The sequence below is a fragment of the Puntigrus tetrazona genome, chromosome 2, assembly GCF_018831695.1.
Source record: "Puntigrus tetrazona isolate hp1 chromosome 2, ASM1883169v1, whole genome shotgun sequence".
NCBI lineage: Eukaryota > Metazoa > Chordata > Actinopteri > Cypriniformes > Cyprinidae > Puntigrus > Puntigrus tetrazona.
Genome location: NC_056700.1, coordinates 559,986 through 848,343, shown reverse-complemented (window position 1 = coordinate 848,343; position 288,358 = coordinate 559,986). Strand labels below are relative to the sequence as shown.

The 288,358-nt window shown below is 37.7% G+C and overlaps 16 protein-coding genes and 2 long non-coding RNA genes across 22 annotated transcripts in view; 7 read left to right on the top strand and 11 right to left on the bottom strand.

The window, feature by feature from the left end:
• Positions 1-5,129, top strand: part of pigk (phosphatidylinositol glycan anchor biosynthesis, class K) — a 32,013-nt gene extending 26,884 nt beyond the window's left edge. Inside the window, 1 exon segment of the mRNA XM_043261618.1 lies at positions 4,964-5,129. Within this exon segment, the coding sequence (XP_043117553.1) occupies positions 4,964-5,129 (166 nt within the window).
• A 14,809-nt stretch (positions 5,130-19,938) lies between these two features.
• Positions 19,939-48,381, bottom strand: st6galnac5a (ST6 (alpha-N-acetyl-neuraminyl-2,3-beta-galactosyl-1,3)-N-acetylgalactosaminide alpha-2,6-sialyltransferase 5a). Its single transcript, XM_043256339.1, is given in 6 exon segments — positions 19,939-20,170; positions 20,172-20,214; positions 21,861-21,968; positions 27,980-28,392; positions 47,400-47,588; positions 48,209-48,381. Coding segments are annotated over 6 exon segments (972 nt in total). The 5' UTR covers positions 48,224-48,381; the 3' UTR covers positions 19,939-19,966.
• Positions 48,382-71,543: 23,162 nt separating this feature from the next.
• Positions 71,544-141,793, bottom strand: st6galnac3 (ST6 (alpha-N-acetyl-neuraminyl-2,3-beta-galactosyl-1,3)-N-acetylgalactosaminide alpha-2,6-sialyltransferase 3). 2 transcript variants are annotated; one of them, XM_043224288.1, is made up of 5 exons: positions 141,599-141,793; positions 117,251-117,445; positions 101,068-101,477; positions 75,886-75,993; positions 71,544-74,102 (listed from the first exon to the last, which is right to left on the bottom strand). In XM_043224288.1, exons 1-5 carry the CDS (start codon positions 141,614-141,616, stop codon positions 73,913-73,915), a joined length of 921 nt encoding a protein of 306 aa, XP_043080223.1. In that variant the 5' UTR covers positions 141,617-141,793; the 3' UTR covers positions 71,544-73,912. The 2 variants fall into 2 exon arrangements, with proteins under 2 accessions (XP_043080223.1, XP_043080231.1); XM_043224296.1 differs by having other exon boundaries at positions 117,251-117,442.
• Positions 141,794-151,679: 9,886 nt separating this feature from the next.
• On the bottom strand, positions 151,680-155,127 carry cope (COPI coat complex subunit epsilon). 2 transcript variants are annotated; one of them, XM_043224778.1, is made up of 10 exons: positions 154,968-155,127; positions 154,715-154,777; positions 154,338-154,438; positions 154,021-154,173; positions 153,861-153,914; positions 153,579-153,660; positions 152,640-152,795; positions 152,236-152,304; positions 151,998-152,072; positions 151,680-151,908 (listed from the first exon to the last, which is right to left on the bottom strand). In XM_043224778.1, exons 1-10 carry the CDS (start codon positions 155,067-155,069, stop codon positions 151,861-151,863), a joined length of 903 nt encoding a protein of 300 aa, XP_043080713.1. In that variant the 5' UTR covers positions 155,070-155,127; the 3' UTR covers positions 151,680-151,860. The 2 variants fall into 2 exon arrangements, with proteins under 2 accessions (XP_043080713.1, XP_043080719.1); XM_043224784.1 differs by lacking the exon at positions 154,715-154,777 and having other exon boundaries at positions 154,968-155,109.
• A 378-nt stretch (positions 155,128-155,505) lies between these two features.
• On the bottom strand, positions 155,506-163,121 carry slc25a24l (solute carrier family 25 member 24, like). The gene is made up of 10 exons (XM_043254347.1): positions 162,042-163,121; positions 161,808-161,934; positions 161,605-161,692; positions 161,244-161,355; positions 160,760-160,918; positions 159,392-159,529; positions 159,203-159,310; positions 158,078-158,245; positions 157,169-157,307; positions 155,506-156,818 (listed from the first exon to the last, which is right to left on the bottom strand). Exons 1-10 carry the CDS (start codon positions 162,162-162,164, stop codon positions 156,634-156,636), a joined length of 1,347 nt encoding a protein of 448 aa, XP_043110282.1. The 5' UTR covers positions 162,165-163,121; the 3' UTR covers positions 155,506-156,633.
• A 209-nt stretch (positions 163,122-163,330) lies between these two features.
• Positions 163,331-167,669, top strand: dnajb4 (DnaJ heat shock protein family (Hsp40) member B4). Its single transcript, XM_043254355.1, has 3 exons — positions 163,331-163,742; positions 164,147-164,724; positions 166,692-167,669. The coding sequence occupies exons 1-3, from the start codon at positions 163,532-163,534 to the stop codon at positions 166,923-166,925; spliced, it is 1,023 nt and encodes a 340-aa protein (XP_043110290.1). The 5' UTR covers positions 163,331-163,531; the 3' UTR covers positions 166,926-167,669.
• Positions 167,670-167,960: 291 nt separating this feature from the next.
• Positions 167,961-180,044, top strand: gipc2 (GIPC PDZ domain containing family, member 2). The gene is made up of 6 exons (XM_043254365.1): positions 167,961-168,675; positions 176,782-176,967; positions 177,471-177,651; positions 178,287-178,411; positions 178,618-178,699; positions 179,108-180,044. Exons 1-6 carry the CDS (start codon positions 168,409-168,411, stop codon positions 179,257-179,259), a joined length of 993 nt encoding a protein of 330 aa, XP_043110300.1. The 5' UTR covers positions 167,961-168,408; the 3' UTR covers positions 179,260-180,044.
• Positions 180,045-180,992: 948 nt separating this feature from the next.
• Positions 180,993-184,553, bottom strand: txndc12 (thioredoxin domain containing 12 (endoplasmic reticulum)). Its single transcript, XM_043254375.1, has 7 exons — positions 184,393-184,553; positions 183,822-183,882; positions 183,475-183,527; positions 183,161-183,234; positions 182,863-182,932; positions 182,469-182,552; positions 180,993-181,821 (listed from the first exon to the last, which is right to left on the bottom strand). Exons 1-7 carry the CDS (start codon positions 184,493-184,495, stop codon positions 181,742-181,744), a joined length of 525 nt encoding a protein of 174 aa, XP_043110310.1. The 5' UTR covers positions 184,496-184,553; the 3' UTR covers positions 180,993-181,741.
• Positions 184,554-186,343: 1,790 nt separating this feature from the next.
• On the bottom strand, positions 186,344-189,587 carry zmp:0000001127. 2 transcript variants are annotated; one of them, XM_043222082.1, is made up of 7 exons: positions 189,458-189,587; positions 189,181-189,332; positions 187,864-187,950; positions 187,172-187,216; positions 186,970-187,086; positions 186,830-186,871; positions 186,344-186,606 (listed from the first exon to the last, which is right to left on the bottom strand). In XM_043222082.1, the coding sequence occupies exons 1-7, from the start codon at positions 189,498-189,500 to the stop codon at positions 186,487-186,489; spliced, it is 606 nt and encodes a 201-aa protein (XP_043078017.1). In that variant the 5' UTR covers positions 189,501-189,587; the 3' UTR covers positions 186,344-186,486. The 2 variants fall into 2 exon arrangements, with proteins under 2 accessions (XP_043078017.1, XP_043078024.1); XM_043222089.1 differs by having other exon boundaries at positions 187,172-187,213.
• A 3,975-nt stretch (positions 189,588-193,562) lies between these two features.
• zgc:153615 (uncharacterized protein LOC777747 homolog) lies at positions 193,563-199,360 on the bottom strand. Its single transcript, XM_043254654.1, has 7 exons — positions 199,208-199,360; positions 197,692-197,810; positions 196,010-196,127; positions 195,714-195,914; positions 195,459-195,582; positions 194,666-194,759; positions 193,563-194,576 (listed from the first exon to the last, which is right to left on the bottom strand). The coding sequence occupies exons 1-7, from the start codon at positions 199,235-199,237 to the stop codon at positions 194,486-194,488; spliced, it is 777 nt and encodes a 258-aa protein (XP_043110589.1). The 5' UTR covers positions 199,238-199,360; the 3' UTR covers positions 193,563-194,485.
• A 4,057-nt stretch (positions 199,361-203,417) lies between these two features.
• Positions 203,418-205,310, bottom strand: LOC122328698. The gene is made up of 3 exons (XR_006247819.1): positions 205,253-205,310; positions 203,933-204,082; positions 203,418-203,534 (listed from the first exon to the last, which is right to left on the bottom strand). It is a non-coding gene; the product is annotated as an uncharacterized LOC122328698 (long non-coding RNA).
• Positions 205,311-213,577: 8,267 nt separating this feature from the next.
• Positions 213,578-214,193, bottom strand: LOC122325219. The gene is made up of 3 exons (XR_006247267.1): positions 214,087-214,193; positions 213,821-213,970; positions 213,578-213,691 (listed from the first exon to the last, which is right to left on the bottom strand). It is a non-coding gene; the product is annotated as an uncharacterized LOC122325219 (long non-coding RNA).
• Positions 214,194-239,176: 24,983 nt separating this feature from the next.
• Positions 239,177-243,258, bottom strand: LOC122325155 (thioredoxin reductase-like selenoprotein T1a). The gene is made up of 6 exons (XM_043220072.1): positions 243,095-243,258; positions 242,477-242,587; positions 241,794-241,920; positions 241,351-241,438; positions 240,717-240,883; positions 239,177-239,665 (listed from the first exon to the last, which is right to left on the bottom strand). The coding sequence occupies exons 1-5, from the start codon at positions 243,223-243,225 to the stop codon at positions 240,759-240,761; spliced, it is 582 nt and encodes a 193-aa protein (XP_043076007.1). The 5' UTR covers positions 243,226-243,258; the 3' UTR covers positions 239,177-239,665; positions 240,717-240,758.
• A 1,141-nt stretch (positions 243,259-244,399) lies between these two features.
• On the top strand, positions 244,400-246,430 carry LOC122325167 (stress-associated endoplasmic reticulum protein 1-like). The gene is made up of 3 exons (XM_043220108.1): positions 244,400-244,607; positions 244,825-244,900; positions 245,704-246,430. Exons 1-3 carry the CDS (start codon positions 244,527-244,529, stop codon positions 245,742-245,744), a joined length of 198 nt encoding a protein of 65 aa, XP_043076043.1. The 5' UTR covers positions 244,400-244,526; the 3' UTR covers positions 245,745-246,430.
• Positions 246,431-247,109: 679 nt separating this feature from the next.
• LOC122325090 (protein fuzzy homolog) lies at positions 247,110-251,132 on the top strand. Its single transcript, XM_043219978.1, is given in 3 exon segments — positions 247,110-247,266; positions 248,606-249,541; positions 249,544-251,132. Coding segments are annotated over 2 exon segments (1,275 nt in total). The 5' UTR covers positions 247,110-247,266; positions 248,606-248,656; the 3' UTR covers positions 249,934-251,132.
• A 2,990-nt stretch (positions 251,133-254,122) lies between these two features.
• LOC122325065 (alanine aminotransferase 2-like) lies at positions 254,123-268,571 on the top strand. Its single transcript, XM_043219924.1, is given in 13 exon segments — positions 254,123-254,293; positions 254,295-254,311; positions 254,778-254,967; positions 262,547-262,636; positions 262,843-262,951; positions 263,995-264,128; positions 264,740-264,983; positions 265,704-265,783; positions 265,952-266,088; positions 266,285-266,459; positions 267,615-267,770; positions 267,854-267,966; positions 268,436-268,571. Coding segments are annotated over 13 exon segments (1,692 nt in total). The 5' UTR covers positions 254,123-254,137; the 3' UTR covers positions 268,527-268,571.
• A 12,972-nt stretch (positions 268,572-281,543) lies between these two features.
• LOC122325126 (complement C1q-like protein 3) lies at positions 281,544-283,681 on the top strand. The gene is made up of 2 exons (XM_043220030.1): positions 281,544-282,448; positions 282,927-283,681. The coding sequence occupies exons 1-2, from the start codon at positions 281,882-281,884 to the stop codon at positions 283,104-283,106; spliced, it is 747 nt and encodes a 248-aa protein (XP_043075965.1). The 5' UTR covers positions 281,544-281,881; the 3' UTR covers positions 283,107-283,681.
• The window catches only part of LOC122325106 (phosphotriesterase-related protein), a 5,012-nt gene continuing 7 nt past the window's right edge, over positions 283,354-288,358 (bottom strand). Inside the window, exons 1-5 of one of the 2 annotated variants that reach the window (XM_043220006.1) lie at positions 288,259-288,358; positions 287,006-287,449; positions 285,534-285,799; positions 285,187-285,327; positions 283,354-284,978 (exon numbers count right to left, since the gene is read on the bottom strand). The exon at positions 288,259-288,358 is cut by the window's right edge and continues 7 nt beyond it. In XM_043220006.1, the coding sequence (XP_043075941.1) occupies positions 284,768-284,978; positions 285,187-285,327; positions 285,534-285,799; positions 287,006-287,437 (1,050 nt within the window). In that variant the 5' untranslated portion in view covers positions 287,438-287,449; positions 288,259-288,358 and the 3' untranslated portion in view covers positions 283,354-284,767. Of the gene's footprint in view, positions 284,979-285,186; positions 285,328-285,533; positions 285,800-287,005; positions 287,450-288,067; positions 288,125-288,258 lie in introns of those variants that run through there. The other variant, XM_043219998.1, reaches the window with a different exon arrangement.

The following is a 288,358-nucleotide window of genomic DNA, read 5'->3' as shown; positions in this document are numbered from 1 at the left end:
AGATATACGAATATTCCCGGGCCAAACACGGAGTGTATTCGGTCAATCGCAACACATTGGATAGCTGGCCAATCAGAGCACAGCTTGCTTTAGAACAATGTATTTTATGTCAAATTGACCTGTTTCAGAAGGCAGGGGCTTGAAGAGAAAAATAATCTGTAATATAGAAAAATAATTTTTAAACATAAACACATTGCATTACACCAAATACATAATATAACATTTCTTAGCAGATCAACAAAAATCTGGGACATATTTTAGCATTGCTTTTTATTTGATACTTCTGAATATTTTTTCAAAATATGATACAGGGACTGTCATATTCAATTGTGACCGAAGGAACAACTGTCAATTTGATACAGTGGTTTTGTCGCCAAACCCCAGCGTGTTTTAGGAAATCATCTGGAAGGTTATGATTGCTGCCAAAAGGATTCAGGGCTGTCGCGATTGATGATATCTAACTGTCATAACGGAGCTTTTGCAGATGACATTCATAAATGCGTGAATGCTCTATCCAGTGGGGTAATGCAGGCGATATATAGCGGGATGAGTCGTCCTCTTAGCATTCGCTCAGTCTGGAATCTGATGATTGACGCTTCTCCCACCTGGCGCGCTGGACTCCTATTACCGGCCCCATGCAGGCTACATCAGAACCTTGATCTCTCTATATCCATCTCTTTCTTTCCTTTCACACTTTATTAGTGCGAGAATGTTGAGTTGAGATTCTCTTTACTGATTCCTTTATTAAAATATTACTTCTGGACAAATGTCCAAGCATTTGAAAATCTACTTTCGCTTGAAGACCAAACGCTGTGATCTCGCATGAACTTGCTGCCGCAATATTTCTAAATCGATCTTTATTTGCCATTTTCTGTATGTCCAAAATTCCTCTCCCATTTCATCTTACTTTGCAATCTAAATCCACAGTCTTCTTATCATGCGAACAAAAGCTGTTCAGTTAGGATTTTTGGCCCATTCTTCCTAAGTAGATTTGCTTCAGGTGGATGTTGATTGTGTGCCGCAGTTTTCTCAAAGAAGCAACAGATTCTGATTGAGGAAGAAGATGAGAGTGTTTTGTAGGGTGCAGCGAGGAATGAATTGGCATAGATGTGTTAAATACAAATCAGTCTGGGCCATTTCGTTATTAGTGATATGAGGAAGGTAAACCTCACTTTGTACTCCAACACAGTGTCCTAGCAAGGATGATGAAATATAAGCTACTCTTTGTCCTATATCCAGCTGCAACTATGAGAAAGAAACAGCAACAAATATTTGTTACTTAAGCTTACAGTAGTTTCTGTGGCGTTGCTTATGGATTTTTTATAGCAAAATACACATTTTTGAATCATGTGACAATTGAATGTTAAATCACATGTGAACTACGTGGAAAACATGGAAAAGTAATATTGTTTTTCTATGACCTAAGCCGCTGACAGTAAAATCTTATGGGTCAAAATCCTAGGACATGATGCAAGCCTAATCTGTGGTGTAACTTTTGCACTTTTTCTGAGCTTTTTTTATTAAGACTCGTAATAATGAGCAAAGGGGGCAAAAGAAAAATCCCGAGCCATTAAAAGGGATCATCAGGAATGTCATAAGATCTATAATAGCGAATTTAATGCAATGTGCATCATTGTGATGCAGAAAATGTTTGTGAAAAACTGAATAAATGTAATGCTCAAAAATAAGCGTGGTTTTCAGGTCAGATTCTCCTGTGGCCACTGCCTCAGATAATGAAGGTGTTTTGCCTGTTTCAAAGAGAAAGTGTTTAGTGTTACAAGAGTGTTGAATGGACATCTTTTTTGTCAAACCAAAGACTCAATGTTTTGTGGCTATGTGTTGTAAAGAATTTCAAGAACCCATGCACTGGTTAGTTACATTTAAACATGATTGTTTTGTATTCTTAAACAGCAATTTAAATCATTCTAAACGTAAAGAGCACAATACTTATATATAACTATATTAAAAATATTATAATAAAAATTATATTGGTTATTATAATGTAAATGTATTTAATTACTGTGCATATTACATAATGTAAAGTATTTTATTTTCTAATCATGCCTCTTCTGCCTCTATGCTCATGTATTTCCCCTGATCAAGATATTCTTAAACTTGTGTAGACATAAAAGTAGAACTGTTTTTTCCAGTTTCCTGTTCAGAATTGTTTCATTTGCATAGCCTGTAAAAATTTGACTGGTACTTAAGGTAATTCTCTGCAAGCCAACATCAGTTTAAAGTTTTCAGATTATTTTAAGATGTTTCTTCTTAGATTAAAAGTTTAATGATCAGATCAGTTAAATAACTCTTATGATGATCACATTAAAAGAGCATTCGAGAAGAGCGAGAATTATTTAAGATAGCCCAAGCAATATGCACCAAGGATGAATAATTATGGTTTCCAGTTTTTGAGACTTTTGGGCCGAATTCACTGAATAGTTGCATCACCTTTGCATACAGTAACATCTGCAGATATTAACTAATCACCACATCCAGTTTAATCAAGCACTACTTGTGCACCATACATAGTTCGATTCATTTTCATAGTTTTTTATCAGAATATCCCATCTTTCTAAATGCATTTTCTTTACTGTGAGCAGGTGGTAATCAGGAAATACTAAAAACTGATAAATTAGTAATAAATGAAGTAATTCATCAAATGATTTATTGATTTACGTGAAAAGTAATATTGTAGCATTCAAGACTTTACAATCACTTTTGGATCAATTTATTATCCTTTGTTGAATATACATTTTGGTTTTTTCTCTCTTTTTCACCAAACTTTTGAATCGTAGTATTATGATTTTCCACAAATATTAAGCAGCCAGGTTGTTTTTGGCATTGATATGAGAAATGTTTATTGTTGCCACAAATCACATATTAGTAATTTCTAAAGAATCATACTAAAATTCATAATTCAGAATAAATGCCATTTTAATATCTACTAAAATCAGTTGTCTAGATGTACCGGGAAAAAATGTTTCATTCAAACAATTAAAACATTTAGGTAATGATAATTTTTTTAAGTTGAGTCATAAAACAATATTTTCTACGCCAATGAAAACTATTTTTTAAACTTGGCACAAGGTAATTTTTTATTGTTGGTAACTATTTAACATTTTATTTTAATCTAAACAAAAATGTAATTATTGTAACATTCGACCAGTACCGTACACAATTTTAATGAATTGACTAAAACAGTGTAGACTGGGAATGCAATTTCAAATGCAATTCTGTCTGCAGCCACAATTCATCATAGTGAAATTCCACAGTAAATTTATTCACCAAAACCGTGTATGAGGTCATAGCAGTGAAAACACTGACTGTAACTCGTTTTCTACCAAGAGCACTTGTTAGTCGTACGTCTCTGCGCCAACCCCGTCATCTCTGGCTGAGGATGAGGTTGATCCTCTGCAGCGACGTCTCGGCCTAAACGTGGCTTTAAATCAGGGGAGACTAATCACAGTGTACTCCAGCTGAAGGTGCTCCAAACCCAATTACTCTGCTTGTTGTGATGATTTTAGTTCTGAGAATGCTTGTCTTCAGCTTTGAATAGTTATTTGTTGGTTTGATAGCTTGATGCTTCAGCTATGGCTTTAGGGAATCAAGCCGGAGGAGGAGGATGCATGGCTGTACTCTCTTTGTCCTTTTTATTGCTAGAACCAGCTAAACCGAAAATAATTTCTTCACTGAATAGCATGAGGTTTGATGGCAGAGTTTCATTCCAGCAGAATGCAGTACAATTTCATTGCAATAAAAGTATGATTTATCAAAGAACTTAAAGGGACAGATACTTTACTCAAAATGGAATTTAATACGCAAGCCCACCCTCATGTCATTCTAACTTCTAGATGTTATTTTCTTATGGCATGTGTTCTACCAAAGTCGCTTTAGGAATGGCCATACTTCAGTGCCTAGGCAGCTATCTTGGCCATCAAGTCCTATTTAAATGGGAAATCCTGAAAACTCAAAAACCGTTGCTGAACACATAAATTAAACATTTCCAAATCACCAATTTTGTTCTATTTAACTAAGTGCATGGTCTGAAGCACACGTGCAGGTGCATTTAAGTTGTGATTGAATCCACTTTTGCCAATTTACTATGTAAAAAAATGCTGGCACACCAGGCACATGGTCCAAAAATGTTCAAACAAAAACGCCCATAGGCGTAACAGATGGGTGCAGGAGATTTGCCATTTAAAAAATGTGCACAGGACGTGAAATGATAATTGGCGCGACTGAAACTATCAAAACACTTATGTTGGAACCAGTCTTTTGCATTGGGCGCTTGCGCATGATATAGGGCTCAGAAATTATGTATTTGTGGATGGCTTGTGCTAACATTGTATATTATGTCCATGCCTTGCTAAGGTCACTGCTCTATTTATTAAGACTGACTTCGCTGTCACCTCCGCCCAGTTTACCTGGATCGTGAAGAATCCACAGCTCCACTGGCTAGTGCGCGGAGACCTCAGGATCATGGCCAGAAAATGTTCCGCCGGCCAATGCGCCCTGACTCGGACTTCCTCCCAGCGCTGCACCATAAACTCCTAAGATCTGATGCCGGGTCCCAACAGACCCAGTGTCTTTAGGGATCCAGAAGAAGATAAGATGTCTATCGTTGCATCAGGAGAAAGGGCTATTGTCGCCTTCGGCTGACAAAATGCGAAATCGTCCCAATCTTGCCTAAGCTTAGTCGGTGTCAGAGGCCGAGTTGACGGTCAGCACCTTTGGGCCACCAACATCTGGGTTGGAGGTGAATTCTCCACCATCTCTGAGCTTCAAGACTGGATGAGATAGGTCTGGGCTCTTGTCATTACTTCTCAGCCATGGTCCATCCTAGTGCATTTCTTCCCAGAGGTGCATGGATCTGTGCGGTTTCTTCAGTTTTTCCTTCTTAGAGTCCTTGGTTGTTGCTCACGTTTAAACTCTTCACTCCTTACTTCTCATGTTGATTTCTCAGGTGGGAGCATGCAATTGCAGTGCATCTATCCCTGCAAAAACTGGCCAAGCCACCAGAGGAATTGTCCGCCGCCATCAAATCCTGTAAGCGTTGTCGCTTTTGCCAAGTTACAGTGCTGCAGTCCATGCCGCCCTGCCGCATGAGGCCGCATACATGGTGGTTCTGAGCTGAGGTTGATGGTGAACCGAGCATGGCAACTGGACTTTCTCTTAAGCCTGGCACCCAGGGTGTTGGCCGGTTACGATGTTCATTTTGATCTGACACAATATTAGAAAGCAAGTGTCCCAACTAAGCAAGATAGAGGTATGGTATAGTAGGAACAAAACTCATCCAAGCAGCAATAGAATGGAGAAAAACTGCCTCAGTCTGGCCGATGACCAGTTATATACTCCTCAAGTTCAATTTTAAACGCGAAAATGTCAGATTGTGGCCCTAGTACTGAGCCTGAGGTACTCCATATTTCATTGTGATTGATATGACACTCTCATTTACTGCTATTAACTGATGGTAATCATATACCATGCTAAGACACTTCCACTCAATGCTAACATAGTTTTCTAGTCTATTTAAGAAAATGTTGTGGTCAACAGTGTCGAACGTGATAACTTCGCTCCAATGGCACTAATAAAGAGAGATCCAGCCATGATCAAATGTGATAGAAGTAGGTCATTTAATCGCCTAATGAGAGTAGTCTCAGCACTATGGTATTGTCTAAATCCGACTGGAAGTCCTCACAGATGTTCATTTTTCTCTAAGAAGGAATATAGTTATGAGGTTGCATACGTTTTCTAGTATCTTGACAGAAAAGGGAGACGAGATCGTATGAATTCAATAATAATAGCCAAGAGAGATCTATGACTTCTGGAAGCAGCTCTTTTTAATAGAAGTTAAGATGAATAGGTCTAACATACATGTTATGTTGGTTTATATGATTTAAGTTGTACAATTCTTCCTTCTATAATAGAGAACAATATTCATGTGATACTGCAGCTGATGGCTGCATGGCTACACAGATCTCTAATAGTATCGACATCTTGGAAGTAAAATAGTTCATAAAGTCAATACTGCTATGATCTTAAGGAATTTCAGCACTTGTTGATGCTTCATTTTTTGTTTATTTAGACACTTCCAGGATTTTTGCTTTGTTTTCTAAAAGAGATAAAAATCAGATCTAGCAGTTTTAATGCTTTTCTGTACACAGAGTACTTCCTCAATAGGATATACAAAATATCTAATTTTCTGGTCTGCTCTCTTGTTAAAAGTAGTGTACCATTATATCACAGAGCCAGATTGTTTTATTTATCTTTCTACATAAAGGAGCAAATGCATCTAAAGTGCTAGAAATGAGAGAGTACATAGCTTCTGTTACATCAATGTTTTTCAATTATTGGATACAAGTATGGAATTGAGAGATAAATCAGGAAAATTACTCATAGTTACAGTCTTTTGTAATGGAAGTGATGGTACTTGTAAAAGTTTACGGATTTAGGCTATATGAAGCCTCTAAGAATGCTGGATCCTAAGCATCTTTTCATTACTAACATGAATAGTTAAAAGCACCAACAATTAATTACTTCAGAAGTTTTCAGATAATGTTATATGCAGCACCATAACTTCAAAAGTAAAAGTACTTTAAAGCCTGCCTCTGGAGAAGTATTTTCGAAAATATTACATAAATTATAGCAACACCCTCCCCTTACCATTTGGGCATGGCTCATTTTATAGCAGTAGTCTTGGGGGATAGACTTCATTTAAAGTAATGTATTTGTCTGGTTTAGACAGTGTCTATCAAACAAAGCAAATCTAGGTTATTATCATGACCAAAAACATTTATAAAAATACAATTTGCTTCTTGTATTATAAACAGTTTATTTGTTGAACATCAATTAAATGGTTGCTCTTAATTTGCTTGATTTTCATATTTTCAGTCTCTTTAGGGTGATATCTAGGTAAAATAGCCTTTATGTGCTGAGAATCAACCACCTTTCTGGGATGATGCACAACAGACAGTCTATTTAAATAGTTTGTTCAAGCTCCCTGGCTCACCCCAGTAAATCAGCACGTAACTCTAAGACTATTTGTCGGATTTATGAGAGAAGAGCCAGACTGACCCAGGAGGGATGAAGACCCTGTGCACTCATCCAATTGTCTATGAAACCTATGTTATTATGCAGGTACCACCTAGACATCCAGCCATTGAGACAACAGTCTGCTGTGTATCTCACACCCTGGTAAGCAGGAGGGACCAGATTACAACAGCACATATTACAGACCCGAATTATGAGTTCACACACTTCAATGTTATTTTAGTGATCTACGATTGGCTAAGTTGAAAGTCACGCCAACGCGGAATAACAACCTTAATAATATGCTAGCATTAGCCAGCACTCTTTAAATTTGCCAAGATGTCAGGAAAAGCCTGGGCTCCCAGTAAACATTGGACGATGGTGGCTGGTGCTTCTATTTCCACGCCCACACAATAGAATCGCCAATTACTAGAGCATCATCAGGTTTCTCAGTGGGTGTGTCACTGATCTGAATGGAAGAGCATTATTGATGATTTACTACCACTGCTGTTTGATGAACCTGTGAAAACTAGCAAGAGCTAATGATAAACGGAATGGAGCAGAAAAAGCAAAACAATAAGCACTAAACAGAAACACCAGTGATGAGCTGACCGCTCACACACATTGCACAGTTTTTTGATTAAAGGTGAAAGATCAATATAATAAATTAGCTTCATTGTTTGATAGATAATATCAGAAATATGGAGGGGAATTAAGTGAGATTTCATTACTATAACTAGAAAAGCCGGCCACACAGAGCTACAAACCCAAACCTCTCAGCAGAACAGCAGACAGGAGCAATCACCCAGAATTCATTGCTTAGGTCTCTAATTCTAAATTTAAGTTTTCTAGTTGGTCAACCACTGTACTGTGTTATTCAATTCATATGCACAACAATATGCGATTAAGTGCCAAAGGTTATATACTTACAAGAGGATTCTCTACTGTGAGTTTGTTCTGGCACTATATTATTGTTTTTTCTTGCATCTTTTCTGTAATAGAGAGCTCTTTGAAATAACAGATATTATTTGGCAAAGTGAAATGTAACTGCAATAAAGTGCTCAGATCTGAAGTACTTTCAGAGCCATGCAGTTATCAAAACCTCTGTCAAAGAATCAGAATCAAAGTGCTCTGTTATTATTTTGTACATCTCCCACATTCATAGCACTCCCACATTGTTCTCACATAATCAAATAAGTAAACATGGACATGAAATATTGATTTGAGTAAAATTATTTATTTATATGGTGAAATAGTATGTAATGTTAAGGGATCATAATAAATCAGGGCTTTCAAACAGGGGTTGTAAGACAACTGCAGGGGGTTTATGAGTTGTTTAAACACAATTAATTATATCCAATGTAAATTCAAATAAATGGACAATAACAATTACTATATAGCTTAGTACAATTATCGAATCAGTATCAGATTAAATTAAACAGCCAGATCTGGTGTCTTCAGCTTCTCAGTTCACAGTAAATGAAGCAAACTTATCACTGATCAAAGGTGAAGTTTCATGTGTATTTTTGAAACATAATGTATGCTGGTTTCACTTATTAATATTTAATATATAATAATAAGAGTTATAGAAACAAATGACATTGCCACCCAATATTGTCCTAAGTTACGACTACTGCCACAGGGTATACAACACTGTACAATACACTCAAATATCTGCTAAATATACTGCAGTTTTTATTACAGTTTATTATATTGAGTTCAATTATAGTTATTACAGTATGATGTGGGCATTCATTAACAAAATTGTATACTATAATACAAATGCTTTGGAACAACAAGCTTTGCTATGGTTCACTGACTGGTTTGGAAGCCCCTTACATAGAGTCAGCTGGTGCTTGTCAAATAAAAGCCTCAAGATGATGAAAGACCTGTCCTGATCATGGCTTTCCGGGTTTATTTTGCACAATTACTAGCCCATCTGGCCGATGCTATGCAGTTCAGAGATTTTTAGCATGTTGTTATGAGGTGACTGGAGTGTTCTGGTTTCGGTGGTCTTTCTGGTACAAATCAAAAGAGTCCATCCTCAAAACTTGATATTCTGGTCCGCGTTTCTTCCTGCAGTGTCTGAAATTTTTTCACCCATTTCACGCCCGCCAGGTGAATATGTTCGATCCTATAACTGACTATCAAAGGAATGTGTCCCTTTATTTAGAATGCTGAAATTCCCAAATATCATGATCTAAATAATGCTTAACCGCACTCATCAAGTGGTAATAATCTCTGAGTAATCTCTACCCATCCTCCTTCTTCATTAGCGTGGTTCCAGTTAACTCCAGCCTGTTCCTTCAGCAGCCGGAGGTGGACTGAGCAGTCTATCAGAGTCAATCCATCAGTCTGGTGTTCAGCCATGAGAAGCCCTTATGTAGATTCTCCTTTCACCCTCTCATGCCCCTCTAGCTGTGGAGGTTAACTACCAGCACTCAAGACGTTTTCCACTGTCCTCCACCTCAAATGTGCAAATGTATTATGCAAATGACTGTCTGGTCAAGCAAGTAATGTGAGTGTGTGTTGTGTGTATATATGTGTATATATATATATATATATATATATATATATATATATATATATATATATATATATATATATATATATATATACATACATACACACATAATACATATACATACATATACATACATATAAACTAATTTTTTTGCATTTTGTATTAATATATTTATTAACAGACAGTACACACATGTAGTATGTCTACCTATCTTGTCATTGATGCATAAACTACCCATTTACAGTGATGTGACACTTATCCCACAAACACACAAGACACTGGTTTCTCACAAGAACAAAACAAAATGAGATTTTTACTTTCATTTAAAGCTCAAAATTTATAGGAAAACCAGTATTTTATTCAACAAAAACATTTACAAATATAGCTACATTTTGTAATCAGCGCTAGATTAGATTATGTGATCTTAGCCGAGTTTCATTACAGGCGCCTAATATACTTTCACACTGGATGATTGGCCATTTTGTTTTGCTACATTACATAACAACATGGTATACACAAATGATCTGTAAGACTTATCACAATTAACGTTAAGTTTGAACAAAAATAATACCTATCAAAATATTCTATAATATTTACATCTATTTAGCAATTACACTGTGTACTCCTCAAGCAAAACTAACTCTCCTGGGCTTTTCTGCAACCATGATGTCCGTGGAATACAAATGTATAATTGGTCTATATCGCCGTCCACAAGTATATAGTTCTGGCCATCAGGATTTGTATATTTACATATAGCATTTACCATTTATACATGTTAAAAATTATATGACTATAAATATACACGTAAATATTTTGTAAATATATGCTGTATGTATGAGTATATATAAATATACACAATACACACATATATAGTGTAAACTAACATTTATTTGGATGCAATTAACACAATTAATTTTTAGACAGCACTAATATAAATATAAATATCTGAATATTTAAATACATAATACAAGAATATATTTTATCTCTGAATGTTTGAGGTGCATAAGGGGTGAATAATGTATGGGAAGCTTGCATAGTTTGAAAGGTACTAATGCACGCTGAAAGGTATATAACAGTTTTAAAGCAACATATGCTCCCTCCAGATGATCTGTCTTCAGGAAGGCTTGTGTATTTCAACAGAACAATGTACTGCAGCTATTGGCAAAAGTATGGCTCTGTAGTAGAAGAGTCCTGTGTTGAACAATTGACCTGATCTTTTCCCCAATAGAGATAATTAATTTGGTGCATCATTAAATGAAAATACTTCAAAGATGACCACAAACTCATCAGCAGCTATAGAAAACCTTTCGTATCAGGCAAGAATAGGACCACATTTAAACACCAAAACTCATAACCTCAGTGCCCAGACGTGCCTTTCAAACTGTTTTGAAAAGATGAGAGATACAGTACACCAAGGTGGGCCATGTTCCCATCCCAACTAGTTTGGCACCTGTATCAGGCATCAAATTTGAAATGAGCTCATTGTGTATATAAATCGCACACCCTTAGTTTTTTCAAAATAAAACAACATTTCCAGAATTGGTCATATTTTTCAGTAATATCTCCAGCTTGTTGATCACACAAAGTCATTGTATTACTTGAACAGCTTCATTCGCTTATTGTATGAAAATTAGTGCTGGGCACATTCTTTAAAATATTTTCTATTTCAATAAAAACACTTCTTTTTATTTTATTACTACATGAGGGTGATAAAATGTGACAGAATTTTCCATTTAGGCTGTATTGTTTTCTTAAACGCATATGTGATATGTTCATCAAAAGGAAGGATGGGAAGGGTCTGAAGATCACTCAAAGGCATAAACAACATGCACTAATGTTTTGTAGAATCTTTTCCCAAAGCAAGATTTGTCAGATAAAGTCGTGGGTGTTCAAAAGTCGTCTGTGAGTCAGGTTATGTGCACTCTGGTGGTCACTGTACAACGCACATGCCCTGGTTTCTAGGTCAGCTGTGAGAGTCAGTCCCCAGCTGTAGCTGGGTATTTAGGTTGATAATGAAGGGCTGCATAAACACGCCATGTTCACTTCACGGGTGCAGCAAAGGTCTCACAAGCCCTCTATTAGAATTAGAAAAGTTATGAGCACTTCTCTTTCAGAGGTTAAATCTTTCTTCTCCTGAAATATCTGAGTCAGCATTAGCATACAAATTAATGCCTGGTGATGCATGTTTAATAGCGGGTGATTTAAATGTATAATATCCATACAAAGGATGATGTAGCTATAAATGTGCAAACACTGAGTGAGGCTATGTGGATGAGTCTTGATGTTAGTGCATGTTTGCATAATGCTTAAAGTCTGCATATTATCTTTGTTTTTTTATTTCTTTTGTTTCTTACATTTTTCCATTCAATAATATAAAAAATTATATGTGCTTAACATTCTTTCCTGTCTTTTCTATTTCTTTCTTTTGTTCTTTAATTTTAATTTTTTTTTATTTGTTCATTTTTCCATTCACTTACAGTGCCTCCACTATTGGCAATCTCTGATAAATATGTGCAAACCGTTTGTGCAAATCAATCTGCATAATTTTATCCTTTGATCTTGGAATTTCAACCTACACTCAAGTAAAACACCAAAGTGGGGAAAATCTCATTGTGCAATAAATGCTTTATGTAGTTCATATTGTCACAATTATTGCCACCCAAATATTGTAACATCCATTGTATGATCAGTCTCTAGTTTTTCCTTAATGCTTGAAGGTTTGGAGAATACTCTGATAAGAGATCCATGACCATTCTTCAAAACAGAATCTCCAAATCTCAGATTTACAGCTCCATGTTGAAAGCTTTCTCCTCTTTAGTTCACCTCACTGCTTTTCTACAAGGTTCAGTTCAGAGAACTGGGACGGCCATGGCAGAAGTTTATTTATGCTCACTTTCTGTCTTCATTTCTGTTAATTTTACTGTTTTGGATTATTGTCCTACTGAAGATCCAAACCATGGTCCATTGAAAGTAAGATTTCTAATGCACGCGATAAGATTTTCACGACGCATGTGAGTGAGGTGTCCAAGACCTCTTGGAGAAAAATGACTAATGATGTTAAAGATCCAGGAATATATTTAACCAGGCATGAGCTACTTTTTATCTCTGTTTAAACAAAAAGCAATTTTTTTGTCATTTGGAAGTTCTAGTCATGTCTGATAACTGAATTTACTGGATTTTGTTTTTGGATGAACATAAAATTTAATTGAAACTCTCTCAGTTGTTCGCATTCAGCTGGAAATACATCCACAGTAAACACTGGATGTGAAGTGTGGTTTAAGTAGAATTTAAAATCACTGCACATCTCAGCATATTAAAGTTATCTGGAGATTAAATCTGCGCTTAGTCAGAGGGAGGTGAAGTAGGTGTCATGATTTTCTAGCACATGAGCCTAAGTAGGGGATTCATTTCTGTTAGTTTGTTATTACTGTACACATTGTGGCCTTTTCAGTAGGATAGTTTATATTAATTCATGTAAGTCTGCCATGACTATAACACTCTGCCTAAACTAATAAAAAATATCTATGCACTGCTTGTACTCATTTTCTCAGAAAAGACATATATTGTACATAAAACTGATAATAATATTAAAATAAAAGAATAACTAGAGTTATCCATTGTGTTTTACTTCACCTGCAGCCTTCATTTTTAATATATTTGTTTGAGGAAAATCTGTCAGCGGGAACGCAGGGAGAGACTTGTTAGAAGATGTTCACTCAATAAAATCATGGCATGGTGGCTCGTCAGTTTCAGCTTTATATCTATAAATGTGTCCTCGTGGGAAGCTCACTGTCACAGCCGATGAGTTTTAGTTGGTGCAACAGGTGTAGATATATATCGAAAACTGACGCTTTCAAAGCCCGGCACAGGATTTCACCCAGCTTTTTTACAACCGCCCCTGTGATGATATAGGGTTGTTAGAATTTTTATGCTTTTACTTTTGGGCTATTGTTAAGGGAATTAGCCTTTGTGGAACAGGAAGTCATGGTCGCCATTAATTTTATGCTCCTAATCACCTGGTGTGCTAAAAATATGAAAGGATGAGAAAGGATACCTAAGAGTATTAACTCCAGGGGCACCAATACTTTTGTACAATATGCATTGGAGAAATGTATTTCACAATGGATTTCCCCACTTTCAACAGGGTTTTACTACAATGAACGTTAAGGAATTTAGGAATTTTGAAATGAGATCAAAAGGATAAACAAAGAGATTTATTTTTCACAGCTGCCTTTGCTCATATTTACTAAGGGTGCCAATATTAGTGGAGTGCAGTGTATTTTTTATAGTTATATTCTTATGTTAATCATTATTTTCTTTCTTTGTCCTCTAATTATTGTAATTGTATGTTGCTATTTTATCGTTTTCGTAGTACTCCTTTTGTTCATACTTCCATTTTTCACACAAGAATGTTTTTTTCATTATTTCATTTCAATCATTAATTTGTCAGCGCTTGATCTTTCTTTATAATCTCTTCTAAATTCTTTGTTTTGATTCACTCTTTCAACGTGTTCCTTTCTGTCTTCTTTTGCTTTTTCTTTGCCTCTCATTTTCATTTCTGTGTTGCTTTTTTGATTTGTTTTTTGGGGTGAACAACGCTTTCCTGTTAGTGCTTCTGGGGCGTTGAAAAGGCTCATGGATGATGATAACATTTGGTAGTTTGTGATTTCTGTCCTCAACAGCTCGACCGAAGACGACATTGTTTGACGATACCGTACATCAAGAGCAATGAAATTCATTCCTTCGTGGATAATCTAAAAACAGACTTCCATGTGAGTTGTCGCTGCCTTTGTCTTCACAGAAACCCAAAAGCAGAAAGACTGCACCTCCTGATGGCTTCATTCTGGGGCTCTGACTTCTGGATCTTGCTGGTGTTCTTCAAGACCTATGGCATCAAACATCTCAAACACATCTTCTGATTCATCCTCCCAGCGCCTTAGAGGTCAAAGAACCCACCGCTTTCATAAAAGAGCCCCACCCCTAACTTTGTTCACGATCACTTTGGTCAGGAATCATTTTTTATTTATTATTTGATGTGTTATTTTTTCTTGGCTCAGTGTCATTTGAAAGTGACATGCACTGACTTCTGTGCTCAAACATCTTTGTTGTTTGGAGCTCAGTAACTCATCGGACTTCACAGTCTTTCTTTGAACTTAATACACACAGACAGCTTGTGCTGTGCCGCATTTCTAGTCTATGGTTTGTTTGTTCTTCAATTTCAGCTGTAGTCTCCATCTCTTCGGTATATTTTCTAACATTTATAATGGCACGGTGGAATTATAAAATTTGGTAATGAGGCAGTGTACTCAGATTTCTCCATTTGTCTTCTTAGGTGCGACGCCATGGGTTTGTTTTTATATATAATCTAAATCTGTAAATGATCTGTTGTTTCAATTGTAATTTCTATAATTTGCATTTGTTGTTTTGTAATGCACGGGTCATATTTGACTACGAATTGAGAAAATAAAGCTTTAGTTTATAAATAAAGCTTTTATCATAATTTCACTGTATTACAGTGATGCATTAATACATTAATAACATGATGTGTAATCTGTTTTTAATTTAAATAATACAACATTTATTCACTCAGTTAGCAACATGAGAATGAAATAGTTTTTCCACGTGTCATTAAGGGTTGATTCACTTTAAATGAATGTTTTGTCATTAATCACTACCCCCATGTCGTTCCAAACTCAAAAAAGCTCTGTTCACTGGAAAAACAATCAAACATTTTGATGAAACCAGAGGCTTGTGACTGTCCCCATTGCCCGCCAAACAATTTACGAATTCCTGCGTAAGTGAAAGTATGAAAGACGCCGCCTGAGTGCCCGCCTCCGCCGCTATGGTTCATCCGTATTATGAAGCTGGGCTTATAATAGTCGTGAATTGTTTGGTAGTCATCAGATATTCAAGCCTCCTGCTTTGATCAAAAGATTAACAAAGGCTGAACGCCAGTGTGAGTAATGCGACATGACAAAACGCCATTTTGGGGTGTGTGGAGTAATCTTTGGGTTGCTTACACTGACTACCAAGAAACTGAATGAATACAAAGATTTAATTTGTCCCAAATAGTTTGAGTTTTTAAAGCAAAAACACATCATTTATTTGTTTTCTTAGATTTAGACATTTTCATGAGATCATCCAGCTTATAAATACAAGGAATTAATGGACAGCAAACCACGCTTTCCAAGGATACAGCAAAACGCTCCATTTGCCTGTGGCAGTGTCCTGCATCTGTCCACAGCATCTCCGCGTAATTTGAACTGTTACGAATGTGCCTCTAGTGTGAAGGTTGGACCGACCACCCTCAGCTACACAGCAAGTGGGAATGAGAGACTAGCAAATCTGACTGCCTAATCCAGTTTTTTTATTTTTTGTGTTTTCTGCCTAATGCATCAAATCCACACACTGTGATTTTGTTTAGCAGAGTGCAGAGTCACGTTAAAATATTCAGCACCCACGTTATGTGAGGAGATGCACATGAGATATTTTTTTATGTAATGCCATTTTCTTTTTCCCCGCTTAATGCTTCTCTTCTAGTTGCTTGCTATATGTTTTTTTATTATTGTTATAAATCATTAAAGGGTGATGTTTGAATAAAGTCTCAGAGCGAAAGCTTTTCATGTTGCTGCTCTTTAAACTGGAGAGGCACACAAAGCAGAAAAAGCGGTGAAAATTGTATAGCAGGAACGGGAGCTTTTTTTCATGTGAAATGAAAGAGAACAAAGAACCGCCATTTTACAATGGAGAAGCATTACAATGAATTTTAGTTACATAACGTTAAACGATAAGAGAGCTTGTGAATGGATAAACACCTGCTGCAATTGTTGGTTGTGTTGTATATAAATACTCTACCCATTACATATATTAAGACATATTTATTAGCTCCCCGAAATACTACAAATGCCTTGTTAAACAAATTTATAGGACACGCCAGATCTCCTCGTAGTTTAGCCATGCCAATTTCAATCATGCACCAGTTGAATTCATCAGTACCTATTTAAAAGCACATATTAATTTATTTAGCTCTAAATGAATAGAAATATTGGTTTCGCAAGTAACAAGACCTTTGGCTTTTAGCAATAAGCTGGAGTTCTTTTTGATCGTGGCAGTGGCCTTTAACATTTCGTGACGCGAAATCATGTAGCACAAAATTCCAGGGTTGCTTGAACTGGGCTCATATATTTATGTTTAATTATATCTGCACCCTGTGATTTACCCTGTTTTCTCAGAGCCAGAGATGTTTGTTCTTCAGTCAATAATGCTATTGTTTGGAAATAGCTAACAAGTGGATCAATACACCACCAAGAGAAAGACCTTAGTGTAGTAATCTGGGTCTAGTTTTGCAGCGCCCATATTGCTTCGCTTTCACCAATTCTCTCTTTCGATATCATACCACTGTACTGCGCCAGGAGCTTCCTGCTCACAGCTTTCTCTCGCCAAAGGCTGCCTGCAGTGCTGGGTACAAACCGAGATGAGAAAGGGTTACACCAACAAGAACGCATACGACGGGTACCAGTGTTGTGGATTTAATATAAATTAAGCTTATAATGCAGAAAAAAAATAGTGCAAATGCCATAAGGCCTTTCACAAAATGGTTCTAAAAGAACTTTAAACATCTTAGCTTCACAAAAAGTTTCTTTTGGTGAAAAAGGAAAGGAAGAGAGTGGTCTTAAAAACCTTTGATTGATGGTCTTCTTTGTGGAACTAAAAATAGCCTCTTGTGAAAACGCTGAAAGAACCTTAAACGCCTTTTGTTTTTTGGATAAGGCTATTATAACTATGTAGGATGGTTATATCCAAATGTGCAACATCGTTATTTTAGTACAGTTGAATTAATTTATACCTATATTTTATGTTTTGATTGAAAAGAAGCACTATGCAATTTTTCTCAGTTCTAATTTCTGAAGTGTATATAAATGACAGAGTACATTATGACCCATCTTCCCAAACGGACTTTTTTCTTATCCCGAATCACTACGGTACACGTATAATAAAACGCTTATTTGAAACTACGTGTGTGTGTGTGTGTGTGTGTGTGTGTGTGTGTGTGTGTGTGTGTGTGCAATATTTATTTCCAGAACACTGTTAACCTAAAGAAACTGAAACAAATAAAAAAATTATAAAAATTATAAAAATATTTGTATAATACTTTTATTTTATTTATATTTCATTAAATTTCAGTTAATATTTTGTTTATTTTATTCTAAATTATGAAATGAGGCACATAAGAAAAAATTATAAAGCTTTCATGATTTTAAATCCTTTTTAAAAGTACGAGCTAGCGATTCTGCATTGTAATCAACATACATCTGTCTAACTTTTTCAACCTGAATATTCTTTTAATTAACTCTTGCCATTATACTAATGTAATTTAGAAGTATTATTTTATATATTTTTATATATAATGTGTATATATAGTATATATATATATATATATATATATATATATATATATATATATATACTGTATATATATATATATATATATATATATACATATATATATATATATATATATATATAAATTAAACTCAATTATTGTGGCCAGATCAATGGGTATAAAGTAACCCTATGAATGACATTATCTGAAACATTTTCTCCTTGCTATTTTTCAAAGTGACGCACGCTTTCTCCGCGACCCGAAAGCAAACAGAAACAACAGCCGCTGAATTCTTTGCGCTTCAAGACAGACAGGCATCTGAACATTTACACAACCAACGGAAGCTTTTGGCAATAATCTGCCACACAGGCCGACTCATCACTCACAGCCGCCATGCGGGCGTATCTGCAAACATTTGTGCATTCAACAACGATGCCAACTTGCCGTCATCTGGGGCGCATTAACGCGATGGCCGCTTTAACAGTCCCGACGCAGGTGTACATTTCCAGATGACTGACAGGTGCAGCGCGGTCACGGTTATCCATGCGTGGCTCTGCTGACGGCCGTGGATTAACACCTTGTAAAATGCCCCGCATACCTCTGGACACTATCCTTTCTCCAGACTCACCAATAGAAATAATGGATCTCATATCATACCCTCTTTACACCGCTGCACTCCCGCGATCCTCTTGGCTGGATTCATCTCGAGGCGTATTCGCTTTAATAAACGCGAAAGAAGCTCGACCGAAATGTTAGGATCACACTGCATCGCTAATATCGTTATTATTTTTATTTATTTTAAACAAAAGAGCTGTTCGTTGTTCAAGTTAAAACATTTAAAATCAGTCCTACAATCACGCACACATCGTTTTGCGCTTTCACTTTTCAGCAGTTATTACATCTTGAGAAAATAAGAAACGTGAGTGCAAAGTGCGTAATAAATAAATAAATAAATAAGCCAGTTGGGGTGCTGAAAAATAACTTAAAAGGATTAAATTGGTACTTGCGATTCTCCTGTTATGCGCATTTCAGTATAATATTTTTCAAATTTTGTATAGTTATACACTCCAGCAATGCCATAGAAGAACCATTTTGGTTCCAAAACAACATTAGAAATTGCCATCCGCCTTTAATCAAAGTTCATGCATGTCTTTAAATTATTTTTCTTTCTTTTTTCTTAAGTGCCTTAGCTCAACTTGGCGAATTCGTTCACATTGAACTGTTGAATTTCATGTTCAACTTAATGTAAAAACATAAAGTTGCCATGGCTTACTATCAACCTTTCTACTGGTCAGAACGCTCTTAAAGAACCATTATTTCTTTCTTCTATTTTAATAATCGGTTACAGCGTTCCATGAATATTGTCCTTTTTCATATAGAACCATCAATATCAATAAAGAAACCTCTAGTGTAAAGGTCATTAATATACTGGACATTGTTAGTTCATTATTTAAATCCACACTGAATCCAAAATTGCCATTGTTTTTCCTTTTCTTACTATGTGATTTCAAGCCTCGCTGCGTAAAAGCAGACCCCGTATGTTATTTCTTCAAAACAATCTTCATAATCTTCCGCAAAAATGAATTCAAAAGACATTTCCTGTTCTGCCGCATGCTCTAAAACCACTGTCTTCCATCTACCTGACGCATAAGTAAATAGAGGTCGCTTTTTCACAATCACAATCAAGTCGCCCTGTTCCTCTCATAGACTATCCTGTTTCATCTTATATTACAAAAGTCAAATTTGTCTTCAGATACTCCAGAGCTCTTTGATTCACCATCCTTTCTAATTTTTTCATAAAACTAAGAACTCCGGTGATACCTCCAAAGAGCTGTTGAAATATGGATGCGCATAGACTACCGGGAAGGCCTTTTGTACCTAAAGAAACAATGAATGTGCAAAAGAAAAGGTTTAAGCGCCAGAGTCTCTCTCAGTCCGTCCAAGGCGCTGAGCTCCATCCACACGGCATCAGTGAATTAGCCAGTGATCCGCCTGAGGCAGTTGGAGATCTTTGAAGGCTCTGGCGAGAGTCACGTCTTCTGAGATCGGGGAGAGGCTGCGGTTGCCGTGCTATTTCTCGGTAACGGCGGCGGACTCCAGTCCGGCTGGTAGAAATGGATGTTGAGCGTCCGAGCCCAGCTGGCAAAGACCCGCTTCTCTGTGATGAAGCGATGGTGGCTGCCTCTGGCCGCTTCGCCGTGGGAGATGTACATGGCACATTCGTCCGGACTCGTCCGGTTCGTAGTAGTGATATGGGACGGAGGGGTGCTGAGACTCCCTGTACACAACGGGAGCAGAGATTAAAATGGGGACCGTGTTAAGGTACTGTTACATTCCCCGATTCCCAAATTAATCCCTGCGCTTAGATATTCATTTTCGAGGCAATTAACCTGATTTGGTTGAGAGAATAACTGGCTTTAAGGAATAAATTGATTTTATGTAATACATTATGGTTGCAAAACGGCTGGGAGAGGTCATGCCTCAGCGGGGAATCACAATTAATCATTTTAATTTCCACCTCTCAAGTTATTTTTCTCGTGGCGCTGGAGCTCAGCAGGGGCTGTCGTGGCAGTGTAACCTCTGTGCAGGGAGAAAACCCCGAACAAACAAAACTTTGACCACACTGCAAATATGTGAATAACAATATCATTTTAACAAGGAAACAAACGGAAAGGTTTAGGATTTTGAGACATCCTGAACAACATCCCTTCTCATAGGCATACTGAATTACACTTACATTGTATTTATATAATTTATATTATTTAGAAATCTATTTTATATAGTAATATAACATATAACTATATATATATATATATATACACACACACATTATTAAATAAACAAAACCTTTTATTTATGTAATTAATCACAATCATTTGACAGCACACATCTATCTATCTATCTATCTATCTATCTATCTATCTATATGGGTTTGTGTGTATGTATGTATTACTCTAAACAATATTTTTTTTAAATCTTTTACATGTATTTAACTGGACAATACATATTGATGCATTCTGTGAAAAATAAGTGATTGCAGAATAGTTGATTTTAATCCTTTCCAGAACCCTCCCAATTAAATAAACATAAATGTAATATAAAATCTAATGCTTAGTTACAGTTAATCTTTAACTAAAAATATTAATAATTTATCAACACTGTTAAATGTAATTTTTACAAATCTTTATATATATATATATATATCAATTTTATATACTTTTAATTATGTTGATGTCTCAATTCACTTGTAGAATTTAAATGATTTAGCTTTTAAGAGGTTTATTTTGTATATAATTTTGTATATTATTTTGTATATATATATATATATATATATATATATATATATATATATATATATATATATAGGGCTATAACATTATTGGACAGCAGTTTAATATCAGTGCATAATTATTTAATTATTTTTAGGACACTATCAAATGCATTAAAACATCAAAAGTTCTTTCTATCTACACCACTGATCAAAAGTTTGGGATAGGCTTTTCATTTCATTTTTGGAAAGAAATTTGTACTTTTATTCAGCAAATCAAAAGATTAATTGTTATTGTTGTTACCTTCTATTCATCAAAGAATTCAGAAAAAAAGTATTACAGTTTCCACAAAAACAGCAAGCAGCAGAACCATTTCAGCGGTCATAATAGGGAACGTTTCCTGAGCGCCATTTTAAATTCATATTTTAAAAATACATTCAAAGAAAAAAAAAATACATTCAATTTAAATTACACTAACATTCCACAGTATTACATTGTGTTCTATTTTTGAATAAATGCAACATAAAAGACTTTTTGAGAAAAAACATCTTATCGTTTCAATAGCGTATATAAAAATCATTTTTACTAGCGCCTCCTGTTTGGATCTCGCCGTATGCTGAAAACCCACAAAGCAAAGCAGTGAAATCTGGCTTACCTACAGAAATCCGGAGGCACCATGCCGTATACATTGATTCTGTCACAGAGCTCTAAGGCAATCGTCATTGTGAACCAGCCTGTGCTTAACCACGAGTTAGAGATTCTCCTGAAAGAGAAACGAGAGAGAAAGTATGACTGTCTGCTGAAAACAATACAATGAATACCAAACTGCGAGGCGTGCCGTAGTTAACATTCCAGAAGATATTTTTCCGTTAAAAATTCCGCACACGCAAGCCCAAGATTCTGTTGCGTTTAGAGTGCTGTCCAGCTGTCAGGATCATTTCTACAACCCAACGTTATCATCAACTGCTCATCAGTTCTGCCAACCTGCCGTCTGACACGAAAGCCCTGCTGAATCTTTGACAAATAACACATTAATAAAGGAAAACAAACAGCATTAGTGAACAGCAACCAGGACGTGATTGATTAGAAGCCTCTGATTATGGTTAAATTACCTCTCAGACAACAGAGCTTCCACTGTCTGCTGCAGATGCAACGTAAATAATCTCTCTTGCATGCGCTAGAATATCCAGTGGAATCAATCAACATCTAAACTATAACCTCTGCACAGTTACGTGTTTTTGCATACCACTGCACTGCTTTTCCATTGTTTTTTATTATATTTTTCAAAAGCAGTATTGCAGCATGACGTGCATCTAAAAAAATGCGGTGCATGAGCTAAACAAGTTTCAATATTTACCTTGAGTTTATGAACTCAAATGTCCCCTTTTGATTGGTTCGCTGATTGTTTTCTGTGTGTGAGTTCTATCACACTTCCTATTAATTGTTTTTCTATGCAGTAAACGGATGTCTTTCACAGTTGTGCTGTGCAGGGTTACTTTAGTCTCAACTATCATAGTGTTTATCAATATTTTTTAGATTTTCGTTTGAATTTTAGGTAGAAGGTAAAAAAAATGCTTGTTGTGTCTTTGTCACATAGGAAATCAGTGGTTAAGTTGTATTTACGACACTGTTCTAGAACAGTTCAACCCAAGTATTAGTGTGTTCAGGGCATTTAAGGAGGACTGATTTCTGAACCTGCAGAATAGCCTATGGTAGACAATCAAGTGAGGCAATTCCAACTTTGCAAGGGCAGTCTGGCTTCTGACTGCTCTAAGTACCTATGTTTTCATATTTAAAGGAGTTTTGAACAGTGTAGACAGTTGTTTATCGTTTCACGAAGTGCCATGCACAAAAGGACAGTATAAGTCAGTAATTACGTCCTCACTGGGACACGGCATCTGGGGGTGTAATATTTCGGTCACACATTGTGACATTCGCCCAGTCACAACACACTGGATAGCTGTGCAGCCGACGAGTCGAAGGTCCGACACGGAGGCTGTATGCAGAGTCGAGGGATCCTCCAGCCACGACATCGATGGAGACGGACAGACATTTCTCACCAGTGTTCACCCTACGGAGGCGGCAAATTCCGCCCGAGGACCATCTTCGGACGACAGAGCTCTGCGTGCAGTGTTCAGGCTTGTGTTATAGAAGGAGCAGAGCGCAGATAGCTGGTGGCATTGGCTACGAGCAGGAACAATCTTGTACGGTCCTCAAGCGATCTCTCCCCCTGCTCCAGCAGGAGGAAGAGGAAGTCCAGAAAAAAAAGAATCAATAAAAACTGACAAAAAACCAAAAACATGGCGGTACAAGCCACTTACTTTTTCTTTACGTTACGGTCATCGGTAACGGTGTGATGTAAGAAGGAGCGCAAGCGGTCTTTTAAAAATTCCCAATAAGGTCAATTCCACAATGAAGGGTAACTAACACACACAAACACACTTACTAAAAAACTAAAAGGTAGTATAAACGAGACTGGACAACCTGACACTGAAAGGAAACAAACTTATTAAGGGAAGGTAACGAGGATAATTGACGACACACACCTGAACATAACAACATGATAAACAGAACACAAACTGGGTAACAAAGAGCACACTGGCATGAAGTCCAGCACAGAAACAGTCCAGAGGTGTGACAGTGTGTATGTAGTATATGTTCATAGTGTTGTCTTAATCAGTCAAATCGTTTCACTGTTAATCGCAAATACTCTACCGTGTCTCATGGACAGTGTAGTGTCTACTAAATGAACAATTCAGACACCTGCAGAAAGTAGCAGCTCACCCTTTTGCTTTATGTATGCTGTTTTTCACAAGCTCGTTTAGCCTAATACATACAGTACTCTGCATATTCGGATGCAGCCAAGCACTAATTAGTTCCTGAATCAATCAGCGTTTTTAAACTAATTGATTCAATGACTAATTCATTCTAATAATTAATGGACTAATAATTAATCCAAAGGAAAACAGGCACTAATCGCCACCTGTTGGTGACAACACGAATGTTATTCTCAGTTAATGGCCAGTTACGTAAGCGCTTTCAGGACACCACTCAGCCAATAAAATTTCAAAGACCAGAACAGACTAGGCCATAATTCATATCAGTAAGACTTTTACGTGACGTTTTCTATAATTCATTTTACAGATAATCATAATGTTTGTTGTAATGCATTATATCTTTTCATAAATAATTCTAACCAAAGTTAAAATGCATCATGCTTTAATTCATTTTAATTTCTAAGGGTGTAACAATGAATGGATAAGTAAGGTATATAATTTGGTAATTTCCATAATGACCAGCACAATCTACCAAGATTACCCAATCACCACATGCATAAGACATGCTTTTTTGGACGTTAAATAATGCAGCAAAACCTGAAAATTGGCAAGCACAAATTTTAATAATTTCCATTGCCTGGTTCATTTAAAAACTCTCCTCCCACAACTTCACTCTCACTACTTTTTGCGTTTAATAGTTTTGTTATATGTTTTAATTTCTCAGCATACTGCCTATTTTACTAGAGGACATATCAAATGAAAAGATGGTGTTTAATAAGTTCAAAAGGAAAAATATACGAGGCTTACTCATGTATTATCGAAGTGGAAGAACTAATATGATTTTCTTAAGTTTTAGCTGTATTTGAAGTGCAAATACAGGATGTTTGACTCAATATAAAACTATGTATGACTGCCAGATGAAGGACGGTTCATTTAGCTTATAGAAACCATTCAAGGATAAAGAAGGCCTGAAGACATAAACTTGCTGTGTCATTTGAGGGTTAAATAAAATCATAAATCCAACATTTTTATGCTAGTATCTTCAGAAGAAATAAACAATTTCTGTAATGGACATGGCAAAACGCAGTCTTTTATTGGTCAATGATGTTAAATGCATGAAGAGTTCTTATAGAAGTATGTGTGTTACAGTATAACATAAGACTGCTCATAAAGGCAAAATGTTCTGAAAACTATCCAAAGAATTCAAGTCTGTGGTTCTATTTTAGCCCTAAACGTCACAATTTTGAACATATGTGCTTGACCAAACATAAAATTTAATGTTCAACATCAAGCAAATACTGCTTGGATATATGCGTGGAAAATATTGCTTAGATCAATGCTCGGAATCCCTACGAGCACATTCTGACAGACCGTATTCTCCAAAGCAGGATTGTTTGTGACCAGATGCAGGAGAAACCAACAGAGGAGGAAAAAACTGAACTGCTAAGTCGTGGAAAAACAAAATGCCAGAGCATTGGGCTGTGTTTGTGCCGCAGGGCTGTCTGTCACCGCCAGGCCGGAGAGCAAAGACATGGTGTCCTCATTGCCAAGCCCTCCTGTATGACTATTTACATGACCTATAATGCACAAATTATAGCACCATCAGCCTGAATTACTTTAGAAGTAGTCAGGGTTTAACTGTAAGTACAGTTTCAGAAGGTCATTGAGGTTTTCATAGCTCTATAATGCTTTAAGAAAGCAATAAGCCATGAGACACCATGCACATTACGGTGATTTTACCACAGGTAATGGGTGTCCAGTGTTATTATTGTTTGTTTAATACAGTATTTGGATTGGGCCAGTTATAGGACTGCATTTTTGATTCTTTTGTCTTTGTAAACACATGTTGCAAGAACTTTAAATGTACTATCAAAATGATTATCTACAGAAAATCCAACCAGGTCTCAAAAAAAGAATGTGCCTCTGTGCGCTTTTTGTGCAACATAATTTTTACGTGCCTTAATACATGTTTTATCACAGTTTCAAAAAGAAATGTTCACTGAATAGCGCTAAAAAACAAGTTCATTGCGTGAACCCTGGCACCTTTTTATTACGCTGATATAGGTATTTATTGCGGCTGTTCATAATTAAAATATCCATGGACTATTCGGTGCTAAAAGCTAGTGCTGGAAATATGATTCCAGTACAGAACCTATAGGATATTGCCTATGCGTGAGTGAAAAGAATCACTCCCCGAGATCACTCGTTCTTCCTGAGCCACATTAAAGATTTATTCAAAATGAGCAAATTGTTCAAGAACGAACCATCACTAATCTCTGTACCAAATCTACTGTCTGTGAAAATCCACAGGCATGAAGCTGGATATGTGTAACGTTCAAAAGCATCGGTTTTCAAATATTCCAGCATATCAATATTGTTTTGAAGTCATAACATGATGTTGGTCAAGGTTATACTTTGCAAGTAAGACCTGAGAAACGCTGTTACAGTACATGATGTCACTGCGGTTATGCTAAATTGTCTTCCACAAAATGTTAAAGTAAACTATTCTATTTAATAAGCACACTAAGTTTTGCTTGACCTAAATTATACTGAGCTCAGCCTCAGCCATAGTACGATTTGGTAATGTGCAACCTACATTTTCAAACCAAAATCTAATTAAAGTAGCAATTATTGGTATATGATTGTTTGTGACGAATGCATTTATAGGCGGTAGCGTTTTCAATTTCTGTAGCTTCTAAGACCAGTTCTTTGAAATTCTGCATGTATGCAAACAAACATGGGAAAACGCTGATCAAACCAATAAAGCAAAGGCAGCCATCCTTCTCCAGTCCAATTCTGACATCTAACAGAGATAGATTTTTGTTGTGCATGGTTGGTATGATTCTCACAGCAATCTTTTGTCTTCTCTGCTTTTTCATTTGCCACTTTTGGGAATACCACCAACGAAAATGATACAAGATGAAAGAAAGACACACTTTGACGGCTGCAATAAGACTGCTGTGGTAATAAGGGACAGCAGCTACAAAACACTCATGTATCATTCTAAGCCAGTTCATCAGTGGTAATATTTGCATTTCTTACTAATGAGCCTCCAAAGAGTTTTAAGGAGCACTCTGTAAAAATAGTGTTTTTGCGATAAAACCCACATGAAAAGACATTCACTAATGAGATCTTCAGGATGACACATCACCATAACTAGATTAGTGTTCGTTTGAACTATCAGAATATAACCAGGACCCGTAAATTTACAGCATTCGCTTTGAAAAATAAAGGGGTTTCACAGCCATAGAAAAAACATTTTTGGTTCCCCGAAGAACCTTTCAGCAACCAGTTTTTTTTCTTTGTGTGAAGAACATTAAATAAAATTTTGTGCAATGGAATGGTTCCATGTACGTTAAAGATTCTTCATGGAACCATCCATGTCCATAAAGAAGCATTATTTTTTAAAACTGAATGATAAATTCATGTTCCGTGGACGAAAATGAATATATTAAACCCCCCATTTGCTGCAAACACACTACGCTGTGCACACACGCTTGCTTTGATTAAGTGGAGATCTTGGCTTAATGTTCAAATCTAGAATCCCACACAAACTGATTTCCCATGTGATCCCAAAGTTGAAAGGGAAAAAGAGGCTGGTCTTCTCAGAGAGCAGTAAATGTGGAATAAGAATGGCCTCTGCAGACTCTATTCTAGGACACGCATCATCTTTCCTTTATAACACCTTTTTAGAATAAAAATAGGTCACGAAAAATTAGGCCATGTCACATGGATAATATTGGCACTCTGACGAAAACGTCTGCTATCTCAATCATGTAAATGCACGCCTTCGATTAATCAAGTTTTGCAGACCCATTTTAGTTCCGAAATGGGTTTGAAAATATTGTGCCTTTGTACAATAAAACATCAAAGTAGTGTATCATCACATATTTAAGCTTATTTCCTGAACCGTATCATTACAGATACCAAAATTGGCCTCTTATCAAATAATGCAATTTTAAATTGGCTCTGTAAAACATAAAAAAGGGCCCGTTACCTGTCTTTGCCGGTCTCTCTCTTGAATAGGTCATCAAACTGGAGCATTTTCTGCCAGGAGATGATATAGACCTTGAGTTTAGGCAGCACTTGGTTCATAAGCCGCAGGTTGTTATAAACCAGGCCTTTCCCATCCCTTCTCATATAACTGCTGGGTCCCCAGAAGATGAAGACCGTGTCCTGACTGGAGTTGAGGAGTTCGTGGCGGCTGCGCAGAACTCTCTGCATGCTGGAATGAGCGATGACCCTCAGGCTCGTGCGGTGACCCACGTCCACCCCGTAGCCACGGGCCGTGGGCGCGTCATTCATTCGAATGACGCACTCCGCCTGATCGATCTCTTTTCCGCGACCCCCACCGGTTAGATGACCCGAGCTGGTGACCAGCGCGCAGCTCCCGCAGTGCATCTTTAGAGGCTGTGGGGAAGAGAGCAGGCAGATTAGCTCTATGCGAGCATAAAACCATAGTCAATATTTCATAGAGAGTCTAGATTAGATGCAGCGGTCATTTAAATAATGTATACGTGGCTAAGCAAATGTAAACACTGGAGTACCAGTTCAAGGCAAGCATATAAATCTTAATGCCTTGTTAGTATTTCTTTAACTTCACTTTTATGGCCCTGGGGGTGAAGATTTCAAATCCTTTGTTATATAAAGTTTAAATTAAAATTACATCCGGCCATCACTGATTATGTTTTTTAAATGCCTTTATACACTGACGTTTTATTTAGGCCTTTAATTTTTATTTATAAAAACCAGTCATATAAAATTTAACATATTCAACCTAATGTTAATATAAAGTTTTGTTATTTTTTTCACAGAATATTTAACTTCAGTTTTATTGTTGCTTTGTAACATTTACTGAAAACCATCACTTTTCAGTAGTGCACATTGGCATAACTAACATGTTCTCCCAAAAGTGAAAGTCAGGTTTGGAACAACATGAGGATAAGTATGATGATGACATTGCTTTTTGAGCTATCCATTTAATATACAACACATTTATATAAAAAAAAGAATTCTTTGGGCATTCCAGGCAACCCTCCAGTTTTTCCCGGGATTCTTTATCAATATTTTCTATCACACTATTTTTGACTATTTTCCCAAATGTTTGTTAATTATGCTATAAAAAAAATCCCGCTGTGCGTATTTTATGTTTGCTACATTCATGGGGGTTATATCAGCATGCGCTCTGGATAATCCGCAGGCCGGGTGATAAAAAAACGCATTCTGATTATTTGCAGATGGAGAAGATAAACCATTAATGATGTGTGTGTGTATTTGCCTGTTTGGGAAGTTGCATTGACAGAAGACGACTCCTGTAACGTCTTAGCCAAAGGTTGAGAGGTATGTCTTTAATCAAAGAAGACTAAACAACTGTATAATTTTTTGTCTTCAGATCCTCTTTTGGTACTCTAGGTTATAGATCTGGCAGAATGCACCTGAGAATCAATGGAGGCTCTTTACATCTTAAAAAATCTATTGAGAGGAAAATGTCCTAGTTTCAAAGATACTGTTGACATATGCACTTTAATTTTGCCTGAGGTTTTTTTGATCCACAACATCTTGTTGGTCAGACATAATTGAAGCGGTTAGTAATTCAGGCCTGTTAACCTTGAATAGTTTTAAAATCTGTCCAGCTTCTCCTACATCTCCACATTCAAACCGCATACTATTCCACTGCGTGGCTTTCCATTCTCTACAGCTTTCCATGAATTATTCCAAGCCGACATAAAAGCACCATTGGTATTCTTACAGTGATAAGGGCACAGTCCCTTCAGCCCCATCCTCGGGGGATAAAGTGTTTCAGGAATAAAGGCCCATCTTCACTTCTCAAGGAAGTGTTGCATTTACGGTGAAATTTCTCTTCCCCATCCTCTGTCACGCTCTTTAAATCAATAATATGCAAAGAGTGCTGCCAGCGTTGCGTAATTTGTCCTGGATGAAGGCATCTGCTGTGAGGGAAATAATAATAACAAATGGCGCCATGTATTCTGCAGGCAGTGCTGTGGCATTTGCATGCGTCTCCTCTTGGCGTCCAATGCTCTCTAGGTAATGAAACTCAGCCGCAGGTCAAAGAAGACACAGGTGCTGCTCCACTGACATAATGTTTAATGAGGCCGGGAGCAGCTGAAATCCTTGTGGGCAACATGAGCTTCCTGTGTCGCCCCAAAATCCTTTGTTTAACTGCTGATAAACGTCCCGATATAGTCGATAGCTGCACGGGAGACCCTTGAGATCTCTTATATCCAGATGTTGCATTAGTGAGGGTTAAATGAACACAATAGCAATTCCTTAGAGTCATTGTCCAACAACTCTTAACATGTGGGCATTTAAATCTGCCATGGGACAGTTAATGATATTTTGGGGCATTTTCAACTAAAATTTAAAGGTTGGGATAAACTTTATCGGAACCACAACAGTATACATGGTCCACTAACAAGCAGATCTCCAGAGTCTTCTGTTTTTGGCCATTCTGCAACTGGTTCCAGGTGTAACCCATCTTTAGCCTCAAGATCATGTTTCCAGGTGTTTATTGGGTGACCACTTCAATGCCTGCCCCCTTATGTTGGTTGGCAGTTTAAAAGGGAGCCCGTCCTGTCTTCTCATGCCAATTTCTTACCTTTTCTTGGGAAAGGACGCATTTCTCTCGATAATGTGTCCTTTCTCAAGGTTCTTAGGAAGTGGCAGGAATCTGGAGAAACTTTCTATGACAGCTATTGATGAAGGTTCCCGATGGTCATCTTGGTTGTCCTTCAGGTTTCAGCTCCATACAGCAACAATGACTTGACGTTAGTCACCGATGCTGGCCAGATGAAGGCCTGGACTACTTCCAGGTGACTTCTATTTAGTATGGTCCTTGTTTGTGGTGTAGCACAGCAAATGCTTACAGATACTGATTTATTGCTAAAAAAATTCTCAAAAAATCTTTATTTTGCATAACTTTAGCGCATAAACTTCTACGATGAACCTCTATGACTAGCTTGGAAACAACTGGATGAAAACAGGCTAGAGGCTTTTTTTGCCGTTTTTACTTTGTCAATAACAGAGCGATGCAAAAGTGGACGTAGGCTTGTGTCACAATTACTATGTAGTACACAGTAAACAAATGAACGAGTCAGCAGTTTTGGACAGAGCATGCACATAAATGCAGGATACATCTCTGTCATCCATTGTCTCATGCGGCTCATGATTTTCCATCCTCTCTTTCCACAATGACAGCTACTCAGATTTTTATGAGAAAGGCTCTTGGCATGGTGCTGCCGCTTTTATCATTACTGAAGTAACCATTGTAAATACGCCGGATATTGATTACAATGACTGAACAAACAGATCAGTTTTCATCACTCGCAAAATGACAAAGTGCAGACAGTCAATCCTAAAGATTGATTTGAAAACTAAATCAGATTTGTGTACTGTGTGAACAAAACGCCTCAGCGTCCTGAGTGTTTTCTACAGTGCTTGAGCTTTTACTTCACACTGTGAATTACATATTGCAGAGAGAGCCAGACTCTGTCCATCAAGCTTGAGGAAATGTCACTGGGAAACGGCACAATCAGATTGACGGCCTTCTGAGAAGCAGATGACAAGAGTAATCTTACAAAATGACACATGAACGCTACCCTGGCACGATGACTTGAGAATTGAAGCATTTTGTGTAATTCTATAAAAAGGTCAGCTAAGATGAATTTACTGAGTGCTATACTCAAAGGTTCGAAACAACATATTAAATGAACTGAAAATGATACCAAATTTAGCATTATTATTGTGTTGACAACATTAATGCACCTTGAAGTGTCAAAAACAGCTACAAGGTTTTTTTTTTTCTTTTCCTTTTTTCAGTGCCACTGCATCTCTAGAAGCGCTGGGGGCAAATTATGCTTTGACAAAAACATTCATTGCTGTCTGGTATCGTGAGAGAAATGTTTATTATACATTTCGCCATTATTAGAGCATTTTTACAGGACAGTCAGTCATGTGTTTAGTGAAGGATGAATTATGTAATAATTAAATTATGCAAGAGTTCTGCACATGGGGTCTGATGGAGTACTCTTCAAAAAAACATATGGTTTGTGATACTGAATGTCCATGTTCAAACAGTGTGAAGCAGAAGGCAGAATGAATTCAATTTGACTAATTCAATATGAAAAGTCTAGCAAGTTAGGGTTTTTTATTTCATGGCCAATAATCAATAAATTACAGATATTATTAATTATTAAAAAATAATAATTGAAAACAAAGTATCAGTAAAATATAGAATCGAATAGAATTTTTAAGATTTACTAAAGGTTTTAAAAGATTTTATTGGAAAAACATTCCTGTGGTGTGAGTGAGTGGTGCTGAAAGCATTTTCGTTTTTCTCCAAAACAAATGAAAGTGAATCTCTCAACGTCTCTCAACGTGTTATGTTGTACATATTGTGGCAGTTCAGAAATGAAATGTCTTGAGAGTGATTAAAAGATTAAGTGTTAATAAACAGTTAACTAAAGCTCACATGAGCTAAAAAAACAACGACATTGCCATTTTAGCTTGATTACACAAACACTTGATCTTTTTTAATCATGGTTCATGTTTTAGACTTTGTAGTGCAAACTGTATTAGGTGAGCTACAGAGCAAGTTTGCAACAACAGAAAAGCCACATGGAGCTGATTATTTGATGTAAATGTCAAAATGTGTTACTTTACAAAGTACTATGTTAAAAGTGTTTTAAGGTTATAATATAATATTGTGCAAGAAACTGCACAAAAATAAGTATTTATGTATCGGTTGTGTGAAACTGAATAAAAGTTGGTCTTTCGCTCTTACTAGTGTTTATTTTAGCTGTAAACTAAAGTGCACTGTGTAGAAGACAGAGGCGCATTTCTCCAGAGAGCCCGTGTTGAATTTATTTGCACTTTTAAAGATTAACTGTAAATGAGTTCAGTGACCGCAAAAGTAAGCCAGCCGATATGGAATTGAAATTAAATGTATTCGCTTCACAATTCAGTTTCATTACTTTTTGGCTTTACTTGATAGGACAGTGCACTGGTAGGCACAAAAGACACAGAAAGTGGAACAGGGTCAGGAAAGGACCTGGAGTCAGAACTCAAACTCGGGTCGCCTGAAGCACAGCTGCACCATATGTCAGTGCACTGCCTGCAAGACAACAATGGAGGCCTGATTATCCATCGGGAATGGATGTACCAGAACGTGATCGAGTTTGATGAATTGTGCATCGTTAAACCAGAAAAATACTGATTAAGTACGTAGGGTAAATTTTAATTTCATGTTTATTTTAACACCCCAACAATAGAAGATCTAATACGGTCTGCCCCAGGCTTTTTTTTTTTTTTTTTTTTTTTCTCGGCGAGCTTCCTTTGTTTAGATGCCGTTCTGAATTGAGAATCCGTGATGCTTAGTCTTCCCTCCAAGGAACTCGCGGAACAGAATTAAGAATGAAGGCAAAAAGACACAGCGAGGGAGGGAGTAATTAGTCTCAGTGTACATGCTGCAGGCAAATCTCGAATTGAAAAAAACTAGATATCTCTTTCAAATCAGTGAAGAGAGAGGAAATAAAAGTGCATTTGCATTGTGGGAGGAAGTAGCTCTGGGGCATCGTCGATTAAAGGCCCTGCCGAGATCGCTGACTCTCTGTAAATCGCTCTGCTGACCTGAACGGCCTGCGGTGCGCATGATATACGAAGCTAACAAAGGAGACGCGATGGGGCGCACCAGCCATAACGAAGCAGGCGGCAATTAGCCAAATCCCATCGGCGTCCCATCATCACCCTGCTGATGGTCCAAGCTACATGTTCCTGCATGCTCTTAATTAGACAAAAGCATTAGTTTTTTGCCGCATAATCTACTAAAAAAAGAAGTTTATCCCAGTTATTAGGAGCTTCCAACAAAGAGGCCAAATAAAAAGGTTTTATTATGTTTCAAAACGAACAGCTGTAGGTGAAGGAACACATCTCTCTCCTGAAAATGAAATGTACAGAAGCAGCTAGTGATGTTCTTGTCTGTGATGTTTCGAAGGAAGTTCGAAGGAAACAAATCAAGTCATCATCGCACAGAATCATAATGGAACAGCACAGAACATTAATCTCTAAATGACGGTTCTGGCTGTGAGACTTTCTGATAAAGTTGTTTTTGTTTTTGAAGAACTGGATATTATTATTGTCTACTGAATGCTGCTATTGTCAGAGGGCATTATGCCTCAATCTGCACTGTGTTTTTGCCAACCCAGGCTCACTGGAAAAACATGCCTGTGGCGACATTTCTGCAAAATGTTAATACATTGCTTGTTGTAAGTTTTGTGACACTTCCGAAGTGAAATGTCCAGAGATTGATGCTAAAAGCTTGTTTTATCTTAAATAGATGAGAGTTGATCTATCAACGTTTTATTAGGTTATGTATTGATTGTGGCAAATTTGAAATGAAATGTCTGGTGGGGCGAAGCTCTATTGCATTTAGCGCCTGCACTAAACTAAATTTGTTAAAAGCAAATGTATGATTAAAGCACTTTTATCATGATTCATATTCTACAGCATCTGTACCTGAGCCCTTTATATTGCAAGAGCAATGCCATACCGGATGGGCTATCAAGCAATTTAAAAGTATTTTCAGTATTTTTCAGTATCAGAAAATCAGTACATATGGAGATGATGATACATATATGAAAATGTATTAGTTTGCAGTGTCATGCAGTATGGTAAATGTGTCCTTAATATCGATAACAATAATTAATAACATGCCCTGGTAATTATTTTAAATTTATTTTTTTTTATGTTTTACAGTTGGTCAGGAATGTAGACAGATGTATGTAAGTCTTGAGGGTTATGAGAAAACCCATACGGTACCTGCACCCAGGCACAATATTGTGCAGATATTGCAGAACTGGAAAATGGAGAACCTCTGTCTGAACTTCATAAAATATTATCCTCTACTCCTGACATTTAATTTATTAAATATTTAGGCTAATATTATTGACAGTATGAGACTGTACTCTCAGCTCTGTTCAAGACGTTTTTTCAACCACATTTAAATTTTTCCCAAAACGCAGCATCTCTCACAGCTTATAAATTATTAATAGACTGGTATAACAATGATTAAATGATTAAAAATTTACCACTGTGTCAATGAATCAAGTACATTTTTAGCAATAATGTATATATTTACACTCACCGACCACTTTATTAGGTGCACCTTACTAGTACCGGGTTGGATCCCCTTTTGCCTTCAGAAGTGCCTTAATCATTCGTCGCATAGATTCAACAAGGTACTGGAAACATTCCTCAGAGATTGTGGTCCATATCAACATGATAGCATCACGCAGTTGCTGCAAATTTCTCGGCTGCACATCCATGATGAGAATCTCCCGTTCCACCACATTCCAAAGGTGCTCTATTGGATTGAGATCTGGTGACTGTAGAGACCATCTGAGTACAGTGAACTCACTGTCATGTTCAAGAAACCAGTCTAAGATGATTTGTGCTTTATGACATGGCGCTTGAAGTAGCCATCAAAAGATGGGCACACTGTGGTCAAAAAGGGATGGACGTGGTCAGCAACAATACTGAGGTAGGCTGTGGCATTGACACGATGCTCAATTGGTCCTATTGGGGCCAAAGTGTGCCAAGAAAATATCCCCCACAGCATTACACCACCAGCTTGAACCGTTGATACAAGGCAGGATGGATCCATGCTTTCATGTTGTTGACACCAAATTCTGACCCTACCATCCGAATGTCGCAGCAGAAATCGAGACTCATCAGACCAGGCAACGTTATTCCAATCTTCTATTGTCCAATTTTGGTGAGCCTGTGCAAATTGTGCCTAAGTTTCCTGTTCTTAGCTGACAGGAGTGGCAGCTGGTGTGGTCTTCTGCTGCTGAAGCCCATCCGCCTCAAGGTTCGACTTGTTCAGAGATGCTCTTCTGCATACCCTGGTTGTAACGAGTGGTTATTTGAGTTACTGCTGCCTTTCTATCAGCTCAAATCAGTCTGGCCATTCTCCTCTGACCTCTGGCATCAACAAGGCATTTGCATCCCACAGAACTGCCACTCACAGGGTATTTTCTCTTTGCTGCCATTTGAGTGATTAGAAATTTGCGTTAACAAGCAGCTGGACAGGTGTACCTAATAAAGTGTTAGGTGAGTATATATATATATATATATATATTTGTATTCCTTTTGCATGCTTCTCATTTACTAGCATTTTTTATATTTATTTTACAGTGCTTCAGCAAAAAAAGTGGAAATTAAGCTTAAAGTCTGTACTGCAAAATAGTAGAAAAGAACACATCTTTCAGTTGGTTTCTTCATACAGTTTGCCTGAACAAATGGACAAAAGTGTATGTGTAAAACGTGTACATATATAAATAAAAAACTCATGAAATCATTTGTTGGTTCAAATTAGTCTAAATTAGCTGTTCATCTACTTCAGTGTTTCAATCATGTCTGTCTGTATTTAGAAGTACACAAAAGCATTGCAAGAGAAACAGGTTTGGTAGGGCTGTTTCCATCCCGTCTCATCTGCGTGTTTGTGAAGGGTAAAGCCTACAGATACATCTTCATCCTCCAACTCCAACATTCTGTGAGCTGCAGAGGCTACTCTGACTTCATACTGAGGACTCATCGCCTCCTCAGCGGGAGAAAGACACTCAGAGAATGTGTCTCTAATATGTCTGTTCATCTTAGGTGAAATGACTGAATAAAAAAAGGAAAGAAAGAGGTTGCAAGAGAGAGAGAAAGAGCAGTAAAACGACTTAAAAAAAGAACCAGGAGACACTGTCAGAATTGAGATGAGATGAAGACGCTCCCTGTTGGGATGATTGCTTTGCCCTGAATACAAAAGGTGCTTCACTGCAAACATTTCGTGTTGTTTGCAAGCACAGATTAGGTCCGGCCGCAGACATCCACGATTCTTTAAAACAAGCCCCCAGGGAGGAATTAGCATCCATCCCCTGGCTTATAAACCAGAGATGGGCCGCAATGATAAAAAGCTCCTCTCAAGGAGAGCGATGGAGGGGGTATAGAGAGGGGAGACGTACTCTAGAAGGGGCAATCATAGTAAAAGTGTGAGGAGGGGTTAGGATTGCAAAAACAAGTGCTCTGAAGGGGGCTGTTCTGGAGGGGAAAAAAGGAAAAGATTCAAGCATCAGTTATGGGACTGCTTGAAAGAGCATTTTCTGAGGTAGATGATGACATTTTAATATAACATAATATTTAAAGTCTGATTGACCCAGAATAGTAATGTCAAAAACAAGTAAATAATAATATAAAGTAGAATACAATACTAAATTGCACATATTTTGAAATGTTAAAATTGTGTTTAAAAAGGATGGCATATTTTTGAAGGCTAAAACATGAAATAAATGAGTTAATGCTTCTAATTCTATCTTCCCAAAGACGTGCAGTAACTAAAATTAGCATTGAAAAGGTGTAGATAGAGTTATTTTTGAGCCCGACCTTATTGAATATGCAGTTGTAGGAGTTTCCCTTCAGATGCTAAATTTATGGGAGAGTATTCAAATGAATCCCGCGATGAACTTCACTAACGCTTGACAAATTAATGGTAGTTGCGGCCATTATTTAACAACCCCCAAAAAAGCATGTCGTAATTATTTCGCAGCAGAGAGCGTGTGATTTTTTCCACACATATCAATATAGGAATAGTTCATCCAAAAATGAAAATTACCCCATATTTTACTCACCCCGAAGCCATCCGAGGTGTATATGACTTTCTTTTTATAGATGAACACAGTGTGAGTTTTTAAAAAATTTACCCTGGCTCTTCCAAGCTAGGTAATGCTGTTAGAGAGTGGCCATTATTTTGAAGCTCCGTATATCAGATATATCCAAGTAATAGAAAAATTCTTAAAAATGTCATGTGTTCTGCAGAATAAAACCGGCACATACTGTATACTCAACGGAAAAACACCACAAATAGTTTACTTCTGCTGAACATCGCTTCTCTCTTTTAAAATGGGTTTTTTCAATAATTTGCTGATGAACAAGAGTCTGGCTTTGTGGGATGGCAGGTATTGTACAACATAGAAAAGAATGTATCTTCTAATGTAGGTCAATGCATTTACTGTATTACAAAATCCCGAACAGCATTAAAGCCTATTTAGACGGGACTTATTTTCCTTGAGGAGGTCGGGTAAATTTGTGTTTTTAATGCATTTTTTTCTCCCTCGCACAAACTACCCATCTAGCTTCAGGGTCCTCTGAGAAATCTATTTTAAATGCTTCTCTGTATGTATTTTGACCTTAATAACTAAGGCTAAAATGATCACTCTGCTGCATGATGCACCTTCATTACGCAATTACGTTTCTGCCAACTTTCTACGTAAAACAACAGTTGGTCCTGCTTCTGCTGGCATCCCATCTAATGTAAAAAGGGATTTAAATCAATAAAGAGCGTTAGACCATGTACTGCACAGAACGACGAGCGTCAGGTTTAATATTCTTCTTAATTAATTACGTTGCTAAATATAGTTTTTACACATACACAGTGCAAGTCTGGTGTCTTTCGGTAGCTTCAATACATGAAATCATGAGCATTTATATGTTCATGTTAATAATTCAGGGTGTTTGGAAAATTAATCATGTTGAAAAAAAGGTATATTTGCTTAATCGTATATATTGGAACTTTAACGTTATTTTTAGAGTTGTTGTTTAAAATCTTGCCGGTCAAGTCGATCAGAAACTTGAAAGAAAGATTGGAAAAGTTCACCAACATAAAGCAAGTAAACAACTCCAGATGAAATGCTTCACAGGATGAGAACCCAAATGCTGCCGTGTTTGTTTGTCATTCCATATACATGCTGTGTGTGTTTGTGTTTTTCGGACGAAATCAGTAAAACTGTGCGCAAGAATAACACACTCAGCTCTGAGGGCTCATGGCGATACTCATAATGACAGACAGTATTCATTAGAGATATCCTATCATCACCGTATAAAACACACGAATACACACACGCTCTGACAGTCATTAACTTCACTGCTCTTTATCAGATAATGATAATGATCCTGGGCTTCTGCTGAGCTACTAAGACTCTAACCTTGTGTTGATAATGCCCTGATTCATGCCTCATTTCTCCATGGGCTGTTGAGCGGATAGCATTTGTTTCACCGGTTTGCACACTCGTGTCGCACAAGTCGAACCCAATATGCTTTTATCACACTCTGCATGCAAACATAACCACAGACAATACAGCTGTTTATCGATGATCACGACTTACGCGTATCTCTGCCATCACAAGACACCATTACAGGAGTATAATAAATTATGCTTTGTAAAATATCTATTTATAAATAATTTTACATTTTTTGTTTTTTAAAACGTGTTGCACGTAGTGTCCTGTCAAATTGTTATATATCATAAATTATACCGGTGCATAATGAATTATTTTCACTTAATTATCATTTTTTAGAATTCTGGAGAAAATGTTTACCAAGACAACACATACTAACTAAAATTATCCACAGGTTTTTTTGTATAAATAAAGTCATTTTAAATACCGTTTACATCCCTATTATTGCATGTGTATGAATAATACAATCCATGATTATTAAAAATAATCAAATCCATAAATATGTGAACATTTATTTACTTTGAAATAAGTGTTAACTGAAATAAAATAAAATATGAACCTTAATGAATTTAAATAACTAGAACTAAAAAAAATAAAAATAAATAAATATATAATATATAAAAATATTAATAAAATATTAACAAATACTATAACTGTATATCAGTGATACTAAAATGACATATATTTTAATTATTAAATTTTTATTAGCAGTTATGCGCATTATGGTCTTTTGTTACATTTTATGTTTCTAATAGTTATTTCCTTGTATTTTTAATGTTTATTCATTATGCATTCTTTATAACAGGCCAGTTTTAAAGAACTTTAATATGTTCTGTAATAATTCCACCTGTATTAATTGTTATCAATGTTGTCAGCCACAGCTGGCAGTTTTAAGTTCACCAGGAGAATAAAGCACATTTAACGCAATTAACCCTGAAGACTCTGTTCAATTTAAAAGTGATTAATGCAATATGATTAGACTTGGTAGCAAAGCCCATTGTCCCTTTATAGGGTTCATTATTGTATGCAATTCACCACTTAGACCTCTCTTTTAACCCCTGACCTCCATAAAAGCTCTAAAGAAAGTGCATTTATATCTATAATAGCTGGCAGATATCAGAGGAAGTCATTAAAGCGCCCAGATCAAGGAGATGCTGTCACAAACGTTCTCCATTCATCTCCCACATTCTTGCTTATCCCTCAGCAACAAGGCTGATCCTGAATTACTATGGACTCCCATCGGGGATCTGCATATGCATAAAAATGAATGATAATACTCTATCTGTACTATAGAGCTTAGGAAGTCTCACACAATGGGCTGTCAAGTGTGTTTGGGACTAAACTATTGTGCAATATTTCAATCTGTCATGTCAGGAGCTGATGAAAGCTGTCAACCGCATCCATCATACTCGTGAAGCCGTGCCATTAGTCAGTGTTGAAATGTGGGTAAAACGGACGAATTCTTCTGGGATACCACTTTAGTATAAGTTGGCGGAGAGTGTCGGCTGTGAACCGGTGGGGAAATATATAGGATATAAAGGATATATTGATGATTTGATTAAACCTACACTGCTTTGAGTTCTCAGGAATATATTAATATTACAGGTTTAGATCTTAAACTCTTCAAAAAAGGCTCCACATTGGCATTTGTTAGCTTCATTAACATACACTTTTAATTACACAAAGGGTTCTTTATAATGGAAAACTGTTCTATAGATCATTAAAATGTTATTTGCACTTGTTTTAGAACTATTTACTAAAGTGTTCTTTGGGGTTCTTTTATGGCATCACTGCAAAACAACATTTTTTAAAGCTTCATTTTTGAGAGTTAGAATCATATATTTGTAAAGACAAATGTGGGTGTTTTAAAACTATGTTTTTTTTTTTTACTAAGAAAAGCTCATTTGGAGCGACTTCATAGGAATGATTTGACTTGGTGAAGCAATAATAAATTGCTCCATGTGGTTCACGCAATATGTTGCGACTCTCCCGGGAAATGTTATCGGCATACAAACTTATCAAAGCCAGATTACATCGAAAACACAAATAACAGCTTGATCGCTCTTTTCTGAGGCTGAACGACAAAGTCATCAATCACCGCTAAATAGCTGCATAATGCCCTGGGCTTCGAGAGCACTATGGGGCAAAAAAATCATTAATATCCAATTCATCTGCTGCTTTCCCTTCTACATTTCTCACCAGGAGAATAGCCAGAGGAAGATCAATCCATCTGTTATGTATGTACACCTTAGCGCATAGAGTAGCCGTTTATGGTTTGCAAAATGCCTTTTGAGACTAAACCGGCAAACATCATCCCCTCGAGCTGACGGATCAGAGAAAATAAGAGGTTAAACATGAAAACCATAAAATTATCATTCTGTACAGACAAGTGCTTCCAACATCCCCCTGTTTCCCGTTTTGTACTGAAACATCCAGAAGCAGTATCCTGACCTAGAATACCCAAATGGCCCATCCATGATATTACTTTCATGAAGAAATTCTAGTCTAAACATGCACTGTTTGTAGTGCTTCCCACCAGGTGTTACCAAGAGCGCTTACGTTCGACATAAAAGAACCTGTGGCGTCTCTATGGTGGAGATGAGCGTTCAGCGGAGACCAATCCAGCATAATCATGAAGGACTACTTGGTATGGCCTCAGCTGAAATGATTAAATAATTCAGAAGATACTCTCAGGAAAACCTGAGTGGTGCTTGCCCATCCAAAACTCGGAATATCCCAAAAATAGTTTGGTTTAATCCCGTGCGTCCAATAGAACAAAATCAAAGTAACATCGGTCCACAATGAACGTGGTTTAGGATGCACAGACAAAACAATCCGACAAACGTGGAAGATGCTATTTTTTTTAGAAGAGACGGTTTGTCTGGAAGTAGTTCTCACTTGTTAAAGCGAATCCACAGGAGCTTTGAGTATTTTTCTGCTGTTTTTTATGAAAGTTTTCTTGTCTGAAAATAAAAATAGTTCAAATATTAAATATAAAGAATTCTAGCCGATGCTGCCGATAATTAATATCATGTTATGGATGATATAATTTAAATGGGTGGTATTAAAATAAAAAAAATAAATGAGTGATATATGACTCATGTAACAAAATGCAAAAATACTGGCAATATCATCCAACAGTAAACAGTACTTTAAAAATAAACCGATACTGATTAAAAAAGAAACGCTTTATTACATAATAAATTTAAAATAAGTTCAAGTTAAAATAATGTTAAGTAATATTGAAACAGAAAGAATTGAAAATATCAGCCACTGTCTGATATATATGAAAATAAAAAAAAATATAGAAAACCCAAAAAGTCCAGAAAAACAGATAGATATGGTACCTAGAAATTGTGTATCCCTAAAATGTATCCTTTTCAAAGAGAATGCATTTACCATTTTTATGAGCTATCCGAAGGTTCTCTTGAAAATATGTTCTCATCTCAGCTTTCTTTCATTTTAAAGGGGTGTTTCTTTAAGACACAGACGCACACACAAAAGCCACTTGTTTAATTGTTCAGGTCAGAGGGAGGGTCGACACTTTACAAACATTATACGTATAGCTCCGGGAGAAGTAAAAAAATGAAAAATGAATGTAACCCATTTAACTCTTAGAGTTAGCGGGTCATCCATATCCATATGTAATAGCAAGAAGCACTAAAAAAGTGTTGATATGCAAATACTTCTAACATTAATTCGTGTACTAAGCAGACACCAGGGCATAATAAAAAGTCAAATCTGCTCTGAAAAACAAGCTGAAAAACTGAATTTTAGCACCTAATGGAAATGAAGTATGAGGCGTATAGCAACATCTGAACAGGCGGATAGTGACTGTAGGGGAATGACTTTCATAACCCTGCCTTCTCAATACCCTCTAAAATTGTGTTCCTGAGGTGTATCAGTGAGCATTCAAAGCTCCCCTACTGGTTATGTCCACAGGTTGTGTGTTTTCAGAGCGAGCGGAGAGGATGTTTTCAGCCCAGAGCTGAGAGCGTGCAAATCCGCCATCACTGGAGACATCAGCCCGGCTTGCTGAGCTGAGGGAAGACCACTGGGATCTCTCAGTCTCTCTCTCTCTCTCTCTCGCTCAGCTTCTCTTCCCTCTCCACAGTCGAGAGAAGAACTGACACTCATCTCGTCCCACACTGGGAGGATTCAAAGGAGCAGTCATCCAGCAAATGAAATGCGGAGAGCTCAGCGGAGAGCAGGGGGACCAATCCTATCACCATCCACCTTTCGGAAACTGTTAATTGTAGAGGCAGGGATAAAAACCTATTCAAACTGTGACCGACAAAATTAAATGATCCTTGGACATCTAATATTTGACTGTACGGTGTCAACACAACTTGACTACAGCTAGAAAAAAACACTTGCGTTGAGAATTACAATAGTGACCGTTAGAGTTGTCGCCTGTCGCAATATAAGGTTTTCACAACACAATTATTGCGACTGAAACAATATTAATCGCGATAATTGTGCTAGAAGTCAGATTTCTTCACGACCAACCTGTACGTATTTTACAAGGTGGCTGATTGTTATGAATGGTATCATACTAATTGGCAATTCGTAAAATACGTTAAAAAAAATTGCATGAATTTGTAGCCACCTCGTCAAATATGCATGAATTGCAGTGAGATTGGTCTGGACTGTCATAAAAAGCAGCCTACTGCTGGGACTTTTGTTGGGGCTGCAAAAGTAGTGCAAGTGAATAGAAGCTTTTCCTCATATGCATCGCATACACAGTCACACACAATCGCATACTAAAGATAAAAAGAAATCCTGTGATGTCCACATGAATGCTACAGTACTGATATATCTCTGCGTCGCCTGTCTCAGATCATAAGATCTAGTCAGTTGTCTCAATTACCCAATCCTCAAAGTGCATATGGATCCAAACCTGTGTGCAACTAATGTGCTGTGTAATGAGAAATTGTAAGAGCTATGGACTATAAAATCGTTTTCTTACATTCTTAAAGGAATAGTTCACAGAAAAATTCTGTCATTATTAACTCACCCTCCTGTCATTCCAAACCCTTTTTTTCTGTAGAGTACAAAATGAAATCTTTTTCACTGTATGACGGTTCTTGTTAACCAAGGGCTGTCGAGCTTCAAAATGACAAAAAGTCATATATTTAGTTCAATTTGTACATTATATTTGATGAATGCGGCAAAGATAAGATAGTGTGAAAGATTGTATTCTTCTTCTTATTTTTATTTATGACTTCAAATACAGTGCACTGCTTAACTAGATAACTTTTTTGCCCTTTTTTTACAGTCGCGGTCATCGTTTACTTTCATTGTATGTAACAGAGCAGCGTGAACATCTCCTTTGGTGTTCCACTGAAGAAAAACATGGGAGGCTGAAGGAAATGAAATGAAGGTGAGAAGATGACAGCAGAGTTCTTATCTCTTTAAGTTCCGTGAAAAACAGTAGTATGCGCTAGCCCACATCTCTTAGCATTTCAAAGAATCCTGCTGGGTTTAAAAGCATTTTAAATAGCATTTCATAATTCTATTTGCGTTCGTGTGCGGTTCTTCCGAACTGAGCCCTTCCAGTATCTTCAAACCACATTAGCAAGCTGTACGTTCTCTAACATGCTCTTGAGAATTGTTTCCTTTGAACTGGCAAGTCTGAATTTGGGGCAGTATAATACGCATTCTTTCTATACTGTCAGCCAGACATCATGGATGTAATGATGGACTTTTTAATCCACCCACATAATCCGATGGCAAACAAAACAATAAGCAGCACTTGGCATCTACTTTAAAGATTAAACCCCTGCCCATTTAAAGACTTAAAGCAGCAAAAATTCATGTGTACTCTGCCGTCAGTTATACCACCGACTGTTTTTGAGCAATTCATATGCCTTACTGTCATCTTTGACCTTACTGCTCTGTAAAAAAAAAATTCAAACATTGCTTTCACACCGCCATCCAATGATCTGATGCAGAAACCCAAATTCAGAGCTCAGAGAAACAGACCTCCCAGACATCTATCGAGGCTCAGACACTTAAATAGTACTTGAAAAGACATGCACTGAATTGTGATCCTCTTCGCTTGAGTCATACAGTCAGAAACAAAAGCTGCAACGACATTCATCCAAACCACGGTGTGTGATATTAGAATGTTAGTCGATTAATTGTGATTAATAGCAATAATACAAACACATGCATGTATATATTTGTATTTAACCTAAAATATAAGAATATAAGTGTATATGCATGTACTGTATGTGTCTGATTATGAGTATTTATATACATAAATATAGAAATATACACAGTACTCATACATATATTATGTAAACTAAATCTTTGGATGCGAGTCATTGCGTTTAATACATTTTTGACAGCCCTAATATATATATATATATATATATATATATATATATATATATATGTGTGTGTGTGTGTGTGTGTGAGGAACAGATTTTTCATTAAAAATGATCAAACACCTGATGTCTGCATTGGGTTTTTTTTTTTATTGAGAATCAGTTCATAAAGGCAGCAACAATTCTCTTTCCAACAGCCCAAAATAGCAACATGCTTAATGTATTATCAAGGTCAAAGTTTAGTGGGTTTGCCGGTGATTAGATAAAATATAACAATGCGGAAATTCACAGCCCATTAGGTTCTTGCCTACTTTGTTTACATGTCAGTTAAAACAAACGAGTTTTAATCAACACATTAAGACGACTGCATTACGAAATGAAATAACTCAAGAAATGTCAATTCCAGCCATCAAAAAACCCCCTGAGCACCCGAAGACCAACCCACAGAGAGCCATCAAAGCAACTCACCTATCGATCACAGAGTCGTTTGGCTTTGTCAACAGCTCTTCCGTGACTTAAAGTGCACGGCGCCTACCATAACAGTACATTTTCTATCAGCCCTCGTGTGAACGACAATGGCAGTCACCAGCGTCGGCATCAAGAGAAGTGGTGTCAAATCTCATTGCAGAAAAATTGCTTTGGGTTTATCAATAACAGATAGAAGAGGGCAGTGAGGGATTTCGCTCCAGTTGAAGCTGATATTGCTAAAGGCAGGTGAGTATCGAACGGTCCGTCTGCCTGAGCCAGGGGTAAATAGTGATTAATGGGCAACGGAGAAAGGTTTCGCAAGGAACTGTGTGAGTGCCTGCAATCTGACTCTTCTCTTCAACCCTGCTCGGGCTCAAGCTCATGCAACTCCCTCGATTACAACGAGTGAAGCGAATTTTCTCGACTAGAACCGCTCCGGCTAACCAAAAGACGAGATTAAAAAAACCCCCAGCAACGATTTTATCATTTTCCAAACTAATCTGGATTATTGATTAGCCGTGTCAGCAACTGAATAAGCTTTAATTCTGTCAGAACGGCTCGGGCGGCATTGACTGAACTGGATCCAAGTTTGAAAATCGGCTAGGAGAAACGCGTCCGCCTGTAGTCAGTGGTTACACATTTTAAATGCCACGGTTCAATTTTTCAACACAAGACCTCCATTGTTCAAAAATACATTGAAGTGCTTTCTATTGCGCTTTTTGGCCTAGACAACGAAACTAGTTTCCACGAAAACTAATACGAGCCTGAAAAGAGCGTTGCTGTAGAACTCAAGCTTAAATAATTATTGAATAAAAATAAAAATAAATTAGACGGTGGTGCAGAGGTGAAGGATTTCTCTAAAATCTATTCAGCGTTTTAAAGCTGATAGAAACATTCTGTCCAACGTCTAAATATTTAAAGCATTTTCTCATTACTGCCGACATTTTACAATTTAGTTGTAGCTGTGAACAAGATCAGGAGACGACTGCGACGTGGCGAAGTGATTAGCTGTGTCTTCTGCTCTGTAATCTCCTGAACATAAACAGATTAATATTATGTCATTTTTAAAATCTGAAATTATGTCACCATTCGTGGCTTTTGTATGCTGAGTGTTAATATCTGTTCAACCCATTTCCCTTGTTATATTAGGACTGTTAGGCACAAAATTGCAACAGTACATAAAGTGCAGATTGCAAGTTATGATCAAGTTTAAGGGTCAATCATAATCACTCTTTCTCCATGTAATAATGGAACCAATTGTAAAAATATGTGCAAAATGCCCTATATCCCGCGCTAATTTCACAGTAAAATTGAGAATATATTACTGTAATTGCAGCTGTTTTGTTTTGCTGTTGTTTCTGTTTTTTAAATAAGTTTTAGCTCATGCAGCTTAAACCATTTAACAAGCACCTTGGGGTAGTGAGAAACTTGCTATTTTCTTTCAATACGCAGCCGGATTTTCCAGGAGGACAGAGAAACGTGCATCACTCCATTGGTTACGGACAATTAACTTCACTTGAATACATGAAGTGGGCGCGTTTACCTTGTGCTCAATGATGCTGCTGTATCCCTGCAGTGCTGGAAGCGCGCGGGGCGCACTGGTGGGCTCCACTTTTTCACCTGACGCGCCCTTAGACGAGCCGGACGCTGTAGTATTATTGTAGCCGACGCTGTACACGAACAACAGACTGGTGCACATGGTGATCGCGAGAAACACGGCTACTCCATGGCGCTGGAAAACAAGAGGGCAAAAGTTCAAACCCACACGGAGCGCAAGGTCATAAATCATCACCAACCCATGCCCTCGGCGCAGTCAATTACAGGATACAAATCACATTTCCGTGCTCAAATATTAATTAGTTCAGGACTGGGATGATAAGAACTTGCGGGTCATTAAATCGCGACGGCTAAAACTAATGCATCAGATCGGTTTAGCATCGTGAAACTAAGTACGATAATTAAGCTGCACGGCGGTTATTAGAACAAAAATAAAAAAAAGGCGCAACAAAGTGACGTTCCGTTTTATAGCGACGTTCCAAAACAAGAAAATCGCATTTTTTTTTAAATGACACAATATTCGCATTAAATGTTTAAAAAACACGTTTTTAAAAGAAATTCGCAAAGCCACGTTTTTTTTCTCTCTCAAAGCAAAAATTCCCCGCGCGCACACACACACACAAAAAAATTAAAAATCCGACAAGTCATTATTCAGGAAAAGGGGATTAGTTTTTTTTTTATTGTCTTTAATCTTCTTTCATTCAGCATGTGAAAGCAACAGAGAGCCGCAGTACTTCAACAACAATGCTGCACAGGAGAGATGCGAGACATTCAAACAGTTTCCACTGCTATTACCATCGGTGTCTTCATCCTGAAGCCAGCTGGAATATTCCCGGGGATGTGCGCATGAAGATCCACTTTTTTCCCCGATTGCTGCTACTTCATCAGATTATGTCGTCATTAAATTGCCGCGCTCCGCTCGCGCTGAGAGATGGCAGTGTGTGTGCCGTGCGCGCGGACTGAACCCATTCTTGAGAGCGGCGAGCGGAGGGAGAACGTGACAGCGCGTGGTCCTAAAGAGCACTGGCTTTGAGCGTGAACTCTAATTCGGCGTTCAGGACAAATTGCACACTTACAGTCGTTGCGGGGACGTGGAAATACAATAAACATCTGTTTTAAGATGTTCGTGCAGTAATATGCGCGCGCGCGCACACAATGGCAAGAGCCGAAACGGTACAATCTCCAATACTATATTTATGGTGTTTTCTTGCTTGCTAAACGACTTTACATGCATACATAATTTTTATATACCTTACAGTTAAATACTTGTAATTTACCTGGCAAGTTATTTAGATTTATTCAGAGTCAAAGCAACACTTAATGTGTCCTTCTGTACTTACAAAATGTCCAAAGGTGCACTGTATTATTATGGTATTATAACTTCTTCAGTAAATATTGCTTTACAATGATTGTTCTCTCCAACAGGCAGTCATAGTGTAATAGCGATACAGATCATGATAATAAATGTTGCGCTGCATGAAATGTATGCACTAACAAAACAAGTTAAATATGTTTTAAATAATAGAAATATGTAATAATTAAGTGGGAAGGGGATGGTTGTAATGCTATTAGCAGAATGGTTTTTGTGAACATTTTTATATCAGCCACACACTTAAAAAGTAAAACAATAAAAATTATATTTTTATATTTGTGTATAATAATTGTATTATTGTTGTATTTAGCTTTTATAGATCTTAATGAAATATTATATACATTTGATATTAATAGCATTTTCTATTTTGTTGTTGTGTCTGATAAGATATTATTTATTACACACGTTTATACAATTATAGTTGATTTGTTTCTATATGATAATAAATTCTATTATGTTTTAAATTATTTTAGCTATTCTATATTCTATTATTATTAATAACAATAAATATGTTATTATTGAATTAAACTAATATTATTTAATATTATGAATCTAATTCATTAAGAATGTATAGTATTTTATATTTCAGTACATATTATTGTATCCTAATAAATTACTATTCCTTATACTTTTAGTAGGCTTTTATTTTCATTTGCATGCTTTATTACATTTCTATTATTATATTATATTATATTATATTAGTTTGGTTTATATGACTTTTTCCCCTAAAGCAAAGGACGGTAGTCAACCTATTTCCAGCTCCAACAAATCACCTGGGAAGCCCCTAAAGCTTACCCTCTATGAGGCTGACCCCCAAGAGGGCCAGCACCAGACACTACCCAGACTAACCAGTTTTCACTGACTACCTACTAAAACAGAGTCAGCAGTCCCGGCCACGAGAAGTCGAAGTGAATCCCATCTTTCACCCGCTGAGCGAAACCCTCACTATTGATCTTCCCTGTGAGCGAGAGAAATAAAGCTGCGTCTCGCTATGGTAAAAGTGTTTCAAGTGGTGCGAAGAGTGAGTGAGAGTGTCATACCGCCTGACACTTTGGGTCATTCCCATATAGTATACGATATAGAGGAACACCACCCAACAACACGCTAGACAGCGATCCCATAAGGAGCTGAACAGCGATACCCATCCATCACCCGCTGAAGTGCTTCATCGAGCTCTATGATGAGCCAAGCTGCGCCGACATGATTAAACCTTCGGAAACCCCTGCATCTCTGTTGTTGGTGCCCATCCTGGTTCCCGGTCTGCCCGGAGTATCCTGAAATACCAGTTTGCATCACCAAGCAGCATAACAAGCTGTTTTCAGATAAAAATAACTGGAAGCGGATGAAACTGGAAGCCTCAGACATTAACCGCACTTACAAATGGCCTCGGCTGTTAAAGGTTCACCCGAAAATGAAAAACTCACCCTCTTGTGTGCTGTTGTTGTTTCCCGTTTTCCACTCACCACACCACGGGAGGAAGTGGCCTCCTTTTAAAAATCCCGGGGGAAGCTGAATACAGAGACCCATCGATCATAACTACAGCTGACAGCAATTAAATCGCCGAAGACGTTCGAATCTCGGAGTTGATATTGGTTTCCAGTGGTCTGGAAACCAACTGCATGAGTCAAGGAGGTCTTTTTTCTGAATAACTGCCGTGGATTAAAGGAGACACACAATAAAGGAGCGCACAAATTATGTTGAAGTTTTGTATGCGAAGTCATTGCACAAAGGACTTTAATATGCTTCCTGGCCGTGTTGATTGGTTGATTAGAGTCGCCTCTTTTAAAGCAGCAGAGAGGCATCTGGGCTACTTGCTGAAGGTCGAGTGAAGGACACTATAAACCCGATTCGCTGTGTTCATCTCGCGAGCAATTTAAAAAGTTGAACGTGATACTGTTGTCTTAGTTGATGCAATTTTTTTTTTTATGTTGAGGCTGTTGTCTGATTTTCAGTACAAAAAAAGATATTTTTCAACAAAGGTCTTCTTCACAAAAAACAGAACTTGCATCAGCACGGAGTAAAGTTGGTTCCGTTACAGATCTGTGCCTGTTATATAATAGTATGCCCTTTTCTCAAATAATGCATTGGATAGCTTTTGTTCTTCATCTCTTACATTTGAGAGAGTATCTCATTTTACTCATTTCCTCCGAAGCACCACTTGGTGATAAATTACTTAAAAATGACACCATTTATATACAAATAACCCGTTCCTCTTCACTAGCACAAAATAAACATGAGAACTGCAGTAAGACGTCAATGCGCAACATTTCTCAAGTTCGAGCCCGTCTACCTAAAACTAACTTTCCTGTCTGGTTTGTTTCAGCTGACAAAATGGTTCAGCATTACGATTGGTCGATCAAACTTCTAGCGAAGGGTCAGTTGTGAAAAACACATATACTGTATCTACTTTAAACATCTATACTTATAGCTTTTATTATATATGTAGTGACTTTGACTCTAATAAATAATAATTTACATTTATCCGTACCATCAGTTTTGCTTGTATTAAACTAGTATGAAAACAAAGAAAGAAAGAAATTATACATTTTAGGTCTTATTATTTCTGATGAGTTCAACGCAAAGTTTCTTGACAGTCAGTAACTGTTGGTGAAAACTATAGACATGAGTGGGTAGGTCTATAAATAAGTCCTATCACACAACTCCCATCATGATTTTTTCTAGCACACTCCAGATAAAGCTCTTTACAGAATTGAATATGTCAGTGTAGACAGGTTAAAGTTTAGCATCCTCCTATCCAAATTGTTGTATAATGAACTGCTGCTACAAAAAACACACATTTGACATTAACTTCCCAGACTGAGCTCCCCTGTGCCCTCACTTTTTCTGCCTCCGTCTTTTTGAACAGTTCTTAACCATAAATTGCAAACAATTAAATAGTTACATTAAATCTAAATTGCATAATCATGTTCCAAAAATTAAGTACTTGTAATTAAATTGAATTGCATTTATAAATACTTGTACACAGACTACAGTTATTCTTTTATTGATTACATGATATAATATTTTACCTCTTTCATCTTTTAAATGTCCCTTTATACAATAAACTACCACTACATTATTAATATATATTCAGAAAGCCTTCCTGTTTAACATCGCATTAACTACTGATGAACACATCAATTTTATTTGAGTTATGACTCCGTAGTTTATTTGACCAGTTATTACTAAATCTTTGGAAGGTTATTGTCTTCTTCTTCTGATTTATGCGTAATGCAGGCAGGCAGGCATAACTTTTTTGACATCTGAACCTCTTTCACGTAATACAATTACTGAAGTTCCCCAGACATTTTAAAATAAATATATTAATAATTATCACGTTTACACGTTCACAGTTCTGTGGCATCGGTTAATGGTCACGTGCCATGAAGGTAAACAATCATTCATCTGGATTGATATATTAATGTTATTTTAAAATGATTTATTTTACATTTTTATAATATTGAATAAATTATATATATATATATATATATATATATATATATATATATATATATAATTTTTTTTTAGTAACTCACGAACCTCAGTTTGGGAAACCTAGCTGATGTAATAACGTTTAAAGCACTTCATGTTGTTAAATACAACAAACATTATATATTTAACGTTATAAACATTTTTATATAAATATGATTATCAAAATTATCCTATTTAACGTGATAAACAAGTGAAGTCAAAATTTTCAATAAAGGTAATCTGATTATCTAAATATATATATATGTAATGGATTTTATTATAACTACAATATTTCAATATAGGCTATACTATAATATATATATATATATATATATGTGATGTGAAATATATGAATTTCTGCAAAACTGAAAAAAGCTCACCTATATGAATACAAACCACTGCAGTTTCCTTTTATCAGAGTATGATTAACAGGTACAGAGTTTTGATTTCTAAAGGCAAATTTTCGCACAATTGCTTGCAGAATATTACGTTACGATTTCAAAACAATTTTACCCCTCCTGCACTTCATGAGTTTTCTAATTCAGTAGGTTTGCACTTTATAGATGAAGAGCTGCGTCACAATACGTGCCACAGTCAGGTATCGAACCTGTTTTAGAGCCATGCGTTTCCAAGGAGCCCGGGTTGACAATTTTTGTTGTGTAATTTGGAATCAGTAATGGATTACAAATTGTAAGCAATCTACCCAGCTCTGGTTGCAAAGTGGATCAGACTTTATACCGCTAGCCAAATGTCTGGCTCTGAGAGACTACCTATAATCCCCTGCCTCACTGATATAACGCCATTTTCCCTTAAGCAGTTACTGTAACTGCTCTAGCTGAACTGCAACCTCAATCAATGTCCTGTACTAATTTAGATGAAAATCCTGAAGTACCCATGAAAAGTACTTTGTTTTCAAAGCTTATTTAATGAAAGGTCAGATGGTCGTTCGACGCCGTCTTATGCCAGAATGAAGAGGTGTGCGGAAGACAGTTCGTTTTAGATCCTCGCTGATATTAATTTCTGTGAGAACCACTATGCCGAATGAGTTTGCCAAAGCACACCATGTACACAGTGTGTGTGCTCACCTCATTACATTTGCTGCCAAAAGGCACATGTGTGGATGTTGCTATGACAGCCACATTAGGAGAGAGTGAGAGAGAGCGTGAGGAAGAGGCGCAGCAACTGATTTGCTATATGTCGTCAACTGCATAAGATCATGCATATTTCATAATTCTTTCATATTTCAAGTCCCTTTGAGAACACGTAAAACACAGCGAGGCTTAGAGACACATATGCAGCGCTGTCCAGAAGAAGTAAACGGCAGACGCCATAAACTAATATATGCCGTGTATGAATTTTATGCTAAACCTGCTTATTTCAGCTATTGTGATTTTTAGCCGAAAGTCTCACAGTCACGGTTCATCTAAAAGCTAAAATTGAAAAGCAGCATTTCTCGCCTCCAGTAAACGGAACAACAGTAATATTGCCTTAATGCGAATTCAGTAAAAAGGAAGTTTTGAAAGACATTTTAGAAACCATTTTGGCAGTTAAGACTGGAATATACAACGCCTCCTTTAAAAAACTGATTTTGAAAACCGACTTTGTAAATGGTTACAGAGAAAAACTGGGCATCGTAAACCAAATGAATGAGGACCACACACTAACAGAGTGTCATGCTGTTCTGAACACTACAAACTCAGGAACATGAATGCAGAAACATTCACCTCAGTGACAGGAGATGCAAAACTAATAAAAACAATATTTCTTCTAAAATCAGTTCAAATCATCAAACAGCTTTCATATCCTCCTACTAGATGGAATCATCTGAGTCTGTGTCTATCATGCATCATGTGGTATTCTCATAATTGTCAACCTTCAGCAACTAGTGTTGACTTGTCAGTTTATTCCAGCCTTTACTTTGTCAATTTATGCCGGCAACAAAAATAGTTCCAAATGAAGTTGAAAAATAAAAAATTTGTGTCTCCAGGCGACAAGGTGGCTTTGTTTGTTCTTAAATGAATCAGTGTTTTTCAACAGATTTTTTGCGAATCAGACAATTTAAGATTTTATCAGAACATCGTTGAAACACGACCCCATTCCTAAAGACCCATTTCTTTGTTCTCTCCACTTTAGCTGTAATGCCTTTGACTCTTTTAGTAGACCACAGCTACTGAAAGAGCTTAAAAACCTCTAAAAATCAACTTAGTTTAGACTTCTTGTGGGGAAAAATTTATGGTACAGCATTCGGTTTGAGCAAATGCTTATATTCATCACCACCTGTAAGCCATTTCAGTAGTTGTGGTCGTCATAATAGTATTTTATTTTCTGAGTTGTGTATTCTGAGTTAAAAGGTATAGTACCAGTAGCTCACCAAGCGCAACCATTTTACTAGTGGCACCCCCGTAGTCCAAAAATATATATAAAACAATGTGAATTTTTAAAATAACATACCATTTGTGGGTTTTCTACTGCATGTTTTAGTAAGAGACATCATTTATATTGTATTAAGCTATACAAGTCGTAATACCCAGGGATCCCTTTAATGGCTTGCTGCATTAAAACTTACTGATAACGTAAATTCAGGAAGGAGATTGTTAATTTTGGGGCAAGTAACCAAGATTGATGGTCAAAGAGATGCACAGCATGACAATCACACGTAAATCCAAGATAGAAATCATGATTGACTTACCCCCGCCTAGCAGACAAGAACCAGACTGAGATTTCTTCTAGACCCCCCTTTGATCTTTGATACCCACAGAACACCTTCTCACTTTCACAGAACAGTACAGAGACTGCCTTTACATGTATATATGCACCAAAGTTATGCTAAATGAGCTTATGAGCAACCATCATTTTTATAGTCCATATATATATGTAAGCCAGACATTTGACTATCATGTTCTAATCACTCATTGTGTATGTCATTTTGAATAACTATTGAATAGTTAAGGTGTATAGTTGTGTTTGGTATCTTTTCTTAAATCTTTTTCTATCAATCAGTTCTGCACCCAGAGCTAGAGACAATGTCTAATTTGTCTAAACACCATTTGGCATGTGTCCAAAAATCGAGTTTTAAAAGTCAGGACAATAACAAATTCTTCTTTTTTTTTTTTGCTATGGCATTTTGTCATTGCTTTTTAGCACTCTTTGAGAATGCTCTGGCTAGCATGTCAGCTGTTCCTTTGTTCCACGAGGAGAAAAACCATCTAGTCTTGTCACACTATTATTCTCTTTTTTTTACTAGTTTCCCTGACTCTGAATACGACTGCGCCCTCCTCAAAACTTCATCCAGCCCGCTGGCTTCGCACCAATCGCCCAAGAAGCCGCTTGGAAGGACTACTGAACTTCCAGCCGATCAATATTTAGAAAACTGGTAACACTTTACAATAAGGTGTCATTTGTTAACATTATTTAATGCGTTAACTAACACGAACAAACAATGAAGACACATTTGTTACAGTATTTATTCATCTTTGTTAACATTAGTTAAAAATACAGTTGTTCATTGTTAGTTAATAGGGCATTCACCAATGTTAATAAAACACAACTTGTGATTTTAATAATGCATTAGCAAATTCTGAAAGTAAAATGCGGTAGAAGTATTGTTCATTCGTGGTTCATGTTAACTAATGTTAGCTAATGAACCTTACTGTAAAGTGTTACCAGAAAACCCTTTCTGCCGAGAATGACGACAATAAAAGTACCTTGTTTCTGAGTTGAACTGGTGCATTAAATATAATTTTTATCCACATTGTGGAACTCAGTGCAAGGGCTAATTAAATGATTGATGGTTGCTCGGGTCTAAGCAGTTGCATGTATTGCTAAAATGTCACATTTTCACTCTTTTAAACTCATTCTTTTCTTGCTTTCTCTCTTTCTGCAACCTGTGTGAATGTGTGAGTGTGTGCGTGTGTTTGTATGTAAAACATACAAACTAATCTAATAAAGTCTTATTTATATAAAAAAGTGAAGCGTCTTGTGTTTTGTGCTCACAAGAATTAAACTCCCAATCTTACTGCCATCCTTATAAATTGGGGTTTGACTATCTTTTGTATATTAATATCCATTGCAGACTTACAGCTTGTTCAATTGCTGGCTGACTCAGCGATCAGCCATAAAACAGTTGATTCTGTTTAAATTCCTTGTAAAACATAAATACTTCCCTTTGAGCTAAATTGACCTGTTACTCTTACAGATTGGTTGAGTGAGCAATTCAATGACTAACTTGCTTATTAACCCATAAAGTGAGTCATAATTAAATGCATGTCAGGGCAGACTAATAGTTTGTCTGGAACACACAGGCAAAGGTTTACTGATATAAACCATTTTTGATGATCTGATGATATCAAAATTACCAACTGTGACACACCGTGTGTCAGTGTGAAACACGGTAACAGACAAGTCTGTTGTGAATGGTAACAAATGTTGTTTTAATTTTTTTTCGTAGTGTATTTCAACAGTAATAGTAATTCCAATGATAAATTATATAAATAATGCAATCAAATTTCCCATAATATTATTTTTTTCAGACCTGTCCAACAAAGTAGGAACTTTCCAGATGAGCTTTAACTAATTGGTTATTTTATTCTTTGTGTTTATTAGTAACAAATGATGAGTACACTAATATGTAACACATTTAACAACCGACAATAATGAAAGGGGTAGACAAGATTTAAACACACAAGCTGATGGGTTTACAGGTGGAATCGATAAACTAATAATGACATAACAAGGTCAGGAACAGGAAGGACCTAATAAGGGCAAACAGGAAAAAAACAGGAAACAAGGAGGCGTAACCAAAAACAAACTTAATACACTTTTACACTATAGGGGAACAGTAAAATGAAAGACAGACAGACTTGTTACAGCATCATGTGTGGATATTTGAAGCTTATACATTAAATTAAGACAAATATTTGGCATTGTTACATGCTTATCACACCTGGCCAAATATTTCAGTATAAAACAATTATGACTAACAGACTTCTCCCAATAAAGTTAGTTTTGTGCCTCACACATATGTAGCATTTTTACAAGTACTCAGGCAATAGACAGGTGTTTGAGACAGCAACGTAGATTTTTGACAAGTCATCAAGAGACAGATGGTTTGAGCCAGCACATATCAGTGAAATATTAAATAGAATCAAATTAAAGATCAAGAAGAACATAAAACAGGAAAGTAATAAATTGCACCTGGGTCGGAGCTGGAGGAGGGTTAGGAGGGCACCAAGGCAATAAAATCTAAATGGAAAGCGTGAGGCACGGGCTATTATTTATGTTTCATAGAATCTTTTCATTAAAGGAATGGTCAGCGTAAAGAAGCTTTCCTGGAAAAGGCAATCAGGAAATATGTTACCAAAAAACTGTGGGACTGAGCTTTGTACAACCCAGCGTGTGCTCAGATCCCTTGAAGGTGCATAGAGAATCAAATGCGACAACAAGCATATCGACATCCATCTGTGAGAGACACGTTAAAAGCTTCAACCTTTTCGTGGTATTATAGCTAGTATTACAGATAATAAGCCCCAATTATGTCAAATAATCATTGATGGGCCTTTTTATGGCCCATTAAAGGAGAGGGTTCAAAATGCCAGAAAAGAGCTAGCTTGCAAAATCACACAAAGAAATCTGTCCATATCTTCTCGTAGGTACCACGAGCCATGTGAAATAATAATGTGAAACTGCCAGTGATTTTGTCTTTGTGTGTTCTCACCTGGACTTAAAATTGCTGCTGAACTTCAGCATGCTGAATAGAGCTAATTGGGATCCTCGTGAAACTTGATGATATTCACAGAAATGCAAATGATCCTTTACCTATTTCAGAGCTAAAATTGCTCACGCTCCTGTAATGGGTCTTACATCATGATTCAAAATGAACTTTTTCAGAATATTTCTTTTTAAATGGCACAAACTGAGAAACTGGAGTTTAGAAGCCGAAACTTAAGGGGAATGATGAAGAGAGCTCTGTTTTAATGATCTAAAGGTGAAGTCTAAAGCGTGCGGCGCAGGTGCACTCAGAGCGTGTCCAAATCCACTTTTGCTATTTTAACAACAGGAAAACAGTCTGGTCGCATAGTTGAAATGGGCTGTCCCTATTCTCTTAATAAGTAATAGGTGTTTTTTGGTCAAAACGTGCAATAAACCAGTCTCATTTTCCATTCCCTTTAAAATGAGTTGTGCTCGTGCCATGGCGGATCGCTATTTACATGGCAGAATTTGTTGACGAAAAAGCTGAACACTTCTAAAGTGAAGAAACGAATCATCAGAAGCAGATCATCTATGGGACATGCAGGAATCCACCAAAGCGTCCCTAGGTGCATTGGATGCAAGCTTTCAAATAACCAAATGAGTCAGTATTATGTATATAATTTCCTCAAAATAGCAACATGCCACCAATGTGCCTGAACACACCTCTTTTTTAGACCAGCACAACCCTGGGCGCACAAATGGGCGCAAATGCATTTGCTAGTTAAACCACGTGGCGCTGGATGGGAAAATGAGAACGGCATCTGACTAAAACTCAATAAATCATCAACAAAATGTAAAGACTATTTAAAGATGCTTTATGTACTTTATCGCAGATACTAAAGCAATCACCTGTCTTTTGATGGATTTGATTGACAGGTGATCTGACCAATCATAATGGCCATTTCCTCTGACAAATAACACAGAAGAGGTTCACATTAATTGACCTGAAGTAAAAAATTTATTGCATTAAAGTGTATTAACGTGTCTTTCCTTGATTTTTGAAATCATATGGACTATGGAAAAGAAATTGGAGCTCTTAAGCCGGAACCTAAAAGGAATGATAAAGACAATCTAAAACGGAGTCAGAATAATATGTTTCTAAAAATTTGAAGGCTATTTCATGTAAAAGTATATAAAAATATCTGTAATGGAAGCTCTTTTGCGTTCTCTAATGTATGACACAGTATAGTCCATCACCTCAAAGCGTTCTCCTCAGCTGTGCCATATTTCTGCAGGGAACAGATACCGGAGTGAAAATAGGCCTCCCTCCCATTTGTCACCAGCGTTTGGGTAATGAACGAGGTGGATTGGACGTACTTGCTAATTATATATAGGACAAAGAGCCAGCCAAAGCCTCGAGTCAAGGTCTCAGTGCTACTGCGGCAAGAGCTGTGGCTGATGAAGAAAATGCACTCAAGTCTTAAATTTGTCGTGGCATAAAAAAGAAATACATGAAGATGCTCATTATCATCAGGGATGCAATCATCTAGTGGAGAGTCAAGCTGAAATGACATGTGTAGCCATTCTTTAGCTGCTGTAATGAGCTCATTTGGCAAGTCACTGCTGTATTCCTGCAGATTTCTATGTGGCATACAAAATGTACTCTTTTATTGGTAATATTTGCTCCTGTACTGTATTTTCAGTTCGTATTGTTTTAATGAAGGTTTACTATAAAAATGTACACATGAGCAGAAATAGAAGTTTACTGTATGTTGAGGTCATTTCTGTTGGTGAAGGATGCTTGTTTTGTGTGCGTGTGTTGGATGCTGTCTGTTTTGCACTCTTGACGTTTAAGTGTTTAACCCCTTCAGTGCCATCAGCTTTTTCCTGTATTGTGCCTGCGTAATTTTAATTCATACATTTGCAGACATTTCACGTTATATATTTTCACTCCGTCACTGTTGTCCCCCATAAAATCTTTTTTTTTTTTTTTAGTATTTCCAATTAATTTCATATCGTTACAAAGTGTGCAAGTGTGATTATTTTTTTGTCTTTTCCAGCCATGTTAGTTTTTGTGTTCACAAAGCCGGTGCCGAAATGCTGCAGCGCACTATTCTTTTTCTTTTTTTTTAACGTCACATTTTCTATATAAAAAGTGACCAAAGAGTACCAGATGCTCAATAAGATTAATACGTTTTTAATTAAATTAATGAAGGAATGAGCGAATGAATGAATCCCTTTTTATTAAGTTAGTTAAGTTGTAAAATGTCTGTCCAAAATTAAGTTTGAATTCAATTAAATTAAATTTATAAGAATGTGCTGCAGCATGTTGGAGCACTGCCCATTTGTATTTAAAAAAAATAAATAAATAATGATTAAGATCTTATGCTCATTTATACTGTGAGAACATTTGTAATGGCTTTTTACCGATAGTTGCACCATTTGTCGAGTCTCTCAATTTTACCATTGTCTCATGAGCCAAAAACTCCATCAGACATATTTCCATCAGATGTTTACCCTTGTTATCAAGAAGAAGAGCAAAGTTCAGAAAGATATTCTAGTTTTCTACATTTGTTCCTCTCTGAGTTTGGTTAGAGCTGATGATTGTCCTACACTCAGAGCAGAGCTTTAATTAAATTGCTCCCTGAGGCATGATGGAGCTGGAATCTAGTTTCAGGGGTGACTACGCTACAGGAGCTCTGAGACTCCCGGCTCTTATGCCTGGCTGACTTATACACACCAGCCCTTGTAGACATTTTGCCCTAATCCACATGACACAAAAAGAAAAAAGCAACTACACCTTGTTTCCCTTACTATTTTTTTCCTTAATAATTAGTCTTGATGACAATCCCTGTTAGGGAATTACTGTCAGGCTTATAGGCTGAAGATCTGATCTAGTGGTAAATATAAGGCATCTGTTTTAATGGTCCCTCAATGCAATTCTTTATTACTGGAACTTGCTAACGTGGTTCTTGCTACAGTAGGCTACATCTTTAGCCGTAGTTGTTAGAGTGGTATCAAATGTCCTCTATTCCTCTCAGCTTAAGAATCTGAATAAAACATGACAACATTTTCAGTGAGGGAATGTAGTAAGCAGCTGATAGTCACTGGGCTTTATGGTGGATTTCGGGAATTTTTAGGGAGCCAGTGACAATAAGAAATAGAAATAGACTAATCCGTGTGTGGTGCGTTTATGCATTTAATTGGTTCCGAAGGCTTTTAGCATGATGCTAATGCTATGCAGTTTTTAAGGTGCTGTAGACAGTTGTTTATTTCAAGACTCAGTCTTGAAAAAGTCATTACATAAAAAAAAAATGACCATAAAAGTAGACCACTAGACTCTTTCAAGTTCGACAGCTTTGTGTGAGGAAGGGACTGAAATAAAAAATCTGAGATCTGGCACAGTAATGATACACATGGGGATTATTCCTCTGTACTTTGTAAACTTCTTTTAAACAAAAAATATGAGAGAATATCTTCTTTACTTTTTATTTACTTAGAGTTATACTTACTGCAACTAAATTATACTTAATAAACTTCACAAGTATACAAAAAGGTCAAAGTATACTACTATGTATCTGGGTGACACTTTATTTTACGGTTACACCTAGATGCTTATTACCATGCATATTAGAATATTAGCTATTTATTAGCACATTTTAATTCTAAATGACCATACATCCCTAACCCTACCCAATACCTAAATTTAACAACTACCTAACTATTAATAAGCAGCAAATGTATTTATTGATAGTAAAGTCATAGTTAATAGTAAACAAGTGTTACCTGTATTTGTTTATTGATGTTCGGTCTTTAATCTTTTTTTATCAAGATCTATTTAAGAAAATGTCATCTTGTCTACAATTGAGTTTAACATACTACACAAGTAAGGAAAAAACGTTTACTTTACATTTTTAAATCTTTGGACCCACTTTATTAAGTGACATTAACAACTATGTGCTTAGATTTAAACAAATAATTTTGTACAACGCACTTATTGTGTACTCATTTTTACATTCTTCTTGCATAAGAACAAGTACAGAAAAGTGTAAGTATATTTTGCTGTATACTTGTACTTACAACTCGAATACTGGAAATGTTTGGCCTTTTTAAAAAAACAATTGAATAAAATAAAAAATCACATGAGCCAATATTTGATTCACAGTAGAACATAGATAACATAACAAATGTTTAAAGTTAGAAAATGGAAAAAATTTTACGCACGAAATTAGCTAATTTCAAATTTTATGTCTGCTACAGGTCTCAATGTACCATGGTGTTGTTTGAAGACATCTGGGCATCAAGGTAATGAGTTTCTGGAGTTCTGGTGTTGGAATTTGTCCCATTCTGGCTTGAAACAGGTTTCCATCTGCTCAATATGTGAATGATCTGGACTGCAGGCAGATCATCTCAGCACTGGACTCTTCTACTTCAGGCCTTCCCTGAAATAGATGTCATCTGGAGGGGAGCATATGTCGCTCTAAAACCTTCACGGTACCTTCCAAATCATACAAGATACCCATACCGTGTGCACTTACGCACCACCATACCATCAGAAATGCTAGCTTTTGAACAACATGCAGGACACGGCGTCAGTGATTTCCAATAAGAATATCAAATTTGAACTTGTCTGACCCTAGAACACTTTTCCAATTTGAAACATTTTAAAAGAGCCTTGGCCCACAGGAAATGATGGGGCTTCGAATCATGTTCATACAGGGCATCCTATTTTCTTAAGAAGCAGTATAATTAAGATAAAATTATTAATTAAGTATTAGAAGCATAGTAGAGGTGTAGTTGCAATACAGCAATAACGCATAAACCAGTTTTTGGCATTTAGTGAGAGAATTTACTAAAGACTTAGTTATTTTAGCATCTGATTTTTGTTTCCATTTTAGATGCAAGGTCAATTTACTGGCATCTGTTATTTGCCACCCAAGAAAGCTCTGCTTATTTAACAGTCAAAGAACAGCGCTGCTGGTTTGCGACCCTATGCTAATTTGGCTGTTTAGTGAATCTTACCCCTCTGGCACACATCTTCTAGTACACAGATGTTACTCTATAACGAATATCTGGAAATAAGTTTACAATAAATTTAACTTGACTTCTTTTTAGTAATGTCTAGCACCATCACAGACACGCTCATTCTAATTAACTTGACAGCTGACATTTTTCCGGTGTTGTCAACTGATCCCGCTGTCTTATTTTGCTCATCAGCTGCAAAACAAACTTTATCGGTCTATGACTCCAGGAAAAAGTGACACATTTCAGAAAGCTTGTAGCTTGAAATGTCCCCATGACGAAATATGATGTTATCTGAGTGTTTCTTTGAACTGTTGCCCATTCTCCAGCAAGTCTCAGTCTGCCAGCGTGTTCCTCATTAAAATTTGATTGGAGGCGCTTTGGTCTTTGACTTCAGAGAGAGCTGAGCTGATTGATATTGTGGAAAGGAGGTATTAGTGTGATTAGAACTCCACCACTTAATAGCCTCCATCATTTAAATTGGCACTCATGCAGAAATATGCTTAACTTCTGTCACACTGAGGTTAATGACAATTCATTTAAGCTAAGAAATCTGATTAAAATATCAATTATCAATTACATCATAAAAATGCCATGTCATTATTTTTTAAGCATGCGAAATCTAGTTGTTTACACTACCAACCATTACCAATCAAACATACGTCTATCATTCTCAACATTAAACGGAATAGTTCACCCAAAAATAAAAAGTTCGGTCATCATTTACTCACCTCAGGTAATTTGAAAGCTGTATGCGTTTCTTTGCTCTGCCGGACACAAAGAAAGATATTTCGGAAAAAAAGTCACCATTGAATACTATGGGAGTCAACGGTGATCCAAAACAACCTGGTTACAAGCTTTCTTCAAAATACCCTCCTTTGTGTTTGACATAGCTTGGTGAGTAAATGATTTCATTTTTAGGCGTAATACAGTCCTCCATTTCTATGGAGGGTCAAATGCATCTTAATTTGTGTTCCAAAGATGAACAAGGTTTTACGAGGTTTTATTTTTGGGCGAGCTGTGTTTCATAAGACAAAGAGACAAACTCCATTAAGCGTTCCTGAGCTATGAAAGAGTGACCTCAGAGCAAAGGCATTTTTCTCTGGAAAGACTCTCTCTAACAGCATATTTACAATACACATTTTCTCATAAACCCATGTGGTCATCATTGCCAGCAGCCGTACGGACTCTCTATCCCACCTGCAGGTAAAAATCAGGCCGTTTATCAACTTCGAACAGACCACCACAGCAGCACTGAACCCGGAGGCTTTGGCTCTGGGAGTCTATATTTCAGCCCGCTTATCGTTTATCCATTTGGCTCATGTGGCTCTATCTTTAAATGGGAAAACAAAAATGCTTTTTATCTGGGGCTGGAGTCAATGAAAAGATATAACAACTTTAATGGGGAGGAGCTCATTTATTGTAAACATTGTGAGGGAGAACGCGATTGTACAGCTTCTGCTTCAGAATATCTTTGAAGCAATCTGTTGCAGCAGGCAGGGAGCAGCAGTTAATTGGGTTGTGGCAGGAAAAAAGACAGCTGATTCGATTCAAGTCCCCTGTCAGGGAAACCTTGAATCACAGCATTATTTTTTAGAAAGTCACCAGCTAAAAGCTGTCAGAATGTGACCTAGCAACGGTCCTCAGATATGCCCCATTTTACTGCTTCCTTGGTCTGCTCAACACTACCGATATCGCTCCAAGCGTTTCTAGTATAATTATGCATATTACGGTCATTACAAATAAGCGTCCTCAATAAAGACCGGGGGGGAAAAAGACATTCGTTAAAAAAAAGTCACATTCTAGAAATGCGCTCTTTGTATTTGTTGTATACAAGCGTACGTCATGGCTGAGAAACATTTCAATTCAATTATTCAAAAAATCTCAGCCGTGTGGTATGCTCATCAGATAAATTGTACAAATAGCATATTTTCCTTACATCTTAGTCGTTATTTTCGAAAAGGTTTTTAAAATATATTTTCCAAGGTAAAAACGATGTCACCTGCAGACACTTGCACGATCGCATTCTCCTGCAGAATATCATAAATTATTCATAAATATCATTTTTGTGGAGTTGCATTACAATGACATTTAACAACCTAAACTAACCTTGCCTTGTCACAAAAAGGTCGAACAGTCTTTTTTTTTTTCTGCAGTACGAACTACAGCGAAACCCAGCAGCTTTATTCTTATAATATATAGCACATATAAAGAAATATGAAATACCAGCTGCGTGATTTTTTTGATTTTTAAAAATGTATTATATACTAGCGTAACTGCTTGATTGCTTCTACAGTTGCAAAAATGCATTACTACTGCCCAGCTCTTTTTCTGCTAAATGTGATTAGGAGATATAAGCACTGTGAAAAGGAATTTAATGCACTTTAATGTGGCAGGTGATTGTTTTTCAGATATTAATAAGCAGTGAAGAATTCTTTTAGGCTTTTATTTTTACTATGACAACAAGGCTGATGCATCACCCTGACATTTTGACTTTAGGCTCCCACAAACTATTAATTATAAGTATTTTCATTTAATTGTGTTTTTTATTATTTTTGAAATATGTTAATAGACCCAGATAAAAAAAAAAAGGTCATTGACTCATTATTTTAAGATTTTATGTTATGTGATTCATGCAACCACCACGCACAAAAAGTCACATATTAAATTTTGTCATTTATTACAAACAGCCAGACAGCAAGTACAAAAATGAGTGTGACACAATCACATTGCTTGAAAAGCGAACATTTTGTTAATGTATAACTTTTTTTTTCTCTTTAAAAAACCAAACACTGAGGAGAGGAAAGAAAAAAAGCAGCGTACACAGTTACAGACGTTAAAGACAATGTGATAATATTAAACAGCACAGGACAATCAGCTTCAACGACAGCAAAAATGTAAACTCCATAACAAGGGTGTGATGACCACAGAATTCCCCACTGTGATTGGTAGGCTGAAATAACATATCATATCCAATAATATAAATATATTATCATAATAATATATGCTGCTGAAAAAAGGGGAATCAAAGGAATAGTTGACCTTAAAATGAACATTTACTGAAAGGCGATGCAAAATGTTGATGAAATTGATTCTTCATCGTAAACAAATTTGGAGACGTTTTGCATTACGTCACTTGCTCACGAATGGATCCTCTGCAGTGAATGGGTGCCGTCAGAATGAAAAAGTCCAAACATCTGATAAAAACATGATTCTAAACACGACTCCAGTCCGTCCATTTACACCGTCTCCCATTTTTGTATGAAACAAATCCCATCACTGAGGTGTTTAACCCTAAGCAGTCACTTCTGGCCAAAATACCGATTTTAATCCATCATAGTCCTAATGCTTCAATATAGCGAAAACGGTCATTTCCCGTTGTCCTTTAACATCAAAATCCCAACACATTTGGTTAGAACGGAGCTTGATCTGTGTATGTTTCACTCCTGATTCAGAGGAGACAATGTTTTCACCGAAAAAAGCAATGCAACAAATAAAGAACTTTTGAAAAATGTTAAAAATGTAAAAATTTATTACAAACACACAGGTTTTTGGGTGATTGAGACGGTTGGCTAATCTTAAAGCAAAGCAGACCAGCTTTTTTCTATCTTAGCAGGGTTATCAACAACATAATTTCAAAACTCACAAAATATTTTTTTTTCATAACGCAACAGAAGTGCTGATGTAGACACGTGCTCCATGGGTGCTTTCTCACATAGTTTTTCTTACAGCCATTGTAATTCCACAGAACAGCAGTGAAGTAGCGCTTGCGATGTGAGCAGAGGCTTAGGTGGGAGCGCAGTACATATGGCAGTGCCATCTGTTCAATGAAGGGCATCAGCATATTCTGAGAGAAATTATTTTTTGCGGGAAAATCTATGCATTTGATTAAAAAACTAAAGTGACGAGTTCTCTGAACTGCTTAAAATCCACTACAGAATGTCAAGTGAACATCCCTGACGTAGCGCTAGCCGCTGGCATTTAGCTTTAGGGGTCTTACAGGACTTTCAGAATTACAGAAGATAAGAAAATGGGAAAGAACAAAGATATGTTGAAATGAGGAGATATGTGCTGGGCTTGATGGGGTATTAAAGCTCATTTCCCCTCACTGGTCCCAAGGTTCATTTAGATTTTAATGAGGAATGTAACCATTGTTCATAATCACTTCCACTTTCAAACGTAACACACCTGGAAACAGCAGAGCAATGAACCGACCAATAAGACAAAGGCATCATTAACGCATGTCACGAATTATTAATCTGCATTGTTACGTCTGCATTTTTCCAGTCGTAATATTTACAGTTTGCTTTATAATAATAGCGCTATGACCATCAATCAAAATATATATTTTTTAGTTTGCATGCTCAACGAAGCTGCATTTGTTTAATTACAAACGCAGTGAAAGCATTCTTTTTGTGCGCTATTATTATTATTATTATTATTTTTTTACAATTTTCAAGCTGAGATTTAGCATCTATTAGTCGAGTCTTCAGTGCCACACTATCCTTTAGAAATCATTCTAATATGCTGATTTAATGTTTAAAATACCTTTATTCTTATTATCAGTTTTGGTCGCTTTAGTGTATGGTAGGCTGATACTCTACCCTACACTAATGCATGTTCTTTACCAAAGAAATTAATGCTTTTATTTAGCAAAAGACAGATACCAATTTATTTTCCAAATCAGCATATGCTATTCATTTGAATTTTCTATTCATCAAAGAAGAATGAATAATGGTTCCCAAAGTATAATAACTGGCAAAGGCTCTTCTAAACATATAATAATGTAACGAGAATCATCATTAATAACAGAGCACCAGTAACAATGACAATGATTGAGCACCAAATCGGCATATTAGAATAATTTCTGAAGGATCACGGAACACTGAAGACTGGGTTCTATTTTGAACAAATAAAATAATTGAATATATTACAATATTATTGCTTGGCTATTAAAAACAAATGGAGCCTTGGTGAGCATACAAATCTGAATTATTTCAAATGTTTGACCAATAGTGTCTATTGTACAACACAGAATTGTTTTTTTTAATGAACACTCATCCTAAAATTAGTAATTATTTAATTCCAAAACCCTTTGCTATTGTTTTCAGCGGAACACAAAAGGATACATTTTTAACATTCGTTAATATTTTTCATTCTTTTTACTCAAAAAATAAATAAATAAATGGAATGAATCCCAATCTGTAAACCTACTACATTCCTAGTTTTATCAATGAAAATGAATCAAAAAGTCCAACTACCCGCTCCCTTTTTGATTGTTACACATGAAAATACAACAGACTGACTTGCAAATAAACTAAATAAATATAATGCATAATTTATCATGTCAGAGGACTACGCCTAAACAGTTTGAATCCATCACTTTCGCAATGAAGAACAGACATATTTTGTACACACCGCAATTTCATGACGTAACAAGATTGATTTTTACAGATCAACAGTGCGAAATACTTTCAAGGCAAGTTCCATGACATGCTCAAACACAGGATAATACAGTGCTTTTCAAAGGTTTTCAGACCCTTAAATAGTTCTCGTGAAATTCTGATCTACAAATGCAACTTTAAGCAAAACGTGTTTCACATTTTTTTATAAAAAAGTGGTGTATTCAGCCTATACATTAGAGTAGATTGTAAAGCCAGCGCTGAAGCAATAACAGCTGCAAAGCTGGCTCTATAAACGTCTTTTGTGGTATGTACCGGCTTTTCACAGCTGTATTACGGTGTAATTTTGTCCCATTTTCCCCAGGCAGATTGATATTTCAGGTTAGTCGGTGACTCTTGCACACTGATGATTTCAAATTGCGCCAGAGATTCACAATTGGACTGAGATCACTGCTTTAAAGCTGCCATTGTAGGAAATTCACCTCTTAGGCCACTCCATTGTTAAACTGGCCTTGTGCGTGGGATCATTTTCAAGCCAAAAGATACGATCCATTCTTCCTTCTTTTTAACAAGATGCCAAGTCCTTGCTTTTGAAAAGCAGCCCCACAGCGGGATGCTATCATGACTTTACTGTAAGTGTGAGCGGGTTTATTTTGATAAGGCTGTTAGATTTGGTTTTAAATCGCCTAAAATCTTTTTCTATATTCCAGTTAGTTCACGGCTTTTAAACTCGATTTATTTCTTGCATGGATATATTTCTGTACTAACTCACCACGCATCTGTTTAAATTGTCACAATATTTAGTAACGTTGATTTAGATGCAATATTCCTTATCATTAATTCAATTAAAAGCGCGCTTTTCACTGCAGGTTCTAATTTTGGCACCACTCTGGTTTTACTTAAAAAAACCAATTACTTCAAAATTTTTTATTTTAACGAATTGAAGATTTTAAATAAAATTTAAGCAAGTATTAAGTAATCCTACGATTTTTCCAACCAGATCTTTACAAAGATTCAGGCGAAAAATTAAGCCTAATTTAATGGATATTTGGTTTAGAGACCTGTAGGTTGTTATGCTAAAAACCAAGTCAGTTTCGAAAGACATCATAGAGAGTTTACACCACTGACAAAAATCAAATGCTGAAAATGATGAAAGCTAACCTTCTCATCATCTATGCATTTGTTCTCGCTTAATTGTAATGCTTTACTGATTTTTTTTTTTTTCCTCTATTGTCTTTCGGAATAAATGATGTTTTTGATTTGAATCATGATGATCACTTCTTTTTTTTTTTCCCAGAAAATCTGGAAGTCATTTCAATGAGTCACAGTTAGAGGGCAATTGTAAGGCAATTGTGTCCTTGTTAGCGGGATTGTTACTTTTGGAAAGCACTGTACATTTGACTCTTAGTAGATTGCACTAACAATGGAGGGAAACACTCAGCAAATCATCACCTGGATAGAAAAAAAGAACCCATTTCTGATTGCAGTGAATGGCCGAAACCTTAATTGTGTGAGGACATATAAAAAAAGCAGCAAAAATACAATGACTAGAATGAAAGATAAAAGCAACTAAAAAAAGGACACTTCGCGCTGCAAAAGAAAAAAAAGTGATAAAGTGTACACCTCAAAGCTCGCACCCTTTAAAAAGGTTCAAGAAAAGCACTTACTGTACGGCAATTGATAAAGAAACAAACTAACAGGACAAGCTCGATGCAAATAAAAAAAAAAAAAGAAAGAAAAAAGCTAAATGTGCTGAATTTTGACTCAGTCGGGCATCTGGGTGACAAGTCAACATTCACATGCTCGTGCTGAAGAGCTAAAGCTGCTGCAGATCCGTGGAAAGGCATCGACTGCATCAAGCAGATCGTGAGAATTCTTCTTTCGTTGTTCTGATATACATAACACAACATGGCCATAAGCATGTGGACGCCCGCTTCCAGTTAGCAAGTGTTGCTATTTCAGCTGCACTCGTAACTATGAAGTTAAAGAAAACGCAAATGCAACGATGCAATCTCCTAAAACCATTTTTTTTTTAGAAGAATGGAGCCTTTTTCTGTTTTTGTGAGTGTGAATAAAGAAGGGATGATGGAAAAACTGGAGTGGCTTTTCGCGACAAATGCCACTGAACACCACTGGAATTAATTTGGAAGGCTGAGTGAGCCAGACCTCATCATCACCCAACATCAGCACCTGACCACACAGATGCTCCTTCATCTGAAGAGAAGTAAATCCCTGCATCTATATTCCAACATCTGCTGGAGAGCCTTCCTAGAAGGAAGCTGTTATAGCAGCAGAGGAAGAAGCACCTCCAGATTAATGAGATCGGCTTTAAAACAAGCTCATATGAGGGTGATGTTCCAGTGTACCGCAAGCTTTTCCCAATCAGTATTTTTGTCTTGTTTTCTATTAAAAACAGCTGTGCTATCTGTGCAAACATTTATTGCAAAGATGAATTTTCAGCATCATTAATCTGGCCTTTAGTGTCATATGATCCTTCAGAAATCGTTTTAATATACTGATATGCTGCTTAATAAACATGTCCTATTATCAATGTTGAAAAAGGTTGTGCTGCTTTATGTGAAAAACCATGATTTTTTTTCTTTGCTGAATAGAATGTTAAAAAGTAAAAATGTTGTTTATTTGAAATATGGTTAACACTGGTTAAAACTTGTTAACTATTAATAAAAACTTTCCCCTTAATAAATTCTTAATTTCCTGCTTATTAATAGTTAGTAAGGTAGTTGTTAAGTTTTGGTATTGGGAGGATTGAGGATGTGACTAATGGAACTAATTTAAGGACTGGGTGTTATAAGCACTTACACTGTCTGTTTGTCTCTCTAAAAAAATGAATCGCTGTTGTACTCTCAATTGCAAGTCGCTTTGGATATAAACCATAAAATGACTAAAATAATATGTGGAATAAGGTCATGTATATGTATTGTAAATAATTTATAATATGTAATATATGATTTTACTATGATTTTCACATTTGATAAATTCTATAAATCCTAGTTAAATAAATGCATCAATTTCTAATATATATATATATATATATATATATATATATATATATATATATATATATATATATATATATATATATGAATGTTTGGGAGTCTATATATATATATATATATATATATATATATATATATATATATATATATATATATATATATATAGTATAGTATATAGTATATATACAGTAGTGTAAACTTTTATTATTGTTAATGTTGTTAAAAAAAATCTCATACCTTTAGCAACATTTTTGGCGCTGCTTCATGTATAAATATATGGGCTAAGAAACATACGAAAGTAATTAAATTTTTAAGAAAAACCAAGACAAAAATACTGCAAAAAACCCTGTATTGTCCACATACTTTTGGTCATGAAGTGTATATCCTAACAGTATCAAGTATGACTGAGGCATGAACAACACAAGCTAAAGTCAAAAATACATGAAAATGTGAAAGTGCCATTTCTTGAACAGCTCTGGTTTATGTCACACGGTGAACAAAATCAATACAGAGGCCAGGAAATGACGATCCTGGGTCAGCACTCTGAGAAATTGAGCTGACATCAATTGTTTTAATGAACAGGTTGGCCAGAGGCGTGAGCAGTATCTCATCAAAGTGCTCCATAACTGGCGCCTGCCTCCCGTTCAGTGTATCAGTCTCATATTCTCATGCCATATATAATTCTCCCTTCACGCAGCCAGTGCATCCATCTTCTTCTCCTGGGGAAAAAAAGCTGTGACGGTGCTCACACGATGTCGCAGTGCTAGTCAAACATGCACAGAGTGGTGCATTAGAAGAGAAAGGCTGTCCGGGCTGAGCTGCCAGATGATGTCAGAATCACAAACTGATGTGAAAACTTGTTACGTACTGTTTCGGCGATGATAAATGTTCTTGATATACATGCAAAAAGAGTGCATGCTTAGTTTGATGGGGGGGAAAAAAACAAGGTGAAGCACAACGGATGACTCGAAGCGGTAGGGGAGCCCCAAGAGCGCTGCATTGTCTGCTGGTTTATATGATGCTACGACACTTAGCTACAGCAGCTGATCAAATTAACCTGCTGATCTGACAACAGAGGCGGTGTAGCTTCATCTCACGGGAATTCAGGATGCTGACGGGTGGTGGACAGGAGTGTCATTTTTAAATAAGCAAATAAGGCATAAAAAATGAAGGATTGGTTACTTTGCACAGTCAACATACGCTACACTTCATACAGGCACGTTCTTGACATCTGAATTGAGTCATTCTGAATCGTTCTTCAAGTCTTTTGTCGACAGCAGACCTAGATATCGTAAGCAATGCTGCGTTCTTGTCATGGCACGTACAACAGAATATCGCTTTGTATTCTACAGTCTCAGATGAACAAATGCATATGTGTTCTTTTGTTCAGGGAATAAATAAAAAACCGGAGTAATACGTTCCTGAATGACCTATTAAGCTGCTCAAAGGATGCTTTCAATGTTACGCTTCCAAAGGGATGTCAGAGGTGTAGCGAAAATTGTTTACGATTTTTGTGTTTTTTTTTATTTAAGTAAAATGTTTGACTGTGACTGTTTTCCTAAGATCTGTTTCAGTCCAATGCTCACCTATGAGACAAGAATAACAATAATAATATTATAATAAAAATAACCGCCAAATAATAATACATGAAACTAGGGCTGGAAGATATATCAAATTATCACGATTATTATGCTGCAGGAATTAAAAAAATAACTTAATATAGCTATTAAGTTTTCTAAAGTCTGTGAAATCTGATTTAGCAGCATTACTAAAATCTAAACTGTATTAGAGTTTATTAACGTTTTGACTTTTCGTTTACATGAAAACTGTGTTTTGGGGACTGAAAACACGTATTTTTTAAAAAAATGTTAGAAAGTGTGTATTTTTGAAAATGCCACCGTTATCGTTTCCGGTGATGTCCTGTGTGTGCTTAGTAAGTGTCTAGGCGAGCGCAAACAAACATACGCCACAATGGAGTATGTGGTACTGTTGTTGCTGCTAATGTTTCTTTAGCAAGTTGTATGAATTTACTTCACCGATAATATAACCAACAGTGGGGAAAAATCATATACATCATATATTCAAAAATATATATATATAAACGAAAATATATTCAAATATAATCAAAAAGCTGAAGGGTATTGAAATATAACTTGAAAAATAATTTGTTATATCTGCCAGCCCTAAAGTGAGCCCACTTAAGGTAATGAAAGCTAAAGCAAGGATGTGACGTTCTTTGTAGATCTCTTCTGCAATACGTGTGCCTCGACATACACTACTTGATTGTCCAGATGAGAATAAAATGACAACATGCAAAATCCACTATTTGATCACACCAGGATCAACACGAGGTTCATTAACAACTCTCCTCGCGGTCACAATGGGCTACTTACTTCACTCAAACAACTGCCATTTGAAATCGCATTTGGAATGATTCGTTTAGCCAATACATTACTTTACGATGTAGGGGAAACGAGCCAACAGAGCTGTAGTATCAAGGGATATTCTGAACGAATGGGAGTCTTGGTCATGACAGCTGCCACTCCGGGCTGAAAAACTTGATGGGGTGCGACTTAGCCCATTTCGCGAAAACAGCCTTCTCTGTGATGAATCGGTGGCCGCCATAAGGGGCGCTCTCGTGCAAGAGGTATTCGGCACATTCGTCACGACTTCCTGCTTCATAGTAGTGGTACGGCACCTTCCTGTAGCCTTCTGATCTAAAAATGTTTGAATAAATAAATGTTACTTTGTTATTCCATCACAATAATTCATACTATAAAGTGACATTTTCAGTACATTTTAAAAGGCATTTGCAATTTCTATAATTTCTGCATCAGTGAAACTAAAAGAAAAAAAACACTGGAAAACAGAAAAACAAGGATGTTTTTTCCTCGGTAATGCACTGATGAATTGTGCACAATAAAGACCGGGAAGCCTGTAGCAGTTTTGATGTTGTTGGAGCTTTAACCCATTGCTACTTTTTATTCAAAGACTGAGTGCTCTGGGTCCATAAGGAGCGTTCCTGTAGAGAAATGGTAGCTCAGAAGGCATTTTTTCCCTTCACAAACAGATTCAGTTTTTTCTCTCCCAGTAGCACCTGTTGAATTTTAATTACAAGAGATCCAGCGAGGTCAATTGCAACAACAGCTCAGCACATTATGCTAAAATAGATACTTCCCAGCTGAACTGCCTTTCATCAAAACGACTTTGTTGTAGCCACTGTTTTCTCATTTGCCAGTCTTTACAGGTGACTGGGAGTTGCTGTGAAATGAAAATTGCTCATTGTTTTGAAAGAGAGAGCGGAATGAATAAATGGCTGGGAAAACAGATTATAATAGCTACTTTACAAACACGCTAATCACATCATTGCATGCAACGCTTATGTCTATCTGCAGCAGGGGGGGGTATGAGGTTGTTAAGGACACTATCATTAAAATGGAACCATAGTGTGAGAATCATGGTAAAGGGATTTATATGCTGCCAGTAAACTATTAAAACATAGTGTCAGGAGACATGCATAGAAAACCAGACAATAAACTGACTACTTTAGGATTTTGAAAATCTATGAAAACAATGAAATAATAATTCAAGGATTCAACAGCCCGAAAGTAAAAAAAAATTGTTAAATGCACAAATAGCTGTGGATTATGCCTTATATGGATAAAAAGTATTTTTTACAATTACAAAGTAATTGAAAATGGTTGGCTTTGTGTTTTTTTATGCTACATCCACACCACTAGGTGTCAGTATTAGTTATTACATATCGGTCAACAAACTGAGACTGCTTTCGAAGGCTCCTTCGCTCTGAGCATTTGCAATTACTTCGTTAAAGTGACTTCATTAATTAATGCGTGTTTACAAATTCTCCTGTGGTTGGTTTTTAGACCTCTAGAGCTTATTCATTTTGGCCTACTTTTTTTATTTAGTAGCCTGTGTCCTTTGAAGGTCACATTTGTTGGCTACATACTTCATCCAAGATGTGTCATTTCAGAAAAGTGTGATTCATCATGAGGCATACATTATTGTAATGTCTTCCTTACTTTGGAATGTAGTAACATTTCTAAAATGAGACAGCTTCAATGATGTGTGCGACAGACAAAACGCAACCTCCGGAGGACACAGCCTTCAAAATGAGAATGCACCTTCAAATTAATTGACCAAATATAAAAATATACCTGATCACTAAAGGAAACTGATTAAAGTGGTACTCCTATCATGCAGCAAATCATACCACTATTGTGTTCAGACAATTTTTTGATGTTCAGTGTATGCTAAACCATATTGCATCAATACATGGTCTAAAATGATAACTATTGAAGAATTTTCAAGACAAGTTATTTGTTTGTACATCTGTACTAGGGCAGGGTGAACATGTCCTACAGTGTTTAAAAGAAGATCACAGCTCTGCTTTTATATCAGTATCTGTCCTTTTTCACTCTGGAAACAGGTGAAGCTTCTTTAAAGCCCATTGTCAAGTGATAGATTGCATGTCAGTCTTACTTGCAGTACGTGTCATTGATCATGCCGTAGACTCGGATCTCCTTGCACATGTCCATGGCCAGAATGAGTGTGAACCAACCGGTGCTGAGATACGACCCCGACTGAATCCTGCCAACACAAAATCATCATGTCATTTCAACATGCATTTCAGTGACCTATATTCAAATAATCAACAATAAGCTCCCAAAATACTGTAATATCTTTTCCAAGGAAAAATAAAGCACCTGTGTGTAGAACATAAACCAAGTGAACCTTATAGTGAAGGTGACAGGGACTAACAACATAGAAGTTGCTGTATATAGAACAAAAGCATCTCTGTTAGGTAGGAAATAATTTGTTTGTGTGACATTCTTAAAATCAAAAATAAGCTGAATTACCACCACACTTTCAGTGCACATGTGATCCCTTTGACTTGTATAAAAGCACCTCTTCAGACTCAGTACCTCCATCACACAGTCTTGACGCTTATATTCCCCAAGAAACTCTCCCCCGCAGGGCTCAGGAAAATGGTCAATCATCAAGACATATTAGAGCACGTGGCCATTTAGAGAAGCTATTGGCACCTGTGGAAAAATCCATTTCCCAGGCGCTTTGTAAAGAACACAGATTTCATCAGAAAGAGCAGACTTGCTTTCAAAGTACAGGCATTAATTCCCAGCCATCAACCGTCCTCTGCTCTCTGCAGCTTTAAATTGCCATTCAAACACTTTCTGAGACAATGCTCAACTGAACACAACACCCCTTAATGACGGCTTCTCTGGTAGTTGGTGAAACCTAAAGGGATAGTTTAGACAAAAAAAAGAAAAAGAAAGAAAGAAAGAAAGAAAGAAAATTCAGTGATTATTTGCTTCAAACCCATACACTGTTATTGTGGTATTAAAGGAGACATTTGTAAGAATGTTTATGCATCTTTTGAAAACCTTAAGTAAATATTTTAAACTCTCTCTCTCTCTATCTCTATCTCTCTCTCAATATTGAGGATGCCGTCGAGGCTCACCTATGCTTGTCCCAAGGCTAGAAAACTGCCTCATTGCCTTCTAAGCCATGCCAAGCCAAAGCTCAGATCACTGAGAAGGCATATATTTCTGCAGGACACACAGCATCTGTCCTTCACATGATGGCAGACCTGCAAGTCTACCAGATGCATCTGCTAAGGTCCCTGGATGAAGACAGCCCGGACCCAGAATCACTCTGCAAATTGAGGACAGCAGTTGATCTGGCAATAACTCTAAGAAGGTCGGCCAGGGAATCGGCCACAATATGGGAAACATAGTCGCCCTCTGTGGATGATGCTTATGGAGATGTGAGATGCAGAGGAAAAACAGATCCTCGATGGCCCAGTGAGCCCGTAGGGTCTTTTTGGAGTTGCAGTGGAGGCTTTTTCTGAGGAGTATACTGAAGCAACGAAGAAGCAGTTGAAAATGCTTCCGCACTGCCAACGCTCCCTCCGGGGGAAGGTCCAGATCGTCTTTAGCTTAGCGATCGACTGGGTATGCTGGAAAAAATGCACTTGTGAAATTTGATTACTGTGAAACAGATCCTTGTGCATATTCAACCCAGGGACCATTTCATAGGGGTGGGTCTGAAAGATGCTTATTTTTGTCTGTGAACATGCACAAGAGCACGCTTCAGCCCTGTCAGTCAATTACTTTTCTGGGAATAGTTTTGGGCACTTATCAGAGCAGAGAATCCAGTCTATTCACAATACTCTGGCCTTGTTTGTGCAAGGCAAGGCAGTTCCTTTCAAAATTTTTCAGAAACTGCCTCCACCTACCAGCTGGGCTTGTTGCATATGGGACCATTGTAACTATGGTTATAGGACAGAGTCCCGCCACAGGTGTGGAGAGAGGGGAAGAAACATATTGTCATAACACATTCATGTCTCAAGGCTCTGACACTTCGGTTCAGCACAGCTATGTACTGCAATGGGCAGGGTGGTCAGACAGGTAGCGGTGACCACAGACGTGTTACTGTCAGGCTAGGGAGCCTTCTGCGATGGCAGACCAGTGTTCGGCATACGGATGAGAGACCAGTAGCGCTGGCATATAAATTGCTTGGAGATGGAGGCTGTTCATTTGGTACTGCAGGATTTTCTCCATTTGTGAAAGACCATCATGTTCTAATCCGAACAGACAACACAACGGCAGTGGTGTACATCAATCACTAGGGATGAATGGGCTTGTGTGCACTGCAGGTCAGATGACATACTTTTCTCGATTCGAGCAGTGCACGTACTGGGCAGTCTAAATTGCGGTGAGGACATGTTCTCCAGAGAGGACACTGTTCACAGGGATCGAAGATTACACCCCCCAAACAGTAAAGTTGATTTGGAGTCTCTTCGGTGAAGTAGAGATCAAGAGTTGCATCAGAAGAGAACACCCACTGTCTGTTATACTTCTCACTGACGACTTTTCCCTTGCGGAAATATGCATTGCCCCCAGTCAAGATAATGCCGTTAGTACTGATGCTGTGCATCAGTAAATATGGATGTATAATATCGATGACAAGTGAAATATGGAGTATCTCAAGGCTCAGTACTAGGGCCGTTACTTTCTACACTTTATATGTTACCTGATATTATCTGAGAAATAGCTTTCACTGCTGATGATTTCAATGCTGATGATAGTCGCTGTCGGCTGGAAACCTCCTACCTCCTTTTGTTCATTTCATAGTTTTTCACAAATTGATGCTATTGGTCAGTCCACATGCGGTCTGTTATTTTTACACATTTTTAACCAATCTAAAGTGTTGAAAACAGCAGATTAATTGCAGCTATTTTTTTTTTTACTATGTATTGAAAAATCAAAGAATTTTTGTTCTGCAAATGCAACCAAAATCATGTTTATCTGACATGTATTTTACAATAAAAGTATATGGGGTAAAACACTGGAATAACTTTCAAATAAACACTGGTTGCAATATATAGCCCTAAGCCAACATTATACAATGCCACTAGTGTGATAGAATTGCTTACCAACATTGCGGAAATAGAGAAGTGCTGCTATTCTTTACCTAATTGATTTATCTAAACAGCTCATTTTTAATGGTGCGGTTCTGTTGACTAATACAGCTGAACAGTGCTTCCCTAAGATGTTTAAAACTATTTCTTCCCTTGGGATGAGTTTTTCATTTAGCCAGAGGAGAATGGTAGAGTTGCCTAGCACTCTTTGGCTGCGCCAATTTATCTTTGTGAGGGAACTAAGTACGGCCATTATTACCTGACACATTAAAGAAGACAGACAGTTCCTCCAAGCTAAGGTTGTGTTTACTTTCATTTCAGCAAGATCTATTAATAACCCTGAGGCTGTCAGCAGGTTGCTAGTAAATGATAGGCCTTTAGTAAGTGCACCAGCTCCTGTTGTTAAGTGGTTTTACCTGGTCAGCACAACTTCAATTTATCCAGCAGCAACTAATGCTGCTGTACATGTTTTTAGTAGAGCTGTCAAGTGAATACAATTTTTAAAGCTAATGAATTACATGATGTACAGAATATTTAAATGATTAAAATGAATCACACATAAATTGAGGCTGAGAAATCCATGTAAAACTAAAACTGCCAGCAGGTGGGGAAAAGTAACAAGTTATTCAAGTCTTATTATTTAATCTAAATAGCTGATTTATTCAATGACTGTCTTTCTGAATGGGTCACTGAATTAAGTAATTTGTTAAAAACCACAGATTCATATTGATATCTCATGTGATAACGATAAACCATATCATATCTTACAAATTACATTCAAACTCATACAGTGACATTTTTGCCCATGTCTTGAATTTTAGAGGGGCGTAATAAAAGGTTTGTATTAAAATTTTGGGATGCTAAAATTGAAATATGCTGAAAAATGTTTTGACATTGTATGACTTTATAAAGCAGACAGTCCCCTAATTAAGTGGTTTACAGTAACAGTGTCAGAACAGGTTATGAGAAGCTGCATGAACATGTCTTTTTTCTAAGCAAAAACAATGTATATTTAGAAAAAATATACTGTATATATGTTGTATATATATATATATATATATATATATATATATATATATATATATATATATATATATATATATATATATATATATTGTCAGAACAGGTTACGAGGAGCTGCATGAACATGTCTTTTTCTAAGCAAAAACAATATATATTTAGAAAAATTTTTTCAAAAGAAAAACTGCCAGACAAAATACATTGGCATTAACAGACAAAAATACATGAAAAAACCCTTTGAAATACAAAAGAAAATATTTAGAAGAATGTTGTTTTGTCCATACAATGAAAGTCTGTGGGATCCAGTGTTCCTTATCGAAACTTTACTCGTACTGTGTCTGCGAAGACAGTATGGGAAAAAAATAATTGAAGCCTTATTTAATTTAACCATGCAGTGAAACTGTACGGCCATCAGTTTGTGCAGTAAACTAAATGTAACAATGGCTCGGCAGCGGTGCTGCATGAACCTATGGCTGCGAAGCTCGTCAAAGCCCACCAATGCAGGTGGAGCCACGGACTATATAAGCGGCCGTTTGCTGTAGGATTCAGATTTTTTCCTCTTTCGGCGGAGAATGACTCTTCAAGTCGAGCCTGCTCACCATTGAAACTCCCAGCAGCTGGAACGCATCCTGCCTTTACTGCAACACATTGCTTGCCCTGGAGTCATCCGGCGAAAAGAAAAGAAAGAGCAAATTTTAGGTGTTTCACATACATAGCCATCACTGCTCTGCATGCAGGGCTCCGTTGGACTTCTTGCCCGCACAGGACAACTTTCGTTTCAGACAGTGAATCTGCTCCTCGCACTCTCCTGCCTTCTTCTCCTTCTCCTGGTGCCCCAAGTCCCTTGTCAACGATCTACTCCATTCTTCAGGATGGGTCCAAGGCGAGCTGACTATGTTGTGGCAGCTGACTTTCAGCTTCATGTTGTGGCAGTCAGTGCACGCATCTCTGTCTCAATGCTTTCTAAAACCTTCATTTGCAAAGCCACATTGTCGTCGGGTTCTGGCTCACCAAGCAAAGATGGAAAAGAAAAAGGATGAAGTCAGTGGACTCTCACAGCATCTTCTGTCCACCTACTTGCCATGTCTCGCCACAAACCCTCGCTGGTTACTCAGCATGCCCCATAAAGCAAGCCACATGTTTATGCTGCTGTAAATAGGTTCTCAGGCTGTGAGAGCAAGCAAAGATAAAAAACAGCAGGAGATCAAGGAGATGAAGATCAAAGAGTGGCAGACGCTGGACTCTCATCCGCCAGCATCTTCCTGATCTTTGTGCCATAATGAGGGAGGGGCCATGTCTCGCCACAGTTGGACCGCCTCGCTGGTTATACTGTCTCACATTATGCCCCACATAAAGCAAGGCATGGCTATGTGCCCAAGGTCTTAAGGTGAAATGATTCTATAGCCCTTAACGTCCCAGCTTTTACATGCTTAGATCTTATGCTGCTGTAAATAGGTCCTCAGGCTGTCAGATAAGCGCACTGGAAGTTGTGTTTTCACCCATAATCTTAGCAGAAAAAGAGCAGTTTTTCCTTGTTATACTCAAATCAAGTACTGCAGAGCTCAGTAGCTGCACGACTCTTGTAACTTCAGTCAAAGTAACTTGAATTCTATAGCGAAGCTTGTACTTTTATACAGTGGCTACGAAAAGTATTCAGACCCCCCTTAAATTTTTCACTCTTTGTTATATTTGCTAAAATCATTAAGTTATTTTTTTTGCAGATTTATTAAAAAAGAAAAACTGAAATATCACATGGTCCTAAGTATTCAGACTCTTTGCTTTGAGACTCAGATTTCTTCTGATCATCCTTGAGATGGTTCTACACCTTCATTTGAGTCCAGCTGTGTTTGGTTATACTGACTGGACTTGATTAGGAAAGCCACACACTTGTCTATATAAGATGTTACAGCTAACAGTGCATGTCAAAGCAAAATAAAATCAAAGGTCAAAAGGAAGAAGGTCAAAGGAACTGACTGAAGAGCTGAGGTTAGGCACAGATCTGGCTGAGGTTACAAATTTTTTTTTGCTGCACTTAAAGTTCCTAAGAGCAAAGTGGCCTCCAAAATACTTAAATGGAAGACGTTTGGGATGACCAGAACCCTTCCTAGAGCTGGCCGTCCAGCCAAACTGAGCTATCAGGGGAGAAGAGCCTTGGTGAGAGAAGAAAGAAAAACCCAAATATCACTGTGGCTGAGATCCAGAGATGCAGTCGGGAGATGGGAGAGAGTTGTAGAAAGTCAACCATCACTGCAGCCCTCCACCAGTTGGACTTTATGGCAGAGTGCCCCGACGGAAGCCTCTCCTCAGTGCAAGACACATGAGAGCCCTCATGGAGTTTGCTAAAAAACACCTGAATGACTCCAAGATGGTGAGAAATAAGATTCACTGGTCTGATGAGACCAAGATAGAACTTTTAGCCTTAATTCAAAGCGGCATGTGTAGAGAAAACCAGGCACTGCTCATCACCTGTCCAATACAGTCCCATCAGTAAAGCATGGTGGTGGCAGCATCATGCTGTGGGGGTGTTTTTTAGCTGCATGGACTGATTGCAATCGAGGGAAAGATGAATGCGGCCAAGTACAGGGACGAAAATTTTCTCCAGAGTGCTCAGGACCTCAGACTGGGCCAGAGGTTCAACTTCTGACAAGACTATGACCCTAAGCACACAGCTAAAATAACAAAGGAGTGGCTTCACAACAACTCCGTGACTGTTCTTGAATGGCCCAGCCAAAGACCTGACTTAAACACAATTGAGCATCTCTGGACAGACCTGAAAATGGCTGTTCACCAGCGTTTACCATCCAACCTGACAGAACTGAAGAGGATCTGCAAGGAGGAATGGCAGAGGATCCCCAAATCCAGGTGTGAAAAACTTGTTGCATCTTTCCCAAAAAGACTCCCAAAATGGCTGTATTAGATCAAAAGAGTGCTTCTACTAAATACTGAGCAAAGGGTCTGAATACCATGTCATATCTCAGTTTTTTTTTCTGATCCATTGGTTCATTTACTTTACTGCACAAACTGATGGCCGTGCAGTTTCACTGCATGATTAAATCAAATAAGGCTTCAGTTAGGCGGGAAAATGAATTTTTCCCATAGCGTCTTAGCAGACACAGTACTCACAGTACGGTTACGAGAGTAACCTTGTATGTGTTTTCTCATCCCAAGCATTCTTAATAAAGGGCAGGGGGGTATATGAATATTTTTTCACTGAAGCAGCTTAACCTCGTGCCAATTCAATTAAAAAGATATACATATACGTCTCTGGGTTTTGTGAAACCATTAATAATTTCTCAAAGGTGATCTTGTGGACCACTAGTTCAGGTAATGTCTATGAAAATGTAAGGTATCCATTGCTTGTTGGATTCAGCAAAACACATGCTCAGATGCTTCCTGTAAGTTTTAATTGTTTTATTTAGGTGTGGATTATTTTCCACCTAAAGCTGTCTTCTCTTTTTGTCTATCTTCTGTGTGAAATATGCAGCCATTGTTACTCTTACTTTTTTAAATTAAGTAAGAGTAACAATTTAATTGTTTTAGTGTACATACATAACATAACACAACCAAAAAATACCCGAAGTTTTCATTTACAATCATGACAGGACAGACTTTTTGCCATAGCAGACTGAATTCATCATCAAAGGAAGCATCTCCAATTGCTTAGCAGGAGTTTCATTTTGTCAGTGTGTGTTTTGAAAAGCAATCTGGTGATGGAATTTGTAGAGTTTATATTTTGCTGAGTGGTCGTTGCGGTTGTCATCTGTGACGGAAAGCGGCAGTGTTCTCTGCCGTGTACAGCTCTCAGACATGCTCCCTGCTTCTCTATTGCTTGTTTGTGTGCTTTAAAGTGAAATCAAGAATACATGCTGTGATGTAGAGCTACAATTTTGATTTATTAAAACAAAATCTTATATCAGGGAAGGTTAAAACCCTGAACCTCATATACCAGGATGGTTGAGGGTTGTCATTATTGACTCACCCCCCAGTTGTTCCAAACCTGTATGAATTTATTTCTTCTGCTAAACACAAAAGTTGTTTTTGAATGTTGCTGTTAGCCATTGATTTCCATAGTTTTTTTGCTTCAATGGTCATGAACATTGTTCCGAATATCTTCTTTTGTGCTCAGCAGAAGAAAGAAAGTACAAGAACTATCCTTTTAATAATTGTAATAGTATTCATATACTATTTACATTGCAGCCCTGCTATATAAACAATCTAAATATTAAGATTAACTTAATTAATATTCATAGCTCAGGCCTTTGTCATTTTGAGGCAATGGCAAATATACATCTCCTTGAGTAAATCTTGATGGATGTCCTGGCCCACTTTGCAAAAACAGTTAGCCATAAGGGATGCTTTCATGCAAGAGATACATTCATCAAAACACCATGCTTCATGCAATGGTGTATTCCTAGATGTTTTGAACCCTCACCAAATTCTCAAAGGAAACCTAGGCAGACGTAAGTTTTGTTTGTGCTTTCTGTAAATAGTGCTCCATAAAGTTTCAGTAGCTAGAACTCTTTATGAGTCATAATAGCTCAGTCTCAGTAGAGAATGAACAGCCTCAAAAAAAAAAATACAAGCACGAATAAGGTGACCTCAAATATTAGTGCATTCATAGTGTTGACTGAGTTTCTATACAAGGAAAATTTCTAAATGTTTAATATGACCAGTCACGCTACTCACTCTTTCCACTTTGGACTGCTTACTGAACAGATTTCATCTGTGGAAATATTCATTAATCTATGACAAGCTAAAGCCTTATGCTCTGATCTCTATCAGCTCAGAGAAACAGCATTGCTCGATTTTACCATCTTTCATGGTTGGAAATAGATCTAATGTCTTTAATGTCAGTTTCAGCTCATCTGAGGATAGCTTGTGCATTCAAAGTAGGGAGAAATATTTCTGGATTTGATTTATTGCGAAGTTAAGCAGATTAATTATATTTATGTGCAGATTTTTGCATTAAGGCATGCTAAGATCAATACATGTCAAAGACCCTTCCTGAAATGGGCTCAAATAGTAATCCACTTATCTTAATTTACAGTTTAATATGGCAACAAGATTAAAAATTGAACGATTGGCATTATACATGATTATGTGTTTTTAGGAATTTATTGACTACCATGTGTATCTTAGGCTATGGGATGTATTGTTATTTAAGGCAACATCTGGTAAAAGACACATAATCGCATTCATAGCAATTTCATTCATGTGCACTTGAATAAACAACAAAAAATTAAGTTCAGTAATTTCGTGAGTAGCCGCCTAACAGCTAAAATTGCACGTGTTAAATTTGCTTACGTATTAATGAATGCATAATTCATGTCATATAAAAGGTCACCCTTTCTTTTAAGTTTTCCAAAGTTTACAAGAAAGTAAATTGCTGTTTAAAATCTGTCACAGTGCAGGCTTCTGTTCTGTATGTGTTCAACGTGAGCTAAATGTCTTCCTCCTATCATTTACACATCAAAACAGAAAAATAACTTTACGGAGACAGCCAGAATTGACGTTTTTAGATCTAAAATCAATCTTCAAGGGCTAAATTGACTTTGTTGAACTACAAATCTAATCTGGGCGTAGCTGCATTTGCTGCAGGGAGGAATATGAGTGAGCGAAATAATGAACAATTTCAATATTTGAATTCTGCTCACATCCCATCTGGGTAATGTCTCTTTCAAAGGCTCCAGGATCTGTGATAATAGGCGATGAATGATGAGGCCTTTTGCATGCATTAGGACTTTTATTCCCTCACCCTATTCATACAGTTTTCCGGCAGCGCTTGAATTCATGGACTATAAAGCCATCCATCCCGACACACGGTTGATTCAACAGAACTTTCCCAAGAATACACAAACGGCGGCGCCTCAGGAAGCACTCTCTGGATAATGGGAGGTCATTTTTGCTATTTTGCTGACATTTAGCCAAATTCTACAAAGAGCTGAAATTACAGTGGCTGCTAAAAAAAGAGGAAATGGATTTCCTAATACCATAAGCATGTGGTAATATGTCAGATAGGTGCTAGGAGAGTCAATACAGAATATATTTATTAAAATTATTCAGAGCGACTTTGTGCAGCCGAGCAAAATAACAAATAAATGAAAAGATAAGCACATTTCAGAAATCCTCAGTGAGCATTCAGAACGAAAACAGTAAACTCAAGAACTAATCAAAACGAATACCTTTGTGCCTCCAGTATGAAATAAGGTATTAGAGTTGAAATAGGGGTCAATGCTGTTGGCATGGCAGATTTCAGACTTTTGAAGGTATTTTTAAACCGAGGTGCAGTGCGGCACATTCACACAAAGCTTTTTCTATACATTTCAACATAGAAATAGATTACAGTAAATTAACTAGATACATATAACATCATGCTTCAGATGAGTCAAGATGTGTCAATTACTCTTTTTATTTCTCTTTTATAACCTTTTTTTTTTACACATCAGTGGATCAGTGGCAACTCTTTTAATATGGGCATATGAAACTAAATAAACTACCTGGTGAAGACTGCTCAAAATGTCAGTATTGAAGTAGGCCTGTATCAGCGTAGACAGGTTTTGGGTTTATCCAGAGTTCTATATTGGCGTTGACGGAAAATGACATCAACAAATATATTTTGCCACAATACACAGTTCTGAATGTATTGGTGCATGATAACAAGTGCACAGATGCTAGCACAGTGGAATGAATTGGAACTCAAGACACTTTAATAGAATTATTTTAGGCTTAACATTTACAAAATGCAATGCTCATGGCACAAGATGCTAAAAAAAGATTAAATATTGTTATTTAATATTTTTAATAACATAATATATTAACTTCAAATCAAATAAAAAATTGTTAGAACAGGTCTTTCGGTTCTGTACACGTGTACTGAACAAATCATACATTTTTTTCAGGAAATTCTGAAAATGTGTGCCGCTTTGGTGCACTACGATGTGGCATCAGAGTGTGATCGTACCATCGTTTTTACTACTATTTTTAACGTGAAATAAACCCCTAAATGTAAACATTCAATTAGTTTTTTAAAATATAATAAATGTCACATAGCATTTTATTTACCTCAGGGATATCATCAGTATCTCCAGCCTATCATTTGTTAAACAAAAGAAGTCTAGAGAGGAGCAATATTAGACTATATACTTCTTTATATTTTACTTCACCCATTAGTGATGGGGTTTTTTTATATAAAGGAAGATGGAGGAGGTATGCACATCCATAAAATATCTTGGGCAGACGCAAGATCAAAGAGTATCATTATAAAATAGAAAGACGATCTATTACTGTTAACCTCCCTTTATTCAAAAAAGTAGTTTCAGTCAAAGACCTTCGTCAGGCAAACACGTTTTTTTTTTATGAAAAATGTATGATAGCCAGTGTTTAAATGATTATATTTCAACAAAAAAAAGAAAGTTTATTTTTAAGTTTACATTTATAAACTGCTTTGTGTGCAATTTACATGTTTGCATACAAAATATTAATTTGAATGTTAAAATAGTTCAAAATAAATTTCTCTGTTGTTAACTCTAACCTTATAGTAATGTAAAAGGGCTTAGTGTAAGAAAATATTTATTGAAATAATTTTTTTATTTTTAATTTTATTTTTACAGTAAACCCATTTATCTTTTATTTAGAGTGATGGTATATGGCTTGTTACCTTAGATGAATTAAGTGACATACAAAAAATGAAGCCTGCAGCCCAATTCTGACTGCTACCAAGCCCAGCTGCATTTTATTCCCATCCTCCATAAGCAAATAAATCAAGCCAATCCTGCAAACATTTTGTTAAATTTCAATTTAAAGAGTCATAAGGAACTGAGACTAGGAGCGGAACAGACTTATGGCAACACGGTGTCTAGTGTTTCAGCTTTTTGGTTTTTTAGAGTTGCATCTTGGCACCTTTTTCACTGGGGCTACATTTAAAGTCCACTCAGTGTGTTTGAACACACTTTAGTCTGATTATTTCCAACCAAACAATCAGCAGATCTAATTATCTCTAATGACATTATACTGTCACATTAAACTGCATGATGTGCAGGTGCACTCATTAATATAGCGGGTGAAAGGGTCTGATTCAATTAGGCATTGAGAGGCCGCCGACCAATCCTTTCCCGAGGCAGAATTGTGACTACTTGACAACTGTTGATGAGAACCATAAGAGACTGTCAAGGCAATTAAATGCTACATTTAAACCCGCCTGTTAAATGATGCTTTAAAATGGACAGTTCTGACATTAACATTTAAAATAGGATGAGCCAAACATGAAGGCTTCTTTGACTGTAAATTAATTCTGTATTCATATGGCAAGTGTCTACATTGCTTTATGTTTAGCTACTGTTTGGACACTCTTTCTCACTGCTCTGCGCTTTGCTCTCTTGCTTTTCTATTTTATCTACTATACTTTCAGCTACAGAAAATCAAACAACAAATCTTGGCACCGACACTAACACTAGAAACTTTTGTGATTGAAAAAGGGATTTTTTTAACATGCTTTTTTTAACCTGCTTCCCACTGCCAGCAGCTCTCCTACACAAATATAATATATGTACATATATTAATTTCAATATATAAAATACATTGTCATATGAAACAAATACATATATGAAACATAGAGACTGGAACCATTTTATGTGTCTAGCCCATATAAATTTGTAATGTTTTTTAGTAAAACATTTTTGAGATATATACTTAGTCATGTAAAAGACTACTACAACCTGTTGATACATGTATATATATACAACAAACAAACCAGATAGGTGCAATGAATGTCCACTGAAGGACTAGAAGAACCCAAGAGCAGTTTATTATCAAAAGTGCAATCCAAAAATACAAACATATGACTGGACTATGGCTTCACTTGAACAAACTTGTTGACCAGAGAGAGACTTGACTTCATGAACAGACTACATTCACCGACAGCAGGTTAGAACATCAATATACAACCAAACAACAATGGAAAATGGAATGGAACTTATAACAAACACTGGGGATCACATGACAAAAATCAAGTAATAAGAACATGACACATTCTCCAGAAAACAAACACATGCAGCCTAGGGAACTATGAAGCAAACAAGAACTGTGAATATCCTAAAAAATAAAAGACATGAAAACATGAACAGGAAATAGACCCAAACAAAACCCAAACCACAAGTAACATTTCCCCTTCTAAGGATGGCTCCAGATGCCCAAACAAAACCCAACAACATCCAGGAGGGGGTGGAGCAGTGATGGTCCAGGGGGCAGGATGGGGGGCCAGGACCGTGCAGGGGAACAGGACATGAATCATGACGTGGACCGTGAGACAATGGCAAAGAGTGAAACACTGGAGGACATTTGGTTGTAAAGCTGTGGCAGACAGTAGACCCCTAGAGGACCTGGGTGGCACACAGTGGAGCAGTGGCAAACAGTGAAATGCTAGAGGATCTGGCCCATGGAACAATGTCAGACAGTGGAACAGTGGAGGTCCTGGTCATGGATCAGACCCTGAGGAGGATGAAACCATTGAGATGCAGATAGAGCAGGGAGCCACGACGATGCAGGCAGAGCACACAACAGGAGTTCACAAATGCTCTCTGTGAGTGTGACCGTACAGACAGGGACTTCATGAACGGCCTACAAGGCTGTGACAGACAGCGCTAAACAGAGTTCTGCAGAGTATGTTGCTACATCTGGAGGATTTACAGCAGAAGCTAACATCTCTATAGGTTCTGCAGCAGACACCCTCACCTCTGGAGGTTCTGCAAGAGGAGCCACCAACTCTGGAGCAGACTCGAAAGAAAAATACTCTGGAGTGCAGTGGCATGCCCGCCGTGCTTGGGTGTGTTGAGGCAGTTAGGCTTTAAAAGTTGAGACCACTGGGATGCCAGCCACATGCACTGACATCAGAGGTGGATCCTCCACACTGAGAGTTTTGCCAATCAGTCTAATACTCAACTACTTCGCATAGATCATGGAATCCAATTAAACCAGTAGCATTGTGTTCAAAAATGAGTTTCAATATTTTTCCTATTTAAGACTTGACTCTTTTGTAGTTATATTGTGTAATAAGACTGGCGGAAAATTAGAAGTTGCAATTTTATTTGCTAGGCTCTTATGACTAGGACCTATACTCTCATTCCGGCATAATAATCAAGGAAGTTTGCTACCATGGCCACTGCAGGCGCAGTGATATATGCCTGTGGAAAAAAGTCGCCAGCTTCCAAAAAACTCCCAGTGAAAGTAATATCACTGCGCTTGCTACAGCCATGGTAGCAATCTTCCTTGATTATTACTCCGAAATTTTTACTTTTGTCATTTTTAAACGTAAAGCTACTGGTCTAATTGGATTCAATGATTTATGCCAAGCTATGCTAAAAGTGTTATCACCAGATCCGAAGATTGGCTGAATAGATAAAAAAACTGTAAAACTCAACTCTAGGGAACTTGGCGAATGAGTCTATTTCCCCCAAAAATCCATATCATTAATGCTCAAATTTGTAAAAAATGCCTGACGTAGAAAAATGTTTAGCATCACGTAAGTGTCTGAGAAGACATACATACTTTTTCTTGTTGGAGTACTGCAGGTTTTTTTTAAAAAAAAGTAAGCAGTTCTTGCAGCTCGCTGTACTAAATTAAAGGATTTGGATGATGACTGGTGATATTTTATCTTAATGACATTAATCAGGAGTTGTTTACAAGGCAGAGAGCTGAAACCTTTCAGTTGCATGCCGGTTTAAGATAATTTGCAATTCATAGATTTCATTTCTGAAAGAGAGGTGTGTTTTCTGTGTTTATGAATAACACATAAGCATAATTGAGAGTTGATCAGAAGATCAAATTAAACAATTTCTGTGCAACACTTCATAAAATGAGGCCCAAGATACAGCAAAGTCTCTTTAAGGCAAGTCATGTCACTCGGTGGCCATCTATGAAACACCTCTCGGGCATGTAAGTGCCAGTGTTACAAAATGCAATAACACTGTGCACTATTTGGTTGTAAAAAAACATTCAATTAAACTCCTGAAGAAACTACATAACCTTTCACAGAAAAGAATATGTTGGTTTGTGTTTTTAATATTAATTTAACTCCATATTACAGGTTTTTAAAATAAAGTACCTTTCAAATGTCTTGTTAGCTAACAGCTTTGTCTTGCTGTATTGTGTAAGTTTAGGGCCTTTACCTATACATATCTATGTATGTATGTATGTTTGTAGAAACAGTAACTAAGAGGTGTCTTGGCGAGCGATTAATTATGAAATTAGATTAACTCATCTGTAAAGTAGCTCAGAACAGTGATGCCATTGTCCAGCTCCGAGCCGTAACCACCAATGAGGTCCCCGAGGTCCAAACATCTGTATTTTTCCAATAACGTAACATAATTACCTTATATCAATTCTGCTTTGGCGCTGCAAGGATAAAAAAAGAAAACGTAACAGATTGTCCCATTTGAGATGCCCCAGTGGAAGGGGTGTGCGATAAATAGTCTGTGATAATATGATCAAAGTATTTTGAAAAAAACATTCAAAACACCCCTACAGAGTACATGCATACATTACTTTAAGTCTAGTGCTTTCACATTTAGAGTGTGTTCTTTCACTGCATGATTCAGTCTATTAAATGCATTTAGAATGTATATTTATACATATATATATATATATATATATACACACAAAAATATGCACACATTCTAAAAACAGCCACAGCACGTTTTCGCGTGTCTGAGCAAAATGACAGTGTTTCGTTCTGGAATGAATCAACCATTTAAATGACTTGGTTCAATCGCAATGACTCATTAACAATGATTTGCTGCTACCTAACAGCATTTTTAATGTAAAATTTTGTTTAAAAAAAATTTATATATATATATATATATATATATATATATATATATATATATATATATATATATATATATATATATAATACAGGATATCTTAACTTTACTATATTAAAAAAACATAAGTGTACGGCTCTGATCTAGGTCACTTCAGTTCTCACCCAATAGTTTTGTTCAGTACTGCCACATATTAGGTACCCCCCAACTAAGCACGCCGAAAGTCAACAGTGGACACCTGACAGTAATTGAGAAAAAAACTTGAGAGAAACCAAGCTTAGTTGGGGTCTAGTTCTTCTCTGGTCAGGCGAACCAACATGATGTGATTTAATTCCATGAACAACTAGTCAGAGTTGTGGTCTGATATGTTTCTGAATATTTCATCCAGTTCCTTAAGTTTGAACAATAAATGTTACATATTACACTTTTCTATGGGCCTCATTCCTGATACAAGACAACATCTGGTTCCCGAAATTCCTTTTTTTCACAAACTGTCAAAGTCTTCTATAAAAGAGTGCAGTTCTTAAAACAAAAGTTACTAACAGTCCTGCCAGAACACACAGATAATTTCCATCACGGACCCCCTCAGCATACAGCTGGTAAGTCCTCTGAATGAGAAACAAAAAGTAACTGATGACAACATTATCTGATGGCACAAACAGGAAACCTAATTGTGCCCCACATACAGCTTTGACTCAACTTTCAAAGACAAGTATCCTAAGATTTGTAGCATTAATAAATGCGCATGAAGAACCCCCAAACATGTTCAGACAAAGACTGCCTCAATTGCAGCTAGCACGCCATACAGCTCAGAGCAATGCGAGTGACAGCTGCATGCCGCTTTCCTCAAGAAACCATTTCTGATGTAAATGGAACTTCAGAACATTCTGAAGAAGCACAAGACTGCAGGTTAATATTCATGTAGGGAAGAATGATATTCAGAAAGAGCTGTCAGAATTCTGAGAGATTACAATTAACTGGACCATTTAGAAAACTGGAAATTCGATTGTTTATCGGTGGACCACTCCCAACGAGTAAAATTTAGAAGAAGCTTTTTAAATCATATGCCTTGACCCAAACAAACTTAGTGCAAGAGTGCTAAAGGACAACATATCTACTTTTCATTCCATCATCCTTTAGCAGTATATCCACTGCACTCAACCAAAATGGCACAAATACAGCTGGTGAGTGTCAGAATGACCAAAGGACTTCACATCAACATCTGAATGGACATGTAATTGATATCTGCTACAAGAATGATGGTAACAGCAAGCAGCCGCAACAACCACGGACACAATCACAGCTGAGCCCTGCCCACAGAGAGACTATTACGAACTGCTCCAAGATTCTGCACCAAAGGACGATCTTCCTGCAAACTCTTCCACACTTTTGCCGCAAGCTCCCAGTTATGAAACTAAAAAGCGATGAACTCCGCAAACACCAAAGCCGAGTTTCGCTTACTGTACCCCTGTGAGATCTCTCTGGCCTCTAACACAACACTAGGCCCCACTTCATTCTCCATCCGTTGTAGGTGAACAACAAACAACTGATAACAGCTCTCAGTGATATGTGCGAGCTCCCCGCTATGATAACAGCAAGTTTCTCAAATGTTTACAGAACAAGTGGGAACCTAGTGTTCCTATTGCTTTCTCTATATCTGTTTGGTTAAGTGATAACATGTCTAAGGCAGGGATCTCCAACACACCTGTCTGTAATTTTCAAGTAACCCTGAACACTTTACTATGGTTCAGGTGCGTTTGATTGGAGTTTGAGCTGAAATGTGCAGTATGGTAGCTTTCCAGGAGCACTGTGGGAGAGTCCTGATCTATGGCTTTCTCAAATCTTATAGCAATTCCATCTAATCTAAAGTCTATTAAAAACAGATACTATTAGGTAAGAAGTTTTAAACATCCGACTCACTTGAAAATAAGTAACTTCTAGTCAACGGTGTCACCAACACAAACAACACAGATGTTATGTTTCTAAACTAAACTAAATTTGCTGCAATGCAAGAGTCTTCAATGAAACAGCCCCTCCTAACTTTGCTTTCACGAATGTCTGAGGAGCTATTTGAAGAGGTGGAGGCATAGATGCTCTATTTAAAAATGAATATCAATGCAACAAAGTGTCAGTTGTTGAATACATGTCTTTTGAGTATGTGAGTAGCATTAAATGGTGCTCTATGCATTATTTACGGGTTTCCAAAATATTTGTGAGCCTTCGTTGATGATTTCACAGAACTGTTATCGGCAGTGTCCTCAATTTTGCTAGTGTTGGTGATTTTAACATTCACATTTATAAGGCTGAATCTAATTCACGAAAAGAACTCTTCCACAATCATGGACAGGCTCTAAATACATTTATCATTAAGACTGTAAACATTTCATCCACTGTTATTCAGGATGTAGCACAATCTGATTATTTCTGTATTCAATCAAGTATATCTGCAGATGTTGTTGCTTTTCTTTTAGAAAAATGTTATTGATGTCATTGCTTTGGTGAAAGAACACAACAGCAGTCCTAAGAAAAGAAAATGCAGAAAAGCTGAACGCATGTGGTAAAAAAACAAAACTTGCAGGCCTACTCCATTAAATTCTATAAAGACAACCTTCAGCTTTTTAATGTAAAACTAGGCACTGCTAGACAGGCTTTTTTAAACATTATAAACGGCAATTTCAACAAGGTCTGCACTCTTTTTTGCTACTGTAGATAGACTAACAACTCTCCAAGTAACATTCACAGTGAACTGCTCTCTGAAAGTAAATGCAATGAGCTTGCTTCCTTTTTTCTAGGCAGATCAATAACACCTGAAAGGTGATCAGCACGTCCTTGCGTTGCGCTGATGTCAGACAGACCCAGCCACAAACACGTCAGAAAAGTCACTGTGTCTGATTTCAAGGCAAAAACCAACCTACTCTCTTGACACACTCCAAACATCTTTCTTCAAAATTGTGTTTAACAGTTTAAAAGAAAATGGCTCACTAACTACAGTATATATACACTAACTATTCTTGTTTAAAAAAAAGAGTTAAATCATTCTGACTAATGCTTCCAAAGATAGTGTTTAAGTGAAGGCTAAATTAAATGATTGGGTTGATGTGCGTGTTTACGTGTCACAAGCTTCGAATCAGATTTAATCTTATGGCAAGAGCACACTGCACTAACATACAGTTTCCCTGCTGTTTTCGCCAATTTGTTAAATCATTCTTTTCTTTGTTTTGAAAAGCATTCTTAATATTAACCTATTTTGGGTCCTACTAAGGAGATGACAAGCACATGTAGATTTGTACAGTGATGCTTATATTAATCAAGGATTTAAAACTTCAATTCCCTAACCTAAAACAAGACGTTTGCGAAGCAATTGTGGCACAACTTCATTCTGCACTTCAGACGGTGAGTGGAAAGAGAATTTTAGATTGTTAATTTAACATATTAAACAACAGCAACAACAACATTGGCTCGTTCCTTTCGTCATGCGCCATTACGCCATTTTAATCCGATAAAGGGTTTACATGTCGTATTGAACGGAGTAGAAAAGGTTTATTCCACCCCTTTTGGTTTGGGCATGTATTCTGATCGATGCATTTACTTTAAGCATTTTCATTTAGATTGGACTGTTAAACTGATTGTATTTGGAATACTCCATGCAGTCCACTTAAGCGATTATGCCACCTACAACTGGAACCAAATATATCAGCTAACATAACAAAGCTTTCTAAATACTGTAAAAATGTATAACGGACTGAAAGTGAAAGTACCCTTTTCATTTTTAGATAAATTTTTTACATTTTTGCCTTTATTTAAGCAATTATAGACAACAATTAAGACAACACCAAAAACTAAATATTACAGTGTAATAAATGTGTAATAAATCAATTATAAAGATTTAACAAGTAAAATAGTACAAAAGCAAAGTGAACAGAGTGAATGGAATATCGGTAATATCTACAGTGACTTAGCACCCTGTTTGTGTCAACACAGAGGTCAACAGGACTATCATGGCAACAAGGTAATGTGACATTGTGATTTAGGAGGGCTGTCAGCTGTTATCTGCACATAGTTTACCAGGCCACCCCCACACACAGCTTGACAGCAAACCGGTAAATGTGCGACATTTAAGATAAAAGAACTCAGTCTGGGAGATTCTGCCTGGCCCAGTGCACTGCAGGTGCTGCTCAAGTACAGAGATTGCACAAAAGTTAACACTCAGCCTGTGAGGGAGCACGGAAAGGTTGAGGAGGCAAAAAATGAGGGGAGAAATAAAGGATAATGAAAGCAGAGGAAGAAAGGTCAGAAGAGCATAAAAAGGATAAAGAAAAAAAAAAGCTAGGAGGTCTAATAAAAATTTTCTGTGCTGCAGAAAAGAGTTAACGCTGAAAATCTAAAATAAGGTTACATTTTTTCATATTAGTTAAACAACTTCATTTACATTAACTAACAATACTTAAGCCATAAGCCAAAATTCATATCTGTTAGTTAATTCACTGTAAAAAGATCAACATGCAATGAACAACAGTATTTTTATCTAACTAACATATACAAAGTTTAAAGCATTCATAAATGTTCATTAATGAGACCATAAAGTGCTATTTTTTGCATTTACAGATATGACAATGTGCAAAGCTATCGCTTTGAATATTACCTATGCTTGTTTGTATACAGTGAGTGAGCTGTGAGCTTAAATGAGTATATGAATGTTCATTATTGTACATTTATTAGTTTCAGCATCATTACATTAAGTTCTGCATTCAAAAAAACTTTAATTCTGTCATTAATTACTTACCCTCGTGCCGTTCCAAACCCGTGAGACCTTATTCATCTTCAGGCCCCAAATTAAGATATTTTCGATGGAACCTGAGAGAATCGGACAGCAAGGATACTACCATGATCAAAGCACAGAAACGTAGCATCTGTAAAATAGTCCACATGACATCAGTGGTTCAACCATAGTTTTAGGAAGCTACGAGAATCATTTTTGAGTGCAAAGAAAACAATACTAGCATAATTTATTCAGTAATTTATTCTTTTCTCCAAGTTACCGTCTTCCACAATTTTGGAGAGTACCCCAGAATGTATTAAATGTAATCAGCGCTGTTCACATTAAACCCACGTACATCCTCGCTACGTTTCTGTGTGTCGATTGTGGTAATATCCTTGCTGTCTACGAAGGGTCAGACTTCCATCGAAAATATCTTTACTTATGTTCCAAAGATTAATTTTGTTATAGATCTATTTATTCACTATTTAACCCACTAAAATGCACTCGAAAATACACATGTAAAACTAAATTAAATCTTGTTATATTTTTTAAGACGAAGAAAAACGAGCAGTTTCAACTCAAAGCTGATTAAGAATCTGAAAATCTTAATCAATCACACCATGACGGAAAAAAAAGAGAATATTTAATTGCTTGGATTAGTGAGTCAGAGGACCGCGTAGTTCCTGCGGTACAGATCTCATTCCACTCTGTGAATTGATGCTAATTAAACTCGTCTTGACATGCCCTGTGACAAAAAAAGAACAGTGTCCTGCTTACAGGGATACACCAAAACACATGCCTAGTATAATTATGTAGCTCTAACTCATAAATGCTCAATCTTTGTTTACCGCACAGCATTTCTTTTATACGGTAATTGTACTCCCTGACTCCCCGAAACCCTGACTTCAAAAGACATTTTAAACAAAGATAAATTTGCATTTCCCAAAGGAAATATCAGTTCTCACAAGGCTGCAAAAGCATAATGTTTTCACCTTAAAGTTTTGGTTCTATGCAAATGAAAAAGCATTAGAGTCACTTTGCTGTTGTCATGACACTCATCACCCGTCTGGTTTTCAGTCGAATCAACACAAGGATCACTGTGCGCACAATAATGATGATAAATAGCTAAATATACTGTGTGAAAGGAATATAAGACCAATGATAATTCAGTATGCCAATATTTGTAAGAAAGAAGATTAATCACGAGTGAATATGTAAATACTATGACAACATCGGCACTGACCGCCACGCTTTGAACATATAACTTCTATAAATATAATTTATAAAGACATTTTCAGTTACATTTTAATCAAAAAAATAAAATGATATACACATGTATGTATATAAAATTATACATTAAGTTAAGTGCTTTGGGCTAAATCTAGGTTTTAGGAGTTTAGATCCATATTGTTGGATACAGTAACAATTAGTGGTTGACTGTTTATGATTATGAAGCAAACGCTATAATAATTTTCCATAAACTACGTACTTTCTTTGTTTAACAGTTGCCCAATAATATGAGACAGAATATTAAACAGAGACTGTAAACTTATAGTACCAGCGTTCTCAGCACTGTCAAAATAAAAGTCACCCACTTCTGACACATTGACCAAACAGAAAAACGTATGGGACAATGTCATTATTTAAAACACTAAATAACATTCAATGTAAGGCACTGGCCATATCTCAGTCGACCGCGTTGAGATTTATTTACAACTAAATACAGAAAACAAAACAATTTAAAACAGGTGTTTCAATCCATTCCAATCCAATCCAATTTAACTTCCAACCTACACAGGCTTATTGGAAAGACATGTCTCTACATAAATTTTTTCACCTCCACATATAATTCACTGTATTTTCTAGCTAAAATGAACACTAGTGCCAGTAAATCCCCAACAATTTTATTCTGAGCAGTTGGATCCAAGTACTATAAAACATGATTTATGATAAAAAGTACTCACAGACTTTTAGAAGCAAGCAAAAAAAGACAGTTGCTTCAGTTAGTGCTTAATCTCATGCTTGCATTTGGTTAGGTTTAGGAGATGGTTTAGTGTAAGTGGTGTTATAGTTCCAAATGCGATATAGAGCTTGTTGTTTACTTCCTGTGTTAAGCCTGATCAAACAGGGATTTCTGTAATGTCTACTGTTAGCACTGAAAATCAGTCTCAGATTGCTTTCACTTAGACAGAACAGTACAGTACGAGAAGAGCACACAATTGCTCAAACTGAGCACAATCATTCTCCTGGACTCCTTAAGCTTTCATTCATCATGTGCTACATTAGAGCTGTCATCACACATATCTGAAATGTCATTGTTGCTCACAATCAGATGGGTGGATGTCTGACACTCAGAATAATGGAGTGTCTTTCATTCGCTTCCCCCGCTGGTTCACACCGTTGGCCTCTGATTGATGGATCACACTGGACTAATGAGACAGAAATGGATGTTCTGATGTACTCCTGGGATTTCGTTCAGTGTTTGACAGGTATTCAAAACTGCATTAAGGCAAGAACAATGTGAAAACTGAATCTCAAATGATACACAGAGATAAATAATACCGCGCACGTGCATTTGAATGTCTGAAACATATGCAAGAGAAAATCATCGCTGCTAGGTGTCACTTTTTAAATCTTTCAAAATAACTAGGGCTGTCAAATCACGATTAATCATATCAAATGTGTGTACTGTGTATTTTTATCATGTTTATATAAATGCAGAAACAAAAACATGGTATGTTTTATATATTAAACATATTTATATGTGATATCAATTATACGAATATAAATATATACATGTAAGTTCACTTAAATATTTTTAAATTATATGCTGTATGCGTGTGCATTTTTATAAACATAATAAATATACACAGTACTGAATAAACGTTTGTTGTGGATTTTAAATGCACTGATAATAAAAAAAATAATAATGGTAATAAAATAATAATTGAGCATGAAAAGTGAGGTTAGAGAGATGGGGTAAAAAAAGAAAGCTGTTTCTCACAAGAAGAAATTTTAAGACTTCATATTTTCTATGTATTATTTCTATTATAGCTGCATTCACTGACATTTAAGTTCTTTTGAATTCTGCCGTAGCTTTCTGTGATTTTAGGCTGTATTAGCGATAATTTGGTGCATTTCAAGCGCACGGTCCAATCGCAGGTGTTGTCTGTAAGTGAAGCTGCTTCGGAAATGTGATTCAAAACAAAGGCTTTGCTGCCAACTGTTTCCTGACATGCCGATCTGCTCTATTAAAGCTGATTTATTACTGACATTAGACACACATCTGCTCATGGCCACGCATTCACTCACGCTATAAGTATCTCTTCTCTATGCGGTAAATGGCCGCATCTCACCTACCGGATATACAAACTGCAGCACACTGTTAGAGACATCACTATCTGCTTGCTTTTCCTCTAAAGGAATTGATGTAGGATAAAGCATAATCCTCTCCAGGCCTCCTTAGGAATATCTCTTATCTGTGCTATAACACAACAGCATTAGGGCTATCATGTGGGGATTACTCTTGAAAGGCAGAACTATCGCAGCATTTCAGTCGGACTGATCAAATGTAATCTAAGCCTCTCCATGAAATAGAGATTTTTTGGAGACTTTTTAGAGAGTTACAGTGAACCTGCTGACTTTGTGAGCGCTCGACTTCAAATGAAACATTCATGAGGGTGTTATGTTATGGTCTGATGACTGTAATGAGTAATATCAACAGCTGATTAATTCCTGCACTATGAGCGCACAGTGTGCCAGACTCATTAGCACACAGCGAGTGCACTTCAGAACTCAAATAACCTTGAGAGTCCATTGATTTCTTCTGACGACATCTCACCTTTGGTACCGCTGGGATGTTGACAACAACGCGAGGAAGATATTACCTACTTTGCCTTCCTGGGAACATTAAGTTACTGAAGGACCATTTTACATAAGGTTACGGCTATTTGTATCACGCATCTAAAGAAGACAAAGAACACTGGCTTCGGATTGACATTCTAGGATTAATGCTGTTGCATAATACTTCTCAATCATCTTCTCATCCATGAATGCCAGGGACCTTTTTATTAATAAATATAATGAGCTCTGGACAGCATTAAAGGTTTTTAAAGTTTTTTCAGCATTAACCGCTGCAGCAATCACAGACTTATCTGTTGATTTCTTGAACCCAATGGCAAATCAGAAGTGTTTCACCTAACCTAACTCTAACTAAGCATCCTTCTAGAGCTGGTACTCAAGGCATCGTCCCTCATTAACATTTGTTATCCCAGCCATCAATTTGAAAAGAAAAGTATTGCCATCCACTGACTAATGTGTCACCCTGATATTTTTGACTCCCCCTATTAAATCTAAATTTAAAAATGAAAAACATGTTCATCACAGATGAGGTGTATTCAGAAATGAAGCTGCTTGAATTTTAATTCAGTTAAATTAAATTATACTTCCTTTAGTTATTAAGTGAAAATAACTTCTTAATTCAGTTCTGAATGACACACAACCCTAAAATACGATGCTTTACAGTTACAAGTATAAATGTAAAATTATTAGAATCCGGGTCAGATTTACTACTGTCTTCATACGCGCAGTGCATCATAAACAGGTAACGGTGGCTTCAGCACTCTCACCTGTCTTTGCCCGTTTCCTTCTTGAAAACAGTGTCGCAGTAATTCATGCGGTCCTCGGTGGTGACGTAGATGCGCGCGTGTGGGTAGTTTTCCACCGCTTGCCGCAGCATGTTATACACAATGCCCTTGCCATCCTGCCTCATGTTGCGCAAGGGTCCCCACACCACATAAACTGTCTCATTCCCCTGGCCAAAGAAGTGCTGGGGTTTTTGAATTAGCAGAGGAACACTGGTGTGAGACACCACTCTCAGGTCTGTCCTGCGGCCCACGTCCCTCTCAAAGCCACGGGTGGGTGCGTTGTTCATTCTCCAGATGCAGGAGGATTGGTCGATCTCTGCTCCCGCCTCACGCCCCAGCATCTGGCCAGAGCTGGACACTATACTGCAAACCTCGCAGTGCAGCTTCAACGGCTAAAAAAAGAGAAAAGGAAACTGGCATTTTAGCATCATGGGTTCATTTAAACCATGCACTGCAAGCTTTTCAAAATACATATTGTTTCACAAAACTCTACATATTACAAGAAATGTACAAATATGAATGTATATGTCATTAACTAAAAATATCACAAAGTTTATAGATTTTTTTATAGTTGTTTTGCTCACTAAGGCAATATTTATCAGGGAAAGGTAATTATTTCATTTAAAAAATATATATATATATATATATATATATATATATATATATATATATATATATATAGTAAAAACATGCAATATTATGTAATATGTATATATATTTATAATAATAATTGAAAATAATATGATTTACGGTGTAATGTATTTCAGTAATTAGTCAGTAATGAAGCCATTAGTCTTCAGTGACATTCCTTAAGAAATGTTTCTTGAAGACCAAATTTGCATGTCATAATTATTTGGATTATCAAATGTGAAAATAGTTGATGCTTTATATCTTGTCCAAAAAATATCAAAGAAAAATATTTTGTAATACTTAAAGTGACTTTACTGTAAGCTTTGAGGAACTGAATGCATACAGTACACAAGCAAACACACATCAAAATATCAAAACACACCTATATCACTAATGCTTAAAAACGGAAAATTCACTATTTGAGGATTTACTTCCTAATTACACATTTATGCTCCTGTTTCTGGACTAAACAACAATGAATCTTCTCAATGCACCATTCATCTAAAACTTACAAGTCTTACAACTAAATCCACTGAGTGACTTTGTGGATATGTGACATTGAGGAGATGTTCTGTGCTTTCAGGGGCAGCCAAATGTGGCGTTACTGTGAATGTTACTGCTATATTCAGTTCTTGTTAGAGTCACGCATCCCAACAGATGAGAATTCCACTTTTACAGTAGAAATAAATTTGAAGCTTTATCAGAAACTCCTATTATAGCACTTCTTAAACTCCATCTCAAATAGTCAGGTGGTCCTGTGTACACATCTGGATTTTGTGAACAAAACTCTTTCAGTTTGTGAAAGGCTGCTTTGACAGGGCCCTTAAATACTTGCCCCTTCTAGCCGGCAGTGTAATGACTAATCATCAACACCATGGCATTAAATCTATCACCCTGGTCTTTCTATTTATCTGCCTAGAATACCAAAGGGATTCTGAGTGCCATGAGTTTGGCCTAACAAATTAGAGCATGTTTGCCTTGCTTGGCTGATCTGCAAATCTGAGCACAAATTACTATTGCTCAAGACGGGATAATAGTGGCAGGGGCCGATCAATAGCTTATGACTGACCAGCAGATCAGTTACAATTAGGAAGTAATTTGAGTTCCGCCTCTTTAAATGTTACATTACTCACATTATTCTCTTGGGAACAAAAAACTGATAAGACAACCACTGAATCGCTGTGACTGTGACACGGTGAACAACAGCAGCAGTAAGCCTTCAGACATACTTAGTGCTTGGCATATGATAGATATTTGGCTTCCAAATGTGGAAATGAGATTATGTGTATCGGCAGATGAAAGAAATGTATGGAAATTAAAAAAAAAGGTACATAAGGTTTGAGAAGGCAGAAGATTATTTAAATCCATACTGTTCCGACTAATTGAATTTAAACAAATTAAAGTTAAATTAAGTATCTACTCTATATTTCATTTAATCAATTTAGCACTACATGTTCATTTCTCAAACTAAATCAGTTTTCTTGCATCACTATGAAAAACCATGACACCTTTTCAGAAAAGGCAGTCATGAGCAGAAATGCTGGTCAAGTTTAGATCTGTAGGGTAGGAGGAGGACTAGAGCTACCTTGAGTTTTGTCTCAAGAGTACAGTGTAAGGATTCTTGTAAGACTGTCTAAATCACATCAGCTAACCGCCGGGATGCCTCAGGGTTCAGTGCGTGGTCTGCTCCCCTTCTCGGTATACACACATATCTCACTATGACCAAAACAAATTTTCTCTTTCTGTTCTTTGTTTTGTTTCTCAACTCATACATCATTTTTTCTGCTGTTGGTCTTAATTTCTTACCATTCACAAAAAAAAAAAAATTTTATCACACATTGATAAAAAAGAATGCATGATACTAGAACATCAGCAGAGATTCTGTTTTACCTTTTGTAAATGATAAATATTCATATAAACACATTATTTTATGTAGTAAAAAAATGCTGGGGGTGACAGATAAAAAAGGTAAAAAAAAAGCTGCAATGGAAAGTTTTTAAACAGTGTAAATTAGAATTTTACATCCTGAAAAAAATAGTTAAAGAAAAATAAAATTCAAATGATGTCAAATCCTGGTTCACACATAAAGCCCCTTTTGATTTTACCTCTACTAGTTACCAGTAGCCACCTGCATCAAATTTAAGGCTTTGACGCTTTCATTCAGTGCCACATCTGGATCCAATCCCTTCTACCAGCATGAAATCATTTACAGAAACCTGAGAGACATTTCAGAGTAGTTGTAGAGTCTAGCTTGTCCGTCTATTAAGACCCAGTCTGTCTCAACTTGCTCTTGGACTCACAGCTTACACTGATCTACACATATCGATTGGTTGCTTGGACCAGGAACACACTGTCATTGAGTTGGTAGTCATTAAACCGTTGTGAAGCATCTGGGCTGTGCCTGGGTTTCATATGCCAATCTGGGCAGAGAAACAAAGGATATGTGCAGATGGAAGGACGCACAGGAGAAATTGTAAAAAAAAAGGGATTTTATGTATAACAGATGAATTTAAATGCACAGCTACAATATCATATATTTGCATTTACAATAAAGTAGTGCACAGTAGCACTAATATATTAAGCAATGGGTTATCATGTGAAATATGAGCTTATTATAGGTGCACCTAATAAAATATTATGCTAAAAACATCAACAGCGAAGCCTCACCTAAAAATGCAGAAGAAAGATTTGCCTGTTAGAGGAGCTTTTCTGACAGTTCCAATAAAACATGTTGATAAGTGAATACCAGAGGTTATGCATAATGTTTATGTTATCGTTCATAGGTCTGTTTTATGACTGGGTTTCATGCATTAACACTTTTGATCTAAAGCCCCATGCAGAGTTTAGCACCTCTAACAAGACCTAAAACAAGGTCATAAAGAGAGAGAGAGAGAGAAACATTGAATGCAAATAGCAATGACTAAGTAAGTGTGTTACAAAGCAGAACAGAGCTTTTATTATAAAAATAGTAAGACTGATTAAAGACACAAGAATGTTTGTCCTAGATTTTTCAGTTCTACTTTAGAGACACTGTTGAGTAGTAACAACTACATGTAATTTGCAGTTTATTTAACATGCAATGAGTGGTAATTAATGCACTTTCATCAAAATCAGTTTTGATGCTTTTTAAAGGAATAGGTTACCAAAAAACGTCTCGGTTACGTATGTAACCCTCATTACCTTTCAAGAGCTACTCTCAATGCTGCACTCAATAGTGCTAATGAGAACATCCTTTGTTCGACCCTTGTTCAGTTGTTGAAGCATGTGTGTCAAACACACCAAAGTTTGGCTCATATAACCTCAGTTAGGTGACGTCATTTCATTACGTGCACCTGGAGGTTATAAATAGGCCTGAAACAGAAACATCCTCAGGTCTTTTGTCTTCAAGGATCGCATTGTGTGTGTGCGTGTGTTTTAAAAAAGGAGAGAAAAGGAAGAAAGAAATTAAAAGAAAAATGAATAAAACAGAAAGCTAACATTCAACTCTGAAGATGATCTGCACTTTCTGCTTCGAGTGCTTAGGGGAAGAACACACTGTCCTCGGGTTCAAGGGAGAATGTGAGAACTGCAATATTTTCTCGATCAAAGTGCTTCGAAGGACAGCTCGCTTTCTTCTGAAAAGCAGCGCACCATCACAGCGCACCATCACTCACTCAACACATTCCTGGGAATCATGTGTCAATCTGGCCAAGGTGCGTGAGGCGGGTCCACTCTTGCGCTCTCGCCAGATCAGGAGGTTCTTTCGTATGCTTCTCAAAGATACCCCGGCACTTCTTCTGAACGGGCAGAAGATACTTCCTCTCTTGCTTCTGCTGAGATGGAGAGTGCCTCCTCAGAGCACTCGTCTCATGAAGAAGAGCGTATGAAGAGCTTTTCAATGTGGTTACTCGGGCAGTCCTACGTTTACATCTGGACTGGGCGCAGGAGCAAGAGACTCCCAAGAGCTCGAAGTTAGACGACGTTAGATATCTGTGGTGGCCGATTTATTCGACAATCGGGGCTACACGATGATGCTCCAGGTTGAAGAGATGCTCGCAGGCTATCTCTCTCCTGGGACTTCATCTTTCCCTGAAAAGGCCCAGTCTCTCCACCAAGCCATGCAGACTAACATATTCGCTGGTAGAGAAGTTTTCTCAGGCAGTGGGTCAGGCTGGTGCTGCCCTGCACACCATGGTAGTTCTGCAGGCATACCAGGCTGACCTGCTGAAAGACTTGAGCACTGGCGGGTCCATCGATGAAGAGGCGTTTTTAGAGCTACGCAGAGCCACAGATCTGTCTCTCCGTGCAACCAAGCAGATGGCCCATGCTATCAGCCGCTTGATAGCTGCTTTGGTTTCCACAGAGAGACATTTGTGGCTCAACCTCACGGGAATCAAGGACAAAGACCGCGCTTTCCTTCCTTCCGGCCTGTTTGGCAACATGGTCAATAGGTTTCAGAAGACGACTGCACGACAAGGAAGAGTTTGTAAGGTTTCTTCCCCACTGTGCTCAAGAGTCAAGACCGTTGGCCACCCAGTCCCGATCAGGTCCAGTCACTTGGAGGTGTGAAGCGCAGAAAGAGTCAAGCTCCCCCTCGTAGCGACTGGGGAATGGCTCTCCGCTCTACACAGTCCGCCTCAAAGACACTGGACCTGTGGACTATCTGCTGGAAAAGGGGCCATAGAACGTGTTCCCCTGCCAGACAGAGAGTCAGGCTATTACAGTCGATATTTCTTTGTTCCCAAGAAGGGCAGGGGTTGCGTCCAATTCTAGATCTTTGCAGGCTGAAAAGCCATCTCAGAACATATAAGATGTTGACAATCAAGATGATTGTTTCTCAAATCTAGCCCAAGGACTGGTTTGCAACATTTGATCTGAAGGACGCATATGTTCACATAGAAATATTGCCACAACACAGGAAGTTCCCGAGGTTCAAACCTAACCAGTATCGGGTTCTTCCATTCGCCCTAGCCTTTACGATCTGCATGGATGCAATTCTGGCTCCTCTACAACTCCAGGCCATCCGCATTCTGAATTACATAGATGGCTGGTCTCAAGTGCTAGCGCTTCAACTTCGGGACATATGTCATATGTCCTATGTCATCTCAAATCTCTGAAGCTGAGACTCAATGGCAAGAAAAGTGTTCTCACTCCAGCTCAGAGGACAACATTTTTAGGGGTTGTATGCCATTCAGTCACGATGCTGGCACAACTGTCTCCAGCACACGTCAAATCCATTCTAAATACACTAAAGGAAGTCAAGCTAGGCCAGAAAATGACTGTTCATTACTTTCATAGAGTTCTAGGTCTCATGGCAGCTGGATCCATGGTGATACTCTCAGGCCTTTTGCACATTAGACCATTCCAGTTGTGGCTCAGAGCCAGGAGTTTTCATCCAAGGGCCAATCCCCAAAGGCAAATAAGCGGTACAAGCCAGGGGCTGTGGTTCAGACCTCGGTTGACTTGGGATCCCACTCTAGGTCCATGTTATCGCCACAAGTCTACTGTATGGACATACTGGAGCAGTTAACAAGCTGACCCGAAACCGGTCCTCTCAGTGTCTCTACCCATTTGAGGTGAGAACACAGAAGGATACTGGTTCAACATGAAGGCTAGAGAATCTAGCGAACGTGTACCACGAGCCAAATCTCAAGACGATGCCACACTCCTTACTGAGCGGGCCCTTAACCTGAGGGGGCAAGGCACACCCTGTGCTTGGTCGGCCAAGGGTAATAGAGTCCACTATTCAGTGGGCCATCCTCTGCTTAGAGACGGCATTCCCCTTCTGCCGGCCTCCATGATAGACAACAAGCTGGTCTGAGATCCTGAAGCTTTGTGTCTGGTCAACATAGCATCTTTGTGCTCGGACGGGACAGAGCAAAGCTAGGGCTGGGTCTGCTTCCTCCAGGGGCACCTGATCTCTGAAGGGAGTGGTGGGAACCTTGGGGACGAGCTGAGCTCAGTTACCTGGGAATCTGCCAGCCTAAATTTTAGCCACGATTCGTCAACCAAAAATGCCTGCAGGTCCCCTACCTCTACCAATGAGAGCAGGAGCACAGTTTTCACTGATAGAAGCTTCAGCTTGACTGCTGGCAAAGGCTCAAATGGAGCCCAATGCAGCGCTCTCAGCACTACAGACACGTCCCAAGAGGGTTCGGTGGGGCGGTGCGGGGTTAAACCTCCTGGCCAGCCTCAGGAACCTGATGATTGGGTCATTCTAACCCACAGACCTTTGCAGCATGACTCTGATTGGGCAATCCTGGGGGTCTTCTAAGGGAGAAGAACACTACTCAATGAACAGGCTCCAATTCAAAGCATAGACACATTTCGTGAACGTCGCTATTGCTTCTGAAGTGATGGTGTCAACTACCCCTTTAGGTAGGTCACTTAGAGCCTCTGCGTCCCATCCAGAGACCAGACATTGAGTTTCCAGAGGTCTGGATACGGGTGCCAAGGGGAGTCCCATCTCTGAGTTAGAAGATCCTTCCTCAGAGGAATCGGCCAAGGAGGCACTGTCTTGTAGAGCGTGAGTTTTGGGAACCAGGTCCAGGTGGTGCCAGTAGGGCGCCACAAGCAGGACCTGCTCCTCATCTTCCCTGATCTTGCACAGTATCTGTGCGAGAAGGCTCACTGGGGGGGAACGCATACTTGCGTAGGCCTCGCAGCCAGCTGTGTACCAGTGCGTCCATGCCAAGTTCTCCCCCAAACTGACTAAGCACGTTCCATCGTGATGCGTGCTGTTTGTTCGACCAAATCCAGCTCCATACCAAGAAAAAAGATCCTCTGACAGAGTTTACTCTTCTCCCGGTTGACCAGAAGAGCAGTTCCATCCATCCCCGAGTCACCCATCTCAATGTCACTTGAATGTATGCTTGCCACCAGGTTTGGCAAAGGGGCCCGGATGGGTGGGACAGGAGGCTGCTGCATTGGACGGCGACCCTTGGCGACAAGTTGACTCAGGCGCTGCCATCGACGGCCGGGGGAAGGCAGCGGCTGCACGCTGAGGCAGTATGATTTGACTCTTTAGTCTGCTTCTGGGCAATGAAGAAGCGCTGGGCAAAGTTCTCCAGTGCATCGCCGAAGAGGCTGGTCTGGGATATGGGAGCATGCAAGAATTGTGTCTTGTCAGTCTCACACATGTCGAGACACAGCCAGAGATGGTGCTTCTGGACCACCTATGGTGGACATTGCAGGTCGCAGAGACCACGTCGTAATATGCGCTGCACCCACTTGTTCATTTATACTTGTGCTGTGATCAGCTGCAGCTGGATGCAATTAGCGCATGCCAATGTTCATTGGCTCGTTTTAATAGACCCAATTCATCGGTCATCCAACGTGACACGGAGTGACCAACTGAAAGGGAATGAAAGTTGCTGAAAATGTATGCACCCTCACGCCACCTAAGATGTAAATGAGTGCTATCAGAATGAGAGTCCATACAGCTGATATAAACATCACAATAAACCCCAGATAATCAAGTCTTCATCCGCTGATATTTTGTGAAGTGAAAAACTGCTTGTTTGTGATAAACAAATCCAACAAAAGAGGACCCATTGGTGAGCAAGTGACGTAATGCTAAATTTCTCAAAAGCTCTTTAGATAAACAAACAAACTCAATCTTGGATGGCTTGAAATCATTTTCAGCTAATTTTTATGTTTTGTGTAAACTTGCTTAAGGGATATCTCTTTCCATTTTTTTACAAATATTGCAGAAACCTTCTTGTGCATGACATCAAATAAATTATCAATTAGACACTAAAAATAATAATACTAAATCACCTAAAATGTATCTAAGAATTATATCGGTGTCATTTGAAATGAGTGACTCATTACCTTTCACAAGTAATCTACCCAGCACTACTGGAAGACATAAACAAATGGTTTGCATTGTAGGATCCTAATCAGTTAGGGATGGATACACAAACACATACACTTCACTAAGAGAAGAATAATGAGCTTTTAAAAATATGCACACATGTCTTGTGCAAGCCTGAACCCCTATTTCAGTCAAATTTATTCTCATTTAATTTTGTTATGAAAAAATGGCATTTGGTATTGTAATTACTGCACTATTTAATTCTCTCACAGAGCTTATACAATGATGATAAACAAAAGAAAAAGAGAGAGACAGAAAGAGAGAGAATTCATTTTTCATTTGGTATTCAAACCAGAGATGGAATACAATACAGACCACTGCAACCCTTGATAAATTGAACTCTTCAAGCATTTTAAAAAAATGTGCATAGTATTTTGAGAACAGAATTAATGTTCCTTGCCACACTCAGCAGCCTAACTCCAGTGAACATAATAAAACCAAAAACTAGTCCTGATTCACCTGCCAAAACAAACACATTCTCTGTGACATAATTCAGAAGGGAAGATGCATAAATTAAGACTGGCTTAAGGACTGCTGGATAAAAGTTTATTTACCATAAGCTCTATTTGCCAGGAATAAAGAGCATAAACAATACTTGCCAAAATTAAAAAACATAAATGAGTGAAAAGAAAGATAAACTATGATTAATGGGCCATTGCTAGCCAAGAATGTTACATTTGCAAATTTAGTTGTGGTTCAAATAGTGAAACATTAATTTTGTTTCCAGTGCTTGGAAAGACAAATTTAATTCCACTTTTGTGTTGTCTGCATGATAAAATTTAGAAAGCTTAATACATTATTATCCAGATTTAATTAGTAAATGTGCAGATAAAAAAAAAAAAAGGAGGAAACTCAAAAACAGGAGACAGTAGCTAATGTAAATCTGAGATCAAATTTCAGTTTCAGGTCACAAAAGCATGTTGATTGTAAGAATCTGAATCTGATTATTCATGTAATTTTTTTAAGACTGTTCTTAACATTTAATATTGCATAGAATAATAGAGCATTATAACAAAGTATCAATAAAAGGCTTTCCAAATCGGCATAAAAAACATCATAGTCATAGTATGCAATATCATTGTTGATAATCAATGGTAATATAGAATTTACCTAACTTAGAAATTCATTACAATGCTTAAGAACAATTCTATGAATTATTTATCAAGAAAACTACACATTTATTTGAGCACTTCATGCCAAACAGTGGGCCTCCACAGGAGTCTGTTCCACCATTTCATTTAAAGCCAAAAAAGTCATTTTAATATGCATGTGTGAAGGTAATATTATGCACCAAAGGTTGGATAAACGTCCTCTGTTGACAGAGCCTAGTTTTTAAGCATACAGCACTATGTCCTTGGCACGGCTATCAGCCTAAACATCGCTCATTGTTAAAGGGCAAGTCACATATTTCTGTCAAAATAAATGTCAGTGGAGGCACATTTATGGTCTCTGATAAGATTAAGTCATGTAGGAACATAATCCTGAGCTGATAATATACACTAATGACATACTCAATCAAATACCCCCGGGTTTACTGCAAACAAGGACAAAAATAGACTAGAAAGGGACAAAAAAAGAATATACACAGGTCAATTAAATCAAAAATAGCCACAACACAGATTGCTAATTTTAAATTTTAAATGGCATATACAATGCCTGCATGAACTGCAAAGGAAGAATTATCATGGCTGATCTGAGCTAAAAAAAATTAAAATAATAAAAACCTACTTCAAAGGGAACTTTGAAATGAAAGTTTTTGTAGGGTTCAAGTGAATGACACTGAGAGACGTTCTCTCCCTGGATCATTTCTTCACAAATCTGTAAATGGTTTGCCAGGAAAAATGTAAATCAAACCATCTGCACCTGGAATAAGCTTTGTTTGAGTATACAAAATGGTGTGAAAAAGAAAAATCTATTTCTGTACCTCAATTAAATAATAATAATCTTGCTTTTGCTTTCAGAAGAGATTATTGCTGTTGCTAACACGTTGTAAATTACTTTGCTATTTTAATATTGTTACACTTTATTTTAAGCTGTCTTTGTTATGTAATGTTCTGCAATTTAACAATTAAGCACTAATTAAGAAACATTAATTAGCATGCATATTTAGAATCAGTTATAATCAGTTTGGTTTATTTTTATTTGTGCATAATTTACTGTTCTTACTGTATTAGGTGCATGTAACATATAACAATGGCACTTGTTTAACAGTTTAAAAGCATTTTATTTTGGTTTGCATTCATCAAAATTATCTTATTCTATTAAATCATGTCCATTATGCTATAAATCAATCATTTTTATTTTAATTGCACAACATTTGCGTCACTTTGCGTGAAGATTTGGGTTGCATCGTGCAAATATTTCCACATTGTGATGTAGAAATGTGGGGGCATGTTTTCACGATCGGTCTACATCAGCCTTCTGTTTTAGATAGAATAAATCATTTTTTGGGAGACTTTTCACTCCGGTGATCTTACACATGCACAAACACCTACATATACCACACTAAAGAAAAGGAAAACAGGAAATCCCATCATATGACCCCTTTAAATTTTAGAAAGGATAATACTAAACATCTGTCCTTTGTTACAGTCACCCCGGGTTTTCTCTTAAACTCTATCATTCACATGGAAAGCACGCGAGAAAGTATAAGAATGATAATTTAGGAATTACTGACAGCTTACACAGCAACCTGTCTGAAAGCACACAACATGACATATCACCTGACAGACGGCCACAACCTTAACCTTTCCGACCTCATGGGACACCATGAATGATTCATGGGACACACAACACGAATTTCGCTGACACTTGGCCTTACGTTACCTGCAGGCAGGAATGAGACGTATTGATGTTGGACATTTTTCCAAGAGCTAAAAGCCTTCGCTCACTCCCTGCGGCTTTATGAGACAGATTGAGGAAAAAAAAAAAAAAAAAAACGCTCTGAAGTCTGGCTTGCTTTTAGAACACTGATTTTGTTGTTTGAATGGCTGACGGGCCATTGTGGACCGGGTCCCTGTTGAGCCAGATCAGTTACTTGTGATTCATGTGTTTCTAAGGGCTAGAAAAGCAAAGTTGCTTGAAATGCAAATTGATATGGTTGGGCTCTGGGCAGCTGCGTAGACGGTTCGGATGTTAGAATACCGTAATGTTCATTGCAGCTGCTATTGTGGAATGAAAGTAAGTGAATGATACACCGCATTAGTCCACAGCCCAGAGAAAATAAGACAGCATTTTTTCATTAAAGCTGAGATGAGAAAAAACAAGAAGAATGTGCTGCATCTGCGACTTCACTTTGTCAAGCTACAACAGCACGGCATAAGCATGCAAACAACGATATTTGGAAAAAAAAATATTTTTGCAGGTCTGAGCTTTATTTCTGTGGATGCAGTGGGATACCAAGAAAGTCTCAGGTGGCAAGGTGTATTTGCATATGACATACCGTGAACATTTTGCTCATATATTAATGTTAACATTTCAGCAACCCAACATATTTGGCTTTTCACATTCTGAGGGCAGAAATCATTGAAACTAAAATGTCTAGTTTAGCTAGTTTTGATTGTGTCAGTGCACTCGCAATGACTGCATTTGTATAAATACATTTTTAATGATAAGAGATCCTTCAACAATTAAATAGAGAAGGAAATAGAGATGATATAGTTTCTTTATGTTTATGGATTTAATAAACCACAGTTAGTTCACATTAATTTATACTGTCGTCAGTTCATCTTTTCCAATACGTTTAAACTGATTTTTACATTTTCTGGGCAATTTTTCCTTTATAAAGCCATTTTTATAAAAGTGTCCATTATCGTTTGAGTTGAACTCATCGGTAAAATAGAATAATGAGACATCTGGGCTGTTAACAAGCAGATGAAATCGACACAGACGATGCAATTGCAAATGCATAAATGCTGTTTTGATATATTTGACAAAACGTTAAATAGCCTATTTGAAATGAATCAAAACATGAAAAAGTTGGAAAGAATTCGAAACGTGAAATTAAAACCAACGGTTGATCCGTTCAGAAACTAAACACCATGGTGTTGCTCAGAGGCGCAAATCAGGGCTGGTTGGATTCATTTTTGTTAAAAGCAAAAGACCAAATATGGGCAATATGATATCTAAAACGTCTCTTAAATAACTTTTTGTTTATTGAGCTGCTGTAAAAAAAGCAACAACAAAAAAAAAAGAACACATTCTAAATACGCATACATATATACTTCATGTAATGCATGCCTGTGCTCTGTAGGGTGTTTTGAATGGTTTTTGCTAAATACACGATCGCAGACTATAAAGCGCATCCCTACCGCTGAGGCATCTCAGATGAGACGATCTGTTATCTTGGCTGTTTATCCTTGCAGCACTAAAGTAGAATTAATATAAGGTAATTGTTTCACAACTGTTAATTAGAAAAATATAGAGGTCCGGACCTCGGGGACCTCAATGGCCCATATGCATTAATACAGTAACAGCAACCCAGCGTTCTGTTCAGAATATTCAGCAAGCTTACTTAAATCAGAATTTAGTGCTGGGAACAATAACTTAAAAAACGCTTGGGTATGTAGGACTGCGGTGTGTGTGACTTGCTGTCGGAGAGAAGAGAGAGAAAGCGCAGCTGATCATTTTATCGATCCTGTGAAAACAGGCAATCGAACGTTTTTCAGCGTTTTTAATATTTCTGTATAATATGTGTTAAAAAAAACTATTTTTTGAGCTATAAGATTTGGAGCTTTTGAAAAAACATCCGGGGCTCCCTTTAAAAACGCTATTGTTATTATTCGCTAATTATGGTTAATTTTTACTTCCATTATTCACATACCCCACAGCACAGCACAATTCATGGTCTCATAAAGAGCAGGCATGGTCAGTGGCCACTGATTTAATTTCTTTACGTCTAATGCAAAACGCTTTTACGTGGTTGTATTCCGTGCTTCCATGCAATAGAAGCGTGATGGCGACTCGTTTAGTTATGCTGCAGTCGCATTTTACTCGCTGCTGCCATTATGAGCTCAATCGCATTATTTAAATCGAACCGTTGCATTTACATAAAGCAAGGTTTAACCGCAACATTGCCAAAATCTAATTACAATCGCATTAAGAGGGTGCATGTAAATGTGGATAAGCTACGGTGTCTACCCGACCTCCAATAATTGCGCTAAACTTTTTTTATGCTTTTTTATGAAAAGTTTTAGCTGGCAAATATAAATTCAAACAATGAATGACGTTTTGTTGTCTTTAACGTGGCATGATGGACCACTGTAGCATGTGAAACTTCTGACCCTCTTTTAGTCATCATTACCCCCCTCTCAGTTGGGTGCAGTATTATTTTGCTATATTTCCTTTAGTAGCTGATAACGTGTTCTATTACTGATTACATGTACGCATAAAATAACATAATTTGCAAATATTTAAGAAATATTTTAAGTTTACATATAAAATCTGTTTACATATACATTTAAGTTGCATACTAAAAACCTAATTATAGAACCTAGAACCATGTTTGGATAAATATAGTTTCCATGTACGAGGGTAGGTATAATTTAATTTCAGCCAAGAAGTGTTTCATAAGCCAAATGAAAAGGCAAACAGAGTATAAGCTTCATGCGGAAAATAATTAAAAAGAGACCTATAAAAAAAAAAAAACTAGTCGCACATTAAACACAGGTTAAAACTGAAATATCTCCTGCTGTTAAGTATGAAAATAGGAAAAGATTTGCACAATTTTAACATTTCACAGCCATTTTTGCTAATATTTTACCGCAGAAAGATTAAAAACGTAACATTAATTATGCAAGCGAAATTTAACTTAGGTTCATTAGCTATGAACTATTCTAACCTAGCAGGCCTACTAGACAAATACTACTGCAGATGTCTTGGTTTCATTGAATAATGTCAGAAGCAGTAAACAGACTTAGCCACCCAATCCATTTCAGTGTATGGCAGAAGTTCAGAGCAAAGTATTGACAAGAACATCAGGAGAAAGATGAGAGGCATTCATCTTGCTATGAGCTGACAGACACAGACACTGATCTGACAGGTAAGCCTGCTCCACTGTGAATGTGAGGCGCCCGACTACAACACCCACACTCCATCATTTCAAACCAGAACTCGCTTCTAAGTTCTATTTATGAGTATAAAACAATTCAAATACAAAAAAAAAAACATAAATACGAAAGTTATAACATATTAGCGAAAATGAATGCACCATATGTTTCTCTCATTTGTCCTTTGTAACTGAACAGTATAATTAGAAAAAAAAAAGTATTATGTATGTAAAACATATAATACCATTTTGGAAAGGTGATAGTTTTCAAGATTATTTCGATGTGGAGTTTAGTTTTATGTAGTTCTGTGAAAACATATTCTATAATAAAGCCCATTTCACTGAAATTTGATTTACTGAAGTGTTTCAAAATTGCCTTTTGGCAATCCGCAAAGGCAACGGCGTTTACTGTGGAATTACAGGGGTGTGGCTTTAGGTATTATCACTATTTTCATTTTGATTTTCTATGGTCCGTAACAAACTGTTTTGGGAGATGAGAGTTTGAAAGAGCTCAATTATTTGGGGGTTAGAGAGGCTGCCCAGCAACTTAAAGATGTGTTGTTCAGGCATGACTGTTGTAGCAAAAACCTTGACAAAGGTACTCAACATTTTAGCATTAGGACAATCCCTGCCCCTGCATACGTGCATAAAGCAGTATGAAAGCCGAAACAACCAAATGAACCTAACCCGCTTCACCAGTTTCAACCATACTGATCGCATTTAAAAAGCTGGATGCTTTTAAGAGACCAGATTGAAGCAATAAATCCAATTGCTTTTAATTTCTTTAGTCATTTTCTTTGTTCCACTGTTAGTAGGAGAACAAGCGAACCTCTCCGCACTAATTGTGGCCATAAATCACCTGAACAGTTGAATCTGCATGAACTTGGCAGTTATGAGTCAAAGCCTCATCTTGTGCGTAGGGAAAACTCTCCAATGACCTTGAATATAAAAGAAACGACTTGGCAAAACTTCACTTAAACATTTGGGCTGCGGATTCTTTCATCATCAACACTTCCTTGACAACATCTTGAGGCAAAATAGTCTACAACTATTGTTAACGTCCTCATAAATATTTATGCTTGTACAATTCAGCCTTAACAACAAACTCATTAGCACTCAGAAACAAAAACAAAACAATATATTTTGGAAACTATTTTTAAGTGGAAGATGGCTTTAAGACTGCTTTAACTGCTGCTGAGTGACTCCACAAGTTGCTAATAGTTTAAAAAGTATATTTAGAATGGCATAACTGACCATAAAAGAAATTCAACATTGGTACAAATAAATGATGTGGTGTACTACAATATAATACATTAAAAATGTGGTAGCAAGTTCTCCTTCCAACTTTTTAAAACAATGTGATTCACATCCCTTCACTTAGCAGTGTTTACAGCAATGGAAAACAATTGGGTTTTATAATACTGATATTGATATTGATATTGATGAAATACTGCAATATTTCTTACTAAGAAATAACTACACATCGACATTGATGGTCCAAGGCAACAGTTCAACTGGTCGGCAAACCGGCCTACATCTTTCTCATACTGTTTGTGACTTTTTAAATCTAATGCAGCTCAGAAGTGTTAAACTAGGTCAAGCCACTGAATGTTTTAAATGCATTTTAGTCTCACCTCCTGGTCGGGGACACCGAGGTAGCCGCGATGGGGTTTGAAGGCTTTGTGCGGCAGACGAGAGAACATCCAGTTTCTACTGAAGCTCTGGCCGAACACCGGCTGCAGCAGGAAGTAGGGTTTCTCTGAGTAATTAATCACCAACAAAAACAGAGACACCGCTACAATCAGACTGGTCACTATGATTGACTTCTTCTGTGAAGAAAGAAAGAAGAAGAGAAAACACGGCATCGTTTAGCTTTTCTGATTCATGGGTAAAATGTGGCAATGAAACAATCAGACAAAATAGCCATTGCCACAGTCAAAAAGTGCATGTTTTTCTTTTTGAACAAATGGTTAGTGACAAAAAGTACTGTAATCTTCAAAAACCCTCAGGTCAAACGAAATATTATATTAGCGGTGGGGTTTTTCTACCTGTTTTTTTAGAAGGTTTGTCATTTTTGCAAGGGCCAACCTGGTATGGTGCAACATTTTCCACACCAAATAATAAACAAATTCCAAAATTGTCCTTTTGATCGAACAAATCTCAGAGAAGGTTGTTTATCATCAGCTCTCCCCCTTTTTAAATGGAAATGGCATTTTTGATGAATTGCAATCTGGGTTTTGAGCGCATCTCAGCGCCGAGTCAGGCCTTCCTGGAGGGCCTAACAACCTGTTGCTGACTGATGATTCAGAAACTCTTGATCTTAGTGCTGCATTCAACGCTCTAGTTTGCGAAATTTTCCTGGCGCATTTAAGATTCAATGGACTATCGCTGAATGGTCTTCCTCCTCTCTTGAAGGGAGAACATTCTCTGCAGAATTAGGAAATATTTCCTATATTACTTGGAGACTTCCACAAGTCTACATATATATTTGGTTCCAATTTCATTTCAATTATATGTGCTACTATTGAATCAAATCTGTCGAAATCGCAATATGTCCTGCCATCTTTATGATAGGAACAGGAATACTCGATAGTTATTTTATGTTAGATGATACTTAATACAACCACAAGAAAATCATACTGAAATAACAATAAGAGTATGATTTGGGTACATGCCCTAATGGTCTAACAAGACCAAAAGGCCAAACCTTGGAAGCTGAAGTCAGAAAGACAGCAGAAGTCATTCCGTATTTTTTAAAGAGTATTGAACTTGACAGAAACTGAAGCTCATTTCTAGGTTTTGTACTTGACTGATCGCAAAGGACAATTCAAGCTGATAAATTGTTCATTTTTTCCCCATTAAAACTGAACCTTCTTCTTCACAGTTATCTGATATGACACATTTTCCACTGAGTATTCTAAAAAAAATTCAGAAAGCTCTTAAAATTTGACTGCTAACATTCTCTGTTCTCTTTACACAATGAAATACGGAGAAATGTCAAAGCTATCTCTGCGTAATGATGTGCCCACGGACATAATGCACACACAGTTGTGTCAGAAAATCAAAACTCTGAGAAAAATGACTTGAAATGTGACTGAATGCATAGACAAGGACTTAGAATATTGCACGCATTCTATATGAAACATTAAATATTATGTAATATAAACAAGAGCTGAGTCATTTCTCTTTTAAAATAACACAGTCTAAACAACTTATGAAATAAACAGTAAAGCAATTTAACTTTTAAAAACCCCATGAAATCAAAAAAAGTTTTGCACCGTTTAGTTTAGGGTTGTTTCATAAAACGAGTTTACCAAACAAGCTAAGCTTATTAAGTTAGCCTGACTTATTCTGAACCAAATCAATTGACAAGAAGTCAAACTAACTGAAATAAGTCTGGCTTATTTTTACGAAACAGGCCCCAGGTCAGTTATCTGACATCAGAGAATATGCAACCAATTAGCAATATGTTGTAGCAAATCGTGGTACTGTGTGTTGTGAATTAAAGGTTAGTTCAACCCAGAATGAAGATTCTGTCATCAATTACTCACCCTTGCATTGTTCCAAACCTGTAAGACCTTTGTTTATCCTCGGAACACAAACTGAGATATTTCTGATGAAATCTGAGATCACAACTGAAACCATCCCGGTCCATAAATGTAGTAAATAAATCAGTAAAACATCGGTTGCAAAAAATCAGTTGCTCAACTTTAGGTCTGTGATGCTACAAGAATACCTTTTTATCACAAAGAAAAAAAAATAATATGGCCTAATTTACTCAATCACTCTTTTCCCCTGAGTTACGTCTTCCACCATTTTGGAGAGTATCACAATGTATGCACACACTTTAACATATTTAATGTAATAAGCATACGCATGAACGTTATAATCGCTGTTTACTATTTAAAATGGTTAAGTAAATTATAGAATTTTCTCATGACGTCACAAAACTAAAGTTGCGCCAATTGATACAACATGGACTGTTTTACTGATATATTTACTATGTTTCTGGGGCTGGGATCATTTTAGCTATGTAGCTGTCTACAGAGGGTCAGATAGCTCTCTGATTTAATCAAATATGTCTTAATTTGTGTTCTGACGATGAACAAAAATTGCTTATATCAGCAACCGTGTGGACTGGCACCTAGTTCCAAACTTGCTCCAACACTTTTGCTCCAACATTCAACTATTAGGGTTGAATCTAAACTCTGCAGGTCTGTGGCACTCCTGGAACTCACTTTGAAACAGGTGACTTAAAAGATTCACCCCGAAATTTGAATTTCCTCACACTCAAGCCATCCAAGATGTAGACGGCTTGTTTCTTAACTGGAACAGAATTGGATAAAATCCATCACTAGCTATCACTAGCTCACAACTCTACCAGCGTCTTGATATGCGCATATTTCTCCCCTAAATCAGACCAGATGGCTTTTCCAATGGAGAATGCGATATTATGGATAGAGGACGTAGTTGGAACTAATGGTCTTTATGTATTTGTTTGTTACAAACATGCAGCTTCGCAAGACTTTAATTGATGGGGATATTTTTTTCAGCTGTTCAGACTCTGATGGCACTCGTTCACCGCATAGGACCCATAACCAGTGATATACTATACAGTAAAATGTCTTGCATTGCTCTTTTCACATTGGCAAAAGTTTGTAGGCAAAAAAGGTCAAATTGCCAATTATGTAACGATGTATTAACAGAAAACACAGAAGTGACTTTCAAACTACATAGCTGACTGCTGATTCCTATTGATACGACTTGGTTTCCCTCGCATTCATTCACTGCATCGTTAAATTGAATTACAATTATTTAAAGTTCAAGTGTTTTTCTTTGCCTCATGCCTCAAGCAACATCTGTGTACAGCAATGTAACACATCACGATGCTTCTTCACGCAAGAGAGACATATAAAGTGAAACCACCCGCTTTCACTGCTAAGGTGTGAATGTCTATGTCCTTTGATGTAGTTTGATGGCCCATAATTTGCCATCAAGAATGGGATTGTGTCTGGAATAATAGGGTGGCTGTCAGCAAATCTTTCTGAGCCAGTGGGGCTCAAATCTGGCACATCAAACATCTCATGCAGGGTGTTTGGGTTTGCACTTCACAGGAAGACATCAAACATGAAGAGTTGATTTACAAAAATGACCATTTAAAGCTCAGGCTAAAAGACTGCATTGCATAGATTACTGGAATGTTACATCATTATATTAGGAACGGTCTCACATTTATGTCGTGCCACTGAGATGAACAGTAAAGACTCAAAGGAAAGGAAGCATCTTGCACAGAATTTACATTGTTTGCACACATTTAGTACTATGTAATAACTAGATTATTAAGCCAAAAAACCTGAAATCGGATTAAATAACATTTTTAAATGCTCGTTAATCAGATCACATTTACTTTTTTTATCGAATACATGATTACAAATTGTTCCCAAAATGCCAGTTTTATTAAATTATTCATAATTCTTTTTATTCTCTTTCTAAAAAATTCTACTGTTTATACTGACTTTTTTTGCAATCCATGCATCTGAATTTGGGAACAAAAGCCTCCCTGTCAATAAAACTGAAAAAAACATTTAAAACATGGAAGACTTTCCCCATGTCATTGCTGTTTTCATGTCTATTGACGTTCGTTCGTTTTAATCACATTCACATGTTTTCTGTTGCTGGTTAATAGTCATAGGCTATAGATAAGTTCTCTTTGGGGTTTTTTGTTGTTCTTTTGTTTTGATTTTTACTAATAATCCCATTTAATCACAAAATAATCTATGTCAAAAGTAGAGCTGTCAAACAATTCATCACAATTAAGCACATGCAAAATAAACGTTTTTGTGTACTGTGTTGATTTATTATGCATATATAAATACACACACATTCAGTATATATTTTTGAAAGTATTTCGTTAGTATATAAATGTAAATATTTATATTAGTGCTGTCAACATTAAAGCGTTAATGCATGCGATTAATCAAAACATTTTAATGCGTTAATATTTTCGTAAAATAATCGTTTACTAAGGTTTGACCCCAACTTCTTTCCATCATCGCAGCGCAGATGGTTATCTGTGTGATAATGGTACAGTGAACCAGTGTTGCTAGGGTCATGGTTTTCCCACACAGTTTGGCTATTTTAAAAATGCAGTCGTTAGAAAAATTGCACAGGTTGAGTTTCCGGGGTTTCTTTTATAATGTACCGTAGCCGCCCAAAGTGTATACAGACAAATAAAAATGAAAATAGATCCTTTTACTAATGTGCATTATACTCAGAATGTATACCTAGCATGAATAAACATGAAAACTATAGATTTTAATGAACATGCAATTACGATTGCATATGGTCTGTATGTGATTTTCTTGAGATTTTGATATTTTCATAGTAAAGAATGTGTAATATCTGAAATGCTCATACAAAAGCGATATAAATAACATATTTTAACAACAGTGATCACAAAAGGAGCTTATTACAAATAGTTGGTTTAAAGTGAGTTTTTAGTAAAAGTGTACTATTAATCTCATAATTGTCTTATGTAACGTGATGCTAATAATTCAGCTGCAGAATGGCTGTAGTTCTTCTTCATAATTCGTTTTGTCATAATACTCCACGTAAGGTTGCAAGAAAATGTTTTGTTGTATTTATTTAGAAATACTTTTGATAATAGTTAGGTAATTGTTTTATTGACAGTATAAAGGCTGATAATTATGTAGCCTATATTTTTTTAGCATTATAGTTTAGTCAATATGCTTTAAATAGAGATCTAATAACCAAATGCTGTGCTTTCTCTTTCCGCTTGCTTTGTTTTGTCAAACACTGTACTTCAAACTCATTTGAGTTCAAATTACAGAAACGCACATATTTAATTGTTTGATCAAACGTATTGCTATGGACAGTTTGTTAGTCGCTGGATATATATATATATATATATATATATATATATATATATATATATATATATATATATATATATATATATATATATATATATGTGTGTGTGTGTCTGTGTGTGTGTGTCTCACAAAGTGATCTGAAATTAAATTAGGCAGAAAAGAGCCATTTTAAAACACGTTCTAATATCTCTGTTGTATCTTCCAACAGATTCTTTCTCGCTGCGGTTGTTAAAAGGCACTAATCAGATTCCAGACTAAAATGTGATTTGATTTTGACAATCATCCAAGCATCTAAGTCATAGAGTAAAACTGATTTAGCCCCTAAAGCACTTAAATACTCAGCCAACAGAGAGAGAAAAAGGAGGGGAAAAACATCTTGACCGTTCATCTCATCTGTCCTCACAGCAAGGGGGAATAAAAAGAAAATATCCCTCCACCTTGATTTCAATCTGCAGCCACAAATCTCGGCAAAGTGATGTGTCAGATTCAGAGGGTGAGGTAAAGGCTTAGGGGAGAGGGAAAATGTCGAAGAACTTCCATCAGCAACAGCATGTGACTCGTCTCATCGTTGTACTATCCATCAGGATAATCATTGCACAGGCCTTGTGTTCTGCACAATTTCACCCATTTCAATGGAGAGGAATTATTCAAAAGCAGGGACAAACAGAAATAGATGAAAGAGAGAGAGAGAAAGAGCATGAGAGAGAGGACAACAGCGCCATCATAGGACAACTGTGACACTCAGAATAATAAAGATCAATGTGATGCAATTAAGGACAACTAGCTGATCATTAATGGAACAAAAAAATCCTAAACACTAGCATTGTCTATTACAGAAATGTATACAAGAGGAGTTGAGTGAACTGGATAGGGTTTTTTTTTTATGTGAAAGCAATAAGGTTTACCATGTTTTTATTACAGTAAAAGTAAAAGTGTGGTATAGCAAACTAAATGTGTAGTAACAAAGGTTTTTAGCCACTATGTTTACCATTGCCCGTTTTGATTACTTATTATGCTGGGAAGGCTAAAACCAGCTACTTCCAGTTAAAACCAGCTAAGGGGATTGCTACACAGTTGTTAAAGTGTTCTGGATGAATGTTTTTAAAATTTCAGTACCAAATAGATACCTTTTGATCCCAACATTAAGAAAGATTAGCTTTATTTTTAATGTAGTTCCAGACCACAACAGTAAGAACCCTTTGATCACTTCATTTTACCACAAATTCATTTACAAACAAGACACAATTTAATGCAGGACCTTCTGAAAGATTGAACCTAAAAGATGATGTTCCACCAGCCAGTTATATTGGATCACTGCTTCGATACGAGGAGACTGATTAGACTGATTATCAATCTCACAGTCAGATCCAAAGAGGTGCTATCTGCCATTTTGGCTATATGGGGGTGTTCATTGTATGATTTTGCATAGAACTGCCATTTTTTTCCCCAATACATTAAAGTTGGTGTGAAATCAAAATCTATGTTTATTTTGTTAGCGCACATTGCTATTTTTGTGCACATTGCTATTCATTCGTCAAAAAAAAAGTTAGTCTTCATACTCTTTAATCCTAATCTAAAAATGGTTCTTTGAACACATCAATGAAACGCCTACTTTACTGCATCCAATCACTTCGCAGTAGAAAAAACAAGCCACGCCTTCTATTGTCATCATTCAATATTCGGCTTCTCTCGGAAATATGTCACAATGCGGATATAAAATCAGTTGCAAACTTCTGGATCACACAGACTCTTATATATACAGCTTATTACGGAATTACTATAAATAAGAATCTGAAAAGAAAGCTTTAAAATAAGCAAGGGATATATTACAATTAGAACATGTGTGTGCATGTGTATGTTAGAGAGAGTGAGTGAGAGAGCATGTGAATTACCTCCAGGTCTGTGCATCTCTCTTAAGTGTTAGGCTAAGGGCACTCCAGCCTGTAAAAAAGCAAAGTCTGTCCAGGGGCTGAATGTGCTTGATGGTCACATGGAATGTCTCAGGGCCCCATGTCTATCGCAGGACTCGGGAGTATAGTCAATGCTGGAGTGGTCTCATATGAAGCATTTAATCAGCTTCTGCAGCTATGGACACCATATGGCCCAAGAAGCTCCAAAAATGCACCACTGTTCTGCGCCTGAAGGAACTTAGGCAGTTCAGCACAGACTCGTCAGCATACTCACCGAGTCTAACTCCATACTGAGCAAAGAAATCCTCTGCACAAGGGAGAGCTTGCTCCTTCTTAGCTAACTTGAAGCCCCAACTGGCTGGGCCAAGCTCGAAATAGTTGAGGATCCTGATGCCCACTTCCTGTAACAGAGCAAGGGGTAACTCTGTAACCTTCGTGAAGGCACAGAGAAATTGTTTATTGCCATTGGCCGCCCCCTGAACGTAAACTGTAGAAATGGTCCTCGTCAAGCAATCGAAACATGAAAGTAAGCACCCCTTCAGGTCAGTCGCTGCAACACAATCCTGGGGCTGCAACCATCTGGTGATGCAGCTCTATGTCAACATCTTGAATGAAAGCTAAGCAGGGCGTAATTCTCAAAGAACCAGGATCGCAGAACCAGGATAGGCCAAAGATTGTTACCTTACTTAGTACAATGAAGTAGGGGCTGTAAGTCCTAGCCTAATCTCAGCTGGAGGCACAGGCCAGATTGTGTCCTTTGCCAGGAGGACAGAACTCTCCCCACGCAACACAGGCACGTCCCGAATTGCCACCGAAGTCACAAGTATCACGTTGAACTAGGAAGGGTGCTTGGTGATCTGGAGAGTCAAGTTGTGCAAATGAGCCAACAAGGCAAGCAACGACTGAGAGTGGTTTGAGATGTAAATACCACTTGCCAAATTTCACTAGTGTTTTCTCTTAATCAGAGCGAATCCGGGCTCCAAGCAAGACCCCAGTTTGCTGTCACAACATAACTCATAGTGATTGAGAAATAGGAAGCTGTTATGCTGTCAAAGAGCTGCCTGGAACTACGTTCGCGCACGGATCCTAAAAATAATTGCATACCTTAGAATGTTCGGCAGGCAAATCAGATTCACGCATTCAACGGTCCCGTAGTATAAATATTTTTTAAGTACATGAATAAGTCCAACCACCCCTATGACAGATTAAAGTTTCACTTTCAATGATCCGTGACCGACAGAAAAGCATCTTGGCAGTAGGGATTTAAAACTTTAACAAGTCTCAAACTGACACAGGCAGAGTGAGAGACTGTTTTTTTCGATTAGGTAGAGTACAAGTGATTTCGAAACATTTCAGCTGGTTCCAACTGGATTTTTGCATGCTGTGAACATATGGGAGCCGATCCCTTGGGTGCTCGGGAACGGCTGAGCACCCACTTAAAGAACTCGAGACATTATCTATTAACATTAAAAAACGATCTGGAAAACTATCCAGTGCATAATTGAGTCCACGAATCCTCTCATTCTAACGAAACGTAATGAGATGAAAATAAGGAACGGCTTTTAGCGATTATAAAGTCAGTGCTGTTTGTGTGCTTTCTGAGATTTAAAAACAATCTTTTTACCTCCAAGCGACAAACAAACAAAAATACTTCATTGCGAGTATATTGGGCGTATATTTTCTTCGCACATACTGGTTTCACTTCATTTGCACTTACAATTAAATTACTAAATTGAGCTACAGCGCCACACTGGACAAAAAGTGTTATTGCAGGCCCTTTATTAAGGTTGTACGTGATCTAAGGACTATTCGGAAACAAAAATATTTGTCAACAATCACTACAGCAACTGTATTATTCTGTGTGAATGCAAAAATGTGTTGTTGCCCTACAGAAGTATAAAATACAAACCGCAAGAAACAATTTACTCGCCCAAGTATGAAGAGACGCCATAAAATTCAAGGTTCCTCTCCAGGACTGGACACTCAGTTGGATATATTCTGTTTCTTTTTTTATGAAGCTTCTTTACGACCGCCTCTGACAGGGAGTTTTACAGTGCTGGAGATTGCAGCTGACACTGTGGCTAACAAAGCTTTCTCTGTGGAACATCTCTCTGCTGAAGGCTATTTCTAGAGCCACGACCAGACTCATTTCACCAAGTATTGATCTCCGTTCACAGACTGAGCACTAGGCGTCACAGCAATCCCATACACTGACTAGAATCATCCTGTCAGCCTGGTAAGTATGTGTGAGAAGAGTGAGCGAGAGATAGAGAGAGAGAGAGGGAGAGAGAGAGAGAAATTGGATTTCACCCAGATATAAGGTAGGAAATTAAACACATCTGGAGGAGCAAAAACATGGACGACATGCTGGGATGCATGCTAATATTGCATGAGAGGAATTCTGATGGGAGCATTTAGGTATCTTTTATCATGTATGTAAGAAATAGTAAAATATTTATGTACAAATATTGCCTATGGTGAACAACAAGCACTTAATGAAAATAACAGGTCAACTTCAAACACAACTGTTAGATGTGAGAGTAATGTAACAAAAGTTGAAAGGGCTTGTTAGATGCAGCAGTATTGTTATGATATTAATCAGCATAATACAACATGGCTTATTTAATTTAAAAATACAATAAAAACATAATATTGTGAAAAGCTACAATGTAAAATATTGCTTATTTTAATATATAAAATGTGATGCTTTTTTCCTTTGCCTCAATTTCTTCAGTATCAGAAATGATTTCAGTATGCTAATTTGGGGATCAGTTTAAAATCACTGAACACTTTTTTTGCAGAAAGTTCTACAAAGTTCTCTTTATTCTTTCAAATTCTCTGATGAACATGTTCTAGAAAATACTGTACAAGCAACGTCTTTGTACTTTAACTTTTTTCCCAATTTAATGAATCTTTTATAAATTATAAATTATAAAAGTATAAATTTCTTTAAAACAAAAGAAATAAAAAATCCATTAAACATTTATCCATTTAATATGCCATAGACAATAAATCAAATTTTTTTGTGAAGTAGCAGAAAGCAGAATTTTTAACTGTTAAAAGGATCATAGCAATCTTTTTTTTTTTTATTGCGACTGTTTTAGAATATATTTGTATTATACAGATAACGTTTGAATTAAATTATCTGCTCGACTAGGTTCACATTGTTACATGTGATTTCTAAAGCAAAGACAAAGAAAGCGCACGGGCTTTACACAGAATGTGTTTTCAGAACCCTTCACAGTAATAGCAAGAAATGCAATAGCAAGCATAGAAATTACATTAGCAATGCAAAGTTTTCCCCGGCAAACTGTTTCCGCACCCATGGCAGACTGAGCCATTAAAATCTAATTTCAATTAATAAGAGATTCTAGAAATATTTACTAAGTGTTTGTGCTCCATCCCCTCCTTCAGTTCCCAGCTAGTTCTCAAGAATCATTACTGGCCCTCAAAGGAAATGACAAACAAAATCTCATCTTCTGATGAAGTGGATTTAGTCACGCGATTGCAAGAGATCACTCGCCCTCGTGACATTACAAGATTTTCTTTTGTTCTGGACCACAGAACGAGAGGCAGGATCTCACGAAGTGCAAAAAGCAAAGGAAAAGAGCCATAGTTTCGTCCATGCAAACTGCTCACCGTGACAAGAGTTACAAAAAACTGTAATGCGTGCATTGAATTTTGTAGTGTTGCAATGACAGTCACCAGCAGAGGGAACTCTTCTCTGCTTGTAGGTCCTGCTTTGATTACCAAAGAACATGTGCAGTGTTCCTAATCTGACAAAAGAGGAGAATCTGGAAGCACAAAAGCCTATTTTTCTACACATCCTAAGTCTGTCATCAAAGTCTCATTTGGAGCTGAATAAAATAAAACATCAGAAATCGGTCCACGTGTGTAAAATAGCACTCACTTTTTTAACTGGAACACAATTAAACACTTTTCACACAGTTCCGTTGTTCTACCCCGCTTGCAGATTTGATGCAACGTCTTACGACATGCAACATGCTTTTTCTTTTCACGCTTTTCGCCTTTTTCCAGTTAATTGGGTCTCCAATGTCAGTAGCTGACGGTAGCTCCGTTTGCTTATTTTTACGCATAATTATTATGGGTCATTGCATACAAAAACAAGTTGGAAACACCACGACGTGAATTGCAAGTTCACAATAAACGTATGCGCTTGCTTGAGGTGGATATTTTTTGTTTTTGTTTAGTTTTTCTTCGCGATGGAAATGCATTTACTACATAAATTCCCAGATGTGCGTCAAAAAATTGCAAAAAATTTTTTTTGCATTGGACCATTATCGTCGCACAGCATCTCCGATCCTCCTCTGGTCCTTCAGAAATGCCAAAGCTTGTCTTCAAAATGACTGGCTACTATCACCTAGAACCGTCTGACGCCCGGACACCACAGACACAAGACATCTGCTGCAGATCGCTGCCGAGCGTGAGGTTTGTCAGACAGATCTGGTTTCTTTTTATAGAATGATAAGGAGTTATGCTGGCAAGAGACTGACAGCCTGAACTGCAGTGTTTTAGTATCAATGATTATACTATTATACTGCAGTTTTTAATTTTATATTTTTTGATTGATTTATTCGTTTTTATAGTTTGCACTGCAGTATGTAGTTTAGCCGGCGGTTTTAGTTACGGTTTATACCTCTAGTTTTGGTGCAGGTCTTGGTTGTCAATGCCAATTTGCAAATGTATACACACACACATTCATATGTAAATATTTGTCATGTTTTATGATATTTAATATTTGCTATTATCACAGCAGTGGTTCTCCACCGGGGTCCTCAAACTACTTCCCCCAGGGCTACAGGAGAACCTAAAAGTATTTCGCATTGTTATCATTAACATTTTGAAATTACTAAAAAGCACAAAAAAAAAATCAAGAATGAAAATTGCATGCTTTTTTTCCTCCTCAATGAGTGTTTCCTTAAATTTCTGCAATCACCAAATAATTATTAATTGATGTTATTTCATGTATAAATATAAGTTTGCAATGTTGCAATGAAAACAGGCAGATCTTGGCACAATTACAGAAAAAATACTGTAAATATCTTATTTCCAGTCTACAGTTCCAGCCTTGTGTCACGTTTCCGTGATTTCTCGGAAAGGACTCGGGACTCGAGATACAAAAAACTTAAACAGATTTAATTCTTTAACTCGTAAAATAAACATACAAAGGCAGGCTTCAAAACAAAAACCATTACATTTACAGACTACAAAGACTTTACGGACATCAGAGACTTCAAGGACATCAATGACTTTAACGATCGGACAACGTGAACTGAAAACACACAGGACTAAATACACGAGGAAACTAACTAAATTAACAAGACACGGCTGCAGACAATTAAACAACTAAACACGAAGGGAAGGCAGGGCACAGATAACACGTGGCACGAGACAAAACAACAACAAAAGTCCAGATATGTGACACCTTGATTTACATTTATATTTAATTACTACTCATCGTCTAGTTTTTTTATACTGACTGTGCATTCCATGAAGCTTTTCTAAATTTGTATGTTTTGTCAGGCCGCAAAGAAATATAAAGCTGAGCACTGTCAGTATAACAGTGACCTAACACCATGTTAATGATTTCTGCCAAGCATAGCACGCACAGAGCGAAAAGCAAAGGTCCTATTACTGAGCCTTGCGGTACCTCACACAGACATTGTGATTGATATAATACCTCTTCGTTTACTGCTACAAACAGAGTATTATTTGAACTATGCCAAAGCATTTACACTAATGCCATAATTTCCGAGTAGAAAGTTGGGATCTGAAAGAATGTTGTGATAGATTGTATCAGAAGCTTATCATCTCTTCAGAGATACTCTTTCGGCATATCAGCAAAGTCACTCGGTTTTTTATAGGCTGTAGATTTACAGCTATGTCGTACTCCTTTCACTTGTTAAATTGTTTAAATGTACTCCAAAGGGGTTTTTTTTCTATCCACGACCTTGATCTGCAAAGACATTCTTTAAGTGTTCTATTTTTTTAAACGGGGATGATTTAGCTGTATCGTAATAAAGGCTGCAAATATTATACTATTATATTAAATATGTATATTGTATAAACATATGGGACTTTATATTATTGTTTTAATCACTTTTATAGACCGCAAAAAGCCAAATGAAGTCCACTGTTATCTAGGGCTGTAAAACAACAGCAAAAAAATACATGTTTTTTTTCTTAGTAAAAACAGTGTCTTTAGTATTTGCATCAAACAGACGCAATAATTTATTTTAATTTATTTTATTTACACTCGGTGTGAGTACACTCATTTTTAGTTTGTTTTATTTATATATATATATATATATATATATATATATATATATATATATATATATATATATATATATATATATATATATATATATATCTTACTGTTTCTGCATAATTTAGAACAAGTTGTAACTGCATTTTTTGGTTCATTGGCACCAGTGCTGACCTATAAAAGCATAACAATAAAACTATAAGCAATAATAAATTATTGACTGAACTTTACCAAAGTAAGCTCTGTAAAAGCTGATGAATCCCTCAAGTAAAGATTCTGAAACTCTGTCCTACTGGTGGTCTTTCTTAATTACATTTTTCATATCAATTTGCACCATTTCTTTTCATAGAGATTGCCAATTACAGTTGAACGCTCACTGTCTGTCCCGTTTCTCTGACAACCCTGAACTGTTTAGCATTTAAAAGGCTTTCATAAAACCAGGTCAGTGAAGATGTAATCCTGGTGACATGACACATCACTAGAGAGCTCTCAGCCTGTTTGTCACAAATTCTCCACAGTGCATGAGCTCGTTCCTCCTCAACCACCCCAATTAAAACTTCATTAGGGGAAAATTGAGGAGAGCAAAATATGTGGCTTTAGGCGTTTGAAATATATAAACACTATTAACTAGCTCACAGGTTACAATTTCACACTCGTGGATCATAACAGTATTTGACGTCAAAGCATAATCTCTAAAATGGAGATGCCTAAAAATATATTTCAAATTCTGACTATATTGTGGCACAACTTTAATGTATTATCTTCTTAGGAGACCGAATGGTTTCTAACTTTCAGAAGCCCTGACCTAAGAGATACATATTACACAGTGGGCGTATTATATTTTCTATTGAGTATAGTATAGTTATTTTTAGACAGTGGGAATATTATATTACCATTGACTATAGTACAGTTATTTTAAGAAACGTAGTCCACTACAGCTTGCAAAAATAAGCATTTTGTTAGTAGGGCTGCAACTAACAATTATTCTGATAATCAATTAGTTTGGCCGATTATTTTTTCGATTAATCAGATAAAAAGCCCAGTTTTCTTTTTTTAATTGACAAAAAACTTATCCCGTGCAATGTTCTTCAAACAAACGTGTGCACTGTATGCTATGTAAATGGTACTGTTTATGCACTTTTGACTGTAAAGTGCTTGACTATTTTTTTTTTTGTAATTATATCACTAAAAATAGCCAGCTACTGTTACTAAAGAGCTTATTGGAGGACTAACCAATACAGAAAGCTAAAATATTATTTTGGTTATCACTAATACTGTTATTTCAGAGCAGCAGTGGCACAAAGCTTACATAACTTGTGGAAAACCTTACATGCATTTTTCGCTCAGCTTTTTGTATGTGGGCACAGGCAGAATATATATTATTTTTGGCATTCTATACAATGCGAAAGCCTACTACTGCATAGCATTTCTCATACAAACATCCTTTATTCTAGAAAAGATATAACGTACCTGAGAAGGCAAACATTGACTCATATGGAAATTGTGAATTTATTGGTGGTTATGTAAAAAAAAGGAAAAAATAATAATTAAAAAAATTAATCAGATAAATTCAATTAATGTTTTGTGCATTAAAAATTGTAAACACCCAGCACAGAATTTCTGAGGGGAAAAAATTATAGGGCTATTGTAAAAATAAATTAACCATGCTTTCGAATAAACAGAAATGCTAAAGCACAAAATTTTGGAACAATAAAACAAAAGGATGGAAAAAGATGAAATGGGCCCTAAATGAAATTGTGTCAAACTTTTAATAAACTGATATTAAATTAAGTTTCATTATTCTAATTAATAACTTTTTTCTTGGTTAATAAAAATGTATTTAACCATTAACCATTGTGGTTGCATGCATTAGTGACATTTTGCTGTTTTGTTTGGATTCAGGAAATTGAATAAAATGAATTATATTGCCTATCCTCTCGGGATATTTGGAATCATAGTCACAGGTACCCCAGACACATTATTTTTTTCTTTTTTGAAGCATAAACCCCATAAAAAAAACGAAGCAAGCTTCAGGTCTTCTAATGTTTCTCTAAGGCACTGATACTCGACTGCCATTGGTTCATCTGCGTTCGAGGGGAAGGGCTTACCGATAAGTCAATTCTGCTTGTTTTCAATATTGTTATATAAGAGGGAGTGTTAATACATTAAAATAATTAATCATAATTTAATTTTATATTTCCAGTTCTGATTCCTTACATTTAAAAAAAACAACAAAAAACAACAGACACTGAGGGGAAAAAAAGAAGAAGCCTGATTTCAGATTAAAGTTGTGCGTTTTCGTCGTCGCAGTACAGTAGAGAACATCCATTATGGCCAATTTTCATACAGTGCAATTTTCCGCCATAATGTTTCAGCTGCCAAAGCACCATTTTCATGTAAATATAATCTCCACTTCCTTTGAACTTCATTTATACAGTAGCCTGCAACATTCGTGCCAGCATTTTTTCTATCCACTTCACGGTTGTCCACACAAATCATTTAGCAGCAATTATTGTTCAATTTACTGGCTTCCGTATCTATTCGCTTATTTTACGCGTTTATTAAAATATTGCGGCTCAAACCCGCGTGCAGCCTAACGCGGTCAGGATGGTTTAGTCACTTAAAATAATATTTTACTAATATTTTAGATGTCACCACATGAAACAGTTTACAGAGGATACTTTCAGGGTTTGATGTTGAAAAAATGTGACAAAAAGCGAAATGTGTTTGCATCACAGCTTGCCGTTTCTTGTCCTACTGGATAAGAGTTTTTGTCAATCACCCGCGTACAACAATCTGGCCTTGTAACTTACATCTGACACACTGATTTCTGTGTTGTGCTCTCTAAGGCCAAGACAATGTCTGTCAGCTCTGTGGGTGATTAATGTGAACACTGAGCTGTTCGCCGACTTCCTGCACTTAAAACAATTGAGCGCCATTATTCCTGGCGAGGGTCACACAAAAAGGTTCTCGTTCGCTGATGTACTTTGGCTTTATATTTTGGAATGACCTGGAACTTTGCCCAGACACGTATATCAGCTCAGTTGCTGCCTTGTGAAATTATCGTGGCATTTTTAGATCTAGGACGCTGTGTACTCGAGGCAGGTCCCCGGCAATGGCCATCTGCTTCAGGAAATAGCTACACCGTCAGAGAAATACTAAGCCAGCACTGGGAATACTGTATGGTATCTGGCAAAGTGGCAGTACACTGGCTTTAGTGTATTGCTTTTCAGTGCAGCTTTTGACTTTCTCCATACAACAAGAGAGGAAGAAATAAAAGCCATGGAGTTATTTGAACTTCCATTGCATTTCTGTACCTCATACGCTCAAGATGCATATAAGATGAAATAAAACTGTAACAATTTAAGAGAAGACTTTGAATTAATCTTTTTTAGAGAAGCATAAAGTTCTTGCATTTATTGCAAGTATGGAAAGAATCATAATCAATTGTTTTCTCAGCAAACCTGACGGAGAGATTAACGCTTCTCTCAGTAACATCTGGATTTGCAATGGAAAACTCACATGGTGTCATTCCTAAAATAGACATTTTGAACAATTCCAAAAAAAATCACAGATCCACGTCACTTAAGACCTTGAACTAACACCTAGGTGTGTAATGATTCCTGCTGTACGCAAACACACGAACTCGCATCTGTCTTCGTCAAGGTCCGGCTATTAGATGTCAGTCTAGTCTATGACGATATCTAACCCTGAAAAAATAGAGTTGCACGTAGCTTTCCTCCAAAAAGTCTCAAGGACAGGTTCTATAGAAGACAAAGTATGGTACAGGAACTTATGAAGTGGAGAAGGAAATCTCAACTTACTCTTCAAACTTTTGATTTTGTAAGAAGAGATGAAAGGCACTGGTGGGACTGGACTGGAATGACAGATTAGCTGAACTTTCTCAATAACACAATGCACATGTAAGCCCGAGTGTCTTAAACTCAAAATTGTGCTCCCAGATTCTATGAAAAATGTTGTACCTGAAGTGATTTAAAGAAGTAAATAAATAATGGACAGTCCTCATGATCTTGGCTCACAAATTCCACCAAAGAAGCACCATAAAAGGGCCCTCTCTATTTGTCTTTGATGGACCTTCACCTGATCTCCTGAGAACATCGCTGTAACCCTGTTACACCAGAACCATAGACACGCCTCTTTATAGTTATATAAAAAATTATCCTGGCCCTCCAAACCTTTCCATGGCTATCTGTGTATACAGCTTGGAAGATGTTACATAAAGTTTGTGTATAAAACATCCCTCACATGGCTCCGGGGGGTAATTAAAGGCCTCCTGCAGCGAACCCATGCGTTTTTGAAAGATAAATATCCACATTTCAAACATAATAAACACTCATTTCCTCACTTTTGTTGGATTCGCTACATTAGGACTTTATTCAACCCTTGTAGCCATATGAGGGATGTTTTATGGATGTGTGCATTTTACTTAAAAGAACTCTCCGCTTTACCATTAAAAAAAAATTGGCTCAGAGCTAGGCAGCTTAGTTTGATCTTTCTCTATTCAGCCCGATCTCTGGTTCTGGCGGTAGCACTTTTAGCTTAGCTTAGCATAGATCACTGAATCTGATTAGACCATTAGCATCTCGCTCAAAAATGATGACCAAAGAGTTTCAATCACTTTCCTATTCATAGTTAGACTCTTCTGCAGTTACAGCACGTACTAAGGCCGACGGAAAATGAGAAGTTGCGATTTTCTAGGCCGATATGGCTTGGAACTATACTCTCATTCTGGTGTAATGATCAAGAAACTTTACACCATGGCTGCTGCAGGCAACAATGATATTACGCAGCGCCTGAAAAAGCTGGGGACTGATGGCATCCATGATTATTACGCTGGAATGAGAGTATAGTTTCTATCTATACTGGCCCAGAAAATCACAATTCTTTATTTTCCATCGGTCTTAGTACTTGATGTAACTACAAATGTCAAACTTTTGGCTGAATTGGCTGAATGGATTTAAAATGGTGGATAAAAAAAAAACTATTAGCCTATTTTGAAAAGTGTTAACATCTTCTGAACTGTATATAACAAGCACCTGTTTATACGGCTTGGAGGTGCCATTTTTTAATATAACTCTGATTAGATTCGACTGAAATCTGAATGATCTGAACCATTTAAGATACTAATAGTACTTTGAATGATTGTATCGAACTAGAAACTCATGCTTTCCGTTTCTTGCCTTATGCATCATAAAAAAATGATTTAATGTTTTGCATCCATTTGTAAATTATTGTACATTTTCATAGATATTTTTGAGGACCTAACCTCAACCCTGCCATAAACCTAACCATTACTTGACAATATAGAACATGTAAGAAGCAGGGAAAAAAATCACTGCAGTGCCTGCAAAAATGCACCAAAAAACATATTACAAACAATTTGTGTTGCATTCTATGTCTTGAAGTCTGAAGCATATATCTTTACAATATGATATCTTTATGTGAGGAACACATTTACTCTGAAATTAATCACTGGAAACAATTCCGCAGTTACATATCATCCAAATTATCCATGCCCTATGCTTTGATGCCAAAGAAGTCTCAGTGAGTCATCAAGCTTGTTAAAACAATAAAGCATAGGGGTACTTTCAACGTCATAACAGTGACACTAAAAGCACTTGACTATACTTTGCTTTTTGATGCCTTGCGTGTAAGAACGGGTTGTCTTTTCTGCATTTTATATCAGCTCTGTTTTTTTTGTATACCAATTTAGTTTACACTTTAATCTCGGCATTGTGTACTGCAAATAAGGTTGGCACTTATGGCAAATTGCTTGTGATATTCCTCACTGTAAGTTGCTTTGGATAAAAGCATTTGCTAATTAAATAACTATGCAAATTTGAAACATAAAGTAGTCCATATGACTCACTAATATCCCCGGTCTTCTAAAAGCATAAAGTAGTGAAGAGCAGACAGCAGCGTAAGTATCTTACATTTAATCTGAGAAAGCACTCAAACCTATTTGCATTTATAATAAAACAGTGCATTGTGAAGCTGAATAAGTAATGAGAGGTTTTTCATTTTAGGGTGGACTGTTTCTTTAACTATACATGCAAATGATCCGCAGCACTATAAATCATTTGTACTAAATTAAATGTTTAGTCTGAACAAAACGTGTTTTCACCACAAAATCTTTCAATGATTATGAGTCAAAAGACTTGATTACTGTAAACAACTTTATCAAAATACAGTCAGCTTTAAAAATGATCTGTAGATTATAAAATGACATTGATTTGGTATAAATGAATATTTTTGGTAACTAAAAAAAAGCCTCTCTTTTGTCTGAAAGACTACTTGGGATGTACGTAGGAATGCGGGGACATTGAGTAACACTGTTTGCAAATCATCTAAATCAAAAGTGACAACCGGGTTGATGGTCCGAGATGTCATCATAATTCATCACATACTGTTTATAACGAAGGGGGTGTAAACACAGACCTACAATAATAACAGCACTAATGATCTGCGTCATTCGTGGCGCTGCGTATTAGAGGGTAACTGTCGATTAATTCTGTGCTGATTAACTGAATCAAGCGACTGATGAGAAGAAATCTCCAAAAACCTTATAGTGTCATTTTTAGCCATTTGTGTTTAATAAGCATTTTATCAAACAACAGAAATGGCCTGCAATACACGTTTCTGCGTAACAAAATCTTTCATTTGAAATTCCACTTCGTTAAAGAAAGGCACGTTAAAATTCAGGCTGGATTCACATCTGTTGTGCGCAAATGGATCAGAAGTGTAAATCCTCCCAACAGCCACACAAGCAGATGCCTGCAATATCTCTCCCTGGCCTCCTCACATTCCTGCTAAGCTACTTACCCACATCAACACTGTTACCATTCCAAGCCAGATTACTAGTCAAACGAGATGTCGTTCACTTCCTGACCTAGCTGTCTTTCTCCGCCTCCCAAACGAGGCTGAGCTACAGCACCAAACTAAACATCGCACAATGAAACATCCAGACTACAGAGTCTCCTCGTAGGACATCGGAATGGAACAAGGACCAAATTGGATTTGAAAAAGGGGAAATCGTCTTGTGGGAAGGTTAATGTGTAAAGTGCCTGCTAATCCGTCTTACCTGCGACCTTTTAAGCTTGGCTTCGCTAAACAGCAAACCGTGCTTTGAGTTGCATGCGCCACATCTCTGAAACAAGGCTAGTGAAGGAAGGAGTTCAGCCAAATATCAAAACTGGGTCTCCGTTTACCCATCCCTTGTATTGTGAGGTCTGATAAACCATGGGTTAAAAATTAAAGAAATATTTATGTGCAAATTACAATTTTTCATGTATAACAACCTAAATTTGGGACAGGTTAAGCAGTATAATTATATAATCGGCAACAGTATAAATGCATATATATATATATATATATATATATATATATATATATATATATATATATATATATATATATATATATAAAAATGCAACTAAGAAATTGGTTAAATGCATGTATTTGACATTTAAGATAACACAGATATCATTAGTCAAAAGATAATAATAAAAACTGACATGACAAAGGTAAAAAAATACAATTTATGTGAAGACTTTTATAATGAAATAACAAATAACAAAAATTATATTTTTTATTCATTAAAGAATACAAAAATATATTTCTGTATTTTTCTATATTTTTAATATATTTTTTATTTTACTATATATTTTTCATTGAATGAATATAGACTTCATACGCATAAAATGTTTAAAAAAATAAATGTTAGCAACACCTATACAGAACTGACAAGCATAAAATACTTTTAAAAAATAAATATAAATTTAGCAACCCCTATACAGTGGCATTAAGATGCATGGTGCACCGAATGTAAAGCTATTGTGTGTGTGTGTGTGTGTGTGTGAGCAGTGCTGGATTAGTCTGAATACAATATGTGTAGGGAAAGCTCATTTAAATTGTCTAATAGGACTGATACCTTACAGGCATATGTTTAAAAATACATTAAAGTTTGCTATGCTGAATGACTCCCAATTGCTCTTCTCTATTATTGTCAACACAAATACGCAAAATGCTTTTTTTGGACTGTTGGACCACTCTGAAGTTAAACCTCTTAAAATTAGCCTAATAGAATTGTGTGTAATCCCATCCAAACTGTCTGTTTCTCATGATCTTACAGATAATCTCTGGATTTGGATTCTTTGGGTCTTTAATACTTTCTCAAATGTTTAACATATTTGCAGTTCCAACACCCAGATTGTCTTCATTTCAATCACAACTCTATCCATTTAAGACATTATTCCCATTTAAAACGCACGCGTTGCAATTTTTAATCTACATAAACTATTAGGTAATTAAAGGCAAATTCATCAGAATAAACACAGAAGTAAACTTTCAGAGAGTTTGATAATCTAATATATATATATATATTACACTATAAATATAAATACAATAATATAAAAAATACAAAATAATTATTGCTGTCAAAAGATTTTTGTTTACATAATATAGTGTATATAGTGTATTATATATATATATATATATATATATATATATATATATATATATATATATATATATATATATATATATATAAACAAGAAAATATCTATAGTTACTTTTTTCTACTTTTTTGCTTTAGATAAACTAACAATTGTGCTTCACTGTTCTTTTTTATTGGCTGAAGAGTATTGAACCATTTTCTCCTGTATTGTACTGTACAGTATATATGTGTGTGTGTGTGTGTGTGTGTGTGTGTGTGTGTATAGTTGAATCAACCTTAATACATTAAGTATTACAGCATTAAAACATTTCAAATGACCTGGTCTTGTAGAAAAAGCTCAAGGTAACAGCTGCAGGTTTTTTTTTTTTACAGTGAAGTATGCATGCAAAAGGCTGAGCGCAGGCCGAACTGACCACTGTGGCCCTGTGAAGTGGACAATGCTGGAACTAATTCTCAGCGATTACAAAGAGGCTCTCAGTGGCACACCGCACTCTGACCAGCTCTTGAAGATTACATTACCATCACAAAACCGTCCAAACTGTCCAGAAGAAAACAGAGGATTCAAGGAATTCCAACAGAAGCACGAGTCCACATAAAGCAGGAACATGTATTTTATATGAGCAGCTTTAAATAGTTAATCTGTCGCTGCTCTCTGTTTGCCGATTGCCATCTGATGCAGACGTATAGATTAAGGGTAATGATAAAGCACTGACAAAGGCACCTCTTTATCAGACAGTACAGCCGACTGAGGCTATTTACAGCCACACAGGAATCTCCTGATTATACGTCTTCAGTTTCAAAGAGCGGCATGCGGACATTGTAATTTAAATTAAAATTGTTACCCGTTAAACACAGTTGCTAAACAACCCTTTGCATCCCTTCCATACGGCTGCTTTTGTACGGCGGTTAAGTGCTGTTTATTTTAAACATCACTTGTTTGGATTCGATGTGAATATATACAAAATCAAAACATTTTAAACGATATAGAAGATGCATGCACGATTTCACACAGCCGGTTCCCTAAAACCGAAACGCAATCTCTTCGGCCCTAGCGTTACCAATCAAGCAATTATTGTTTTCGGACAGGTCTGGTCAGGTCTCCAATTGGTCATCGATAGTTCCACCCCCAAATCATGGATGTGCACAGAACGGCAAGAACAGTTTTGGCCCAAACATTAATTTTTTTTAGCCGTTTAGCCATACTAGCCCAGCTAGTATGGATATCCACTTTTAGATACACGGCAAGCCGAATCAAGCTTCAGTGGAAATAGTTTTGGCTCTATTAAACTTTTGGGTGAAGAACTAGGCCTATCCGCGTTTCTGACCAATTAGCGATGTAGGCAGTGTTCAGGAAACTTGCCTGAAAACAATAATTTTTTTGCAGTTTGTGCAAAAGCAACTTAAGCTGCTGTCAGGCTGGTTGGGATGCTCAAGCAAACAAGTTCTGATAGAACGAACCAAAACAATACACACTTCAGCTTTAATACACATTGGTGAACCACGAACTAGAGAAAGACATATCGAGTGTTTATTACAAGAACTAAGACGACACATAAAGGATATTAGAAGTGTAACAAATGTTGTAATACACTACACTATACATCTATTATTATAAGCATCAAAAGAAGCAGTAGCATGAGCCTTCTTGCCATGCAGTCAACATTATTTGTGTTTTAAAATCAGCTCAAAATATACAATTTGTATGGTTCAAACCGGATGAAGTCACAGAATCCTAATTTAAAATTGTACCTACCATAAACTACACAAGTTTCAGACTGCCTCTACTTTTGGCTTTGACACATCCAGACAATAAATCAGGCAAAAGTTGTGTATTCCAGCCATTTCTTATATTAATATTTTATACCCACATCTGAAACTTTGCAAAAAAAAAAACAATTTCAATAAAGATTTCTTAAAAGGTTTCTTTTTTTTTCAGCAGTAGCATCCTGATGCATGAAGGTCTTCATTTGTTTCTGAACAGAAGGTTGTGAAACCTCAGAGAGGATATGGAAACCGTAACTATACGTGTAATGAAGTGCATTGCATTAAAGCTAATAACTTTGTTGCATTGCCTCTTACAGCGAATGATCTTTGCGGACTCAGGCATCGCCTTAGACATCTCGGACGGTTCTTATCGTCGCATGAACTCGAATACGCTCATTCAATCTGGTTGTAAAGTGCAAGCAAACTGAGTGATCGCACGTGTCGCACTTGAACAATGTTACATGAAGCTTCTACAGCACTGTTACGTTCATTACAAAAGAACCCAGCTATGAGCGGAATCCTCCGTCTCTCGTTGCACGCCTCTGATCGTAAAACACCGACACTTGCTAATGCAATCTGAGCAGCGCGTTAATGCGCATCCATACATTTCTGGATATAAAGCGAGGCAAACACTCAGCTGCTCGACTTACCTTCCAGATCCAGGCCATCTTAAGACTGAATAATAGCTCGCAGTGCTGAAGTGTTCGTGCCTATCTATAGACGGAGAGGCCAGCGTTGGCTGCTTAATGGTTTATTTACATGCGCCATGGATGTCCGACGTTGGTGTGGCGATGAAACATTTCAGTAAATATTGTGGAGTACCGTTATTCATGCTCTATCCCTGATCTACAGAGCTCGGGTTGACGCGCGCTCCTATTGGCTCATAGCTACGAGAGCCCCGCCCCCCTCGTCACGTGACTGGCCGTTCATTCCTGCGCTGTAATGTAAAGGATGGTCCGTGTGGACGAACTTCACTATTGTTACGGAGAAAGTAGGCCTGCACACAAGCGGTAATAATGATTTATCGTTTTCCGTTTAGATTTGGTTTGATGTCGCAGCATTTGTGCACAGGGAGGTACATGAGCTCACCGTATAACGATTGCTGCTCACAAAAATAACAAATACACCGCTTTGTGAGGTATGATGTCAGTGTGCAAACGTAAAAACATTAACATGACTAAATAAATGCGATTACAAATAAAGCTTAGAAACTGAATTGGCTAAAAAAAAAAGATTAACGCAGGATACGATGCATTATAAAAAAATGTTTGCATCACGTATAAGATTAACAGTGTTGTTTTCTAACGTTCACAAGTAAATACTAACAAATGCTAAGTCTCGAGGGAACCGTTTGGGTAAATCTGACAAAGCTATTGTAAATGTAATGTAATACGAAGGTGCCATAAAAAATGAAAATAATGGTCAAAGTTTGAATGAAACGTGCAAATGTGTACTTAAGCTGAACTAGGTCACAGTAACATGAAACAGTGAGAATTGCGGTTGATTCTACATGATTACACTGCATTCAAGGTCATGAAGTGTGCAGCACAAAGCCACTCTGGCTCTGTGTTAATTCAGGCATTGTGAGGTTCTGTGAGATGGATTCTGAATGATGATCTCTCTTGGGCTCTGTAATTCTCTGCCTGCGCTGACAGACTCAACAATGCAGCCATGCCAGAGACGGTTCCCTCTTAAAGGGATAGTTCACCCAAAAATGTAAATTCTGTCATCGTTTACTCACCCTCGGCTTTTTCCTGAACTGTTTCTTTCTTGCGCTGCTCATAAAAGAAGATATTTTGGAGAATGATGGCAAGGTAGCCTTTGACTTCTATAGAAAAGCTGTTGTGCTTTAAATCTTCAAGGCTTTCATGATAATACGATGCTTGGCAATGCAAAACTTCTTAAATATTTTAGCGCAATAAGGCTGTGGACGTTTATTTATTTTTTGCTGTTGTTTGTTTGAAAGTCATTTCATAATGCTAGCTTTACTAGGGAGACAGAGGGATATATAAAGTTACTTTACTTTATTACTTTACTGTACATGTGATGCCATAAAACCCAGCTATGGCGTCTTTAAAGGTATATCACTGCACGGTCCTGTTCTCAACCAAAGGAATGGTTCTTTATAGGACATACAAGATGTAAATGGGTTTGTTCCTTCACCAGAACAGATTGGGAGAAACGTCACAGGACCTCTGCAGTTAAATAGCTGTCGACTTCCATTGTCTTCAACAGAAGAAAAAAACTCATACAGGTTTGCTGCGAAAAAAAAATTGTTTTCGGATGAAGAGGTAAAAATATATGTAGTTCAAAGGTTTTTTTAATTTTTGAAACTAGTCTCTCATGCTCACCATTACTGAATTTTTTTATTAAAAGGCAGTTAAAAATGTAATATTGTGGAACATTACTACAGTGTTTTTTTTTTTTAAAGTGTAAACAAAGGCAACCTGCAATCCCATAATGAACTCCAAATGACATAAGCATATTAAAAACAACAGTGTATGAATTTATTATCTCTCAAAAGAAAAAGTCAACTTCGAATCATTGAAATGAGTCGTTTTGAAAACGAATCCCAAGCTGCTTCGTGGCGACGTCAACATGAAACATTCGCATATTGCCCGCCGTTGGTCTGTATGAAAATGTAAATTCATTCTTTGCCACTAGGTGCTACTTTTGGAGAAGTAAAAAAAATAGTGGTTTCCTCGGTAACACTGTACACAAAGCAGCACTGCGCTCACAAACAATGCTTTATCAGGCATTACAGGCATAAAGAAATGAAAATTAGGCCAATCATAAAAATGAATCCTTGCGCTAAACGTTTGGGAGTCGTTGGGCAAGTAAAGAAAAAAATAATAAATGCATAAGACTTAATGTGTTTTTAATCTTGCATGCAACCTGTTTTTGGCGACTCCCAAAACCATAGGAACCTACCATTAGCCATAATAGGGGCACTTTAAAAGAATTTAACTTGAGTATGCAATTTAGGCTGCTTTATGCAACCTAGGGCATTCCCAAAAGCATACAAACAGTTTTGGGCAATGGGAGAAATTCTGTGTACAGAAACTTGACTTCACTCTGGTGATGTATACAGGATTTCTCCAGTCATTTAGTCTGTTACAATTTATTATTATTATTAATATTTTATTTCAGTTTAATCACAACTTTAATGCGCATGAGCAACCTCACGTTCGTTGCCTATTACATGTGGAAGCCATTCTATCCAGCCTTAGCATAGTTGCTAAAATGTTCAGCGCTCCCGTTCTTCAGAGGAATAAGGTTTATTAGCAACCAGCAGAGATTAACATAAAAAAATCAACAAATAAAAATAAACGCATAAAAATAGCAAGCTTTTCTTCACTTTGACTGGTTACGCTCGACCTTCTCTGTTAATAAGCATAAAAAAAAATCCCCATTGTTAGTCACTGCTAAAGCCTAGTCTACTAAATCATAAGACAGACTAGATTTAGCACACACTTGCTCCAGTTTATTCTTCGGCTGCACAATGCATTTCACAATTTCGAACTGCAACGGAAGCACATAACTTTTAAGAATATTAAAATAGCAGTTGATCAAACTAATGAGGCTACCCTTTGATAATTTTCACATTACATTGCAGCTCGTATAGCAAAGCATTTCATTCAACGTCAAACGTTGCCAGCACAAAATGAAACGTAAAGAATAAGCGGAAAGTAATATTATTTTAAGACCGAGCCTAGAGACCTAATGTTCAGTGGAAACAAACAACACCAAGAACTAACTTCAAGCTGACCTGCGTGGCTGTATGTGTGCTTTTCTCTTGTATAGAGAGTAAAGCTGTGTTAAACAGAATTGAGCCTCGGGCAAGCTTTAAGAAAAAAGCACTTAATAACTAGATGAGAAAAAGGCCAAGGGGAGGAAAAAAAAAAAAAGTTGTACACCACTTTGTGGCCTAATTTTAGATTTGATCATTGGATTTAGGATTTTTGTTTCCATAATATACTGTATGTGTGTGTTCTGTGTATATTTATTATGTATATATAAAAGCACAAACATATTTGCATGTATTTACATGTCTACATTTATGATATGATATGTATACCTTCCTATATATACCTTTCTACCTTATACTGTACAGTGCTTTGATGCAACCTGTGTTGTTAAAAGCGCTATATAAATAAAAATGATTGATTGATTGATTGATTGATATATACATATATAAACATAGCATTTTTCTTAAAATTATACATGCACGTACAACACAATAAATATACACATACATATATTATGTGCGCATGTATGTTTTAATGTGGGTTTGGATTCTTGGATGAAGAAACGTCCATTATGGAGCTACTGATCAAATTAAAATTGCATACTCGTCAGGATATTCAGAGTGAAGGCATAATCGAATTCTTTGTAGCCTGAAGTAGTTGTTTATTTGATGGCGGTAAACTGGATTATCCAATAAAGAGGGTAAATCTATCACTTTGAACTCTGCTTTGAAGTGCTTCATGCACTAATTAGGACCGTATCCCTAAATCCATGCACAACAATCCAAGGGTTATTCAACCCAAAATTAACATCCTCTCATCATCTCCCATAACCCTCGTGTTGTTCCAAACGCCTTTGTCTCCTGTGGAAGTTTCGAATAATGTGCTAGTAGCTCTTTTCCACGTAATTGCGTCGAATGGGAAAAGATGCGGTCTTTTTGCAATCAGTTCATGCGTCCAAGTTTTCTGAACTCGCTTAGGGAGAGACGTAGTGATTTCAGTGAACTTAATGCATAATGCAGTTGCTCCGATATTAGCGGGGCTGTGATGATTTATTTATTTAATCGTTCGTTCGTTCTCTGTTTTTGCTCCTCCAGTGAAAATAGTTCCAATTGCTGCCAAAGCAAAACGTGTCGCACCTCTGAGAAGCGCAGCTGTGTTATAAAGCCCTGAATAAATCTGTGTTTTAGGATGAATCGCACGAGTGAATTGCTTTTATTTGAGAATCAGTTTATAACCAATCAACATTATTCACTTACGCGTCCATCAAAATGCAGCGCATTAGTTAAACAGATCTGCAGAGATCATCATATAAATCGCTTAAATAATTCAAAAGCTTTTCATACCAAGTAGCGATTCAATGTTTCATTCAAATGTTAAATGTTAAGCGTGAATTGATCATTTGGTTGCCACATTTATCTATTAAAGCAAATGTGTGTCAATAAAAACATTTCAGTAGAGCTGTTTTCCCTATTTTTTTTTTACACAAAAATACCTTGTACAGAGCTAATTCATATTTGAGTAATATTTCAGGCTTACTTGATTATCCATTTATCATTTTTAGAAAAATCATGTATCATATAGGACACAATAGGTTGTCCATGTAAAAAAAATTTACTGGGATTGAATATAGAGTGAAGACGAATATAAAAGGATACAGTGTGCTTGGGCGGTACGTACATATTTTAGTAGTAATAATAATAATAATAGTAACCAATATACTTTTGGTTAATTAATTTCTAAAATTGCAGATAGTTGCAATGGGATGAAAGCAATAAATGCTGCCTCCATGTGGCAAAGAGAGGAAACACAACCACTGCCCTCAATAGAAAATAATCATCCAAATCAAAGACTAGTACACAAAGTTAAAATAGGGGGGGAAAAAGAGAGAGAGAATAAAGACTGGCATAATTTAAACCTGCAATATGATCGCAGTTTTTAAAGCTTGTTCAAAACGTTTTAACAGAACTGTTTTTAACAGTTTTAAAAGTAAAAAAAAAGTACACATTCATTTAAAATTGTATCAGAATCTACAGGGCATGTCACAATTTTATTGTATAATTACAGCCATGTAAAGACATCCCACTTTGGTGAATTTTTCTCTGAAGGGACCCATTACAAGCATGGCCTTCGGGCTGGCTCTGAAATTTACAGCAAAGACGGGAGAATGCAGTTCATCAGCCTGTGCAGTTTGTTACGGTTTTCAATTAATAGCATTTTAGATAAATGCTAATAATATTACAGATATCTGAACGGATAAACAGACTCGAACTGGTTAAATCGTTGTTTGAGAAAAACCACTTCCATGTAACCATCATGAAAACTTTAGTCTTTTATCTACCATTTCTACTAGAGGTGACCCTCACAGTAAAGACCCTCAAGCTGTCCTCACATCATTAAGCTGCTGGACTGACAGGACCGCCCCCCTCACTATTACATAACGGTCTTGGAGCAACCTATCGTCCTTCAAGGACATGCACGTTTTTTGGGAACTTCAAGAGAGGAGTTCACGAGGCGAACCGTCGAACGTCGCTGTCAGGTGGTGTTCCCAGGGGTCTTACATCAGGACATTAAGATGGAGAACCTCCTTGTCAACGAGACACTCTGCCTCCGGAGATCAAACTGACTGACTTTGGGTGAGAGGTCCTGGTAAAAAAAGATATGTTATAAGAACTGCTGTGTACTGTCCCTAAAAACTGTAGTTTGGACTTATGGATTGCTGCCATACCTAATCGTTTTAATCTCACGAGAAAGACGCTTTTTGACTGAGATGTTTTGATGTGAATTATATTTAATAACTTCAGTATGTCACTGAGTCCTGCGAAATCTATGTCCAGTCCTAATTAAAGACGCCTGAAGTAGTCAGGAATATTAGAAACAGGCAAGCGTGTCGGAATAAAACACAGCAAGACATTGGTCCTCCAGGAGCAGATTTAGACACCTTTGGTCTGTTGTGTAATGCCATGAGATTTCCAAATCAATATGAGTCTTACGAGAGAGTATCAGGTCCCACTTATATGGAGAATAGAGTCAATTTTGCATTCGAAAGGCCGAAATCAGTCATCTTTTTTCATCATTATAAATGCCGATTCCAAAAATAAATTGTTAAAACACGAGTGCAACTGGAAATACGTACTTCTACCTCTACTTACTCTAACTCAATAAAATCGTTACATTTTAAAATAATTTCTGTGCATCAAGTAATGCGACCAGATGGCATCCTACCACGATTCCTCAAAACCTGTCCAAAGCATCCGTACCCAGACATTTTCAGCTCTCTTACCCACCCCGAGCTCTCAGACTGTTTCGAACAGACTACTGTAACTACTGTCAAACTGCGGTCACTTCCGTCCTCTACTGACAACATCATTCACGAATCCTTGGACATCCTCTGCGGCTTTATACTGAGCGAACAAATCAATGACGCCACTTCTCCAACCTTGCAAACAGCCCTTGAGCCGTTCGCGCGTTTACTGGGATGTGTGTACTGATTTATTGTCCACAGCTCCACCTACAACACTATAAATATGTCAAAACTGGCCTTAAAACTTCTGGAGCTGAGTAAATCTGTCTGAAACTGGGCACTTGACTTTTTATCAGGCAGCCTCCAGGTGTTCAAGATGGTAAACACAACAGGAGCACTTAAAATGTGACCCCGATGCGGTCGTTTAGTCATCCTTGTCTTAAGATATACAGTATGTGTGCGTTTCTTAAGTTGAAGTGACAGCACTTGTGGCATAATTTCAGTTACAGTACAATTCATTAACATTAAATGACCGGTGTTTCAAAAGTATTACCATAAATTTATTCTAACTGGAAAATTTCCTTTTCGGTTACATCCTGGTTTACAGTTTTGTTTTCATGACAAGATAACCGCCAAAAACCTTAAAAAAAACCAGAAGAAATAATTATGGCAACACATTATTGTTGTTAAATCCTCTAAAATATTATATTCCCGTCCATTCTTAGTGCCCCAATAGCATGATCAGAGGCAAAAAAAAGGCAAAAACAATGGCAAAAATGTTTTTTTTTTTTTTTATGGCAAACATTATTTACGGCTGATTCTCAACTATGCTATAAAATCTATAAAAAATATTTCATATACAGTTTTGTTTTATGTGTGTAAAAAATTCCCATTATTTTATTTTCCCATTAATCACAGTGTATTTATATACTGTAACCAATTTACAATTTATGTTGCTGTTAGGACATGTTAAAAAAAAGATTAGTTAAACTGTAAGTAAAAATGTTCATAATAATATCTAATATTTCCACAAAAATATTAAAATAATTTATTTTCCTATTCATTTGTTATGTCTCCTAAACTGCACAATAAACATGCTTTTAGTCCTACAGTGGACATGTATGAAAGGATGTCCTGTTTCATAACAAGAAGTCATATTTGGATTGAAATCCATTTTCCTGAGATGTAAGGAAAAGGGTCTGGAGTGATTCCGGACGAAGAAAAGATCTCTGATCTCTTGTCAATTATTATTGCCCTTAAAGGTTCGATTTTTGTGATTTTGTAAAATAAAAGATCAAAAGGATTAACCACGCAGATTAATTTTCACACATTTTGTTGGTTTGTTTTTGTGGTAGCATTATGCCACAAACTTATTATTATTCTATTTATTTAATTGATATATAGTATTCACTGTAACACTATAGTAGCCCAGAGACCACATGGGAGATCTTTTTATTTTATTATTAAGGGGAAAGATGAAATAATTAAATAAATAAAATAAGTCTGAAGGGAAAATATTTGCTTTTGTTCTTATTGGAGATCTGGAGGGAAAATGAAAAGTAATTAAAAACAATTTTTTTGAACTTATTGAACTTCATCTTTGATTTCAACCTGCAAACATCATCCTTAGCAAATCCTAAAAGTATATATTTTCCAGAGCACCTGTATTAAACAGCTGCTGTCTCAGCTCTATATAAGGCTACTCACTATTCACCTTTGAGTGCATTTCCATTTCAGCAACCGCATCATCACATTTACTGATGACACTGCCATTGTTTGTATTTTATCGGTGATGAATGAGGCATGCAAGACGTCTTAGACGTCAGCAAAACAATGGAAATTATTTTTGGGCAACTCGTACACTATTTCGGGACCGGATTTGACTTATCTGATATTTCTTCAGAAACTTTGATTAAATAAAAAAACGCTATTTCCTTTATTGGAACAAACTGAGTCAGCACTGTGCCCTCTCTTCTGCTCTTCCTGCAATTAATGCATTTTGTCATATTTTCATGAAAATGTTTTCAATTCAATGAACAACGAATTTAAATTCGGCAACCAGAACACAGACTGGAAGCAATACTTAACAAATTTTGGTTATAAAAAGAATGCTATACAAATGCTGTTCGAAAAAAATGTTTTGTAGTAATATTAGGAAAACTTTTTATATATTCTGTAAACATATTTATATAATGCTCCCTGTGATCAGTGCCAGGACGGTGATATATTACCTTCTGCATATGATGTTTTTGCAAAGCACAGCATTGCTACTTAAGCATGAAAAAGGGAAGGGTAGTGATATGTGTACCGTGAAAGGAGGGTCCTGGAAAACACTATAAATGGAAAACAGGAGCAGCCTGCAGTGCATCTTTAGGTCCGGGGTCAAACGAGTGTACAAAATGTTTCTTAATAAACTTTTTTAATACAATATTTTATGAGACCAAGAACAACATTCACTTGCCATCCTTGTTTGGTTGAACAATTCCATCTGGTTGCATTTGTTTATTTGAATAAAATGCAAATCTTAATTAGTTTTCCAAACCCGATTATCTTTCTTGGATATCTACAGGACACATGAGAGCAAGTGATGTGAAAATATAAACTACACTCTTTAAGAATTAGTTTTCTATATCGCTGAAACACTAAACCCCATTCTCTGAGCCAAATGCTCAAACCCAAAATCGAATATTATTTTGGCAAAACAATTTCGGTCCGTTACGCGCTTTGCACTTTGTTTTTGTAAAGCTCTAAACACGTTCTCCTTCATTAAAACGCGTAATGAGCTTTAACGGCTTTTCAAATGACGCGATCGAAAATAAATGATGATAACAGTGGATGAAAACGATGGATGCAAAATGAAGGACATTTTAGCAAAGGTGACAATATTTTTATTCATGGAATAACCGTACAACATTTTATCTATACACTGCAAAAAAAAAAAAAAAAAAAAGAATAAAAATGGTGAAAATGCCACAGTAAGAAATCTGTTAAATGGTTAACGGTAAATTCCTGTAAAATTTACAGGGAAAAAACGTCTGATGCTTCTTCTTAGCTTCAGTTATGTTTATCAGGGTTGTATTTTACATCTAATGTTGTTAAATGAATGTTTACTGCATATTTCAGTTTAATGAGTCTCACATTGAGGGTGTTTGGTGTTTGTGTGAATGACACTGTATACATGTTTCTATTTAAAAGCTGTTCGCGATGGGCTTCGGCTCATGTTACTCTCATCACCATCTGCATTTGGAGGTTATCGGTGTGTTTTAAAGGTACAAAACAGATTTCAGTACTTTAAAAGGTTGGTATATTAACGTTTTGAGAGTTAATGAAATTACGGCATTTAACTGTAAATGTAAAACCGCAGAAAAAAAACAAAACGTTGTTACTGTATTTTTTAATGGTAGAATTGGGGCAAACACAGCTGCCAGTTTTTCACTGTAAATTTTATTACTATTCTTATTGTATAAGTGCTCTCTTTCTTTTTGTAGATTTTCAAGACCAGTGGGAAGCCTTCTATGCTTTCCTAACAGCTATACACTCTGATTCTTATGTTCCTTCGATGCAGCTTGACTGTATACCAAATTTGAGAGAGAGAGAGAGAGAGAGAGAGAGAGAGAGAGAGAGAGAGAGAGAGAGAGAGAGAGAGAGAGAGAGAGAGAGAGAGAGAGAGAGAGAGAGAGGCTGTGATGTGGAGTCTGAGTTCTCTGGCTGATATGAATTTAATAACAACCACACACTATGTATGATAAACATGTTTATTTAACCATCAAACGGGAATGTTTGTAGAGCTGTTGGACTTCAAAAAGAAGCAAACAAAAATCTCAACCTGTTGAATATCACTTTGTTTAAAGGCATTAAAAAGGTGTATAGAGGAGAAATAATATTGCGGTGCGGAGACATAAATTAAAACTGCGTAGTTCTTTCAGGCGCTGGGGGCGTACTGCATGGCAAGCCTGTCAAATTCATTCTCCTGCAGAAACAAAATTGCCATGCCCTTATTAAACTTTTTTTCCACAGTTAGTCAAGTAATGAGTCCCGTATCACACTGAACAACCTTACCTTAGCGAGATATTCTTTAATAAACGGATGTGACTTATGTGCATCTTTCAGTTGAGACAAATATCGATTTGTCACCTGCAAAGAAACAAAGAAACTTTAACCATCTCTGCTCTTCTTTACTAATAATTCTTAAATAATGGGTATTAAAATGCTTTCGCGTACACTGAAGCGCGCAGATTATAGTTTATTCTTAACATCCCGCCGCTTCTGTAAGAACATTTATATTTATAAAGTTCACCTCAGGAGGTTTGCCCAAATGCTGTGTCAACACAATGAGGTTGATGAGTGTCTCCGGGTGGCTGCTGTCCTATAGAAGATAAAGGACAAATCATGACATTTCACCGCAGTTAAAAGTGGACCAAAGCCAGCTCATTGAATAATCAATATGCAGCACTTCTTAACGAGTTCTGCTTTCAATTTCAATAGAAAGTCTACAAAATGCTTGCTTTCCTTGAAAGGCAACCAATCTGCTGCCTTGTACAGGTCAACATAGGAGACTAGCAGAAATAATTAAGCCCTTATTAGATCGTGATTCATGACGGCCATTTCTAATACGGTCTGTTCGTTTAGATCGAAGGCCTTGGATTCAACCAAGAAGTCAAAACTACTTGACGTTTGCTGCGCCGAAATCCAGGCTCTTACTTTGTCCAGAGCATCCTGTAGTACCGACTCAGCCTCATCCCACTTATTCTGAGCCATGTGACTTGCAGCCTGACCGTTCAGGAGCAGCAGTGTGGGCGAGTACTTGTCTGACATTTCCTGGAAGATATAGAACGCATCCTGCAATTTCTCTCCCCCCTGTTGGTAAAGAAAGAACGACAAACACATTCCCAGTGTGTTTTTGTCTGTGTCTGTGTGTGTGTGTAACTGAACAAGTAGCCATATGCAGAGATTTACAGAACATCAAAGTCAATTGATGCACGTACGAGAAAAGAGAGTTTTTGCATTCTGATGAAAGCTTAAGACAACAATTATTCTTGACATGCAATAGTGAATCAGTCCCAGAAAAAGCCTGGGACGCATCAAGATAACATGAGATGGGGGTCAAAGCCAACTGTACTGGGCCAAAACGTACCAAACGCCACGGTCAACAGCCAACTAGCACTTAAGAGCCTACATAAAATATGTAATGCACAGAATGCGTAAATACGGTTCTATAAAAACGTACATTTTTAAAATGCCATGTTGTCAAAGGATGTATAAATGTCAATGCAGCATTTGCATACTATATTAAATATGAATCACATGGGTCTGTTGGACTTCGGTTGCTTACATCATTGATGGCTATGTAATAATAAAAAGATTTGCATAATGGAATGCTGATGTAAAATGAAAAGAGACTTGTCGTGTTTCTCTAATGCGCTGATTGGTTAACCTGAACAGCTAATAAGTCTCACAACCAAAGGCTAAAATATGCTCCGTTTACCCAAAAGCCACAGACGGCTGTGCAACTAGTGCAGACTAGTGCGAACAGCGCAGAACACTCCACAAAAACTGGACTGAGAGACGTTCAACGATTGCCAACTTGGCGTTTCATAGCGTTTAGACAACAGAAATGTTCATATTTACATCCACACTCACAATTGCAAGGTTGACCCAAGCAGTAGCAAGCTGGGTCAGAGTGGCATCTTCATCTTGGTCTTGCATCTTCTTTAATTCCTTTCTGTGGAAAAAATGAGCAATGCAACAGATCCACGACAATAATATAGTTAAAGCAGCTTTCATTTATATATCTGAAGCAAAAAAAAGCTTACATAGTTTGTAATCGAAATAAGTTTATTTAAAAATTTAACGATGCATACAAATAAAGCTAAATCGTAATCTAAAATGAATGGATTAATTGAAATTTTTTTTAATAATTACCTTGCCATATCAACTCGGTCCAGCTTTAGAAGTATCTGAACAGTCATGGCCATGCTAAAACAGAGAAAGAAAAAAAAACGGAGCAATTTTCGTATTTTGTAATCCATCTTGTGTTAGATTAGATACTTCTTGAAACTGCTAGAAAGTCCCTGAACCTCACCACTCCAGACTATCCCCCTGGTGCAAGGTGCGTAACGCAGCATCCGTGTTCATCTCGTGCAGGTAGATGGAAGCCGCCATCAGCAGAAAGGTGGTGTTGGAAACATCAACGCTCTTGGCCATCTTTTTGTCCAGTTCTGTCACTATTGTATCCCTAGATACAGTATCGGGCCAAAGAACACACAAATAAATCCATGCCTAATCCAATGCTTCTGCGGTCTTAAAATCACCGAAAATAGCTAAAATGTATGTTTATAGATTTTTAATTATATATGCATACGGTCTGCTTTAAAAAAAGGGTAAAAAGACTGTACAAACCTCTTGCCTTCATTGGACATGTACTCTGCAAACATCCTGACAGCCTGCAGTTCCTCGGAGGAGCTGGGCTTTATATCATCCAGTACCACACCATACTTCCTCTTAAAAAACAGAAATCATCACTGTTAAATGCCCAATGATTGATTAACTAATATCCAGCATTAATCAAACTCCTTTTTTATACAAGAAATCACATTTTTACTGTGTTTGTTCTAAGGGGGGTACGGCTGGTTATCTATACTGACAGGCAGGTAAAAGACATTGTAGCTTACAGTTACATAAAACTATAATAATTAAATAATAATAATCAATCTACATATGTACAAGTGTTTATTCATAAAAACAACAACAACGCAGCAGCATCACAACACACTTACCTGAGCGATATATGCTCTGTACAGAAAAATGTTCTTCTCAATATCCTTTTCTGGATTTGACGTCTAAAATAAATACGAAACAGTTACACATCGCACGTGTCCGCCCGGGACAAACTTTATCATCTTTAATCTCACGTATGAGACGTACAGAAGCTATAATGAATTAGCCGCTAGCTAACAGAGGCGCCCTAGAACCTAACACTCACGAGGAAACGTTTTCGCCTTACGAACTGCATTTTTGCAGGACACTCACCTTTACTTTTTGGGCTTCGTTAATGCAGTGTTGGTAGCTGCCGATATAAAACGCGTTTTTCACGTCGAACAGCTCGTCTACCTCGCTCTGCTGCGACGCCATGTTCGCGAAACGTCAACTTCGCCGACGTCACTTTGGCCACGTAAACCAGAACGGCTCGCTTCTACGAGTTCTATCCGGTTCGGGGAGGCTGTCCTCTTGCGGCGCAGCAAGGAATAAACCGAGCGCTGCTTTTTCACCAGAGAAACACGGTTTGGTAAGGGTCCGGTTTAAGAGGGTCCGGACAGCCTATTATGTAAAAGGTTGAATAATAAATGAGGTTTTAGTAGGCTGTTTGTCTAACAAACCGGCGACAGTGAAAACAGATGTTTATCTATTCTTGAGTATTTTGGGACCATTGATTATAAAAGGCCTCTCAAGAAAGAAAGAACCACAATAGAAAACCAAGACAGAATTAATGGTTTTAATTTTTAATGAATTTTTTTTATGGTTGGGGAATGGGAGGCTATATTAATGGAAATAATATATTAATGGAAATGAGAAAATGATTCCTATGGGTCTATGGTAAACTGTTGTTTTCTATTGGCGGTATGTTAAAATAACCTAAACCTAAGAGAATTTAGATCAAAAACGTAATACTGTAAATCATTTGATAATCAATTTAAGTGTTATTAGTTGAAGGATTGTCATTTTTGTATATGTGGAAACATTAGAACGCCTGTTATTATTATTATTATTATTATTATTATTATTATTATATGACCAGATATATAGAAACACATTAATAACACAGTTCAAGTGCTCTGTGTACATTTAATAATGAATAGGCTCACTTGTTTTTCCAACTGCAAAAAAATATGCTGATATGGATAAAGATTTACAGAAATAATCCTGTAAATTAAGACAGTTGTTGTGTTTGAAACCGACTAAGAACAAAATTATAAATTGACTTTTGTTTTAAAAACCTTATAAGACATATGACAGCTTCCTCATACTACAACTATAACACACTTCACCTATGTTTTTTTTCCCCTCTGGATCACTTGTGGATTATTTCATCAGCTGTTTTGACTCTCTTCTGATGGCACCCAGAGGATCTCATTAGCGAGTAAGTCATATAATGTTAAATTTGTGAAAATCTGTTCCAATAATGAATGCATTTTAATTACCATTCCTTTAATATTTACAAAAGGTTCAGAAGCGATCAATTTTGAAACTTTGCTCACTGCATCTCTCTACCCAAGTTACTTTTTAGTATACCTGTAGTTTAGTTATTTGTGAACCATCTGGAAAATGTACTGCCAGAAGTAGATTTTTTTTATCATTCGGTACAGATATTATGACACAAGCTTTATGCAGAATATAAATAATATTCACATTTTGAGGAAGGGTGTTTAGTAGCGTCTGGGGCTTAGCATAAAAAAATAAATAAATGAATAAAGCTAAATAAAAAATAAAAAAAGACAGTTTAAGTTGACCTTATAATTTTATTTAATTTAAGGATTTAAGGTACTTATTAAAAGGCTCGGATATCATATATGATGTGATACTGATACTATAGTTGTAAATTGTAACCATAACCCGACACTATATGCAATCTAACATAATTCAAAAACAATACACTTACACAAGGTTCATGACATCATTCCACAACCGTTATTTAACATTACAATATTGACGAAAACAATGTCTCAAATTTTGAGGTAAGGGTGTAATTCAGTAAGCAGCAAGGAACCGCTCTTAGAAAGCTAGCACCCATTCCGTTATAAAAACCTTTGACTCCGTATTTCTCATATATTCCAAAGAGTCCTTGAAGAGCGTCTGCAGGCTTCTGGGAGCTTGAACAGAAAGCTGAAATTACATGGAAAAAACACAACAGTGGTCAAATATTTTTGTAGTAAGTTCACAAGATAGAAGAAATTCACAAGACAAATGCTGTACAATATGTGTGCACAGTCTAAAACTGATCATTTGAATATGAACTGAAGGTCAAGCTTTTGTGCTTGAGTGACTAAAATGTATAAAAATAACACTAAATCGCTAACAGATGAACAGATTGTATGTGAAAAAGGCTGTATTTAGTGCTCTGAAACAAGAGTGACAGCCATACTGTAAGATGAGGGAGATACACGGAAGACATTTTTGCTGCTGAAAGTAAACATTTATTCAAGTAATTATCATCGGTTCAGGTTAACGTTTACCTTGAGCTTGCTGGTGTGTTCTGATGACAGCAAGGGGGTAACTGGTGGCCTGTCCTGATGCAAATGCTGCAAAACTGAAGAGGAAGAGCTTGGAGTCACCCAAGTGCTCGGGATCCTGTTTAGCCCAGCTCATGATTGACTGTCAGAGGAGAAAGGTTTCATGTTAATGACAGATTCATGCATGAAATATAATAAACTATTGATCATTACATTACTTACTGTAGTGGTGGCAATAACTGTTCACATTTAAAAATTTGTGTATACTGTGTATATATTATATATATATATATATATATATATATATATATATATATATATATATATATATATATATATATATATAAAAATATATATATAATATATAAATATATACATCATACATATATACATATAAATATATATTTTAACAACATAATAGACTATATACGTTTAGAATAATTTTGAAATAATTATCAAACATGTAAAGAACTGTTAAGTAGCTATTTCTGTTATCTAACGTTACATTTGGGTTTTATGGTAAAATATTTTCATTTTATAAAAATGATTTACTTGAATAAAATCTATTAATTGAGATGTTTTTTGAATGGACCACATTTTAGTCTAATATTTTTTCAGTAATATATATATATATATATATATATATATATATATATATATATATATATATATATATATATATATTAATAAAAAACTAAATATGAAATATTAAATTATTGGCAATTAATGGCACATAATGTGACATAATAAAACACACACTAAAAATTTTATGATCAAGTGATTAGATAAATATAAAAGTTATATATAAAAGCAATACTACCGGAAAGAAAAAGCGGTTTTGTAGTATTTGCAGTTTTGTCTCTTCTTGTTTAAATGCTCAGATACGGCACCTCCTCCAGTGCCCTGAATTACCTGATGCACTGCACATTCCACTCCAGCATAAGGTATCATGCAGAGTATGCTGGGTTTGAACCCTCTGTAGAAAGCTGACACAGATTCGTTCTGGTAAATCAGTCTAGCGCATCCCAAAACTCCATTGTAGGTACCAGCAGGCTGGAGATTGAGTCTAACTTTCAACACCTGCCATTAGAAGAATTACAAAACGAGTCAGCAAATTTGTGTTGATCTAATCAGTCGTAATTGTCAATGTTAACTACAACTCGGTTTGTATGCGTTCCTGTCCTGTTGATTAAAAATGATTAATATAAAACGTAACTGTATTGACAAAAGAGTTTGTTAACTAGCACTTTTCATCATTTTAATCACTTTATATCTCGCAAATGTTATTATTTCTTGCAACTTCAACTTTAATTCTTGCAATCGGGACATTTGTGACCACGAAACCAGCCTACAGTCACTTGAGTATATTTGTAGCAATAGCCAAAAATACGTTGCTTAGATTAAAATGATAGATTTTTATTTTATGCCAAAAATAATTAGGATATTAAGTAAAGACTGTGTCAAAAAACTGACACATGGTTTTGTGGTCCAGGGTCACATTTTAAATGTTTTTAGCAAGTTTGAGACACAATTAGAATAGTTTGAATAATATTTTGAATATTTTTTATGTTTATATTTTTATTTAAATTTCAGTCAAAGTTTTAGTTGTTTTAATGCAAGAATATAAAGTGTTTCATTTTTGGTCATTCAGTTTATTCTGCCATGCCAGGCAACAGCCATCATTAATAAAAACAAACGTGAAAATAATACAACACAAGCATAAAGAATCAGTTATACACCTAATTTGCATTTTTTGCTCTTTATGATTATGTATTCTGTCTTTGTTGTAAAGCAAACGATGATATGGATATTTCTCAACGTGTCGGTTGTGTTCCGGAAAAAAGAAATTAAATAAACTATGACTTTTCATGACTTGCAGGGTTGTTGACTGAGTGTTATGGTTACGGCATGAGAAATTTTTCACCTTCTACTTATAAATGATGACAGATGTGACAACTACACAATTTCTTTCACAAACATTTCACAAACAACACCTCTAACAGCAAGGAACTCCAACCTGTTTTGTCACTGTGATACCTCTAAGGGGTAGAACACAGCATGTGCCACGGCCCCTGACACACAGCCCAGTCCAAACCTTTGATGGACCGACAGACTTTCCCTCTCGCCAAGAGTGTACATCCTCATCTGTAAAGACAGTGAGATGGAGAATTAACGTTTGAACACTTGCGTTCAATCGAGTGAATGCGTATGCGTTTGTGAGCACACCTGGGCATAGATCAAGCACTGAAGCGTTGATTGCGGTGTCCCTTTAAGAACGTTTACAGCATTTCCTTGCCACAAGGATCTAAAACCTCCCGTCTGCAGCTCTCGGAATCCCAGAGACACAGCTTTGGATCCAAAGACCTGTCCGGCGTATTGTAGTGTTTAGGCTATTATTGTTAGATAATGTATAAATATTACTCGATGTAATAGAAATACAAATTCTTTCTAAACTTAAGAATTGCTCTGACTTTTCTTGAGTCATTTGATTTAAAAGATTTAACAAAATTAAAATGTTCTAATTTTTTAAGGCAATAATTGCAGGCAAAGCATTATTTTAGTGAACTGGACAATTTTTGATGCACTTTTAATTGTTATTCATCAGAAAATGTATATATATATATATATGTGTGTGTGTATATATATATATATATATATATATATATATATATATATATATATATATATATATATGTATATATATATATATATATATATATATATGTATATATATATATATATATATATATATATATATATATATATATATATGTATGTGTATATATACATATATACATATACAATATATTACAATGTAATCACTGTTCTGTTTATTAAAGACAAGTATATCAATATGTTTTTGAGCATTTTAAATTTATTCCAAAATAATTACTCAAGGAAGTAACAATTTAAACAATAAGTTCAGCTATTATTTTTGATATTTAACAATCAACTATTTTAGATTTTTTTTGGATACATATTGATCGCAAACTTAATGATTTATTTTACACTTCACCAAACTGATCACTAAAAATGTTTTATGTCATTTTAAGTCTTACTTTTTACGCTAAAGTGAGTTCATTAGGACAATGTTACATACATATACCTTTTTTCCTTTCATTAGGAAAATAATCAGAATGGCTTTTTCATTTGAAATATGCAACCCTGGGTAAACACTTGTATCATCTTTTACATATTCATATAATTTCACAGCTGACGTTTATTCCTACCCTATTAAATTCTTATTTGCATATGTGTCATGGATGAGACAAATAAAGCACTCGACCCGCTCACACGACAGCTCTTGCATGGCATATTTTCACATTACATATTGCCAACTGCTGTGCAGTTTTTTCCTGAGATATTTCCGGTTTTTCATATCTTTCCCTATAAACACTGAAATAACTCTTTATACAATGCATAGCCTAATTCCCGTTCCAGACCAGAATTTCATAACCCCAGGAATAACAAGTTCAAAATGTTCCACTACACAGGGTTAAAAGCAGGGGGTCAAGTTCAACGTGAGAAGCCTACAAGATATAAAGTGAATTCAATAAATGTAGTACTTTTTTTTGTTGTTGTTGTGATACCTACCTGGAGTCGTGTCTTTAACAGGTCTATTGGTGCTGTCACGGTTCTAGACACAGCATCTGCTAATCCTGCGGCCAGTATAAAGTTCCCCCAGATGGACAGGTCAGTCTCCCGCTGGGTTAATTCAACAGGCATAGAGCGACTCTCTCCTACATCAAACACCTAAAAAGACAACACACTCTTATATGATCTGATTGTGAACAGCAGATGTATACATGCAAAATAGTAACAGTTTAACTAAATTTCATAATTGACTCGCGTCACAATGATTTTAGATTGTAATCTCCACACAAAGCTTGTATGTATAAACATAATTCATATTGCTCCAGTGATTTAATCACACCTAAATGTGACTCCTGAAGCAGAAATATTTAATTTTGTTCTGCCAACGTTAGAGGTGGCACTGTGAGTGAGCAAATATTGAGAGAATTTTCCTTTTAGATGAAGTATGCATTAAATGTATTTAAAAGTGTTTTTTTTTTTTTACCAGGTTATGTTTCCAGGAAGATACCAACTCTCCGATGTTTTCTGCCGGGTTAATGATGACGTGCTGGAGGAATTCCTCCCAGTCTACCGTCATAGAGTTGTCTTCATCCATCCTGATGACAAATTAGAATTTAACATTGACGATCTAACTGATTAATAACGTAGATCTAATCAATACATGCACGTCATGCATTAAACTGTTTCGGATAACAATCCAAAGATTTTCATAAACCCCTATATATCAAAGTATCTGCCTCGTCTTGTGGAGATCTTGATCGCTGCGACAAAGCAAACAATCCTTTATAATAAGTATCAAGGATAAAATATTGCAAATGTAAATGCAACACCATTAGATTACTTACAATTGAATGATCCGCTTTGCGTTTGGCTTTGATATGACCAAACCTAATTCCTTAAACAGAGACATTATATCCTCCAGATCAATGGTACCTATATCAAAGGAAAGGAATTTTTGTTTTTTACACATTTTGCACTTATAAGACCAGTTATAATACATAAAGCTATTTCAAACGGAAAATACAGATATTTGTCACAGACAGCTTACCACATTTATTTCTGTCAAGGGCATGGAAGTCTATTTTCCATTTCTTCTCTTTGTCCATCATGTAAATAAGAAATTCCTGATAGCTCAGACGCCCATCCTTATTGTGATCATAACTGGACATGAGAGTCTAAACGAAAGAATTATATTTATAACGTAATCCAGGTACACAAATAATTTTGGCTACAGCTCTGCAAATGCATATCGGTAATGTAATTCCACACAAACAACTCTTACTTGAACCTTTTCGCAAACTGGTTCCACACCTATCCTTCGCATTTCACTCTGCAGCTCCTCTGTAGATATAAACCCGTCTTTATTCTTGTCGAGTTTATCAAACAGACAGCGGAAGTGATCCATGACGGTTATCGTTATCCAATGTAACAAAAAAATCGTATTTAAATGACAAGGGAAATTGTTTTAAGTCTGTTAATTTAATTTGTGGTGAACTGCTGTATTTTCACCATATTTAAGCTGAGTCACGTCTCTCGCCAGAGAACGGAGTGCAATGCGGCGGTCCAGGGAAAGTCGTATCGGTCATCTCTGAGGTAAAGTTCGTGCTATACCGATGCTAACCAGCAGGTGGCGCTGTGGCGTTGTTATACGGCTAAGCAGCGCGGATTATTATTATTAAAGTCAACGTTGTTTACAGGCCAAACGCGGTCATTTCTGGTTATTTCCTTTATGTTGTATTCCTATTAGACTCGTTATCTAATATGTTTTAAAAAGACTGCTTCACGTGTGCTAAGCAGGTCTGGAGGTCGGGATGGGGAGGAAACTGGATCTTTTTCTGGCATGCTGCCACCTGCCAGTGAAAGATTGAACTGCTATTCTTAGAGAGGTGCCTTTTATTATCTCATATTTTCCATCTATTTTCAGAAAATGACGTCCGATAGCCCGCATCCATAGTAACTTTGATAATCAGCTACAACACAAATGTAGCATTACCGTTTTAGAACATCTAAAGAATGCCTGTTTGACTTTTAGGCCTATCATTCAGTAGCCTAAGCTATATTTCATTGGTCATGTTTGTTGTTTGTTTGATGCTCTGTCTATTATTAGCCAGTGTTCATGGAAAGTTCAACTTTGATCAACCTCATCAAAAGATTAAGTCATCAGATATTCTTTTCCATTTTTCCAACTTGTATTTTTGCGATGTTGTGAATATACCGTATTTTAAACGAGGAACGAGAGATTAAGGCAATCACATTTTACATTGTATGAAGCAGGCTACTGAAATGAAGCCACTAAAATGCCATCCTATAATCCTGATAGATAGATAGATAGATAGATAGATAGATAGATAGATAGATAGATAGATAGATAGATAGATAGATAGATAGATAGATAGATAGTCTCCACAGCACTATATTTTAGGAGACACAGAATACACATCGTTACTCCTGCTCGAGATAATATTTAGGTTTATCTGAAATGGGAAATGACGTGCCTCGGTTATTACGTTCTAGAAGGCACAGTCTGATTCCAGAGCCGCGCTGGTACAGGGGAGGGAGCAATGGCTATTTAAAGAGGGTAAAATAACACAAGATCTTTAGTGCTGAGTAATCGCCTCCATACAGACACAACAGGATCAACCGATCTTCTGTATCACGGTTTAAAGAGGCAGGTTTTGACACCGCGGCCACGACGGTGCTTTTAATCACCGTCTTTTACAAGAGACCGACGAATTCTCGGGAAGCGTCGCCAACCGAGTCTACACAGCAGACATGGGCAAAGATTATTACAAAATATTGGGAATAGCAAAAGGAGCATCAGACGACGACATCAAAAAGGCGTACAGAAAGCAGGCTCTGAAATGGCATCCTGACAAAAACAAGACGGCCAATGCGGAGGAGAAATTCAAGGAGGTCGCGGAGGCTTACGAAGTTCTCAGCGATCCGAAGAAACGAGAAATATATGACCAGTACGGCGAAGAAGGTAGGCTTCTGTCATCTCTTTAAATCTCCGTAATGACAGCAAAAATATGAACGATAAATCCTTCTGCTAATCTCTTAAAACGCGTTCTCGGGGCATTTGCAGAACAGTGGGCTATACAAAGTTTACCACAAAGGAGTCGTGGTTTATTGTCCTTTTCGGTGCTCGAACAGCACGTTCTTTAAAGGCTCATTATATGTTCTCTAATTAGGCGTCGAAACTGAATGGCACCGCTGTTATAATTAGGCTCTAGCTTGACGTGCGCGCGATATATGTGTTTATTTATTAGGCATGCTGCAGCGAGATGAATAGTAACTCGGGCTTATAACATCACGAGGCCTGTTGCCCGTATTCTTAGTTTTTCTACCGATATAAAAAGCGCTTTCTGTAAAATCTGTGCATTTTAGGCCTTAAAGGAGGTGGAGGGGCGACCGACGGGCCAGGAGGCAACTTCACCTACACCTTCCACGGAGATCCTCACGCGACGTTCGCCACGTTTTTCGGGGGAGCCAATCCTTTCGAGATATTTTTTGGCAGGAAAGTCAATGGACGAGATGACGACGACATGGAGGTGGACGGAAATGACCCTTTTGGTTCTTTCACGAGTTTTAACATTAATGGATTTCCACGCGAGCGGCACGTCGGTCAGGGCGGCCCGCCGCGCAGGAAACAGGACCCCGCGATCCACCACGAGCTCCGGGTGTCTCTAGAGGAGGTCTTTCACGGATGCACCAAGCGCATGAAGATCTCACGCAAGCGCTTGAATCCAGACGGTCGGACTTTGAGAACCGAGGACAAAATCCTCACTATTGAGATCAAGCGTGGGTGGAAAGAAGGAACCAAAATTACCTTTCCGCGCGAGGGTGACGAATCGCCTAATACTATTCCTGCCGATATTGTGTTCGTCATTAAGGACAAGCCCCATGCCCACTTTCGCCGAGAGGGGTCTGATATCGTTTACCCGGTCCGGGTTAGTTTGCGCCAGGTGAGTGAAGCCACATCTATCTATCCATGATCCATCATCCATCCATCCATCCATCCATCTATCTATCTATCACGATCCATTCATCCACTTTCCCATCTATCTATCTATCTATCTATCTATCTATCTATCTATCTATCTATCTATCTATCTATCTATCTATCCATGATCCATTCATCCACTTTCCCATCTATCTATCTATCTATCTATCTATCTATCTATCTATCTATCTATCTATCTATCTATCTATCCATGATTTATCCAGTATCCATCCTTTATCCATCCACTTTCCCATCTATCTATCTATCTATCTATCTATCTATCTATCTATCTATCTATCTATCTATCTATCTATCTATCTATCTATCCATTTATCCATGATCCATTCATCCACTTTCCCATCTATCTATCTATCTATCTATCTATCTATCTATCTATCTATCTATCTATCTATCTATCTATTCATGATTTATCCAGTATCCATCCATTCATTCATCCACTTACCCATCTATCTATCTATCTATCTATCTATCTATCTATCTATCTATCTATCTATCTATCTATCTATCTATCTATCCATTTATCCATGATCCATTCATCCACTTTCCCATCTATCTTATCTATTCATGATTCTTCCAATATCCATCCATTCATCCATCCACTTACCCATTTGTCTGTCTATCTATCTATCTATCTATCTATCTATCTATCTATCTATCTATCTATCTATCTATCTATCTATCTATCTAACCATGATCCATCCATCCATCCATCTACTTATCCATCTATCCACCTATGTATCTGTGTATCTATCTATTTATTCATCCGTCTGTCTAATCATCTGACTGTAAATCTATTTTTACAGTATTTTATCGTAACAGCACATGCAATGTAATTTCAACAATATATTGTAAATTAAATTACAGCAGGGCTCTATATATCTATCTGTCTAACTTCAAAAATATTGTTTTGTTGAACATAATATAAGTTTCACCTTGTAAATGATATGGTAATTCATTATTTTTTAAACAGTATTTCAGTAAAATTAGGCCTGCATGTATTAAATGTATACCTGTTACCGATTCCATTAAATGCAAGCTAATTTTCCCCAATTTATGGCAGGTTAAATTACAGTAAGAAGTACAGTTTAAATTGCCAATTAACATGATTTTACTGCCATTAGCTGTACATTTTGTGTCAATTTACAAATATAAACACTTTTACTGTCTATAGATCTATCTGTCTGTGCAGGTTTGTATAAGGCAAGGTTTTTGTACATTTGCCTAGCTGCAAATGTCACATTCGTTGTGTGAAATCTCGTCTCTTACATAATGCAGTTTGGACAGGAAGGAAGATGAGCTCGATCAGCTGTTGTGAGATGCCAGAAAAGGAGCTCGCCCACTTAAACTGTTACAGGGCCATCGAGATGTACATATATGGCAGAATCATTGATAGACAGCGCTGTTTCTGTAAATGTCATGACACAGAGTGGCCGTCAAACCAAGTAAAATATGCTTTCAAGCTGTTGGATGGGATATAGATCACAAAAAAGGAAAAAGTTGCGTGTATTCTTGCACACAATATCTGCAGTATATAGCCTTATTGGAATTATAGTAGGTATTCGCCCAGGTTACAGTCGTAATTTAAAAGTTTAATTCTGTTCCCAGCTTCCTCTTCTGATGAGACAAAAAGTGTATAAATCATCAAGGTCAAAAATTAAATGCATATCTAAAAGCAGGTCCAGAGTTTAAAGCGTCTCACTCCAGGCATCCATTAGAACTTTATAAATGGATGGCTATGTAAAATGTAGACGTTTATATAATAGTTACGCAGTTATAAATAATAACAAGACTGCTTTTATTCGTTCTTTGTCTTATAGCACATTTAAAGAGAATATTATTTAGAATATTATTAAGTTTGACCAATGTTTCTTAACCAACTAACGATTGTTTTTTTTTCTTTGCTCATAGTCACTGTGTGGCTGCTCCGTTACCGTGTCAACGATAGATGGTAAAACGTGCAATATGAAGATAACTGATGTCATCAAACCTGGCATGAGGAAGGTCATTGCTGGACAAGGACTGCCTTTCCCAAAGAACCCAGAACAACGAGGGGACCTTATTGTGGAGTTTGATGTGAACTTTCCTGAAAGTCTGCCATCCAATGCCAAGGATGTCCTGAAACGACACTTACCAGTCTCATAAACTTAAGACTTTAGTGACATTTCTACATGAACAATTCGGTCCCCTTCGTAGGTGGACTAATATGACAAATCAGATTTTGAGAATGTGCAATTTCTATTTTTTATCTAAATGTTTGTTAAATATATGTATATGTTATATATCTAATACACATATATGAATCACGTTGCATGCTTGTGTATGTCAGTGACGGTGCCAACTGAAAGTGCAATCTATGAATATTTTTCGCTCTCGCAAAGCTAGTTATTTTTACGCATCTTTTGAACTGTGCAGTATTGAAACGCGTGTTTTGCAGACTAAACTGCACAGATCTATTTGTTCGCCTTTTACAAGTAGATCCCCTTTGTACCGACGAATCATGTACTGTTATTCCTTCTAAATGCACAGTATGCTATAATTTCAGTAAATGACGGCTTGGAGTGAACTGTGTGATGGTACCATGGATACTTGCCTTTGTTTGTGATTTAACAGATTCTACTAATGCCTTTTGAGATCTGATATGTCAGATCATTTTTAAACGTGAGCAACGGACTCACGTAACGTAACTGTCTTTGACAGAGACCAAACATTTGGTTACTTGTGCTGTGGGTTCACAGCATACCATGTTTATTCATGGAAAGCTAGGAGGGTGTTTGCATTATTGGCATTACTTTGGCACTGACTGCTCCTAGTGCGTTGTCTTGAAAGTTTATGGTTCGATCTTTATGATACAATTTAATAAAACTGTAGGAGGTACAGAATACTCAACTGCTGTACACGTGATTCATTGAAATATCCGCCAGAGGACGCCACGTGTTCAAAATCGGACTTCGTGAGGGAAAAAAGGTCCAAAAACATACGGCAACCTTTGCTATTCGGATTTAGTCATCATACCAGAATGGTGGATATGGTCGGAAAAATATCTGAAAACAACGAAAGCAAACAGGACTGTAGGCTACTGAATGATTAAAAGCGAATGGCACGAAGATGAAAAAAGTAATAGGCAAGTAGGCGAAAAGACTACTTTATATTCAAAATGAGTTTTATTGGTTATCTACAGTTTCTACGCTCGCGTAACTGTTACGTAATCTGACTTTTGAGATTAAAATGTACCTATTTATGGTACAATAATCATTATCGGTAGGCGTATGTACGTCTTCACCTGCTTTCACCGGTTGGAATAAAAAAAAATAAAAATATTAATTGACACCTGAGCCAGGTAAATGAGTTTCTGAATGACGTCACGGCGTCCTGTAGCGCGCGTGCGTTCGGCCACAGAGTTGTTCATTGTCCTGCGCCTCAACGCCAAGAGAGTTTACAGTAGACCCGCATGCCGTTTATCTAATCTATCATTCGTTGAACACCACCGTTTTTAACCCCCGGCTCGGTTTCGAAGAGTGGGAACAGAAAGGACGCATTCAACAGGTTGATTTCCGTCATTCGATGCTTTAGCCGTCCGGTTCCCGCGTACTTCATCCCCCCCTACGGATTTACAGGAGGAGCGAACATGCCTCTGGGACTCAGGAAAAAGAAAAACAAGTCGAAGGAAAGCTCGAACTTAGTGGAAAACGAGGAGGTCAGCGGACACGCAGGTGTCGGGAAGTCCGCGGTGAACGGCGGAGGACTGCCCGCTCCACCTGCCAGCATGAGACCGAAACTGGTGTTTCACACGCAGCTCGCGCACGGGAGTCCCACGGGCCGGATAGAGGGCTTCACGAACGTCAAGGAGCTGTACAGCAAAATAGCAGAAGCGTTTAATTTAAGCCCGGATGAGGTAAACGTCAACTCGTTAAATGTGTTTCAAAATCTCAGCTCGAGCTCGAGAGTGTACGGAGGCGGTGAGTCAGAAATGAATTACACAAACGAGGTTGCAAATCAAAAACCTCGTGAACTAGTGCCTGGTGGTGTTTGCATAAGGTGCGTCTTTCTGGGTACAGGGAACTGAAAGTCGTTTGTCTGATTATTACCAGCTTTGTTTTTTTTTGTTTTTTTTTGTTTAGAAATAAAATGTGGTTGTGTTCTGAAAGTGGAACTTTTTGTAAAATATTACGAACCGGTCATTGCGGTATTTGGTATTATTAAAAGTTAGGGAAATCTTTTAAAAATGTAGCACGTTTTCTATTTATTCATCCACTGGCTACAGTTTTTGGGAAAGTTGGTGGTAATCACAAAGTAGACCGTTTTTAAAATTGCTTGCTATAGCCCAAACACTTTTTTTAAAAAAAGAATCTAAATATTTTTGCAAACGCTGTGAATGCAACAGTCATAAATGTCAAGAAAATTGTTTATTCGTTAATCCATTTGACCTTAACAAAACCTTTTCATTAAATGACCTTGACAGTTATAATGTGTAAAGGGGTCATTTCTGTTTTATAATGATAGTTTCACGGTACGGTGGTTACACAATGATGCTTCTTTTTTTTAACCTTAGAATAAAATCAACAACGTGTTTTCTTTATTCAAGAATTAGCCTCCTAATATTTGTTATTTGCATAACTTCTTAATATGATTTTTTACAAGATTATACGAAAAACAAGCGGCTTATATATCGACACGCATACATGATTTTAAAAGCACCCCATTCGCTTTTAAACCTTTAATTTGAAATGCTAAAACTCTCATTGCAATTTATAAATGTTTTACATTTTAGTGAACTGGTGGCTAAGCTATGTCTTAAAAATTTCCATCTTATTTGTATGATTTTGTACGCATTTCCATCACCCCGTAAAATAGTTATGTTTTCTCAGGATTGTGATGTGTTTGGAAATTAGACAGACAAAATAGTTTGGTTATTTAAAAAGTTGTTATTAAAGTATTAAGCAGGTGTTAAAAATCCAAATTATTTGTAACTGAAACTTTTATTCTTCCCGGTGTCAGTGAACAGTGTTGTTGGGCCTCTCGTGTATCATTTGGACCTCATTTGAGAAAGTTTCCTAGAATAGTTGCTTTACTGAAAGCACTTAAGGGGGTTCATCAGACTAAAAACCAGTCTGACTAGTAACCGGACTGTTTGGACAGACCTATCGGGTGTGTTGTGTTTAAAGGTCAGCTAACAGATGGATTGGATACTAATCAGTGAATATAAATCGTTCAGTGGCCTTGTGAATTTTAGCCATTGCTGATACCTCGGTCCGGCACGTTTATTTGCATGTTGAAGTGGTGGGTTTATTGCAGGTCCTCAGAGGAAGTCCCCCGCATCCTGTTACAGTGGGCACAACCCTAGCACATGATGATAAATTGCTCCAGCCTCCCTGGGGATGGAGGGAGCGGAGTAGTGCGTACTGTGCGCCATTTCGTTACTCTGTTGCCTATTGATTCTTAGTGCTGTCTTTATCAGGATGTTTTTTTTTTTTAGCCAATAAGGTGGTTATGAATCGTTGGGTATACTTGAATTACTTTAAATAATACATCACCAAAGGCATTCGTACTTTCCCCTTGTCGGCTTCGTGAAAATAAGTAGACCTGGTTTAAAGGGCAGTGTCGATTAGGTTAGACCGCCCTCTGTTAGCATGTTAACGCGTGTACAACATTCATTACCTTCTCATGCAAAATTAATGTGACAAAGGGACTACTAATGTCAAGTGACTGGCAGACTGAAGACGGACTTCTCAGCCATGGCGGTTCAATATGAGTAAAAAGACATTCACTGGTCAAAGTCTGTTTATTACTATGACAGTTGAACTCCGTTGCACATGCTAGACTGCGTGACTATTCAAGTCTTCCTTCATAGAGCTAATACGCCATTTGTTTAGCATTTGCATGCAGGTGCTGCTGTCTGGACACTGGGTTGTCTGCTCAACAGTTGGTCATGCTTTCTATGTTTTGCTGGATCAGCCGACTAGGAGTATCGTCGCGTGTTGCGTTGTCTTTGAATTAGCAGGCTTCGCCAGAGTAGAATGAGCATTTGCTTTAGGCCTTCTAATTACTGCATGTTTCTGCTAATTCATTTTACTTATCTGGTCACCAGTGTATGTTCTGTGCATGTGTGATATGCAGTGATCTGCTCTTTGAAGTCCTTCTGAAGTCCTAGTTTTAGTTAAAGCTAAAAATGAACTGGAAACCTCCTATTTGAGACTAAGGTATGCAGCATCGCTAACGGTGTTATAATAGGTGACAGACAAGTTGCGATTTCAAATAAGAAAGAGTAGAAGAAAGCAGTGCTGTCATCACGGTTTTTGTAATATTCAAATGAGTTTTCAATAAGTACACCTGCGCTTTTGAAAAGCTGGACAGACAGCAGCAATGTTGATTAGCATCAGTGTTATCTGGCGTGGCAGGTATATACATTGTATCTCTGTGTGACATCAGCCTGCTTTTTCATGTAAACTGAGGCCTCCAGTGAGAGAATGTTCTTCTAGATTCCTGTAATGCTTTAGTAGACCGTATCATCAATTCGATTTGAGACCAGTTCTCTGTGATCATTTGAAAACCAGCTAAACACAGTTATGAGAGTACTGAATTATTCAGTGATATGGTAAGGTGAATTTTGTCAAGCCCAGCAGGAAAAAAGCAACCTATTTTAATGTATTTAATAGCCTTGTAACTGGAGTTTTGTGGCACTGAAAGTACCTAATATGGAAAATAGAAAATATAGTGTATTTATTCTGGGAAAATCACCAAAAATATTTCATGACTCATTTTGCACTACACAAATTTTGGTCTAGTCATATCTTAGTCATATCAATATCCCACCCACCAACACAAGCAGCTACTAGAGTTATGGTTCATGACCAAGACGTAATTAAAGCATATTGGCAAAAGATTTTAAAAAAATGCCTTACGTAAACTCTTTGGTGATACGTTGACTTATATTGGCTCTACAAAGCAGATTCATAAACCATTTAACATGGTCTTCCTTGTTCATGTTTTCTGCCATTTTCATCTCACTTTCATTTGAAAGTCATTTACCTGCTTGTTATGTTATGTTGAAATACTCGTCACTCTAAAAGAAGAGGCTGATCCCGCTCATTATGAGGAATATCATTTATCAGGGTTGTAACGTGTCCTTCAAGTATGTACTTGCTGTTGTCAGCTGAATGGAATGTATTTAAACACAACACAATTTCAGTACCGCCTCTATTGAAACCCGTTCAGATGGTTATGTCGTAACGTCAGACGTCAGTCTGTGTATTTTGAACAAACACGTTTTATCATATACAGGTGCATCTACAAAAAAAGTGTGTAATAAAATGAAAAAGTTCATTTTCTACCATAACTCGTTTCAAAAAGTGAAATTTTCAAATATTCTAGATTCATTACATGTAAAGTAAAACTTTAAAAAAATATATTTCTGATGATTACAGCTTACAGCTCAAAAAAAATCAAAAGTCCAGTATCTCAAATATTAGAATATTTACATTTGGGTTTTATTAAATTACCATCTCTACAAAAAATCTCTATAAATTCTGGGTCTTCAGCAATAAAGAGGGTCACAGAAGGTTGTTACTGAAATAGGTGCTGTTCACAGAGTGCTGTATCAAAGCATATTAAATGCAAAGTTGACTGAAAGGATGAAAATGGATGGGAAAAGGAGCACAAGCAACAGGGATGACTAAAAGCTTGAGAATATTATAAAGCAAATCTGATTCAAATACTTAGGAGAGCTTCACAAAGAGTAAACTGAAGCTGGAGTTAAGAGTCAAGAGTTTTCACGCCTAGACTTCTTCAGGAAAAAGGCTACCAAGCCACTTCTGAAACAATCAATGTCAGAAGCATCCAAACACTAAGGAGAAAAAGAACTGGACTGTTGCTCAGTGGTCCAAAGCCCCCTTTTCTGATTTAAGTAAATTGTGCATTTCATGTGGAAATCAAGGTCTGGAGGAAGACTGGAGTGGCACAGAATCCAAGCTGCTTGAAGTCCAGTGTGAAGTTTCTGAAGTCTGCTGGTGGTGGTCCAAAGTCAGTGCAGCTTCCATCTGCTCACAAGTTTTATGGAGACTTTACACCTGCCCACAGAGCCAAGACCACTTCCAAGTGCTTTGCTGACCATGATATTACCGTGATATCAATTGAGTGGTCAGCCGACATGCCTGACCTGAGGCCAACCTGGATCTATGGGTTTATTTTCAGGAGAAAGATGAGAAACAGTCGATCCGAACAGAGCAGATCCGAACTTCCATGCCACTCCTCACTGATGCTGGAGTTTGTGCTAATGGAGCCCCGACCAAGTATTGAGCTCAAATATTAAAGAACTAGAACAAAATCTAGAGCAAATCTTTTCTTTTTTGGATTGATCTTAGGAAACTCTAATATTTTGAGATACTAGACTGTGGACTTTCATGTGCTATAAGCTCCAATCATCAAAATAAAATTTTGTAAAAAAGGTTTACTTTAAATGCAGTGAATCTAGAATACATAAAAGTAGCTTTTTTCAATGAGTTGTGAAAGAAAACGAACTTTTTCACAATATTCAAATTTGTTGAGCTATTTTAAAAATTTGTTGTTAATGTCTTTCCAAATCTGTATGTCTGTTTTTTTGCATACAGTGCAAGTAAATGGGCCATCGTCTATACAAAAACATCTGAATTTTAGTCACACAGCTTGAAATGAGAGCGAGTAAATGATGTAATCTAATTATTAGCAAATGTACATCTGTAATGGGTGTTATGTATGTTAAAAACAAAGTTGACCCAATTAAGAATTCAATAGCTCGATCCACACTCTTCATTAAACAGTGAACTTTTGAAAGCTTCCTTTACTTCAGCAATGTTAATGGTTACCTATGGAAAAATGTTGATGAGTCTTATTTTGCTGTTGTGAATGGATTTATGCAGTAACCTTTAAGCTAGCTGGTTAGTGAGTCGTTGTAATGAATGATTTGAAGATTCTCATCACCTCATCAACAAACGTGTTCATGTGGTATTAAACCCGGCTGCTTCAGCATTTTGACCTGTTAAACTGTTAATCTTTCAAAGCCCCAATATGTATGCACCACGTTTGTTCTTTCCAAATCTTTTTTTAATGCCTGCTTAATCTTTAGGCACCTCTCCTTCATTTATTCATTCATTCATTCATTGTAATTAAAGTAGATTGCCCTGCCAAGACCCCAAAATAGCACCTGGTTGCCAAAGAAACAGGCCTCTTCATCTCTTTACCCAACCAAAAATGGAGATTTGTCCCACAATCCACTTTATTTCCTCAGAAGTATTGTAGTAGATTACTATAATCCTGTATATTGGCTGACGAGATTGTTTTGAACAGCTCAGTTGACTTCCTGCTTCTCCCAAGAATGCGTTTCTACGAAGGTCGGCCTGTCGCAATCTTGTCTGTGGGTGTGCCTCTTATCGAAGGTGAAACATTTGCCAGTTGAAGGTTTCTTTTTTTTCCCTCATTTGCTGTGGGCGGGTACGTCACAACGTAGCTGATGAGGACGTCCTGTGCCTCCTAAAAACGTGCGATGTGTAAGAGGAGGGATGATGTCAGTCGCAGCCTTGGTAACGCAGTGTAGGTGTCTGTGAATCCGCCCACAGATATGGCAAAGATCCTCCTCCAAAGCTGGCCATCTAGTAGCCAACAGCCCTTTCCCCCCCCCCCCCTCGTGTCCCTACGAAAGCTCCCTCTTAATCCCGGGCCTTTTGATAGGCTCCGGTAACCAGGGCAACAGTCTTGTATGCTTGTCAGCTGATGTGTGTCCAAAGTGCCTGCAGTGCACAAAAGGGGGAGAAAACAAGTCGTCTTTGTTGGAGTGGCTGCTCCACCAAAGGTCGTTATAAACAGCTGATATGGACTGATCTTTTCTCTTGCGTCTCTCACCAAATTGTGTCCAAAGGTTGTCCTTACCTTGAAAATATGTGTGTTTTGTACATGCAATCAAGTTATCATAAAAACAAATTGAATACTTTCTAGTCTTTCTCGACATGTTATTTAATACTGCTAGTTTTCACCAAGCGTTGACTGGCCCGACTTAAATCTGGCTTCTCAGGTTGCCAGGTCTCATGTTACCTTGTTGCTGCCAGGAAGTCTCACTGAGAGACATGATGCCAGATTTCTAGATGACTGACACCAGGGTGACTCCGTATGTCTGTGTGGATATCTGCATTTGGAGGACGACAAAAACTCTTATTGGATTGGCAGCATCATGGAAAGGCCTGGCTGGCAGAGCATAAAGCTTAACAATAGCCAAGTAGTTTTTGCATTTTTGAATTAGTATTAATGTGTAGATGTCAATTTAATTTAATTTATATATATATATATATATATATATATATAATATATATATATATATATATATATATATATAATGCACACATTTATTTTGGATGTGACTACTTGTAATTAATAAGCATTAAGATAAACTCTCATACCTAGTGAAACATATAGGAAGGTGTACAAGATTTCAATGTTATCATAATTTGAAAACTATCAAAAGCAGTCATTGCTGGATCATACTGGAATCAAATTAAAATAAAAAAGGATCCTACTGGATTAATTGAAATCCCTACAGGACATTATTATTATTGTTATTATTATTGAAATCCATGATTATTTCTTTGTGAACTTTATCTTTAAGATTTCTTGTGTTGTAGCTGAAGAAGTTCTGATTTTCTTTTCATTCATTTTATTTCAATACAGGGAAATTTTATTGCTAATCATATTTTTATTTTTGCACTCTGTGTTCTGAAAGGTAATATTTATGTTGGACACAGACGACATGGGGGGCATGAAAAAACAAAAAGAAATATGGGAGAACTTTGTATTTTTGTGAATGAATTTGAATACGTTCCCATGAGAAACATCGAGGGTGTTGTTAAATGCTTTTACAAGGTGTTTGTAATGCTGTTGTGAGTAAAAGAACAGTTTTAGAGGAATGTAACACTTTAGTGTAGTTGCAAATTTTGGTTTCACTTGATTTGAATAGTCTATTTTTATATTACTAAGTAAATATAAATAGCTTTGCAAGTACATGGCAAATAAAGCAGGTTATAATATAATAAGTTGTTGTATTTGCAAAGTTACTTATCAGTATAGTGTGTGTTGGCAGATATTAAGCAGACAGTACAGTAATACTAGTAGTACTAATAGTAATACTAATAGTGATAGTTGGCATGTAGTTGCCAAGTACCTTTTTGAGTAAAATGTCCAACAAAATAAATTGTTACCCAATTTTTTTTCTGGCAAATGCAAAATGCAACTGTGTAATATAACAAAATAATATAAAAAATAATATATCAATGCTGTCACATTCTCAAGCAAAATGTATTTTCTGAGCATTCTGTTCGCTCACAAAATACTTTTGATGACTTCCATCATAACATTTCTGAGGTAGGAGGAAGGAAAACTATATTTTAGTTCCTTTGCAAGTGAACAAAAAGCTGTAATACTTTAGTGCAGATATCCATTTCTGATTTGTCTTTTAAAAATGTTACAGTATATTCATAAGATGCATTTTTGAAATGATTTTGTAATGATGCGACGGTCGTGAAATTTGGTTTAAAATGTTTATTATATTTGAAACCAGAAAAGTCTTTCTTTACATAACCGCAGTTTTATTGTTGTGATTAATGGACAGATACGAGTTATTTAAAACACGCCTGTATGATTACATAAATCAATGACGCACATTAATGGGAATGTTTAGAAATATTGTTAGCAGTTTTTGAAAATATTGTCATCTGTACACAAAACCTTTCAAAAGACCTTTAACCTGCAGAGTTAGTTTCGAAACTTTCACTATGATTGTATTCTATCTAGAGTGAGAGTTTATGTAAATATCAGAGCCCTTTAAACAACAAATGAACATGCCATATTTCTGGCTGTGTGATCAGCTACTAAACTAAATTTAGCACATTTGCATAGATCCTAAATGTTCTCAATGTTCTCTGACTTTACAACTCAACCGTCTCGGTATAGCTGAAACTCTCCTCTCGATGTATTACAACAGATCCTATTCTGCACACTCAACACCCACAAAATTGATATGGACAAGCTGCTGGGAGGACAGATAGGACTGGAGGACTTCATCTTCGCTCACATAAAAGGGCTCAAAAAGGAGGTGGAGGTGTACAAAGCTGAGGAGGCACTCGGGCTCACCATCACAGACAATGGAGCTGGATACGCCTTCATAAAGGTAGACTCACAATGACGCTTTCGTTAGATCGGGGGTTATTTTGGGATGCGGCCCCTTTAGCGGTGCAATTAGTTTTCTAAGTGCAGTACTCATAGCTTGTAGTACTAGCACCGCCCATGTACAGACAATCATTTGCCTGTTTTTACAAGTAAATAGTTTGTTGCGAGTATGACTTTCTGTAAACCGTAAAATACCCCTAAAACGATATTGAATCTCTTGTCTGTATTCTGTTTAGCCAGGCTTTTATTGAGAGAAGTGAATCGTTTAATTTAGAAGAACGCCACCTTGTGTTTGTAAGATCACATGCTGTAGTTGTCTGAATGCTGAATTTGTATCTTCTATGCAAAGTGTTAGTTGCCTTTAGATCCGTAGTTGAATTCTTTTAAACGCATCGGTTTTGGTGATGGTTAAAATAAAAGCACTCATTTGTTCAGTCGCTACTTTAACACGTTAACATAAGTTATTGTTAGACATGAAGCGTGTCTGCTTTTTTCCATTGGCAGCGTATCAAAGAGGGCAGCGTGGTGGATGGGGTGAAGGTGATCTGTGTGGGAGATCATATCGAATGCATTAACGGAAAGAACATCGTTGGAATGCGGCATTATGAGGTGGCGCGAATGCTGAAGGAGCTGCCCAAGGATCAGTCCTTCACCATCAAACTCTTGGAGCCCATGAAAGCCTTCGGTTTGTCTTTCATTTTTGCTAGTGTTAATCTTGTATGTTGTATGGGACTGGTGTATGCAAAAAATAAATAAATAAAATCTAGCCAGTAATAGTAGTTTTTGAACTAAAAATCTCATCTAAATTCGCAATTAAATTAAAGTATACATCCTATATGACAGACTGTTTTCTTCTTCAGAAGCCAAAAGCCAATTATTTTAACTTAATTTTTAACTGAAATTTAAAATCATTTTCCCAATGAAGAACTACACTACCCATAATCCTCAAGAGAGATCTACCAATCACAGAAGTCATGTCAAAAAGCTTGGAAGAAAAACTTGCATAATCAAAGACTTTATAGTTTAAGTAAAGTCTTTTATGTATTTGACGTTTTATACTTAATTTCGTAAATATTAAACATTAAATGTAGATTTAATGTAAATATTAAATTTAAGTTTGTTACATTTTCTCTGCATAATTTGATGAATTTTGCCTCATCCAAGTTTTTAATGTTGTAATTGATATCCCAAAAAAATTATTATTACTAGAACTGTTATTGTTACTGTTATCCCTATTTTTATGCATTACGCAATCCATTAAATGTTGCTGTGTTGATAAATGTAGATTTAATGTATAAATAATGTTCTTTCACTTGGCAGAGATGCTTGAACCAAGGTCAAGAGGAGGCGGAGGCGGAGGCAAATCATCAGGAGATGGCAAGATAGGCACAGGCAGAGAAACCCTCAGATTGCGCTCCAAGGGTCCTGCAACAGTCGAGGAGATGGTAACAGCGTTTATATTTTACAGTTCTGTTTATATCTTGCAATTCTGACACATTCTTCGCAATTGTAATAAGGAAAGTTAAAAATTGCAAGATATAAACTTGTGAGATGGAAGAATTTTGAGCTAAAATCAGTGACAATAGCACAGTCACTGATAAGAATCATGAAGAATTTCAGTTGCATCTAAAGCTTTTCTCTTACTCCACAGCCCTCAGAGTTTGAAGAGAGGGCAGTGAAGAAAGTGGATGACCTTCTTGAGAGTTACATGGGCATTCGAGACACTGAATTAGGTGAGATTTCGCATCATGGAGTATAGCCTACGTCTCCCTTTTTTAATATCATCATAAAGTTGTTTTTAGTATTATTTCTATATATTATGTGAAATTGTCTTTATTATATGTCGTGAAGCACATATCCTGTATATCAGTGCTATTATATTACGTATATTAGTGCTAACAATACACCACCATTGAAAGATTTGTGGTCAGTAAGATTTTTTACATTTAAAAAAAAAAAAAAAAAAAAAAGTATTTTTTGTTCACAAAGGCTGCATTTTAATCATGATTATATTTTGGGCAAAATCTGGAGCTGAAGTGATTTTTGCAATGATTTGTTGCATTAACAAATATTACAAACACGTGTCAGGCTCTGAGTATATCAAAATGAGACGACTACATCCTCTTCTCACTTCTATACAGCCGCCACGATGGTCGAGGTGGGCAGAGATAAGAAGAACCCGGATGAGTTTGCCATGGCTCTAGACGAGGCTCTTGGTGACTTTGCTTTCCCAGATGAGTTTGTGTTTGACGTCTGGGGAGCCATCGGTGACGCAAAACAGGGACGCTTTTAAGCGCTGCTACACACACACACACACACATTAAAACAGAGCTGAAATCAAGAGCATCTCGTTCAGAGTCATGCAGTTTGGAGCTGGCATTCTGAACATTAGGATTTATGTTGATTTGACAAATATTTTTTACAAATAAATAGCATAAAAAAAATAACAGTAAATATCACCACTGTAGTTTTCTTCACATAATACATTCTCAAGCCTTTCAGAGAGCTTCAACAACAGTTAGGCACACAGATGATGATGATCATTTATTTCTGTGGTTTAGCATTTGTAGGTGACGCTGGGGGGTTATGATACTAAACAAAAGCCAAGGGAAAGGGTGATGCACTCGTTTGCATAGAGAGAATTTTGTATAGAGTTATGGATATACATCAATTGTCTTTTTAGATCTATTTTAGACTTTAATTTATTTAATAAAGTGATGAAACTTTTTAAGAAATCGCCGTTTTTGTAGCCGATTGTCATTTTAGTCAAGTCAGAATGTACACACAGAAAAACATGATCGGAAACTGTCATGTACCCTTAAAAAAACGTGCCAACATGTTAATTTAAAAAAAAAAATATCACATGAATTGGTCACATTGTTGATTTTATTATTAGTTTATTGTAAAATATAATCCATAAGGGATCACTTTGTATGATAGACGTATGTTTTTGTGTGCCTTCACTTTTGTGTTGTCAGTGTAATTTTGTATGAACAATTTCTATTGTGCTCAAATCACAGGTTTTGTCTTTGCCTGTTTTTTTTCACATTTATTAAAGGTGGAAAAGGATGCATTAAACAGCATTGTGAATTTTATCATTTTTTAGCTCATCGACGGCAGGTACGATTTCTGCTTATGATTCAAACAACAGCATGCAATTCAGTTCTTATTCACAGCACCGAATTATGTTTGTGTATTTGCTCTGGCGTTTGACTTACTGCAATCACCACCAACAGCGAAGTACTTTCCATTTACCGCTGCACAGTGGAACAGGACGACTATTTGGATAATGACTGCCCCCTGCTGTAGCACCAATCATGAGGTTGTGGTTGTGTGAACAAAACAGCTTCATAATGCGGAAATAGGATACGAGTATAGAAAAATATATAAGCTATCCTTTAATTCATACCAATTAAACAAAGATAGTTTTGAGATTGAGTTTTTTAAATCTCACCAAGGCTGCATGTACTAATAAATAGATTCAGATGAACGGCGTTTATTTTACCATCACTTTCGGTAAACTTGATACATCCTTGATGAATAAAAGCATTATTTAAAAAAAAAATTGAGCCAAGTCCTAAACAGTAGGTTTAGGGATCTTTTATATTTACAGATTACAGAATTTAATAAAATTCTATTGTGCTTAACAGATGCAGTTTTAACACCATGCATCAAATAATTTATTTGTTTTGCACTAATTAGACTAATTTTGGCAGTTCCATAAAGTACCTTTTGGAAAGGTAATACTAAAATGTAGATTTGAAAACGCCCTTTCATGCTGTGTGTGACAGCGCTAAGTGAATGAAAACATCCTGCATAGTTTTATATTTAAAAAGTTCACCGTGATGAATAGTTTGGGAGTTGAGCAAGTAAAGTAAAAATAAAAGCCTATAAAACTTTTTTTTTTTACCTTGTGTGTTTTTCGGGAACACCTGAAACCAAAATGTGAACTTTTCATTACACATAATGGAGGCGAGTATTAGTCACTCTACCCTGCGAGTTAACATTAAAACAGCTATATTCCAATATTTTATAATCAACTTTATTTGTAGCCTCATTTTACATATTGGTAAAAAATACAGTATGGCGAAGACGAACAATTTCCTTTCAATCCCAACAGAGAGAGAAAAAAAAAAAGTGTCCACATTACAGGCATTAATTCACAGGTATTGTCAACAGTAAAAATGAAAGGTAACTCCATATATCGAGAACTAAAACTTGGCAAGTTTAAGAGATACTGTCAACATTTCTAACTTTTAACATAAAACTGGTACAGTCATGAAAACATACGTAGTTTTTAGGTGGGAACGGTTTGGGGACTATAAAGCTCTTCATAAAAGCGACTGGGTAACTGGATCAGTTTTACCACAGCTTGTAAGATATGGCTTGGAAGCACATGAGAATTGCCTTACTGGCATGTTTCTTAAAAAAAAAAAACACGGAGTGCCTTAAGAATGCAGTCAAGATGGGCGATTGTTTTCAAAATTAAATGATCAATTAGTTTTGAATTTCTGAAATGTAAGACGGAAAAAAACCTTTTTAGCACCCTTTGTGTGACACGAACAGTAAGTATGCTTTGGTTCTCAAAGTAATAAGCCAATCTACCGCATGCTGCGATACTTTGAAATGTAAATTAAAAATGCATTAAAAATCCTTCATCTTTGAAGCTTGTCTTGTGCTATAGCAGATTAAATGAAATGACACTAGGAACTGAGGTTGGAGATGAATATATGGATGGATCTAATGTGACCAGCAAGGTGAAGCAGTGTTCTGGCTTAGAGTTCATCCCCGATGTGAGCCGTCCTGAAGGCATCTCCGGTCAGCTTGTCTTGAGCTTCCTTCATGCTGGTAACAACTGCACGCAAAAGACAAATGTGGTCGAGGAACATCTCGCTCGTTTTGTTCACGTCGCACCCAAAATCTCATTTGTTTTTCAAATTCATCTTTAATGGACTCCATTCGGTTTTGTTTTGCATTTGCACTGGAAAGTTTGCCATTTGAAGCAAGCAAGCAAAATCCATTCATTTCAGACACAGTTTGAATCAATTCATTAGTATTTATAACCATGTAAATAACGCACTATATCGTGCACGATGACTAAAATATTGGGCAAAATGTTAAATCGAGTCTCAAGTGGCTTTGGATAAAACCATTTGCTGAATCACTAAATGTAAACATGCATTTTGCAATAAACTATATTTTGTTTAAAATACATTGTATTGCTGTAGGTCAAGTTTAAAAGAATAGTTCTGTATTTCGCCCACATTTTGAACCTGATCATGTCATTAGCTTTTTTTTTTTCCTATCCAAAGATTTTGGATTCTACTCAATTGTGCGCAATAGTTTTTTTATGCACATTTTTACAATTTATGTGCATCTTGGCATGTTTAAATTTCCTATGGGAAAAATAAAGGGTAAAATATTTCCAAAAACAGTGCTGCTAAAATAAATGTAAGTGTAGGCGGGACTTTTTAAAGTTTATTTTTGGGGGGTGTTTCTTACCTTGATCTGCATTGCTGTAGAAGTACTTGTAGTTGGGGTTCCCATTCTTATTCGTGATCTCAGAGTGGACTTTACCAGTGGGATCTACCAAGGAAGAAAAAAATATTTTTCCATCAATGTCGATCTTGATCCTCTACTGACACCTTGAGGTGTGGATGTAGCAACTGACGGTGTTACAGTATTTAACCGTAATGCGTTTTTTGCTATTGTCCCGTAACAGGATGGTCACCTGGATAAAAGGAGTTATGTAGTAAAAACATTTTCACGCCCAAAATGTGACTCTTACCTCCAAAAAAAGGCCTTTTATTAGGCCACTAATATCTGAAGGTAGAGTGTACCTTTAAACAATCGTTGAAGTTCTAAATCAGTGCATTTGCTTATGTATACGACCTACCAAGGAAAAGTATTCTTGGAATGTAACCTCCATCTGGGCTGAAGGTCTCATCTTTTGGCTCCTCTTCATCCTGTAGCCACATGGGTAATGAGTGCGTGCAATATAATAACACACTTGCTTGACAATATGCGTATGTGGTTTCACCAAAAAAAATAGATAAAATATATACAAAAATATTACAAAGAAAAGGTATGCAACCATTGAACCATTGCACCATTGATCCCTCTCTGACAGAATTAAATAATCAATGCATTTTGTGAAAAGCATAAAGTAAATAATGAGAAGAGGAGCTCCTTACCTCCAGGTTAACCATGATAAAGTTGTGAGCCAGCTCAGAGATGTCCTTTGATTCAGCAAACTTGGGCTTTAAAGCTAAAATTAATTTTTAAAACAAATTATTTGTACACTATGAGGTAACAGAATAAGCAAACATCACAAAACAACTGTTCAAAAGGTTTTTTTAATAAAAATAAAAAATAATAAAATACATATATATATATATATATATATATATATATATATATATATATATATATATATATATATATATATATTCATTAAATATAATATAAATGTAATATACACTGTCCAAAGGCTCAAGCAGCATCATACCTTTACAGGCTCCACACCAAGTCTTGTGAATAATGACCATCATAGGGAGTCCACTGGAACAAGATCAGAATTTCATTTGTTAAATCACGTTTAAAACAATTCATCCAAAAGCAAAAGTTTCAAGATAACAAGATCAATACCAATACATTTTTTCCCCAACAAATTTTTGATTATGCCGAAAAGCCCTTTAAAATGCGTTTTCCAAATATGATGCAGCACGCTTTATAGGGTTAAGTACCTGAACAGATTGGATTTCTGGAAGTCTGGCATAGGCCTGCTTTTTATAGAAATACACAAAATACGATATTAAAAAAGGACATCGAAGGACAAGATTACACCACATGTACCTTGCTTCTGCCTCCATCTTCCCATCTTCAAGGCTCCGCCAGTTAATGTGTTCCCCAAATCCTTGAATACACACATAGACGTCCATTACAGATATTTAACATGATACATCCGGTTAGGAACAAGTGTACCTGTTGGAACAAGCCACGACTACAAACCACAGAACAAAGAGATCTGTAACAATGCACCTGTGATCAGAGATCTCTTAGTGATCTTTCGTCCAATGCACAATGCAGTAAAGCACGTCAGTCAAAGTGCTACATTTTTACATCTGAATACATCTGATAATTTATGATCACTATTTTTAACTGCGGCTGCAAAATATCCCATCAGCTGGTTTATAATGAGCTCAACGTTTAATAAAACGCAGTCTTTCACACGGGGATAGATTATAATATTGGTAGATATAATATAGAAATGCACATTCAGCCTTACTGAGACAGTACTGAGATTTATTTCGGTCAACCGAGAGTTACATTTAGATCCGCGTTCCGGGTCAGAAGCCGGTGGTCTAGCACGGCTAGCGTTGATAGGGATTATTTGATCAAATGTCTACATTTACAAACATTTTACCTCGTCCTTTGCCATCGCCTAACACCTCTCCGAAATGTGACGCAATAAAAACCAGTATAAAAGAAACCAGGGCAATGTTGAATAAAGACGACGGCATTTTCATTCCGACGGTCGTTAGCCTTGAGCTGCCTGGATGTGACGGACAGACGCCGCGGGGTCCTAAATCCCGCCGGAACGCAGAAGCGGGTTGATGACGTCAGATGCGTCACTTTTTTCCCTTTTTTTTTTTTTTTTTTTTTTAATGCTTGAGTAACAAAAACAAAAGCGTCAAGGGTACACACACACACAAAAATATAAATTTAATTTAAAAACAACAAATAAATAAAAATAAAATAATATAACGCAATGACTTAAATATCAATTAAATATAGTTTTATTTGTTTGTAATTTCTTTAAATTTCCTTAAAGAAAAAATAGAACAATTTGTTATTGCTAAATTTGCAACAGTGAATGTGAAACTTAACAAGTATAATCGGTAGATTGATGATGTACGCCTCGTTTTCAAACAACTTGTCATAGCATCAAAAAATCTCATTTCAAATTTTCTCGTAGTAAAAGAAAATCGCGCGATACTTTGTCATTTATAAATCTGGAAACTTCCCACCATGTCCTTTTTTGTATAATTGACAATGGCAGAAAATATGAGATGTATATCTCAATATTTCTGGATAAGAAAGAAACAATCTATACCTTCGATAAATCGGGTAAAAAAAAAAATAAAAATGCTTAGGGCGGTAACACTTATGCAGTATCTTTAAATGAAATTAATTTTATTTGTAATGAGATATATATTAGGTAATAAGTGACCAATAGTCACATTTTACGGACCTCTTTCCACTGTCTAAAGTGATACGTTTCCACAATTATTGAAACTGCAAATCTAGCAAAGTTATTTTTTTTAAATAAAAAAAAAAAATCTATTCATTAATTCATTCATTAAAAGAAAGAGTGATACTATAGCAAAGTCATTTACATCATTTTGGCATAAAGCAAATATTGTATTTACCTTTTCAGGAGCATTTCTGTGAATACTCCTGCTTAAAAAGTGAAAAGCAGATACAATTACATAGAACTGCATTCCTTGTGCACAGTATATGTTGTTGTTGTTTCATGTTGTTACAGTTAAATAGAAAAAGGGAAAACAATTTGGAAAAAGAGAGGATTTTCTTGTCATACTCATTAAAATCCCAAACATCACGTTATTCTCCTGCCATCTGAATATGAATCATGAAAGAAAATGCACATCTCATTTCGTCAAAATGACAGATGCAGATTATTTGTAATGTAACCTTATTATTTGAAATGGTTGTTTTGGTTTTTTTAGTGTAATTTCCCCAAACCAGAAGTGCCTCCGATAATTTAAAACTCGGTACACATATTTTTATTTTGCAAAATGCTGCTGTTTTAAAGTTTCAAACCGTAACGCTGTATACACTTTTTTTGTTCAATTAAGAAATAAGGTTGATTAAAACAAACAGGTTTTTTTTTTGTCTCCCTCTCCCTCTTTCTCTCATGGCTAGGATGAATATTTTGAAATGTTGTTATATTACTGAAAATGTTTCTTGGAATTACAGCATAGCAATCCAGTGGCTGAATACTTCCTCTTACGTGACGACAGCGATTGTTTTGTGGTCGTTAAGGCTCTCATGAAACCAAAAGAAAAAGTACATTTCTCAATATTTGTTCGCACTGATGATGAAACTGCATACAGGGAAGAGAGGATGTTAGCATGCTGGGAGTGACAGTACACCTGGCGATCAACTACAAGACTGTAATGTAATGCCTTGGTAATATTTTACATGAAATAGAAAGCAAGGATAACCTGAATGATCACTTTCCTTATAAGTCATCTTGATTATTTAGCTAAAAACTCGATGCATGAAACTGATATTGTATTGTGTATGCATAAAACAAAGCATGACTAGTACAACGACGTTTTGCTGAAGTCGCCTTTAATAAATCAAAAAATAAATAGCATAACACTGCATCAATAAATAACGTTTAAATAAAATAAATAGCTTACTAATAAATAATCATTGCTTTTTTTCTAACAGTAAACAAAAAGGTGCTTGGCCTGTAACAACGGCTCGTTTGCTACTTTGACATCATGTAGTTGAAAACACGATTTATTGTTATTGTGCGAAGGTTGAAACCCTTTAGGACTTTGCACAGCTGCAGTCGTTCTTGAAAAGATTTCTGATGATCCATGGACTCCTGAAAAAAACACATAATCATACTTCATACTCGTCATTATACATCCCTGTCATTGTGCTCTTCCACATTATACTGTTCAGTGCTTTGATGCAACCTGTGTTGTTAAAAGCGCTATATAAATAAAAATGATTGATTGATTGATTGATTGACTTCAACACAAAGTATGAAAAAAACGCGCTCAGAAGGTTCCATGCCTATCATCGGTAAAGATAACCCGTTTTACCTTCGCCGGAGAGTTGTCCGTCGCGGAAACAGAGAAGCAGTTCTGTTACAACATAAAAAAAAAAAGAGAGTGAGAAAGAGCCTTGCGGTCAACAGCAATTATAGAGAGCTGTTTGTGTCTGCTTGATTGGCTTGTTTTACCTGCATGAGTTCATCAATGCTCCTGACCACAGATTTGTCGAGCTCTGGACTGGAGTAGGCTCTGAATGTCTCCCGATAGTAGTGGAGATCTTCTAGTATTCTCTGTAGACATTCATTCTGCAAAGACATACGCCACTGTATGTCAGAGTAAGACATAATCAGGAGGAGAATAAACTGCCAACAAACTGGGAAAATGGATTACCTCATCGATATTTAGTACAGCGCTGTGAGCGCAGTTGGAGTTCTGCTGGGTGGAAAACACAATATGTGACACTTTAATTATGTCGAAATTCAGAAATCAAAAATATACTATATAACGAAGAAAGGAGAAGTATAGGCAACGTTGTTTTTTTTGCTTTCATCAGCAAACCTTCTGATCTTTAGTAATAAAGGAAATCTCTGTTTTCCCTGGCCTCCACTGACAACTAGTTAAGCGTTATAATTTTATTCAACCCTTTTTTTCCACAAATGCTTCTAGCATCATTCCAACCAGCTGAGCTATTAACGCAGCAGCAACAACAATTTATGTTATTGTTAATGTTTTTTTGCTATTGTTTTAGTAGTAGTAGCAATGACAACAATAATAGAAATTTCTTACGACTATTTCATATTCAATATTTAATTTTGAGAATTATTTGTCACATCTCAGAACCATTTGAACTAATAAAGGCAAAAAAAAAAATCTTTAAAAAAAATTAAAAAAGGAATAATATTACACCTACTTAAACACCCACTTAAAATATTATGTCATACATCGGTTTAACCTAAAATCTAGGTCTAAGAGCTAGGGAAATTTATGGTGGTTGCAATACAATGAGAATAATAAAGCCAAAGTATGCTTAAACTCCCCTAGGATAGCATCATATCATGTTTAATGTGACTCTCTTCTCTTACTTGTGGTGTGCAAGCAGACACCATTTGAGTCCTGATGTGCACCTCTGGATTCTGCTGTGTGCAGTCAAACCCACTGAACAAGTGTTCCTGCAAGTGGAAAAAAATAGACTATTAGACATCAGACCACGATGCGTCTCCGCTTTCCTTCCACTGTAGGATATTGAAACCAAGTCATCTCAGTATGGCCACTGACTTCTTGAGTAAATTCTGTCTCAAATTAGTTGAGATTGAGGTCTCCGTTTTCAAACTGCTGGCTGTTTTTTTCAATCATGCAATCAAAATGATCCCCCTGACCTAACCCTGCCCCTAAACCTGCCCTCACTATGACATCGGCCAATCAGTAACATGGTGTAAAAATCAGAGTCAGTACAAGTACGCCCAATCAACCGTAACGGCTTCCCCACGTTTTTGTAACATCAAATTATTAGTTAAAATTAAATTTATTGAAAAAAGGAACAATTAAACACATATCAGCGTGACAACAACTATAATAAAGTACTAAATCTGGTAACACATTAGAATACGGTTCCATCATTAATGAACAACTACACAAGAGCGCATGAGTAACGCAATATTAGCACTTTAGTAACTACTACTAACTAGCAAGAAACTCTGCTTAATTAATAATGTGAATATACATAATGTATAAAATTAATTCTGAAGTGAAGGTCATGGTAACCCACAAAACGTATTACAAAATAGTTCATAGGGAGTTACTAATTATTTGAATCAGTAGTGAAGATTATAATAACCCACTAGTAAGTACTGAAATCTTTATAAGCTTTTGCAGGTTTTGTAAAATATTGAATATTATTTATTCGGGTGTTACTACATCCTTCTAAAAGAATGACTATTTTTTATTCTAAAGTGTATTCTAAAGTGAAGATGATAACTCTCGAGTAATTACTAAAGTCATTGTAAACTTCTGCGCTTTTTGTAAGGTGCTGGTTAGTAATTTACTAATTTACTAGATTTAAATCATTACCAGGTTACCATGATCTTTACTTTAGAATACAGAATAACTAGTAGTTTTTTCAGACGGATGAAGTAACACTACTATCCAAATTGCTATCCAGCTCTTAGTTCTCCAGGATACAAATAGTAATTTATGATTAACTAATTGTGAACTACCAGTTTCAATTGAGTGCTAGTTTTTTGTTAGGTAATAGTAGTCACTATAATGTTACTAGCGCATTAGCAATTTGTTCCTGTGCGGTTGTTAATTAACAACCATATTTATATGTACTTTAATTTACAGGACGTGTGAGAAACACCCAGGTGTTAGATGTGCGCGTTGGTTTGCTGAAGGACACCCACCGTCTCGAGCACCGCTGACACGTCCCGGAGCAGAGAACGCGCGAGAGCGTTGCAAGTTCCGGTGAGGAGCAGCTGTGATTGACTCGCTCCGAGCGGAACGGCGACGCTGCTTTGCCACAACAAAGCAAAGCACAGAGCGCTCGCTCCGAAATCTGTTAACAGAATGTCGCATTTTGCAGCACGTTAGGTTTACATATCATTCATTAGAAATAGAAAAATGAATAGGGCAGAGCACCGAAATCGTATTAAAATCGGAAATAAAAAAAAAAATACTTACAAGTATAGACCCCGGGGAGCATTGTTGCGTTCGACTTTTGCATATTCTAATGCTGGAGATAAGGACGGGTACTTTATATAGCCTGTCATTTGGAGATAAGGGAGTTTCCTTTTCAAATGAAAATAACCGGCTACCCATATGTCTTTCGTAATTTCCGTGGTATTACAGATGTTGAGCTCTGGAGTTTAGGACACGCCGTTGCTAAGTGGGAATTAACGCACGTTTCGATGCACTTCACAAGTAGGCTACTCTGTGTGTGTGTGTGTGTGTGTGTGTGCGTGCGTGTGTGTGTGTGTGTTCAGGATAAGAATCTACAACCATTCTATTTAGTAAAACCCCTTTCACCATCATTTCCATGCCTCTTTTTACTAGCTGTGGTCTCGTTAAGTCACTGAACATTTTGCAGAAACACGCAAAAGAAGGTTTAAAAAAAAAAACTGGGCGTTTAAGAGATGTAGGTATTTCGTGGAATGTTATCACAGCCTAGCATAAGATGTAAAACGTCGAAAATATTCCAAAATATTCTGTTTAGGCTATATGCTGATTACAAAAATCAATTCATTCAGAAATAAAAACTTAAAATCAAAGCGAATGGGGCAATTCTGTAAGTGTTCTCAATATTTAAAAGTGACTGTAATCAAGTAAACACCGTTTAACAGAATAGCTTTCCTTACATCATCCAAGACTTTGCCCCAGATTTTTGTTTCTTCTTCTTCTTCTTCTTCTTCTTCTTCTTCTTCAGAAAACAAGGAACAAGTCATACTACTATATGAACATTTTGTCCCTTTTTATTGCATTTAACTTGCATCAAACTGGAATGTTTCTTTAATCTGACTATTAGAATGTTACATTTTTAAGTGAAATTATCACATTTCCTCATTTTGGAAATGTGACCAATGATTATTTATGCATGAAACAACAAGCTTTCCCAGTGTTATGTATTTAAACATTGTCATTTTGAAAAAAATTGTGTTAACTGGACACTGGCGACAAAAACGCTTTGTTGTTTTTTTGCACATATTGGTGTTCCTGAAAATATCTCATAAACAAACTTTACACTGCGTATTGTACATTTAGTTTAGACAGGCCCTTACATTCAACGTTTGTTACATTGATTTTATGTATTTTAAGTGTATTTCTTTTATTTTCTTACATTTCATATACACTCACGTGTTATTGGTTTGCAGGCCACAGTGTTGAACAAGAGTGGAATATCCACTAAAAACAACTTAACTCTTTTATTTTCCCTATTATTTGTGATCATTTGATGGAGCAGACACATCATATCTCCTAAAAATGATGTAATGCTGTGGCAATAGGCTCAAGGGGAGAGAACGGGAGTGTATAGTGGTTATCTGTGTTTTGAGAAACCTGGCCACAAAAGAGAAGTAGATACAACTACTTGAATCCCAGTTCGGATGCCATATGCTGACACTTCATGACAAAGTGCTAGAGTCACTGCTTTATTCCACTTCTGTGGAGATCTTTGGTACAAAAATTAGACAAGTTAACTCAATAAAGACAGAGAGGTACTTTTTTTTTTTTACACAGTTATTTTTAATATTGGCAGGTTTCATTTTTGGGACTGACCTAATACAAACCACAATGACACTCGGTGTCGAGCGCCTCATCCCTTGTGACTCTGCTAAACAGTTGGGACTTAAAGGGATAGTTTACAGTAAAGATGACAATTACCCCATGATTTACTCATCCTCAAGGTTTCTTCTATTAGATGCATGCAATCAGTCACAAACAAGTTGACTTTTCCAAGCTTTATAATAGCCGTGAATGGGTGCTGAGATTTTGAAGTCCAATAAAGTGCATTCATCCATAATAAAAATGGTTAATAAAGGCGTTCTGATGCGAATCGAGATATTTTTATACAAAAATGCATTTATAAATCCTCATCTTGCATTTCCAATTCATGACCCGTGTTTTGTTTTTGTTTCTTAATGCGCTTCTATGTTTTTGCCAGAATTAGTGGAAGCTAGAGATTAAGGTTCATGTAATTTTAAATATGATTTTTGTTGTTATTTTACAAATATGCATCAGATGCTTCCAAATATGCATTAGTGCTATTAGATCTTAGCGCAGCATTCGATACTATCGATCACAACATTCTCTTGGATAGACTAGAAAACTATGTTGGCATTAGAGGAAGCGCCTTAGCATGGTTTACATCATATCTATCTGACCGCTATCAGTTTGTGGCATTAAATGAGGAGGTATCATATCGATCAAAAGTGAAATATGGAGTTCCTCAAGGCTCAGTGCTAGGACCGTTACTTTTCAACCTTTACATGTTACCTCTGGGAGATATTATCAGGAGTCATGGTGTTAGCTTTCACTGCTATGCTGATGATACTCAGCTCTATATTTCAGCGCAGCCTGGTGATACACACCAAATTGAGAATCTAACAGAATGCATAGTCGATATAAAAAGCTGGATGATGAGTAACTTCTTAATGTTAAATTCTGAAAAACAGAGGTGCTAATAATTGGACCTAAAAACCCACATATAATAATCTAGAACACAGCCTATCACTTGATGGCTGCTCTGTTAATTCTTCATCATCAGTTAGGAACCTAGGTGTGCTGTTTGACCGCAATCTTTCCCTTGAAAATCATGTTTCTAGCATCTGTAAAACTGCGTTTTTCCATCTTAAAAATATATCTAAATTACGACCTATGCTTTCAACCTCTAATGCAGAAATATTAATTCATGCGTTTATGACCTCAAGGTTAGATTATTGCAATGCTTTATTGGGTGGTTGTTCTGCACGCTTAATAATAAACAAACTTCAGCTAGTCCAAAACGCAGCAGCCAGAGTCCTTACTAGAACTAGGAAGTATGATCACATTAGCCCAGTTCTGTCAACACTGCACTGGCTCCCTATCAAACATCGAATAGATTTTAAAATCCTATTAATTACCTATAAAGCCCTGAATGGTTTAGCTCCTCAATACTTGAGCGAGCTCTTATCACATTATAGTCCTGCACGTCCGCTGCGTTCTCAAAACTCTGGCCATTTGATAATACCTAGAATATCAAAATCAACTGCGGGCGGCAGATCATTTTCCTATCTAGCACCTAAACTCTGGAACAATCTCCCTAACTCTGTTCGGGAAGCAGACACACTCTGCCAGTTTAAATCTAGATTAAAGACGCATCTTTTTAACTTAGCCTACACATAACACACCAACACACCTTTTATTATTCAAATCCGTTAAAGGATTTTTAGGCTGCATTACTTAGATTTGCTGGAACCGGGAACACTACTCCTAAAATACGATGTACTTGTGACATCGTAAAAAGAATGGCATCTACGCTAATATTAGTCCTGTTTCTTTCTCAATCTGTTTTCACAGTTTGTATCCAGACTAGATGGTGGATCAGCACCCAGAGATTATGTTCATCAGAGACCAGAAAACCTAGATGCGCCCGTCGACAGATCACCAGATCCTGATGCACACACACACACGCACACGCACACACTAAATCATTTACACTATCTGACACAGCTGCGTTTAAAATTGAACTGGAGGTTAAGTGCTGGGCGTCCGGTCAGAGGAGAACTGACCCCAACTGAGTCTGGTTTCTCCCAAGGTTTTTTTTTCTCCATTCTATATGCATGGGGTTTTGTTTCCTTGCCGCTGTCGCCTCTGGCTTGCTTGGTTGGGGACACTTAACTTCTAGTGACTATCGTTGAATTGACTACAGAGACCGTCTCTGCATTTAATAAGAAATTGGTCACTCTCGTCACTATATATCCCTGTCATTATACTGTACAGTGCTTTGATGCAACCTGTGTTGTTAAAAGCGCTATATAAATAAAAATGATTGATTGAAATGATTGAAGGGCCTTTATTAACCCCCAGCTGTGTGGAATGCTTAATTTGATGGATGAACTTTATTGGACTTCTATTGGAGTACTGAATATTAGCCATTAACTGCCTTTTTTAGAGCCAGTGCAACTCTGGTTGTGTTCGTCTGATAAAAGAAAGTCATATACACTTAGGATGACTTGAGTTTGTGTAAATCATGGATTCATTTTCATTTTTTTGGCTGAACTAACATTTAAAGAAAAACACAATTCTAATTCCATTTCATGGCCCATATTAAGTCCTTTATTTGTTCATAATTTCATTTTACAGTTCTGTGCACAAAGATATACAGCATTTCAACCATGTTGTGTCACTTACATCCGTGAAACAGGAAATGCCACATTTGGATGAAAAAGTAAGTAAAATAGACATTCTTAAAAGACTGACGTTAATAGTTCATTGTGAACACAAGAATTCATTACCACCACACCAGGCAGCTTCAAACAAATAACATTTTGATTATATTTTAGGTAGGAGAGCTCCATACACAGCACATCAGCCAGTGCAAACACCGCGTCAGAGTAAAACTTTAGAGTAGAGTAAACTTCAGAAGGTTAATAAGTGAATGATCTGCACAGAGAAGCAGTTTACCAGCTGATGGATAGTTCACCTAAAAACGAATGCCTGAATAACTTTCCTTTCTCTGTGGAAAATGAAATATTTCTAACATGAAAGTCGCCGGGGTCTAATGCTGCTTTGGATCCCATTGACTTTCACTGTATGGGCAAAAACAGCTCCGAAACATCCTTTGCGAATCTTCTTAAAGATTGACATGAAGGTGAATAAATTATGATTTGTGGGTGAACTAGCCTCCCGCTGTAGAGCTGTTTGTGTCCATTCTCATTCAGTATCGTGAAACCAGCAGATATTTTGTACAGGGAAAAGATCCAGCCCGTCAGTGATCGATTCTTGCTGTATTTCTACATTATGAAGGATAGACAAAGTGAGTGTGTAACCCTCAGCTAAGGTGTGGGCATGCACGAACACTTACAGCATGTATAATTAACATACATCCACACGAAGCTTGAAACGTAGGCAAAACACACACATCTAGTTGAAAAAAATAAATAAAAAGGATCTATAGTGAGTACACTGCTTCGTCATATAGTGAAACACAAGAGGTCGGAACCTGCGCCGCTTGCCTCAAAATGGAGAATCACAGCGACCGTGGCAAGCTGCTTTACCCTTGCTCACAGATTTCTCTGTCATGTGCCTCTGCTGGCTATGTGCATGCCTGTTCAAAAACATGAAAGAAAAGACCTTTTTTTAGATGTGCATGTAAGCTCTAATTTAAGATGCGTTTTAAATGGGTCACGGCCTAACCTGGTTAGATCCTCCACATCTACCAGCATGGCATCCTGTTCCATGTGTAGCTCATCTCTCATGAGCAACAGCTGAACCAGCTCCTCATTCAGACCTGCAACCCAATTCACAAGTCAAATCAGCCTCTTTAGAATTGCTACAAAGAATTACTTTCCTTTCTTTAGGTGCTGCATCATATAACTACAGTAGACTATGTGTGAGGGGAAAAAAATGTTCAGAAGTTTAGGGTCAGTAAGATTTATTATGAAAGAATTTTATTTTTTGCACCTAATACAGTTAATATCATGTGAAATATTATGACAAATGTAAAGTATATCTGTTTCCATATAAATATATTTGAAAAAGTTCCTAAAATGGCGATTTAGCATTCATTTCAGTGTCACATGAAATCAGTCCAAGAAACATTTTTTTTCAAGAAATTTACAATGTAAATGTAAAATAATAATACTAGCCTATTGAATGTTATAATATTTAATTATAATAATATTTACTTTAACATACTTTCTGTGTGTAGATAAACTGATCAATGTAATATGATCAATTCTAAGAATGTAGATGCATGTAATAATTATTAAAACGCATGTTTGTGTATTTATATATACTTAAATATAAACAGTACACACAGTATTTTAGGTGTGATTAATGATCCAGCAGTAATTATACACACACAAAGTATATTCAATTTGTTTGTTTTTTTTATTCATTTAGACATTAAAAACAGGCATAAAAAAATTCTATTAGAAAATTAAGATATTAAAAACTAGGTGGTTATTCTGAATATTTCTGTTTTTACCTTGTATCTGAGAGTGCAAATCATTGGTGATGACCTGTAACTGACCAAGACTCATATCTCTCAGGTCCACAGGCCTCAGATTCCTCTTCATTAGACTCTCACTGATGTGGGGCAGATGTGGTAACTATAACACAAGAACAACGCTAAGTATAGTTGAATGCACCGTGTTTTTTCTTATTAGCAAGCGCTCTGAGGAGAAAACTACAGCGAGGATAACCCAACGCAGCACTATTCTTGGACACTTGTGTGACTGACCAGGTCTGCCACGGGGGACCTGCGGTGTAGCTGGATCTGTCTCTCCACCTCCACCTGCATGCGGGCCATGGGACGGGCCAAGGCCAGAGCTACACGGGCCTCTTCCTGCAACCGCCGCTGTAACCGCCAGAACTCTGAATCCTCAGAGTCCAGGTCTTCTTCTCCCGTATCCCGGTCAGACAGAGAGGAACTCTGTTTGCTCTGTAGTGAGACACAAACAAAGACTTAAACCGTTTTTTTATCACAGTTCCAAACAGCAGAAGAGCTTTTTCATGCATTATCAGAAGGCTTTATACCATAGGTGACAATGGGGTGTCCAAGCTGGTCTCTGTCCTGCTGTCCTCTGCATCACTGTCTCGGTCACTGCTGCTGTCATTCACAAAGCACATCTGTAGATTCACCCCATTCTGAAGCCTATAGTGAAAGTGCAGTGGAAAAAGATTTTGAAGGATATCAGTTTAATGTAATATAATTTGTTGTTGACCTTTTTATTTTACTTTATACTTTTTAAAGAAAGGAAATTACTTTAGCAGCCATATAGTCTACTTTCAGTCATATAGCAGGAAGTTTTACTCTAAAATAAACACTTGAGAATAGAGAAAGAGTGAAAGTTCTATTTTCAGTGTTTCCAAACCACAGTGATGCACTTCTCACAGAAAGCTGTGTATTAGACTTTTCTCTTCAGCTGCAGTAGAATTTTGTGGTTAATAGTATTCTACGAAAACACAGCCTTTACACAGAAATGTCTTCAATGTCAGAGTTCACTTCTGTAAACTGGGATGAACCTGGTTCTGTGGTATCTCTACAGATAAGGGTGCATGCTGTGGAAAATTATTCTGTGAAATGTATACTTTGGGGTATAGCGTGGGAAAATACTGTATGCACCAAAATTTTTATACACATTGGACTTTCCTAGAAACCTCGTTAAAATGTAGTTGCAATACGAGAAAAGACACAGAAAAGCATCAACTACACCAACAAACATGGCTTTGCGATTCAATAAAATGTCATAATATAAGTGATAAATGTTAAGAGGTTTCCATCTTTACCCCATCTTCTGACTTTTTAGCATTAAAAAAAAAAAATATTTATCTCTTGAGGAAATTCTTGTAGAAACATTTTGCAGATTAACTGCTTATATTTTTACTCTCTACAACATCTTTGCCTCTCTACATCAGCACTGTCTAAATTTCCTCACAGTGTTATTCTTAAGAAAATGTGTCAAGTTGAAAGACTCTTTTATCCTTCCCAAAGTGCTTCAAACATTAAACAATAAACACCGCAGACTAAAATAGTCACAAAGTAAGATTTTCTCTTTTTTTTTCTGTCAAACATTTGTTTGGAAACAAAGCCGACTTTGGATGTCATATGAGAAATGGGGTAGACTACTCAAGTTAGCATGAAGTATATGCTGAAAACAAATATATATTTGGTATTTTCAGTGATTAAGAGCCCTTGATATTCCTGGTGGCAAAAGGGACAAAAAAAAAAAAAAAAAAAAAAATTATCAGCAGAACCTTAAAATATTTCACATTTAGATTTTTATTTTCAGTTTGGCATAATTAAGACCGTAAACGTTGCTGAAAACAATTGCCTTAATTCAATCAAAAATACTGTAAAAACAAATATTACAACAAATGTTTAACTTGGTTTATTTTATTTGAATGAATATATTTTACATTTTAATTTATTTCGGTGTTAGCAAAGCTGAATTTTAATGTTTAATATTTTTTACTAAGTAGAAAACAATCAATCATTCTAAATTGCAATAGTATTTCCCAATGTTCAAGCTTTTACTGTGTTTTTAAATAAATAAATGTAGCCTCGGTGAAAGGGAGAATAAATTTAAAATCATAATTATTCTAAACCTTTGACCAGAAGCGTATACAGTGACACTAGTCGATCAGTAAAAACACAAGTAACAATCAGCATTACATAAGAAACACCATCAACCCACTGAACACAAGTGCACACTGACCGTGAGGACAGGCAATTCTTGCTGCTCTTGCTGCAGCCAGTAAAGGTAACCGGTCCGTCGTCATAGAAACTGCCAAGGGCCAGCTTCTGCCTAATGGACTCCCTCTCATTCCTCTGGGCCTGACGAAAACACAGTCGACTTCAATAAATGAAGAGAACGCTCAGCATGTAGTAGGCCACAGAAAACCTCGCAACCGGGAATATTTGATGTGGCATTTTAAAATAGATGTCATCCACTTTCATACAGCTATACGGCTACTCAGTGCTTGTGACAGCGTTTAAATAATGTTCTAGATTTCAAGGACATGAATGTATCGCTGTGGGAAAAAACTGAGGATATAAATTGGAATGTATTAAATATAAATTCTGATTGTGTGCTTGTGGCAAAATCACTGCCTCCAACAAATGACAGAGACAAAGAAGAGGGACCCGAGGCAGTACACGTGAAGGAAGACCTCAGGCACTTGACAAACATGTCCACATACCAAAATAGCTTTTGATAATTTAAGCTAATAATAATAAAATATATATATATATTTTTTTATTATAATTAAAATTAAATTACAGTTAAGCTATAAAAACATTTTTAAAATGTTCTCTGGACATTGGAGAAAAAAAAAAAATAATAATAATAATCATCAACTAAAACATTTCTGGAAAAAAGTTCAAAATATTTTTAAAATGGTTTTGTTCTAACATTTCCAGATTATTAAAACCAGATAACTTTAAACAAATGGGTAAATACATCTAACAGAACATTATGACTATTTCTGATTATGCTATACTGGCTAGAATAACATTCTCCCAGATCTTATTACACTCAGTTCATTGCCATAGCAACACAGTTGCCTTCTGGGGCTCAGAATGACTAATATGCAAAAAAAAAAAAATCCTTGCACTTACTACTGGAATCAGGCCTACTACTGAAAAAGTCGCTAACTTTACCTGCCTCTATCCGTGGATACACATTTTTCCCAGGCTGCAGTTCCACTGAGATAAACATTAGATGAAGAGATGCACAGGGCAGAAGAGATGCTGATTCATAATACGCTCACAAATTACAGAGGCAAATAAAAAACATCAGTAGTCGGTTTGTGATGTAATATTAGCAATCGGTAAACCAGGTTTCCAGTACAATTTGAACAACAGCTAGATTCAATTGCTTTTATTAGTGGGAGATGCTGTCACTTCCAGCAAATACAACCATCTTACACAAAAAAAAAAAAAAAAAAAAAAAAAAAAAAAAAAAAGACCTTGTGTGGGACGGGTTGAATTAGTTCCAATCCAAGCAGCACCTTTTTCCCCCCTTCGTTTTAATCATTAAACTAAATCTACAAGCATTTCAACAGAAATCATTCAGCGCATAATTTCTTCCTTTATATCAGAAAAAAAAAATCTTAACCACCTCACATGCGACAACTTCGTAAATATGACAATGTATTTACACACACACACACTCATAAAAGACGCAACGATGCCACAACATCGACACTACAAAACATATTGACCCATCTTACCTGGTAAACACATTTCTCCTGGTGCACCATCTTTCAGCGCATTGTATAGTGCAGCAGCCAAGCCCTACCTTCTACTGCAGTGTCTGAGCTACACCCTTGAGACCAGCATCACACACACATGAAAGGAGGGGGGAGGAGGGAGTGCACGCGCAAGCATACTGAAGGAGGAGCACAAGCATCTCACAAAAAAAAAAAAAGCATGCATTTAAAAAAAAAAAAAAAAGCATGAACTAGATACATGTTTTGGCATCAATTTCATACTAGATGTACCAATCTCACATCAAACCATTTCCCCACTGTGGCATGTTATCTACCAGCAGGAACCACAGCTTTATATTTAAACAAGGGGTTGAAACGGTCACCTTGGATTTATAAAAAATAAAAACCCACACACAACAATGACAACCACCACCACCACCCATATACCCCCTCCTGCCCCAGGACAAAGTCATTTGATCATCAAATTTATTGAGCAGTTGTAGAAAATTAAAGCCAAAAAGAAAAACCTGCATGTTCATGAGCAGGAATCACTTTGCAGTATCAGCAATAAACGAGGCTGCAATGTTTTACAAAGCCACATGCAGCACATTTCCAGTCTAATTCAAAGCATCGAAATTCAAACCTCAGTTTCATGGGAAAGAGTGGGGGTCTGAAAAGTCCACAAATTTAAGTGCAAAGGGGTCTTTTTCATACAATACAGAGCTGGGAGGTACATAATGCTGGGGAGGCACATAAGGAGGCTGGTTGGCAAAGGGTCTGCATTTAGCAGCAGCAGTTGTAGTCCAGGGTTGAGGAGTGGTGGTTATAGGCTGTGCAGTGGGAGTTCTGGGAGGAGACTGGACTGGATATTTTGGATAAAACCCTTGCAAGTAAGGATAGTCAGGGTAATCACTATACTGAGGGAATAGATTTCCAGGCACCTTTAGACGGTAAGGCTTCTCTGTTGGTGCTTGGGCAATTAATGAGGTGTTGGTAAGGACAGCCGTTGGCTTCTCTACAGGTTTTGGTTTGCCATCATAAGGGTAGCCAATATAATCATAAAGCCAAGGCATCTGGGGGTATTTGAGTTGTTGAGGCTTTCTATCTGGTGCTTGGCCATCTGATTCACTGTCAGAGCCAGAGGATGGAGCAGGTTTCAGGTCACCATAAGGGTAACCAACAAAATCATACAGCCAAGGCATCTGGGGGTATTTGGGTTGTTGAGGCTTTCCATCTGGTGCTTGGTCATCTGATGCACTGTCAGAGCCAGAGGATGGAGCAGGTTTCAGGTCACCATAAGGGTAACCAACGAAGTCATAAAGCCAAGGCATCTGGGGGTATTTGGGTTGTTGAGGCTTTCCATCTGGTGCTTGGCCATCTGATTCCCTGTCAGAGCCAGAGGATGGAGCAGGTTTCAGGTCACCATAAAGCCAAGGCATCTGGGGGTATTTGGGTTGTTGAGGCTTTCCATCTGGTGCTTGGCCATCTGATTCACTGTCAGAGCCAGAGGATGGACCAGGTTTCAGGTCACCAGAAGGGTAACCAACATAACCATAAAGCCAAGGCATCTGGGGTATTTGGGTTGAGGTTTTCCATCTGGTGCTTGACCATCTGATTTACGGTCAGAGCCAGAGGATGGAGCAGGTTTCAGGTCACCATAAGGCCCAGGCATCAGGGGGTACTTGGGTTGTTGAGGCTTTCTATCTGGTGCTTGGTCATCTGATTTACTGTCAGAGCCAGAGGATGGAGCAGGTTTCAGGTCACCATAAGGCCAAGGCATCCAGGGGTATTTGGGTTGTTGAGGCTTTCCATCTGGTGCACTGTCAGAGCCAGAGGATGGAGCAGGTTTCAGGTCACCATAAAGCCAAGGCATCTGGGGTATTTGGGTTGTTGAGGCTTTCCATCTGGTGCTTGGCCATCTGATTCACTGTCAGAGCCAGAGGATGGAGCAGGTTTCAGGTCACCATAAGGCCAAGGCATCTGGGGGTATTTGGGTTGTTGAGGCTTTCCATCTGGTGCTTGACCATCTGATTTACTGTCAGAGCCAGAGGATGGAGCAGGTTTCAGGTCACCATAAGGGTAACCAACGAAGTCATACAGCCAAGGCATCTGGGGTATTTGGGTTGTTGAGGCTTTCCATCTGGTGCTTGACCATCTGATTTACTGTCAGAGCCAGAGGATGGAGCAGGTTTCAGGTCACCATAAGGGTAACCAACGAAGTCATACAGCCAAGGCATCTGGGGGTATTTGGGTTGTTGAGGCTTTCCATCTGGTGCTTGACCATCTGATTTACTGTCAGAGCCAGAGGATGGAGCAGGTTTCAGGTCACCATAAGGGAAACCAACGAAGTCATACAGCCAAGGCATCTGGGGTATTTGGGTTGTTGAGGCTTTCCATCTGATGCTTGGCCATCTGATTCACTGTCAGAGCCAGAGGATGGAGCAGGTTTCAGGTCACCATAAGGGTAACCAACGAAGTCATACAGCCAAGGCATCTGGGTGTATTTGGGTTGTTGAGGCTTTCCATCTGGTGCTTGACCATCTGATTTACTGTCAGAGCCAGAGGATGGAGCAGGTTTCAGGTCACCATAAGGGTAACCAACGAAGTCATACAGCCAAGGCATCTGGGTGTATTTGGGTTGTTGAGGCTTTCCATCTGGTGCTTGACCATCTGATTTACTGTCAGAGCCAGAGGATGGAGCAGGTTTCAGGTCACCATAAGGGTAACCAACGAAGTCATAAAGCCAAGGCATCTGGGGATATTTGGGTTGTTGAGGCTTTCCATCTGGTGCTTGGCCATCTGATTCACTGTCAGAGCCAGAGGATGGAGCAGGTTTCAGGTCACCATAAGGCCAAGGCATCTGGGGTATTCGGGTTGTTGAGGCTTTCCATCTGGTGCTTGGCCATCTGATTCACTGTCAGAGCCAGAGGATGGAGCAGGTTTCAGGTCACCATAAGGCCAAGGCATCTGGGGGTATTCGGGTTGTTGAGGCTTCCCATCTGGTGCTTGGCCATCTGATTCACTGTCAGAGCCAGAGGATGGAGCAGGTTTCAGGTCACCATAAGGCCAAGGCTTCTGGGGGTATTCAGGTTGTTGAGGCTTTCCATCTGGTGCTTGGCCATCTGATTCACTGTCAGAGCCAGAGGATGGAGCAGGTTTCAGTTCACCATAAGGCCAAGGCATCTGGGGGTATTCGGGTTGTTGAGGCTTTCCATCTGGTGCTTGGCCATCTGATTCACTGTCAGAGCCAGAGGATGGAGCAGGTTTTAGGTCACTATAAGGGTAACCAACAAAATCATAAAGCCAAGGCATCTGGGGGTATTTGGGTTGTTGAGGCTTTCCATCTGGTGCTTGGCCATCTGATTCACTGTCAGAGCCAGAGGATGGAGCAGGTTTCAGGTCACCATAAAGCCAAGGCATCTGGGGTATTTGGGTTGTTGAGGCTTTCCATCTGGTGCTTGGCCATCTGATTCACTGTCAGAGCCAGAGGATGTAGCAGGTTTCAGGTCACCATAAGGCCAAGGCATCCGGGGTATTTGGGTTGTTGAGGCTTTCCATATGGCGCTTGACCATCTGATTTACTGTCAGAGCCAGAGGATGGAGCAGGTTTCAGGTCACCATAAGGGTAACCAACGAAGTCATAAAGCCAAGGCATCTGGGGGTATTTGGGTTGTGGAGGCTTTCCATCCAGTGCTTGACCACCTGATTTACTGTCAGAGCCAAAGGATGGAGCAGGTTTCAGGTCACCATAAGGGTAACCAACAAAGTCATAAAGCCAAGGCATCTGGGGGTATTTGGGTTGTTGAGGCTTTCCATCTGGTCCTTGGGAAACTAGGGCAGTTGTAAAAGGTTTCTCCATTTGCTCATCTATGGAATAAACTGTTCCAGGAAAAACATAATTGGGGAAAGGCCAAAAACCTTGTAGGCTCACTTGGGGATAACGAGAAGGTGGGTTTTTTAATGTTGTAAAATCAGACACTTGTGTCACTGTAGGCGTTTCTGGATTTTGTGTATCAGGAGGAGAGGGAAGCAGCAGAATATTCAAATATTCAGGAAGATTAGGTCCCAGGAAAGTTTCATTTGCAGTGTTAGAGGTCATAGGACAAGAAATGACTGCAGAGTTTCCCTGCCACTGTATCTGCATCACATAATACCCTCCTGAAAGATATCATGAACATCCACGTTGGTCTACATTACTCTGTGCTCATGTAAAAGAATTGAGAAAGCAGTACCTTTTGCGTAACACCACATCCATCATAGGGAGTAGCATAAACGAGACCTGTATAAGTGGGTGCGGCGTGTCCACAGTGAGGTGGCAAATGAGTGAGAAGAACAGCCACCCCATTACCTGTTAAAAGGAATAAGAACTATTGAAAAAACAACAACTAAAATTGTATTGATGCATGAGAGTCTAAGACCATGTTTACACAGCAATAGAATATGGTTGTCGGTCCTTTATTTGGGATTGACAACCATATTTTCCTTACAGGTGTGAGTTTTAAAACATCTCGCTCACACAGCAGCTTAATGTCGTGTTCAGAATTCTGTCTCTATGAATGTGCAACGGGAGTCATGCCCGCATTCCTTATCAGTAACCATATTAAAAAGGACTCAAATAATGAACTGACAACCATATTCTGCCGATGTGTGAACATAGCCTTCGTGGGACAAGCAAACTAGTAAAACTCAAATACAGTTTAGGATCAAAATCTTTAGAAGACAAATGAAAATGAATTCACAGGTTACCTCGACAAAGCTCAACATTTTCTACCTCTGGACCACTGAGTTGTAAATTTATGAGATCGTCACCACACCTCAATTTTGGAGACATGGCATCCCAGGCTGCTTCAGAGGAACCGAGTAGCTGCCCTTTAATGAATGTTTTCTTCTGCAGACCTAAAATTTAGTTAGCATACATTCAAACAGACAAAACTGAAGTACTAATGGGCATTTCTTCAACTAGGTGCACTTTTAGTTTTGGAATTTGAAAAAAAAAAAAAAAAAAAAAAAAAAAGAGAAGAAGTTTGAAGGTCTGTAAGAGGACAAACCTAGATTAGAGAAATCATACATTATTTTTACATTTTCCCCAAACGGCAATGAACAAATCTCAATATAGAGCCATTATTTAAAAACAGAACAACTTATGCCATTCAAGAGTGGTCCAAGATCATCAACTAGTTTTTCCACAACGTATGGTAATTATACATTTGTCAGTGAGAATTAACTGCCTTTAGGACCAAATGCCGAATTGCACCCCGGTCACTCAATCTAATATTGGATTGCATAAGTCAAGCGTCATTTGATTTTTTTTTTATTAAGCAGAGAACGAGCTCAAATTTAATTCTTTAAAAATGTGTGTGGTGACAGAAATGACAATGAATTGTTAATTTAGTGAAACGAGATTAGGGAAATTAATCATGAATTTATACAAAACTGATGTCTCACAGATTAAAGTAACAGTGCATACTGTAAACATCTGATGGCAAGGCAAAACATAAGCAATAATATGATCAATTTGTCATCCTAAACTTCTCTTAACTTACATGTTTAGATTTTAAAAACAACCTTGCAGGTATAGCATGTTTGGTAACGTGGAATAAATGTTAACTGATCAAACAATGGCTTTGATATTTAGTTAGAATTTTTGAAAATTTTTAATTCCCTCCATGTCCGACACGTGCTCTGATGTCACCGAAAATTTCCATAGAAACCACCTAAACAATCTTTCACAAACATTTTAAAGTGACATTAACAGTGTTGTGGTGGAAAGGACACAAATACTGTGCGACAGACATAGCGGTCTCGTTAAAAAGCCTGAATGCACTTTAATTATTTTGCTAGTGCTTAACTCAGATACATTAGTAGCTAACAGAAGTCATTTTAAACTGTATTTTCATTGTTGGAAAAAAGTAACGGAAAGGCAGTAAAGTTTTTAAAATTTGTTGCCACAGAAATAGGAATTTGTCTAAAACTCTTATTTTATAATTATGATTAAAAAAACATAAAAGTGCCCGTAGTCCAAGAATCACCCTTTGCTGCGATTACAGCAAACACTAAATGACATACCTGAAATTGCAGCATCGTCACTGAGAAAGTCAGTATTAGAAAAGGGCACAAAATATCCTCTTGACCTGACACAAATTGTGCGAAACATCGTCGCCAACTTCATAGTTCGTCTTTTCCGTTTCAGAAAACGGCAACAAACTTTTACAGTATACTAAAGTAATGCACGTGAAAAAATAAACTATAATTAATAACCGTCCACGTATTTTCCAAGACGCCATCGCAGCACAAGCTCGTGAAAGTGATACGTTTATTAAACACGCTTTACCGCGCCACTTTAAGCACTCGCACGTACCACGAATTAAAGCGTAATTTATAGGTAAATCACCTGATCCGTTTAATTATTACTCGAGATTCATTGCCTAGTCTATAGTTTGCTAGGCTGTGTTTGAAATGACATGCTTTCTAACTGGTTACTGCCCAGAACAGTGTGCATACTTACTACTGTTTTTAAGAATAGTGCGTGAAACGATAATCTACAACAGCCCAAGCAACTAAAACCAAAGTAACACATTTAAGTGTCGTCACACGACAAACACTGAGTATTAATTCAGCACAGCTGTCGACCTTGTTACTTTATACACATGCAAGTGCTAACCATTATTTTTGAAGGCTTGTAATAAAAGCAGTACAATTTACAAAGGAAAAAAGAATTGGGGTTATTGTGTTAAAATGTGTAATTTGTGTAATATGTTTAAAACATTTTGGTATGCGATTTGATTATGGAGCCCGGATTACATGTAATCAATTACTGTCCAGCACTGTACACACACATCAAATTATGTTAAACTGGTTAAAGAACTTTTTATTAATTTTTCTGAAAAATGAAATGAAAAATAAATAAAAGGTTTTCACTCAGAAATTGCTAGTAGGCCTACATAATCACAAAAACCTGCATAAATCATGGAATTAAACATTAAATGAAACACAAAAACTCCAATAATCTTTATTTACAATTTATTAAGGGCATTGCTGCGGTTTCTGGGGCCTCTGGACAGCCCGGACGTTTTGGATTGTTGCCCTGCTGGAAAGTCCATCTGTGTCTCATCCTTCAGTAGCATAAACTATGCTGCTTCCACCTCTAAAGTTTGGTATTCAATCATTTTACCTGGGTTAACTGCATTATTTGGAGAAATAAACCTTTGATTGTTTTCCTTTTTTTTTTTTTTCTTTTTGACAAAAAAACAAAAAAAAAAAACAAAGAAACAGGAATTATACATTGTGTATGATGGTGGGTGGGCCCAAGGTCCCTAAAATAAATATTTGGTTGCGTTGGAGAGTCGGTCAAGTTATGAGACTAATGCGAAACACTATGATCCAAAAGTGCTACTCTTGTTAAGTTTAATTTCTTTGTTTAATATAAGTGAGATTGTATTTATTGTTTTTATAAAAATAGAAAAATGAAACAATGAACTATAAACTAAGCATTTGTTTTAATCGAGAGAAAAGACCTTCAATGCAAGTAGGTTTTATTAGTCTTATTAATTTTGTTAATAAAAGTTTGTTGCTTAATATAGACCTATGCGGATTTGCCATTGTACTGTTTTATTGTATCGCCTTTTTTACTAATAATAAATGAACCACAAACTAAGCATTTGTTTGAAGTAAGGGGAAAGTCCAAAAACCTTATATTTGTTACAACGTGAACGTGGATAAGTTCTGTTAAATATAATTACTACTTTTTATTTTAGTATTTGCTGATGTTGTGCGTGTCCAACATGCACCAACAAACGATTTCCTAAATCAATTTAAAGGAACAGTTCACCCAAAAATGAAAACTACAGCATATTTTACTCACCCTGACACCATCCTAGGTGTTTATGACTTTCTTCTTTCAAGCGAACAGACTTTTTTTAAACAGTTATCCTGGCTCTTCCAAACATGGTAATGCTTTGATAGTGACCATTATTTTGAAGCTCCATAAATTGGTTATATCCCCAAGTACTGCGGCGTAAAATCACATGTCCTCTAAAGCAGATCAATGGGTTTTCAAATTCTAACCTAAATACCCGACTTCCTGAAAACTTCCTGTGCTTAATTCAGGAGGGGCGATTTTGAGGAGCAGTCTCTGGAGGAGCATGGATAATCTGAAACCTTATCTGGGCTAGACGGGACCAGCGGGAATTTAGGATGGCTGGACGGGACTATTTTAGATGCTTGTTTTCTATTTATACAGTATTGTTAATGCAGTCTCCTTGAGTCTAGCCCAGGTGCCTTTATTAGATAAATTTAGTGTTAGGCAACACAGATCTTTCTACAGGGAATCGGTAAGAGACGAGATAAGAATCGATAAGTTTTGTTACAATTTAAAAGGAAACAAAGAGAACAGTCGAGTAGGGAAACTAAATCAAACGTAACGACGCCGCTAATCTGTCTGCAATAGATTTACAGTTTATAGAGAACAAACATCAATAATAAAAATCTGGATCCCATCAGCCAAGCAGGTAATATGCCGGGAAGCCAAGAGATTGTTCAGTCTGACTAGACGAAACGAGTTTGATGAAGGAACCGAACCTACCCACAATGTCAGGTGGGCACCCATATCCGCTGCATCAATCACTCGTCTGCTTGAACTATAAATGAATAACAAAACACCCTACAACGCGAACAAGCTTAAAACAGCCTGATGATACAATGCCTTACACGCAATAGACAACATCAGCCAAATGCCAGCAGGAGAATTATTTAGGCCTTCCAGTTTATACAAAAGTGCACTATGAGCTCTAGCATGCAGCAAACAATCCAGCCAATGTTATCCTACATCCTTGGATGACGCAGAGTCACTCCCTGCCCAATGATAGAACAATCGATGAGCAATCAGTTGACCAGATGCAAGCAGAAAAAGCTCCATTATGACCTACCTCTATGACCTATGACCTGAACTGGGTATTTTGGATAAAATAATTGCAAAGGAGGATAGTCAGGGTAATAAGTATACTGAGGGAACGGGCTTCCAGGGTCCTTTAGAGGGTTAGGCTTCCCTGTTTCTTGGGCAACTGCTGAGGTGTTGGTAAGGGCAGCAGTTGGTTTCTCTGTGGGTTTTGGTTAGCCATCATAAGGGTAGCCAGGATAGCCATAAGGCCAAGGCAGCTGAGGGTATTTGGGACGTTGAGGCTTTCCATCTGGTCCTTGGTCATCTGGTCCAGTGTCAGAGCCAGAAGACGGAACTAAGTTTGGGTCACCATAAGAGTAGACAGGATAGCCATAGGGCCAAGGCATCTGGGGGTATTTGGGACTTTGAGGCTTGCTATCTGGTGCTTGGCCATCTGGTCCAGTGTCTGAGCCTGAGGATGGAACAAGGTTTGGGTCACCATAAGGTGAGCCAGGATAGCTATAGGGCCAAGGCATCTGGGGTATTTAGGACGTTGATGCTGGCCATCTGTTACCTATGAAACTATGGTAGTTTTATCAGGTTTGTCTGTTTGCATAGCTATAAAATAAACTCTTCCAGGATAAAGATAACTGGGAAAAGGCCAAAACACTTGCGGATACGCTCCATAACAAGAAGATGGGGATTTCATTGTTGCAGAATCAGAAGCTGCAGGTGCTGCTGGTCTTTGCGTGTTAGGAAAAGAGGGAGGCAGCAGAACACGCAGATATTAGGTCCCAGGAAAGTTTCATTTGAAGTGGTGGAGGGCATAGGATAAGAAATGACTGCAGTGTTTCCTGCCACAGTATCTGCATCACATAATGCCCTCCTGAAAGAAATCATGAACACAAGTTGGTCTACATTACTCTGTGGTCATGCAAAACAGAACAGAGAAAGCAATACCTGTTGCACAACACCACATCCATCATAGGGAGTAGCATAGACAAGAACTCTGTTAGTGAGTGTGGTGTGACCTTCGGAGACATGGCATCCCAGGCTCCTTTAGAGGAACTGAGTAGTCGCCCTTTGACAAACATGTTCTTCTGCAGACCTGAAATTTATAATTGTTGTACATTCAACAATTCAAACAATTAAATATTTATATACATTGATGTTACAGCAAGCACAAATGACATACCTGAAACTGCAGCATCGTCACTGAAATGGTTGATATTAGAGAAGTTCTTGGTCTGACACAATTTGTGCTGAAACATCTTCGCCACCGTCATCGTTCGTTTTTGCCGTTTCAGAAAATGGCAACAAACTTCTACAGTGTACTAAAGTAATGCATGTGAAAACGCAAAGAGATCACTCAAACAGAAAAATCTAATACATAAATGAAAAAAACTAAAGTCGACACAGAGAAAAAAAATGCAATTTAGTAAAAACTGAACAAATAGACAAATGCATAGAAAAACAAAATTTTTCACCTTTCAACACTGAACCTAACCCTATTTATACTGTATATTTTACATTAAACAGACAAAAAAACAAAATCAGAAAATAAAGTATCTTGTATCTGACAGTGCAGGTCATTGGTGATGAGACTCATATACATCTCAGGTCCACAGGCCTCAGATTCCTCTTCATTAGACTCACTGATGAGGGGCTGATGTGGTAACTATAACACAAAAACAATGTTATAGTATAGTTGAACGTATTGTGTTTTTTCTTATTAGCAAGCAATCTGAGGAGAAAAGTATAGCGAGAATAACCCAATGCAGTACTATTCTTGGACACTTGTGTGACTGGATCTAGCTCTCCATCTCCACCTGCATGCAGGCCATGGGACGGGCCAAGGCCAGAGCAACACGGGCCTCCTGCTCCTGCAGCCGCTAGAACTCTGAATCCAGATCTTGTTTGATGTATTATCAGCGAACTTTATACCATGAGTGACAATGGTGCATCAAAGCTGATCTCTGTCCTGCTTTCCTCTGCATCACTGCAGCTGTCATTCAAAGGATAGATTAAGCCCCATTCTGAAGTTTATAATGAAAGTGCAGTGGAAAAAAAAAAATCAATTTAAATGTAATTGTTTAAATTCACAATTATCAGTTGTTGGTCTTTTTATTTCAATGCTTTTAAAGAAAAACAGACCGTCATACAGCAGGAATGAATTAGTAAACCATTACATTTAACTAAAATAAAGTGAGAAACGTTACATTTTTGCGTTTGTAAAACCAGTGATGCACTTCACAGAAAGCTGTGCATTAGACTGGTTAGTATTCTACAAAAACAGCCTGTGCACAAATGTCTTCAATGTTCACTTCTTGTAAACTAGGATGATGTTTTATGGCATCTCCACAGATAAAAGGTACATGCTGTGGAAAAATGTAAATATACACTGGGTAGTATAGCATGACATTTGTAATAGAATAACCAATTTCCCAATCACTTACCAAGGGAAAAAAAAAAAAAAAAAAAAAACACAATGCTAATTTTTTGATCAAGTTTATTTAGAAAAATTGAAGACAGGACAAAAATAAAAACGCAGAAGCCAGCATGTTCATGAACAGGAATCACTTTAGATTACCATTAAATCAGGAGGCAAATCTTTGAAAGCCACGTGCAGCACATTACCAGCCTAATTCAACGCATCTTGCCACAAGGCTTTCCATCTGGTCCTTGGCCACCTGGTCCAGTGTCAGAGCCTGAGGACGGAACAAGGTTTGGGTCACCAAAAGGGTAGCCAGGATAGCCATAGGGCCAAGGCAGCTGGGGGTATTTGGGACGTTGACGCTTTCCATCTGGTCCAGTGTCAGAGCCTGAGGACGGAACAAGGTTTGGGTCACCAAAAGGGTAGCCAGGATAGCCATAGGGCCAAGGCAGCTGGGGGTATTTGGGACGTTGAGGCTTGACTTGTCCCGGCACTTGGACTCCCGGCACTTGGACTCCCGGCACTTGGACTCCCGGCACTTGGACTCCCGGCACTTGGACTCCCGGCACTTGGACTCCCGGCACTTGGACTCCCGGCACTTGGACTCCCGGCACTTGGACTCCCGGCACTTGGACTCCCGGCACTTGGACTCCCGGCACTTGGACTCCCGGCACTTGGACTCCCGGCACTTGGACTCCCGGCACTTGGACTCCCGGCACTTGGACTCCCGGCACTTGGACTCCCGGCACTTGACTCTCCCGGCACTGACTCCGGGACTCCCGGCACTGGACTGCACTTGACTCCCGGCACTTGGACTCCCGGCACTTGACTCCGGCACTTGGACTCCGGCACTTGGACTCCCGGCACTTGGACCCGGCACTTGACTCCCGGCACTTGACTCCCGGCACTTGGACTCCGGCACTTGACTCCCGGCACTTGACTCCCGGCACTTGACTCCCGGCACTTGGACTTGACCCGGCACTTGGACTCCCGGCACTTGGACTCCCGGCACTTGGACTCCCGGCACTTGGACTCCCGGCACTTGGACTCCCGGCACTTGGACTCCCGCACTCCCGGCACTTGGACTCCCGGCACTTGACTCCCGGCACTTGGACTGACTGGACTCCCGGCACTTGACTCCCGCACTTGGACTCCGGCACTTGGACTCGGCACTTGGACTCCCGGCACTTGACTCTCGGCACTTGGACTCCCGCACTTTGACTCCCGGCACTTGGACTCCCGGCACTTTGACTCCCGGCACTTGACTCCGGCACTTGGACTCCCGGCACTTGACTCCCGGCACTTGGACTCCCGCACTTGGACTCCCGGCACTTGGACTCTCGGCACTTGGACTCCCGGCACTTGACTTCTCGGCACTGACTCCCGGACTTGACTCCGGCACTTGACTCCCGGCACTTGACTCCCGGCACTTGGACTCCCGGCACTTGACTCCCGGACCTCCGCACTTGGACTCCCGCACTTGGACTCCCGGCACTTGGACTCCGGCACTTGGACTCCCGGCACTCTCGGCACTGGACTCCCGGCACTTGACTCCCGGCACTTGACTCCCGGCACTTGGGCACCCCGGCACTTGACTCCCGGCACTTGGACTCCCGGCACTTGGACCCCGGACTCCGGCACTTGGACTCCCGGCACTTGGACTCCCGGCACTTGGACTCTCCGGCACTTGGACTCCGGCACACTTGGACTCGGCACTTGACTCCCGCACTGGACTCCCGGCACTTGGACTCCCGGCACTTGACTCCCGGCACTTGGACCGCACCGGCACTTGACTCCCGGCACTTGGACTCCCGGCACTTGACTCCCGGCACTTGGACTCCGGCACTTGGACTCCCGGCACTTGACTCCCGGCACTTGGACTCCCGGCACTTGGACTCCGGCACTTGGACTCCCGGCACTTGACTCCGGCACTTGGACTCCCGGCACTGACTCCCGGACTCATGACCGGCACTTGACTCCCGGCACTTGGACTCCCGGCACTTGACTCCCGGCACTTGGACTCCGGCACTTGGACTCCCGGCACTTGGACTCCCGGCACTTGGACTCCCGGCACTTGGACTCCCGGCACTTGGACTCCCGGCACTTGGACTCCCGGCACTTGGCCACCCGGCACTTGGCCACCCGGCACTTGGCCACCCGGCACTTGGCCACCCGGCACTTGGCCACCCGGCACTTGGCCACCCGGCACTTGGCCACCCGGCACTTGGCCACCCGGCACTTGGCCACCCGGCACTTGGCCACCCGGCACTTGGCCACCCGGCACAGCGTCAGAGCCCGAGGATGGGACAAGGTTTGGGTCACCAAAAGGGTATCCAGAGCAGCCATAGGCCAAGGCAGCTGGGGAATTTGGGACGTTGAGGCTTTCCATCTGGTCCTTGGCCACCTGGCGCAGCGTCAGAGCCCGAGGATGGGACAAGGTTTGGGTCACCAAAAGGGTATCCAGGATAGCCATAGGGCCAAGGCAGCTGGGGGAATTTGGGACGTTGAGGCTTTCCATCTGGTCCTTGGCCACCTGGCGCAGCGTCAGAGCCCGAGGATGGGACAAGGTTTGGGTCACAAAAGGGTATCCAGGATAGCCATAGCAGAGCCAAGGCAGCTGGGGGGGAATTTGGGACGTTGAGGCTTTCCATCTGGTCCTTGGCCACCTGGCGCAGCGTCAGAGCCCGAGGATGGGACAAGGTTTGGGTCACCAAAAGGGTATCCAGGATAGCCATAGGGCCAAGGCAGCTGGGGGTATTTGGGACGTTGAGGCTTTCCATCTGGTACTTGAGAAACTACGGTAGTTGTAACAGGTGTGTCTGTTTGCATAGACATAGAATAAACCCTTCCAGGATAAAGATAACTGGAAAAGGCCAAAACCCTTGCAAATACTCTTGATAACCAGGAGATGGGGGTTTCAGTGTTGCAGTTGCAGTGGTGGAGGGCATAGGACAAGATATTACTGCAGTGTTTCCCTGCCACAGTATCTGCATCACATAATGCCCTCCCTGAAAGTAATCATTAATACAAGTTAGTCAACAGTACTCTGTGGTCATGCAAACAGAATAGAGAAAGCAATACCTTTGCGCAACACCACATCCATCATAGGGAGTAGCATAGACAAGACCTCTGTTAGTGAGTGTGGTGTGACCACAGTCAGGTGGCAGATGAGTGAGGGGAACAGGCACCCCATTGCCTGTCAAAAGGTATAAAGACCATTAGAAACGAAGCTTTTGGACTGTAGCTATTGTGACAAATTGGTACTAAAAGACTAGTTGATTTGGGATAAAATTTAGAAAGCAAGGATAAGGAATTCACAGGTTACCTTGACAAAGTTCAACGTTTGCCACGCCTGGACCACCAAGTTGTAAACTCATGAGATTGTCACCACACCTTAACTTCGGAGACATGGCATCCCAGGCTGCTTTAGAGGAACTGAGTAGTTGCCCTTTCATGAACATTTTGTTCCACAGGCCTTAAAAAAAAAAATATATATATATATATATATATTATTTTTTTTTTATTAGTATTAAAAAAAAAAAAAAAAAAAAAACCCATACACTGATATTACAGCAAGCACTAATAACATACCCAAGACTCCAGCATCACCACGCCCACGTCCATCGTTTGTTTTTTCCGTTCCAGAAAACTGAGACAAACTTCTACAGTGTACTAAAGTAATACACGTTAAAATACTCAATAAATACAACCTTCCCCGCATTTTCCAAGACGCCATCACAGCACACGCTTGTGAAGCAAGTGATGCGTTTCTTAAATACAGTGCGGTACCTGCCACTTTAAGCACTCACACGTTCAATGAATTAAAGCCTAATTTAAAGGTAAATCACATGTTCCGTTTAATTGACCGTTTTCAGTCGCCATGACGTGCAATGCTGCTCTCACACTACACACGTGTTTTCACGAAAATGCATAGCAAAGAAAACAGACACACCGACAGAGAAGACAGATCACGTTGCTTTTGATACTAAACAAGGTGACAGCTTTTAAATTGTGTCATTTTAAAATAAATTCAAACTAGCGTTTTATGTTTTTTAAAGCGTCGTGACAGATCACTATATTGCCTCTTGGGTTCACGTGTTTGAGCTGATCGTCTTTTTATGTTTACATAAAGCATGAAACGAAAATGAATGAACATCACACCATATTAAGTTCACCGAAGTTAATGTAATATTCTGTCTGATTTGTGGTTAAGTATAGAAGGGATACAGCGGTGGTTACTAATCAGAAACGTGATTTTTATTTTATTTATTTATTTTTTAAAGCCCAATGCGTCGTAGTTTCATTACTTCAGTGTCACAGCCATGGTATATTTGCAGTAAAGGGCCAGTCACAGTTCAATGAGTGAGAAGATTACATAAGCGAACCAAATTGAGCTGCATTGAAAACAGATGAGCGCACGAGTGCATAAACATATCAGGGCGAAGTTCACGGGATTTTGTCCACAGAATAATAAGTGCACACGTTTTGACAGATTATTTTATTTTTTTAACAACAAACATTTAACTTAACATTTACCAATACTTATTGACCGCAGCTCTAGATGTCGGGCGAAATCGGTCAGCAACGTAAAATACACGTTCTGATTGGTCAGATGGCATGTCAATCAAGCTTTTTGCTAATGGTCAATTATTATTCGATATTGATTGGCTGGTCTACGGTTTCCTAGGCTGTGTTTGAAATTGCACGCTTTCTCACCTTTTACTGCCCAGTAATTACTGTGTTTTTGTTTTTTTTTTGTTTTGTTTTGTTTTACAATTAGCGTGTGATCCAAGTCTACAATAGCCTAAGCCACAAAATCTTTCAGAGTAGTAAATACAAGTGTCCTCACAAGACAAACACTGAACATTCGCAGGTAGCAAAGACTTCCGGCCCTAACTTGGCATGAAGCCGGCAGTTTGCTTTCAGTCAGCACTGACAAAAGGCATGTGAACCAAACATGGCCTGGTTTTTAGAGAAATATCGACGTATCCTGCATTAAGGCAGTTATTTTTTCATTTACAATGTCTTGTTACATGTACTAACTGTAATAAAAACTGAGTTACATGCAGTAATTTTAAACCACACCATAATACTAACTCTATAGTAAGTTCTTGTTAAATAATATTACTCTGTTTTAAATAAAAAATTACACTGTATAAATATCTGTACTTATTATTGAATTGCACATGGCTCTGCAAAAAAAACAACTGCTTAGACTGGTTTTCTCCTGGAGCAATATTGAAACCGGTAGGAGCTCATTAATAAACTGATCTGCATCAATTTACAATCTTTGTTTAGATGTTAAGATGTTAAGATCTTAAGAAGAACCAGCTGTCCTCAGCCATCCTGGTGAACTTCTATCGCTGTACAATAGAGAGCATCCTAACAAACTGTGTCACAGTCTGGTATGGGAGCTGCTCTGTTGCTGAGCGTAAGGCACTGCAGCGGGTGGTGAAAACTGCCCAGCGCATCACCGGAACTCCACTTCCATCCATTGAGGACATCCAGAAGAAACACTGTTTGCGTCGAGCACGCAGTATTCTTAAGGACTCCTCTCACCCTGCCCACAAACTGTTTTCCCTCCTGCCATCTGGCAGGCGATTCAGATTCCCCCGGACTAGAACAAGTAGACTGAGGAACAGCTTTTTACCAGAGCTGTCTCACTACTGAATTTCTACCCCCACTGATGTCTGCCCCACCCACCCCATTAAAACAAAAATACAAAAATGCACTGTTAACATTCATTGCACTCCACTGTATATATCTTTTGTAAATGTATGTACATATCCACTGTACATACTCTTGTAAAATTGTCTATACATATCCTGTATATCCTGCTCTTTTCTTTCTTATGTACATAACGATCTGTAAATTGTTTACACATAATCACTGTAAATTCCCCTTCTCATCTGTAATTTAATTTGTACATATTTATCTTTGTAATTTATATTTATATTTGTACCTATATCCTGCACTTGCTGCTTATTGCACTCCTGGTTAGACCTAAACTGCATTTCGTTACCTTGTACTTGTACATGTGTAATGACAATAAAGTTGAATCTAATCTAATCTAATCTAATGTTACAAAATATCTGTCAATAGGTTCTGTAAAATCCAATATTCGCGTTAGCTGTTGATACAAAAGCTATTTTCAAACCATGTTTACTTGCTGTATGTTTCAATGGCTATGACACAAAAACCACCTGACTTCTGCAGCCACAGAAAAGAAATCGACTCAACCATCAAAAAATAGCTATATCTGGCCCCGGATAGGGATGGCGTCATGAGAGAGAGGATGAAGACAAACTGTCAGGAGAGTACAACAGGTTAATGGACTTGTGACTTGATTGGATGTTGAAGAGTTGTGTGCACACTGCTGCTTGTTCATAAACTGAGTCAGATGTTCAAGCACATTGCCACTTGTTTGTGGACTGAATCAGATTCAGAAAAGTTGTGTGCACAGTGCCTTTTGTTCATGGACGAAACATAGATGTTTTCAAGGTGGCCCAAAGCGGCTAGATGAAGGTTTTGTTGAGGCTGACACGTGGAACGAATTTATTCAGTCCTACATAGAACCAGATTAGGGCCAGCTGTAGTCATACATTTTGCTGAGATATAGCAATGCCACGACCCACTCATGTAACGTAATTTATTCCTGTATTTGGGGGCGAGTGAAAGTGGGTTCTGTGGCCCATCACTGGGCCAAACCAGTTTTGCTATGTGGGTTTAATTCAGCCAAGCTGTCATGGTAGTTATTTTATACATAAAAGTGCCAACCATTCTTTCATGAAGGCTTGTATAAAAGTGTAATTTAAAATGCAATTTAGTAAAAACTGAACAAGTAGACAAATGCATAGAAAAACAAAATTTTTCACTTTTCAACACTGAACCTAACCCTATTGTTAGAGTTGTGTATTGACATTATGCAACTTTGACCCTTCGGAGGCAAAAGGAGGCAAAGGCTTGCCCGGCCCCCGCCTCAGGCGGACTGAGACCCGTGTGGAGGCAAAGGGAGGCAAAAGAGAGAAACCTGCTTTTCTCCCGCTTGCAAACGACAGCACAATCCTTGCAAGCTAAAAATCCAAAAACTTGTCTTGTGTTTTATTTTGCCTTGGGTTGATCCTTCCTCGTAAAGAGCCGTTTGAGTGAAATAGTCTCAACACCTATTTATATTGTATATTTTACATTAAACAGACGAAAATAAACGAAATCAGAAAATAAAGTATCTTGTATCTGACAGTGCAGGTCATTGGTGATGAGACTCCTATACATCTCAGGTCCACAGGCCTCAGATTTCTCTTCATTAGACTCACTGATGTGGGGCTGATGTGGTAACTATAACACAAAAACAATGCTATAGTATATTTGAACGTTTTTTCTTATTCGCAAGCAATCTGAGGAGAAAAGTACAGCGAGGATAACCCAACACAGCACTATTCTTGGACACTTGTGTGACTGGATCTATCTCTCCATCTCCACCTGCATGGAGGCCATGGGACGGGCCAAGGCCAGAGCTACACGTGCCTCCTCCTCCTCCTGCAGCCGCTAGAACTCTGAATCCAGATCTTGTTTAATGTATTATCAGAGGACTTTATACCATGAGTGACAATGGGGCATCAAAGCTGATCTCTGAGGATAGATTAAGCCCCATTCTGAAGTTTATAGTGAAAGTGCAGTGGAAAAAGATGAATCAACTTAAATGTAATTTTTTAAATTCACAATTATCAGTTAGTTGTTGGTCTTATTAGTAAACCATTACATTTAACTAAAATAAAGTGAGAAGTGTTACATTTTTGCATTTGTAAAAACCAGTGATGCACTTCTCACAGAAAGCGGTGCATTAGACTGGTTAGTATTCTACAAAAACAGCCTGTGCACAAATGTCTTCAATGTTCACTTCTGTAAACTAGGATGATGGTTTTGTGGCATCTCCACAGATAAGGGTACACGCTGTGTAAAAGTGTAACTATACACTGGGTAGTATAGCATGACTTGTGATACAATAACTGGTTTACCATATAAAAAACCTACGCTACGCGTACGCTACGCTAGGACTCATTAGTGCTAAAATTAGTACTAGAACAGACATTTGTCATGTAAACCTGCTTTTCATTCTATATACGCATTCACTTTTTCTTCACCAAAAAAAGGAAAACACAGAATGATACATTTTTTGATCAAGTTTATTTAGCAATTGAAGACAGGACAAAAAACGCAGAATGTTCATGAACAGGAATCACTTTAGATTACCATTAAATCAGGAGGCAAATCTTTGAAAGCCACGTACAGCACATTACCAGTCTAATTCCCAGCGCGTCTAGCCACAATCCTCAGCTTCATGGGAAAGAGTTGGGTCCAAAAGTCCACAAATTGAAGTGCAAAGGGGTATTTTTCATACAGTACAGAGCTGGGAGGTACATATTGCTGGGGTGGCACATCAGGCTGGTTGGCAGAGGGCCAGCATTCAGCAGCTGCAGTTGTAGTACAGGGTTGAGGAGTAGTGGTTACAGGCTGTGCAGTGGGAGGAGACTGAACTGGGTATTTTGGATAAGAGCCTTGCAAAGGAGGATTTCCATCTGGTCCTTGGCCACCTGGTCCAGTGTCAGAGCCTGAGGACGGAACAAGGTTTGGGTCACCAAAAGGGTAGCCAGGATAGCCATAGGGCCAAGGCAGCTGGGGGTATTTGGGACGTTGAGGCTTTCCATCTGGTCCAGTGTCAGAGCCTGAGGACGGAACAAGGTTTGGGTCACCAAAAGGGTAGCCAGGATAGCCATAGGGCCAAGGCAGCTGGGGGTATTTGGGACGTTGAGGCTTTCCATCTGGTCCAGTGTCAGAGCCTGAGGACGGAACAAGGTTTGGGTCACCAAAAGGGTAGCCAGGATAGCCATAGGGCCAAGGCAGCTGGGGGTATTTGGGACGTTGAGGCTTGACTTGTCCCGGCACTTGGACTCCCGGCACTTGACTCGCACTTCGGCACTTGACTCCCGGCACTTGGACTCCCGCCTTGACTCTGCACTTGGACTTGACTCCCGGCACTTGCACTTGACTCCCGCACGGACTCTTGACCGGCACTTGGACTCCCGGCACTTGGACTCCCGGCACTTGGACTCCCGGCACTTGGACTCCCGGGCTGCACTGGACTCCCGGCACTTGACTCCCGGCACTTGGACTCCCGGCACTTGGACTCCCGGCACTTGGACTCCGGCACTTGGACTCCCGGCACTTGGACTCCCGGCACTTGGACTCCCGGCACTTGACTCTCGGACTTCTCCGGCACTTGACTCCCGGCACTTGGACTCCGGCACTTGGACTGATTCCCCGCACTTGGACTCCCGGCACTTGGACTCCCGGCACTTGGACTCCCGGCACACTGACTCCCCGGCACTGGAACTCCCGGACTTGACCGGCACTTGGACTCCCGGCACAGCCGTCAGAGCCCGAGGATGGGACAAGGTTTGGGTCACCAAAGGGTATCCAGGATAGCCATAGGGCCAAGGCAGCTGGGGAATTTGGGACGTTGAGGCTTTCCATCTGGTGACTCCCGGCCTTGGCCACCTGGCGCACAGCACGCCAGAGCCCGAGGATGGGACAAGGTTTGGGTCACCGCAAAAGGGTATCCAGGATAGCCATAGGGGCCAAGGCAGCTGGGGTATTTGGGACGTTGAGGCTTTTCCATCTGGTCCTTGGCCACCTGGCGCAGCAGCGCCAGAGCCCGAGGATGGGACAAGGTTTGGGTCACCAAAAGGGTATCCAGGATAGCCATGGGGCCAAGGCAGCTGGGGGGTATTTGGGACGTTGAGGCTTTCCATCTGGTACTTGAGAAACTACGGTAGTTGTAACAGGTGTGTCTGTTTGCATAGACATAGAATAAACCCTTCCAGGATAAAGATAACTGGAAAAGGCCAAAACCCTTGCAAATACTCTTGATAACCAGGAGATGGGGGTTTCAGTGTTGCAGTGGTGGAGGGCATAGGACAAGATATTACTGCAGTGTTTCCCTGCCACAGTATCTGCATCACATAATGCCCTCCCTGAAAGTAATCATTAATACAAGTTAGTCAACAGTACTCTGTGGTCATGCAAAACAGAATAGAGAAAGCAATACCTTTGCGCAACACCACATCCATCATAGGGAGTAGCATAGACAAGACCTCTGTTAGTGAGTGTGGTGTGACCACAGTCAGGTGGCAGATGAGTGAGGGGAACAGGCACCCCATTGCCTGTCAAAAGGTATAAAGACCATTAGAAACGAAGCTTTTGGACTGTAGCTATTGTGACAAATTGGTACTAAAAGACTAGTTGATTTGGGATAAAATTTAGAAAGCAAGGGGATAAGGAATTCACAGGTTACCTTGACAAAGTTCAACGTTTGCCACGCCTGGACCACCAAGTTGTAAACTCATGAGATCGCCACCACACCTTAACTTCGAGACATGGCATCCCAGGCTGCTTTAGAGGAACTGAGTAGTTGCCCTTTCATGAACATTTTGTTCCACAGGCCTTAAAAAAAAATAATATATATATATATATTTTTTTTTTATTAGTATTTAAAAAAAAAAAAAAAAAAAAAAAAAAACCCATACACTGATATTACAGCAAGCACTAATAACATACCCAAGACTCCAGCATCACCACGCTCCACGCCCATCGCTTGTTTTTTCCGCTCCAGAAAACTGAGACAAACTTCTACAGTGTACTAAAGTAATACACGTTAAAATACTCAATAAAAACAACAACCTTCCCCGCATTTTCCAAGACGCCATCACAGCACACGCTTGTGAAGCAAGTGATGCGTTTCTTAAATACAGTGCGGTACCTGCCACTTTAAGCACTCACACGTTCAATGAATTAAAGCCTAATTTAAAGGTAAATCACATGTTCCGCTTAATTGACCGCTTTCAGTCGCCATGACGTGCAATGCTGCTCTCACACTACACACGTGTTTTCACGAAAATGCATAGCAAAGAAAACAGACACACCGACAGAGAAGACAGATCACGTTGCTTTTGATACTAAAAACAAGGTGACAGCTTTTAAATTGTGTCATTTAAAATAAATTCAAACTAGCGTTTTATGTTTTTTAAAGCGTCGTGACAGATCACTATATTGCCTCTTGGGTTCACGTGTTTGAGCTGATCGTCTTTTTTTATGTTTACATAAAGCATGAAACGAAATGAATGAACATCACACCATATTAAGTTCACGAAGTTAATGTAATATTCTGTCTGATTTGTGGTTAAGTATAGAAGGGATACAGCGGTGGTTACTAATCAGAAACGTGATTTTTATTTTATTTATTTATTTTTTTTAAAGCCCAATGCGTCGTAGTTTCATTACTTCAGTGTCACAGCCATGGTATATTTGCAGTAAAGGGCCAGTCACAGTTCAATGAGTGAGAAGATTACATAAGTTTAACCAAATTGAGCTGCATTGAAAACAGATGAGCGCACGAGTGCATAAACATATCAGGCGAAGTTCACGGATTTTGTCCACAGAATAATAAGTGCACACGTTTTGACAGATTATTTTATTTTTTAACAACAAACATTTAACTTAACATTTACCAATACTTATTGACCGCAGCTCTAGATGTCGGGCGTAAATCGGTCAGCAACGTAAAATACACGTTCTGATTGGTCAGATGGCATGTCAATCAAGCTTTTGCTAATGGTCAATTATTATTCGATATTGATTGGCTGGTCTACGGTTTCCTAGGCTGTGTTTGAAATTGCACGCTTTCTCACCTTTTACTGCCCAGTAATTACTGTGTTTTTGTTTTTTTTTTGTTTTGTTTTGTTTTACAATTAGCGTGTGATCCAAGTCTACAATAGCCTAAGCCACAAAATCTTTCAGAGTAGTAAATACAAGTGTCCTCACAAGACAAACACTGAACATTCGTGAGGTAGCAAAGACTTCCGCCCTAACTTGGCATGAAGCCGGCAGTTTGCTTTCAGTCAGCACTGACAAAAGGCATGTGAACCAAACATGGCCTGGTTTTTAGAGAAATATCGACGTATCCTGCATTAAGGCAGTTATTTTTTCATTTACAATGTCTTGTTACATGTACTAACTGTAATAAAAACTGAGTTACATGCAGTAATTTTAAACCACACCATAATACTAACTCTATAGTAAGTTCTTGTTAAATAATATTACTCTGTTTTAAATAAAAAATTACACTGTATAAATATCTGTACTTATTATTGAATTGCACATGGCTCTGCAAAAAAACAACTGCTTAGACTGGTTTTCTCCTGGAGCAATATTGAAACCGGTAGGAGCTCATTAATAAACTGATCTGCATCAATTTACAATCTTTGTTTAGATGTTAAGATGTTAAGATCTTAAGAAGAACCAGCTGTCCTCAGCCATCCTGGTGAACTTCTATCGCTGTACAATAGAGAGCATCCTAACAAACTGTGTCACAGTCTGGTATGGGAGCTGCTCTGTTGCTGAGCCGTAAGGCACTGCAGCGGGTGGTGAAAACTGCCCAGCGCATCACCGAACTCCACTTCCATCCATTGAGGACATCCAGAAGAAACACTGTTTATGCGTCGAGCACGCAGTATTCTTAAGGACTCCTCTCACCCTGCCCACAAACTGTTTTCTCCTCCTGCCATCTGGCAGGCGATTCAGATTCCCCCGACTAGAACAAGTAGACTGAGGAACAGCTTTTTACCAGAGCTGTCTCACTACTGAATTCTACCCCACTGATGTCTGCCCCACCCACCCCATTAAAACAAAAATACAAAAATGCACTGTTAACATTCATTGCACTCCACTGTATATATCTTTGTAAATGTATGTACATATCCACTGTACATACTCTTGTAAAATTGTCTATACATATCCTGTATATCCTGCTCTTTCTTTCTTATGTACATAACGATCTGTAAATTGTTTACACATAATCACTGTAAATTCCCCTTCTCATCTGTAATTTAATTTGTACATATTTATCTTTGTAATTTATATTTATATTTGTACCTATATCCTGCACTTGCTGCTTATTGCACTCCTGGTTAGACCTAAACTGCATTTCGTTACCTTGTACTTGTACATGTGTAATGACAATAAAGTTGAATCTAATCTAATCTAATCTAATGTTACAAAAATATCTGTCAATAGGTTCTGTAAAATCCAATATTCGCGTTAGCTGTTGATACAAAAGCTATTTTCAAACCATGTTTACTTGCTGTATGTTTCAATGGCTATGACACAAAACCACCTGACTTCTGCAGCCACAGAAAAGAAATCGACTCAACCATCAAAAATAGCTATATCTGGCCCCGGATAGGGATGGCGTCATGAGAGAGAGGATGAAGACAAACTGTCAGGAGAGTACAACAGGTTAATGGACTTGTGACTTGATTGGATGTTGAAGAGTTGTGTGCACACTGCTGCTTGTTCATAAACTGAGTCAGATGTTCAAGCACATTGCCACTTGTTTGTGGACTGAATCAGATTCAGAAAAGTTGTGTGCACAGTGCCTTTTGTTCATGGACGAAACATAGATGTTTTCAAGGTGGCCCAAAGCGGCTAGATGAAGGTTTTGTTGAGGCTGACACGTGGAACGAATTTATTCAGTCCTACATAGAACCAGATTAGGGCCAGCTGTAGTCATACATTTTGCTGAGATATAGCAATGCCATGACCCACTCATGTAACGTAATTTATTCCTGTATTTGGGGCGAGTGAAAGTGGGTTCTGTGGCCCATCACTGGGCCAAACCAGTTTTGCTATGTGGGTTTAATTCAGCCAAGCTGTCATGGTAGTTATTTTATACATAAAAGTGCCAACCATTCTTTTCATGAAGGCTTGTATAAAAGTGTAATTTAAAAATGCAATTTAGTAAAAACTGAACAAGTAGACAAATGCATAGAAAAACAAAATTTTTCACTTTTCAACACTGAACCTAACCCTATTGTTAGAGTTGTGTATTGACATTATGCAACTTTGACCTTCGGAGGCAAAAGGAGGCAAAGGCTTGCCCGGCCCCGCCAGGCGGACTGAGACCCGTGTGGAGGCAAAGGAGGCAAAAAGAGAGAAACCTGCTTTTCTCCCCGCTTGCAAACGACAGCACATCCTTCTTGCAAGCTAAAAATCCAAAAACTTGTCTTGTGTTTTATTTTGCCTTGGGTTGATCTTCTTCCTCGTAAAGAGCCGCTTGAGTGAAATAGTCTCAACACCTATTTATATTGTATATTTTACATTAAACAGACGAAATAAACGAAATCAGAAAATAAAGTATCTTGTATCTGACAGTGCAGGTCATTGGTGATGAGACTCTATACATCTCAGGTCCACAGGCCTCAGATTTCTCTTCATTAGACTCACTGATGTGGGGCTGATGTGGTAACTATAACACAAAAACAATGCTATAGTATATTTGAACGTTTTTTCTTATTCGCAAGCAATCTGAGGAGAAAAGTACAGCGAGGATAACCCAACACAGCACTATTCTTGGACACTTGTGTGACTGGATCTATCTCTCCATCTCCACCTGCATGGAGGCCATGGGACGGCCAAGGCCAGAGCTACACGTGCTCTCCTCCTCCTCCTGCAGCCGCTAGAACTCTGAATCCAGATCTTGTTTAATGTATTATCAGAGGACTTTATACCATGAGTGACAATGGGGCATCAAAGCTGATCTCTGAGGATAGATTAAGCCCCATTCTGAAGTTTATAGTGAAAGTGCAGTGGAAAAAGATGAATCAACTTAAATGTAATTTTTTAAATTCACAATTATCAGTTAGTTGTTGGTCTTATTAGTAAACCATTACATTTAACTAAAATAAAGTGAGAAGTGTTACATTTTTGCATTTGTAAAAACCAGTGATGCACTTTCACAGAAAGCGTGCATTAGACTGGTTAGTATTCTACAAAAAAAACAGCCTGTGCACAAATGTCTTCAATGTTCACTTCTGTAAACTAGGATGATGGTTTTGTGGCATCTCCACAGATAAGGGTACACGCTGTGTAAAAGTGTAACTATACACTGGGTAGTATAGCATGACTTGTGATACAATAACTGGTTACCATATAAAAACCTACGCTTTACGCCAGCACTACGCTACGACTCATTAGTGCTAAAACTAGTACTAGAACAGACATTTGTCATGTAAACCTGCTTTTCATTTTAATTATACGCATTCACTTTTTCTTCACCAAAAAAGGAAAACACAGAATGATACATTTTTGATCAAGTTTATTTAGCAATTGAAGACAGGACAAAAACGAGAATGTTCATGAACAGGAATCACTTTAGATTACCATTAAATCAGGAGGCAAATCTTTTTGAAAGCCAACGCACAGCACATTACCAGTCTAATTCAACGATCTAGCCACAATCCTCAGCTTCATGGGAAAGAGTTGGGGTCCAAAAAGTCCACAAATTGAAGTGCAAAGGGGTATTTTTCATACAGTACAGAGCTGGGAGGTAAGATATTGCTGGGGTGGCACATCAGGCTGGTTGGCAGAGGGCCAGCATCCAGCAGCTGCAGTTGTAGTACAGGGTTGAGGAGTAGTGGTTACAGGCTGTGCAGTGGGAGGAGACTGAACTGGGTATTTTGGATAAGAGCCTTGCAAAGGAGGATTTCCATCTGGTCCTTGGCCACCTGGTCCAGTGTCAGAGCCTGAGGACGGAACAAGGTTTGGGTCACCAAAAGGGTAGCCAGATAGCCATAGGCCAAGGCAGCTGGGGGTATTTGGGACGTTGAGGCTTTCCATCTGGTCCAGTGTGCCAGAGCCTGAGGACGGAACAAGGTTTGGGTCACCAAAAGGGTAGCCAGGATAGCCATAGGCCAAGGCAGCTGGGGGTATTTGGGACGTTGAGGCTTTCCATCTGGTCCAGTGTCAGAGCCTGAGGACGGAACAAGGTTTGGGTCACCAAAAGGGTAGCCAGGATAGGCATAGGGGCCAAGGCAGCTGGGGTCTTTGGGACGTTGAGGCTTGACAAGGTTTGTCCCGGCACTTGGACTCCGGCACTGACTCCGTATTTGACTCCCGACTCGGCACTCTGACTCCCACTTGGACTCCCGGCACTTGACTCCGGCACTTGGACCTCGGCACTTGACTCTCGGCACTTGACTGCCTTGGCACTTGACCCGCACTTGACTCCCGGCACTTGACTCCGGCACTTGGACCTCGCACTTGACTCCCGGCACTTGACTCCCGGCACTTGGACTCCCGGCACTTGGACTCCGGCACTTGACTCCCGGCACTTGGACTCCGGCACTTGACTCTCTCGGCACTTGACTCCCGGCACTTGACTCCCGGCACTTGGACTCCCGGCACTTGGACTCCCGGCACTTGACTCCCGGCACTGGACTCCCGGCACTTGACTCCGGCACTTGACTCCGGCACTTGGACTCCCTGCACTGACTCCGGACCCCGGCACTTGGACTCCCGGCACTTGACTCCCGGCACTTGACTCTCGCACTTGACTCCCGGCACTTGACTCCCGGCACTTGACTCCCGGCACTTGGACTCCCGCACTTGACTCCCGGCCGGCACTTGGACTCCCGGCACTTGACTCCCGGCACTTGGACTCTCGGCACTTGGACTCCGGCACTTGGACTCCCGGCACTTGGACTCCCGGCACTTGACTCCGGCACTGACTCCTCGGCACTTGGACTCCGGCACTGGCACTTGACTCGGCCGGCACTTGACTCCCGGCACTTGGACTCCGGCACTTGACTCCCGGGCACTTGACTCCCGGCACTTGGACTCGGCACTTGGACTCGGCACTTGGACTCCCGCACTTGACTCCACCGGCACCTGCACGGACTGGACTCCCGGCACTTGGACTCCCGGCACTTGGACTCCCGGCACTGGACTCCCGGCACCCGGCACTTGGACTCCCGGCACTTGGACTCCCGGCACTTGGACTCCCGGCACTTTGACTCCCCGCACTGACTCCCGGCACTGGACTCCCCCGCACTTGGACTCCCGGCACTTGACTCCCGCACTTGGACTCCCGCACTTGACTCCCGCACTTGGATTCCCGCGCACTTGACTCCGCGGCACTTGACTCCACTGGACCCCGGCACTTGACTCCGGCACTTGGACTCCGGCACTTGACTCCCGCACTCCCGCACTTGACTCGGCACTTGACTCCCGGCACTTGACTCCCGCACTTGACTCACTCCCGGACCGGCACTGGACTCCCGGCACTTGGACTCCCGGCACTTGACTCGGCACTTGACTCCGGGCACTTGGACTCCCGGCACTTGACTCCCGGCACTTGGACTCCGCACTTGGACTCCCGGCACTTGGACTCCCGGCACTTGGACTCCACGGCACTTGACTTCTGCACTGGACTCCCGGCACCCTGACTCCCCGCACTTGGACTCCGGCACTTGACTCCCGGCACTTGGACTCCCGGCACTTGGACTCCCGGCACTTGGACTCCCGGCACTTGACTCCCGGCACTTGGACTCCCGGCACTTGGATTCCACTTGGACGGACCGGCACTTGGACTCCCGGCACTTGGACTCCGGCACTTGGACTCCCGGCACTTGGACTCCGGCACTTGACTCCCGGCACTGGACTCCGGCACTTGGCCACCCGGCACTTGGACTCCGGCACTTGGCCTACCCGCACTTGGCCACCCGGCACTTGGCCACCGGGCACTTGGCCACCCGGCACTTGGCCACCCGCACTTGGCCACCTCGCACTCCTGGCCACTCGGCACTTGGCCACCCGGCACCTGGCCACCCGGCACAGCGCCAGAGCCCGAGGATGGGACAAGGTTTGGGCCACCAAAAGCGGTATCCAGGATAGCCATAGGGGCCAAGGCAGCTGGGAATTTGGGGACGTTGAGGCTTTCCATCTGGTCCACGTTTTATCTGGCGAAAGGCCAGAGCCCGAGATGGGACATGGTTTGGGTCACCAAAAGGGCATCCAGGATAGCCATAGGGGCCAAGGCAGGCCAGGGAATTTTGGGGACGTTGAGGTTTCCATCTGGTCCTTGGCCACCTGGCGAGCTGAGCCAGGAGCTCCGAGGATGGGACATGGCTTGGGCCTCAAAAGGTATCCAGGATAGCCATAGGCCAAGGCAGCTGGGGGAATTTGGGACGCTGAGGGTTTCCATCTGTCCTGGCCACCTGGCGAGCCAGAGCCCGAGGATGGACAAGGTTTGGGTCACCAGCGGTATCCAGGATAGCCATAGCGCTGGGCAGCTGTGTATTTGGGGGACGTTGAGGCTTTCCATCTGGTGCACTCTGAGAAACTACGTGTAGTTGTAACAGGTGTCTGTTTGCATAGACATAGAATAAACTCCTTCCAGGATAAAGATAACTGAAAAAAAAGGCCAAAACCTCAAATACTTTGATAACCAGAGATGGGGGTTTCAGTGTTGCAGTTGCAGTGTAGGAGGGGCATAGGACAAGATATTACTGCAGTGTTTCCTGCTGGTATCTGCATCACATAATGCCCTCCTGAAAGTAATCATCATTAATATGTTAGTCAACAGTACTCAGGTCATGCAAAACAGTATCAGAGAGCACACTTTTGCAACACCACATCCATCATAGGGAGTAGCACAGACAAGACCTCTGTTAGTGAGTGTGGTGCACTTGCCAGTCAGGTGGCAGGATGAGTGAGGAACAGGCACCCATTGCCTGGTCAAAAGGTATAAAAGATCTCATTAGAACGAAGCTTTTTGACTGTAGCTATTGTGACAAATTGGTACTAAAAGACTAGTTGATTTGGGAAGCAAAATTTAGAAAAGCAAGGATAAGGAATTCACAGGTTACCTTGACAAAAATTCAACGTTTGCCACGTCTGACCACCAAGTTGTAAACCCGCGAGATCGCCATCACACCTAACTTCGAGACATGGCATCCCAGGTTGCTTTAGAGAACTGTTAGTTGCTCCTTTTCATGAACATTTTGTTCCACAGGTCTGAATAAAAATAATATATATATATATATATATTTTTTTATTAGTGTCAAAAAAAAAACCCATACATCAGATATTACAGCAAGCACTAATAATATACCCAAGACTCCAGCATCACCACGTCCATCGCTCTTGTTTTTTCCGTTCCAGAAAACTATGACAAACTTCTACAGTGTACTAGCAATACACGCTAAAATACTCAATAAATACAACCTTCCCGCATTTCAAGACGCCATCACAGCACACGCTTGTAGCAAGTGATGCGCGTTTTTAAATACAGTGTGCGGTATCTGCCACTTTAAGCACCTTCACACGCTCAATGAATTAAAGTCTAATTTAAAGGTAAATCACATAAACTCAACACTGATCATATGTTTCAGTCGCCATGACGCAATGCTGTTCTCACACTACACACGTGAGCTACTCTAAAAATGTATAGAAAGAAAATAGATACACCGAAGAGAAGATACAGATCACGTTGTTTGATAATAAACAAGGTGACAGCTTTGAAAATTGTGTCGTTTTAAATAAATTCTTGCCAGCGTTTTATGGCTCTTCAAATGCCGACAGATCACTATATTGTCTCTTGGTTCACTTGTTTGAGCTGATCGTCTTTTTTATGTTTACATAAAGCATGAAACGAAAATGAATGAAAGATCACACCATATTAAATTCCACTGAAGCTAATGTAGTATTCTGTCTGATTTGTGGTTAAGTATAGAAGGGACATAAGGTTACTAATCAGAAATGTGTGATTTTTATTTTATTTTTTTAAAAGCCCATTGCGTCGTAGTTTCATTACTTCCAGTGTCACAGCCATGGTATATTTGCAGCAAAGGGCCAGTCACAGTTCAATGAGTGAGAAGATTACATAAGCGCGAACCAAATTGAGCTGCATTGAAAATAGATGACGACGAGCGCATAAACATATCAGCGAAGTTCACGGATTTGTCCACAGAATAATAAGTGCACACGTTTTGACAGATTATTTTATTTTAACAAATAAACATTTAATCAACATTTACCAATACTTGGCTGACCGCGGTTTTAGATGTCGGGGCGAACCGGTCAGCAACGAAAATACGCGTTCTGATTGGTCAGGATGGCATGTCAATCAAGCTTTTTGCTCGATGGTCAAATCATTATGCGAGAGTTTGATTGGCTGGTTCACGCTCTCAGGCTGTGTTTAAAATTCTCGCCTTCTCATCTTTTTATCGCTCCCTTTCACCTTACAATTAGCGGTGATCCAAGTCTACAATAGGCTTCAAGCTACAAAATCTTTCAGAGTAGTAAATACAAGTGTCCCCACAAAGACAAACACTTCATAAACATCCGCAGGCAGCAAGACCTCCGGCCCTAACTTGGCATGAAGTCGCAGTTTGCTTTCAAACAGCACTGACAAAAGGCACAGAACCAAACAAGGCCTGGTTAGGGGTGAGATGGTCCATGGCAAACTATGAAATGGGCAAGAGCAGTTTATTATTTGGCCCAGATGTGTGTACAGCAAATGTGGGCCACATGTGTGTGGCTAGTCTTATCCTTTGATAGTAAGGTGATAATATTTTCATACATATTTTTATTTCCCCCCATTCATATTTCTTCAATATGTGTTTATTGCTCTCAAATAAGGTTTAATTGAATATAACTATCTGACTATAAAACACTATTAACTTAACGTATCAAATTTACATCACATTTACATATAATCATTTCAGTGCCTTTATCCAAAGTACTTACAATAGAGGACAACAAAAGTAAGCAAACAAAAAGAACAATATGTAATAAAGCACACATACTCTAACATTATAGTGCTTGTGTAAAAATGCCAAAAGCACTTTTTGTAATAAGAATAAAGTTTTAATTGTTTGTTTCATTTCATTCTCTGATAATATTCACTAATCAGGTCAGACTAGAAAACGGCTCCAGAAAGCACGCCCTAAAGCGCAATGTTTATGGTTTGTAGTTTTTTACCTGTCAGATTTGAGCATGCGACTCGGGTCTTGTACCTTTGTATTTTTGTTCAGATTTAAAAAAATCTTCAGCTGAAAGTGTATAAACTTGTGATTTAGCTGGTTGGTTTGGTTAATGGGTTAGAACGCTTTTAATGAAGATTTAAAAAAATAACAACAAAATCTACCTCGACTACTCACTTTTTGAGGTTTAACTTAATTTGACTTAATTTTAATTTTTAATTTTAATTTTTATACTTAATTCGACAGTTGTTTTTGGGATTTTAGAAGTATGAGTTAACATTTTTGGAAGTGAAATTGTTAAAGATACGATGTGTATTCCCAGTTGTTATACTGAAATGTAGTCCACTGTGCAAATGTTACTGGATTAAATTTGTGATGACATCAAACATCTTCGTTTATATTATCCGTTTATTTATTTCAGGTTAAGTGCAAGAGATGTGCGATATAATCCATTTTTGATCGTGGATCTAGAAATGTCTTCCTTTTAGAGAAATATCGATTTATTCCACATTAAGGCAGTTATTCATTTACAATGTCTTGTTACATGTACTAACTGTAATAAAACTGAGTTACATTCAGTAATTTTAAAAACCACACTACAATACTAAATCCATAGTAAGTTCTTATAAATAATATTACTCTGTTTTAAATAAAATTGGAGCACCTGTAAACCATGTTTATTTGCTGTATGTTTCTTAAATGGCTATGACTAAAATCACTTGACTTCTGCAGCCACAGAAAAGAAATCGACTCACCATCAAAAATAGCTATATCTATCCTCGGATAGATGGCGTCATGAGAGAGAGGATGAAGACAAACTGTCAGAGAGTACAACAGGTTAATGGACTTGTGACTTGATTGATGTGTTGAAGAGTTGTGTGCACACTGGCTGTTTGTTCATAAACTGAGTCAGATGTTCAAGCACATTGCCACTTGTTTGTGGACTGAAAATTAAAAGTACTTAATTTTTTCGGAATCTGATTATCCGATTATGGAGTCTTTTAACCATCATCTAACACAGAGAGTGTGTACACAAACACTCACGCATGCACACAGACATTTTTCGTTAGCATCTTAAATCGCTTTGAACTCAAAACTTACAATTCTGTGATGAACATTTAATTTAGGTATGCAACTCAATCAAATACAAATCCTATAATGAGAGAAAACTAACTATGTGATGAAATATTTAAAAACATAGCTGTGTAAAGATGATTTACACCAAGTGTGTGCGCTTTCTGTTCTGACTTCAGATATGCCTAAACGCTTATACGGTCTCCTTACTATGTTTGATATTACTGGCTGACAACTCCCTCAAGAGCTCTCAAATATCCATGGATACTATCAACACGGCGCTGGGTAAATACTCTTCAGTGCACTGTTGTGGAACAATCCACAGTCTTAAAATAGTCTAAACATTCTCACCTCGGTTTGATCATCATTCAGAAGAGCAAATGAAAGAGGAATGAAATGCATCCCATTTTACATATTTCTACTCGAGGAGTTGACGAGTAGTTGCAGGTAAAATATAATCCAGATCGACGGAATGGTGAACACATGCTCCCAGAATATGGAAAATCAAAAGAGGACGCTTCAGCAAGGTGAGCGTATCAGTTTATCGTGTTTTTCATGGGAATTCCTCTTAGAGTGAAACAACTTCTTTATTCTTGTGATCTAGAAGTCATCAATGTAATATGATCGAGAGTTTAACGATATTCTGATTTTAGGCACCTAACTAAAATGGTTATACTGTGCAATACAACGTATCATGTGTCAGAAAATACTATAGCATGCGCAAGAATTGCATCTATAGTATAGTTGTTTTTTCTCACTTTGTCAGACGCTGATTGACCTACGACGGATTCAGAGTAGTCGGAACACTCTTAAAATTACATTGATCATGTAAGAAGCATGTATGATATTTTGCAGATATTAAAGTCTTTTTACATTGTGAAAATGTGGACTTTTCTTTCTTTTCTTACACAAATCACTTAAAAAATCAAAATATAATTCATAAGGTTTTTTAGATGATTGTGTATAATTATAATAAAACCTGTCAAATCATAGAATTAAACATCAATACTATTGGGAGTTGTACACAACAAGAAAACAGGATTTGATTTTGTGTGTGTGGTTTTTGTTGTTTTCTGTACTGTCCAGCAGATGGAGCAGGAGTTTCCAGACATTGATCCTCACCAGATCTCTGTCGTGCCTTCCCCAGGATTTTAAGATACAAAATGAGTCCCAGAAAGGATACAGTCCACAGGTAGCCATTTATTCGATCACTGTTGCAAAATTCCAAGATTTAATAAATAACTTGTTTTACTTAGCCCCAACAGCTACTGACTCCTCCGATATGCTGTCAGTTCTGTGTTCGAGAGCTACCGCTTCTGATCCAGTTTATGTAGAAACACGAGAGGTTCGCTCTTTGAGAAATGATGCAGTCGGCACTTAACTCTTACTGTTTCAGCACTCCTGAGCTTTATTATTGGCTAATTTGACTTAGACTTCTGTCAGAGAATCCACAGAGAGCTGTTTGAGATTGTGGTCTGAGGAAAAGCGCTCTTTAGCCATGAAACGCTTTGATACAAAGCTTAATGGACCTGCGCTCCGACTAGATGCACCCTATTACTGACGCATTTAAGAACTACAATATAAAGCACAAGAAAGAGGAAATACAGGTTTGTGTTGTACAATAAACTTATGGCATCACTTAAAAAAATGCATTGAATTGACAGTGACAGTAAGATGGTAAACTAAATTTATAAAGTCCTAAAAGATTTTAAAATGTTGTCTCAAGGCTACTGAAAAATTTAAGCCATATCACAAAATATATATATATATATATATATATATATATATATATATATATATATATATATATATATATATATCTTACATACTGGCATATGGACTACTGTGCTGTTATTTCTGGCTTAGTTTCCAGACAGCAGCAAAAGAGAGATGCAGAGATATGGTGAGATGCTCATTCCAGTTTATTGGCATCACACAGCAGTGAGTATCCACATAATGCGTTGGACAGATGTCATGGATGGACCATTAACAAAATATATTTACTATCCCTTATACAATAATTATACTAACTTTGGAAATGTTAACTCTCACCACTTTGTTTTCCGTTTAAAAGTATGTAATATGCAAAATACCATACAAATAATTTGTAGGGGCATACTCACAAACAGGCATGAGGTAATAAGTTTTTGTCCCTGATAAAATTCAGCACATCAGAGATTGAGGGGAAGTCAGGGCCTAATGGTTAGAGAGGCAGATTTATAACAAGACTGTTCAAGCCTTAGTAATTTACCTTTTTAAGATTTAAGACTTTAAGATTTTTGCCGCTTATGCTTTCACTTGATAGGACAGTAAATGAACAGAAAACAAAATAGATAGGTCATCAATAGTTCCATGAGTTAAACTGAATTAAACTAAGCCCAACGCGTTGCCTACAAGGCTATCAACACAATTAAACAGATTTTAACATTTTAAACTAGCAACACTGTCCCATGCTTCCTTTTGAACCTAATTCACAGTTTATAATGGTTTTGTATATGGTCATTTATACAATTAAGGCTTTATTGAGCAAATTTGGTTTGTTTTGGTTTGGAGAGTTGACTAGGTGGGTTGGTAAAACTGAGAATTGTTGAAAGTGTAAAATAAGGCCACCCACATGCACATTCAGTGTTTCACGAATTTTGTGTGTTCTTCCTCAGATGTGCCCCATGATAAAACAACAGTCATCAGTTTTCGGCTCTCTAACTGGGTTCACCCAATGAGAAAGTTAAAGAGTACATGAATGTGGATGAGGCCTTCTGGACAATGGACACATGTGTCCTCTCTGATCTGGGGTCAATTCATTTCGGTTTAACTCATCACCAGGTAACTACCCATAATTTTACTGTGTTTCTATCAACACTTTCTGTCATCATGCGCTTGAACTCTCTGAATGCTCTGTTCTCTTTTTTTCAGCACAATTCAGGTTTCTTGGAAGTACTACTCTAACGAGATAAATTTCTCACTGTGTTTCCAGATGCTTCTGCACAAGTTTTGTATCCTTTTATTATTTTTTTGCGAATGCAGCAATATTACCTTTTATTCATTTTAAGCAGCAATAACTGTGTGAAAGTGGCTGTATATACTCATTCACTATTACTTAACCCTAAAAATCTTACTGTACAGTAATTGTTAAAAAACCTGTTACACAATCTACTACATGTCATATGATTGATAGTTCATAATTTTTATTAAGTACAAGTATATAATGTCCCTCTTTTAGGTTCTTACATATGTAAGTATATGTAAGAATAGCTTTATATTGTAATATTTTAAGATGAACACTTACTGGGCGGAGCCATTTAGGTTTACTTCTATGTGTGATTTTTTTTTTTTTTTAAATCATGCACATCAAGTACATCAGGTTTTGTGGAGGTCATGATACACAATGGCACAAGCGTTGTTGTTTTTATGCTCTGTTTTTATGATACACATAATGCAACTGCATTGAAATACACTGAAAAAAATATTCATTGACTTTACTAAAAGTGGTTTGCAAACTATTTGCCGCCATCATAAAAACAGGGCTTTAATCATATAACAAACATTTAAATAGCATATTAATAAAACTTATTAGCGGATATAAGATACAGAGTGACAACTGATATTTATTTTCATTTTATGTAATATGCTATACTGTTATAAAGATGTGATCGGATCAGATTTGCACCTTATTTTGATATTATCTTAATATTGGCACAAAATAATATGCACTTTTTCATTTGGTTCTCTGAATCAAATTCTGATGTTTAATGTCTCATGAGGCAGTATAAACCTAGTGTATCAAAGATGATACTTAACATGTAAGATGATAAGATGATACTTGATGTAGATGATTTTAAAGTGATTTGAAAATGGATTTAGTCGATTGCTGGTGTTTGTCCTTATTGTAAATTAGCTACAGCTATCCCTCAGGAAACTTGGCTGTCATCATTCTGAGCAGTAAGAAGGAAAGGATCTGTATTGTGTACATGATGATACGCCGTCTCCTCTCTGTCAGTCAGAGCCCTCTTTCAGTCTAACGGCAGAAACCACTTGTTTACCATAACAGCGGCGGCATTTGGTAGGGTTTATTGCTATTACGCTGAAACAGATCTCAGTGTCTCAAACGGACTGATTATTGATCGAAGGACAGGACAGTCTGAAGTGCTTAAAGCAGCAGATCGATCAAATATGGACATTTCATGAAGATTTACTCACGCTTTGTCATTCCAAACCTGTAGGATTTTCTTTCAACTGTGGAATATCAAAGAACATATTTTGAGAAATGTTTTGTTACCAGCATTTCTGGGAAACATATCTGGGAAAGCAAGTCATACAGGTTTAAAGTCACATGAGGGTGAGTAATTGATGATAGTATGTAAAAAAAAATTTTTAGTCTATATATTTTATTCTACTACAGCCACTAATGCAGAGAACACTATTAATTTGTTACTATTTTTGCTTTTATTTATTTTTATTAAAACCTGTCTATAAAGAAACAGATTTGTATTTAAAAGATGAAGATCCAGAATCTAAGCACAGCAACATTAAGTCATTTCATTTTAACATATGGCATTTAATCTAGTGTTAATGGTAATTTCTTCATACATTTTGTTAAAATTCATTTAATGACTTTATGTCATTCCAAACCTATGAGACTTAAGGTGATTTTTGAAACACAAATGAAAATAGAAAAGAGGCAGTGCTTCGGTGGATCAAACTTTTTATTTGAAAGTACAAGAATATTTGATGAATCACATTTTTCAAAAATGTTTTCAAGTGCTTGAATACAAGAGACTTTATATGATATATTCAAGAGCACTTTATAAGATATTAATTTAGGCATTTATTTAACATTGATCAATGCACATCCACATCAAATAAAGTGAACAGGAGATCAAATGGTCAAATGTTAAAAAGTTTTATATTTATTATTTTCATTTAATAAATGAATTAAAAATATATATATTTGTGGAGATGAACAAGGTGAGACTTGTTGATTTGAAACAACAAGGATAAGCAATTGATTTCAGAAAATAAAAATAAATAAATATATATATATATATATATATATATATATATATATATATATATATATATATATATATATATATATATATATATATTTAGTATTATAAAAATTCTTAGTTTACATAATGTGTGTCCATTGTATATATTATGCATATATTGTATATTTTGACAAAACTTTATGACTGATATTTACATGTATAAGCTAGAAATTTCATATATAAACAACATTTTTCTTAATTTATTTTTTTATTTATACGCAAGTATGCACAGTACACATATGTCATGTAAACAACATTTTTATTTTGGTTGCGATTAATTGCAAATTAATCACTTGACAGCACTGTTATTAACTAATAAGCCCTCTGGATAAAGGTATAGTACACAAAATGACATAACTGCGTAGCTCTTGTTTTCTGCTGAACAGGTTGAGTATGGATGCTTGGGGTGGGCGGAGTCTAGATGAAGGCGGGAGAAGGATGAGATCATGGAGCTGGACGGACCAGGCTCAAACACCAACACCCCTGAGACCACTCTTTCTGTCACTCAACAGAAACGTAGGGGTGCGAGTTCTTGGGCAACAGTTGGTGTTTGTGTCATTTCTTGCTTCTGGACAGCAAGCCAGATTCAAAGTAGGGAGCTGTGAGCTGGTAAGAAAGCCCACAAGTGTTGTCTTTTTAGTGGGATCTCCAATTTAAAGACTTTTTTTTTTTCACACTTGCTACTAAATTCTATCGAGCTAAATGTTGTGTCTGCCATGTTTTGCTTATAGTCCAAAGAACACAACATACCTCCTCAAGTCCTCATGTGTAAGAGGAACTGGTACTTTTGGCATGCAGGGTAAGCACCCACATGGCTCTGATACGAGTTACAGCAGTGCCTAGCCTTCCCATCAGCCCAACACACCTGCGGGTCAGACCTCCACCTTTCCTCCACTCGCTGGTCACGAAGGTTAAGGAGTTTAAGCCACAGAGTACAGATGGAAGAGCCAGACAAAGCCTTCATCCAGAGCTGTCTGCAGGCCTGTCCATGAACCCACATGCTCGAAAGAAGTATGCAAAACATGCTGGAGTAATTTTACTTGACTAAAGAATTTTTGCGATTAAAAAAAAAAATTCTCAAACACGGCAGCTTCACTCAACCAGCTAGAAACAGTTAAAAAAAAATCTGCATAGGGAGTTATTTCGCTCTTACACTAACATCCAAAGCAATGAGTCTCAGCCATGTTGGCATATGGTCTGCCTCAGTGACAGTTATGTTGTTAAATAAAAAGTTGATTGATAGGTGATCAGGCCAATCGTAATGCTGAATCTTGACAATTTGTCGAACCAGACATGACTGTAGTTACCTTCTGGTGTTCAGTGAAAATCGTGCATTTCAATAATCAAAGCCTTCATTACACAAAAAAACCATTTGAATCTCAGTTCAGAATAGGATTCTAGATGCTGATAAGCACATAAGACTCTTCACCTGAAGTGATCTGGGTAAGACCAGAAATAGACCCTATTCTGGACTAGGTTAATGACATTACACGACAAATGGGTGAACAGTTACACTTCACAGCATGTTTAATAAAAAATAAAAGCCATTTTCTAGTGGTAAATGGCTAATAGTATGATTTCAATCCTTGATTGCAACCATGTTACTTTTGTCATCTCCTCCCCTCCCCCCCAAGCCTGTAAAAAGCATTTGCAAGTCTGTTCACATAATAAAGAACAACAATATTTAGTATTACATTTTATTCTTCTTTTAGTAAACATTTTAAGCTATACAAAGCAATATAAAATCCAGGGCTCAGAAATATAATGTTACTTAGTTGTTAAATTATCATGATTGGGGGTTGGATGTATAAGTTAGGAGCTTCTCACATCTACTAAATAAAACGTATACCGAGAGTTAGCCATACAGTATGATGTGGAAAAATATATATATGCCATCGTTAATTCTGTTGACTGAGCCATCTGAACTAAAATGAAAATCGGAGTCATTGTGATCAGAACCAAATGGTTATTGCACAAGAGATGGGATGCGATCTTAATTATATGGCCACTGTTGTTGCCGTAGATCCCACACCAGCATCTGTTGGTGATGCATCTCGAGAGGCACGTTGAGGAGAACGCAAGGACATCTGGCGTGCGCTAGTAGAGTCTCTACTTTCAGCGCAAACCTTCATAAACGTCACCTTACAACCGCAGGAGAGCTTCACCGCAGAACTGAAAGACAATGTGGAAAAAGTAAATCAATGCATCGAAAAAGGAAAAAGCTATATTCATCTGCTTGAACTCACTGATACTCTTTAATTCACCTTAACACGCACATAAAAATGTATATTAATATATTTGACTGTACAAAAAAAAAAAAGTAGCTACACATTTGTCATCTACACAGATTAATAGATGTGTTAAATCGTAAAAATTTTAATTAAATATCTTTTTTCAGTTTTAGTGTTGTGTAGTTGCTGTTAACGAAAAAGTTTTATTTTTGTAACTTACTGTAGCGAGATTGCATCAAACATTACAGTAATGCCATTTAAAACGTTGTATTTTAAATAAATGGCATTCTTTTAGAACTTTCTACTAGCCAAATAAGATACATTTTGTGATTTGTCAAAAATATCATGTGACACTACAGGTCGGAGTAATGTTTATCTCAGAAATAAATGACCTGATGTATTAAAGTTAAAAAAAACAAACAAACAAACACCTATTTTAATTTATAATATTTTGTATGTCTGCTGTTTTAAGAAAAGGACACATTTTGTTGAAAGGTTTTGATACACTTGAAATATATTAGTTGAATACTAATGTGTGTGTATGGATTGTATTTGTATACACACACACACAATACATAGACACACACACGGTTTATGGGGACTACTCACAATATTGAATTTCGCAAAACACTGTTTAGTTAGTTTTAAGCCTTTTGTTTCACGAGGACACAGGAACTGGATGTTTACGTTGTACTACCCGTGTCATTATAAACACTTGTGTCCTCAAACCACAAATGCCAGCACACACACACACACACACTATAGATAGTAGTAGTAGCTATTTTTATGTAAGCACCTAAAGGCTATCTTTGTGTAAAAGCTAGTGCATTACAGATAATTTTTTTTAAAACAAAAGACAATATTTTAAATATGTAAAATAAAACTAAAAAGAAAAGAGCATTTCATGTCAGTGCGGATCATGGCCTTGTACAAAAAATATATTTGAAATAACATTGTTTAATACTTGGTAGTGTTATGATGGTTAAACATACATGGAGGGGTCGTCGGCTCCGTTCAGTGAATCAGAGGCAAGGTTATGAGCGATGGTGTGAAAGTGTGTCCATGTGCACGTTCATCTTCATCTCATTCTCCAGAATTTGGACTAACTGCTGCATGGAAGGCAGGTGGCCTGACTCCAGCTTAGACCAGACTGGAACATCTAACCAAAAAAAAAAAAAAAGCCCAAAATAACGTTACCACGGCGATAGCGTAACCATGCCATTTTGCTAACTTCCGCCAGACTAAGCCATCGAATTAGGCTACCGCCACACTGCTCCTCTGAAAGCTTCAATAAACTTGTATGCTTAGCATGTTTAATGGACAGAGAGTAACTCTAAATGTTATGCTTTAATAATTTCTTACATAACACATTTTCTATGTGCTATTCCAAAAAAAAAAAAAAAAATGGATTGTTGATTATGTTGGTAATAACAAGGATTTTCTAAACTATAAAATCATTCAGTTAATACCTCAATTTAAGAAAAAAAAGGTGAAATACTACGTAGACTTATATACATACCACAAATAAGATTAATAACTGTTTTTGTTGTTCTTATAAAGTAAACATATTACATAAATATAAAAATGCAAATTCTATTTACATAATTTAAATACTCTTACACTTACCATTGAGCGTGATTTCAAAAGCACCTGTAGACATACACTGATTTTCAATCATATTGCTGAAGAAGAACACCATCATACAGGCATATATCTAAAAAAAAATAAAAAACATTAAATAAGCATTTCTGCAGCTAGTTTGTTTGCATGTGACTTTTGTGAATGGTTTGTAAATGGCTATTTCTCCAAACTGAAGCACAAAAATCAAAGAAAGCTAAAGGTTAACACTTTTCTTCTGTACTTTGATGACTACATTTCAGGTGAACATTAACACGAGAGCTTGCTCTTTGGTCCCTAGCGCATTACATTTTCTCCTATAACCACAAACGTCACTGAGGTGACAAAGTTACGGACTAATGAGCTCCATGGGGGAAAAGTTTGTATTTGGAACGTAGTAGCTCAAACACGGCTGCAACCTAAACCACCAAATGAAAAGTCTGAAGTCTTGCCTTATTCTCCTGACTCCAAACCCAGAGACCTGGAGCCTGCATGCCAAATAGAGCAAATGGATCCTTGCCCACAATGATCACACCAATTAACAACAGCTTAAACATAGACAGAAAGGAAGCAATGTGCCTGGAGGGGAGAAAATAAAAAAGGGACACTATATAAATTAATATTTCATACACAAATACACACAAGATGAATTAGTAGTATTACTATTGTAGTATAATTTTATTTTTTTTTTTACAGAAACACTAAATGACCAACAACATCCCACACACCGGCCCTTTTATTCTTTTTCTTCATAAGATAAATATGCATTCAAATTTTCATATCATGGTGTCTTGAATATTAAGTCGTCATACAACCGTTTTTGACATTGATAAAGCATATTGAATAATTTCTATGACGCTGACGTCTGGAGTAAGGATGCTAAAAAAATCAGTTTTGCTGTCAAATACATAAATGGCATTTTAAAACATGTTACAGTGCAAAACAGCCATTCTATATTGTAATCATTTCACAATATTGGTGTTTTAACTATTTGTAAGCACATAAAAGCAGATTTTGTGAGCAGTAGGGACTCGTTATGTTTTAAAACATTTGACAAGCAGCGTCTTTGGAAAACAAGGCAGTCGCGTCGTAGCCATGAGGACAGAAGACATGTAAATGCTTTGTAAGGGATTACCTGTAGATAGGCAGAGGAAGGTAGTTTTCTCCTTCTATGCGGATGTCTGGGTACCGCTGGTACAAAGCCTGCGTGTACTCCTCAAACACCCGCTTGTATCCTCAGGAGACACTGCAGAAAACAAACAAGACGATGAAGGCACACCTTGGAGTCTTTGGTTCACAACCAAAAGCTGGCGTGAAATACGACTATTAATACGAGGTTTGATTTCCATTTCAGATTATGATAAATCACGTACCATTGGGGAGCAGATGTTACCGCAGTCTCAGTTCGGCTTTACGAATCCATAAAGGCCGCATTATTAAACGCGCAGCGTCTCAAATGACTAAGTGCAAGCACGCATACATATACACTAATGGGCTAATCCTCAAATGACAGCGCTCCACTTAACACCGGATTACCAGGCCGATTATAACATCCTGCTGAGATTGACTACTTTTTGCGCCATATGAGACAAATTAACGCTTCTATCACATTACACTTCTAGTACGCGTGGTTAAAACCTCTGCAGGGTTAATTACGTCGAACCTATCAACACATTCAATGTCATACACCGGTCGGCCTGTTCCGGGGACGCACCGACCGACGACAAGAAGATATATACAAACTCTCACTCACCAAATCTGGAATTTGAGAAGTGGACCCGTGGCAAATTGAACCTTCATTTTCTTTACGCCGCTGTTATCCGCAGAGGCACTGTAAAGAAAACAGGCCCATAATATTACCACCGAGAGAGGTAACAAACGCATCTTCCCCCACGACGATTGTTAAGTGAACTGAAAGCAGGAAGTGGTGTAGTAAATTTCATACGGGTAATCCAGGAAGCCACGCTGCGATTGGTTGGAGACTGCTTGATGTAGGGTCACACATTTCGACGAAGAACGTCTCAACGAACCCGTTCATAAAAATAAATAATAATAATAATAATAATAATAATAATAATAATAATAATAATAATTATTATTAATATTATTATTATTATTATTATTATATTATAATAATAATAATAATAATAATAATAATAATAATAATAATCTGTACCGCATCATCTTTTAAATAATAAACGTTAAATGGTTCTGGTTTCTTCCCCACAAATATCTATTAACAAACATGATAAAGCCAGCAAGTTTAAAAATAAAATTGTAAATAATTGTCTTAAAGTTTTTTTTTTTTTACATTTTTGGACTAAGATCTCTCCGTTTAAATATGTATATATATGTCTTTATAAATATTTATATATGTATATAAATATGTTTTGTCTTTGATGAGGATGAAAAAAATATTTGAAAGTCTGTAAACTGTCATTCTTGAGGAGTGGTGAAAAAACAGGGTACAATTATGTATCTTAGGTAGGCGACTGAGCTATGCTTTGTTTCAGCCTCCCAACTTTAACGAAAAACCTTTTATCTTGGACTTTGTAAAATAATTTCAATGGCAATGGGACTAATAGATTTTGTATAATAAGAAGAAAATTAAAGGGGATAACTGTGTTAAATATATTCTATTTTTAATCGCTCCTAATATATATATATATATATATATATATATATATATATATATATATATATATATATATATATATATATATATATATATATATATATATATATATATTAAGCGATTCATTGGACGATCTCAAGTGAAAATAACAATTTCTTGCTATTTGCAGAATAAATGTTACACTACTGGCAGTTTTAAACCAAAACTATATATCCAAGTAGACACACAAATATAAAAAAGAACATCACAGACATTGTGCAAGAAGCCAAAATTTATATCTAAGGTCTTTATCAATATAAACGTTTAAATCGGTTTCTATGATACATTACAGATACAGACATACAGCGTTTTTTAAAAAGCTGGGCGGTCCAAGAGTCGGTCCATTTACGATCTTCCTGTGTGGGCGGAGCTTACATTCCGAGTACGTAGCACTGATCAGTGGTACGTAGACAAAAATCGACGTAGTTTTCTCCTCATCCTCACTAGTTTGCGTTCGTCATATTTGTGACCGTCTCCAGCTCACTTTCACAACCCACCAGCGTCTGCAACGATGGTCGCCAAACAGAGGATTCGCATGGCCAACGAGAAACACAGCAAAAACATCACCCAGAGAGGCAACGTCAAATCATCGGTAAGACAACTCTTCGAGGCGTTCGATAGCGTATCAACAGAAGCGAAACGAACCTCACGTTATTCAACGACTTAGAGAAAGTAAAATTAAAGTTCGGTTAAACCTATAAATATAGGCAAGTGCTAGCTTTGAAGTAAAATATTGTTTCTTATTACCTTTTTGATAAATCCCACTGCACTGCTACAATCAAATGAAAACTAAAACTGTATTTACGCAGAAAAACGTCAGTGATGATAAAGTTTCGGTGGGACCCTGGCTCTTGGCGCTTTTCATCTTTGTGGTCTGCGGTTCAGGTGAGTAACCAATACAACAACGACAAAAACAAAAAAAACAAGCCATCTGTCATGTCTCACGTCAAATAATAGACGCACTCAATTAAATGGTATTTTATTTTTATGCCGGCATGTGTTGCACTTTCCGTTTAGCCCAAGGTAGGTAGACAAAGCTGACCTCCGCTCATTTTTTTTGGCACACACCGAGAAACCTTGCACTGTAGTGAAGGCCGAGATAATAATGCACACTATTTACACGGACAAGGCTGGACTGATAGGGTGACTTTATCTGCTTATTTTCAACACGTGGATCTGCAGGTGTTGTTACTCTCCAAACAGCACTGAAGAACAGTTCCAACAGCCGCTTAAGTACTCCCAGGAAGAGCCAGCTGGAGGCTTTAAAACGTGTGTAGCCTTTTTGACAATGTCATAAACGGCTCCGTCTAGGTCTGATGTGCGGCACATGATTTGGCCCGGGCTGCTGCCAGCTCTCACCGAGTTTTACCCCGTTGCTTTCGAGAATCTGTTTGCTTTGATCAAATGACATTGTCCTTGCATGTCATCTCGCACTCTGTTTGTTTGCCCTCACTTTGTTTTTTTTTTACGGTTTCGCAATCTTTTTTTATCTGATTCAATCCACAAAAGCATACTTTTCAATTAGTTATTTGGAAATACGTTTACTTTTATAGTAAGGATAAATGACCACTAGCACAGTGACCCATTATATACCTTCAGCTGGCACTAATGTTTAGATTGACTTCAACAAACCTTTTCCAAAAGCTGGAATGTAAACCATCTGTAATGTCACTCTTTTTTTTCACCAGCAATATTCCAGATCATTCAGAGCATTCGAATGGGCATGTAAAGAGGACCAATGATGTCTCAAGCATCCACTCCTTGCCAGCGACTTTGCCAAGGAGCCTCTCTTCAAGGCTTTTTGCAGATTTCATTGATTAATCTTCTATGAGGTGCAACAATCCTATCATTCCTCTCTGGTGCCTTGTTAATGAAGAAAACACAAAAAGCCATAAAACTTCATTCCGATCAATTGTAATGTTGTTTTCTGTCAATCTACCTTGATGTTGTGTAAAAAAATCTTGACGCGTCACGAGCAGTGATGTGATTCGTCATTCCTGATTTCTCGTTCGTTCTTGAAGTAATTTTGCAGAAATTATTTAACGTCTTTTTGTTCGCTTTTCGGGCCCCCAAAAACAGCCATTTTGAAGTTTGCACAAAATAGAGTATTAGGAAATGAAAAGCCAGCCAGCGAATCCCAAAAATGTGTCTCTTTTCACACATCGTATTATTTTTTTTTTCTTTCACTTGTTTTCTTTGTAATTTAATAGCTGCCTCCTTTCTTGAATACGGAACTTATCCTGAATAATTTAGTTCTCTGGCACATAATCTTGTGGTTGTGGTAATGTTTGCCATAATAGAATAAGGCTTAGCAAATCGGCTTTTTCAGAATTGACGATGTTACATACTGTATGCTATGAAAAGAGGAAAGTAAAGAGGAAAAGAGCTGGACTAAAATAAAATGTTTATAAATGACATGCATTGTGTGCGTTTCTTTGGAAGTTATCCGCTAGCTCAGCTGAAATTTACAAGAATCTTAAAATGTTTGTCGTTTAACCAACAGGTTATAAGGTTTGAGATTACATTATATCGATTCTTATATTTATTAGCAGTAAAGAAAAGTAGCGTAAGGGTGTAACATGAAACAAACCATTTTTAAGCTGTTTAACCTGGCTTAAAAGAACTAAAAATAAGGAACCATGTTCTCAACGGAAATTTGCTGATTATAGTCTTTGTGGGAAAACGGTTACAATGATTCGTTACTTTAGTTGGCATGTGGAGATAAGCAGTGCCAAAGGCGGCAACATTAATCAAAGGTTCACAATGGGAGTCAATACAGAGTTGATTGCATTTCAAGGTATGAATGTAGTTCATTTTGGTATCTTAAAAAAAAAAAAAAAAAAGTAGCATTAAAAATGTTTTCTGTTTTTTTTTATTTTATTATTATTATTATTTTTATTTGTAAAACGAAATGCTGTGTGTTTTAAATTTTATATATATTTAAAATATTTAGTTTACTTAATATTAAATGTTCTGTACTTTAAGACTGTTTAGGATTGAAAAAATAAAATGTTAAATATACGCAAGACATAAAAATTTTTTCAGTTAAGTGCTGAATAATTCTAAACCGAACCAACAAAAAGAGCAGGAACCGTCTTTATGCACTAATTGCATCCACAAACAGTCTCCGGAAGGTGGCGGTGTGGCGCCATCAGTTTTCTTTTACTCTCTATCGGCTGCGAAGAAGAGCGGAACCGCTGTTGTCAGAGATGTTGCTGTGGATACGTGAAGTTTACGACTCTCAAAGTCAGGTGAGAAAATTAATATTTACAATTATTTTATTTGAAATCGAGTTATTTGCTGCTTAATTCTGTGAGGGAAAACCTTGGGTGAAAGTTATGCGCGGGAACGTTTATTACGGCAGTTTCGGAGTGGATTAACGTTAGCAAACACAGGAAAAAATATTTTTTTAGTCATTTTGACGCAGCTGTGTCACGTTAGCATACACTTAGCATGAACACCAGCTTTTCTAGTTAGCAGAGTAAGAAAGGGTAAGAGGGTGTTTTTTCTCTTTTATTTAATGAGGGGTTTGTGGATCAACTAGTATTTTAACTATTTAATGTTTGTTGATTTCGTGGTTTTATTATTTATTAATCACATAAGTCAAATATATATATATATATATGTGTGTGTGTGTGTGTGTGTCAGATGTACCTTTGATGTGCATTCAGTTCAGCAAGCATAGTGTCTTAAACATATCTTCAATTAAAATATGGGCAATTAAACATGTATTTATTAAAAATGCTTTACGTAAGTCATAGAATAAATGTACTTTTTAAGATGAATCTCTGTTTCCTGGGATTCTGCTTTTTCATTCTTTGACAAAACACTTTCTTGACAAAACACAACAGCGCAGTTGATTTAGTATGTTATATAATATAAAATATATCGTATTTAATAGGAATATGTACAATTAACAGGATCATTATTAAATACACATTTTAATAGCAGTATATTATTATATAGAAGGGGTGAGAACCAGAAGTGACATTTCACCAGCTTTACAATAGAGCCATTTTTTTTTACCATAGTTTGATCTGACTTTTGATCTTCTTTATTATTTTTAATACTAATGTGTGCATTCATCTGTGTCAGGGACAGTACTTTTGCCAATAAAAAAGGCTTATTAAGAGCCTTCATTTGATTTTATATAAAATCTCAGTTTCACCAAAATTGTCACTTACGCCTTCTAGTTCTCACCCCTCGATATTATGCATTAACATTAATATCTACATATAAATATAAACATAGTTGATACAATCTTTAACAAAGTGGGCGGGGTTGACTTTTACTTTAACCATTCCCTGCTGGTGGAGTGACCTGTCCAACTCGATCAGAGTCTTTAGCCATCTTTAAGAAGGGCTAAATACAATTGCCATGATGACTAAAATAACAAATGTTTCTATCAGTTTCCAGCTGATCATCCTGCACGTACTAAACTTGTATTTAAACATTGTAATTCAAAAGTAAAAGTACGTTAGGAGGGCATCTTACCATTCACAGGTGTCGTATCAGTGAACGGTCTTTTGCAGGTATGTACAATGGAGAAGTTCTCATGTGTTTATTTCTTTTGTCTTTGTGCACCTAAAGGCTTTTTAGGATGTCCCCATCATTGATTGGCGTTTAGAGCCACTTTCCACCATGCTGCAAGCAGAGACCCTCCAACTTCTGTGCCTCACAGCCTCCAGCGGGGTCCCTCTGTTCTCACGAGGCTCCGCAAAGCAGCTTCCCTTTTCCATCATCGGCTCCCTCAATGGCGTCCATATGTTCGGCGCCGGTCACGGGGCTCAGTTGGCGAGCTGTGAGACGGATCGAGGGAGCCGCGTGGTTTGGGGGGTGTTTCAGGAGAGCCTGATGCTGATCGCGGTGAGTGGCGGCGGAGGCTCCGCCATCAGCGAGCTGCAGCTGCGCCGCCTGCTGGAGAACGTGTGGAACTGCATGGTCCTGGTCCTGGGACGGGACGAGCTGGCAAACATACGCAATGTGGAGCGGATAAAACGAGAGTTGCGCTCTTGTTACCGCCTGATCGACGTGCTCCTGGAACGCGTTAATGACGAGCAGGGATTTATGGGAGAGCTGACACAGTGCGCCGATTGTTTGCTTCTCTCCCACTCCGGCTTGCTTCGGGATGTCTTAGACTCCTTCGCTCAAGCAGCGGAGAGCGAATTTGGCTGCCTGCTGGTGCACGGCCGCGTGGCACAAGCCACGGAGAAGTGGTGGTCGCGGCTGACGTCCCAGGAAGTTGTTCTGCTCTCAGCCTTGGTGCAGTCGCTTTCTGGAGCGTCTTCGTGCGACTACCCCGTCTTCCTTCCCCAAGGTAGTCCCACCGTCGCTATTCGCTTGCTCAGTTTCCAGCTACTTCCTGGGGTTCACGTGTGCGTCCTATGTGGCCCCAAACCCTCTTTGTGCAAAGCAGAGAATGAGCTCATCGGTCGTTTTTGGTCCACTTTTGCAGAGAACCTGCGTAGCTGTTTGGAGCAGGCCAAACATTCTACTCTTCCCCCGTCTGTTAGCCTTCGCTGGGACGCGTCCAGGCGCTTCTCCTCATCAACCGCGAATCTCGCCGCGCCGACACCGTCTGTCCTCGTGTCCGCGGTGGTGCTCCTTCGGGGGCTACGCCTCTCCTCTCATCGGGCAGGCGCTTGGAGCTCCTCCGCCTCTTTTATACGTTTGCCGTCACTCGATATTTTACCTGTCAGGAGGCATCGGTTTCTTCGACTACCTCGGAGGGTTTCTCTCAGGGTTTTACCCACGTCCCTGTGCAGTGTTACCTCGTCACAGACGAGTGTAAATGTTATGGCCTGCAGAGTTCCCAACACCAGCTCTTCATCCTCATGGATCTCTCTGTGCCCACGTTTGCACTCCGTACTGTGGCTACACAGACTCTCTCAGCGGTTACTGCTGCAACTGGTTTTTAAGGGCACTAGTTTGGACATGTATGGGTCACTGAACCAAACTTACTGGATTTGCAAAAATGAACAGCTCATTAAGGATAGTTCACATAAATCATTGTTATCTTAACCTCATGTCCTTTTTACGAGCTCCTAAAAATGGTTCATACAATGACAGCCATTGTTCGAAACAACAGTGAATCACATTTAGAAAAAAAATGGCAAGACATTCTACTTATCTTCTTTTGAGTTCCACACATGAAAGAAAGGCATGCAGATATGGAGGACATGGGGGTTAGTAAAGGATGACAAGTAAACTATCCTTTTAAATAGTCACTGGCAATTTCTCGTTGTGTTCTTTAAATTAAAGCTTGTGCCTTATTGCATATTAATCAAAAGAAGACTTTTTGTTAACGCTTTACAACAAGATTCAGTTTGAGCTAACAATGAACTACGTATCCCATTTATTAATATTAATTACCGTATCGTTATTTTTGCATCTACTAGTACCTTTTAAAAGAAGTTTAGAGTATAAATTAAACCTATAACACATGCTTTATGCGTAAGTATTATTCATTGTTATTTTGTGATGCTTAATGTATTAAGTACGTTAACAAATTGAACCTTATTGTAAAGTGTTGCTAATATTTCTTTACAGGATACAAACGAATGTGATTCTAGAACGTCAATCAAAATATAGACTCAAGAGCACTTAATGACTACTGTATAACTGTATATGTGTAGCACTCACACTGTGTGCATTGCTGTGTTGTTATGAAACATGGATGGGAAATGTGTTTGGCGTTAAAGGCCAACTAAATATTATTTTTGAAAGCTGTGTGTGTTAATATTCACTTGGTGAACAAATAAATGTGAACAAATACATATGCATCGTTAGATTTCTGTTTCATTTTCAACAAGGAAATTCTGCATGCTGCATTCTAGCAATAAATCAGCTGCTATTATTACTGAACCACATTCATGTTTTACTCAATTGTTGTTTTTTTCCTCCCTAAATGTTTATTTGTAAAAAAAACATCTGAAATCTGTGTAACCACGCCCCCTGCTGTCCAATAATATCATGTTCCAATATTATGAGTCTTTTATTTTTGTAACAAGAGTGGGTGATGTTAATGAAGTGCCTAAACGCTTACAGGTTAAATAAAGATATTGGGTGTGATTATCGCCTCAATTAACATTTTAATAGCATGTTTACACCTCATTTTAAATATAAATAGCATTGTACAGCCAGCACAATTGCAGCTAAAACATCGCTGTTTTTAATGTTCTTACAGATTATGGATTTCTGTAAAGCATTTTCTTATGAAGACTCCTTTATCAGAATATTATTGTGCTTTTTTTTTTTTTTTTTAGAGGATATAAAATTTGCAGGCAACTAAAGTGCTATAGTCCCTTTTCTTTTGTTCATATATAATTATCCTTTAACAAATTCAACTTAATGTCTTCAAGTGGTGGAAAGCGGTTTGAGTCGCTCCTTTAAGGCAAAGCACAATGCAGTCTTAGCGACACAAAGCTTTAAATATTCTTGTAGCACAGCCAGTGAGCTGTATAAAAGGCTAAAAAGATTACAAATAAAAAATAGGCTATGGAGCTGTGCATCCACACCCAGTCTCATTATATCAGCGCTTTGATGCAACCTGTGTTGTTAAAAGCGCTATATAAATAAAAATGATTGATTGATTGATTGATACTTGCTTTTAAGGAATAATCCGAGTTAAATACCGATTGAGATCTGTGACATGCCTCAGTTTGCAAACACAACGTGTTGATAGAAAGACGCTCACAATGGTCTGTGGGGCCCCTGATTGTAGGAACGTAACCATCAGCCTATCCCTCATCTCCCTGAAAAACTAGTTTGAGCATTCTATCAGACACAGAATAGGACCAGCAGGCATTCGCTCGTGTCTCTGACTTAAAATGTGAACAAGACACCAGCTTTAGCTGTCGTTATTAATCTGTATTAATCTCTATTGGAGTAATGCTTCCAAGCACATAATCAGGGCAGTTACGGGTCATCTATTTCAGTTAAATGAACAGTAAAATCTTACCTTTAAGCTAGGATAAATGTAATAATGTCATTATGGTCTGTATAAGCATATATGCGTGTACAATTATTAACACTTTTATTGGAGGGCAACTGTTTGTGTTATCGTGCCTGAAATGTCATCATGGGTTATGAAAGGTTCATATTTTGGTTTTGGAAGTCCTAGTCAATGGGTTGCATGCGTGCAAGGTCAAAAAACAGTTTCACTTTCTTTGTTTTATGTCACACCCGTGACAAATGCAGAACAAATTCTATTCAGGTGAAATAAAGTAAGTAAAATATGAGTAATCGAGTATTTAAAAACAGCAGTCTCACTGGTCAAACAAATATCTAGTGCAGCAATACCAATTAAACGACGTTCATTTATCAGAGGAACAAAAACTAAGATTTAAATCTAAATCTTTAAATCATCCCTCTTATTATAACATGTATGGGACGTCCAAAAATGACACTTCTATGAAAGTAAGTGAATATGAAAGTAAGTCATACAACCCCTGTTAATGAATCAGTCTTCTTAAGTGAAACAATAGGCATATTGTAAGAAGATTACGAATGCTAATATTTTAAACTTGACTGTCGTGTTCACTTTGTGTGGTTTCTGTAGTGGTCCTGTCCCCTTGCGTTACACAGACTAAAAATATTGGCTTGTGTTCTTCTGAAAAAGAAACATCTGGGACGACATAAGAATCTTAATTTTGAGGTGAACTATCACTTTTAATAGCAATGTGATGCAGAGGTTAAAAACATATTCCAAACAGGATGCAAAAATGGAATAGAATTAAAATATTTTATTTTACGTTTTCATTTAAAGTCGTGTTTGTGAGTTTTAGCAAAACCACCAAAAAATGGATTCGAATTTTCATTGAGACCACTGTGAAAATCAATTTTTTCCAGATCTACATGCTGATGTTTCATGTTGAAGTCAACATGAAAAGGCTTGGGACTCCTTTTAAAGACGACTCGTTTCAATGATTCAGGCTCAACTATTTTTTTTTTTTTTTTTTTTGAGAAAGACAACTTTATAAACAGCGCTTTCAGATTAAAACATTTTCAGGATGCGTTCATGCACTGCATTAGACGTTGTATAAAAGGCCATTTTCGAAAACCCATAATAGGGAAATCTGAATGCAATTCCAACACATTAAATTTCCAAAGAACAACTTTTAAAAACTTTTCTTTTTGTGATTCGCATGGAGTGTGTGGGCTACGTTTCATCACTGAACCCGCATGAATTAATCTTTGCCAGTTTTGCACAATTCCTAATACGCACGATTTCCATAAACGACCTCACGGGCTGTTGAGGAGTGCTGTAAGGAGGAAATGACAAACATCATCAGGCCCGGTTTACTCTTTTATGCTTTATGTTGTATATGATCGGTCACATGTTCCCTCCCTTAAGCTTGAGCTGCAACTTCATGACGTAATTTGTCACCATCAAGCTTTCATGGCTGCAATATTTCATGCTTGAGTTGTGTGCGGTTAAAAGTGTCCCTAGATAAAATTCTTTTGACTAATCGTGGTATTCTGGGAAAATTCTCCAGAAAACAGTTTGCATGTTATTCAGTCAGCAATGATTCATACTGATCTGTTCCTTGAATAAATGTACTGATTCAGCATACTAGAGTATGATGTTAGTACAAATTATAGATGGTAGCTGTTACAGTTTGTTTTTGATATATAGATAGACTTACTACATTTATACTTATTAGATCATAGCTATGGGTCAGTGTGATATTTTGTCCACTAAAAGTCCTATATATGAAAATAGCATTTGAAAGATGATAAACTGCCTAAAGTGAAATAGAAAGGTGGGTTTTCAGTGCAGTTGCTTAAAACTATTCTTGATTCCTTAAAGAAACTTTCTGTGAAAGAACCACTTCTCTTTTTAGCGTGAAGAACTTTTCGGTGTTATATCTCCTCTTTAACAACCAACCAGCCCCCCTCTCGTATATATCCCAATAAGTGGTTGAATAATGAAAAGCATGCTCTCTGTGGACACCGTGGCCCCTGATCACATGACAGCTAATTAGATTTAGCATCGAAGTCATTATTCTTACTTTTTGGTCTACTGTTTGTGCGGCACAGTTCTTTTAAAAAGCATAACCCTGTAATGCGATCACACTGTTTGTTAATCTCCTCTGCAAGACACGCAGAGCCTTAGTCAACATGGGAGGAGCTGGCGTGCTTTATTCTCAGTTATTGGATCAATGGGAGGAGGTTCGCTGCGAAGGGAAGTTTTACACCGGTCAAAGTTTTGAGCCGCTTCAGACGCTTCACACGGGTCGATCGTTGCCGTCTGTCGTCTCGGTAACCGAGGAAGCTTCCCTTTCTTCACTTCTGGTGCGTAATATACCCGCTGTCGGGAGGAGGTACCGGCTATAAAACCCCCCATTTAAAAGGGGGCAGTCATGGAAAAGTAACTAGAGAAACACTGAATGTACTGTTTTTGAGTCCACTAGATAAAAAGAGGCGTGGGGATTTAGCAGGGGTCAGCAGTTGCTTGCGCTTCTTATGAAATCTTGAACTATCCGATGCACAAGTCCAAAGGTCTTCTCGAGTAATTCTTTGTAGGGTTTGCTGCGCGCAAGGGCAAGCGCGCGCTGAAAACCAAAGTTTAAAAACCAAAACTTAAGCGCTACCTCTTCGCAAACCCGCTTTTTTTTTTACCGTTTTGAAAAATGTTATCTAAAAGAACCGTGGGTGTTTTGAAATGGGGAAAGCGCGAGGCTTACGCGGCGGCGTACCCCAATGTTCCAGACTGGGTCCTGAACTTTTCTCCGCTGCCTTCCCTTTCTTCTCCCCGTAGGAATCTTTCTGCATTCCCGGCGGCCCAAAGCGAACATCTGCACCAGAAGATGACCGAAAACGGAGCGTTACCCCTTCGGGGGAAAGTGCTCACCGTTGACACCATGAACGCCAACGTCAAAAAGGTGGACTACGCGGTTCGCGGACCAATCGTTCAGCGCGCGGTTCAGATCGAGAAGGAGCTGAAAGAGGTACACGCGGTATTCGTTGCGCGCTGCATTACGCGGTAAAGCATCGCGCGAGAGTTTGTTATGACAGGCTGTAAATTCAGCAAACATCCTGCAGTTCTCACGCGCACAGACATACACGTAGCATATCAGGATAACGTGTTTATGTGATTATCACTCCTCTCTAAAGTGAAAACCACTAGGTGAACTGCTGAACTAGAAGCTACCAATTGAGCTACTGTAACATTTAAAAGCTATGTTTTGCGATAGATTGTATTTGTGAAAAGATAATAATACAACGTAAAGCACATTACTTGATGAGAAGTTCTTATAACGCACGTGCACTTAACCTCTCAGATCATGGCCTATACATATTATATTTACATTCTTCTTACTGGATTATAGAATTATTTAGTGAATATCTTTTGTAATGTGTTCTTGAGAAAGACACTTACAAGTGCAATTCAAAAGAAAAGATTTGATTAGCTAATCGAAATGGAGGAAAAACATCCATCTTATGTTTCTTTTTTTTTTTTTTTGGGGATTTACTAGGTCGGTGTTTGTGGCACAGACTGTCATTAGTGGGTAAAGTCCATTCTATGTTACACATTTAGTTAGTTGGCTGCAGACATCTCATTGCAGTCTTCATTTCTGCCGGCCATATGAGTGGTGCTGGGAGTAGTAAACTCTGAGGTCATGACCTTGATAAAGATCGCAGGCTAGAGTCAGCACTGATTGTCATAGGAACAGAGAGCATCTCTGTTTGTCAAGTCTTTACCTCACTCTTTAAATTGGTGGCTGTATCCACGTGAACTACGGCACCTTCCAAGAAACGACACACATGGAAAGAATAGATTTCAAACATCTGTTGCCACACAGTTGCAAAAACAACAGCTGGAGCTGGGTTATGTTCTTTCAGTTCTAACATTTAACGCTTTCACTTTCATCACTTGATGCATACAAAAGTTTTTTTTCACATGCCTTTTATTTTCGAACGCTTTTATGCTCTTTATCTAAGAGCCCTCGATCATAAAGCATGAAAATGCGATGCAAACTCGGGATAATCTAAACAGAGCATGAAATGAACAATGTCAGTAATGTGCGGCAATGATTTCATCCAGTTATTATACAAATTATTTCAGATCGCTATAAATTTGTCCTTAAGCCACATACAAAAGGCCTTTGCTCAGAAGCAAGGCACCAGCGGTCACAGTGACAGCATCCACACACACACACACACACACACACACACACACGGTTAGAGACTGCAAGAACAATGATTCAGCAGACTCTATTAAAGGTGTCCGTGGTAATTAAATTGTGAAAGAGCTCAATCACAACATCCTTCTCTCATAAAAACGGTTTTCCATTAATCTCAATATCTCATGTTATAATAATGCAGACAAGATGTTTTTCAGCGTAGTCTGTTGGGGGATTTCTCGATCTAGGAAAGAATATGCACTCTTGTTTTAGTCTTGGCACCCGTTGTTAGGTCTGTTGGTTTTAGGTTTCTGGGAAAGACATGCATGACAAAGGTGGCCTTCACCTAATACTGTACAAATCTTTCTTTGGCTGTCTTTCCTACTCTTTGCTTTCTCTCTATTACCAGCTCATCTTACTCTCCAATCTCTTTCACTCTGCAATTCAGTGTTTTTGTCTTTCTCTCAGCAAAGTTTATGTTAAGTTATTGGTTAAAGTTAAGTTATTTGTATGCAAAAGATTACTATTTAGTATCCATGCAGTTACAAAGTACATGAACTTACGTCAGAGGTGAGCAACTGGCCTTTAAAGTTCACTGTCCTGCAGAGTTTAGCTCCAACCCTAATCAAATGCACCTGAAATTGTAACCAGAATCTTTGGGATTACAGGCTGCTCCGTTTGATTCATTTGGTGCTAAACTCTGCAGGATAGTGGAATTCGATGCCCAGAGCTACAGAAAGGCTAAACAAGGTTCTGTGAATTTTACAGGAGCAGGAGAATGAGTGTATGATTATCCCGTATTGAGATGCACAGTACACAGTATGCATATGCTTATTAGCATTCAGTGAATACCGTACTGTAAAACACTCTTGTATTACTCTTCCAGACATTTATAGACAACAACAGAATATTCTGCACAGTCCATACAGAACATAAAGGACCAAACATAAACAAAAGCACCACAAAGAACAAAAAGGGCCAGACATAAAGGACTTAAACAGAGGTCACCGAACTTGTTCCTTGACACCTGTTTAAGTTAAATATTCACATTTTAAAATAAACGCTTTTACAATTTTGTCTTATCTTGGTATCTTGCCCTAAATTCAATAGTGGAACGGCAGTGCAATCCTCTCAGTATGGAGGAAAACGTCAGCGTCAGCTTTAGGTTCTCTACTTGAAATTTCAAGACAGGTGTGTTGCAAGTCTGCAGGACCACCGACCCTTCAGGACTGAGTGTGGTGACCCCTGATCTAAACATTTTATTTAAGTTTTGATCCTTTAGTCTAGGGATTTTAGCTTCAAATACATATATGCTAGCATACTCCTAAAAGTTAATTTTTTTTTTTTTTCCTAGATACTCGCATGCAAACTCTCTGTCTCTTCTGATTTTATGGACCAAAAACATTGATGAATCAACAGGATTTTTTCCAATCAGATGCTTGCTAGAGCGAGAATGTCCCTCCCCAAAATTTCCTGCAACTAACTAGCAAGTAACCCTTCATTATGTCCTGCTGTTTCAATAGGAACTACATGAATAAAGGGGGAGAAAAACTACTTTCTTTAGGTCATTATGGACACCCTTACTAAAATAATTTCCTCTGCTGGCTTTGCTGGAGCTGGAACTGAAACTCGTGACTTCCACGAAAACGCAACAGTTGCAAAGTTACACCCCACATGTATTACAGAATTTGTATCAGAAAAAAAACGTCTCTGATTATCATCATAATGTTCCACATGCAACAGAATTTTTTTATTATAAACATTCCTAAAACATTTCTCATTTTTTCCTTCAAAGGCATTAACTCATTGAGTTAGGGCAGGGTTGGAACTAAACTCTTATGTCAGAGGACCTGATTAGCTGGATCAGGTGTGTTTAATTAGGGTTGGAGCTAAACTCTGCAGGGTTGTGGACCTTTAGGAATTGAATTTGACACCCCTGCTCTAAACATGTTAGCAACCAAAAAATATGTTTTGCAACTGCATTGCATATGCTGCTATGAATCTGGAATGTAGATCATCATTCATCTGTTGTGGGGAAGTAATAATGTGGGGCAAGGCCAGCTGTAATAACTACAGAAATGCTTAGTGAAATCTGACCCACTTGTCCATCGTTTAACAGGTTTGAGACCTCTTTCCAACACAAACCTTCCACCCTCTGCTCAAACTGGATTAAAGGCTGTCCTTAGGGGCGGTAGACACACAGCTACCTCTGATTGGCTGCCATTGACAAGCATCTCCTCTACGTGGCCAATAGTTAAGGGGTTGGGAAATAATGCTTTTGGTATTTTCGGGGGGAGGTGGGAGTCTGTGGTAGACGCATCTGGTTCTACTGAACAGAGACTCAGTCTCGCCCTAGTCAGAAACAGATGTGTCGCTCGCAATCTAGTCCCGTCCGTACCAACTACTGGGAGCGCCGCTGTTGTTTGTCGAATACCAGACAGCTGGAGCCTGAGGGACAGGATGACATGTGAGAGAATGAAAGAGCCATAATCAAGTGCGAGTACAATTTCAGCACTAAGCCTATGTTTTATATCACACATATAGCGTGCTGAACTCTTTTGCAAGAATGCCTTTTATGAAACAACAAAAACATTGGCGTGCATTCATTTTTTGTTAAGAAGACGCCTGTCAGGCGTGATACTAGTTAAACACGCGGCGACAAGCACAATCTTTTTATTCAGTCTCCCCGAATCCATTTAGTTTAAATGAACTATCATTTAGATGTAAATGTGAGCCACCTCCTTACGTAAGTTTGATTTCACAACAGTCAAGTTTGTAATAATTCCAATGGCCTGACAACCATTATGCAAATTAGAAAAATTATAAAACTAAATTTCTCACAGCAATAGAAAGGTTGCTTCTTTTTGTGCACTGTTTGTGTTAAATGCACCATTCTTCATTTTTTAAATTAGTTTAGAATAGCTAGTTAAAACAAAACGCTGTGCTTTGAAGTTATAGCTCTAGTTCTACTTTAACGACTTAGCATTCCCAAGGTCTCTTTTAGAATGGGATTTGTACCTCAGGAGGGACATTGGAATGCTTAATTACACAGCTTTTGTTTGAAATTACACACATAAGACGTGTATAATTTAAGCATTCATTCCAAAAATGCTTAATTATAACTGAATATAATAGTGCTTCTCTTGAGACAAAAACGTAGCTGCCATATAAAGGTTACGAGTTCATTCCAGTGCAGAGCAATGAGAAGAATAAACTGAACCGCCGAAGAAATGTTGTTTTGTTTCGTTTTGACAGAAAACATTTTTTATGTATTGAGTAAAATTAGGCGAACACTAAAATGTTTCCTACAGCCAAAACTCAAATCCAAAAGAGACATTTACAAACCATATGTTTTAGCTAGAAGAGAAAAACATATTTTGAATGGTAACTTTAAGGGGTTGTAAAGGGATGGTTTACCATGGAAATTCTGTCATAATTTACTCACGCTCATACTGTTCCAAACCTGTGTGACTCTCTTTTTGTTGTGGAACACAAAATAAAATATTTTTAATAAAGCTAGCAATCAGGTTTGGTAACCATTTCTCTTTCTTTTTAAAATTTAAAGTGAGCTATTCCTTTAACTCTACATAACGTTTATTTTTGAGACTAAAAAAACCCATGTGTATTCACAAATGAATTATCAGCTGCTGTCTGGGTTTTTATAGAACTGAAAGTGTATTCTCCTTAAACTATGTGCTTGCACCCCAGTTTAGTTCTCTGTTTCTCTTTTTGTGGTTTCCTTGTTTCTTGTACATTTGCTGTTGTGTTATTAAAATACTGCTATTGCATGCAACTTTCGGCGTGACGTTTAGACTGTCACTTTATAACACTGTTATAAGATGTTGTACAGTGTTGGATTCAGGGAGCACATTCCTGCTGATCATGTAAGGACCTGCTCTGGCTGCTGGTTACCATTCATGACACGTTTTGTGAAAAGGTTTTTGACCACCTCGCAGTTGAAAGTTGCAACGCTGACATAATGACAATAATGTATAATCGTTTTTATAAAACAAACATTATTTCCGTAATTGTAGCCTGTTATCAAGTTGTGCGATATTCTCTCTCTTCAAGGCAGTGAGAAATGTATTCATTCACACATTCGTTAGCCTGCTTCTAGACTTCACAACTGTAGTAGCTGAGTAATTGGCTGATTTAGCAAAGAACTCTATCAAACACTCATAGAGAGTTCAAAATACAGCTGAGGAATGCTGACTCATAGCGGAACGGGAATCACGTCATTCCTGTCAACTCGTAACTGATTTTGCTGGCTACACAATTCGGAAGTACGATGACAAATCTTTATTTTGAAAACTGTGTTTTATTTAGACACTGGTTCCTTGCAAATATGAGTACTCTACAGGAGGCACACATGAGGCACACTTGGGTTTTGTGCACAAAAAAAAATCCTGTTATCATACCCGGATAACACGCGTTCTCTTGATCTCAAGAGATCTCTTGATTCTCAAAGATCTCTTGATCTGGAAAGCATTTCTGTCTACGAACGTCTGGCAGATGTCTTACAGACGTGAGTTTTACGTACATTCTAAATCATAAATCTTAAAAACATCTAATAGACATCTATTTGACATTTAAAAGGAGACGTCCAATAGACGTATTGCAGACATCAAATAGACGTCTGTGTGCTATCAGGGTATTAATATGCTGCATTGCTCTATCCTGCTCATACCATGTTAATTTTATTTGTGCAGAAGGTAACAAAAAACCTCGATTTTACAAATTATTCAAAAACCTGTAGACCTAAATAGTTAAATCATAACTGTGGGGTTAGTAAATGATTACAGAATTTTCAATTTTGGGTGAACTATACCTTTAAGCCCTCCATTTAATCTCGTCAACAAGGGATTTCATTGATGTCCCTTTCCTACGGTGATGTCTTTATCTCACATATTCACATTCACTGTTTGAATAGACTTTCACTCCGTCTGTCTGATCATTGAAATCTGTTATTATTTCCGTAAGGAGGTAATAAGTGTCACTATAAAAAAAATCCTCTGATGACAGTTAAACAGCGTGGACAGCACGGCAGAGAACAACATATTTGGAAAAACAAGGTGTTTGTGCGTTCCAATCAGCATGCAGCGAGAGTGACAGGGAGGTTGTTTGTGAGGCTTCAGCTGCACAGTCTGTTAAAGTGCTTTTGAAACGAGTAAACAGAAAGAATGGGACACAGAAAGGGGCCGCGTGAAACCCTGCCATCAGCAGTAGGTAATACTGACCCTTGCTGCTTGTTTGTTCACCAGATAAGACACGTAACCAGCATTTTAACCCCCTTTGCTGATCAGATGATTTCAGAGGTTGAATAAAAACAAGAAAAATCAATCTGCACATATAAAGACAGATCTGCTATTACTTTTCTTAGCAATCAGATTTAAAGGTATACTTCACCCCAAAATGAAAAATGTGGTCATTAATCACTTACCCCCATGTTGTTACAAACCCGGAAAAGCTTTGTTTTTCTTCGGAACACAATTTAAGATATTTTTGATGAAACCGGGAGCCTGTCGAGGTCCGGAAAAGTAAGAAATCTATGGCTGAATCTGTATTTTTTGAAGTGATACATGCAAAGAAAATAAAAATAACTGTTTTCTCTGGGTCTCTCCGCATCAGTAGAGTCTAAATGTATTCTCATTGCTTCATAAAATTCAGACTGAACCACTGATGGCAGATCAATTATTTTTGACGATGCCTTTCATACTCTTCTGGACCTTGACAGTGTTATTTACTTGTCAGTTAGTGGGACAAAATAACCAAAATATCTTAAATTGTGATGTGAAGGTGAACAAAGCTTTTACGGCCAGGCCATATCACATGTGTGTTCACATGTGAAAATACAGATTTGTGAGCATTAGTGGAACTGAAGGTGTCAGATTAAACTTGAAACACAACATTGTTGTCATCGGCCAATCCAGCCAGATGTAAAACAGCTGTTTTGTTATGAGAGATGCTCTGAAGAAACCAGCCGATCACTCTCAAATGTCTTTTGTCGTCCTATGATGGTGGTGGAAGCACCATGCCAAACACCCACATTTCTAAACAGTCTGCTTAGTGCCATATTAAGTCAAATACACCTATTGAGACTTGTTGGTGGGCACAACCAGAACACTTTACCAACCACTGGTAACCAACTCCTTAGCAACTAAGCAGTGGCTTAGCAACCCTTCAGATTTACATCATGGCAAAAAATCTGCAGATTTTGGGCAGTTAGAGTTTAGTGTATGATGAGCACAGACTTCTTCCAGGTGGAGGATTACAAACATTTAGATTTTCAAGCCAATTTTACAGTTGCTTTCACTTGTCATCCATCCTCTTAGCGTAGGTTTTGTCTGGGTTTTTGGATTCAAGGAATGACTTGAAAGTCTGTTTTTTTTTTACTATTTTACAGGGGGTAAAGAAGCCTTTTGAAGAGGTCATTAAAGCAAACATCGGAGATGCTCATGCTATGGGCCAACGACCAATCACCTTTTTTCGACAGGTACATGATTCCTCGCTTTTGCTGACTAAGTGTCAATGAATGATTTCTAGACGTTTCCAGTCATTTTCAGGTCCACTGCGCTTTCATCTGTTCCATGCATTAAACAAAGTCAACAGTTTCTGATGAACCCATTTGTACTTAACCAAGTGTTTTGTTTTGTTTTTCTAGATTATTATGTAGCCTCATAAGCTATTTATTTTCTCTAGGTGATGGCATTGTGCACTTATCCACCACTACTTGATGACAACAAGTTTCCAGAAGATGCCAAAAATCGAGCGAGGCGTATTTTGCAATCATGTGGAGGAAACAGCATCGGTATGTGATGTGTGTATAATGACAGCTGGCATGAAATATCAAATGACAGCAGTCTCCAGATGTTTATAATTATTGCACATTTAGATGATCTCTTATAATGTGAAAGACTGAAATATTACCTCCTTGAAATATTAATGACATGATATTATTGTGATACATTTATGAGAGAAACAGATATTTATTGAGCAAAAAATGTTTAGCTTTCATCCAGTGGATCTCGTTTGTAAAGACAGAATAAGGGGCCTCCCTGTTGACAAGCAAAAAAACAGCATATACTAGTTTGGTAGGTTTTTGAAACATAAATGCTGGTTTGAGCTGGTTTAAACTGGTTCTAAGATGGTCATGTGCTGGTCCTAAGCAACTAGCACCTGCTCAGGACCAGCACATGACCAACTTAAACCAAATTATGACCAGCTAAGGATCATCTTAAATTAGCTCAAACCAGCATCCATGCCTCAAAATCTAACTAACCAGCATATGCTGTTTTTTTTAACAGGTGGTAATGTCATCTGAAACGTAAGGTTATTTTGGAATATTTAAGTTATAATTTACAGTAAGGCTATGAAATGTTTATTGATAAAATAAAAATGGTCAGTTCTCATTCAGCCTAAAGGGATAGTTCGTTCAAAAATAAAAATCGTCATCAACAAGAAGAAAAAGTCCCACAATGTCATTGTTGTTCATACAATAAGAACCAGCAGGATCCAGTTTTGTTTTAAACCCTGTTAACATTCAACTGGATAAAGCCAGTTTACACAAAACTATTATCTTTTATATTGCACAGAAGAAGACTGGTGCCCAAGTCATATATACATGCGTATATGTCCTTTGTAACAAAGTCTTAATCATAAACTAAACTCTAACTCTACTAATTGTTAACTTTTGACAGCAATTCTTCGTTCAAGATGTACTGTTCTACGGTCAAGATGTTACTGATTAAAGTGATGATATTAGTCACTGTCCAAGGTTTTTCAGCTCTGTAATAGTTTGTGAGGAAACTATTTTAATACTCATACTTCTCTTTGCTCTGTTCCTTCTCTCAGGTGCATACACAACCAGTCAGGGCATTGACTGTGTGAGGCACGATGTTGCCAGCTACATACAGCGCCGTGACGGCGGTATTCCTTCTGATCCTGATAACATCTACCTCACGACGGGAGCCAGTGACGGCATTGTGGTACGTCAGGCAAACGCAAACACAGGTCTCTGTACACTGAACTTGTGTACTCTGAGTCAGCCAAATAAAGAAACAGTCCAACAGTTTTCTGCCATATCCAGTATACATATCGGTTCTTATTAATGCAACAAAAAAAAACTGATTATATATATATATAAAATTATATGTAAAAAACAAAAATTATATGTGTGTAAGTATATATATATATATATATATATATATATATATATATATATATATATATATATATATATATATATATATATATATATATATATATATATATATATATATATATATATATATATATATATATATATATAGAGTATATATATATATATATATATATATATATATATATAGATGTATATAGAGTGTGTATATATATATATATACATGCACATATAATTTTGTTTAGTTTTAATATGTCCTTCAATTTGATTTAATTTTGAAATTAGTATTTCGTATCAGTATCACACTAAATATTGTTGCAAAAAAAATATAAGACCCCAATAACAGCACTGTGCTCCCTTCACATTGAGGAAATATTGTAGAAATGTAGTTTTATTAATGGTCTTTTTATTTCTTATTCTCTGTTGTTGATCTTGTAGACCATACTAAAGCTGTTGACTGCTGGGGAGGGTCGTACACGGACGGGGGTCATGATTTCTATTCCTCAGTACCCTCTTTACTCTGCATCTATAGCAGAGCTGGGTGCTGTTCAGATCAATTACTACTTGAATGAGGAGAAGTGCTGGAGTCTGGACATTAGTGAGCTACAGCGCTCTCTACAGACAGCCAGGGAGCATTGCAACCCCCGTGTGCTGTGCATCATCAACCCCGGCAACCCCACTGGTGAGTCATTCAGATCCTTTCCTTACAAAAGGGATTCAAATTATATATAGTATATATTTTTATTTTTTATTTTATACTAATGGTACATTTATATGGGTAGTTGATGTATAAATGTGTCCTATGGTGTGACAGCAAAAAAAAAAAAAAAATCTAACATTGAAAGTTATGCTATGCTATAACTAAAGATATATTTTTCTTGTTTTATATTTGTATGTTAAGGTTATTTTTTCCTACACTAAAATAGAGTTTAGAGTTTCTACATAATATGTAAATGTAAAAATATAATATTATAAATATATTGATATCTTTGCTTAAGTAAATCGCACAATTCATATACATAAATGTGTGTGTGTGTGTGTGTGTGTGTATGTGTCAACAGTTCAGATGCATGTCTGCATTTTTATCAGGCTCCTATTTATGTTTACATTTTTGATTAAAATTTCAGATGGCACTTAAAGGTTTTTGCATGTTTTTCTATCTATCTATCTATCTATCTATCTATCTATCTATCTATATATATATATATATATATATATATATATATATATATATATATATATATATAGATAGATAGATACTACATACTACAGTTTTTACTATTTTTTTTTTTTTGCATTGTATAGTAATCCAAAATATAGTGTGTAGAACATTTTGCAAGGTTTTTTTCTTAATTGATCTATTTTTCAAATAATTTCTTTGTCCATTTTTTTCTTTTAATAGGTCAGGTACAAAGCAGACAATGTATCGAAGATGTAATCCGATTTGCAGCTAAAGAAAACCTCTTCCTAATGGCTGATGAGGCAAGTTAATACTGGCGGTTTATACCGTGCATTCACTGTATTCTCATCAAGTGCACCATTAGCATTATTATCTAAAGGCAAAGAAGGCTTCATATTCATCGGAAGGGTTAAAGACGATATTCCTAAAAAGTATTCCTAAGTATTTCTCTTTCTTTTTCTCTTTCATAGGTATATCAGGATAATGTGTATGCAGAGGGCTGTGAGTTTCACTCCTTCAAGAAAGTGCTTTTTGAGATGGGTCCAAAATATTCAAGCAAAGTAGAGCTGGCATCATTTCACTCCACCTCCAAGTGCTACATGGGAGAGTGAGTACAGGTCTATTACACTTTCATTTCAGATAAAAACACACAAACTTAGTATGGAAAGACATTCTGGGCCGTCTGTATACAGAAGCATTTACACAGTATTAAATGAATTAAACAACAAATGGCATAATGATGGTTTAAGTTCATCCAGTCGTACTATAGTGTCTTACGTCCATAAACAAACGCATACTTTCAGATGTGGTTTTCGAGGGGGATACATGGAGGTCATCAACATGGACCCAGAGGTGAAGGCTCAGCTCACCAAGCTGGTCTCGGTGCGTCTGTGCCCGCCTGCTCCTGGACAAGCCCTCATGGATCTGGTGGTCAACTCCCCTCAACCTGGAGAACCCTCCTACCAAACCTTTGTGAAGGTGCCTTCTTCTGTCAATGTTGCTGAATTCTTACCACAGCAAATAATTAACAAGGCAGTATTCGACTCTTTATGGGAAAAGTTATTTCCAAGACATTCTCATTCTCATTCATTGCATACTATTAAACTATATTGCATACTATATATATATATATATATATATATATATATATATATATATATATATACATTTAAATTTAAATAGTTCACAGTTAACTAAAAAATAAATAAGCAGCTGTTTAACATTTATAATCTTAAGAATTGTTTTTAGCACCAAATAACCATATATTTTTGCATATTCCCATATATTGTTCAACATGGAATCATGACGCTGAAGACTGGAGCAGCTAATGGCTACTTGCATTACAGAATAAATTACATTTTATAACATATAGTCATGCAAATGCATCATTACCATTTTTAATGTATGCTTTGTTCTGCCTTGGTGAACATAAAACTATGAAAAAGCAAAAACAAATCCAAACTATATAGGCCTCTCTCTCTCTCTCTCTCTCTCTCTCTCTCTCTCTATATATATATATATATATATATATATGTGTGTGTGTGTGTGTGTGTGTGTGTGTTTGTGTGTGTGTGTGTGTGTGTGTGTCTGTGTGTGTTATTTTGTGGCCTCCATCATATATGTTTTGTAAATTTTAGCAAAAAAAAGGTGGTTAAATCAGTATTTGTTCATATGCAGAGTTCACACAGAAATGAATGCAGACACACAGTTAGTAAATGAGACTGATTGTCTTTCTTCTTCTGCGGAACACAAAATTATTTTTGTATTTCAGCTGTTTTTCTGAACATAATGAAAATATCTTTATCGATTATCTTTTTGTGTTCTTAAATAATTTAGGTTGATATCATGTAATAATATGCCTACCGAATGATAAGTGTGCATGACAGAATTGTCATATTTAAGTGACCTATCACTGCACATATGAAAGAAAAGATGATCGGTTGCTCAGTTTGTTTGTCTGTATTCACTTAAGAAGGTAGATATAGTTTTCAACTGCTGTACAGAGTTTCTTGTGTTTCTGCAAGAAAGGCTGGGTGTTTTGCTTTTAATTAGCTGTGCATAATCCAATTAACCACATTGGCTAGTATTCCGGTCTTGTTCCTTTTTTCAGTTCTCTTCCTCTGTCTCATATAGGAAAGAACGGCCGTTCTGAGTGCCTTGGCTGAAAAAGCCAAACTGACCGAGGAGATTCTGAATACAGTGCCAGGCATCAGCTGTAACCCTGTGCAGGGAGCCATGTACTCTTTCCCCCGTATCACCCTACCCGAGCGCGCCATCAACGAAGCAAAGGTCGGTTTGTGTCACGTGTTCTGTATGTCTTCTGCTTGCTCTGATTTGGTTTGCTTCATGGCTCGCCTTGTGCGTGAATGCAGGCGAAGGGTCAGGCTCCAGACATGTTCTACTGCATGAGACTTCTGGAAGAAACCGGCATCTGTCTCGTTCCTGGCAGTGGTTTTGGTCAACGAGAAGGCACTTATCACTTCAGGTGCGTGTGTGTGTCCTCAAGGGTTTTGAACTTTCTTTTCATGGTTTGTAAAGGAATTGTTGACACCCAATATATGAATAGTTGACATGAAACACAACAGTGCTATATTTAATCTAAAACCGTCTTTTCTCCTGTGTGTCCTCAATTGATTTGTGTAATGGGTTTCTTTTTATTGATTGGATTGAGACTGGGAGGTCAAAAACATACACAGTGAATTTTTCACAATAATAGGGTGATAGGGTATCTTTATTATTTAATATAATTATAAAGAATTAGTTGACATATATATATATATATATATATATATATATTAATCTATATAATATATATATATATATATATATATACACACACTCTTTAAAATATAGAAAATTATGAGGCTATATGCCATATATGCCTCAGAACTTGGTAGGGGACAAAAATACGACATAAGCAGCAACAAAAATCTTAATTTTCTTTGTTTTACCAGGATGACCATCCTTCCTCCGACAGACAAGCTTAAGATCATGCTCAACAAACTGAAGGAATTCCACCAGAAGTTCACCCAGCAGTATTCTTGACTCAGTTCAACTCAACCAATCGCGGCCCTTCTGCCACAACTGACTGACTAAAAACACTAAAATGCAATTTTCACTTCTTAATGTTTGGTCAGAATGCGGCCAAGATAATCACTTGAGCCTTAAAGAAGACTAATCTGCACCTTTTGCCACTGAATAATTGTATGCCTTGTAGCTATATACCGTAATACTATCATTATGGACTTGATATGACTATTCTAACACGCAGTGGGTAGAAATAGCTAGACTTGATTTATGATTTCACAAGATTTTAATAAAATGATGAGTATTTTTCTAAAAAACAGTCCTGAACAGTACCTGAGCGTCCAGATTTTCTTTATGCGGTGTGGTGTATGATGTATGCTAGTGTGGTGTGTAAATAAGTGAAATTAAAATAATTTTGCACTTTTCCCTTCTGTGCTTAGTGGCCTCTGAAATTCTGTTCACGAATCAACATGTGTCGCAACATTGCTGTATGTGTAAATAACAGATTGATTATATGGCAGATATAAAACAATATGGATTAACATGTTTGTGCCGTGTGCTGTTTTAAGAGGTAGACGCATTATTTCTCTGCAAACTCCTCGCCACTAGAGGACACACCACCACAGAAATCACACTCGATCATGTTTTGAATTGAAGTATTGTTTTGTAACACCTCTGTCTCTCTCCCACACACAAAGACACACTACTGAGAAGCCCAGCTGCTTCATTCTTTGTTGGTGTCATTTTGTTAATGAGTTAAGAGGATGAGATGAACTTTGAGAACTTCACATCTCTTATAAAACTTAAAACTTTTAAAAGCTAATTGTCTCTCGTCAGCACACTGTGAGAAACGCTGTGATTTTAACTGCTACATTGACATTTCACAGCCATCCAGAATTTCCAAAATGAATGTGTGGTATATATATATATATATATATATATATATATATATATATATATATATATATATATATATATATATATATATATATATATATATATAATTAAATAAAGTGAAATATTACAATTTTAAAAATCTGTTTCTATTTGAATACATTTCATGCGTTTTTTGCTGTAATGGCAGCAGGCATTACTTTACGTTTATTCAGCATATGATCTTTCAGATATATTTCTAATAAGCTGATTTGTTGCTCAAGAAACATTTATCATTATAGTACCATTCAAATATTTAGGGTATTGATTAAAAACTGTATGGTTTCACTTAGGAAAGGCCCATTAAATTATTTAAAACAGTAAAATCTGTAAAACGTGTAATGTTATAATGTATAAATATCTAAAATCACTGTTTTAACTGGGTTTTGTATCACACACGTAAGGCATTGATTAGCATAAGAGATTATTTCAGTAACATTTTAAGCAAAAAATTTTGACTGGTAATTTGTAAATACAGAGGAATAGTTCCAGAAACAGTAAAAGCAGAAGACAGACATGAATTAAAAATGTTGCAATGCTCAGAGAAGACCTTTTTTCTTCCCATCAGAGACATTAGTAGAACATTACCAGTGAACATGACGCTGCACAGAAACATTACCAAGCTTTTAGACATATAAATACGAACAGCATGGGATATAATTTTATCTAGTTTTCCATGTTTCCTCAGAAGAATAAAATCATATTTCAAAATGACAAGAGGTTATCCACCAGTAAGCATATCCAAACTTCAAACAGCCTCTCATACTGTCCCTGACCTCTGTCAGCCCATATTAGCAGTGGTGAGGCAGAGTTGGCTTTTTAATTAAGCAGCATCTTGTTCGTACCACCCCCTGCCTTTGTCTTTGCACCTGACGAACGCCTCTAAACGCTTACTGATTGATCTTGATGTGCTTGTCTTAACAGGGAGTGACAGCAGCAGCAGAGGCAGAGATCTAATCTGCCAGTCGCTCAAAGACGAATGGGGCACGAGACAATCATGCAATCATTTCATGCATGACATTTTTTTTTTACACGTTTATGTCCTCGACGTGCATTTCTTCTCAAAGCAAAAGTCTAAAAACACATTAAACTTGATTAGATTTTTTTTAACTGTTTGACTAAGTTCTTTAAATACTATACAGTTAATCCATAATATTTGGTTGTGGATGATTAATATGTCTCCGTGATCTGCTTTTGAGGAAATATCATAGTATCGTGATACGGTGTGCCTTTGTCTCAATATACTGTGCAACATCACAAAAATTCAAATGTCTCGTTTTTCACATCTTGTTCCTGCTTTTTCAGGGAACAGAGTTACAGTCAAGTAACCCAAAATGTTCCCTGTCAAAAGCTACTATCAATGCTACGTTTCAATAATGCATATGAGAATGAGAAAACCAATTCCACCCACACTGCTTCAGCCTTAGAGAATGCAACCCTCTGATTGAAAGAGCCCTAATTCCTAGAGGAGAAGCTTGACTTCATAGGCTATAGGGCAATAACATCCCTCATGTGATATTATTTGACAGCTGCCCCCCAGCTGTGGCCCCCATAGCATATGAATAGCTGCTTCGATTTACACCACTGGCTAGTGCATTGGGTCTAAAACTTAAGAACACATACTGAACACAGTAAGTTAAGAATTTCTTGTGCCAGTGTAATGAACGGTGGAGGGCAGAAGACCTCTAGAATGACCGGATGTATGCTTGAGAATAGAACTTTCGGAAGATAATTAGGATTAGAATGCAAAACAGCTTTGACCATCCCAGGGGCAAAGGCTAAGCACATGGGGAGTGTTGCATTTGAATCAATCAGAAACACAATTTGTAGACAAGATAAATTTACCACCTAATGACACGTTGAGAGTTCTCCCTCTCACCATCTTTGAACTATAGGAAAGACCGAATGGCTGTAAAAATTTCTTTGAATAAATACACATAGGTAATTGTATATGTTTTTGCTGTTTTTGTATATTGTCTTTTATGTTGAATACTATTTTGTGCATGCTTATAATAGATCACTAGCTAGATCACCTCACTTGTACCATGTTTGGTCTCTATTAATTCGTCTTTGGGTGATCTAACTGAAAGAGCATATTGTTGATACCTATGCAACATATTAGTGTTCTAAGTATCTTTAATAGTATATCAACATCCAATCCAGTTCAAGTGCAAATTACCATGATTGGAGACAAAGAGAATTGTAAACTTTCCCTCCAAAAGTTCAAGACACCAAGACATGTGAGCTAGAAATCTTTAAGATCCTCAGATCTTTGCAGATCTCTCTCTTAGCTCTTTTTCACTTTCCAGCTTGGAAGAAACTCCCAATCACCATTGAGTCAGGATATCTTTGGAATTCTTCACTCTTTGACCCAGAAGAACATAAAGTCCAAAACCTTAAAACCCATCAAGACTTTCATCCGAGACTGCATCCATATACTCATCAATGACCAAGGCATTGCAAGTATCACACATTTAACTAAATGAAACAGAGATTTAGAATAGGCTATAGACTGCGTTATAAATGGCGCTGATGGTTTTACTCAGGTGGACTCTTTTCGTAGCTTCATTTTCTGGTTTTCCTGATGGTTTTGTCTCATTTACCCTTTCCCATGTATGAGTGTTTATGTTTGTTTGTTGATATGAATTTACACTGATTTTTTGCTGGTTGGATGGAAATTTATTTCTGCTATAGTTACAGTTATTTATCATAATTAATTGTAATTATTTATACACATTTTACCTTTTAGTCTAATGTCCTACATGGGACTGACAGAGCCTTCAAATACTCAATTCTCTTCAGAGAAGTAATTAGAGAAACCATTAGAAAGACCATCTTTTTAGAAATCTGACTGGTTCAAAAGGAATCCCAAATAAACCCATGAAAAGACTGTCACTCTGGTGGGCACTCTCAAACTGCTTAGCTCCACAAATGAAGTGAGTGATTTGTGGGTGCTTTTCCACAAAGACCCAATTGATCAGACCATGGCAAGCCAAAATGGTGGTCACATAGACTAGACAAAAACAACCTGGCAGTAAATTCGGAGTCATAAACCAACTTTTGAAAGCTAGCCATCTGAGGGTTCTAGTGGAGGAAGCTCTAGCACTTACAATAGTCTGTACTACATTGGCTGTAAGCCCAGCTTCTTTTAGCTGTTCCCCCGTTAGAGGCCAGACATAAAGGTTCCAGAGCTCAGGCCAGGGATTAAATATCATCCCCTGTGCCTGAGATAGCAGATGTCTCCGGACTCTGCACAGCGAGGATGGATGCAGAATCTGATTTTGCTGAGTGCGACATGTTTACGGATCAACATCTTTGTTGACCCTGGAACAGCATTGTGGTTAACCAATCAGATTTGAAGAACCAGTTTAGTACATCAGTGTCATGCATCTAACATTTTCTCTCATTTTAGGGGTTACTCATGGGTAAGGTTACAGGTTTAGGTGAAGGGATTTGGTAAACACTAAACACATCTTTTTTTATTAAAATTTTGTTCCAAGGTCAACTAAATATGTTGACTTCGGAACACATCTAACTAACATCTAAAAGTTCTAAGTGCCTTTATTTGTCATAAAATCACAATTATGCAGTTTGCAAATGGTCAACCAAGAAGCATTATCATTCCCACCTTGTCTAAAACATGCATTTTAAATGCATCTCCTGTAACCAATTTCACCTAGACCCTCCCCACTTACTTTTCACACTTGTGAGAGTACTGAGTGCAGTGTATAAATATGATTGTCTGAATGGAGCCATTTCACTATGAATGAGCAGGAAATGTAGTGAATTAAAATGAAGATTTTCATAGCAAAGTTTAAATTAATTGTTTTGCCACGTATTCCCAAAACACATCCCCTATTCATCATGTGTTAGTTCAGTGGGACTCAAGACTGTGTTTTGTGGCTATTCGAATACAATTGATCACACGCGTGTCTACACTATGAAAGCAGTTCTGTTGCATTTTTGATAGTCTCTGGAAGTGGTCGAAAGTGGACAAACTCAAAACATTTCAGCATTATTTCACAACCTTTCATACTTGAATTCCTTTTACCTTGTTACATCCTTTAACAGAAAGGCTATGTAGACTATTTTCTAACAGAAAGTGAATGTCCTTGGCTACTGAATGTTGTGTATTCAAGCCACTGCATTAAACGGACCACATTCACAAAGCAGTCCTGTTAAAGTTGTTATTGGTAGTGACTCCACTTTTGGACCCTTCTTTTATATATTAAAATAGAGAGTGTAGATGATATAGAGTAGAAATTATATAGACCAGGGGTTCTCAAAGTGGGGCCAGCGGGTCCACAAAACACTTTTTTGTAGGGCACTTTGAAAAATGCAAAATGTGGATGGAATCATAAAATTCAAATTGCTGTATAAAGCAGAACACAGATTAATAAGTTGAGTTTTTCCCCTTTGGAATCTATTCAGCTGATCTTCAGGTCTGGTGATAGCCCTTTTAGCATAGCATAGCAAAGATCATAGAATCCAATTAGACCAGTAGCATCGCGTTTAAAAATGACCAAAGAGATATCTTTTCTATTTAAAACTTGACTCTTCTGTAGTTATATGGTGTACTAAGACCGGCGAAAAACGAAAAGTTCGGATAGGTGGATATAATAAAGAACTATACTCCCATTCTAGCTCCCATCCCATGGCCGCAGTTGCAGTGATATCAACCAACTGTGTAGTGAACTCAAACCCAAATTAATTTATTAAAAAAAGGAAACGGAACAGTGATCTAAGCTACAACCAGCATTACAACATCAATGCAAGACTAAAAACTGAACAAACTGAAGGCCTATACATACTTGAATGGAGCAATCAAAGAAACAGAGAACAGGTATGAACTAATCAGGAGCTATAGAGTCAAAAAATCCCTGTACACACAAACGCAGTTATTTTAGATTTGCTGTTTCTATGCAGTTTGGCCATTCGTCCACAGGTAAACTCTGCAACAGGTCACTGAAACCAAACATTTTTGAAAACACCGGCCAGGGTGAGTATTTTCAAAAACTCTCATTGCAGTGCTATCGTGTGAAACCAGAGTTTTCGGCTTGTGATGTCAGAGCCTGTCCTGTTATCTCCACCTACTGGACACTTTTCCAGGCTTCTAATTGGCCAACAATGCTTAAAAGCACGTGTTGGTGTTTTCATGTGAATGGAGATTTAAAAAAATAATAATTTAAGGAGAAACTAAAAAAATACCTGTGTATGTCTAAGTCCAAAAAAACAAAAACAAAGGCAGGCAGGTTGCAAAAGAAATGAACACTAGAGGCAGTAAAACTCTGACACCTTTTTATCCCTTTTTACACAAAGTTTTGATTAATAAAGCATAGTTTTCAACAAAATCAACAAATGCATTTAATATATTTATATATAACTTTTTTATAACTGCATTTGTTAACACTATTGGGTAGGTTCAGGGTTGGATTTGGGCATATTTAAGGCCTATTTTGGGCATATTTAAGGCATATTTTGGGTATATTTAAGGCATATTTCCAACACGAAAGAGCATTAACTTTTAGAAACAGTTTGCAGATATTTAAATGCCACTAATTTTTCTTTAAAACTGCGGCAAAACATGCAGTAAGACATGTAAAAACAGAAAAAGTGCACAGAGGTACATATTTTTATTTATCTAGACATACTCAATTATATACCGTAAGGACATGATCGCATGAACCTTATCTCCAAATAAAGTCCTGGCCTAATGGTTAGAGAGTCAGACTTGTAACCCACAGGTTGAAGTCTCTGGCAGAAATTGTAGGTCGGGGGAGTAAATGTGCAATACCACTGAGGTGAGACCCTTGACCAAAGCACTGAACCCCTGTGTGCCCGCAACATTGACTGCCCACTGCTCTACATATTCATTGGATTACATATGCTTAATCGCTGTTATAATTATTATGAAAGGGTATTTAATTTTTTTTCCTCCTGCAGGGGGCCCGGATGCAAGCCAATTTCTCATTACAATAGTTGCATGCATTAAAATAAACATCAGTCTTTACAAGCACAATTATTAGCAACTGCATCATATTCTCTATCATTCTGTACTAAATTGTATAAGAGCGGAAATGTGTAGCACTTGCGTGCACGGTTGTAAGTGTGCCTAACCACTATCATTTCAAAGCAGTGGAACAATGTAAAAACACTTCAAAGATTTTGTTTTATATTCCAGACGCCGACTCAACCTCCATCGTTCATGCTTTCTCACCTTTTAGTCACTCTCTTTGCTTTCATTCCCATTCTCAGCGTGGTTCCTTTAAACATTACAATTAAGACACGCATTTAGTCAGGCTCTTGCCATTACGAGAACAATCCCTCCAATACGCAGTCACGAAAAGCAAAAGGCAATCAGTAGCTCCATTGTTCAGTGGGTTTCAAAACTGGCACCTCAGCCTAACACTTCAGTATTTTTCCCTTTCAAACTCACATTGCAATTTGAGGCAAGCTTCTCATAAGTTTCCCATTGATCTTCACTGCCTATATATCAGAACGGCTGTGCTCCGAATGACGCACCATGTGAATTTTGAAATCTCATGAATAACATGGATTGGCTTCCAAAAATTATTTCAGGTCCTGGACGCAAACAAATGTGTACTGCATTGCGATTTAGTCAAAGCTTGGGCTTAGACTTTGTCATGGAAATTTCACCCATGCGAGGCACGATAGTATGCAGAAGACCTACTCATTGTCACAGCAGAACAAAAGTGGCTTTACATGCTCATTTATATGCTAGTTTGTTTTCCGTCTCATCCTCTTGCTCTTTCTCCATACATGTTTTTCAATATATCCTCTGGCCTTCATCTCTGAGAGCCTCTGTTGCTCTGTTTGTGGCAGATTAGTAATGCTTCCCCTCTGTCACGGACAGCAGAAGGAGAGAGACATGGTGTGAACGTGTGCCAGTCCTGAGCAGCTAACACCCAGTAGGGTCTCTGAGCATGTTCACCTATTACATAAGCACAAACAACTCCAGTGGCTATAGATACAATACTGACTGCATCTTGGAACAAGTTATGGATAATAACAACTTTATTTACTTTTACTGCATCTGAAAGCCATCTTAGAAAGAAAAACCTGATTTTATTGATTTAAAAAGTGGCTTATTTCACAAATAAATCCAGATCCATTCCGAATTGGAACTTGTACACTTAAACCGCGATTAAGGTATGAAACCGATTTCATTATATAAAATATTAAAAAAAGAATTATAGCACCATCTATCTTTTCAAAAAGTTGCAAAAAAGTCATTTAAGTTGATGGTAAAAACCTGTTGTTGCTTGGTAGTAAAATGTAAGTGTATCATGTTCAGTGTTGGGCAATATTGCATTACTCCATAAAAACTTACGTAAAAATACGTAAAAGTAATGCATTATGTTACTTTTTGTCACCTGCGTTGGCTTACGTATTTCTTTAAGGTTATACTTTATTTTGATTACACTTTAGACATTCTTCTATCTACAAGTAACTTCGTTAAATACATGACAAGTAATTCAACAAAGCAACTCTCAGAGTAGACTGTTAGGGTAGGTTTAGGGTTAGTAGAATAGGTTTACATATACTTTACATATACTAAGTTTCTCATAGTCGGTTTGAAAATCTGATATTTTCTTTTTAATCTCTGGTAAAAGAAATGCATTAGTTTACTACTCGAAAAAATTATGTAACATACGTTACCTGTAAAGCTTCACCCCTAACACTGGTCATTAGTTATTAACTTCACCATGTGGTTGCTTGAACACCTAAAAGAGCTGACTTCATATATCCACTAAAAATAATCATAGAATAAGTTAGTTAAAAGTAAAGTATTTCACAGTCGCCAAAGTTTGGTCTTCAGTAACCCATTTAAAAAAAAAAAAAAAAAAAAAAAAGGTAGATGAATATGCAGAAACAATGCTAATGAAATTGAAAATGATCAGAGTTGCCAAGATGACGGTGATAAATCTCTTTCTTATCAAGGTTACCCAATACTTTACCTCCCTGCTGTCTCGGGAGTGTACAGAGTAATTGATCAATACTAGACTAGATCTATTGATCAAAATTGGTGAACTCAAAGATTCGTCGATTGTGCCGAAACACTCTCTGCAGCCCATATGTCTCTGTCAACAAACTCACGGATGTTTGCTTCAGATTCACTTGTAATTAAAAGGAGAGAATAATCATTAAGCCCTTTCGAATGCTTTACAAAGTAACCGGGCAAATGAAGTTAAGTGCAGGAACTTTTTTGTGAATTGCATTAATAAAATCAGTCTAATTGAGTTCTTCTGACAGTTACATGCATTAAACTGAATATTCTGTAACACTTTATTTTAAGGACCAATTCTCACTATTATAGTTAGTAAGGTAGTTGTTAAATTTAGATATTAGGTAGGATTAAGGATGGGAATATGGTCATGCAGAATATGTGCATTATAAGTACTAATCAGTACCAAACAGCCAATATGTTACTAATAATAGGGATTCTAACAAGCATCTGGTTGATAGTGAGAATTACTCCCTATAAAGTGTTACTGAAAATTCTCCTCACCCTCATGTTGGGAAAAACTCAAACATTTTCCTCCAGGACAGTGAAAGTCAGTTCTTGAATTTCGTGTGTTGGAAGTGGGAAAAATGAAGAGTTCAAGCAGTTGCCACATTTTCCAAATTACACCGATTGCAATCTGATTCTGCATTTTGTGCTGGACCAACAGCTCCAATCCGTGAAAGCTCCAACTTTGAAACTTGCACCAAACTTGAAACTTGCTGATAATGTCTCAGAGACGTATATACCATAGGACACGTTCAGATGTCAAACAAAGCCAGTAGAAGGCAAGCCTGCGACCTTTTGCTGAAAAAGCGTGACGGCTAACGCTTCCGGGTCTGGCAGTATGTGAGAAAGGAGACCAGAGGCTGTTTTGGATGTGAATGGAGGGAGAGGCTTCACTATGCTAAATAAATAGCAGTTTTTAGAGGACATCATTTAATGCAGCAAAAGCCTATCTGATAATCTTTAGCATGTGTTATGCGAAACAGTAAATCGGAATTGAACTCACTGACTTTTTGCAACAAGTGGGATTCAGCTTACGCAGTTCTCATTAATTCCTTTGGTATCCTTAAATGGCAACTGAGCGTTGTTTAATTCTGACTGAAATTCAGTGACCTCAAGGCTGTAATATGATTGGTTATTAAAGCACAAGTGATCCAAATTGACCATTACGCTTTTTCCAATAGTAATACATCTACCAATATTAGGATATCTGGTCCAAACCCCGATGCATCACATTCCGGGCAGTATGAATGCTAACTTCTGAAAACAAAATTTCTACAAAATTGCACAACTGTGAAAACGGTGCTATCATGTGCACGCATATTACTTGTTTAATCTTGAGTTTTCCTTTACAACACGACATCGCCAATTATACGTGTATTACAGCATTTTATACATTTTCCGCAGATCTGAGTGAATGTGGATCATTTTGACAATGTTATTGCCTATACGCAAAACTTTTCAAAAGTAAATGTCATGCAAATGTCGTGTCCAGTGGTTACAAGCTATCATTCGAAGAATCCGTGATGAGGCCTGCATAGGGTGTGTGAATGTTCTAAAGAAAGTCAAGAACGGGCTGGTTACATAAGTATAGTTAATCATCCCTCGGCAGGAGTGAGTGGCAGCGCAGTAAGAGGCCATGCTTTGAGGGGGTGATGGTGTGGTCGCACCTACTCTTCCTTTCTGTTCATCTGCTCACTCCATTCTGGCTCAGGCCTGGTGCCACAGACCTGCCGAGTGACAAACTTAACAAAGACCACAATAGAAACAATTAGTCACCAGAGTAAGAAGAGACATAGATCATGGCTTGTGATGCACGTTGTTTGAGGTCATGGAGGAAACATGGAGCAAAAAAAGCATCTGCGCAGTAATACAACCCATTTTTTTTCATGGCACTCAAAAGTTCTTTCCACGTTATACTACTGCGCTATATTCCAAGCCTATGTCATTTACTTTATATAATAACAGATTCTTTTTCTTGACTTCACGCCATCAACCGGACTGTTACATCCTAGAGAAGTTCATTTCATTTTCTCGTGTTTTCAAAGTGTTACTCCAAACCAAAATTACAATTTTGTCATTAATCGCTGTTGAAAACCGTGAGGCTTTTGATTGTCCTATTGACTCCCGAGCAACGAACACGGTCTGGGCTCAGTAAAATATGAAAGACATTGTCAAAATAGTCCATCTGTCATCAGCGGTTCAATCTGTATTTTATAAAGTGACGAGAATGCTTCTTGTACTCAAAGAAAATAAAAATAACAGCTTTATTTCATTCGTCTCCTCTGTGTCTCTCAATGTTTTGGAGAGTATCCGCGGTCGTGCAACATGGATACGTTTTCTATGTCTATTTACACAAACAAAAAAGCACTGTATCCTCGTGGCATGGACGTAGACAGTTTATGGCTATTGTTTTTGTGGCACGAAAAGTATTCTTGATGCATCATAAAATACATATTGAACCACCGATGGCAGGTGGAGCATAGAGAGCCCTGCGCCGTTTCTGTTTGCTTCTCAGTGACCAAACAATTGCATAATCTAGTGCGATCTTTTCATTTTCCGTTTGTTCAATGCGTTTGAGCGCCGTTTATTGAACAGCCGCTTTGCTTTGTCCTATGCTTTTAGATTTATTTCACGAAGGTAATGCACAACGTATTATGGGGGAAAAAGTTGTTTCGTGTTTTTTGTCTGCTGCGCACATGAAGATGGCATGTGACTCATGATTATCAGTAACGGTCCAGTCACGATGAGTAAGCCACTGAGGGAGCCAGCTGGAGAGGACAAGACAGGACACAAGTGCTCATTGACTCAGAGAGGGTGTGTGCACTGGTGCATCTGTGTCTGTCTGTGTACATACAGTGCATGAGGTGTGATTGAAGCAGTGAGCTTCTTATGCAAATGCACGATGCTTCTTAATATGAGATATGGCACGCGTGAGAACACATTCGGTGAATATCACGGTCCCCATCTACGCTCTTTATTTGGCGTTTGGCGACCAACATTCTTCAAAATATCTTCTTTTGCAATCAACAGAAGAAACTCATACAGGTTTGAAACATAAATGATGACAGCGTTTTCATTTTTGAGCGAACTATCCCTTTTATTTAGCGACTGAATATGCAAATAGACTCACCGACGTCTTCAAGTTTGATGAGGTGCTGAGAACTTCATTGAGTCATTGATATTAGTGTCTAAGATGACAACGGGTGGATCTTTTTGAGATGCTTTATCACTCTGAATTGGTGCAATTGATTATATTTCTCCTGCTGACTTATGGATAAAGAGAGACTTTAAAAGACTACTACTGTAGGATAACAATTTATACCGATGACAGTTTTGGCTCGTAATGATGCGTGTCGCTTTTTTGGGCAATCAATTCAATATCTAATGCCAGTGTTAATTTGACGTCCAGTATTGATGTCAGTTGATGATGATATTTGTTGTTCTTAGGTTGTGTAACCAAAACCCAATGTTAAGTCGATGGCGTCAAATGCTAATGTTAACCAGATTTTCATTCTCATTCAAAATGCAATGTCTGTCCAAAATTAACCTGACGTTATGTTGATGTGTTGTGGGGTGTTGGGGTGTGTGCACTTTTAATAAAACTTCAAAAACACTAATATTGTAAATAATTGCTACAATTTAAAATATATGTTTTCTATTTGAATATACTGCATACTTTGAAAAACTGTACTTTCAGCAGCCGTTACTTTAGTGTTAGAAGAAATCATAGTATTTATTAAATATTACATACTATTTTTGCATTTATCGATTTAATGCATCCTGAATAAAACGATGGTGAGAAAAATACTGGCCCCACACCGTACAAACAAACACACACAAACTATTGTTTTATAGAAAATATTTAATACAAATACCCTTACCATGAGTCCACAGTTCACCATTATCATCTATCATCTTAGTCATTTTTTGATATTAGGCCACATTGGATCATTGGATCTTTCTAAAGATACAGCTCACGTGCGCGCGCACTCCCTCTCTCTCTCTCTCTCTCTCTCTCTTCTCTCGTCTCTCTCTCTCTCTCTCTCTCTCTCTCTTTGTCTTTCTCACGATGTTTCCAACCCACCACCCACCCTCAGGTGAGAAAGCAAGGCTGTAAAGCATCTCTCACACATTTATGTTTGTGTTCCCAGTCTGTAACTTCGTTTTCATTATAAACAAACAAAAAGTTAGTCCAGGTGACGTTTACGTCAATTCGGGGAATGATATAGCGTCTTCGGTCAAAGTTAATTGACTTTCCCTGGAGCTGCAGGGAAGTTGAATTTGTTTTTTTGGCGTTTCTTCCGCGCCGAGCAAGATTGCGCGTAAATCGCAGCGCGAGGCGCGCCCGGTGCTGTCGAGACTGGGCGTCAGAGCGCGGGTGATCGCCACGGGCGTGCTGGGTGTTGTCATGGTGCTGGTGCTGGTTATTCTCATCCCGGTGCTGGTCAACGCGGCGGGATCCGACCCGCGCTACGAGATGCTCGGCGCGTGCCGCATGGTGTGCGATCCGTACGGAACAAAGTCTCCATCATCAGCACCGACAGACAACCGCTTGGTTCAGTCCCCACCAACTTTCATTCGCGGTGCGAAAGGAGAGCAAGGGCGCTCGGGAAGGATCGGTCCGAGGGGTCAACCTGGTCCGCCGGGTCCACCCGGACCTCCAGGTCCACCTGGGGTCATCGGGGAACCGGGGCCACCAGGATTACCCGGTCCGCCCGGAGTCACCGGTGTCATAAGTGCGGCGACGTACAGCACCGTGCCCAAAATCGCCTTCTACGCGGGACTCAAAAAACAACACGAGGGCTACGAGGTGCTGAAGTTTGACGATGTGGTCACTAACCTGGGCAATCACTATGACCCCACCAGCGGTAAATTCACCTGCTCCATCCCAGGGATCTACTTTTTCGTGTATCACGTATTAATGAGAGGAGGTGACGGGACCAGCATGTGGGCTGATCTGTGCAAGAATAACCAGGTAGCTCATAAATCCAGCAGTCACAAGTTATTTACTTACCAATCAACTAGTCCATCTATCTAATTTTTAATATTTTTAAATATTCCAAATAAATGTATACAAATAATAATAAACGTGCATTTTATTCATGTAATATTTTCTAATAATGATTTATTGTATTTAATGAAAAAATATTTTTTAAAAAGGCTCATACGTTTTATTTATGCAACAATTAGTCTGAATTAATATAGGAACATCACACAACGTAAATATTGTAATTTACATTCATTCAACATTTAGCTCGGAAATTGAAATCAGAAATATTTTATTTAAAAAAATGCTCACGTTCATGGAAAAAACTAAATGTTGTCTCGTCTTCAGAAAATACTGCTTTAGGAAAAAATAAATATTTTAAGGCGCAATTATAACTTGATGTGCACGTATTTAATGGGATGAATTGAGTATTTCCTGCATCTAACGCCTAATAATTTTCCTGCAGGTGCGCGCCAGTGCAATAGCGCAGGATGCAGATCAGAACTATGACTACGCCAGCAACAGCGTGATTTTACACCTGGAGCCTGGAGATGAGATCTACATTAAACTAGACGGAGGCAAAGCGCACGGAGGAAACAACAACAAATACAGCACGTTTTCAGGCTTCATGGTCTACGCCGATTAACGGCCGTGGCACGGACCGCACTTTTCATTTCTGACATCCCAACGTCATCAGAGCGAGGTCACAAAAAAAGTTTAACCCTCAAGCTTTTGACAACTCATCAGCGCAGAGGACTAAAAACAACCGAACGTCCGAGCGGAAATAACTGAACGGCTGCACATCTCGAAGCATGAGAACACATCCACACACAAATTAGTTTTTAGAAAAATCACTGTGATTTAGAAAAAAACATCTTACAGCGTAACACCGATGATTGTAGTATGTTTATTGGGAGATTAATTGGACGTGAAAGCAGAAAATCGTTTAACATCATTCCATATGTGCCTACCTTACATGGACACATGGCTGATCAGAAGAGGCTGTTACAGAGCACCCGCCATTAGCACGGATGTATAGTTCAGATTACATTTTATGAGTCATTTCTCTGTCTGCGCACACACGTTGTCGCATTCAAGCCGCAGTTCTGTACCGTTTTACATAAATGTCTTCATTTAAAAATATGATCGCCGTCTGGTATATGCAGTGTCATCAAAAAATTGTGAATAAAATATATTGTATGATTTGCATGCGTGTATAAATTTGCCATAAAACTAAAAGCTCTGTATAGTGCAGTGCAGCAATCAACGAAAGCAACTGCGAAATATCCTAGTAATGTCATCATTTGTAATATTCAGCTATTTCTTTAAAAGCACTAAACGGTATACGACTGTGTAAAATAGTCCTACATCTATACATTAAAAAAGGAAGTCGGTTTTTCATGTTGAAGCACAGAAAAAATAAACGGGAAAGATCAATTAACAAGCCATCTTTTTATAAGTAAGTTTTTTTTTTTAAGTAATAACCTTGCGGTTAACAGAGCACCTGACAGTGTCGTTATTTTACTAGAGAAGTCACTGTGAGCGGCCACCTGCTCCTGAGAAACCCATCTCTCTTTCCCGCCCAGACGCATGCCTTCAAAGGATCAGAAGTGCTGTGAAACATCAGGCTTGCCAAAGAACAAATGTGTACAGCAAGCAGTCTTACTTTCAGGCATATGGTCAAACTCGATCAACTCAGACTGTATGTTCAAACTGGTTGAGATGTTTGCAGCTACACAATATCGAAAAAGAAAATCTGCATCCGCTTATTAGGATGCGCACGAGCTAATTAGTAAGTAACGTAGTCGCCTACTTTCCACGACTCAGAGCCATGTTTTTATTTTACCCACTTTTTTTGTGGCAAGAGAACTTTGATCATTGGAGACTGGTCAATATTTGATTTGAATATTCTGGTTAGTGTTAAACTTCACGTGTGACCAATGGGTCTCAAAGGTTTTTTCTCGGCATTAATGGTTCCACGATGAAACCATTCCACCGCACAAAAAGATTCTTAAAATATTCTTCACGCTAAAAAAATAGTTCTTTTAAAAACTGTTCACTGAAAGGTTCTTTGGGGAACTCACAATGGCTACAAAAACCCCCTTTTACACCCTCGTTTAAATTATACCCTCTTTTTAATATTTTTAACAGTGCATTTGAATTAACGCTAAACGAAGTAAAGATTTTAGCACCAAAAATTAACAGTTCAGTTAATTTAGTTAATAACAGTTCCTAACAATAAAAATCAGAAATCAATTTTTGGTATGTTAACTTTAAAGAATGAAATCGATTTTTAAGGCAGCAGGTTTATTTAAATGTCAGCCATTGTTTAGGGTTCTCGATCAGTATTTTGTCCACCTGGTTCTGAGTGATGCCTCGGGACAGCATTTTGGGAACAATATTCTTCAGGATGTGGGAGAAGCCATGACCGCCGTACTTGGTCAGTCGGTGCTTGGTGTGGATATCATGGGCTACGAGGATTCTGTCTTCATAACCTTCTCTGATCAGGAAAGCCAAGCTAGTGCAACGAGACAAAAGTACTCTCAACGATCTGTTGACGACTTTATATAAAATGGAAAGTCTCATTAAATATCAGCATTAATCAGACTGGCATGTATATACCATATAATCGTATACTGATGATTCATTTACTGAGAAACAGAGGCAGATGTTTATGACCCATTTAGTGTAATGTATTGGCTTCTGTTCTATTCACAGATACTTACGTCTGAACTCTCTGGCTGTCGTTGGGCATGTCAACATCAGCGTTGAACTGGTAATTCAGCACCTCGGTGCCAAAAAGGTCATATTCAAGGTAGCTCCCCATCTTTGCAAACTCCAGCAATTCTCGTAGATCATATATGCTCCTATGAGAGAGACCCACATTAGCGTTAAGTGCACTTTTTAGACACAATGGTTTTTTTTTTATTAAAAACCGAAAGAGTTGTTGCATGACCATAGTGTAGTATGTTTATCGCCTGTATTTAGCTTTTTACCTCAAGACATCAAATTTGTGAGTATCATGATGAACATTTGAAAGCCTTATGTTGGATTTTTTTCCATCTCTCCTTACCTGTCAAGATGAGACATGACTGTTTTGGAGATATCTCCACCTGCTTCTTGCAGAATGCGGATGGCCTCCCCGGGAGCGTCTTTGTGTCGTCCTGGGTGGATGATAACCGGGCAGCCGAGCTGAGTCTGAGCATGAGCGGTGGCTCGCAGTACCTTCTTCTCGCTCTCTGTGATTGGCCAGCTTGTACCAATCTCTCCAATCACACCACAGCGGATATCTGTACCATCTGCACCGTGGGCCACCTCATTGACAATGATATCAGTCAGCTTGAGGAAAAAAAAAGACAAAAATGAGAACAAATCATTTGTTCATTAACAATTTTCACAACGTATATTACTAGCGGTCGAAAGTTTATAGCAACTTATTTGTTTTTTATTATTTTAAAGGTCATTCTCTGAAGTTCACAAAGGCAGCATTTATAAAAACTACAGAAAGAAACTCTAATATTGTTCAAATATATTACTGTTAGAAAATTATGCCATATTTAACTTATCCCCAAGCCATCCTAGGTTTATATGATTTTCTTCTTTCAGACAAACACAGTCTGAGTTTTATCCTGGATCTTCCGAGCTTGTTAATGCTGGTGGATGGTGGCCATGATTTTGAGGCTCCACAAATCGGATAGATCCACAATTACTGTTTTGGAAAACTAAACTATAAGCCTCCGTTTACCACATGAAGCGGACTGATGGGTTTTTGTAATATTAATAGTTTTTAAATTATAAGTCAGCCAAGAAGCCAGAAGACGATATGGACATGGTGGGGGTGAGTAAAATATGGTGTAATTTTCATTTTTGGGTGATCTATTCCTTTAAACCAGTGGTTCTCAACTCCTCGAGGCCCACCGCTCTGCACAGTTTTTATGTCTCTCTTATTTAACACACCTGATTCAGATAATTAGCTAGTTAGGAGAGAGATCCATTAACTGAGTGTGTCAGATAAGAGAGACATACAAGATGTGCAAAGACGTGGGATGGAGTTGAGTGGACTGGAGCTGATAATCACTGCCTTAGACTGAACTTAATACCTAAATTTAACAACTACCTTACAAATTATGAATAAGTAGCAGCTGCTTAAAATGTCTGTAGAAACCAAGAAAAACTACCATTCCAAAGTATGAGGAAAGATAACTGAAAAATATATTTTTAAATATATTAAATATATTTTTTTATTTAACAATAATGCATTAAACTGTTTAAAGTGACAGTAAAACTATTTATAATGCTTCTAATGATTCTATTATTTAAAAAAAAATGTCCATCTCAGGAATAAATTACATTTTAAAACAGAAAATGGTTTTAAATTGTAACAATATTACAATATTAGATTGTAACAAAATGACTGTTTTACTGTATTTAATATATGCAGCCCTGGTAAGCATAAGAGACCTCTTTCAAAAATAAATAAATAATAAAAAAAGAGGCTAAAAGTGTAGTTACAACACACACACACACACACACACACACACACACCTTCTCAACGGTCATTTTTCTGGTCTCATCGGAGTGGGTCACGTCCACATAGTACCCCGCTCCAGCTACGATATGCACACCCGTCTCTTTGGCCAGCTGCCGCAGAATGGGCAGATTTCGGGTGATGCCTGTGGTGGTGTTCTCCACTATGGATCCTCCTCCCGCTTTACGGTAACACAACAGCTCTTCCTTCACCGCCTCGATCTCTTGATTCAACAGCAGGTTCTCGTGGTGGCTGTATGGATTCTGCTGCAACCAGTGAAGATGCTTCATCTCAATAGGAGCTGCGGCAAGGCCCTCGTCTCCAGGTGCTGGGGGAACATGGCTGCACTCGAACGTCATCGTAAGGTGTTCGTGGGTCATGGTGCGGCCCAGCTGATCGGGCTCCAGCAGACCCAGCACCGTCTGCACCTTACCGCTCTGTCCAGGCATGGTTCTGCAATCCTGTCCAATAAATAAATACAGCGATGAAAATGCAAAGGGTTGCTAAGCACTGTTTATGTTGCACTGACAACGCAGATTTATGCAGTATGAGATATTATTGTAATCCTTGCACACACCGTTTAAGAATAATAGACTTAAATGTTTTATTTCTACCAAGAAAGAGATAACTGCATGCTTGGCTTGTGTAAGATTGTAGGTTGATGTACAAATGACTCATCTTGGCTGTCTCATAAGAAATGTAATGAGTTAGCAACGCCTTGGTGGTTCGGACTTTGCTCTTATTAAACAATACAGACTGCATTTATTGCAGTCCATCGAGTTTCAACTACAAAATACATAAAAAAATCACTTCCGATGCATGCGATACGTGAAACCAAATGCATACATGCACGTGCCGTCGAGATTATTAACAGTATAACCTTATTAACAACAAGCGTGTATGAGTATATTAGACAGAACTACGGCACAGACTGAGACTTCCTCAATAACAATCGGTTAAAAAGTTCCTCACGACAGGCGATAAGCATGCATTGTCACTAGCTGTTATTTTTAAATCGCACAACGTGACGCAGTTAGTGATTCATAAGAAACAATAAAGCATAGAGTGACAAACAAGACCTGCAAGCAAGTTCAATTTCCAGTTTGCAGAACTGACAGTCGAAACAACAAAGTCTCGCGATTTTATAAGTATATCGCGAGACTTGCTATTAATGCCACTACCTTTGCAGTTAAACACGGCGTTCAAAGCGAAATTATACATTTATTATTAAAATAAGAAACAATCAAGTGATTTAGAATGAATGCAGTACCTCTACTTCGAAGAAGTGGGTGATTTTAGACAAGTTCGCCTGTTTTTAAACTTCGAGTCGCTTTTGCCACGCCCCTCTCTGTTCACTGACGTCTATGAGA

Excerpts from the sequence above, each read along its gene's own strand:
- st6galnac3 (XM_043224288.1), bottom strand. Across the intron at positions 101,478-117,250 it reads TCGGTGTCCCCGACCAGGAG|CCGTTGAAGCTGCACTGCGA; the intron begins GTGAGACTAAAA and ends CTCTTTTTTTAG. Across the intron at positions 74,103-75,885 it reads ATCAATGACACGTACTGCAA|ATCAGAAGGCTACAGGAAGG; the intron begins GTAAGACTGACA and ends AAACATTTTTAG.
- cope (XM_043224778.1), bottom strand. The coding sequence starts at position 155,069 with ATGGCGTCGCAGCAGAGCGAGGTAGACGAGCTGTTCGACGTGAAAAAC. Across the intron at positions 154,439-154,714 it reads ACAGAGCATATATCGCTCAG|AGGAAGTATGGTGTGGTACT; the intron begins GTAAGTGTGTTG and ends CTGTTTTTTAAG. Across the intron at positions 153,661-153,860 it reads GACCGAGTTGATATGGCAAG|AAAGGAATTAAAGAAGATGC; the intron begins GTAATTATTAAA and ends TTTTTTCCACAG.
- slc25a24l (XM_043254347.1), bottom strand. The coding sequence starts at position 162,164 with ATGGATCACTTCCGCTGTCTGTTTGATAAACTCGACAAGAATAAAGAC. Across the intron at positions 161,356-161,604 it reads GCAAAGCGGATCATTCAATT|GATGGATGAAGACAACTCTA; the intron begins GTAAGTAATCTA and ends ATTTGTCATCAG. Across the intron at positions 156,819-157,168 it reads AACACACCAGCAAGCTCAAG|CTTTCTGTTCAAGCTCCCAG; the intron begins GTAAACGTTAAC and ends ATGTAATTTCAG.
- dnajb4 (XM_043254355.1), top strand. The coding sequence starts at position 163,532 with ATGGGCAAAGATTATTACAAAATATTGGGAATAGCAAAAGGAGCATCA. Across the intron at positions 163,743-164,146 it reads TGACCAGTACGGCGAAGAAG|GCCTTAAAGGAGGTGGAGGG; the intron begins GTAGGCTTCTGT and ends TGTGCATTTTAG. Across the intron at positions 164,725-166,691 it reads TCCGGGTTAGTTTGCGCCAG|TCACTGTGTGGCTGCTCCGT; the intron begins GTGAGTGAAGCC and ends CTTTGCTCATAG.
- gipc2 (XM_043254365.1), top strand. The coding sequence starts at position 168,409 with ATGCCTCTGGGACTCAGGAAAAAGAAAAACAAGTCGAAGGAAAGCTCG. Across the intron at positions 176,968-177,470 it reads CTGGATACGCCTTCATAAAG|CGTATCAAAGAGGGCAGCGT; the intron begins GTAGACTCACAA and ends TTCCATTGGCAG. Across the intron at positions 178,700-179,107 it reads CATTCGAGACACTGAATTAG|CCGCCACGATGGTCGAGGTG; the intron begins GTGAGATTTCGC and ends ACTTCTATACAG.
- txndc12 (XM_043254375.1), bottom strand. The coding sequence starts at position 184,495 with ATGAAAATGCCGTCGTCTTTATTCAACATTGCCCTGGTTTCTTTTATA. Across the intron at positions 183,235-183,474 it reads TTGGTGTGGAGCCTGTAAAG|CTTTAAAGCCCAAGTTTGCT; the intron begins GTATGATGCTGC and ends AATTAATTTTAG. Across the intron at positions 182,933-183,160 it reads TTATCATGGTTAACCTGGAG|GATGAAGAGGAGCCAAAAGA; the intron begins GTAAGGAGCTCC and ends ATGTGGCTACAG.
- zmp:0000001127 (XM_043222082.1), bottom strand. The coding sequence starts at position 189,500 with ATGCAAAAGTCGAACGCAACAATGCTCCCCGGGGTCTATACTT. Across the intron at positions 187,951-189,180 it reads TGTCAGCGGTGCTCGAGACG|GAACACTTGTTCAGTGGGTT; the intron begins GTGGGTGTCCTT and ends TTCCACTTGCAG. Across the intron at positions 187,217-187,863 it reads TGTCTGCTTGCACACCACAA|CAGAACTCCAACTGCGCTCA; the intron begins GTAAGAGAAGAG and ends TTTTCCACCCAG.
- zgc:153615 (XM_043254654.1), bottom strand. The coding sequence starts at position 199,237 with ATGGTGCACCAGGAGAAATGTGTTTACCAG. Across the intron at positions 197,811-199,207 it reads AGGAGAAATGTGTTTACCAG|GCCCAGAGGAATGAGAGGGA; the intron begins GTAAGATGGGTC and ends TGTTTTCGTCAG. Across the intron at positions 194,760-195,458 it reads TTTGCACTCTCAGATACAAG|GTCTGAATGAGGAGCTGGTT; the intron begins GTAAAAACAGAA and ends ATTGGGTTGCAG.
- LOC122325167 (XM_043220108.1), top strand. The coding sequence starts at position 244,527 with ATGGTCGCCAAACAGAGGATTCGCATGGCCAACGAGAAACACAGCAAA. Across the intron at positions 244,608-244,824 it reads GAGGCAACGTCAAATCATCG|AAAAACGTCAGTGATGATAA; the intron begins GTAAGACAACTC and ends GTATTTACGCAG. Across the intron at positions 244,901-245,703 it reads CTTTGTGGTCTGCGGTTCAG|CAATATTCCAGATCATTCAG; the intron begins GTGAGTAACCAA and ends TTTTTTCACCAG.
- LOC122325126 (XM_043220030.1), top strand. The coding sequence starts at position 281,882 with ATGGTGCTGGTGCTGGTTATTCTCATCCCGGTGCTGGTCAACGCGGCG. Across the intron at positions 282,449-282,926 it reads ATCTGTGCAAGAATAACCAG|GTGCGCGCCAGTGCAATAGC; the intron begins GTAGCTCATAAA and ends ATTTTCCTGCAG.